At 34.1% G+C, this 288,358-nt stretch overlaps 1 long non-coding RNA gene across 2 annotated transcripts; it reads left to right on the top strand.

Annotated features, from left to right (window-relative positions):
• The first annotated feature begins 109,262 nt into the window (after window positions 1–109,262).
• On the top strand, window positions 109,263–268,390 carry LOC111098672. 2 transcript variants are annotated; one of them, XR_005369176.1, is made up of 6 exons: window positions 109,263–109,381; window positions 129,333–129,394; window positions 185,076–185,170; window positions 188,440–188,600; window positions 266,297–266,460; window positions 268,273–268,390. It is a non-coding gene; the product is annotated as an uncharacterized LOC111098672 (long non-coding RNA). The 2 variants fall into 2 exon arrangements; XR_005369177.1 differs by lacking the exons at window positions 266,297–266,460; window positions 268,273–268,390 and adding an exon at window positions 232,127–232,193.
• The last annotated feature ends 19,968 nt before the right edge of the window (window positions 268,391–288,358 follow it).

Genomic DNA, 288,358 nt, shown 5'->3' with positions numbered 1-288,358 from the left:
TCCTGAGTGTGAAAGTAGAACTTAGTTTGCTTATACCACTTCTATCAGCCTCATCTACCCTAAATTTTGTTTCTGGACTTAAATGATGAGGTCTATACACAATTAAAAGAGTAAAGTAAAACAGATAAAACCTCAGAAACTTAGAAGTTGTAGTAGAATTGGCCAAGCCAATTCTACAAATTAAAACTTTTTTTTTTTTTTTGATGGGGGGAAGGACAGTAGAAGAGGGAGAAAGAGAATCTTAAGCAGGTTCTACATTCAGCATGGAGCCCAATGCAGGGCTCAATCTTCCTTACCCTAAGATCATGACCTGAGCCAAGAAATCAAGAGTTGGATGTTTAACTGACTAAACCACCCAGATATCCCAAGACTTCTATTTTTGAAGTTTTATATACACTTAATAAGTATGTAATACAGATTAGTTTTAGCTCTTTTACTGGCTATCATTGCAGATTTAAACCATTTATTTCCAACAACTCCAGGTATCTCTCGATAATTGTCTGTATAAGCTGATTATCAAGCACTTTTCCAGACCTGTATGTCTCTACTGCTGCCAGCTACATTATTGCTTTTACAATGTCAGAATTGATAACATCTATAGTCTTTTGTGTAATTATAATATTCTTTTATACATTGTTTATAAGTTTATTTGAAAGACTATAAAATAATAACCAATGTTAAGTATATGGAAATATTATTTACTATAGAATCAATTGGTATAACTGAATCTTCAGAGCAGGAAATGTCCACAATCCTGTGCCAGGAAACCTCTGCCACTCAAAAGATACTGCTTCAGTCTGTACAGTCAAATAGATTCTTATTTCTTATACTGTATTAGGCTCAAATTTAAGCTATATTTTAAGAGGTTGCATAAGTGGGTTACAATTTCCTTCTATGCATTTTTGTTATTCCTGGAATTTCTAACTTCCTTTTAAAATGTATATGAGAAGATTACCCTTACCTCATCACCATTACTACTTATTGAATGGAATCCACTTTATTCTTGTGTGTTCTATTGACTGTTCATCATTGAGATTAACTGCTTTGTAGACTTTTGTTCAGCTATCTTTTTGGAACTCACTGTCATTGAAATCTTGGTTCAATATCACTGTTTTTTAATGCAATTGTGTTCTTTACTTTTGTTTTTGCTAGAACAGATCACCAATTATTTTAGTATTTTTTTTCTTCTAAAAAAAAAGTTATGAGGGAAATAAACTTCACTGAGTCTCTTCATGCCTGAAACTAACTTTATTTTCAATCTACTTATTCATAGTTTGCTGTTAAAATGTTTTCAAAATCACTTTACTTCATAGTTTTGGAGATATTCTTCCATTTTGTCCTTGCATTCAGTATAGCTAGTGAGAAGCCTAATAGAAATTTGATTCATATTATATTTTGCATAACTTGTTTCTGAATTTGGAAGTTTTTTGAGATGTTCTATTTTATTCTATATTACTATTTTCTAATTTAACCATTTATTAATAGATCCTTGCCATTTGTTGACTTTTTAAAAAAATCAAGTTGCAAACTTTTATTACAAATTAAAAATGAAGCTCTTAAAAGTCTCAACTTGGTCAGATATGAAACAATTTAAAAACCTTTAAAGATGTATTTACATAAAACAGGCTTTTAAAAAAAATCACGTTTGTCATTATCAAAAAGAGAGGTCTAGGTATAAATAATAAAAACCCCATGTTGCATAAACAATGTAGATAGTCTATTTAGATGGTCTGTGGGCAAAAGCAAGCACTTAAAGTTTTCAGCTCCAATATTTTGTTCTTTCTTATTGCTGGAATTCTATCTTTATTTCTTTGTGTTGGATAACTAAACCAAATGATGGTAGAGATGGTAAACCCGCATTTACTCAGCCCTGCCCTGCTCAGCCTTGGGAGTGGATGAATTCTCAGCTATAGGATGGGCTACTTTTCTCTCTTAGCCACCTTGTGGTTTAGGGTTTTCTGGGAGTCTGTGTAGACACCAGAAGTTGCAGCAGTACTGACACTGAGGTGGCTGCTGACCTTAGGTCTCATCTCCTTGGTTTTGCTTATTTTCTTCATTCCCATCCTCTCTGGGCTATTTTGGCAACAAGGCCCCCTGTGGAATCATGGTATATAATCTCGATACACATTCTGTCTCACTGGTCTACCTTGTTCTCCTGCACCCTCATTGTCAGCACGTTCCATCACTTCTCCCTGCGAAGAAGGGTCAGAATACAAGGAGTGGAGGCCCTTTGGGTCTCCGCTCATAGTAAGGTGGGAACTGCCACCTGTGGTAGGGTCTGCACTGTGGGGGTCTGGCCTTTAGGAGCACTCTGCCATCCCCCATTCTCTTCCCAACTCTCACTGTTCTAGTAATTCTACTGATAACTGCATGTACCACCACTGCAATGTGGATAGCATCTATAATGGTTTTCCTGTGCTTTCTCTCTGAGAAAACTATTAGACAGATAGGATAATACAAATTAAACCTCAACATCTGCTAAATTTTCATTTTCCAGACTGAATATCCATATGATATAACCTAGAAATAGAAAGGAACCTCCTCAGTCTGATATACAATATCAATGAAAAGCATACAACCTACATCGATACTTAATAAAAGTCTGAACGCTTTCTCCTCAGTATCTGGAACAAGGCAAAGATATTCACTCATACCATTTCTATATAATATTGTATTATATTTCTTTTTTTGTGCCCTAAGGCAAGAAAAAGAAAGAAATTACATCCAGATTAGAAAGAAAGATCTAAACTGTCTTTATTCCCATATATCATGATTGTCTTTGTAGAAGACACTGACAAATATACAAAAAAGCTGCAAGAGCTAATAAATTTTAATAAGGTTGTAGGATTCTAAATTAATGTACAAAAATTAATTGTATTCCTATATAGTACCAATGAACAATTGGAAATCAAAATTTTTAAAACACCATTTCTATAGCAAAAAAAATTATAGTTTAGCAAGAGTTCTCTACATAGTGAACTAAAAACATTGCAGTACCAGACTAAATAAAACATTAATAATTTGAGAAATATTACATGTTTGTGAATTAGAAGACTTAATATTATTCAAGTGTAAATTCTCTTTAAATTTATCTATGGATTCAAAACAACCCAAAATTCCAGAAAGCTTTTTATTTTAATAGAATTTGAAAAGCTGATTCTAAAATATATATGGAAATGAAGGAGTTCTGAAATAGCCAACACCATTTTACAAAAGAAGAAAGTTGACAGAATTATTCTATCTTATTTCTTTTTTTTTCTATCTATCTGATTTCAATACGTATAAAGCTATAATAATCAAGACAGTCTGCTTTTGGTTTAAAGAGAGATATACAGGCAATGAAATATAGCATTTAGAAATAAACCCAAAAGTGAATGATCAATTGATTTTGACAAAAATTCCAATGTCATTAAAAATGGAATAATCTTTTCAACCAATGGTACTCATGTAATTGGATATCCTTACACACACACACACACATGCACACACACTTCAACATTTGCTTCATATTATATATAAAAATTAATTTCAATCATTAATCTAAAATGGAAGCAAAAAACCTAAAAATTTTCTAGAAGCAAACACAGGAGAAAATCTTTGTAACTCTGAGTTAGGCCAACATTTCTTTAATAGAGCACTTACATAAAAATATAACCTATGTAAAACTCAAAAATTAGATTTCATCAAATTGAAATATTTTCTTCTTTAAAAGTATCTAAGAAAATGGAATGTCAAACCACAGAATGGCTGAAAATATATGCAAAACCTATATCCAGAACATACAAAGAACACTTAGAACTCAATAATGAGAAGATAAACAACAAAATAAAAATTGGGCAAAATATTTGACCAGACACTTTACTATAGAAGATATATGGTTGGCAAATAAGCACAATTGTCTCTATGGAAACGCAAATTAAACTTACGATATGATACCAAACGACATCCACTGAATTAAGCTAAAATGAAAGAAAAATCTGACCATACCTGGTGACTCATGAAATCTTGTTGGGAATGCAAAATGCTACAGACACTTTGGAAAACGAATGATTTCTTATGAAGTTAAACATACGCTTACCATATTACACCAACAATTCCGATGCCTGATCTTATCCAAGATAAATAATAAAGAAAGACTTGTATGTGAATGTTTCTGGATACCTATTCATAATTGCTAATAAGAATTTGGAAAGAAACCCAAATGCCCATCACTGATAAATGAACAAATTGTGGCACATCCATGTAATGAAATCCCATTTTGCAATATAATAAAATGAATTATAGATACATGCTACATGACTGAATATCAGAAACATTCTGTTAATTGCAAGGAGCCGTTCAAAAAAAGACTACACACTGTATAATTTCATTTATATAAAATTTTACAAAAGGCAAAAATTTAGTGATAAGAAGCACATCCATAGTCAACAGAGGGTATGGATGGAAAGAGGGTATTAATTGCAAAGGGCAGGAGGCAACATTTTGGTATGATAGTAATGTTCTAGATCTTCATTGAATACATTTTTCAAAGCTTGTTAAATTGTACACATAAAATTAATATACTTTATTGTGTATAAATTATACCACAATGAAATTGACACCTCCCCAAAGAATATGAATTTTGTTTTTGATCCAGTTGAGTTTGAGGTACCTGTCAGACATCCATGTGAAGTTGTTTAGTATGAAACTAGACATGGGAGAAACATCTAAGCTGAAGTTCCTGATCTGTGACTCATCAGTATATAGATAATGCAGTTGGCCATGGGTCACATGGTGGAGAGTATAAGGATGGGACCTGGTATAATCACATGGAGGAATGGATCATCACCTAATTTGACTGAACTGAATGGTAAGAGCTGATTACTACTAAGTCAGTTTAGTAGAATTAGCAATTTTAGAGTGGTTAATGATCATTTCCCTTTGTCAAAAGGCTAAAATTGGTGGAATGTGCATTGACTTGTGACTATAAATGTGTTCAGGAATTTATACTGAGGGACATAGATAACTACCTTGAAAGTGCAGCTGTGATCTTTAAGAATGAGTATAAGAGTTCTAGAGCAAATAAAATAATAAAGGATAAATATTAGATAGTAGAGCTCTTTTGCTTTCTAAGGCTTTTATAATGATCAAAGTCTGGCTATTCCTCATTCAGTATTTTTTATAGTTTTTTTTGCCCTAAAGATGCCAGGCAAAATACCAAGGATAAAGCATACCAAAAGTTGACTAAATTTTTTCTAAATTTCATTTTATTTGTTGATTTATTTATTCATTTATTTATCTACCTCTTTTATAGGGAAGGTAACAACTCTGCATTTTTTGTACTCATTTTCTGTTTTAATCCTCCAAATCTATTAAAAACAACAAATTGAACAGTCTACCTTTTATTTTCATCAGAATAATTATTTTTTCCTTTAGTATCCTAAACATAAATATGTATTACCTGATTGTACCAAGAAGTGTGTTAGCAGTCTTACTAGAAAATTATACCGAGGGCCTCTTTTACTTCTGAAGTATCCTACCGTGCTTTGTGTGCAATATGGTGCATTTTATTGCACTACTCAATTTCTGGGTATCTCCTAATTCTGAGCATATTCAGGAGGTTGAAAGAAGAGCTCCCAAAGTTGTAAGAGATGCCGCATACATTACAAATTCTTCAGGAAAGTGGCACTAACAATTTCTTTCCTTCCCAAACTACTGTAAATTTGTCAGCTAAAGAAAAGCATGCTGCAATTCTAATCTTAGTGCTTGAAAGGGAACACTGATACACACCCGGGCAGAAATACCAATAGGCTAAGTGTGTGGATTATCTAGGACCTAAATACGGATTGGCATCAAATCTGCCAATAGGGGTGCTCCATGACAGATAACAGGCTATTGATCCAAAACCAGTTATTTGCCAGTGAAGGCAAGAAAACAAACCACTGAACTCCAGTTGTTGGTTCACCTAGTGAGTTACTTTTCCAGTTCTCTATGAAGCCAGCTGGAAGCCTCCTGTTGGAAGAGCTGGGAGCTAGAGTGCTGATAGATGACTTCCTGTATGCATACAGTGTATCCTCACAAGAAATCTTCAGTACCCAGAGTAAATTGTGAACATCTCCTCCGTAAAGCCCCAAGGAAGCTGACACGTGGAGAGAATGATTAACAACAAAATGCAGCTAAACAAATAACAAAACCAGAAATTCAAAGTGATATTACTTGTAACTAGTTCTGTTGACACAACAAAACTCTCAAAAAGATATTTAAAAGTTGACATTTTCAGGTTATATCTTCACATGTTTAGACCTGTTATTTTTCCTAAATAGCAATTAATCAAGTACATAACAACAAAAAAAGGAAAAACAATTTCAGATATTTTTTGTGAAGTAAAGACCTCTGAATCAATCTAGTTCAGTATTAGAGAGTATATAATAGAAAATTTAGACAGATTTATCAAGCACAGCTAACATCCCTAATTTTATATAATCTCGATACCAATTTTATATAGTATGTTAATGTTGGAAAATAATTACTCCAAAAAAATCCAATAAAACCAGATTAATTTCATATCTTATTTTTTTTAAGTCCAAAGACAATCTTTATCTAAGAAGCTTAGCTAATTGGGTAAAGTATTTCTTTCTTATGGCTATACCCTTTCACAAAGTAAAGACGGAGAGTTTTACATAATAGAATATGTCAAAACAAGCAATTCTGAAAAAAGATAGAATGATATAATTAGAGAATTATGAAAATTATGACACAATGAGGTAATAGCAAGGTAAGTTTTGTAGCACTTATTCAGATCTAAAATTCAAGAATAGTATTATTGGGCTTATAAAGTAAGGATTGGCAGGTGCACTTTTTTTTTTTTTTTAAGAGAGAGAGGGCAACAGCAGTGCAGGGGCAGGGACAGGGGAGGGGCATAGGGAGAGGGAGAGAGAGAATCTTAGAATCTTAAGGAGGCTTCAAGCCCAGCACAGCCCTGAGATCTGATCATGATCTGAGCCAAAATCGAGTCGGATGCTTAGCCAACTGAGCTATCCAGGTACCCCCGGATAATATTACATTTTATACATAACTTGTTATAGCCTAAATAATTAGCACTATGCTTGATATAGACTGAATTATGTCCCTACAAAGATTCATATGTTGAAGTCCTAACCCCTAATACCTCAGAATGTAATTATCTTTGGAAGAGAGGGTTATAAAAAAGGTAATTAAGTTACAATGATGTCATTATGGTGGGACCTAATCCAATATCAATGGTAACCTTATAAGAAGAAGAAATTTGGACACAAATACAGAGGGAAGATGATATAAAGATGTAGGAAGAAGATAACAAACTGTAAGCCAAGTAGAGAGGCCTGGAACATAAGCAAAACTGCCAACATCTTGATCTTGGACTTCTACCCTCCAGAACTGTGAAAAAAAGTAAGAATCTGTTGTATAAGCTACCCAGTCTGTGGTACTTTGTCATGGCAGCTCTAGCTGAGATAATGCTATAGTATAAAAGTTTGTGGAGAATTTTATATTGAAAAAGAGAAGTATCCTGTAAGAATTGACTTTTTAGAGAGAACTATGCTCGAACCATAATGTTTGGAAGATACATGCAAACAGTATTAACTATAAGACAATAGTTAATTGTGATGTGAAGAATATCCTTGGTGCAGTTAAGCTTATAACAATTAATTTTTTTTAATTTAAAAAAAATTAAAAATCCACACATGGTTCTTGTTAGTACCGTTGAGTTATAAGAGACTCTTACAAGAGATTCTAGTTAGATACTCAAACTCCTCTCTTCAGCGTTACTAATTCACAACACTGAATAAAAGAGACCTGTCTTAAGTCAAGTGTTGCCACTTAGTTTCAAATTGCCTTTTGATATATGTGAGAGTCATTGATTAAGCTTTGAAGGATTTTGTAGCATATTATCTCTACATAGGTAAAGAAAAATTAAATTTATCCATGAGAAAGTGATATCTAATTTTTATATTAATGAGATATGATAGAACATAGTTTGATAAACTATTCATATAAAGGGCCAGATAGTAAATACTTTATACTTTGCAGACCACATGGTCTCTGTTGCAGGTAATAAACTATGAAGCAGCTATTGCTGTTATGTAAATGATGGTATTGCTGTGTGCCAATAAGACTTTATAAAAATAGGTAGTATCTGGATTCAACTTGTAGGATGTAGTTTGCCAACTCTGTAATAGAAGACACAAGTTTTATAGAAAAGAGGACAAAAGAAAAATAGCTTTTTCTAGTGTTGAATTTGATTTTGGGAGAGTTTCTTTTTTCCTTTTTGTTTTTAAGTCAGGATTTTCTTTTCCATATAAAATGATCAGAATTTCTCCCATCTAACCTCATTTAAAAACAATAACAATAAAGTAGACTTCATTGGAATCTCTATTTGGTGAGGTAAATTTGTGACACTATTTGTATAAGACTCAGAAAAGTAGGAAACATTTTACAGTTTTTAAAGAGTTTTTATGCAATATCTCAGGGCATTTTTTTTCATATGATTTTCCTAACTATATTATGTACTCTGAAGGAAAGTTATTTAACAAGATCAACCATATGGGATGTTTGGGTAACATTTACTACACTTAGTTACTGGTTACTCAGGGCCACGTATCTTTGTATGATATGCCCACAGTGTATTTCTAAAAGTCAAAAGTGAAAGCACTATTTTTTCCTTAAATGCCAGTAGTTTTCATGTATAGAGTTTGAGGAGGTATACTATCACATAGACTATTGGAAAATTACGTTAGTTTTTATTAGCTGTCTCTGTTATCTTTATTGATGGTGAGAGCAGAAAAATACCAAACCGTAAATTTTCTGCAATCCTCTTGTCCTGCTGGAATTTGGGAAAATGGAATGTGGGGAAGAGCCTTTACTTGCAGTACCTATCAGGAGTGTAGGAGAAGGGAGATAGCTCATGTACCTAGTGTGTCAGAAAGAAAGGGTTAAAAAAGAGAGAGGAAACAGCAGTGGGACTTTGGAAAAAGAGATGTTTATTTTTTTAAAGATTTTATTTATTTATTCATGAGAGACACATAGAGAAAGGCAGATACATAGACAGAGGGGGAAGCAGGCTTCCCGTGGGGAGCCTCATGTGAGACTCAATCCGTGACTCTGTGATCACAACCTGAGCCAAAGGCAGGTGCTCAACCAGGTGCCCAAAAGAGATGTTTAAAGAGGATTCGTAGGAAGTCATCTTATATAATGTGATATAATCTCCTTCCTGTGTCTCTAAGAAAAAAGAAATCTTGAAAACCTGTATGCTTGTAGAGGAGTTTCAATTCTCTTTTCATTTTGCAAAAGATAACTTGAATTTGGCATTAGCTTGAGAAAACAGTATAATTCAGTTCTATTATCTTTGGATTTTTTTTTTTTAGTGGGGATGATTTCATTACCGAAAGTTTCTCTGAGTTCTGAATCTCAAGAGTCTTACAGAAGTGTTTGTGCAAATCATTTCTATATTGAGCAAAACTACCAGTGATCAAAGCTACTCTAAAAGGGATTACAATTCTTGTTTATCCCTCTCGCAGAAAGTTGTTAGTTATACTCCATGTATGCTGAGGTAGAGAGCACCTGAAACAGATTTTGTGTGCCCTTTTCTATAATGCAAAAGTATAATAGAAAAGCCTTTGTTCTAAGGAAAAAAAATGTAGGAGGACTTTTTCTTCAATGTGACAAGACTAGCTCCTTGTAAGGGGTTTCAGAGCTCTAATTTATAACAGAGTTGGAGCTCTCTTGGAAGTGAAGGACGTGATGATCACTATTCCCAGTTTTGGGGTACTAGATGGCCTCGGCCAAAGCCGAGGGAGGGTAATATGATCTTTTATCTAAAATTAAGAATGGGCTAGCCTTGATCAAAAGGGACAAAGGGGACAGAGGGCTAGCCTTGATCAAAAGGGACAAAGGGGACAGATACTATAACCTGCTCTTACCCTGCTCTTGTGGAATGTGGCAATGTTTTTAACTGGGAAAGCTTGGTTTCCTGGAGTTAAAATTTCTAAAGCTTAGGTTTACTTTGGCGAGCTCAACTCTTCTCAAGTTTTAGTGGCACTTAGTGATGAAGATGAAGTCAGTGAAGAAGTTCACAGCTGAAATATAGAGTTGTCAGAAATGCAAATGCCTTTAAGAAAAAGAGCAAAAATGTGGATTTTTTAACATGTACCATTAATAACTATTTTTACAAAGATAGGGGTAAAGAGTTTTCTTAGACTCTAGTTTAACTTTGAAGTAAATTTCTTTTTTTTTTAAGGTTTTGTTTATTTAAGAGAGAGAGAGAGAGAGAGAACAAGAATGAGGGAGGGGCAGAGGGAGAGGGAGAAGCAGGCTTCCCACTGAGCAGGGATCCCATCAAGGGGCTTGATCCTAGGACCCTGGAATCACGACCTGAGCCAAGGGCAGAAGCTCAACCAACTGAACCACTCAGGCACACTTGAAGTAAATTTTTAGAGAAGCGCATGGTGATCCTTCAGCCTCATTTTTCCAGAATTATTTTTACATAGAGGAGGCACTTAATATGAGTTTGATAAAGATATTTCTCTGTGGATTTGTTAGGACTACACTGCTATAGCTGTTAGTGAAGTCAACTGGCCAAATGATTCTTTGAATTGTCTATAAAGGTAAAAACTTCTTTTCAACCTATTTTGGAAACAGCTTAATGGTTTTTAATATGACATAAAGTATTTTAAAAAATACATTCACCTCTGTGTAGTGCTTGTGTTGGTCCAGAGGACATGTAACTTTTAAAGAGTTGGGGGACAGTTTGGTATAGGAGATATTTATTAGAAAACAATTTCCTATGGAACAAGAACATGTAGTTTCATGGTGCATGGCTACCTCATGATTTCCAGATTTCAATGGTTCTGGTAGATAAAGGGAAATTTGGCGAGGTCAGAAGAGAAAAGAATACATTTATTCTTCAAGTAAGAAAGATAATGCCCCAAGTATATAGAAGAGGAAGAACCGAAGTATTTCTGGTGACCTGCCTTTTTTTTTTTAAAGGATACTTCAGTCTGAAGAAACCATTAACCATTTAGGGACAATTTTGGAAGATTGATATATGGAATTCAGAAAAATAGGCTTGAAAGCCAACAGCTCTTATCTAGAAATGCTAAAGGGAACCTGATAAAAATGATTGGCTCTACAAAACACAAGAAGGACATTAAGAATTCATTACAGTAAATAATATAAATGGCATATGTGTTATGAAATAAAACTTCCCTAACCAAAGGTTGGAAATTCCTATAATTCTCTGGTTGTTTGACAATTCTAAATGAGTTCTTGTACCTAGAAACACATTCTGTAAATAAGTTATGAAATCCCCATGTAGTCATTTTTCTATGGTATTAGCATGACATTTGTCACTAATATGATGCAAATATATTGTTTATACACTTAGAATGCCAGTAAATTTGATATGACATTAAAATATGTAGCTGAATGCCTCTGGTGTCAGTTCTGGCTCATTTAGACACTCTCTTTGAATAAATAAATAGCTTAGTTGATGGCACCTTTTAAATTTTTTCTTCTACTTGATTTTAATAGATTATTGCCTCTCTCAGTGCTATTTGAAATGTTTTCTTCCTTCATTTACAACATAAATTAACATGTCATTTTTTTCATGAATTTTTGAAAGCAGATAGGATAGTGACAGTACTTGTTCAGTGTGCATCTGTATACAGATTTCAAAGCTTTAAATAAGTCGTTTGAAGAATAGGCCTATATGAGCATATGTCATTGCTATGCAATTATTGTAGCTAAAATTGCAATGTCACCATTAGAAAATGAAACAATGCCAGAGTTGTGGTAAAATAAAAATCACTTCTGGAAATAGAAACTGCTGGCCGTTAGTTACTTTCCATATTCTGAGGTTATCCTTTGACCTTGAGAGGAAATGTTTTTGTTGAGTATTGATCAATATGATTACCGATAACCTTTTTACATTTACAAAACTCACTGACCTCTTTTGTTTTTGGCACTTAAATAAAATAAAGCCAATAAAATAAGAAGTAAATATAGTCTTTCAACTGTTGGATGCAAATATAATTTTTTATTTATAAAGAATATGAAAATTGTACTCTGTTCATATCTTGACATTCATTGCAATACTTTGAATAATATATTAATTCATTTATCTTTCTTTTAATATTTATGAATGATATTTTCCTATATTTTTATTGATTACTATTTTACTTGATTAAAGTTAAACCTTCAATGTTTCCATCTTCTTTTTCTTCAATATCCTTTTTATTATTATGAAGCATCCCTGCTTCTCCCAGGATTTACATATTAATCAATCTACAGTCAATTATGATCTAACTTGTGTTCATTCTGCTCAAGATATTTTAGCAACCACTATAACCTGAACAATTGTAACTAATGATCCTTTCTCCAGAAATGGACTTTATTGCCAGTTCTAGGTAGCAAGGTTTATCCAACTTAACCAATCAGCTTAATCTAACTAAATCTGCAGAGACATTTCTCTGAGCTGCTCTTTCCTCTAAGGCATTGCCTTACAAGCCTTCCCTTTCTTGGTAACTCCCCCATACCTTGAAGTAGGTTTAAATATATACAAATATAAGTATATTATCTTTCTAGTTGTTCTTACATAAATATATAATCTTTCTAGTTGTTTTTGTGATATGGTTGTTCTGAAACAATCTAGTCTGCCCTTCAGAAGTCATATTCTACCTTTAATCAGAAGAAAAACAAGCTAGTCTGTATTTGGAATCTATATTCTACCTTTAATCAGAAAAAATATTATCCTTTACAAGTGTTTCTATTTCACTTTTTAAAAAGTGCATTCCTTATATGGGAGCTTTATTGTTTATTCCCATATCTTTGCTCTTTTCTTGAATCTTTTTAATTTCTTTGACTTTTTCCTGAATTGTATGAGAATTTCTAATTTTTCTTTCTACTTCACTAAGCTGATATTCTGGAAGTCAATTCTAGTTGAGGATGCTAGTTTATTATTATTTTCTAATTTTAATATTCTTTAGTCATTTGTAACCTTGTTTTTTCATTGTCTTTATATTTAACTAGTGTTTTTTGTTTGTTTGTTTTTAAAGTTTATCTGTTCTCCTCTGGATATTTGTTTCAAATAGCCAAGTCTTCTTGTCAATTCTTGTGATTATAAACGGTTTTCTAAATATTTATGTTTTTGCAAATTTTATTTAGAGATGTTATTTCTCTGAATGTTCACTAAAAAGGTCCAATTCCCTTTGATCTGAAATCTTATATCTCATGAACTTTGTATTTAACTTTCTCATTTTTACTTCTTATACATAAACTCTTGAGCAATATATAATAAAAGGTTATATAACCTTTGTTCAATTGGATATTTGCCAAATACATTCATAGCTGCATAGACTGAAGTCAGTTTGGTGCCAATCACACATTATAATGCCTAGTATATAGCATTATTTATTTATTTTAAAGATTTATGTACTTATTTGAAAGAAAGAGTGGGGGATGGGCAGAGGGAAAGAATTCTCAAGCAGACTCCCTGCTCAGCATGGAACTCCACTGTGGCTCCATCACAGGACCCTGAGTTTATGACCTGAGCTCAAGTCAAGAGTTGGGCACTTAACCGACTGAGCCACCCAGGCATCCCCGGTTCTCTTTCATTTAATACAGAATATTATATGAAAACTCATATACTATAATTCACTGCTTCTAGGGATTTATTTTCACTTTTTTAAAATATTGTATTTTACTTGTCTACACTGTTTTCTAAATGTTTATTTGAGGATACTTTATTTCCCAATGAACCACCACCATGTATTCCCTTGCATATTCTACTTTGGAAATTGCATTCTCTGAATGCAAGTTATATATCTTTGTGTTTCTTTCCCCAGCACTGCCTCCCATCTCTATGCTCTTATTATCTTGGATTCTCATTTAAATGTTTCTCATTTAAATGTTAAATTAAACCCAGAAACATTTGGGTTTAATATTGGGTTTAAATTTGGGTTTAATAACCCAAAACTTATCTTACATTCTCTTAAATGGTAACTCTGGTGATTAAATATCTGTTCTAGGTCTCAATTTGCTTATAACCGATTTGTTTATCTAAAGCCAGGGTTCCAGCGAAATAATTATGCTGCCCCTTTCCCTTGATAGTGGCTAGATATAGATTATGACTTTTTGGTCACTGATTTTTATGTGACCAATAATTTTAGTACAACTCAAAACAAACAAATGACAGAGAAAGCCAAAGAAAAGCTGAGTGTGTGAAATATGTGCCACTCTATCTGTTAAACTCAGAATGGATTTAAAACAATTATAAGAAATAGATTTTATTGTCCTTACAAAGCCAAAGTCATGGGTATGTTCTTTTTTTTGTTGGATTAAGGGATGAATCAGTGTTTATTTAATTTTTAAGTAGCAACAGATGGTACCAAATTCACATAAAAAAGTTTCATTCTCTTATGGTTTTATAAAAGACTTTGAATGCATATTCCAAATAGATGTACAATTAAAGCTTACTGATAAGAGTAAATGTCAGTTCAGCAGCATTGAAAAATACGATTGATGAAATAGTAGCATCTTATAAGAAAACTGCCAGCCTTTTTAGTATCTAGAGTGTATATTTTAAAACTGGCTTTTCGAACACACAGAAGGCAGAGACTTAGACAAAATGCCAAGATGGAGGAATTTATCCCAAGTGAAAGAACAAGATAAGGCCACTGCTAGAGATCTAAGCGAAACAGAGACAAGTAACATGCTTGATGGAGAATTTAAAGGAACGATCGTAAGGATACTCACTAGACTTGAGAAAAGAATAGAAGATATCAGTGAGACCCTTACAAAAAAGATAAAGGAGTTTAAAAAAATCAATCAGAGATGAAGAATGCAATAAACAGATTGGAAATAGGCTTGATGCAATGAACAGTAGGCTGGAAGAAGCAGAGGAGTTAATTAGTGACTTAGAAGACAAAATATTGGAAAATAATGAAGCTGAACAAAAGAAAGAAGAATTATATAACATGAGAATAGACTTAGGGAATTCAGAGACTCCATCAAATATAATAATATTTATATTATTAGAGTCCCAGAAGAAGAAGAAGAGAGAAAAGGCGGCAGAAAATTTATTTCGAGAAATTATAGCAAAACCCCTCCCTAATCTGGGGAAAGAAACAGATCCAAGAAGCACAGAGAACTCCCATTAAAATCAACAAAAGCAGGCCAACACAAAGATATATTGTTATTAAATTTGCAAAATATAATGATAAAGAAAATATCTTGAAAGCAGCAAGACAAAACAATTCCTTAACTTATAAGGGAAATCTCATAAGGCTACCTGGGGATTTTTCAACTGGAAGTTTGTACCTTTTAATATATCTATTAAGTCCATCTGGTCTAATATGTCATAGATTTTCTGCTCAGATGATCTATCCACTGGTTAAGTGGGGTATTAAAATCCCCTACTATTATGGTATTGCTGTCAATTTCTTCCTTTAGGTCTGTTAATATTTGCTTTACATATTTAGATGCTCCTATGTTGGGTCCATAATATGTGTAAATGTTATACCTTTTTGTTGGATTGACCTTTTTATCATTATGTAATGCCCATTTTTGTCTTCTATTATAGTCCATTTAAAGTCTATTTTGTTAGATACCGGTATAGCCAACCTCAGCTTTCTTTTGCTTTTGGTTTCCATTTGTATGAAATGCCTTTTTCCATTCTTTTACTTTCGGTATATATGTGTGTATTTAGAACTTAAGTAGATCTCCTGTAGAATAGAGATGATTCTTGTTTTTAATCCATTCAGCTGCACTATTTCTTTTGATCAGAGAATTTAAATGTAAATGTCCATTTATATTTAAAGTAATTATAGATATGTATATACTTGTTGCCATTTTATTAATTATTTTATGTCTATTTTCTCTCTGTTCCTTTCTTATTCTCTAGTTCTCTTGTGGGTTTTTTTTTTAAGATTTTATTTATTTATTCATGAGAGACACACACAGAGAGAGAGAGAGAGAGAGAGAGAGAGAGGCAGAGACACAGGCAGAGGGAGAAGCAGGCTCTATGCAAGGAGCCCAACGTGGGACTTGATCCCAGGTCTCCAGGATCAGGCCCTGGACTGAAGGTGGCGCTAAACTGCTGAGCCACCCGGGCTGCCCTTCTCTTGTGGTTTGATGTCTTTCTTTAGTGTTGTACTTGGGTTACATTGTCATTATCTTCTGTGTGTCTCCTATAGGCTATTGGTTTTTAATTACCATGAAGCTTACATATGTCAATATATATATATGCAGACATATGTCATATCAATATATATAAATGTAGACATATATCATATATATATATCAGTCAATTTTACTTTTATAGCAAGTTGAGATTCAATGTATTCTAAAAATCTACATTTTTAATCTCTCCTCCTACAATTTATGTGTTTTTTTTTTTAATATTCATTTATTTATTTTAGAGAGAAGGAGAGAGAGGGAGGGGAAGGGGCAAAGGGAGAGGGAGGGAGAGAATCTCAAGTAGATTCCATGTTGAGTGCAGAACCCAAACCCAATGTGGGGCTACATCTCAGAACCTGAGATCATGACCTGAGCTGAAACCAAGAGTCAGACGCTCAACGGAGTGAGCCACCCAGGCACCCCCATTTTATGTTTTTGATGTCATATTTTTCAACTTTTAATTTTGTGTGTCCTTTAATTATTATAATAGTTATTTTCTGTTACTTTTACCTTCATGCTAGCTTTATATGTGGTTAGTCCTTTATCTTTACTATATATCTGTCTTCTTTACCTGTGAGATTTTTACTTTAATATATTTTCTTGCCCTTTCTTTTTAAAGAAGTTCCTTTAATATTTCTTGTAAGGATAGTTTAGTGGTGGTGAACTCCTTTAGTCTTTGCTTGTCTGGAAAACTTTATCTCCCTTTGAATTCTGAATGCTAACCTGGCTGAGTTGTGTATTCTTGGTTGCTGGGTTTGGCAGAGTGAGGCCATAGGAGAGTACAGGGGCAGGGTAAGCTATACTGACAGGGGAAAGGAATAGTGGAAAAATGGCTCATTCCAGCACTTATGTCCTTGGAGAGAATTCCAACAGACCCCTGCCTCTCTGGCAGAGGCTTTAAATTAGCCAATGAGTCTCTTTCATATATAGTCTAGGTCTTTTTTAATGTGTTGTTGCTTTTGCTCTGGGTCTTGGGGCAAATGGGTCTGTCTACGTGTAAGCACTTTAACTGAGAAGTGTGAGTTTCCTACAGCTCATTTGGTCTCCTAGGCATAAGCACTATTGGCTTTCAAAGACATTTTGGGGACTCATCTCTCTGGTGCAGGTACCAAGGGTTGGGATGTCTGCTGTGAGGCTCAAACCGCTCATCTCTTAGGGAAATACTCTGTATTTCCGACATTCCTCCCACTTGTGGATTGCTGCATGGGGAATGGGGTTTTTGACAAGACTGTCTTATACTTCTCTTACCAGTCTCAATGTGGTCTTTCTATACTTTGTTGTAAAGGAACTGTTAAGCAATTTTCAGGTCTTTCTGACAGAATTGTCCTATTTGTAGCTATAGATTTGGTGTGTCTGGGGTAGAGGTGAGTTCAGGCTTTTCCTACCCTACCATGGTGAACCATCCTTTAACTTGGATCTTATTTTCCCTCTCTTATTGATATCTTTACTGATATATCACCTATCTACTCTCATATGATCTTAACGATCCTTTGAGATTTGTTTTTCTGAGGTCAAGAATATCCAGATTGTTGCTAGATTCAGTGACATTATTTTCAGTTCTATTATCTTCAGTTCCTCAGATGCATTTCAAACAGAAGGTCACTTCCATCCTCCCTTGACTTCTGCAGCATTTCAAAATCCTGGGGCTGTGACCTATCTCACTCTTTTTATGTTATCACAGTCTCTTTCTCTCTCTTTCTATTTTACTCTCCCACAGCCATCCTCCTACAATTCTCTAGCTATTGCTTACAACATAGACCAGTCTCTTCTTATTGTTTATCCTCTTTGCTTCTTCCCGCAGGCATTTACCCATTCTTCTGCCTTCAGTGATTACCACATTAATGATAATTCCTAAATAGGAAATGTAGTGATTAAAAAGGAATGAATGGACACAAATCTGAAGGTTTTCACTGAAAGAAATCTGGTAGCTAGTATTTGACTTATTCTACTGTTGAGCTTGATGTAGAATGAATATTACACTATTATGTTTTATGTTTGTTTGTTTTCTTTTCTTTTTTCTCTAAAGAAAAGCTATCTGCCTTTTTAAGTAGCTTGCCATAAATATAGGAAATAGATTAATATCATAGTACTGAAGCAAGTGGAATGAAAGAAGTTTAAGTGGAGAAGTGTATTGGTAAAATCCTAAATATCATTTAAAATATCACCCACAAAGGGATTTTTGAAGGGAGTTTTTCTTTTTTTTTAAAAGATTTTATTTAGTTATTCATGAGAGAGAGAGATAGAGAGAGAGAGGCAGAGACAGGCAGAGAAAGAGAAGCAGGCTCCATGCAGGGAAACTGATGAGGGACTTGATCCCGGGAATCCAGGATCATGCCCTGAGCTGAAAGCATGTGTTCAACTGCTGAGCTGCCCAGGTGTCCCTGAAGGGAGTTTTTCATTTAAAATCAAATATTCCATCTATAATTTTTAAACAGTCTCTTGGGGCTTAAATTTGCTCATTTGTAGATTTTGTCCCAGATTTTCCCTACTATCTTTTTAAGGATCACAAATTATTAATATGTTGTCTCAAAAGTCAGCTTTGAGTAAAGCTGACTTACTCAAATATTATCCATTATGTAGGTTGTTGTATTCCCTAAGAATGTGAATCATGTAATTTTCAATGAAAAAATAATTATAGCAGATATGAGGAAGAAATATAGTCTTCATGTCTTTCTTGACTTATTACATGGTTATAAGACAAATTCTCATTAGAACAAAAGCAATGGGGCAGCCCCGGTGGCTCAGTGGTTTAGTGCCACCTTTCCCCCAGGGCATGATCCTGGAGACCCAGGATCAAGTTTCATGTCAGGCTCCCTGCATGGAGCCTGCTTCTCCCTCTGCCTGTGTCTCTGCCTCTCTTTTTCCGTGTCTCTCATGAATAAATAATAAAATAAAATATTAAAAAAAAAAGAACAAAAGAAATGGATGAGACCCTTCCCTCATTTTTGGCATCATTTAAATGGACAGTGAGGTGTTTTGTTTTTGTTGTTTTTCCTTCTTTGGATAATAGTGAGCTTCTTTTAAAGATTTGCCATGCTCCTCCATATTTGAATTTATTCTTTTTTTTTAAAGATTTTATTTATTTATTTATTCATGAGACACACACACACACACACACACACACACACACACACACAGAGAGAGAGAGAGAGGCAGAGACACAGGCAGAGGGAGAAGCAGGCTCCATGCAGGGAGCCCGATGTGGGACTCCATCCTGGGACCCCAGGATCAGGCCCTGGGCTGAAGGCGGCGCTAAACCCCTGAGCCACCCCAGCTGCCCTATATTTGAATTTATTCTTTGCTGACAATCTATGTGACACTAAGCTCATGACCCCCAAAATGAGTACATAATTTTCTATTGTACTCTAAAATACAGCAATACACTAAACATCTTTTTAAAAAATCACAAGCCATTTCATGAAACTTTAGACTATCCTTTGGCATTTTACCTGTCCTGGTCAGGAGTTCATGGCTAGGATGTCAGGATCAGTCAGGAAAATAGAAAGGGCAAGTGGCAGAATGTGCCAGCTATTTAGCACCAGTTTTTAAAAAGATTTTATTTATTTGTCCATGAGAGACACAAAGAGAGAGAAGCAGAGACACAGGCAGAGGAAGAAGAAGGCTCCAGGCAGGGAGCCCGATGTGGGACTCGATCCTGGGACTCCAAGATCATGCCCTAGGATGAAGGCAGATACTTAATTGCTGAGCCACCCACACAAAATCCCTATTTTGCACCATTTTTAAAAGATGTTTTCTCAGAAACCCCAATGCTAATATATCATTGATAAGAATCTAATCACTTAGTCACCTTCATATGCAAGGATTTCCCCATAACTACATATATGGGGAAAATGTCTATTGGATAAAAAATTAGTAGTCTACTCAACAACCCTGAATCGTTCTCAGGGCCAAATTTGCATGTATTTTTTATCCGTATCTTGCCAGGTAGATGTTAAAATTCACATCTTGCAGATGAGGAAACAGAGGTTTAGATGGGCTAAATAACTTGCCTGCAGTCATGCAGGTACCATGGTGTACAACTAGGAATTGAACTTATTTCTACTTGGCACAGCTGCTATCTTAACCACCATACCTCATTGTTCCTGAGTTGGTCTCTTGTTGGCTTTATTTCAGGAAACCAGCACTGGATTCCAAAGATGAATTAATTCCTCCTAAAGACATGCAGGAAACCTGGGTTGATGTTCAAATATAGTAACCTTTTAAAAAATTCATAGGTCCAAGATGTCTACAAAAACTTATGAATCTGCTTGCTTTGCTGTTTTTTGATTTATTAAGGAGACAGGGCCTAATGATATGGGCTAATACTAGGAAAAACATTTTAAGATAAAAAGAATCTCTTTCCATGAAATGAAATTTTAAATATTGCAGTTCTGATAGTTGCATTTATGAATATGCTTAGCTTTTTTGTTAATAAAAATCTGGATCAATTGGTAGATAATTGGAGTAACAGTACTAGTAGATTAACCCCAAATCTTTTTTCAATCCCCTTCTTTTGTTCTTCCCTCTGTTCTAAGGGCTGGAAAAACCACATACTTGTTCTTATGGTCGCCACACTATGAATGGTGAAGTAATTCAGTTCTGGTTAATGGTATAAAAAAAAAGTCTCTTTGAATGTTTCTGGGAAAATTTTCCCTTTCCTGTTAAAGTGGACAGATAGAGCAGACATCTTTCTTGCTTCTTCCTACCTGGATTTAGACCCAATGATGAGCTCTAGCAGTCACTTTGTAACCACATAGATTCAGAGATACTGGCTTTGATATAACTGAGTTGCTAAATCAATGCCTACTTATAGATTTCTTATTTTCTTTATCTACTTTTAGTTATATTATCTTTTACTTCACCTGAAATTAATTCTAACTATATAATTAGTCATTGCCTTTCAACAAAGGGACACAACAATTAGCAGATTGTTTTATTTTTAAAAAAATGAGCAAAAATATTGTGTGTGTTGGCTCAGTATAGAGAAATAAAAATTCATGTAAGATTTTTGGACCTGAAAAGTAAATAAATTGCATATTGAATTTAGATAGCCACAAAAGAATTGCAAATATGGCCCACTGCCAAATGTTTATTTTGTTTGCCAGTGTTTCCTCTAGAGACAAAACAAACAAGATATTAACAAAAACTAGATTGCCTTCATAACATGTTACCAGCTCTTGGCTGTCCAAAATTGGATAAAGTGGTTGTCTTAGTCAGTTCAGGCTACTGTAACAAAATACCACAAACTAGATGCCTTAACAAAATAAATTTATTTCTTACAGTTCTGGAGACTGGCCAAGATGGAAGTGCTGGCCAGTTAAGTTTATGTTGAGAGGCTTGCGTTTGGCCTTCTTGCTGTATCCTCACATAGCAGTGAGAGAGGGAGAGAGAGAGAGAGAGAGAGAGAGAGAGAGAGAAACAGAGTTAATTCTGGTGTTTCCTTAACTTTCCTGAGGGCACAAATCTCAGCATAAGGGCTCCATTCATTTGACATCATTATTCCCAAAGTCCTCATATCCAAATGTCATCATAGTGGAGATTAGATTTTCAAAATATGAATTTCGGAACATTCAGTCCATAGCACCAATCTTCCAGTAGACAAAACATTAATAGAAGTTTTCAGCTCAACTCATCTTGGAAAAAGCCCAATCCACAAGGGTAGATTTTCATTAGAGGTCTAAGATTAATGATGCCCCATCATGTTGCTTTTCCTCCTCTATTTTCAATCTGGGCTACATGTGTAATAGTATTTTCAATAGAACTTCTTCTGGCTCAGAATTTCCTTTGTCCATACCAAAAAAAAAAAAAAAATTGTAAGCAGAATGCAAAGAATATACTTTGATCTTTATTTATTGTTTTTTTTTTTCTTGCCAGAACAATCTTTTAGTTCTAGCTCCATTTGTTGGAGAACTTAGGGTCATATCAAAATCTTTTCAGGTCTAAAATTATGATACATATAAATAAATGGATGTACCCTTTATTTTACAAACTTAATTGTTTATTTACTCTGTGTTTGTCCTCATTTTCTACCTTATGTAGTTCATGAGAACTGTGGCTGAGAATTTGTGGACATACTAAATTTGGGGTATTTGAGAGGTAGAGTATTTATCAGGTAGAAAAGTCCAGCAAGTAATTTATATGGATTTAAGTTAGTAACTTAGAAAGGAAAAAACTAAACTACTGATCTCAATTTGAGAATTAGAACCAAAAAGGGGATTGACAAAGACATAGGTGTAGATGAATCCATTCAGAACTAGTATGTAGATTCAGGGCAGCCCCGGTGGCTTAGCGGTTTAGTGGTTTAGTGCCACTTTCAACCCAGGGCGTGATCCTAGAGACCCAGGTCGGGCTTCCTGCATGGAGACTGCTTCTCCCTCTGCCTGTGTCTCTGCCTCTCTCTCTCTCTGTGTCTCAAATAAATAAATAAATAAATAAATAAATAAATAAATAAATAAAATCTTAAAAAAAAGAACTAGTATGTAGATTCAGAAGTAGACAAGGAGTGTTCTTGTTAAGGATCTTGAGTAATTTGATCACTTGAAAGGCATATGCAGAAAGAAACCCTCCTCCTCTCAAAATGAGAGAACACGGAGAGTCATATAATGAAAGTTAAGGAGGTGGAATTTTTTTTTATAGTATATATTATTATCTATACTTATGATACTGTGTATTAGATTTCTATGGGTTATTTACTATTCCTTACAAGTTTTTGTCTTTAAACACCATCACACTCTTACTCCTCACCCCAACCTCTGGTAACCACTATTCTATTCTGTTTTGCATAGGTTTAGCATTTTTAGATTCCACATATAAGTGATATCATGCAGTACTTGCCTTTCTCTGTCTGACATCTCTGTTAGCATACTGTGTTCAAGGGCATCCATGCTGTCACAAATGGTAGGATATCTTTCTTTCTCATGGCTGAATAATATTCCATTGTGTATGTGTACATCTTTTTCATACATTCACCCACTGATAGGCATTTGGAATGTTTCCATATTTTGGCTATTGTGAATAATGCTGAAATACACATGAGAGTGCAGATATCTCATCAAAATCCTGTTTTTAGTTCTTTTGAACATATACCCAGAAATGAAATTGTTGGATTGCATAGTAGATCTATTCTTATTTTTTTTTAGATACATTCATGTTGTTTTTCATGCTGGTTGGGCTGCTTTACATTCCCATTAACAATGTATAAGGGTTCTCTTTGGGATGGCGTTGTTTAAAGAGAAAAGAGGCCAACCATATAAAATCCTGCTGAATATATATTTTTTAAAGATTTATTTATGTATGATATACATAGAGAGAGAGAGAGAAAGGCAGAGACACAGGCGAAGGGAGAGGCAGACTCCATGCCGGGAGCCGATGTGGGACTCGATCCCGGGACTCCAGGATTACGCCCTGGGCCACAGGCAGGTACTAAATCACCGAGTCACCCAGGGATTCCCAATCCCGTTGAATATTCATAAAATATAAAGACTAACCAATACCAACTGAATTTCTTCACTAGAAGAACATTGTTTAACATAGTTGGTGGCAGAGTTAAATAGAAGAGAAAGTATGAAAGAGCTAGTAGAGAGGGGCATAGAGATGGAGGAAATATATACATTTTTAATTTAAAGCATTATGATAAGCATGTATCTATGCTGATGAGAAGAGCTGTTAAAGAGACATTTAAAATGCAAAAGAGAATGGGAATAATAAATGGGAAATGCCCAAGGAAGCAAAATAGGTTGTACGTGCTATATGTGGATAGGATATGGAAGAGACTGTAGTAAAAATTTGGAGTACACTGGTATGCCATGGTTAAGAAGTTGTATTATATCCTGCATGTCATAGGGAGATCATGAGTATTTTTAGTTAAAAGATCAAAGATTTTAAAAAGTATTTCAAAAGATCATTTTAGCTAACAGTGGTAAGACAGAGAAAGTAAGACTTGGGGCAAGAACAGCTGAAGCAAGTAAGGCAAGGGGAGATGGATAGAGGAAATAATTGTAGAAACATTATTTGGGAAGATCAGGAGTGTGTAGTAATCCACTGCGTGTGGGAAATAAAGGACAAAATAGATGGAAAACTTGAGAAGATAGATTTAAAGTTCATAATCGAGGCATCTAGTGAAAGCATGGATAAAAATAAGTAGGAGGATTTTCAAGTGAGTTATTGTAGACATTCTGAATTTTGGCTGCTTTTGGAATATCCAAGTGAAAAAATATCATTTAGGTAGTTGAAAAGGGGGATGGGAAGGCAGATGGACAACCAAGTCTGAACACAGGATTGTCTGAGGGATTTGTGATATGGATGATAGCTGAAAGCACAAGACTAGAGGTGTTTGCCTGGTAAGAATAAGCACAGAGAGAGAAAATAAGGGCCATGTATGGAACTTTGGGGCAGGCACACTAACCTTAAGAGGCAAATAGCAAAAGAGAAATCAGTCAGAATGGTGGAAATAATACCCAGAAGGTTAAAAATTGAACCAGAAGAGAATAGAATTATAAAAAATCACATCTAATCAAATTGTGTTCAAATGTTGGAACAAGATCGAGTTATGATTTACAAGTGCCCATTGAATTTGCCACTGGAAGACCATTTGTAATTTGAAGTGAAGACTTTTTAGTTGAATGATAAAGGAAAACACCAGATTACAGAAGGCTAAGGCATTCACAGCAGCTAAGGAAGTACAGACAGAGTGCAAACCACTCTTGCAAGACATTGGTTAATGAAGGGAATGGAGGACACAGGAACAGAAGAGGAGTTACTTTCTTCTTGCCTGAGGTTATGTTTTAGGAGAGATTCCAATAACTGTGAAAGCCCATGTTTACTCTTTTCTATTAGAGTATCACATGCATCAATGATACTGCATATCTATGCTTTCCTCTTAGGATTTATCTTTAATTTAGTGCTATGGCATTACAGATGTTAACGCCATAATGGTCATCTAGTCAAATGAGAGAATATCCTGTAGATGCTATGTTTTAAGACATATTCTAGTTTGTTAGTAGTAGATATTTCTAACTTTTTCAGAGCTTTCTTTATAATCCCATGGATAACTTGATTTGTTCACCCTAAACAAGATTGAGTATTTTAATAAAGTCTTGACTAGTGGTAAGTACATTATGATGATAACATTTAAGAAATATCAGTTTTATCATGCAAAATGATGAGCATCCTGTAATTACTTGTTTTCATCAGTATCATATTATTTCTTGTTATTGCTTGCTTTCATCTGCATCTTATTATTTCTACTTATATTAGTGACTGCTTAGTTTAACTTTCTTTTACTGGGTTTTAAGTTAAGTTTCAGAATTTTATTTCCAGTTAAGAAAAAAAAAGGAAAATCTTTACTTCTAACAGATCTCCTTGAATACTTCATCTGGACATTTTGTCTTTGTTTATGAATCTAGCTGTTCCCAACTCCATTGTATTTTGAGATATTTGATACCCACTCTGGAGTCTCTTTAAATGCTAGAAGTTCATCATAGTCAAAACCTGCTTTTCCATTTTCACAGTATTATTTGCATATTAATTTTATATTACCTCTTGAAAACTGGTAAAGTCTTTAAATGAGGGTGAAATCAGCTAAATTTCACCTATTCAATTCTTTTTAGATGTGGTCTCTATTTATACTATTTTTTTAAAGATTTTATTTATTTATTCATGAGAGAGAGAGAGAGAGGTAAAGACACAGGCAGAGCGAGAAGCAGACTCCATGCAGGGAGCCTGATATGGGACTTGATCCCGGGTCTCCAGGATCACGTCCTGGGCCGATGGCACGTGCCAAACCTCTGAGCCACCCAGGGATCCACTCTACTTATACTATTACTTACATATAACATTCTATCATTTACATATGAAATGTACACTATATGTATATATACATATATATGTATACACACACACACACACACGTATATATATATGAACAAATTCCACAGTCTCATATACACAGGATTTTAGATCAGAAAAGGATTTTTGAAATTAAGTCCAAGCTCCCTTGTCTGACAGGAATCCTTATAACATCAGAAAAAGGGGACATACAACTCATATTAATGTGTCCGGGACAGGGATCCTGATAACTCCTCAAATAACATTTTGTTCTTGGCCAGGTCTTAATAATGTAAAGTACTTTCTGGTTTCAGTTAAATGCTTATTCCTGTAAGATCAACCTATCAAACTTCATCTTTCTTTTTAAAATAGTAAAGAGTAAAAATGAACCATCTTCCATGTAGTGTTGGGTTGGCCATTTACATGAATGTAGAAATGTGCTGATGAGTTGGCATTCTGCTAGTTTCTTTGCCCAGACTTTTGGTTGTGGGAGATGAGAGACTTTCTTAGAAAGGGCTTCATGAGAAGTGGTATCTTTTCATGGTAGATCCTTCAGGTAGAACTACTTGATGATGATGAATGACATGTAATAATGATAAAGAAGAATGTTAACTCTTTCTGAAGACTTATTGTGTTCTAAGTTTCCTTCATGTATTTACTCACTTAACCTCCATGATACTTTGTGAGTGAATACTATTGTTATCCTAATTTATAGATGATAAGAGAAGTTGCCCAAACTCATTGAACTAGTAAATAATAGAGCATGGATTTGGAAAGAATAATAATAATAATGTTTGGAGAATACAGAAGGCACACTGGACAGGGTCGAGGAGAAATGGGAAAAGGCAAGGAGGTGGCACAGTAGTAAGATGGTGATTAGGTGATTAGGGATGTGAAGTGCAGAGTCACCTGGCTTTGGACAGAACCTATAGTCAGAGCTTACTGCTTATAGGGTGCAGAGGGAACACTCTGTTTTTACGAGAGGCTCTTGAGTGATGCATTATTCATCTTTCTTGACAATGAAATGTGACTTCTATATACTTTCCCAATGGAAATAAACTTTAAGCAATGATTCTTACTCATTTTGGATCATGGATCCTAGTTAAATGGGGTGAAAGCTTTTCGCTTTCTTGGGAGGGAGAAAAGACTCACAGACATATTTATTTTCCAAAAGTTCAAGAGAACTGAGGAAGGTATATGATTTTAGAAGGGCCCTATAGGAAAGTAAGGATTGGATGAGATATTTCCCAGGTATCTTTATGGGACAAGGAGAAGCCCATGTGATAAACACAGATATGGAAGAGTCAAAATGTATGGATATTAACTGCAAAATAAAAGGATGTAAGTCAAATCCAGGAAATTTTATGAGCTGTTGCTTCATGACTTCACAAGTTATAGTACATCCATAGCACTCATGCTATGTTTGATGTAATTGGGAGGTATTTCTCATGGAGGCAAGTGAGAGGGGAACTTCTGGTCCAAAGATGGGGCAGCACAAAGTAGGTTGCGCTGATTTCAGGTCAAATAGAAAGAAGCACAAATAAGGCAATACACAGGGTGAGGGGACATATTGGTGTCCAGACCCTGGATTTGGAGTTGGAGTATAAATTCCCTAGCCTCTAAGGGTAGAGAAGATCTCAAATAACACTAATGTTACATGCACTACTGGCAAGACTTTCTCCCTGTCACTTGTAGGGCTTCTTGGATACTGAAGCAATCCACATGCTTTAGTCCTTGAACTGCAAAAATGTTTCTCTAATATGAAGGTGGCTTCAAATGACAAAAATGTGACCCTAATCAATCACCAGCTGCCTTTCTACTGTATAGGAATCTGAGGCTATCTGTGAGTTTCTCTTTGTGTGTCCCTGTTTTTCCTTCATGCGTCACTGAAGACTGAACGAGTTCATTATGGAAGCCGCTGCCTATGTAGACTCGGGGCACTGATAGTGTCTTAAGTGTCATGTCAGTTCTCTGCTTTTACTTTTCTCTTCTCTTGGACATGGTACCTGCACCAACAGGGAATGTTCTTTGGGAAATTCAAAAGTTAGGTTGCCTCTGCTTACTCAAAAGAATGCAAAACCCCAGCACACACAGAACTGAGTCCAGCTGTTCCCATGGTGGAAAGTGAGCACTATTTCATAAGCCTTAGTCTGCCTGATTCTGCTGAAATAGCAAAAATCCTCAAGAATAGCTCTGTGATATCACACATTTCAGCTGATTTTGAAGAAACAATGGCTCCTAGACATTTTTGAGTTTGTCAGAACTGAAGCCTACATATATTTTCCTTTTTTGTTGGCCAAAGAGCTATAATATTCTTGCTAGAAAGACTAAGGATCAAATTACGTATACATCTGGACAGTATCTTCAGTGTACATCAAATATCCTTCTCATCTTTCTATCTCTTAAGGGACAGATAATCCAAAGGTCAAACAAGGCAAAGGTCTTAAATTAAGCAGAATTGGAAAGAACAGTTTACTTGGGTGGGTCTTAATTAAATATTGAGATCTAGGCACTTGGAATATAAGAGTGAATATATAATACTCTTATTGCCTTCATAAGGTTCACATTGTAGCTATCAATATAGGTACAAAGACATAAGCATGTTGAAAATGGAAAAAAAATACACTACTTATTTAAAAAAATGACATTTCCTTGTACATATATAAATTACCTAACCATCCATCCATAGAGTTAAAAAATAATTAACACAATAAACCCCAGACTCCTGAGTTCATTTGGCTTGATTTCTTCCATTTCAGCTTGGTTGTAAAATTCCTGATATCACTCCAGTGATATGAGTTGAGAACTGAAAAGTATTAGCTAGTCTAGAAGTGCTTAACTATGGTAGACAGAATTCTAAAGTGACACTCAATAGCCCATGCCCTTTTATAATGCCTTGTCCTTGAGTGTGCATGGAACTTGTGAATATAATGAGGTTTAGCTCTCGTGATTATATTACATAGCAAATGCGAAGGGATTTTTGCAGATATAATTAAGGTTTATAATCAGTGGCTTTTTGAGTTAAACAAAAGAGAGATTATTTTCCTGGGTGGGTCTGACCTAACTAGATGAGTCCTTTAAAAGAGGATCTGAGCCCTCCTTGAGTTCAGAGAGATTCTTCTGCTGATTGTGAAAAGGAAACTGACATGTGGTAAGAAGACATCATTCTGGGCAGCCTGGGTGGCTCAGCGGTTTAGCGCTGCCTTCAGCCCAGGATGTGATCCTGGAGTCCCGGGATCGAGTCCCACATCAGGCTCCCTGCATGGAGCCTGCTTCTTCCTCTGCCTGTGTCTCTGCCTCTCTCTCTCTCTCTGTGTCTCTCATGAATAAATAAATAAATAAAATCTTTTTTTTAAAAAAAAGAAGACATCATTCTACTATTCATTCCATAAACATGTCTATGCTCTGTACTATGCCATCTCCCATGTTTAGGACACAAAAATAAATAAGGCTAACACTTGCTTTCAGAGTTCTCATATTGGTGGGAGAGAGAAAATGCACAAATACTTGCAATAGTTGATAAATGGCATTTGAGAAGTTTGCAGAAGATGATACTGAACAGAGCACATGGACTACTCTCTTCTCCCCAAGTACCAAAGTCTGTCCCAAGAGAAGTCTGCTGGCACTTAAGCTGAGACCTGAGGATAAGTGGGACTCACCTAGTGGATGAGGACCAGGGAGAAGGAAGGGCATTACTATTAGAATTGAATGAATGACCAAAGAACAAGGGAAATGTGAAGGTAACAGAGTGCCTACAGGGAGCAGCAAGACATGAGGCTGAGAAACAGGCAAGACCATGGAACAGTCCTTTATGCTGTACTGGGAATTTTATAATGTATTGCATAGGTAGTGGGAATTTTTGAAGGCATGCAATAAAGTTTAATTTTTAAAAAAATATTCTGAATAAAAATGTGGAAGATGGTTGGGAGGAAAAAAGGCAGAGTGATGAAGGAGGCCAGTCATTAGATTCTCCCCATTATCTAAGTAAGCAAAAAAAAAAAAAAAAAAAAAAAAAGGTTTGGTCTAAGACAGTAGTAATAATGATGTGGATGGAGATGAAATTTTAGATATACTGTAGACATATTTAAGAAGTAACTGGCAGGATTTGGTATCTTTCAAATGGAGGGTTTGAAGTTGAGGTAGGTTTTTAATCTCTGCTGGGTCCATTTAAGTGTATCCAACATAGAGGGAGAAATTGGATTGTAATCAGAGTATAGCTAGAAGAAAGGGGAGGATATAATATTTATCTTAGGATAGACTTCCTTTCAGTTGTGGTGAAGTCTAATAGACATTTTGATCTATAGCATGTGTAACATTGGAGAAGGTCAGTAGTGGAGATGAAGAGTTAGAAGTCATTAGCATTTTTATCTGCTTGATGCTCTGTGTGTAGATTACATCACTGTGAATGAGTGTATAGAATAAGGACAGAAGGGTAGGAAGAACAAATCCTGGAGCATGTCAACATTTAAAGGGGAGGTGGCATAAAAGTAGCTGAATATGTAAACCAAATATCAACCATCAGAAATACGGACTAGTTGTAATGAGAGAAATGATGAACTTTGGTTTATGCTTCAGAGAGTTTGATTAAAGTAACAACTAAAAGATGCCCACTGATTTTGAGTTCAGGGGTAATAATTGGCATTTTAAGTTTTCTTTCTGGCCTCACTTCTCCTTTGTAGCATTAGCACTCAGATTTTGTTTTAGGGAAACTTGACCTTGACTTCTCCACTACTAGTGTGTGTTGGGTAAGACTGTCTCTATCCTAGCAGTAAGAGTGAAGCACATGACCTAAACCAAACCAACAACACATGCTAGCCTCCTGGTAATAGAAATTGATTTAGGGAAGGCATATAACACAAGCTAGGTGAAAGAGAGCCAATAGGATAAAATTTCCTAGACTTTGTTTTTGTTTTTACCATAATATTAAAAGGTATTGGGCAGCTGTGGGTGGCTCAGTGGTTTGGCGCCGCCTTCAGCCCAGGGTCTGACCCAGGGTCTCTCCTGGAGACCCTGGATCAAGTCCCACGTCGGGCTCCCTACATGGAGTCTGCTTCTCCCTCTGCCTGTGTATGCCTCTCTCTCTCTCTCTCTCTGTCTCTCATAAATAAATAAAATCTTAAAAAAAAAAAGATTAAAAGGTATTTCACTTTCTAGGTAGATGTGAATAGATTGAAACTGATTCTGCCATATTGTGACCATGTTCATCCTAGAAATGGAACCAGTGCTGAGAAAGTGACTTGAAAAATAAGGAGAAGCCATAATCTGGCTTGATGCAAAACTCAACCCTATATTTTATAGTTACCGGATCTAAAATATATATTTTTTAAGATTTTATTTATTTTTGAGAGAACAATCGAGTGAGTACAAGCAGTGGGGAGAGGCAGAGGGAGAGGGAGAAGTAGACTCCCCGCTGAGCAGGGAGCCCAATAAGAGGCTCATCCCAGGATCCTGGGATCATGACCTAGGCTGAAAGCAGACACTTAACCTACTGAGCCACCCAGGTGTCCCTGAAATATTTCTTTTAAACCTACAAAGCAGGCCAGTGGTGTTGGTTCCTTCAATATCAGAACACCTTTTACGTGTTGATTTTAGATTTCTTTTATTCATTCATTCAAGAAACATGTACTGAGACTCCACTCTGTGCCTTGTACTTTTCTAGACATAGAAATAGGGGACACATCAGTAAATAAGCAAGACAATATCTTTATTGCCTTAGAACATGCATTTTAATGGATGATACAGAAATCAGCATAAGTAAACACACACACATCTAAATATAATTCAAATAATAGTGCTAGAAAGGAAATTAGGAAGAATCAACAATTAGAGTGATTTTGTGTTCATATTCTAGGTGGAAAAGATAGGGAGGTTAGGGGAGTGAATTTCTTCACATCATGTCAGTGAAAGGAAACATTTTATTAGAAAAAAACTAAAGGGTTGAAATTCATTCAACAATCCCTTGATCTTCAGAGAACAGTTTTTTTTTCCCCTCCCTCCCTCTTTCCTATCCCATACTCAAAGGAAAATGTAAAGTACTATTAGTGCTTCTTTTGAGAATCTCAGACCCAATTTTTTAAAAAAAATCTTTAACTATGTAATATGAATTGCATCTGAAGGAATAAAATCTTAAGGAATTGGTTGAGGCCTTTCTGGGTCCTACAATCTTAAATGATGAATACAATATTAGTCTCTAAAAAAGATAACCTGAATTGGACAGACTTTGGAATGAGATGCTCTGTGAAAGGTGAATATTCAATCGCAGGCTACAGTTGTTGCTTTTGAATGTGTTTCTTTAAAGCTGGGTTAGAGGATGACTTGCCATAGGCTTACAGGGAAAGGGCTGTCTTGGCAAGGGAACAGACCCTAAGCTGTGTCCTTTTCATCTGTCTTTAAAATTAAAGTGAGGTTCAGCAGATACCTTGAGGAAAGATATTAAATTGCAGATTTTGCAGTTTTGTTGTGCCTGCAATTTCCCAATGTTGCTAGTGAGAAGCTGAGAAGGCCCTTAAAAGCCTTTGTGCTTGGCACCTGCAGAAATCTAATTTCTGATGAATAGGGTCCTAATTGGGTCAATTATTCTATTATACTACACAAGAGTACTTCAAACTGCTGCTTCAGTAAAGAGAGAGCTTTAGTCTCCCCATTGGTGTTCTCCAATTTGAACAGAACTCAGAATCCTGCATTTAACTTTTCCTTTCCCAGTGTCGATTTTGTCCTTCCAATTTCAGTTTATCACATGTGAGTCAATTCTGAATAGAAGTGAAACCACTTTTTCACCTTCTGAGACCATGAATAAGATTACAAAAAAGATTTTCTGACTCCTTTAAAAATTGTTTCTCATACATTTGCAAATATATGAGGCAGGTACTTCAGTGCAGCTTATTCATAGGACTTTTTTTATTATTAATTGTTATTATCTTTGGAGGAGGAAGAAAGAGAGGAGTCTGCATTTTATTTGTGGATTATATTATACTTTTGCACATTTGTAAGGGTCTAATTTCAATTTTATTTCCTTATTATTTCGAAGGATTGCACCAGTTACTTTTTCAAAATCACACATAACATGTGGGTTAGAAAGGAAAACAATATCTGGTAGCTGACACATGATGACACTTATAGACTCATTATTTTAATGAGATTGATTTTTTAGACATTTCTTTTATGCTAAATATTCTGCTTTGTAACTTAGAAAAGAAGCTTCTTTAATTAGAATGAATACTTTCACTCATGAATTGATCTATAGTTCAGACTTGGGAGAATATGGAATTATGCCATTACCAGCTGTGTATTAAAACTACTTCTCTGCAATAACCTGTAGCCTGTGAAGAAGCTTTTGCTTTGGCATGGGTAAAGCAGAAAGGAAATCATCTTAACTTTTATAAGAAGACAAAGATATTCACATCACTTCAAAATATTGAATTCAATAACAAACTTAATGAGATATTCTGTAAGAAACTCCAAGCTTAGTGTCTGGCACATATTAAACACCCTCAAAATTGATTTTTAAAACATTTTCTTGAGCTGTACAAGGTACTGATTTCTGATGTTGGCATAACAGGAAATGCAGCAGTGAAAAATTGAGGAAAGCACAGTCTTTATTTTCAAGTAGTGTGTAGCCTAAAAGGGAGATGAAAAATTGCATGCTTGATTGAAATATAATGCATTCTGTAATGAGGGTTGCAAAGTACTATGAAAACTTAAAAGCATGTGTGTTTGTGTTTCCATTTTGTAACACCCAGCATAGTCATTTTGTAATTTTTGAGTAGATAGATACATGCATGTCTGGACTTACAGGTACCAATTCTGTATGGTATGCATTGATACTTCCCATACACTACACTGAAATTGATTTGTTTCTGGCTTGCTCTGAAAACCCATGCATCTAGTAAGAAATATGGTTTGATTGATTTTAGGGAGGAAAAATTAGTATGCTAATTTTTCTGGTTTCTTTCAAGAGGAGCTTGGAAGAAGTTATATGTTTACTATTTTATAGATATTCTACATGGATTAATTTCTCTCATAGAACCAGTACCATTTCGGTTAACTCTTTTTCTTTCTCAAGGAAATTTTGAAAGTTGAAAGTTTTTATTTTTATTTTTAAGCCTTTCCCACGGATCCTAATTAAAATGTGGCATTTTCTCATAAACATATTGACCTCTTTATTCCTCAGGTAGAACAATATTTTAATCATGCTTCCCTTTTCTCCATTATCATGCATGTTTCTTTGCTATGTCTATTACTATTTAGTTTTGCAATTCCTTTAAAAGGTTAGTTTTTCAGAGAAGTTCCATTACCTAATTGGTCATAAGTTTAAGCAAGGACATTTGGCAAATATTTGTCATATCTCCCAACAAGACTAATTGTAGGGATTATTTATGATAACAGTGTGTTAGAGTATATAAAATACTCTACATGAGTTATCTCCATCCTTAGGGATCTCTGAAGGAGGTATTACAGTCCCCATTTTAAAGATGAAACTGAGCCCAGATAGATTAACTTGTTCAAATACATACAGTGAATACGTAACAGTGCTCTGAGCCCAAAGACTTGTCTTTTTTTCATCATTCTACTCTGCTTCAGGCCCTAAGTTACTCCCTAATATTATAACTGCTTGTGGAATCACACAGTTTCAGAAAGTTGGAAATGCTCTGCTAAGAATGTCCCGTTGAATATTCATTCCCACAAACTTAGAAGCAGCTGCCTAAAGATTAACTTTTACTCATCATTTTTAAAGCTCAACATTTAATGTGGTTCCCAGACAAAGTGGAACAGATAAGGCTTTGATCATTAAATATGTCGCTTTGAAGATAGGAAGAGGAGAGAACTCCTGTGGGCAAAGAACCTCTCCCACAGTTCTGGATGTAGCTGAACAGATTGGGTCAAACACACTATAGATCTAGACTTCTACAGCACACTTCAAATGAGATCCACACTCACTCATCCCTGCTGCCTTTAGGCCATCAGTCAGTGAGTAGATCTGTGTGACAAGAAACAGTCTCTGCCCTTAGGGAGCTCTTAATCTGTTAGGTGAGGCCAGGCATGCTCATAAGTACTTGTAAAGCAAGATATAAAATATGATTTGAGAGGCAAGTAGGACTGATGTGAACTATGACAAGCAGGAAAAAGAATTACAGACAGGGTGCCCCCTAAATTTTTTTGACAATAAATGACATGAGGGCTGGATGTCCCAGCATACAACATAGCGCCTGGCACATAGGACATTCATTATATAAAATTAGTACTGGTAACTAATTTTAACCCATTCTGTGTGCCTATAATGTCTAGGAAAGTGAGGAGGAATGATCTCCTAATCAGTAATTGGTGCACACAATGTCCAGTCAGCTGCAAAATGGATCCTTCCCTCCCATGAGAGTGCCCCGTAGTCATAGAGAATCCATCTCAGATAAGCATCCAGGAGATTCCTTCACACTCTAAGATCTTTCTCTCCCTTTCCTTTTGATCCCCTGATCTCTTCTCCCTCCAGTACTCCCCTTTACAATGGAAGGAGAGACACATCATATACTTCTGCCCTGCCTTTATCCTAAGGAGGCTTTAAACCTTTCCACTCCTCTAGAATAAAACATCCTCAAACGTCAATAAACTTTTCTCTTTCCTATTACTGACCTTTTAGGGTACCTGTAGTCACACACTTGAGTTGTCAGAAAGAAAAGCATCTCCCTCTCCATCCGCAAGGAGAAGACTTGATGCCCTGCACCAAATCTGCTCCACCCAACTCTCAGTTTACCTGCTGCTGCAGAAGACCATTCTGAAAGGAAGTGACAACTTTCATTTCAGGCACCCTCTGCCTGTGGGCTTCTTAGGGGTCAGGGGAGCTTCCTCAGCCCAGATTCAGATGGCCAGAAATTGGCTAGGGGAGAGAGGTATTTAATTCTGAGGTCAACTCTCAGCCAACGCAAGACAGAACTTGGTGGCTCACTGCCCCATATTCCACCTGGTTGAAGCAATTCTGAGGGTGATTTACATGATTTCTTAGTGTGCTCAGAGGGTTAAACCCTGTAGCATGATCATACACACATCCTTTCTTGTCTTTTTCCCATTCTGGATTTATGTTCCCATGCCTCACTTATGTTTTCTGTAGCTAAATTCTTCCTTAGGGCCTCCTTCAGGAGGAACCAAAGCTGAGATGCCCTATAAAAACTTACCTCTATATTTATCAAGCCTTTCCTCTCCTTCCCCTTTCCAGAAAACAAATGAATATTATTTTTTTGAAAATCAGACCTTTTTTGTGTTTTTTTTTTCCTCACACAATATTGTGATCCCCTTTCTTTGCTAAATTTGTAATTTCCTCTTTGTTGTGTGTGTGTGTGTGTGTGTGTTTGTGTGTTTAAACAGCACCTCAAACTATACCTAAACAAGAAAAGCACAAGGAACCAATCAAAGAAAAACAGACTTTTATCTTTTTTTGTCCTGACTACCCCAAAGGCTTCACTTTTTTCCTTCTTATTTTCTTCCAGTATCTTGAAGGAACAGTTCACAAGATCCGTCTCACCTCTTTAACTACTAATTTGCTTCTTATTTACCATAACTAACAGCACACACAACCAACAGAACATGTTGTGTTTTTTGTTTTTTTTTAAGTTACTGCCAATAACTTCCAAACTGGACAATCTAACTGCCTCTCAAATGTCATCGCATGCAATTACTTAGAATCATGCATTGTTGAACATTTTTTCCTGGACTGTTTTCCTCTGCTAGCATCTCACCCATTAATCATCCTTGGTATTTTCCTTCCTCTCATCTCTTCCAATAATCTCTTTTAGTAATTTCCATTCTTCTTTATCCTAATATCAATGATTTACAATGTCTTCACTCTTGACAATTAGGTTCCCCAAATGAATTTCCTGAAACGGAATTTTTTTATCTTCCTTCCAACCTCAAAACTGGTTCATTCTTGTGCTTTTCCTATATTGTTGATAGCATCAGTATTGATCATGTCACCAAACTAGCAACTTTTGGAATCTTCTTTCTAATACCCCTTAGGCTTACTCATCACATCCAATGGCCACCACTTTACATCATTCTACTTCCAAAATAGTGCTTGAATCCTACCCCATCAATTTCTGTTCTACATTTCTTCTACCATCTTTTGGTCTTGACTCCTAATAGACTTTTCCCCCCCCTTATTCATTATTTTCCTTTTGCAATCATTTTTCCTAGTGTACTAGAGATTACTAATGTTGGTAAAGCTAACACACAAGAATGATCAGTTTGTAGTTAATTTATCAAATATAGTCATTTATCATAGCTCTATGCTTTGCCATATCCTAGTTGTTCGTTCTTTCTGTAAGATAATGACTTAAAATTTTTACTTATTTATTTGAGAGAGAAAGAGATACAGAGACAGAGACAGTATGCATGAATGGAGTAAGGGGAAGAGGGAGAGACTCTGAAGAAGACTCTCTGCTGAGTGCAGAGCCTTAATGTGGGGCTCCATCTCATGACTCATTAGATCATGACCTGAGTCAAAATCAAGAGTCAGATACTTAACTGACTGAACCACCCAGACGGCCCTGTAAGATAATGACTTTTGAGTGAAAGATGCTGCATTTAAAATATTTCTGTTATTCCACACTATTACCAAATGGACTTGAGCTTTAAAATATTCATTAGGGGAAAAAAAAAGAGCTTTTTGGTATTTCCTAATACTGGAGGTAATTTTCTAATTTGTTCAATTTCAAACTTTTTTTGCCCATAGTTAGAAAGGGATGGCTTTTAAGATATCTCCCAGATTTTACGTATGTAAAATTTAGATTGGGTTGCTGGTAACTCCGGTTTTTACCCCTAGGTTATAGGCCCCCTCCTGGCAATGTTAAGGTAAGGAGGGCTTCTAAACTGCATGTTGCCTGGTTGGGTCTGGACCCAAGCCTTAGCCTTTTCCTGGTGCATTTTCTCCAAGCAGAGATATTGATTGGCAATTAAAATAGGAGGCGGAAGTTGGATCTACATTTTTTTTTTCATTTACTATAACACTGTTTGTGTCAGCAAGAAAACTACATGCTGCTCCACACCAGATATTCTCAAAGGAACATTCTTAGATTGACAAATGCATATTCAAATTCAAAGACTCTTTTTTTCATTATTTTCTCTATGAACTTCATCTGGGTTCCTCACTTTAGGTAGTCTTATAATGCCAACTATTTGAAACCATTTGAAGCCTGTACTTATAAATCTTTTGATGATCAAATATGGTGAATATTTTGGTGTCTCAAAATATCACTTTAGCACTCCTGACATTAAGATATGCAAAAAATGTTATGCGTTCCTGTAAAGAATCTGATACTTTTTGTTGTATCTGGTAGATATCAGTAATTGAAAAATCAATCTAGTTCTTTGTTTTCACCATTTACATAATTTTATTATTATTTTTTTGGTATTAAGTTTCTCCCTTCAGACTGTTATCTATCTCTTAGTAAAATACAATTACAACTATATCATAGTTACTGATTTTACTACCAATTTAATTCATCGTTATTTTACACTTTCTAATAATTTACCAACTATATTACTATAAATTGCTATGTAATTGATTGACATTCTACATAGTGTGTATACACACACACACACACACACACCAAAGGCCTTTTTTTTTATTAGTTAAATGACTTAGAGATCTAAAATCAAACTTTAATAATGTAATTATTTTTTTAATATTACAAAAATTATTTTAGAACCAAAAGATTTTGCAAAACTTAGCATGAAAAAGCTACAAATGAAACATATAAATATTAATGCTATATTGCTCCTAGTATCTTACATCTAGACTTTTTAATATTAGGTTAGAGAGCTAACTGAAGGATTTATAAAGAGAAAAAGATTAACCCAGCAAAGACCAAGGAGACCAAGATAAGTGGAGAAGCAAGACATGTTTAATCAAGAAGAGTAATGTTTTTCAAGAAGGATTTATTTAATTTCCATCATCCTATTATCTCAATCTGTTTTGGTTAGAGATGAAGTTTATTCAATAGTGGAATAAGAATCAGAATTAGAAGAAGTCACTTTTCTGTTAAATGGCTTATAGCAACCAAGATTATGCATTCGGTAATATCATATGCTCAAATGTGAATATTTTATCTATTGAGCTACATATTAGATGAAACTAATTTAGGTACACTCCTAAAACAAGTAAGTATAAAACGCTATCGCACACCAAAGCTAAAAGCTTAGAATCTCTCAGCCTTACTATTGTATACATTATAAAATCACTTGAAATCATATTTTCCAGTAATACATTTTAATAAGAATTCCAAAAAATATGACTTAAAATATTCATTAATTTATAAGAATTTTAAGTTCACCTATATATAAACTACTGTTTAGGTAAAATTGCATGGTCTGTAACATTTTAAATTATCTTACTTTCCTTGGCAATTCTAAGCAATACACTGTAACAAAACTTTTTTTTTGGGAAAAATCAAAGCAGTTTCCAGCAGAGAAAATGCTAGATTTTGGTTAAGGAAGCAAATGGACATTTTTGATCTTTAAATTTCCCCCTGCAGGTGATTACAGTTCAATCCATGGTCTAAGCCTCTGGAAACTATATTAAAATGAGGATTCTCATTTTGGCTGGTAAAACGAATACTTTGCATAACATATACTGCCCCAGGTATCACTACTACTTCTGTAGAAAAAGAAAGTGTCAGTACTCTTGCTATCTGTACCAACTTTTTTCAAAAAAGAAATTTTCAAATGAACAAAAAAGTTTACTTAGATATAAGGAGAGCTTCTTAAAAGTACAAATTAATGGAGAAAGCTTTCTACCAATGTGTATGAAAAAACTCAAATTATTGGACCAAATCTAGACTCCCAAAGAAGTTAAGACTTGCCATATAATTGTACTTAATGCTGGGTCATATGTGACACAATGAAACCAATTGGGAACTGCTTTCTGACATTTCTAGCTTACTTTAATATCAATCATAGACTTCTTACATTTGTATTGTGTTCAATAATGTTCAATGTGCTCTCACAGACCTCAGGTCCTTTGATTCTCTCATTTGATCTATTTTGTTTCTATACATCAAAACTAGTCCAGAATAAAAATCATCAAAATGTGCCTTTTTGCATTGAATGATCCTGATAAAGGGTCAACTCAATGTCCAATAGATAAAATAGTTTCTTTAATGCCCTGCTTTGCATGGTACATTTGCTTCCTAAAATCTCCTTCACTGGTCTGTTTCATCCTTGGAAAATCTTCATTTAAAAAAATTTACTCATGCATTCAAATATTTACTGAAATCTAATTCAACACAATTTACTGTATTTCTAGTCATGGAATAGTTTCAATATTGGGTCTAAATCTTAGCGTTTGACCCTACAGAACATTCTGTGGGTTCTTTTTCTCTGGAAGCAAAAGTAACAAGCCTAACCATCTGTCACTTAAACAAGAAAATATATTGCCTAAGTAAAAAGATATTTATTATCCAGAAAAACCATATCCTACAGCAAAAATGAATTCAGATTTCTGCACATTGTCAATATTCCAATTAAGCTCCCATTGTGACATTTGCTGCATGATTATCAAAGGATATGGCATCTAATAACCAGAAAGAACTAAATATGGATGGAGAGCTGAAGTATCTTTGACCTCCAACTTCTATGATACCGATGGCTTTTTTTATTAGGACAACTTTGTGGTTTATGTAGAGTTGCAAGGCTGTTGTACAAAATAATTCAAGATAATTATTCATTACGTGGTTCAAATAATGCTACAATGACTCTTTGAACTGCTATTAAATGAAGAAGGAAGGACACAGTTTATCATCGGAACTTAGCCTGGAGGAAAAGATTTGGATTGACAGGGGCCATTTGGAATACTACTTGGTAAAACCAGTGGTGTGGTTTGCTCGATGATAAAAAATAATAATAACACAAGCAGGAATTAGATTTTACTGCCTTTTAAATATTTATAGTTAAGTGTAGGTAAGACAAATTCCTAAAAGAGAGGGTTAACTAATATAAAAGTAAATGCTATGGAAAACAGAAAAGAGGGTACTGTCTAGATGGAGATTTTAGTAAAGTTTTATTGAAGTAGTAACATTTAAGTTTTGTAGCATTGGGAGCTTTTCAATTTATGGAAATTGCATATATTGAACTAAGCTGCCACTTTAGTTCAGTATCACAAAATAGGAATTGACCAGACAGTAGAGATTCTTAGATAGCTGCAACATGTAGCAATCTCCACACTTACCAAAGACCCACATGCCTACCTTTGCTCTTCCCATTTTCTCTTTCTCTTTCCAAGTCCTGCAAGGATGTTTGTTTTTCAAAGCTAAATCATATGCAGAGAAGCCTCAGCTGCAAGACAATTTGAGGCATGTGATCTTTCTTTTCTGAAGTCTGAAAGGAAATCACACCAAAAGTTGTTGGAGAAGCATTGAGTTAGCCCATCTGTCATATCTCTTAAAGATATCTTAGAGACACTAAACATATTGGGCTTTGTTTGATGTCCATTGACCTTCACAGATTTTCATGTGAAGGAGGAACATATTAAAGATGAGGCTTTGGGAGTATTAATCTGGTAGATGAAAATATGACTTTTTGATTATTCATATTTCTAACAAACATGCATTATATAATTATATAATTATATTATATAAGTAATGCATAATTATATTATATAATCCATGCTTTTCATTCGACATAAAAATATACTGAATAAAGAACCAGTCCAGAGATTTCAATTTAAGTCATGAAGTTGAAGAAATAATTGAGTCTGGGCAGAGGAAGTGATGGCCAAATAAGAGGAAAATGAAGAGGAAAATGAAAGGCAACGAAGAGGGGAAAAAGACAACAATCTTGGAAAACATCTATTTAGGGGTTAGAATGAGCTAGCAGAAATATAAAGAGAGAGCTAAGGAGTAGAAGAATCAATCATCATGGACATTTAGAGAAGAGAGAACACAGGAATGAATCAAGAAGATGATCAATAGTGATTCATATTACAGTTAAATGAAATTGAGCCTGAGAATTTACAACTGAATGGAAGGAAGCTGCTATGTTTTAAAATATAAATTCCAATAAAGTGGTGAGGAGAGGAGTCTTGAGGATTAAGGAGTGAGTGCTCTCTGAGAAATCTAAGTAAAAAATACAGTGGAGGCAATAGCTCAGACTTATCTGTCAGTGGAGGTTGGGGAGGTGGTGAGGGAAGAAGACAGGGAGGGAGAACCAGGCAGAGGGAGGGAGAGAGGAGAGAGAATGAGAATATCTGCTTTTAGTTGGAGTGTTTCACTAACATTTACTGTAATTATTTTTATAACTGGAACTTATATCTACTCTTTTATTTATTTTCCATTTTCCCCCACAATTTTTTTCTCTTTACTTTTCTGCTTTCTTTTGGATTAACCAAATGTGTTTTATAAATCCATTTTACTTTGTGGCTATTTATATATATCTACTTGTTTTATTATATTGTTTACTTATGTTTACTCTAGAGAAGATAGTATATAGGTCTTACTTTTCACAGTCTATTTAAAGTTATTTTATCAATTCACCTAAGATGTAGAAGCTTTGCCATTATATATGTTTATCTACCTTCATCGCTATCCCTTTTGCTATCATCATATATATCTGCCCATGATAAAACTGTACACTATGTTAGAATGTTTGCTTTCAACTACCACATATATTTTAAAGAAATTAAGAGAAAAATATAATATACTTATTCATGTAATTTCTAATGGTCCATTCCTTTCTATAGATATAAAATATCATACATTACAGTTAAATAAATTGCAGACTTTATTTGTATTTCATGGGTGTTTTATTTTGTTTTAAATATTTTATTTATTCATTCATGAGAGACACAGAGGTGATGTGACCTTCTAATCAGATCATATTAGAAGGTATATGATATTCAGATGATATTCCTAATGATGGTTAACTTCATCAATTGGACAAAGGAATGTTTCCCAGTCTCCACACAGGAAAGTTCCAATTTTTCCCTTACCTTTGGAAGTGAATCTCTAAGTCTAGTTCACCCTCAGGGGTTGGAGATTAAACTTCATCTCTTGGATGGGGAATAGTTTTATATATTACTTGGAATTCTTCTGTAAGAAATATTTTTCTATTCTTTCCCATTTATTTATTCAATCATTTATGTGTATGAGTATGGGTTTATATATATTTAGTATGTACTTTGTGTTAAAATCCAATGCTACATTATTTTGTAGCTCAACCTGTTCCAACATTGACAATTGAGAGTATTTTCAGTTTGGTTCATGTGCCACTTTGACATGCCCCCATCTGTTGTTTTTTTGACTATTTTCTTACTTTTTAATATTGTAAGATGCTCCAACCCATCTTATATTTTTCTTACTTCAGCTTTAGAATCATCCATTTCTTCAAGAAGATGTTAATACTTTTATTGGAGAATAGTACGTAGATAAGAAGATGTGGGCACTAGGTGGTAATTATTTTTTTCAATTTTTTCCTCACTGTACCTTCATATTGAATAGTTTATATTCATTTGCTCCAAAGTTTTGGATTCTCTGTCCTTTTTGTTTTTCTGTTAAGCCTTTCTTTTTCCAGATCATATCAAGGTTATATACAAAGAATTATCTACAAAGAATTTTCTCTATCCAGGTTTCCACTTAGTTTATCTTTTTTATAGCTTGTATATCTCTAGTGATATTTCATATTTGTTTATTCATTTTAAGCCTATTTTCCTTTTCCTTTTCCTTTATTTCCCTAAGCATAGTTATTATAGCTGCTTTAAAATCCTTATTTGCTAATCCCGACATCTGGATTGTCTTGAGGTTTTTTTCTGTTAACCATATTTCTCTTGAGAAAGGACCACATTTTTCTGTATTTTTCATGTGCTAGTTTGCTTTAAATTGTGTCCTAGACATTGTGAACGGCTTATTGTAGAGAATCTAGATTCTGTTATATTCCTTTGAGAATTTTGATTTTTTTTTTTAAAGCTGCAATTTAACTTCTCTAGACTCAAAGTGGAAGTATTGTATGTCTTGCATTGGGAAGAACATTAAATCTCAGTTGTTTTTGAGCCTTACCTGTGCTGCTTGGGGCCTGCTTTATGCATGTGTAGTTTAGGAAGCTATCATTTGGGCAGTTTATGTGTAGAATGAGACTACACCTTTATGACTCTCTCCTTTAATAGATTTGCCTCCTCTGATTCTTTGAAATAGTAGACTATAGGTTTTCTAAAAAAAAAAAAACAAAAAAAATTAGCTGTTTTACATGGGGCTGACATGATCAAATACAGGCTGAAATTTTTAAAAGTAATTTCTTTAGAAAGTTGCACCCAGTGCTATTCCTCCTTAGTTAAAAATTCCCCCCAGAATCTTCCTGTTTTTAGTCACCCTCTAGTGTTTTCAGAAAATTGTTTCTTTTCTCTTTTGATCAAATTTATAGTTATTTTATGGCTCTGTTGGTCTATAGGACTATACTTGATGCAAAAACATTAAGATGATGAAATCTGGGGAAATATACTTGGTTTTGGAATATCTTAGGAAAATGTCATATACTAAATTTACTGATTTGCACTCAGAATTAACAGAAATTTAAGTAAGCTGAGCAGAGTTGACTAGTGAAAAGAGATAGGCATGTTAGTGGGAAAAAGAATCTATACTTAAATAAGAAAATTTAAGACTTAAAGGAAAGACTATAAGCTTATTTTTGCTCCATAAACTCCCTAATAATTGAATCATTAATATGTAGAATACACATATACACTATGGTAAAAATTTCAAATTATAATAGTAGGATTATATGAATAAAATATATAAAAAATAAAATTTTATTGCAATTTTTCTGTTTTACTTCCTAGCTATGAAAGAGGGAAAATTCATTATGTCTATTTTTGTTATCCAATAAAAGTCCTGGTCATGAATTATTACCTTAGAAAACTCAGAAGTTAAATGTGTGGCACCCTTGCCAGGTGTCCTCAATGCGAACATTGTCAAGGCTCTTTCTTTTTCTTTTCATAATAGAATCCAGCCTTTTAATAAAAGTGTATTCTTCTAAAATGCTTATTTAAATTTAGAAACTTTGTCTAAGTGAAAGAAAATCAACCTACTCTTCCCCAAAAAATTCAGGCTGCAATTTTTAAAAAAAAATTTTTTTCAGGCTACAATTTTTCTAAGTGAATTTGTACAAGGTTGACAATAACATAATGTCTTAAATGGAATTCAGTTTTTGGTAAAATTGATTTCCAGTTTATATCCTGCCTAAAGTTATTTTTCTAGTGATTTATTTATTTATTTATTTAAAGAAGAGTTTCTAAGTAAGAAAACAGAGCATAGTTTTATAGTACTCACAACCTAGGTTTTCATACTTCTGATTTCATCACTTATTAATTATGCACTCATAAGCAACTACCTAGGCTTTCTTGTCTACTAAATGGAGCTAATGTCAGTACTCTCCACATGGATTTGCTAAGAGGATTAAAGGACAAAGTGAGATTCTCTGTAGAGGTTTTAGAGAGGTACATACTATATAGAAGGCATGCCATAGAATTTTGCATGATTCTATGTATTATGGACTTCTCCACGATGCAACAACATAAAATTATGTAACGTTAGACATGTTAATATTTATGTACTGTAAAAAACTCCAAAAACATTGATTTTACTTTACTTGAAAGGTTGAAATGCTTCTATGTATGTTATTTCTTTATTAGTATCCATTATGACACGTGATTATTCCCTAGTGATCTCTAATGGAGAATTGAAATCTAAATTCATAGAGGATACACTTAAGGACAGCAATAGCAACTCATGAATAGTTTACTTCATGGAAAGAAGAATATTAATAAGAGAATAGTCTCTTTAGTGTAGATTTCTCTTTCTCCTCTCACACCTTGCAGTATTTCTGATTTTTAGCACTAGCAATATATTTCCAAGCTCTGCTTTGCAATATACCAAGTAATTTCTCCATCCCTCTTAACACCAGGTAATTTTTTAAACTCTTCTCAGCAACATTGCTCCCACCTAGACACAATCCACTCTGCTTCTTCCATAAAATAGTGATAAATGAGTAGAGCAGTGACCTTTTATAATGAGAAAATATCACAAGACTGACTTTCTCACAGTATTTCAAGTGCATTTCCTCCTGAAAGATCATAAGAAACTGCCTTTTATGCTCTTCTGTCTGTAAAATTGGTCAGCTTTTGGATTTTGTGTTGATTCCTGTATGTGTAGAACCAGATGGGATAAGATTCGTCTTATTCTATTAAAATGATCAAAGGCTTTGGAAACCTGTTTATATATTTATGTAAATGAACAGAATCATAAAAATAATGTCGCTATATTTGCTTTATCATATTTTTGAATCTCAGTCAATATTTCCTTATATATTTAGACTTCCAATTTACAAAATTTAATCCTAAATACCCTAAGGGTTTAAGAATAATAAGAATATTACAATTAATTGAGCATTTGATAAAATGGGCCTTTGTTCTCACAAGCATAAAAGTGGTATTTATATTAAATTACAGTTTTATCTTCTTGACCATCCCAGGCAGAACTAAAGCATCTGGATTAAGTCAGGTTATAAAAAGCCATCAGTCAATTTTTTTTGTGGAACAACCAGTGCTAGCCCAGACATTTTGGACTGATACATATCAATTTAATTCTTTCAGGAAATAAATTATTTCTGTAATTTTCTTTAGTTATCATTTGTAATGTTGAGAATAAACTCTACTTAAGTTCCTGTGATAGAAGGTGATGTGATATTGAGAATAAACTCTACTTAAACTCCTGTGATAAAAGGTGGTGTGATAGGTACAAATTTAGGGAAGACAGTAAGTTCTTACCAGTGTTTCTGAATCTGGTAATAAATAATGCTACCACCATAATTATGACAATAATAATTATTATAATAATAGTGTAGTAGAGTAAATGCTTAATACATTGGAATTCAAAAAGAAAAACTTTTTTTCTGCTTAGAAAACAAAGGAAATAAAACATGGAGTTAGTAACTTGAGAATAGAGTAAGATAAGGAAGAATTTTACTAAGGTATAGAAGAGCCACATAGGCTTAAGGACACTATATGATTTTATTTATTAATTTACTTCAGAGAGAGTATGTGAGCAAGAGGAGAGGCATAGGGGGAGGGAGAAGGAGATGGAGAGAGAATCTCAAGTAGACTCCATGCTGAGCAACTCAAGGCTTGATCTCAGACCCCTGAGATCATGATCAGGGCCGAAACCAAGAGTCTAGACACTTAACTCACTGAGCCACCGGGATGCCCTAGGCTTAAGGACATAATGGAAGCAAAGTAGGTGTGTCTGGAGAGGGTGTGAAGGCAAATTTTATTATAACACATATGTGCCAAGAAATCAGATATTGGTGGGAAAAATGTCCCGGGGTGGTTATGTATCCCACCTAGTGCAAGCATGAGAATAAACTTATGAATAGGAAAATAAATATTTAGAACTCAGCCATCAGAGTCTGAGATTAGATGCCAGCTATTTTTGTGAGTACTGGGAAAGCTTTCTGTACAAACTTGAGACGTGGGAGCCTGTGGGATTTTACATTCCCTCCTACTGGTGGAAGGAAGTGACTATATCATGGGAAGTTGATGTTTGGGTGTCTTACCTCAGGCTAGAAGAGGAGAAAATGTCAGTTTCTGTCAATTTATTACTAAACACATTAAAAAGAGATCCTGGAGAATTTTTTATATAAAAAGTATGTTTGAAGGATAATGATAGTTTACAGGATACTTTAATTTTCATGAAACTTAACATATGAGTAATAAAGTGGTAGAAAACTAAATAACAGTTTCAGGATGGATTGTGAATGGTAAGGAAACTTTCTGGTCTTGAAATGCCATTCAGAAAAATAGTACAAAGTTTTAAACCCTAAAGAATGTGTTATGATCAAAATGTTGCTTGGGAAATTAACCTAGCAGTAAAATACAAGATGATTATACGTGAACGAATGCTAGGAGCTAGAATACCTACTTGAAAACTATTAAAGGTGATCCATTAATAAAGGTTTATGTTGAAAAAGTGACTGGAAATAGAGAAAGAGATGAATATGAATTTCATCCTAAATAATGAAATTATAGACTGTTGACATGAGGGAGTAAACATTTCTGAGTTTTCTAGCTTGAATTGTAATCCAATGGAAAGCATTCTGAAGGAAATACATCAGAGAGAGATGCAAGGCCTCAGTCGGGTAGCTAATATTAATGGCACATTGAGAAGACAATGCCTGGAAAACTTTTAGTTATGTTGTAGTAGATCTTGGAGATAGTTGGAACTGAAGGTGCAGATTACAAATCATTTACCTAGAGGTCATGTCTTCAGTCTAAACAGCTTAACCTGAATTGAAAGTGTCTACATTCATAAGCCGAATGACTTAGCAATTGATTTACTGATTGAGAACAAGTTTGAAATTAAGAGTGGGAAGAAGTTCTTCAAAAACTCTTCTAGAGTGAAGGGCAAATAATTCTGAAGGATCTTTCACTAAATTCTCCAGGTAGAGACATGGACATTTTGAGGAGCTTAAAGGAAAACACAGTGAGTGGATAGTAACTTTTAACAGTTAGATGCTTTCTTTGATATGAATGCTTTGGGCAGTGATTTTTAATGTCGCACATCTCAGTTTCTTCTCTAAAGGTTACCACTCCATTCCTCTTTAAAGAATGAATGCATATTTCTTTAGGTGGCCGTATCATATCTTTACCAGATGTTCTCCAATAACATTACCTGGGTGATTATCATAATGGAAAGAAATGTAATATGGCTTCTCCAGCTTTGAAAAAGTTTCTTCAGAGAAGGAAATTTAACTCAGCTTTCATGTGAAAGCTCACCTGAGCTTCATATTTTTCTCAGCATGGTTTATGAGTACCACTTACTACATTCTTGCATCCTATCTGACGCAGTATTGAAGACACTACAAGAAGTACAACAAGTTTGTCTTTCCATCCTCATTCTGTCAAGTCACAGTGCATGACCTGAAGAGAATTCATTCTCTGTGTGTTTAAAATAGAGCTGGTAATATCTTCCTCCCAAAGTCTGATGAGGAAAGAAAGAATTTGTGAAAGCATGGAGACTGGTACATATTGAACACTTAGTAAGTACTTGTTTCCCTTACGATTGATGAAGCTATTTTATTCTACGCTGCAGCCTCAGGGCTTTAATGATCTGTGAATAACCCAAGCCCACCCAAGGACAAGTTATTTAATGTGCTGTTTTCTTGAGTTTGTGCTGAGGAATGATCAACTTTAAGTTTCTCAGGAGGCTCTTCGGCTTACTGAGTAATTGTTCCCACAATGCAGCTGGCATTAGTTTTAAGAACTAACAGTTTGTGCCTGGATAACATTGCAGTAGAAGTAGGGACTTTTATTACTGTGACATGAAAAATGGAGTCTCAAAGCCAAGAACTCTGCTTTAGTTTTCATTTTTAAGAATCAGGGATTTACATTCTGGAGGCCAAGTTCAATTCTTCAAGAAATCTTGAGGAAGTAAAAATGCCACTGATGCTAATGGCTCTCAACACTACTTAGTAGATTTATACTGCCTCCTGTTAGCCATGGTTCTTTGTGATTATGATTGCTTCCTTGTCTGCAGGAGGTAGAGAGAAAAAAGGGGCATCTTCCTAATTTAGAATCTCCAAATTCCATAACTTCTTTTGAAACACAACCACAAACTTTCTTTTGATAAATATTCTTACTTAATGTTCACTTTCATATTCAATGTATAATAACATATGGTATTAGTTTTCTATTGTTGAGTAAGAAATTACCACAGGCTTGGCAGCTTAAAAACAACAATAACAAATATTTCTTATTTTGCTGTTTCCATGGGTCAGGAATGCAGGAACGGTTTACCTGGCTCCTCCACTCAGAGTTCACAAGGCTGCACTTAAGATGTCAGCCAGACTGAGCTCCTTGCTCAGGATTCTCTTCCAATTTTATGTGGTTATTGGCAGAATTCAGTTCCCTGTAACTGTAGAACTCATGGTGCCTTGCTTCCTCAAGGCTGGCAAGAAAGAATTCTTTTCTTTCTTTCTTTCTTTCTTTCTTTCTTTCTTTCTTTCTTTCTTTCTTTCTTCTTTCTTTCTTTCTTTCTTTCTTTTTTCTTTTTTTTCTTTTTCTTTCTTCTTTCTTTCTTTCTTTCTTTCTTTCTTTCTTTTTCTTTCTTTTCTTTCTTTTCTTTTCTTTTCTTTTCTTTTCTTTTCTTCTCTTTTTCTTCTTTCTTTCCTTCTTTCCTTCCTCTTAACCCTCTTCAAAGGGCTCCTTTGACTAGGTTAAGCCCATTCAGGATAATCTCTTCATTGATTAACCTAAAATAAATTGATCAGGAACCCTAATTGCATCTGTAAAACCCTTTGAACTTTGTTTTATAATTCAATCATAGTAGTGATATTAAAACGTATTTACCATACATATTCTGTTGCTTAGAAGCAAGTTACACTTGATGTAGCTTAAGCTTACATGCCTACTTAGGAACTTTTGGTTGTAACCAAACTAACAAAATGGGAAAAGTTGGGATGAAGATACAAGCAGTGACTCAATTTCATCAAGATTTTATTCTCTTTCTCCTGTCTCCTGCTTCTGTATATGTGTCAACTTCAGAGTCAAACTAGCTATTTCTATTAGGCTAAAACCTTGACCAGGAAAATTATGGAGCTCATGGAATCACACACTCAGAAACTGAAATACAAGAACCATTTCTTCTTCTTCTTCTGGCTTGGAAAAATACCATAGAGATATTAAGATTTGCTCCATCAGGGGTCATATCCCCATCTTTTTAGAGCAGTAAATACTGATATTGGCAGTCTCCATCAGTATCATTTAGATAGATAAAAGAAGAGGAGAATTTTCCAAGAGAAGGATGGGTGGTACTAAGAGGTCCATTATGGAAATTGTTGTAAATTGAGGAACTCCCTCCATTTTTTTAAAAGAATTTATTTATTTATTCATGATAGACACACAGAGAGAGGCAGAGACATAGGAAGAGGGAGAAGCAGGCTCCATGCAGAGAGCCAGATGCGGGACTTGATCCTGGCACTCTGGAATCATGCCCTGAGCCAAAGGCAGATGCTCAACCACTGAGCCACCCAGGTGTCTCTCCCTCCATTTTTTTTTTTAAAGCCAGTGCCTAAGTTGGAGTTTTTTTTTTTTCTTTCTTCTGAAATGGAGAGGAACTATTTGGAGTCACAGAACCTGGAAAAGTATAAAAGAATTTGTATCTGGCAGGGTTTTTTTGGTGTGTGTCTTCTTCAATTTCTTTAATCAATATCTTATAATTTTTAGTGTATAGATTTTGTTGTTGTTGTTCATGGAACCATGTATTGCTATAAGCTTCCCTCTTAGACCACTTTCGTTACATCCCATGAGTTTTGGTATGTTGTGTTTCCATTTCATTTGTCTCAAGATACTTTCTGATTTCTCTTTTAATTTCTTCTTTGACTCATGATTGTTCAAGAGTATATTTAATTTTCACATATTTGTGACTTTCTCAGCTTTCAACCTGTTGTTGATTTCTAGTTTTATACCACAGTATTTGGCAAAAGTACTTAATATAATTTATATCTTCTCAAATTTGTTGAGACTTGTTTTATGGACTGACATATTACCTATCCTAGGAAATGTTCTGTGTGTGTTTGCAAATAATGTGTATTCAATTGTTATTAGATGGAGTCTTCTGTATATGTCCACTAGGTCCACTTGGTTTATAGTGGTATTTCAAATACACTGTTTCCTTATTGATACCCTGTGTGGATGATATATCCACTGTGGAGAATGGGGTATTAAAGTTTTCAACTATTATTGTATTGCTGTTTATTTCTTCTTATAGTTCTACTAACGTTTGCTTTATATATTTAGGAACTCCAATGTTGAATGTACTCCATTGACTTCTAAGTGCTTTGTTCTGACTCTTTAAATATGTCTATGGAGCAGTCAGAATACTGGTATTATTATTTCTATTTTACAGGTAGGAAACTTTAAATATATTTCCTAGAATGGTGATGCTGGTTGAATTAGAACCCAAACCTTACTTGACTTCTGAGCTGGGGCTAACCTTGAGAGAAGCTGCTTTGTGTCAATATCCTGACCAGCTTTATTTTGCCTCGTATCCTGCTCTGGCCACCATTTTGATCAGTTTGGCAGTTGTACTTTTGGCATGCTAATTCCTGCCATCTCTTCAGGCCTATGAAGTCTAAAGTTTCCATTACATTATAGTGGTTCATCCATTCTTATTATAAGGGCCTTTGCACTTGATGCTAACTTTTTTCCAAAAGTTATTCCCACAGATAGTCCTATGAATTGCTATAATTTTTCCTTTAGGGCTCTTCTCAAATGTGAATTCCTTGGAGGGAGATCTTTCCTGATAACCCTGTCAAAGAATGTACCTGTTTTATTCTCTATCCTCTTACTTTGGTCTATTTTCTGTCACTGCACTCATCTTTTCCTGACATTTATACTCTATATTTATTTGTTTATTTCTCCACTAGAACATACACTCCATAAGAAGGAGACTTTTTGTTGTTGATGTCCTCTGTTTATAGCACATAAAACTTGAGGGGTAAAGAGAGGATTGGTTGTATAAATTGTATACATCGATGCCATATCAAAGAGAGGATATTAGAATTGGGATGTCCTCAAAGATCAAAAGAGAGGAAAACTTCATTTACAACCAAACAATGACTGGATTAACATGTTCCTTGCTTAAATGTCCTATAAGAACAAGAGACAAATAACTCAAATATACCAGCCTAGTCATAACATCAAGTGTACCAGTCTCATCCTTTGATTTTGTGCCATTCCAAATAATCATGATAGATTGCTGAAGAAGTTAATTGATGGCTATTGATAGGTGCAGACAATAATAGGAAAATAGAAAATATGGATAAAGTGGGTTGAGATTTAAAGCCAACTTACTGTTTTTTCCTCTAATATCATTAGTAACTTGTTAAACTCCTAGAATTTGGTACTGGAATATTCCTCAAATATTCTCAGAATAATTCTCACACTTTTTTTTTTTTAATCTTTTACATTTTCTTTATTGTTTTCTATTTGGATAAATAATGCAATGCTTTTTGCAACAAGTAAACTAGTTAAAAATGAATAAAGAATAAATGAGTAATATTATCCATTTATTTTATCCATTTAAACCTCAATATCATTTTATAATGTAACCTGATGTGCTTCTCTTTATTCTTTTCTTCATGTTGTTAACCAATAATTTGTACATATATTTACAAAAATGGAATTATACTACATACTACTCTATAACTTGCATTTTTCATTAATGACATATGATCATCCTTCCAATTTAGGGATATAAAACTATCTCCTATTAAAAGCTCCATGTTATTTCTCATGGATATATAGTCATTTATTAAACTATTCTCTTATTTATTGATATTATAGTTGATTCCAGATTTTTGCCATCATAAAAATGCTTTAGTAAATACTTTGTGCCAATATATTTTTGTGTATGGTAGAGTCCCAAAAGGGGAATTACTAGATCAAAGGCTTTGTGTACTTCTAATTTTAAAAGATAATGAGGGATTATCTTCCAAAAAGATTGTAAAATAAAATATTTATCTTCCTTTATATTTGCAAATATTGTCTAGATACTGCTGGGCTTCCTGCTGTTTTATTATGAATTCCAGATGATTCAGCTATAATTTCCAAATCTTAAAAAAAAGGTCCTGATATCAATAATCATAGGCAATACATGGACATACACAAATATTCATAAAAATGCATGTTTTTAAAATTCTACTGAAGTGCCTGAAACCAAGTTATTATATTAAAAGTATGTTGAACTTTCAGTTGAATATGTTTGCATAAACCAGAGTCTTCGATTTCTCTCCATGGAAAATATTGAGTGCAAAAAGAAGAATGAAAAATAAACAGACAAAATTCTTTATCTGTAAAGGTATTCAAAAGTAGCATTAATAGGGCATAAGCCATACAGTGGTGAACCCAAATTGTTGAGAGAATTCTCAGTAGTACAACAGCTTTATTAAAAAAGTCATGCAGATTTTCCTCCTCAAGACATATGTGCCATTTTTGGTATATATTCCTATTTCCCCTATTATTATAACCAGGACTAATTCATACCATAACTAAATCAGAGCCAAGTATTTTTAAAAAAAAGGAAGGAAAGTGTCTCTACCACAAAGGAATACAAGTCCTAGCCTCAGGAATTAGGGGATGCACATGGGCTGAATCCTGAAGATGCTTTATCAAAGGGATCAGGACACAAATCAAATAAGGGGAAGTTTATTGATTTGGGTGCACTCTTTTGGAGTGCAGGATTTCACATTCTGCCAAAGATCACAAGAGATATGGGCAAACATGCTGTGGCTATCTTAAGTGAGGTTAAAATGCTAAAATTTCCAAGTTGGACAATGGAAGAAGGTTTAAAAAACTCAAAAGTGTGCATGCTGAAGTGCATATGGCATATAATGTTGGAAGACCTACCAGATACTGTGTTCAATGGGAATGTGCAGGGGATATACACCATTTACTATTTACGTCATAAGGCTAGCACTGGCATCAAAATCATTAAGAAGTTCAATGACTGTTTTCCTCTGTTGCTCAGGTATTACTGTAGGAGAATCCATTACCTAACTAGACTCACTGACAGCAATGAAGACAGTAGGATCCAGACAGAAATTGTGGGATGATAGGTGAAGCTTAACTGTCCAAAGTGCAATAGCTGTAATGATTATAATGGAAGGCAAGGTCCAAATGACAGCCAAGAAGGACTCATCCCGAGAGAATGGTGTCACTGGGGGAATAATAGATGGATAACCAGAAAGAATACCAATCAACTTGGACTATCAGTAAAATTAAAGGATTGATGATCAGGAGGGTAAAGGCAGTTGTCCCAATAAAAAGCCATAATCCTTGCCCAGTTTCCAGACTTTAACCAATTTCAGACCTGTAATCTCTAAATTGAAGAAAAGGCTATATCCCCAAAGAAATACCTGTGCAATACCACATGTACATGATCATAAATCTTCATGTTCTTCCACAAAGGAATCTATAATTATTCACTCGAGTAATTAAATACTTGGGAAAAGGGAAGTTTTGAGGACTCTTGTTCATGTTGATATTCATACTCAGAAATCCAAATAGTTATGGTCTCCTTGTTAAAATGGGAGCATGTGGGAGCTAGATAACGATAAGAGTCCTGGCCATGATCCAGTTCACAGTGGGGTTATTGCAGACTTATTCTTTAATAGTTTCCCTGGTACCTGAATATATAATTGGGAAACACATACATTGGTAGTTGGTGCAGACTCCACATTGGGTCTCGGTGTTGTGTGATAAGAGCTATCATGGTGTGAGAGGCCAAGTTTTACTTAGGCCCAGAACTAAGCAACCTCTATCCAAGGTAGTAAGTCAAAACAAAATTACATCTAAGGGGTTGGACATAGAAACTAGTGCCATGTTCAAAGATTTAAAGGATATGTGAGGGGTCATCCCCATCATACTTCCACTTAAATTACAGTTTCATCCCTGAAAAAACCAGATGTATCCTGGAGAATACCTCAAGGAAGAATTGCAAAATAAAGAAACAGAACAAATAGTAAATACATTGTTCAAGAAAAGACTTTCCTGAAATACAAGAGCTAAATTTACACTTTGAGAAAGAGTATGTGCCAGGAAAAATTGACCTAGGTTAGCAGCATGACACAGCCTAAGAAAATTATGGACACCAGGATAAGAGAAAACTTTGAGCTTTTAAGGAGAAATACCAAATCTCTTGTAAGGGCAAAATGTCAGATTGGCTTCACATTTCTTTTCACCAACATTCGACATCAGCAGACAATGAAGAAACATGTACACAGAAAGAAAAAAGTATGTTCTGAAGAGTATAAACATGTGAAATTGCTCGTCTGCTATAAAGGTCATAGTTATGCTATACTGAACATGCAGAACTTAGGAAAATGTTTTTATATGAGCCTTCCTTGAGAAATTGCTAAAGGACAAACTTCGCATGGCCAATAGATGACTGGGGGTACCATGACTAAAGGCCTGGTAACAAGATTTGAAAATATCTAACTGTAGAATTATATGTATAATGGGTAGATTAGGAGAATAAAATAGAATGTAAATGTATGTTGTGGCAAAATAGAAATGGCATACTAACCATATTTGGTAGGGACTGAGGTATTAAAAGATAAGCTGATGCATATTAAAAACTTTGAGTTTATTTAAGCAAAATGGATTAGAATGGGGCAGTGCCAAGCAAGAACTCATTAGCAGTGCTCTGCTGACAGAAGCTAGAGGAAAGATATACAGAGAAAATGTGGAATTAAAGATAGAAAATTATTTGTTTGGCTATATAACTAGAGCTTAGTAGCTTGTGAGCTATTGTCTTTAGATTTTGATGTCATAACTTTGAGGTATTTATAGGCTTGGATTTTGTTTACATAGCCTGCCACAATAGTAGAGCCACCTCAGTCTAGTGACCTCCTTGTATAATTAATTTAACAGGGGTAAGCAAAGTAGAGAAATAAGTAGTTTCTTAGATTGTCTCATTTCTAATAGCTAGAATTCAAAGTATATTATTCAAACTAGCAGATCAAATAGAAGCATCTTTATCATTGCAAAGATATTAAGTTAGAAAGTCTTACTGACTAATATACAATGGTGAAGAATCAAGTGCAGGGGATAAAAGGGAGACAAAATAAGTTAATTTTAATGTTGCTCACAATACAAAATTAACATTCTATACATTGAGACTAAACACACCATGTAAAATTGTAAAGCTAGTCATAATAGAACAATACCAATGACACTTCATAAATATAAAAATTATGCACATGCACAAGTATCAAGAACAAAGAGACAGACCAAACATGAAAAAGATTAAAAAAAAAAAACAAGGAAATGAAACAAATAAAATCAAACTGCTAAAATCAAATGTGTTTTATTTTAACATTTTAACAATGAAAATTGTCTCAATATATCTATTAAATGACAACTTCAGAATGGATCACAAAGAAAAGGGCAATTCTAGACTGTGTACCAGAGAACTATCTAAGACAAAGTGAGAGCAATGTTCATGATCTTAATATCAAAGTAGAAGCCTAAAAGCAATAAATGAGTATAAGCTTCTGCCTTTGAAGGATTAATTGCCATGGTAATTGCTGTCCACTGTAAGTAAGTGGACAAATAAATGGAAAAATAAGTGAAATAATTGTTTTCAGACAATGGACAGCAGGAGCAAGGGCAGGACTGTGATCTCTGAGAAAAGAGAAACCAGTGACATGAGCTGGAGGTGATTTCCAGAATACAATGCAAGGAGAGGAACCAACACAAAACTGATTAACTGAAATAACAAAGATCAAAATTCTGAGAGGCTAAGGAGTCTGGAATTTGAAACTTGGACTGTGTGTGAGTGACAGAAAGAAGGGAGCTGAAGAAAGTGAGAGAGAGCAAGAGAAAAAGCAAGAATGAGAAGTGCTAGGAATGGTGTATGTGAATAACATAGATAATTTTTTTTCTAATTTTTAGTCTTCCTAAAAGATAATTGAAGAAAAAATATGTGGCTAAATATAGATAAAATTGAAATGGAATTATAAAAAATATTCAAATAATCCAAAAGAAGATAAGAAAACAGAAAATAGAAGCACATGAAAACAATAAGATATTGAGATCTCAGTATAACTTTGGCAAACTAAAAATTGAAGGGAATTTCCTCAATCTGACAAAAATACAATAAGGAAAGCTTATAGCTAACATTACTTAATAATAAAAATGGAATTTTTTCCCCACTATTGGAAATTAGGCAAGGATATCTCTTCTAATCACTTATATACAAAATTCTACTGGATGTTCCAGCTAGAGGAAGAAGGGAAGAAAAAGAAACAGAAGGCATAAGGTTGAATATACACAAGTAAAACTATTTTTATTCACAGAAAATATACCATGTATGCAGAGAACTCAAAGGAATATACAACAAAGTAACTAAACTAGTGAGTCAACTTATTTTGGCTGTAGGATATAAGGTCAGTATAAGAAATCAAGTGAATTTTTATATAAAGCAACAAGAAGCTAGAAATTGAAATAAAAAATACCTTTTACAATAGCATAAAAGCATATGAAATATAGGCAGTCATTTGTATGGTGTCATCTTCACTGAAATTCATGCAAATAGGAAGCATATCCTACCTTTTCACAGCTCCATGGTAACTGAGATTGTAATTAGGGATACTCTTAACAAAAACTGTCACTGACCCTATAAATTGTTGCTGAAATAAATGTAAGAATACCAAATAAATATACTGATAAGTCATAGTTCATTGAATAAAAGACTTAATTTCATTAAGTTAGTACTTCTCCCCAAATTGGTCTATAAATCCAACATAACTTCTTTTAAAATCATAGAAGACTTATTTTTGTTGATGTACAATTTACAAGTTTATTCTAAAACTCTATGAACATGTAAAGGACTTAAAAAACTAAAAATTTTGAAATAGATGTTGAAGGACTTATACTACCATATTTTAAACGTTGTCATATAGTCTCAGTAATCAAAACAATCTGGGGTAGGGGAGTAAATACATAGTTCAATGCATAACACAAGGTGATTTAGAAATCAGCTCACAAATACATGGAATTGATTTTTTAAAAATTTACTATGATAACTGAATGGGGAAGAAAATGTTTTTGATATTGCTGGAACAATTACTATCCATGAGAAAATTATCCTTTATCTTCACCTCACAGCATAATAAAAATAAAAATTATCTTCACCTCACAGCATAATAAAAATTAACTCAAAATTTGTCATATACATAAACAGAGGAGCTGAAACTATAGAACTTCTTGAAGAAAATATAAGAAAAATATTTTTACTACTTTTGATTAATTGAAAATTTCTTAGAAAAGACAGTAAAAGCATGACTCACAGAAGGAAAGTTGATAAATTGAAATTAAGTATAATTAAAATCTCTGTTTTATGAAAGCTACAGGTAAGAAACAAAAATGACAAGGATTTATGGACGAAAATACTTTCAGAACATAAATCTGATTAAAGGACCTGTATCCAGACCATATTAATAACTCCTACAACTGAATAAGATGAAAATGAACAGCTCATTTTTTTTTTTTTGAAACTGGCAACAACTGTGAACAGAAACATCTCCAAAGAAGATATGTGAGTGGCAAATAAGCACGAGGGAAGATGCTCAATATCATTCATTATTCATTAAAGAAATGCAAACTAATACCACAGCAAGTTGCCACCGCACAGCCACTAGAATGGCTAAAATGAAGAAGACGGACAATATCAAGTGCTGTCAATGGTGTGAAGTAACTCAAAATGTCGTATATTGCTGGTGCTTGTGGGAGTGCATAATGATACAGCCACTCTGGAAAGTAGTTTGGCAATTTCTTATCAAGTTATACATAAATTTCCCTTTTCAGTTAGCTGTTCCAGTTCTATGTATATACACAAGAGAAGTGACATATGTCACACAAAGATATATGTGTGAATATTCATTGCAGATTTATTAGTAATTTCCTTGAGCTGGAAATAACTCAAATTTCCATCAATTAGTGAATGAATAAGCAAATTATGGTATTTTCGTACAATGGAATACAATTCAAAAATAAAACAAAATGAAGTACTGATATATGAGGCAACAGAGAAGCATCTCAAAAGCATCATGCAGATAAAAACAGTCAGAAACAAAGGACTCTTTACAATATGATTCCATTAATGTGAATTTCTGGTAGGAAAAAACTCACAAAATTATTGTAACAGAAGCAGATCAATTGTTACCATGGGATTGTGGGTTAAGAGATAAACTTTGAACAGGCACAAGGTACTTGTAGAGAGATAGAAATATTTTATGTATTGATTTTTATTTAGTAACATAACATATATTTGTCAAATCACATTAAAATATATCCTTAATAATCAGTGGACCAAAATTTACTAATTACTGACAATCTTTTATTGTTTGGTCATCTTTTTGGTTCTTTATAGATATAAACATCCCAAGCCAGCACTGTTCAATAGAACTTTCTGTCTTAATAATAAAGCTTTATGTCTGTGCTGCCTAATATGATAGCCACTAGCTACATATGGCTATTAAACACTTGAAATATAGCTAGTATGACTAAAGAACTAAATTTTGCACTTTATTTAATTTTAATTTATTTAATTTAAATAGCATGGACAATAATTTATATTCAGTGTTAAACAGCTGTATTTGGGCTCTACATTTCTAATATTGTTGTTATTGTTTTCTTCTTTCAATCTGCTGACCTGCCTCCTAATGTGCTAGATTCCTTGTGGTTGTGGGATCAATTCTTGATCTTCATCTGTACAAACCATCTGGACTTAAGTTAGGGGATTCTTCTTGCGGAAGTGATTTTTGTCTACTTCCACTGAGATCCAGGATTTACCTCTGACCTGGGACAACTTCACCCATCATTGAACGTCCTGGCTTAAATAAAGTGTTATAGTTAAAGCAACACTTTGATGCTAGCTCAATATTCTATTCCTTAATATAGCACTGTTTTTAGAAATCTAGCCACAGGGCACTTTGTATGCTCCTGTTTACTAAAAACCATGACTACCCAGTTTTTCCAAAGCCCTTTACCAAAGAGATTATATTTATCCCTTGTGTGTTGTTGCATACTTGTCAAAGATCAGTTGACTGTCCACGTGTGGATTGATTTCTGGGATCTCTGTTTTGTTCTTTTGGTCTATATGTCTGTTTTAAAGCTAATACCATAATGTTTTGATTACTGTAGCTTGGTAATATATTTTGAAATCAGAAAGTGTGATCCCTTCAGTTTTGTTCTTTACTCAAAGTTGCTTTGGCTATTCAAGGTCTTTTGTGGTTCCATATGAATTTTAAGATTATTTTTTCTATTTCAGTCAAGGATGTCATTAGGATTTTGAGAGGATTTGTACTGAATCTGTAGATTACTATGTGTATTATGGATATTTTAACAATATTATTTTTCCCCAAATCATGAACATGGAATGTCTTTGCATTTACTTGTGTTTTCCTCATTAATATTTTATAATTTTTAGTGTACAAGTCTTTCACTTTTGTTAAATTTATTGGCTAAGTTTACCAAGGGGTTTTGGTTATTTCTAAGTATTTTATTCTTTTGTTGTTGCTATTGTGAATGAAGCTATTTTCTTAATTTCCTTTTTGGATAGTTTGAGAAATACAATTCAAACTGGACCCTTATCTTGTATCATATACAAAAATAACTCAAAATGGATTAAGGAATTAAAAATAAGATCCAAAACCATGAAGCTATCAGAAGGAAACACAGGGGAAATGTTTCTTAACATTGGTCTGAGTAATGATATTTTTGGATTATGACACCAAAAAAACAGGCAACAAAAACAGATAATAGATAAATGGGATTGTGTCCAACAAAAAGTTTCTACACAGCAAAGGAACTAATCAACACAGTGAGAAGGCAATGATCAAAAGTAAAAAGGGGAAAAAAATTGCAAACCATGTATGAGATGAGGGATTAATATGCAAAATATAAGGAAGTCATGCAACTCAATTGAAAACAATCAAATAACCCAATTAGAAAATCGGCAGAGGATCTGAATAAATGCTTCTCAAAAGAATACATATAGTAATCAGAGGGAGAGGCAAACCATCAAAGACTTAATTATAGAATTCTAAACAAACTGAGGGTTGCTGGAGGGGAAGTGGGTGGGAATATGGAGTAATTAAGTAATAGGCATTAAGAAGAGCACATGATGTGATGAGCACTGGGTGTTATGGAAGACAGTATAGAGGTCCTTAAAAAAAAATAAAATTAGAGTTATATTATGATCTAGCAATCCCACTTCTGGCTATGTATTCAAGGAAATGAAATCGGTATATCTAAGAGGTACCTGCACTCCCATGTAAATTGGAGCATTATTCACAATAGCCAAAATATGTAAACAACCCATGTCTTTTGATGGATGAATAGATAAAGGAAAAAAATATGTATATACACATTTATACATACAATGGAATATTATTCAGCCTTAGAAAATGCAGGAAAATTCTGCCATTTGCAATAACATGGATGAAACCGGAAAACATTATTTAAGTGAAATAAGCCAGAAGCAGGAAGACAAATACTGCATCATTATACTTATGTGTGGAATATAAAAATAGTCACACCCCTAGAAACATAGGGAGAATGGTGGTTATCAGGAGCTAACGGCAGTTAGAAATGGGGAGGTATTGGTCTGAGGGTATAAAGTTTCAGTTAAGGGCAACTATGTGGCTGAGCCAGTTAAATGTCTGACTCTTGATTTTGGCTAGGGTCATGATTTCAGGGCTGTTGAGATTTGCTAAGAGGGTCTTAAGTGTCCTCACAAAAAATAAAATTTAAAAAAAAATTTTAGGGGATCCCTGGGTGGCGCAGGGGTTTGGTGCCTGCCTTTGGCCCAGGGCGCGATCCTGGAGACCCAGGATCAAATCCCATATCGGGCTCCCGGTGCATAGAGCCTGCTTCTCCCTCTGCCTATGTCTCTGCCTCTCTCTCTCTCTCTCTCTCTCTGTGACTATCATAAATAAATAAAAATTAAAAAAAATAAAATAAAAAAAAATAAAAAAAATTTTAAAAATTTAAAATAAAATAAAATGTAATTATGTGCAGTGATGAATATATTAAGTACCTCAGTTTTGGTAAATACTTCTCGTTGTCATCAGTTGTATACCTTAAATATATATAATTTTAAATTGCCAAATATATCTCAATAAAGCTGAAAAAATCATGATTACCACCTATAATCAGATCATGAGTTTTATTTTGTTCTATTTATTATTTAGTTGTTCTACAATGAGAGTCCCTCTATGCCTGAAATGAAAGTCTTATTTTTGATTTTTAAATAAATAGTAATTATGTGTAGTCATTGATACTAAAGCAGGTTCCAAAAATATTTATTTCTAATAATTAGATTATGGGAGATCTTTAAAGATCTATCTATCTATCATCTATTTATTTGAGAGAGAGACAGAGAGAGAGAGATTGAGAGCAGAAGAGGGTTAGAGGGAGAGGAAGAGAGAAAAATAATCTCCAGGAGACTCCCTGCTGAGCACAGAACCCAACTTGAGGCTTCATCTCACAACCCTGAGATCATGACCTGAGCCTAAATCAAGAGTGGGACGCTTAACAGATTGAGCCACCCAGATGTCCCTGGGAGATTTTTACATACTTATTTTTTCATATGTTAATGTTCCAGTCTTTCTGTATTGAGTATAAATTATATTTGTAAAAATTCACAGTTTTCTGGAGAAAAAATACAATAAAAGAATGCTTAAAGCTTTCTTGATTTCTGTATGTGAACTAATATGCTTGAAGTTCTTTTGGTTCTTTGCTTCCTTACTTATATCTAGACCATCAGTAGCTATGGAATATTTGTTATTTGGAAACAGCTCTTCTAAAACTTTTGTTTTGGACAGTAGTTGTTTCCTCTTAACTTATCTGCAAAAGTTCCTCTATCTGCTGAAATTTCCTCTCATTGAAAAGCATCAGTGACCCATTCCTAACTGTCTTGTTTTACACATTTTCTCTTTTCTCTCAGTGGGTACTCCAAGTCATCTGGATAAAATATTACGAATAGTGATTTACCCTTTCTGCCTATCCACAGACCACTGCATCACTTTTGTAGTCATAGCAACCCATTTAAAGACCTGTTCATGTCATTTCTAATTAAAAAAAGGGAGAATATCTTTCATAGAATAAATTCATTTGGAAGCACCAAAAATAGAAATAATATTCTGTTTTTGTGTTAAACTATTCTATATTTCACTTGATCCTTTATAAACAATGGTTTTATTATAGTTATGGGCACATCATTTCTTGAGTCACTTTACTTAACCATTTTGATGGCCTAGAATATTTGCATTCAGGAAATATTTCATATTTCGTATTTCACATGAACTTAAAAATAAATTTTTAGACTTTAACATTTTTATCCCTACAATATTTTAGTGTGTGTAACAGTTTATTTCTCAGTCTCTGAGATTCAAGAAAAGGAAAGATGAAATAAGAAATACATTATAGGACCACCTGTGTGACTCAGTTAAGTGTCTGACTTTTGGTTTGGTTCAGGTCATAATCTCAGCTTCCTGAGATAGAGCCCCATGTCGGGTTCCTTGCTCAGAGAGGAGTCTGCCTGTCTCCATCTGCCCCTTCCCCTGCTCACTTGGTTTCTCTCTCAAATAAATAAATAAATCTTAAAAAGAGGAATGCATTATATTCATAGTTGATATCATGTTTGAGGATGGAATAAGAATCAAAAAAAGCTTGTGATGCAGGAATGAGTTGAATGTTAGGACTTGGGTAAAGGGTGAGGCAAGAGTGAAGGGTGGTGTTTATATTTTGAAAACAGAAATTTTGTATTAGCTTAGTTTGAAAATAGCCATTTAAAATTTTTCTTCTATGACTTAAGATGGCTGAGTTAGGACAAGTCACATGCCTATATAGAACTTTGTGTCTTTTTTTTTTTCTTTTTTTTTACTTTGTGTCTTTCGAGCCATGTTCTTAGCAGCTCATAAAACTGAGGCAAACAGATTGGTGAACAGAAGAGTCCTGGTTCTGGGACCAAGAGGCATGCTGTCTAACTTCTCAACTCTTCTAACTTGAACCACCTCTACTAATCATGACTGATTTGGTGTTCTGAAGGGGCCATTACTGATGGCTATTCTGATTAATGCTGTGTGGTGTGGCAGTCATTCCAATTTCCTGTGACTTTCCATCTGGGTAAATAGCTGTCATCATCAGGTAATGGCTGCTTTGCTAGGCTATCAAATTACTAAGCAGTTACTAATATCTAGTGCTGATTTAACATGATTTGATTTAATAATTAGTTATGATTTTCCCATTTTCACTTCTAGATGAATAGTAATTTAAAGTGTCTTCTTTCTGCCTTCTGCTTCCTTGCTCTTTCATATTTGTGTGTTCCCTTACAATATACTATATCATTTTTTAAGAACTAAATAATAGAGTAGTTAATGGCCACTATAATTTAACTGTCATGATTGTCTTTCATCCTAGGAATATAATCCATAAAACCCTTGCGTTTTTTTCTTCTTATTTGCATAATTTCAGGGATATCATGGCCTGGGAGCAATAAAGAGTAAGGTTTTATATTAAAGTTCAGGAAAGAACCATGACTGGTTTATATGATTAAAATCTCTGATGATACCTACATTACTAATCAGAATAGGGGAAAGTATCTGGTGGGGTTATATAATCCCATTTACCAAAATGTATTAGATCCTCCTACACCAGAAAAGTTATAGGTCAAAATTATTACTTAACATGAGTTTTCCATAATGTTGACTACAGACTTACTGAAGAAATCACCATTTAACCCAATGCTCAAGCAAAGATAAATTAATTGCTTAACTGCAGAAAGGGAGGATCCTATATTGACAGAACCATAGTAGCATCTCCAAAGGGGAAGTTCAAAGACAGAATATTTCCAAATCTTGGGCAGCCTGATTTGAGGTAGATATTTTTATATGAAAGGGACTGAGGAAATACTGTGATATAGTAAGGTAAAGAAAAGTTACAAAGATGCTGCAAAGAGTCCCTATATACTCTATGTCCAGTTTCCCCCATTGGTAATATCTTATATTTGAATGGCACATTTGCCACATCTTATTAACCAATAATGATTCAAAATTATTAAAAGAAGTCTATATTTTATTCAGGTTTTCTTAGTTTTTGATCTAATGTCCATTTTCTCTCAAGGATACCACTCAGGATACTACATTATGTTTAGTCATTGTGCCTCCTTACACTCCTCTTACCTCTAACAGTTTCTCAGACATTCCATATTTTGATGACTTTGAGGGTTTTGAGAAGTACTTGTCACAAATTTTGTAGAACTCACCTCTGTTGGGATTTGAGGATGTTTTCCTCAAAATTAGACCAGGGTTATAGGTTTTGGGAGGAAGTCCACAGAGGTAAAGTGTTCTTTTCATCATATCATACCAAGGGTACCTAGTATCAAAATGATATCAGTATTGGTGTTAACCTTGATCACCTTCCTGAGGTAGTGTTTGTCAGGTTTCTCCACTATAAAGTTATTCTTTTTCTTCCTCTCCTTTTTCTTCCTTTTTTTACTCTTTGGAAAAAAAAATCACTGTGTATAGCTCACATTTAAGGGGTAGGGCTAATGCTCTACTTCTCTCAGGGGGCAGTATCATATAAATTATTTGAAATTCTTCTGCACAGTAAATTGCTTATTCTCTCTCATTTAAAAAAGTTCAAATATTTATTTATATCAGTATGGGCTCATGGATATTTGTTTTGTACTTTGAGTTACCATCTAATAATATAACACTGGTGGTTTTTTGTTACCGTATTTTCATAGTTCATATTCTATTTTTCTATGCATGGGATATAAAGATTTTTCTGTGCTGGTTTTTGTTTATTTCTCCAGCCTCTTTCCTGCCACTCCTTTATTCATCAACTTAACAGACTTATATGAAATGCTCAAGGCAGCCAAATTATCTGTCCCTCCTATCTTAGCATATTCTCTTTACTTTGCCTAGGATATTCTTCCCTTTTGTATTCAGTCGTTTAATTGCTACTTATTCCTCTAGACTCAACTTAGCATTACTGGAAAGCCATCCCTGACAACTTTTAGATCCCTGGTCCTGCTTGGAGCACTTTTATCATTTTTTAACACTTAGGAAATATATTTTAAATCATTGTTTTATTTATGCTGTCTTTTAATAAATATGAGACCATCCAGAGAATAGGTATGTTTTCACAATTCCTATATCCCTATGCTGATAGGTATATAAAACTCCATAGTCCTTCATCCGTGATTTCAATGTTGAAAAATTACACAAAAGAGCTATTAAATTCAAAAGTTTTTTTTTCTTACTTGCATGGTGGCAGAACTTGATGTGAACTTCTTTATCAGCAAAATCCTATCTAATATTTGAACTGATGAGAGGCTATTAATAGTCTTTATTTGTACCATTGTTTTACCATAGAAATGCATTTGTTTACCAAGTACTAACAGACTTCACTGAGGATATTAGAATATATGGTATATGTACCATATTACCGCTCCTAATTTGAAGAGTTTGAGATGCATAGGGTCCTAATAGTTTTGGATTGTGACTACTATATTCTCATAAAATTTTAAAGTATTTGAATTTTGATAGTATAACAAAAAATGACTTTCAGCCAACCCTGTAGAAAGATGAGACAACCGCATATCTGGACAACAGCTGAATTTATTACTTAAGTAATAAAGAACTATGTTGGTCAGACTGAGTCTCTGAACAAAATAACTTATTTTACATGGGCTTTTTAGGAAGTATTTTTTAAAAGTTATATTGTTTACAGCAGATAGAGTGGGTTAACACAGCCTTAGGAGTGTTCACTGGAGTGAATCTGCCACCTATTGGCTGACCTTCAAAGCATGAGGCCAATACTGATTGTAGGCTTACAGAGGCATGTTCACTAAAGCTAGCTGTCCTTGATTGATTACATGGGTTAAATACCAGTTCTGGGTTATAGAACTGATATTGATTGATTAAACAGGATTAAAACTTTATCTGCCAGCTCTGCTTTAATGAGTGACAGCCTTTTTCTAGAAGCATGGGGGCACTTTTCCCCAATTTTCAATGCACACTAAACTGAAGAAATTTTTTTTCCTCCCTCAAAATATAACTTTAAGATTCTTATTCTTAAAAACCAAAGTCCTACTTATCACATTTTTCAGTACCAAATTGATGAAATAATTCTTTATTTTTGTTCATTTAGATGTTGAAATGAATGGGGGCTTGAACAGGATATCTTTGGGAAAAGCCATAGAAATAATTTCAATAAAAATTTGGATCATGTGGTCAGGATCCTTTTTTTAAAAAGGCATGGAAATTTGTAACAAAAATCTTCCATTTTTCCAATTTGTCTTGATACAGTTTCACTACTACCTGGACTTTATTTGCTGTAGAAATTCTCATAGACTTATAGCAATTAGATCTTACCACAACTAGATCTGTGTTGTATTTTTTCTATTAGGAATCTGCTGTTCCAGCATTTCACTCAGAACTTTTATAATATTTTCCAAATTCAAAAGGATATATGTCAAACCATTGGGTGCAGATGAAACAGGAAGGTAAGGACATGAGATTGTATTACCACTGTGTGCATTTCTAATGAAAATAGTTTTTTAAAAATTATTTATTTTAGACAGAGAAAGAGAGAGAGACAGAGAATGTGTGCACACATAAGTGGGAGGGGCAGAGGGAGAGGGAAAGAGAATTTATTTTTTTAAGATTTTACTTATTTATTCATGAGAGAGAGAGAGAGAGAGAGAGAGAGAGGAGGGGCAGAAGCAGGCTCCATGCCGGGAGCTCTATGTGGGACTCAATCCCGGGACTCCAGGACCAGCCCTGGGCCAAAGGCAGACGCTGAACTGCTGAGCCACCCAGGAACCCCCCAGGAAAGAGAATTTCAAGCAGGCTTCAGGCTCAATCCCAGGACACTGAAATCATGACCTCAGCCAAAACCAAGATTCAGATGCTCTGATTCTGCTATTTATGAGGTCTGTGACTTTAAGCAAGTCATCACATTTTTCTGAGCTTTATTTACTTAGGTTCTAAAATGATAAGATTGTATTGGACAATACTTAAATTTCTTTTGGGTTTAAGATTCTATTTTTAATTTTTGCCAGTATACTGTTATCCCTTAATAATAATTCAAACCTATGCCTAAAAATTAGTATGAACTTATACCCCAGGCATATCTTCTGGTCACTTATTATATCTTTCTAATTGTGCATACATATCTCATCTCTGTGATATATATATAACTCCCTTCTCCCAACCTCTCCCTGCTATATATGGTAAGCTTTGATATCTTAATGTCCTTTTAGTCCATCTTTCCTTTATTTTTCTTTCAGAATTTGAAACCTTTCTTTTTCTCAGACTTCCCAGGACTTATCTTCTCCCTCTTTGATCCATTTTCTACCTCACTTGCTTGTAGAACCCATGATTATTCTTCCTTGTTCAGTATCACCCCCACCCCCGTTTTCTTTTTAAATACTTTGTCTATGTTTATGGTCTTTTGCTAGAACTGTGTTTATCAAAATGTTCTTTTAGTGGGTTCTTCTAAAAGTAATTATAGTAGGTAGCAAACTGGCCGAGCTTGCCGTTTTGTGCTTTGATATAAAATTATCCTATCTCAATGCAAACCTTAATTTCTTAGTGGTCCAACCACGAAGATGCTTCTCTATTTTCTTGCCCAGGTATAAAATGCGGCACAAAGCACTTTTTTGATAGGAAACCTTTTCAACATTTTATTTGATATTTCATTTGGAACATAGAAAAGCTCATTTCTTTTCCTTTTCAAAAAGAATCCTTTAGATCTTCTTAGAGCAGTTTAAAATTTTATAATTTAAAACAAGTTGCAAACATCCATTGCTGCTATTATGTATTATAGAAAGCCAGATGATTTGCTTACATGTTTTGGATATTAACTGTATAAGGGGTACAAAAATGGTTCATTTTCCCCATCTTCCTTTTTTCGCCTCATTGTTTTTTCCTGTGTAGATTTCATCATCCCCCATTGGCTTGGCTGCTTGGCCATTATACTCTCTACTTTACATAGTATCTTTAGTTTCTGTTAAAGAATGACATTTTTTTGTGATATACACATGTTATTAATAGAAAGCCATTATAATCAGATTTACTTATGAATCAAGCATTCAGGTTGTGCCAACTATACCCCTAGACCTTGTATAAACCCTGTACTATTATTAACGTTAATTCTTAAAACAAGACTGTGAGATAGGTAATATTATTAAACCCCGTTTTAAATACGGAGAAACTATAGTGGGGGAAAATCAAGTAAATAACTAAAAGCCAGGCTAGTAATGGCAGAACTGAGACTTGAGCTCAGGCTGTCTGGTTCCACAACCCAAGTTCTTAACCACTCCTCTAAACAGTTTTTTCAAGATATTTTCCTAAAATAGATCAATAAAAAGTCTCTGAAGTAATGGAAATTCCATGAGTTTTGGAATTCCATGTGTTTTGTCCAAGCATGACTGATTTCCTCTCTTCCTTGAAACCTAAAGCATTGCTTTTAAAAGGAATGAATACCAGACCACATGACTGCTTGTGTTAGTAGCGATTTCCCTGCTTAATTTTATGAATACCTATCCTTTTTCATATGGAATAGTGCACATTTTGAATAGCAAGAAAATGCTTATTGAATTGATTTTTTGAAATTGTGGAAATGTTTCAATGCTCTACAAACAGAGGAAATGTTTAGAGGAGATAATTGCCTGGGTAAATAGCTTCAGAATATATAGAGGACAATCCAAACAAAGCAGGAAAGGAGAGAAATATAGTGTTACTATATGACATTGTTGGTTAATCTAAAATTTCAAGAATTTTAGTTTTTATATAACCTGAAAGTTAATCACCAGTAAGTGACAGTAATCAAGCCATTGGATAAAATGGGACATTCTGATACTAATTATCACTTAAATAACTACCCATTTGTAGTCAGATTATTTTGTATTTTTATCTTTTTTGTTATTGTTGTTGTTTCCATAGTGATATATATTATAAATTTGGTGAAAATCCTACATGGCTAAAACCACCACTTTCCATGACCTCTTGTAACAGATACAGTACTATACATCCAATTGAGAACAGGATAAATATTAAAATCAAAATGTTAGAACTAGAAGAGGAGTTACAAACCAGACAGTTTACCACTTACTATGTTATTTTTAATAGTTTCTATTTTTCTAGTTGAAGGGTAGTTGAGATAAATATTATATTAGTTTCAGGTGTAAAACTTTGTAATCTGACAATTATATACATTATGAAATGCTTACCTTGATAAAGGTAGTCACCATACAACATTATTACAATATCCTTGACTGTATTTCTTATGCTGTTCTCTTCCTCCTTGTGACTTATTTTATAATTGGAAATTTGTACCTTTTAATCTCCTTCACCTATTTCTTCTCCTATCCCCCTACTCTCCTCCCCTTTGGCAAACACCAGTTTGTTCCCTACTGTTTATAAATCTGTTTCTGTTTTGTTTTTTTGATTGCCACATATAAGTGAAATCTGGTATTTATCTTTCTCTATCTGACCTATTTAACTTCGCATAATACCCCCTAGGTCAATCTATACTGTTGCAAATGGCAAGACTTCATTAGTTTTTAAGCCTATAGTATTTAATTGTGTATACATACCACATCTTCTTTATTGGTTCATCTGTCAATGACACTTCAATTTCTTCCATATCTCCACCATTGTAAAATGCTATAATAAACATATTGGGCGCATATAGCTTGTCAAATTAGTGTTTTCATTTTCTTCAGATAAATACCCAGAAGTGGAATTACTGGATTCTAATATTTTTATATTTTGAGGAATCTCCATACTGTTTTCTGGTGGCTGCACTAATTTACATTACCACCAACAGTGCAGGAGGGTTCCCTCTTCCTCACATTCTTGACAATGTTTGTTATTGTCTTTTTGATACTAGTCATTCTGACTGGTGTGAGGTGTTATCATGGTTTTTATTTGCATTTCCCTAATGACTAGTGGTGAGAATCTTTGCATGTGTCTATTGGCTATCTATCATATGGTTTTAAAGACGAAAAATAAATAGCCAAAATGGACAGTGACTTTTCCAAAAATAAATGTCTGGTTGTTGGTAGAGTCTGATAGAGACAAAGCAACAAAGGATCCTGTTACAGGGGTTGAAAATTTTATTTTCTTTACCTGCTAGGTGGATGAGTTTAGGGAAAGTACTCCCTCTTCAGGAAAATGTGAATGTACTTATTCATTTATTTATAAAATAGTTATTGATAATTAATTCCACACCAATCATTCTTCTAGATTGTTGTATTGCAAAAATGAATAAAAATAGTCCCAGATCTGTTTGAACTTCCAGACATGTAAATAAGTGATTGCAATTAAATAATACTATAATAAAATGTTATAAAGATACTTTCAGGAGAATAAGAGATGGAGACCTCTCTCTACATTGAGATTAATCAATATTTGTGAAAAAGTAGCTTTTTTAAACCTGATACTCTTATGCGCTGGTAATCATAATTTTAGCCTTTAAGGTTCTGGAATATTAAGGCTAAGTAAATATTTTAACTCTTTTTCAATTTGTATGCCTATCATATCTTTTTCTATCATTGAACTCTATATTTCTTGAAGTGAAATGAAACTCAATTAGAGAGCATTTATACACCAATCTGTTAAGGATTGTATCTTTTATGTATGACCACCAACAAAAAAATATAATTACTTCTTTATGTTAAGAAAAAACAGATATCTTTGTCATTGTTTCTTATCTGTTTCTTTCTTAAATATAGGCAACCTTTGTTACCTTTTGTTGCTCTTGCTAAAGGGTGCTCTGGCAAATGAAATGGGATGATTTTAACTAAAGTCAACAGTCCTGTTCCCCTAAATTAGTTCTTAAATTGGAAAAAAAAACTAGATTAGTAAGAAATTTAAGTAAAATGGTTTTGTCACATCAAAATGGACCTCCCACTAAGAATTATTATGATAATTTTAACACAAAGAGCTATTTTCAACTATTTTGAAAATTGTTCATAACTTTTTAATATTTTTACAATTTATGTATTTTCTACTTTCTCACGTGAAAAATTAAATACCTATTTCCTAGTGCAATAAGATATTTGGTTTTGTTTAGTAAAGGAATTTGTTAAATTTAAAGATAGAAAGAGGGGCATCTGGGTGGGTTAGTGGTCAGTGTCTGCCTTTGGCTCAGGTCTTGATCTCAAGGTCCCAGATCAAGTCCCTATTGAATTGCACATTGGGCTCCCTGCAGGGAGCCTGCTTCTCCCTCTGCTTCTCTGTGTCTCTCAATAAATAAATACAGTCTTTAAAAAAGAAATAGAGAATGGGATCCCTGGGTGGCACAGCGGTTTGGCGCCTGCCTTTGGCCCAGGGCGCGATCCTGGAGACCCGGAATCGAATCCCACGTCGGGCTCCCGGTGCATGGAGACTGCTTCTCCCTCTGCCTGTGTCTCTGCCTCTCTCTCTCTCTCTCTCTCTGTGACTATCATAAATAAAAATTAAAAAAAAAAGAAATAGAGTTATCTCCTTCAAAAATCTTACACAAATGTTTTTGTTTTCCTTATAAGATATAATTGGAAACTATTCTTTCTTTCCATACTTTTGTATTCATTAAAATACATGATATAAAGAGTGCGGTTGGTGTTTAATCTGTGGCTTTATGTATGAATGTGTTGTGGGGGCAGAGTTGGGGCATGTCTACTACTTTTGTTGAGATGCTTAGGTAATGTCTTACCTATTCCTCTTCTGAACAAAAGTTATGTTTTATCTTTATCATTCTAGAACAGAAGTTTTCAAAGTGTGGAATAGAAATCCCTGGTGGGCCCTAAGAGCCTTTTAAGAGGTCTTTGAGGTTATAAATAGCACTAAGATATCATCTGGCTTCTTTACTATCATTCTTTCATGAATATACAGTGAAGTTTTTAAAGGCTACATGAAGTATGATAATTGCATTAGTTTGAGTGCAGAAACAGAATTCACTGTTATACCACATATTAAAGATATTTGCAAAAATGTAAAATAATAACATTATTCTCCCTAAGGGCTCCAACTATATTATTTATGCTACTATGTAAAGTTTACTATTGGTGATTAAAATCAATAAATAAATCCAAAATTATCCCTTAACTTCTAATTTGATAAATATCTAAAGTGATGACCCACATTTAAACAAATATCTCTTTATTGTCTTTCATAGTAATAGATTTGAAACCGAAATGCTTGAAAACAGCTGTCCCAAATAAGTGAGCCAGTGAAGCTCATCACTCAGGTACTTTTATTGTTCTAACAAAAGTTAAAACATTAACTTAACCAAGTGACCAACATATCACTTACTGCTACATAGATGCTTCACTATAGGTTTGAATAGGTTGTATATAGTAAAATAACATGTATGGGTACATGTTAGATATAGAAAAACTAGACAGTAGCTAAAATAATTCTCACTGTGATTAATAAATCTGTTCAACTGAATCTAAATTAAAAGAGAACAATGATAATTCCTACTTTGGTTATTATCACGAGGAGAATATCCCAATCATTCTTTTTTTTTTTTCTCTTTTAAAGATTTTCTTTATTTATTCATGAGAGACACAGAGAGAGAGGCAGAGGCATAGGCAGAGGGAGAAGCAGGCTCCCCTCAGGGAATCTGATGTGGGACTCTATCCCAGTGTCTAGAGATCATGACAAGCCGAAAGCAGATTCTCAACCACTGAGCCCCTCAGGTGCCCCCCAGTCATCTTTAATAGCTGCACTGATAGTCACAGAGCATTTCCCTTGCTTTGCTGTCCTGGACAAAACTGAATACTTTAATAAATGAAGATTTCACTGCAATCTAAGAACTGGGATGAAAGCTAAGCTGGTTTATCTCATCCTCAATTCTCTCTTCCTGTCCCTTCTATATCTTGACCTAATTTCCAAAAGCTGTGTACACTTCCAAGTCTACTAATCTATATTGGATGTTTTGAAATATGTAGTATACCCCTTTTTCCAACACAGTACAAGTCTCTGTAATGAAACTGATGTATATAAGCTCTGTTTACATATTCAAAACTGAGAGAGCTTAATTTTAAAAATTATTATTTCAAAGACGTTTAGCTTTTTATCTTGTAATGTCTGTAAATAGACATTCTGGGAACTAGAGAGGAAATGGGAAAGATTTTAAAGGATGACCCTTGAGGGACACCTGGGTGGCTCAGCAGTTGAGCCTCTGCCTTCAGCTCAAGGCATGATCCCAGGGTCCTGGGATTGAGTTTCGCATAGGGCTCCCTGCAGGGAGCCTCCTTCTCCTTCTGCCTATGTCTTTGCCCTTCTCTCTGTGTCTCTCATGAATAAATAAATAAAATCTTTAAAAAAATAAAGGATGATCCTTGAAATGATCAGATGAGTCTGATAAGAAGATAGGAAATTTTAAATTTGCAGGGGGTGGGGAGTATCTGTCACTTTTTTGACTTAGTTATCATAAAATAAAAAAAATTTTAAAGGATGGATAAAATTATATAGTGAAAATGATACTTAAATCAGGAAAGTAGTCAAAGATCTTTGACTTTTTTAAAGTTGTGAACCTAAAAGATTGCTTGAAGCAGTTCCTTTGAAATAGTAATAATCAATTGGATTCACCTTTAAGGGTAAAAGTATTCTTTAAAGCATTTGTAAGCTTGGTGTTAGAAGAAAAAAGGTCAGTGGTTGACAAAATTATGAACTTCATGTTACATATTATCACATGGTTTAATAAAAAGGAAGACACCTTGTTTGGCCTCTTTTGATGTAGAAAAATCTTTGATTCTCCCTGGTGCTGGCTTTTCTTTTCACGAGGATATTGCCTGGTGAAATTTTTAAACTTCTTTTTCCTTACCTTATTCTTTGAAACATTTCTTTGTATGCTAACAATGATCCCTTTAACATTCTAAAGTACTTATTTTTGGTATCCAGATTATGAATATAACCTGTGGTTTTTAATACAGTAAGTTAATGACTAAAAGAGAAGTTTCCCAAATTTCTAAGATTTAGAGTGCTAGTGGGGCACCTGAGTGGCTCAGTGGTTGAGCATCTGCCTTTGGCTCAGGTTATGATCCAGTGTCCTGGGATCGAGTCCTACATAAGGTTCCCTGTGGAAAAACTGCTTCTTTCTCTACCTATGTCTCTGCCTCTCACTCTGTATATCCCTAATGAATAAATAAATAAAATCTTAAAAAAATAAATTTTAGAGTGCTGGAAATATCTTTAGTTTGTTAATGTGTTTTGAAAACGTATTATATTGCTGCCGCTATTGTTGGTACTCCAAAGAAAATTCATAGTTTAGGGAAATCACTGGGTTACTATTATGTTAAAAATTCTGAGAAAATATTTTTTGTTAACTGACTCACTCAACACACTCTTACTTCACTAGAAGAAGTAAACAGACATGTTGGCAGGACCACATGGCAAAAAATAGAGGACAACTTGTAGGTGACTGCTAACAAGAAGCCTAGGCTCTTCATCCACAAAATAATACATTCTGCTACACATCTAAGTGATCTTGAAAGCTGGTACTTTTCTAGTTAGAACTTCCAACTAAGAACAGAGCCCAGTAGGCACCTTTATTGCACCATTGTGAGACCCTAAGCAAAGGATCCACTAACCAAGTCCTGGATTCTTGACCCAGAGAAACTTCTAGATAATGAATGTGTATTGCTTTAATCTTTTAAGTTTGTGATAATTTGTTACATAACAGTAGATCATTAACATACAGCCCCATCTAGATTCAAAAAAGATTTTTGCACAAAAACTTGATTACAATATTTTAAGATATTTTATTTAATTGTGCCCACTAAATTATTATTATAGAAAAAATAATGCTCTGCATATCCTTTGAGAACTTGTTGTAAAACCACCATCCCATTCTCATAAATAAACAATGAAGCTGGATTGGATTTTAATACCACATGCTTCCCTAAAGCGCTTTGTTATCACATCAAATTCCTATATTTTTGCTACCAGGAGTTTTTGTATCTCCCAGTGCAAAATGCTGCTCTAGGGGTTTGAGATCATATTTAAACAGAGAGGGGGGAGAGAATAAGAATGAACTTTGGCTGATGAGATTAAGAAGGTAAAAAATGTATAAAACTTGTACATGAAATTTGTACTGCTAGAACTGGATCAACTAACCTGTATAAGTGAAAGCAAAAGTACATATTAAAAATGTGTATTGTTGTCATTAAGAAAAAAATTACATTTCCTGTCAATTAAGACGCTTATTTCAAAGAGAATATCACTAGTCAGCATGTTAGAAATGAGCAACTTTGATTAGAAGTAGAGATGCGATAGATTTTATTCTTTGGTCAAAACAAAATTTGGTATGCACAACTATTATGAAGGAGGAATTGGATTGCTCTAAAGCTAGTGATAAATATTCATGGAAATTACCTAGACAGATAAGAAAATAACCAGTTTTTGTATGTAAGCTTCTATCCCTTGATTTTAGAAAGGATTATTTTAGTAATGCGTTTAGAATTTAAAAAAAAATCTTGAACCAGAATTGAACAAAGAAAATATAAAGTTGGTGAGTATTGGAATTGAAGACTGTGTTGAATCTCCCTTGAGCTCTAAAGATAATCCAGACCCTCTGACAATGCAGCTCTTTCCAGGAGACCTGGTTTTCTGTCAACAGCCTCTTTCTTCTGCTTTCAGACTGGTCTGGATGAAATCCTGGCTCTACATTTACTGGATCAATAATCTGTGGGAGTTTCTTAACCTCTCCAAGCTAGATTTTTCTATTCTTGAAAATGGGGATTAAAATGATATCCATTTTATAATAATAATGTGAAAATTAAATGTGATACCCATAGGAAATGCCATTCTACTAGAGAGGTCAACTGTTAGAATGCTTGACTCTCTCATAGCCCTGTTAGAAGAAATATTCCTTAATCAATGAATGTATAGTGATTAAGTTAGTATTTTAAGTAGCATGTAACCCTAATGCTTCTGTGCTAATTGACTGGGCAAGAACAGGCACAAGGCATAAGAATGCCTCAAAGGCTTCCTTGTCATAATGCAATATTGACCAATTAGTTTGTTTTCTAAGAAATTCAAATTAAGAAATATTGGTTGGGGTGCTTGGATGGCTCTGTTGGTTAAGCATCCAATTCGATCTCAACTCAGGTCTTGATGTCAGGTCATGAGTTCAAGCCCTGCATTGGGCTCCATGCCCAGCATGGAGCCTACTTAAAAAAAAAAGAGAGAGAGAAAGAAAGAAATATTGATCAAATAAGTATTTACAGCTTAAACTTAGAGATAAAGCAGGATTTTTAAATTGCTGCAGAGCATGAATATTTCTCTGTTCTGTAAAAATTGTATTGGACAATTTGTTCATGGAACATGCACTGTCCAAGTGACTAGAGCTTCCCATTCCGTAATTCTTATATCCATCTGTTTTACTCATGTAATGTAAATTTCACATCCCCAAATACATTGTGCTTGCCCTCTGTGAAATGGAACATAGGTGAGGTGGCCAGGATGCAATTCCTAGCTTTAGTAGTAAAGTAAGAAGTGGTCAAAACGTTGGCAATCGGGATGGCATTGTGTCCATTCACCTGAACTCCAGAAGAAAAAAACAAAACAAAACAAAACAAAACTTCCAGGAAAAGATACTAAAGTGAAATGAGCTCAATCTTGCATGAGTGATATGTGGGCCATTTTTGCTCTCCAGCTAGTAGGTAAAATCAAAAGCAGGTTCTCACTTCACTGAAGAATAAAAAAAAAAAAAAAACCCTACAGGTGGCAAGGTTCCTGCTGTTGGCACCTTCCTTGAGCCTCAGACTCCCTTTCTTTTTCCTAGAAAATTCTGCACTCCTGTGTGGAACCTGGGTGGGAAGAGAGCTAGGCACTGCTGAGCAGGGATGAAAGAGGGAGGAAAGAAGGGAGCAGAGAAGAGAGAGAGAGAGAACAAGCACCAGAGAGAAAAAACATGATAGGCATTGCCACTTGTTCACAGAGAAAAGTGATTCTTCCTCAAATGACTCAGACCCTCAGGTTTCAAATTAGTCTAACTTGTACAGAAACTGCCAGGATCTCACTTTGCTTCTCCTCTGGCAGTGATGGCCTGCAATCCATAGCCTTGTCAAAGGAACCGAACTCCACATGCTACAAGAACACTTTTGTTTTGAATTAGTCCTTTAACCTGACCAAACAAGTTTTGGGTAACAATTGTTACATTTTCTTTCCCATAATAGCTAGATTTTCTCACTCTCCTTTGGGCAGTGAGTTTCTTTTTTTGATGAAGGAACAGTGGTTATAATTTAAAATGAAGTTATTCAGCCTCACTTTTGTTGACTCTTAACAGAATCCTTTTAAGAAATAAATGGTGGCATTCAAAGTATACTTCCATTTCATCAACCACAGGTTACTCAATCCTAAAAAGGCCTTTTGAAATGCTGCTACCTCTTGGGGCAGCTTATTTCTGTATTTTGGTTTATTCTGAGTATGAGAAAAAAGGTATTATCCAAGGTACTCATTTCAGAAATGCCAGAAAACAAACACTTCTTATGCCTTTATTATCAAGCATTATTGTTTGTGAACTAGTGAAGAAAAGCTGACAAGCAGAGCTTCTGAATGCAAAGAGAGAAAACTATACATCTGCCACACAGACTAATGAAGTCATTGCAACTAGAAGGACTTTGGTCAGAGGCAAGATCCAAAAAAGTAAATCCTCTCTCACCTTGAATTATGAAATATATACTGCATTCCTTGCTTCACAGATTATCATCATTTTCTGTGAGAAATATTAATAGAAATGCATATAATTCTCCTTTCTCTATTACCAGATAAATTGGAGTTCTTTTTTTTTTTAATTGGAGTTCTTAAACTGTGACAGCATCCTGTCTTACCTGTCACTACATATTCTTTAAATACTTCCAAACAGTTGATGAGGAAACCTCACCTAATAATTCCAACACTCTACTGTAGAAAAGGAAGGAAAAAATACAATGAAGAGAAATTTATCAGTGTTTTAATTTAATCTCTAATAAATGCAGTACTAGACAACCACACACCATGGTTTTGTCCTTTTTAAAACAAAAGGCTATATATCCAGGTTGGTTTCTAGTCAGTCAATATTTTATCTGGTATTCCTATCCATCTACCACAGGCATTGACACTCTAAATTTAGATGTCAGAGAGACATGTTCAAATTATGACTTTGTAAATTTCTAGTTGTCTCACCGTGGGCACATTAACTTTTTTCTCTCTGCTCTTTATGTCTGTCTGCCTGTTCTAAAATGTCAAAATATCTACTTAACAGAATTGGGCTGAAATAAGGGGTGGACACAACACAGCATTGTATCAGGTTCGTTGAGCACTGTACCTTATTATTCTAAGGTATATTAAAATAAAACAAAAATAAGTATTATAAGTTCCACTAAAATTAGAAATATTTTCTTTGAATTGAGCAGAACTATTTAAATAGAATTTTGCCTACTTAAAGAAAATATTAATGTTCCATTCATCCAACAAATATTTATAGCACATCCACTTTGTGCCAGGCTCTCTTGGGATAACTCAGTGAGCAAGAGATACAACTTCCAGCCTCATGATATTCATAGTTGGGCTTATAAAATTTTAATATAAATCCCATACCTTTTGCCTTTTTATTCCTTTTACCAAGCCTAAGAATGAAGCTACTCTTTTGATTACATTGAATTGCTTTAAGAGTAGAAGGAAACACATCTAACATCTTAATTTAGTTAGAAATTTAGAGCTTTTGAATACCAGGTTTGGGAATAAAAATTATCTTATTCAAATGTTTTATACTTTTCTACTCTTACTATAGAATTTCTGTTTTTGTCATGAAGTGCTTAAGCCTTGGAATGGCCCCTCAGACCCTGGAAAATGTGGAGCAAAGGTTGTCAAATGTGGGAGCCTACAATTGGGAGCTGGGTATACAGGTGGAGGATTGGTTTCAAGAGGACCTTGGGCTTGTTCCAGGCCACTGCCTTGTACTACTGCCAGTAGAAGTAATGCTCATCACTTTCATACCTATATATTTCTCTCAAACAAACTTTTATAAATATGCTGAACAATATCTTCCCAATAGTTTTCCTGGTGTAACTAATCTTTTCTCTCCAAAATGAAAACAAAACAAAACAAAACTTGATTACTTTATTCCTCCTATTCATTTTCTTTTCTCAAGATCAGATTCTTACAGTTGATTCAAGGCACCTCTATCATATGGTGATATGTAATAACACCTTATGTAATAGCATCTCAAAGTCCTTATGAAAACCTTTCAAGTTGCTTCTGTCCTCTCCCCTTATATGCTTTTTTAGCATTCTACAAACTTAACTTTTTCCTGGAAGGGAAAATCTTGTCAACAAGAAAGGTTATGTTTGTTCAAATATTTGTATTTCCTTGTTTACTTTCGATGGCATTGATTTTACTTCATTAAAATATGTAACACTTTTTATTTTTTTTTAAGATTTGTTTATTTATTCATGAAAGACACAGAGAAAGAGAGGCAGAGACACAGGCAGAGGGAAAAGCAGGCTCCTTGCAGGGAGCCTGTGGGATGTGGGACTTGATGATTCCGGATCCCGAGATCATGCCCTGAGACGAAGGCCGACGCTCAACCACTGAGCCACCCAGACGTCCCTGTAATACTTTTTAAACTATAAAGAAGCAATCAGGAAAAATTCCTCCACAGCTGGGATCTGAACTTCTAAGCATATTTCTTTAAACACATTTAAATGAGTATAATATCATAGCCATATAAAATACAGAAATACAATTACCAATAACTACAATTACAGGGCTTGTGATTCTGAATCCTAGGAAATAATCATCTCTTCAAAACATCAATTTTATTCATGGAATAAGGAAAATTTACAGGAAGATCATTAAGGAAGTTGGGACAAGTATGCCAGGGTGAATAAAGTAATAAAAATTTAAAGAGAATGCATCCAGTATAGTATGGGGCAAGCCAAATTACTATGTACCTCCTGTGGAGGCAGCATTTGGATACACACCATGAAAGGACAATTGAATAAATGCAGGGCAACTGAGAAGCAGATTCTGCAATAAGAGTTCTTCTTTAATCTTTCTTTTTCTAATCCTAAATTGGCAATTAGATTTTGATAAAATAAAATATCACATGTTCCTTGAATTTTTCACAGGTAAAAGGTTAAATTTAGCTTCAAAGAGAAATTATTGGTTGATAAAATTTTATGTATTTATTTAATATTTTATTTATTTATTTATGAGAGACACAGAGAGAGAGAGACAGAGGCACAGGCAGAGGCAGAGGGAGAAGCAGGCTCCATACAGGGAGCCTGATGTGGGACTCGATCCTGGGACTCCAGGATCACGCCCTGAGCGGAAGGCAGGCACTAAACCCCTGAGCCACCCAGGGATCCCGGTTGATAAAATTTTAAAAGGTAAAATATTATAAGATCTTTTACTTCATTCTTCCCACCATTTTTATGCAGATTTGGATTGAATTTGACATAGCAAGAATTTGAGATATTAAGTACTGACTGACAATTTAGGAAAAACGCTTAGGTCTGTGTTTGGGGAAATGGACGTCATAATTTTTGTATTTAATAGATTCAAGAAATAGGACATGAATTCAGTGTGTCACTAAGCCCTTTCAGTCCTATCATCAGAATATCTCTTCTATTTAGGCTTTTAGCTATTTTTTTTTGTTTTAAAATTCTAAGCTTTAATAGATGTTTATTTTACCTAAAATTTTCTACCTTCACATATACCTAGCAAAAATAATACTTTGAGAAACAAATGAAAAATCTTATTCTCTGTGACAAATTTCCTGAAATTCAAAAAAGAATCTACAAATTTCTTCACATGTCAACACTTCTAAGCTTTGTAATATGCTTGTAATACAGTTTTGACATTGCCTGTTTACATAGTTGTATTTCTTACTAGACTTTGAGATCTTTGAGAGCAAAGCTGTATCTCATTTATCTCTACTAGGTAGGAAACCACATAAAGCAGATACTCTAAACTGTTAGCTGAATCAATGGAATCTACATTGATTGTTTTCAAAGTTAGTTTTTTATTCTGAAAGCTAAAATTGAGTTAACAAGTTTTAGGGAGTAGAAATCACTTTTTTTGATAAATTATTTCATAAAAGCCATGACAGTTATTGGATTTGAGAATTAAATGCCTCTTGAATAAAACAGTTCATGTTACTATGAAAAATTTATGGTAATTTTAAAAACACTTTCAGAAAAGGTATATATTTCTAGTATATTATCATATATAATAAATATATCATTTATTTATTAATATAAATAATAAATAAGTAATATATATATTATATATATAAAATGGATTTGTAGAGAGAGCTTAATGCACATACTACTGTCAGTATTTAGATATACTCTGGTAGTTGCTAGAATGGAGTATCTCTTAAGATATTTTCCACTGCCAGTAACTGAAAACTTGATATCAAAGCTGCTAAAACAATTAGGAAATACATTATTTAATAACAGAAAATTTAGAGATGGACAGGCTTTTGAACTGGAATAATGTAATTTGATTTTTTCTGCTATTCTCACATGTTTATTATTCTCTTTGTTTCAGCCTTCTTGTACTTTCCTCCTTCAAGTTCCTAAGTATGGTGGTGGATGGTGTTATGTTTTTCCTTCTTCAACCTAAAGAGAAGAGAAAATCTTTCACTTATTCCTGAAGTAATAACTGTTCCCTTCCTTCTGAGTAATTTAGGTCATGTTCATGATTTCATTTCAATAACAATTAGGAAAATGCCATGATCATGTTTGAACGCTTTTTTTAAGATTTTATTTATTTATTTATTTATTTATTTATTTATTTATTTATTTATGAGAGACTCACAGAGAGAGATGCAGAAACACAGGCAGAGGGAGAAGCAGGCTCCGTGCAGAGAGCCCAATGTGGAACTTGATCCCAGGAATCCAGGATCATCCCCTGGGCCAAAGGCAGGAGCTAAACCACTGAGCCACCCAGGGATCCCCTGTTTGAACTGTTTTAACCCATCACCCAGTATTTGGGATTGTAATCAGCTTTCTAGAATTGCCATCACAAGAGGGAAGAGTACATTCTTAAACAAAATGTAGGCTCTAACCAAATTATGAGGAATGAATGTTTGAATGTTGGATAGACATTTATAGTGTCCACTATAAAAAGTGTTTACATTTTTTGACTATATGACAAAATTAGTAAGCTTCAGAAAGATCTGCATATAAGGTGGAGGAATTCTAGTTTTCTATAATCTGAAGGTAACAGTGAACTGAAACCACATAGACTTTGAGGTTCTTTTTTCCATATCCAACTCACCATATACTTAGTTTTGTGTATACTCTTAAAGGTACCTTTATTTACCCAAGGTCATACACTATAGAAATGAAAACATAATTGAAATTCAGCACTCAATAGCTAGAAGATTTAAAAGAGAGTTAATAAATTGGAATTTAGGGTTATTAGAAAACATTCTGAATGAATTATGTAGAGGGATAATAATGAAGAATACAAAATAGTGTAAGAGATCAGGGATACAAAGATTAGGGAGAGAAAATACATGATCCATCACTCCCCTACCTGTGCCCCATCAAAAAGGAAGGAAGGAAAGAAATAAGAAGGATGGAAGGAAGGGAGGAAGGAAGGAAGGAAGGAAGGAAGGAAGGAAGGAAGGAAGGAGAGGAAAGGAAGGAAAGGAAGGAAAAGAAAGAATTAGAAATTCTTTTAATTCCTAGAATTAGCTAGGACAAATACAAAGCAAATTATAAGATGGTAAATTTAAGCCGTAATATATTAATATGTACCTCACATATAAACTTGCTAATCTCGGAATATGAATAAATCTGCACAAAAAGATAAACAACTTAATAGATAAGAAGAATACAAACACAAATGAATATAAGATACCATCACATACTTACCAGATTGTCAGAATTAAAAAGATTGATGATTACAAGAGCTGGTGAGAAGGTAGAGCAACTGGAATGCATCTCAACTTATTTGGTTACTTTGCGGAGGACGAGGTAATGGATGGAAGGATTTATGAAAGGCTTCTATGATGCTGGGAATATTCTATTTCCTGATCTGAGTGATAATTACATTAGTGTGTTAATGAAAATGAATTAATCTGTATTTTTATGATGTTTATACTTTAATGCATATACCTTACAGTTTTGTAAAATGCTCAGTAGAAATAATCACTTATTTTACCAGTAAGCCTAATATTCTCCCAGGGAAATATAGCAAAACTGCAATTTTGAGATTTATTACCACATACACTATTACAAAGTTAAGATTTAGGTTGCAAATTTGTTTTCCCTTAAATGCCTCTGACAAGAATAGAATTGTGGTAAATCACCAAAAGAAACAATAGAGATGAATATGGGAAGACATACCAAATGTATTTATGAGGTTATATAGCATAATATGTAGCATTGGATTTCATTTTTTTTTTATGTATCAGGTAAGTAAATGCCAGAAAAATTCATCTCCTAAAACTTCAAAAAGCTCTGTAACCTTGAATTTCAAAGTCAATTCTGGTTATGTGACTTCTCAAAATGCTATCATACCTTCTCAATGATAGAGAAAATATAATTTATGAATAACCTCTTTGACTACATTTACAATCCTTCTTTTCCATTGATATATTGCCTGTCTTTCTTCCTCATTTTGCATATCTTAGCCTAAGAGTCTTTTCATCACAATAACCTTTTCCTGACTCTGAAGTATGTTGTCTTATCTTTGCATTGGTTCCAGAGACTAATTGTTATAGAACATCACTAATGAATTTTATGGATTTACCTATTTTCCCCAAACTTCAAAGTCTTTGAAGGCAGAGAATGCATCAGAATGAAGACACCAGGGCAACCCCAGTGGCTCAGCAGTTTTACACCACCTTCAGCCCAGGGTGTGATCCTGAAAACCCGGGATCGAGTCCCACATTAGGCTCTCTACATGGAGCCTGATCCCTCTGCCTGTGTCTCTGCTTCTCTCTCTCTCTCTCTCTCTCTCTCTCTCTCTGTGTGTGTCTCTCATGCATAAATAAATAAAATCTTTTTTAAAAAATGAAGACATCATTTTGATTCCTATGGTTAGAATAGAATGCATATTCTATTCTATTCTATATTCTGGAATATATATATTCCAAATATATTTATTAAATAGCAACTAATGAATCAATATGGTGTTAGCCTCTGGCCAGTAGTTGAGATAGTGGAATTTCTCTAAGTTGTGAATCCAGTTTTGGGAAATTTCTCTTTTGAAGCCGTATTTTCAAATGTCAATCATGAACTAACAGTTTTTAATGGATGTGAAAATATGTAAGTGTTCCATAGACCATGTAATGTGTAAATATCTCCAGACACAACTTTGCTAGAATTTTGTGTTGGGCTGGTGAGACTGGGGACCTCAAAACGGCTGACCCCAGGCCAGCAACCTCCCAATAAGGCCACCTTGCCACCCTACCCTAACGTAGCACACAAAGACCTGTAACCCTTGCCCCAACTGAAATGCCACCCTGCCCCCATCTACCCACTGAAAACTCTTTATAGACCCCTCCTGCGGTTTGCCTGGGCGCGACTTCCCTGACTCAAGCCCCTCCAAGTCACGGAACCTCGCCCGGGAGCGCTCCCCATTAAAGCATTCTTGAACCTACAACCTGGCTCTGTCGTTTTTAATTTCTCCCACGTTCATTTGGGAAAAACCTAACATTTTGTCTTTCTTTTTTGTATATCTAGTCTTAACACTCTGGGTTAGTAACTGTTTTCACAGCAAATAGTTTTGACATAGTTGTTTAGATTTGTCCAGTCAGAATTTACTTTCTCTGAGGCAGCTTTTGGAATCCAAAGATACAAACTCTCTTCATTTATCTTATTAGAAGAGTCAAGGTTTTCAAACCATATTTAGGTTTTACATATTTTCTAGTCTGCTCTCTGCAATGCTTTTTTCTTCTTCCTGCTCATAATACTTATAATGTACTTAGTTTATCCCTAGATAATAATTTCTCATCATTTTCTTGTTTAGTAAGTACATACTAGTGCTTTTTAATATACCCTGAGGGTTAGATCTCCCAATTACAAGTGAATGTTTTGATATTATATATCATATCCTAAGAGTCTAAAGTATTTCAATACCTATTTCTGCTTAAAAAGGCCCAGTGGGGCTCATATTATGTACATGCTCTCTCTCCTTTCCTTCTGTATAGAAACACACACACACACACATCTATATTTATATCTACCTGTCTATATAACTTTTTTTTTTCCCCAAGAAATGGAAGAAAGCTATCATAAAAACTAAGTTTTCCCAGATGTGTCATTAATATTGAAAAGGCCAATCTTGAATATGTGCTCAAGCAAATCTCAGAAGTATGAATGATTGTTGTTTGGGGGAGTATATTCCTCTGATGCAGCAATAATCTACTGATCTGCTTCCCAACTCTAATTGTTTGTTTGGATTTTATTTCTTTCTATAAATGAGGTAATGAGATTTAGGGATTGAAGGGCAGAAATTTAATTGACAATGCAATAAACAGCCATCTAAAGTAAGCTTTTACAAAATGACAACACCACTCACTGGAAATCTTGACTATATTCAGAATGAAAATAAATGGTTACCTTTTGCAATATTCGATGAAATTTAGTACCCTTTGAGAATTCCTTTCAATCAGTATTAAGCAAAAGATTCTTTTAAAAGAAGTGAAGATTAGCAATTATATTATATGATTTCCCAGTACTGCTGTAACATTTCTTCTGTAAGTTAGATGATATATCTGCACACTTCAGGGTAAATTCGAAAGAAGTAGTACAAAGTAGCTGTGTTTCATTAGGGCAAAATAGAGCAGATAGTTTTACAGGCAAAAACATATTTTATATTAACACGTGCACTGTTTTGCAACAAAAATACTACCATTTGTGTGATAGTGCGACTCTAATTCAGGTAATGCATTTTGTTATGTTTCATTTCCTGTTGTTTATAACTTCCTCAAAATAATATTAGAAAGTGATGAGAAGTTTGTTAGTATGGTTCAAACTGTGACCACAGAGTATGTTGTCATGGCAACTCTGCCCAATTAAAAAATACCATGCTCCAATTTGTGGTACAATAGTCTCTGAAACAAAATTACATTGTACAAAACATTTGGCATTTTTTTTTGAGATTTATTAATAGAGTATTTGAACTATAGTGACAACTTTATTGGGGGAAAAGAAGAGAACAAATTTGCTTATCCGTATGGTGTTTTTAGTTTGTTCTAAATTTCTTAGCATTATTTTTCTTGGTCTTAGTATTTCACTAGATACTATAAATACATATGTATATATGAAATACATATATATTAAATAATAAGTATTGATATCACATTCATATTATTTATTCTATTAATATTATTATATCATAGGTTAGTGTGGGTTTATCCAAATCACCTGATTGATTATTCAAATAGAATTCTACTTCAAGGGCCAAGAGATTTAAACAGAAGCTGACTAAATATATTTTATTTATAATCATTTAAAAACATGCATCATTTAAGTTTCATTCTTCTGGACCATATTTTTTCTATGTGTCTCACTTTATTTCAATTTTCAAATTCTTTCCAGAAGATACTCCAACTATAGAGCCAGATGGTACCTTACTCTTTGGCTTCATTAGACCACTTTTGACTTTGAACGAGGAATATTTCAAATGACTAAATGATGTATGTCATTGCCTGACTGTACTTCAGATTTTCACGCCCATTCAATCTGTAAATGTGGCTCATTTGTGAATTTGGCCAGCATTGTTCAACAAATCTCTTATAGCATGTGTTGATGATCTTTGAGCTAGCTGTAGGAGTGACAATAATACCATATGGATTACCATACTCTTTCTCCACATTAACATGATTTTCAGAGACCTAGAATTATTTATCACTTTTCAGAGTAGTGGTTACATTGTTGCTGTGGTAGACACTTTTAGATGTTGATTTTGCTTCCAAAAAATATCTGCACAATTAGCAAAGTGGATGCTACCTTTGGAATCAGATATTTATTTACTCTTAAGACAAAATAAACAGACAAAAATCTCAAGTTTTATCAGTTAAAAAGTTTTAGGTATAGGCTCTATAAAAATTGTATTAAGGTACAGTAAATGCCTTTACAAAGTTGCATGATAATTCTTTGGTACTAATTATTTAAATTTAAACACATCGATAGGAATTTTAATTAATTAATTTAATATAAATGATATGTCTTTTCTCCCTCCTCTCAAAAGTATTCTGCTTTCTTAAGGTAAGACTATGTGTATCTACTTTTGCTAGGATCCATAGAGGAATAAATGAAACTGAAGTGATAACTACAATGGGAATTCCACTTTATCTTTGCAATCCAGAAAATTTACCGTTTTCCCTCAAATAAACATTATTGGTATTCATCTAGTCAAAATTCCGCATTTGGTTCTATTATGTTAAAATAACAAATCACCTCATGCATAAAGCTGGCTCAGTAGCATTTGTGTTTAGTTATAATTTGTTGAAAGACTTCTTATTGTTTTCCTGATGTTTTATCATATGCATGTGGGATACTGTTGGTTTGAGCAACAATGAAAACCAGTATCACACTCTAGGATCTTGCTGCTTGTAGAATGGTTAACAATAGATAAAATGCATTTATTCTTGGCAATCTTTGAAAAGTACCTTGGAGAATTACTGTAGCATTATGTACTGTAAGCTTCAATGAAACTACAGACTAAAGTGTGATTTTCACAGGCTTATTGTATTCAAAATGTATTGTATGTTATTAAAATAGCAGCTTTTTATGTTGATATTTGTGAGATCCCTGACGACAAGATAATGCAATAAGAAGAAAAGTCAGTAGAATTACATATGAGAGGGTAGTCTTCTGACATGCTTACTAGCTAAAATGTAGGATCATGAAAATCATTAACTGGGAAACTGAATTTTAACAGGACCCATAATGCTGGTGTGTAACACAATTTTCTGGACTGTTTCCTGAATGGACACACCTTTCAATTTATCAACATTTTGCTTTCATGATGGTTGTCCAATAAAATACCCCTGGGTAAACTCTTTCCATTACAATATGGTTCTGTGAGTCACCATCAGAACTGTCATTTGTCTTGAACAGTGGCTTACCTGATCCTTGGGTACAGCAAATCCCTGGCATAGAAATGGTCTTCTCAACCTTTCATTGTAACAGTGGAATAGGAAGGGAGGACATAGAGTGGCAAAACAGAAGGAAAACATATTATTTCCATGCATCTGCCAAGAAAAACTCCCAAAGGATTATGCTGGTAGTGAGTATAATCTTTGAGAGTAAAGTTATAACATGACAAACAGTAATATTACAACAGGTAAATGTGGCAAAGGAAATTATTTTTAGAGGAGTGTTAATAACTGATACGAACTATATTTTATCTGCTTTTGTGAGATGAAAAGATCATTTCAAAGTTTAGCTAAGATAGGATAAGCACTAATGTTTTATTGAGTATCTATCATATACTAAGCATTGTATTAGGCATAAATATAGATTTTCAGTAATGCTCATTTCAGCTATGCTAAGGAAGGCATTTTCATTCCACTTTACCAATGAGGATATTTACTTCTATCAATTTACATTGCTTTCTGTAACAGCCTTATTCAGAGTGACAGTGCTTAAACAGGTCCTATTCATAAATCTTGGAGTGAGAATAAACAGAAGAAATTTAATGACAGTCAGATGACAGTATGCAGAACACTGTGCTGTAAAAACTGTAAATGTTATAGCTCCTGATATGGAAGGAATCTACATTTAATAGTAGGATATGATATGTAAATGTTGAAAAAAAACCTTGAAATAGAAATGTCCATTAATTATTTATAAGGCTCTAAAATTAAAACAGCTCTTTCACAAAATTATCACACCAAAGCAATTATGTCAAAATGGTACTAGTATTTCTTTAGTCCCATTTTATCGGTGATAACATTGAGAACTGCACAATTTTGGTGACTGCACAAACTGTAACAAATGAGAAATATTGAAATGAGAATTCAAACTTAGATGTTCTTATTCCAAGCCCTGTGATTTTTTATTTATTTATTTTAAAAAGATTTTATTTATTTATTCATGAAAGATACAGAGACAGAGAGAGGCAGAGACACAGGCAGAGGGAGAAGCAGGCTCCATGCAGGGAGCCAGATGCGGGACTCGATCCCGGGACTCCAGGATCATGCCCTGGGCCGAAGGCAGGTGCTAAACCACTGAGCCACCCAGGGATCCCCCTTGTGATTTTTTATTACACCATACTGAATATAGGAAAAATACCATAGCAATAATAATTAGGATGTTTCCCTTATGTAATATTTATATATTAAATCAATTAACCCTTACAACAAATCTAGGAGGCAATTCTTCAATTATCTCAATTTTAGGGATAATAAACCTGAGGCGATGACTTGTTCAATGCCGTAGGGCTAGTAAGTGGCAGAGATGTGATTTAGATTCAAATAGTATGGTTACTAAGCCCATGCCTTAAACACCATGCTATCTTGCCTCTATGTCACACCAGTTTGAAAGGCTAGTTATGAACCCTACCTCAAATAGTTACTCTGAGAGTTAAGAGAGTTAGTACATATAATGAATTGGAGCAGTGCCTGGCACTCAATAAATGTTAGCTGTCATTGGCATAACCTATATATTTTATTCAAGCACTAGTGATATACTGTTGCAAATGGAAAGGATGGCTAGTTTGGGAAATTTCAATGGGAAGTGAGCTTTAAGCAGTACCAATTTGTTATGTCTTATGATTGTGGATTGACTGGGTAGTTCTTTGTTTTACATAATGACAGCTGAGGATGCAGTCCTAAGCACTCCCTTGGTCTGGCATAGCCTCATTTTCTTTGTTAAGAGGCAGCCCAGATTCAAAATGGGAAGAGATACATAAGGTATAAATACCACGGTCATTGTTCTTTGGAAGCCATTTTAGACATGGGGATATTTAGCAGCCTAATCCCGAAATCCCATTTGCCTACTTTGAATATCAGATTTATAAAGTTATAATCTATCTTCTTAAAATGAACAGTTCTCAGTTTTGACAAATATATACAGTCATGTAACCACCACCACAAGGAAGATATATAAGCTGTCCATCGCCCTGTTACTTGCATCCCTTTGGAGTCAATCTCTTTTCCTCACTTCATCAGTGGACAATTAGTGATCGGATTTCTGTCCTTTAGATTATCTTTTACAGAATGTCATTTAAATAGAGTCATGCAGTTTGTAGATCTTTGGAACTGGGGTGTCTCACTTAGCATAATGTTTGTATTGTGCCTGTCCTTGCTCAGTAATTTCATTGGATGAATGTACCACAATATGTTTATCCATTCAGTAGTTGATGGAAATTTTGGTTGTTTCCAGTTTTTGGTGGTTATGAATAAAGCTGGTGAAGGGATTCACATAAAGTTTTTTTTGGGGGGTGGCTATGATTTCACTTTTCTTGAGTAAAGACCTAGGTGTGAGAATATTGAGTCACACAGTAAATGTGTATTTAAATTTATGAGAACTGACAAACTATTTTCCAGAGAGACTGTACTATGTTATATTCCCACCAGAAATGTAGTAGTTTCAACTCCTTGTCAGCACTTGGCATTGTCAAATATATTTTTTTCTCTATTCTAATCGGCATGCAGTGGTATCTCACTTAGTTTTAATAACTAAGAATATCATTTATCTTTTTATGTACTTCATTACAATTCATTTGTCTTTTTTTGGTAATGTTTTTATTTAAGTTTTTTACCCATTTTTTATTGGGTTGTTTTGTTTTTTTGAATTTTGAGAGTTTGTTATATATTATCAGTCATAGTCATTGTCATATATATTTTGCAGATACTTTCTTCCAATCAGGGTTTTTCTTTTAAGTTCTTAACAGCAACTTTGGAAGAGCAGACATTTTAATTTTGATGAGCTATCATTATTATTTTTATTATTAGCATTTTTATGTCCCTTTCAATGAAAATTTTGCCTAAACAAAAATCACAAAAGCATTTTCTTAGGTTATTTTAAGGAGCTTTATAGTTTTAGGTATTGCATTTATGTCTATCATCCATTTTCTGATATATGATAGGAGATGTGAATCATAAGCAGAATTTTGAAGGACAAAACATGTTCTGTTTAAAACTTGGATCTTCTTATATATTTTTAAATAAAATAATAAGAATAGCAACACCCTGCACATTAAAATCCTATGGAAGCAACTTGAAATTAATTAGCCTAACTGTATGAGTAGTCCATTGGGATTCTTTGCATATTGGTTTGGATGTTTCATTTGACACATGCAAAAAGCACTACCATTTCTGTAACTGTAAGTTTAGCAAACATCTAACCAGTTTATGTATACTTCCAAAATAATTTATTTATTTGCCCTCAAATTGATTTTGACTCTAAGCTAATTTGACTCTGCTCTGGAAGTTTAAAAAATACAAGTCTAAGGAAGAGGATATTTGAGCTAATCTTGTCATTGACACCTTAATTTGTACTTGAATGGGACATTAAACTGTTTTAATTTTTTGACAAGCAAAATTGAGATGTTGAAAGGAAGAAATGAGACATTGCATATGAAATGCTCTAATGATGATGATGATGATGATGATATTTTTATTTAACCTGCAACTATTCTAAGTCATTCTAAGCACGTTTGCTAGAATAATCTTCCAGGTTGAAACTTTAAACCATTCCATAATTCATTGCCTTCTAATAAGTATCCAGTTCTCAACAGATGTCCACAAACTATAGCCATCTGCTCACTCTTCTGCTCTACATTATTAAAGCTTGCCATGTTCATACCTCAATACTTACTTCTTTTTCTTCCCATCATTGTTGATATGCTTAGGAAGTTGTCACTCCTTAATTATACTGTGAGCTTCCTGAGGCAATCAAGACATAAAAATATGTGGGATCGAAGTAATAGAGCTTTGAAAATTTTGTATAGAGGTCTAGAGTGAAGGTTCTACCATAATTGATGAAGTTGAGGAGATTTTGATTGTCATAAGGACTGATGTGGGTTTTTTGTTTGTTTGTTTGTTTTTTCTTTTTTTGGTATTTGCTGATATTTTCAAACTCCTGACTACTTTACAATTTTTATATGTATTTGTTTCTGTATTTATAGATATGGCTTAATGATTGTGTTTTAAAAATGTTCTGAAAGCCTTTGGTAAAAAGCAATATATAAGTGCAAAGCATTGTCTTTTTGTTGATTGTGTCTTAGAATTTTGCACAGCTTGAGAAAATATGTCTTTTCAAGGCATTTTTATCCTAAGCTAATTTTGCTTCTCTTTATCTTGATTTGATTGATATTGAAAAAAAATATCTATTTCCACAACAGTTCTTTGAAGATAACATAGACTGGAAAAAATAGAACAATAGTTTATCCGAAAGTGTTATATCCCCAGTTGGGAAATGATTTGTAACAGGACACATAAATATTTCAATCACCTAAAATACCACATTGAAAACTGCCTGTGAGATCGATGCCTGTTGAAAGAATCTAGCAACTCCTTTGTGTGAGAGTCATCATTTCCTACACATATTTCAAGATATTGTCCACAGAAACTTGTGTCTGGTGCTCACAAAGTTCCAATAGGTATGGATTTTATGTCAACTGAAAGTAGCATTGATGTTGCTAGGGTATAATAGAATTATGTCCTGTTAGCAAGAAAGGCAAGAAGAGAATGAAAATAATCTTCAGCATAGGTAAATAAATTAACTGCTTTAATTTAAAAAATAATTCTCAGTTATTATTTTATACATTTATATTTTTAAAGTAATTTATTTTCTTCTTTCCTTAGTTTTAAGTCTTATATTCTTTCCCACCACTGTTTTATTCCTTTTCATTAAGAAGGTGTGAACACTTTTCAGGCTTGAAGCCTGAGCTACTTAATGAATTCTTGCTAAATATTTTTAGGGTAGTTGTTTTCTTTGTTGTTCATAAAAGAATGAAGCTATATATTTTTTAGAAGCTATATATTTTTCAGAACATTTTGAGATATTTTTGTAAAATTAAAGGCAACCATATTGATCATCTCTATATTGAACTGATGAGAGGAAGAGAGGGAGAGAGAGAGATCAAAGCCAGTCTTAAACAGTTGTTATGGAGGTTTAGATATTCAGTTTGATCTCACTTGACTTATTCTACATCTTTTCTCAAAAACTCTACAATTATTTTTATGTATTTTTTTAAGAAAAAAGATGTTGATGCTTTTATTTTTGAATCTAAATTCAAATAGAACTTAAATTTTTCCATTTCACCCTATCTGAATTTAGAAATCCTTGGGATGTTGTGGTGAAAAGGGAGGGCTGGATGCCCATTTCTCACATCCAGAGGGCCAATTACATAAAATGTAATTAAAAAGGACAGTAATGTTTCCTTAAGGATTTTGCTCCATTCTATTGAAAACTAAGAGAATTGAATACTTCTTCCACACAAGAAACTAATAATTTTAGAATACTTTAACCCGTTTGGGTCAACTTGACAATAATGGAAGGATAAAGGAAGATCTCTAATTTTCATCTCTGTAGATCTATTTAATCTTTCTACTTCATGCCTCATTTATATCTCTAGTACAACATGGTTTCATATGTCAGAAATAAAGCTGTGCCTTCAATGGATTTACATTATTCATTACATCATTACATATTTTTGAGAACTTACTAAGAGCCAAGTGATATATTAGACTTTAAATAAGATAGATACACAAAGTCCTTGCCTTTAAAGAGTTCATAGTCTATACTGGGAGAGTCAGCAAACCAGTAATCTCAACACAGTGAAATAATTATTTTAATTATAAAATTGCATCCCCATGAAGCCATAGCATGATTCTATTCTGGTAGGATTAAGTTTGAGATGTGAAAAAAAATGTTTGGGATGTGATATAATATCTAGTTCACAAGTGAAATAGCTGTCTGTAGTTTTAGTGATTACCTGATTTATGTATAAAGACTTGGAATTCATAAGCTTATAGCTAAAGCTATAGGAAAGAGGAATTATCTAGAAAGAACAAATAAAGTGAGATTAAAGAAATACTGAAAACAGAATCCTGGGAATTTAAGAGAATTGATAGAGAAGGAATAATAAAGATGGAGAAAGAGAAATTGAATAGTAATGATCAGGAAGATGAGGGAAGAACTGTAAGACAATGGCACTTCAAAAGACTGAGAATGGACAAGTGGGTGGAGTAAGGACAATGTATGGGAGAAGCAATCAATAAAGCAAGTGATGCATATGTCAGTTAGGATATACTATGAATTGTGACCCATGGATCTATCATTTGGAAAGGTATATGTAGCTTTAAAAGAAGCAATTGTGAAGCTAACAAGGATTGGAAAGTGATACAAGATAGGGAACAAAAAAGGATAACCATGGAAAATCACTTACATTGAAGGTCTAAACAAAGGCCAGTGAATGCAATTACAAAGAAGGTAGAGAGAAAGGCTAAGGATACATGAAGGACTATCACAGAAAGTAACAAAATGGGGGAATTTTAAGAAGAAGGTGGTGGACTATCCCAAATGCTACTGATAAGATAGAGCCACATTGAAAATAATTCCATGGATTTGGCAATTAGGGAGATTTTAATTATGTATTAATTTTTGTGATTATTTGGTTAACTTTTATTTTCTCCATTAGATGGTAAACCCAAGAGGGCATGGTGCAAGTGTAATTAATTTTTCTTTCCTAGGGTTAATGGATGGGGTCATAAGGTGGAAGCTTAGTCATGATGATACTGGGGAAATGATTCAGTGGAAAAGAGGAGATAGAAGACAAAAGGAATGACTTACAAAGCAATTCCTTGAGATTTGAGGGGAAGATGGGATTTAGAGCACTGTGGCAGGTTTAGCCTGACACAAGAAGAGGGACCTTGTATTTACTTTAATTTTAAATAGCATTCTTTAGTTAATTTTAGCTTTAATTATCTTTTTGTCAGTAGGTTGAATCTTAAACATCATAATATTGACTGATTATGATATTGGAAAGTCTAATTTGTCAGGTGGAAATATACTTCTTTCCATTTCAAAAATAATTTCAGGTCCTTTTCTCTGTTTTAAAGCTTGTATAATATACATCATGGTGACAATAGTTAATAACACAGCCTTGCATATTTTAAAGTTGCTAGGAGAGTATATATTGGAAGTTTTCAGCACAAGAGAAAAAAAACTTTGTAACTACATATAGTGACAATGGCAACTAGACTTATTGTGGTGATCATTTTGCAGTATATACAATAACAAATTATTATGTTTTATCCCAGAAACTACTATAATGTTACAAGTGAATTGTACCTCAATAATAAACAAAAGCATGTATGTCCTTTAAGCAAGTTAGTTTTTTGTTGTTTTTCTGAGCCAAGTTATTTTAACATCCTCAAAACAAGCACATACTATAATTATATATTTATTTTATAATCATATGTTATATAATTATATGAGATTTACATAACAAATCTTAATAAATATTTATAATTATATAACTATCTATAAATGTAGAGTAAATTATATAAAATTTAATGTAATAATTACATAATCATAAAAGATTTAATTCTTAATGTCAGTGGGATACATTTAAGCTTAGAATATCAGGTTTTAAGACATTAAAAAATGTCATTCAAGTTTACCTTACTTGTTCTACAAAGGAAGGAACATGTACTAGGAATGTAATATTTATTATGTCATATAAGCATTCAGGTAAAGCCTCAGCTTTTTATTCAGCAAAAAAATTTGATGAGATTACCAATAGTATATGATTGATTGTATTTTAGCCTCATTCTATTCATTCTGTAATTCTTTGAATTCCCTACTATGTCATATTTAGCTCTTCAAAACATTTAGAAACACCTGGTACAGTTCTTTACTGGTAGATGTCTCTACGGTGTTTTTACTTTGAGCTTATGCAGGAAAACTCTACTATTTAAGAGAAATCATAGATATGATGCAGATGGTGTAGATCAGAGTGTTTGTGATTCTTACCCATGTGGGTGGGAAGTAATGGTGAATATTCAGCTTAAGCTCTTCCAGTGTATTTTTTTGTTGTTGCTATTTAAGTTGACATGTCAAAGGGCTTGAAACTCTTAAGTTACATGCCGACAGTCATACAGTTGTCTACAGTAATGATCTCATTGAAAAATGACTTAATTTGATATGTAGAACTCCTCAGCATAGCCATAAACAGGCTCTTTTGAGTTATCAGTTTCCTGGTGAAATAATTACAGTAACAGCATAATAGTCTTTTCTTATTCTTTCTTTTAGAAGAAGTAAGCATGTTTTATTGAAGTCATGTATGCAGCTGTGATTTGAATGGCAATATTTCTCTTACATCTGTGAAGGCTAATTTTCCCGACCTTTGCTTCAGCACAATTGAGTTAAATGCTCAAGGGACCAAGTTACTGTATTTAGGACAAAATGCCTAATGGTTGTTATTCAGCTGAGTAAGATGTAGCGCCTGCCCAGTAGGGGCTCACAGTCCAGTGAAAGAATCAGACTTACATGTAAACAATTCTTACATGAGGTTAAGTGTAATTAAGGGCACTAAAAGACCAGTAATGGAGGGCTCCCTATGTTTCTCATGTTGCCTGGACCACTCCTTCAAGCAGACAGTGTTCTGACCAATTTAAGGTATGTAGTATTTTTCATTCTCTTATATCCTGATTTCTCTGTCTCTGTTGAAATCACAAATGTTGGTCTTGAATCTTAACTTCATTCATTGCTCAGTGAGTGGTTTGGTAGGTTTCGCTTGGGTCTATATCTTGGCTCTGAGTAATATTGCCATAATGGCTTGGGAAGAAGGTACACAGTTCATTTCACCAAGGAGGTTGCCAGCAGAATAAACAATAACAAAACCCTAAAATTGCTGTGAAAAGGGAATGCTAATTATTTTTTCCCTTCAATTATGTACTCCTTGGGAGAAAGAATGCAGATTGCTGAGTCATGGGGTAAATCTTCCATGAGGCACATGAAGTCTGTAAACTGTGTTCATCCTCTGTTGGCTCCTGCTTCTTTGTGGTTACCATTTCTACCTTTAACTGTTAGTCCTAGGCTGAATGGAAAATTACCAAAGATTCATTATCTCACTACTTTCAGTAAACTGAGAAGAGCTCACTTGTAGGAAATGGTCTTTTTTCCCCCCATTACACAGAAGAAACATTTGGCTTAGAAACATTTCTTCTAGCATAGGTCACAAAATACTCTATTTAAACATTGGTAAATTACTGTGTTAAAGTACACAGAGCACTGAAAGTTTCCTTTAAAAAAACTAAAGCAGAAAGAAAGAGGAGGATATAAATACACAGCCACTAGGATTAGCATTGTTGCTATAACTAAAATTTAACTCTGAGAATTCTGGAAGTCAGGACTCAAAATAAAGCAAGATGACAGAAAGGAGTAAATATATTAATTACTAAAGAGATAAGTTGTATATCTCACCATATGCTAAAATCTTCCATACGGAACATTAAATAAGAGGGCAATGTTTGTTCACAATTTATTGCAAATGAAAGCAGGTTTTGAATAAAAGTTTAGGATACCAAGTATAATAGAGCCAAAGTGCTCTTAAAACAAAAGTCAAAGTTATCAGAACCCTGAAATAACAGTTTGTGCCACTTTCTTTCCCGAGAGACTAAATATCTGAAAACAAAAAAATAAAAAATGCATTCATACAACCCCTTTTCACCAATATATACATTCCTAAAAATACAGAAACTTTCAAACTATGGTCTGTGTTCACTAGAGAATTAACCTTACTGAAGTATCTAAATCAGCTGATGTATTGGATAATTATTGTTAAAGAATAAAGAAACTGAGAAAAAAAATAAAGAAACTGAGTAATAAAAAATATCCTTAATCTTTATAGCGAATGTTACAGTTATTTTCTTCAGTAGTATATATTTAAATTGGAGTATAGTTGACGCACAATGTTACATTAGTTTCAGGTGTATAACATAATGATTCAGTGATTCCACAAATCTATGTCATGCTATGTTTACAGCAAATGTAGCTACCATCTGTGACCAGACAAGCATCTTACAATACCATTGACTAATTTCCCTATGCTGTGCCTTTTACCCATGACTTATTCATTCCATAACTGGATGCGTGTTTCTTCACCTATTTTGCCCATTCCCCTACCCCCTTCCCTTCTGGCATCCACTAGTTTGTTATCTGTATTTATGGGTCTGTTCTACTTTTTATTTGTTTATTCATTTGTTCTGTTTTGCTTTGTTTTAGATTCCACGTATAAGTAACACTATATAGTATTTGTCTTTCTATGTCTGACTTATTCCATTTAGCATAATGCCCTCTAGGTCCATCCATGTTGTTCCAAATGGCAATCCTTCAGTACTTTTATGTACTTTTAGAACTTTAATCTTACTATCAATTTTTAAGTCTCCAGCAGAATTAAACCCCTGTTGTTTACAGTAGATATTGGCTCATTTGCACACCCTATACTGACTGATTCTCTTCCTTTTTCTGTCTCACTTTTCCATTATCCCACCAATGATTATTAGAATCATATCTTGAACTACTCACATTCAAGTCTTAGTTTCAAAATCTGCTTTTGAAGAAGCTAATCTAACACAATCATTAAAGAAAAGATAAATTTTCTTTAGCAAAATATGCTATATTTAAGGAAGGATATGTGGAATAATAAATTTTAAATTGATTTTTTACAATAAAACAAAAGGAATTTAGAGTATCAATTTATTTTCTGTGAATAACAAGTTATCATCTCTTGCCTTTTGTTTTTATGCTTTAATAATCTAGTTCATTTTTATTTTCTCTCCTTAGTTATTTCAACTCTGGTAAAACTGGTCTGCATTGCCAAAACTATTGTTTAAAGCAAGACATCTGAATAAATTGATGTTTTATCATAGAGTAGGATTACAATTTCAGTTTGAATATTCTTTTTCATAATTACATAATCTCAAATCTAGGGGTAGCTGGAAGGCAAAATAGTGATCCCATTTTTTGAGAAGTCTCAAGAATTTAAACTTGAACAATGGCATCACTATTACCAATTATAAGACTATCAAAAAGGAAACATGGTCTCAACTCTCCCCTTTATCAAATCAGCAAACAACACATTCCAAGAAAATATATTTGGACTTTTCTATGATGCAAGTTGGTGGAGACTGGGCATTTTCTTTCACAGATTTTGACGTGTCTACAAAGGGCATGTCATCTGTATGTCCATCAGGAAAGGATTTCATTACCCATGGCTGGGAAGTAGCTCATTACACCAGAGTACCTTCCAGGCTCAGTCACTACTTAGATCTGCCTTCAAAAAGATCAGGGGATTAGACAGGTATTATATAACTGTGTATTTACATAACTAAAATATTACATAGCTGAAAATCTTGGGCATATGCACAGATGGTTTTCACAGCTGCCTTGACAAGAAAACATAATTACTTAAGAGGATAGTAGTAGATTGATTTTTTTTCCTCTTAGTTTGAAAGATTTTTTTTCCACTACATGTTAGACATGGTTTTGATTCTACTAGCTAGAAGTTAATGTATTTTGGTATTTTTCCTTTAAAACTCACTACAATTGCTTTTGAATATTTTTTGGTACTTTAGCTTATAGTAAAATGGAATTACAGATACTGGATTTACTCTTCCCTCCCCAAGCAACCAAGAATGGGGAAATTATAAGAAAAGCAACTGTATTTATGATAGTGGGCATTAGGCAATGAAAGAAAGTGATTTTGGGGAAAGAGGGAACAAATGAAGTGAGGCCGTATGATAAGCCTTTGTAAGAGTTTCCAGACAAGGTTTCCTGGAATTGAGGAAATGAGCTGAGAGTTTATGGAGACCAGAGGAGATAGAATTTTCAGGAAATATTATCAGATAGAAGAGAGCTGCATACAGAAATAACAGGTGAGGAGAATCCTACTCAAGTATTCAACTAGATACTGTCCAGCACATACCTATGAAGAAAGCTCCTTAAAAAACAATTTTTTTTCTCCTCCTCCTATCCCCCCCCCTTTATCTCTCTGCCTCTTTGACTCTCTGTCTCTGTCTCCCTGTCTTGGAAGGGATTTATTAATATTATTGTTTCATTGGCTATCTTGAATTTCTTTATTTTTCTGTTTCATTATTTTCCTCTTTTAAAATTTTTTGGGCTTAATTTGCTCTTCTTTTTGTTTCTTCTTGAGATTGAAGTTAAGGTCATGAATTTTCAGTTTTTTTTTTTTCAATTCAATTCAATTCAATTCAATTTCATTTAGAGCACAGCTTTATCTGTTCTGATTATAGATTTGAGTGTATCACACCAGTTTTATGTGTCAGAAATTCAGCATTAATCAGTTCAAAATATTTCTTATTGACATTGTGATTTCTCCTTTGTTCCACTGGTTATTTGAAATGTGATGTGTTGACTGCCAAACATTGTTTCTTTTCTTTTTTTTTTAAGATTGTATTTATTTATGAGAGAGAGAGAGAGAGAGGCAGGGACACAGGCAGAGGGAGAAGCAGGCTCCATTCAGGGAGCCCGATGTGGAACTCCATCCCAGGACTCCAGGATGCCCTGGACCAAAGGCAGATGCTCAACCACTGAGTTACCCAGGGTCCCAAACGTTCAGTTGCTTAAAGTTACTTTTTAATACCGATTTCTTGATTAATTCCACTGTGATGAAAGAATTTCCTTTGTATGTTTTTAATATTTTTAACTTTATTAAGCATTACTTTATGGCCTAATGTATGATCCATTTTGGTAACTGTTACTTGAAAATAATGTGCTCAAGAAGAATAGTCATCTGTAGTTGTTGGGTATGCCTTATGTCAGGTGTAGTTTTCTTGTGTGCTTATTCTGGTATTTTTTTTTCCTGTTTATGTAAGTCACTAAAAGAAACATATTAGTCTTCTGTTCTTTATTTGGATTTGTGAATTTCATTTTTATTTCAGAAATTTTTATTTTGTTTTGTATTTTGAGGATATGTTTGAGGATATTACATAAGAATGTAATTGATTATTATTACAAACTCCCTTTTATTTTTTGTAATTTTTTTCTTATGGTGTACCCTGTCTGCTTATAGCTGTTTTAGGATATATTTTATTTCATTTAATTTAATTTCATTTATTTTTTTAAGACTTCATTTATTTATTTTGAAAGAGAGAGCAGAGGGAAAGGCAGTCAGAAAGGGAGAGAATCTCAAGCAGAATCCGTGTCAAGTGCAGAGCCCCATTTGGATCTCACTCTCACCTGAACTGAAATCAAGAGTCAGAGGCTTAACAGACTGAGCCACCCAGATGGCCTGAGAATATCTTTTAATATCCTTGTGTTTTCATCCTTTCTATATCTAAACATATATGAATATATATATTTATATTCATATGTATTATATGTTACTGAACAGAAATAGTTGTATCTTTATCTATTCAGTATAAAAATCTTTGTCAACAAATTAGAGTATTTAATGTATATAAAACATTTAGTTACTTACATATTTGGGTTTGTCATATAAATATCATTTATATCCTATATCCCATCCATTCTTTGTTCCACATGTCATTATTTAGTTTTTTAAAGAACATATTATTTCTTATTATTTTAATTCTTTAAATGCCTACCCCATATATTACAATAAGCATCTTTTAGTGATTAAAATATATCTTTATTACTTTTACAATTTTTGATTAAAGTACTTTAAAAATTTGCATCTCAACTTTCACACTATTAATTCTGCAAATGTTAATCCTACATATATTTTGAACTGCATATGTGAAATATCATTATTGTTTTAGCATTTAATATTTGTTTTTTATATAGAATAACTTTTCCCCTTTCCAGTGCTTTTTGTTCTTGCTAGATTATTATACTTTAAACATGGATACTTTTCTTTTTTTTTTTTTTTTGAAGACTTATCTTTTACATTTCTTTCATTCAGAACAAGAACTATGGATTTAACTTCTTTGAATCTTTGTCCAAAAGGACAAACGCCTTCGTTTATGAAGAATATTTTTTCCTTAAGTATCAATTAATTTTCCCTAAGTTCCATTCATCATGTAAATGCTCTCTGTCTCCCATTGTTTTGTTTCAGAAGTCAGCTTTCAGTCTTGTTATTACCCCTTTGAAACTAATGTGTCTTTTTTATTTATATGCTTTAAAGTTTTCTTTTTGTCTTATATTTTAGCAGTTTTGCATGTTGTACCTAGGTATAATTTTGTATTTAGCCAGGCTGTGATTCATAGAGCTTTCAGAACATGTCAAATGGCTTGATGTTTTCCATCAGTTTGGGGAAATTCTCAGCCAGTATTTCTTCTCATACTTCTATTTTTCTCTCTGTCCCTTCTCCTTGGACTCCAGTGAGATATGCAAGGTTTACTTATCTAGGTTCCATAGATATCTTATTTTTTTTTACACATTTTTTACTTGCTTGCTTTAAGTAGGCATTTGTATGTGTATATGTATACAATGCTGTAGATATATATTTTCTTTCCCCTACTGTGATTAATCTACTGTTAAATTCCTCTGTATTTAAATTTCAGGGTTTTTGTAAGGTCCTGATTTCTACTTGATTTTATTTTTATTTTTTATTTTTTTACAATTTATTTATTTATTCATGAGAGACAGAGAGGGAGAGAGAGAGAGAAAGAGAGAAGAGAGAGAGAGAGAAGCAGAGACATAGGCAGAGGGAGAAGCGGGCTTCATGCAAGGAGCCCGATGTGGGACTCCATCTTGGGACTCAGGGATCACACCCTGAGTCAAAAGCAAAGGCTCAACCACTGAGCCACCCAAGTGTCCCTCTACTTGATTTTAAAATTAAATTCCAATTCTTTGGTGAAAATATTCCATCTATACATTTATTTTTGTAATATATTAAGATAGTTGTCTTAAAATCAACTCCTGATAACTCAAATATCTAAAATTTCTGTCGGTCTACTTTTACTTTTTTTACTCTCAGATTTCTCAGTCATTTGATCCTATTTTTCTAGCATGTCTGGAAATTTCTGACTGAATGCCAGATGTTGTAAAAGAAAAAGTGTTGAGACTCTGGATGGTGTTACCTTCCTTCTTGCAGGCCAAGAAAGGATGTGCTGATGGCTTTGTTTCAGTTGAGGATGATCTACCTCTGGTTTGCTTCTATTCCATAGCTGTTGCCCCTTAATAAGTCTCAACTGAAAGCCTGGGGCTTTTATAAGGCCCTCTTGTAGTGGTCCTAAACTCCAGTTTTCATCTTTCCTGTACTACAAGACTGCTAAAATATCTACTTACATTTTTAATATTTCAGCAGCTGCTTTCTGCTTGTTTTCTTATAATTTTGTTCTTCAAATTTTATCATTCAGGTGATGCCTCAAAGGAAATTTTTTACAGAATGCCATGACCAGTCTGCTGAAGTTCTCTTACACGGGAAAGTTTGAACTCTCAAATTCTTTCTCTTTCAATAGACCCAAACTCCAATAATTGTCTCCTGAGCCCACTGAGGCCACTGTAAATTCTAGAGACCTACTTTCTTTTCATGATCTATGTCCCATGCTTTTTTATCATCAAAAGCCCCAAAAGGAAAGTGGGCTTGCATTAGTAACATAAATGTTTGGGTTCTATTTTTGTCTTTTGCAATGAATATTTCAAAGCAGCTGTTAGAGGCATATATTTATGGCCAAAGGGTAATATCACTCACATCTGGGAGGGGTGAAGAGAGGAAAATTGAATGATGAAATATGCTTTAGGAAACAATGGAAGCAAGAAAACAATGTCAGAATGGTGTCCACAGTGGAGAGAAAAAAAGCCCAATTCTAAACAGAGGTTGCTAAACAAATCAGTCCCTATGCAATTAGATGGAAAAGCACTTAGCAACAATATGAAAATGAAAGACTAGCTAGAAATCAAGCACAATAAAAGATGACTCAGATTCTCTAAAGTTTGCATACTTTATAGCATTACTTTCAATTCCATATAGAGTTAGTTCACATGAGATATGATGATATGAAATTACAAGTGATGAAGGGAGAAGAAATCATTTCTGGATTCCAGATGTAAAATCAATCTTAATCTCTTATTTAGTAAAGGAATTCAAACTCTCTGAACATTTATTAATTCCTACTGGAATTTCCCTCAAAATCCTAAAGACTGATACAATTTGGCTTTGTTATAGATATAAAAATGACATTAAGACTTCTGGTCTTGTTAAACATTTCTGGTTCTATTGTTCTTTTTAAAATCTCATCTTCCAAATACCAAGCTTTACTGGGATCTAAAACATGATTAAATATGAATATGAATTCAGCATCTCTCCATGAAAGATCATTCTGTATAATGCGTGCATTTCTCTTGGTGTAACACTATTGTTTCAGTTTTACAGACTTATACCTATGAGTATTTAGTCTGTCAAACCCCCTTTGAAAGTGTGTGTGTGTGTGTGTGTGTGTGTGTGTGTGTGTGCGAGAGAGAGAGAGAGAGAGAGAGGCAGAGACAGAGAGAGACAACAGGGAGATCAAAGTGGGCTACACAATTTGCAGAACCCAGTGCAAAATAAAAATGCAGGACCTCTTTTTCAATAGTTATTAAGAATTTCAAGAAGATGGAAGCAGAGCACTAAACCAAGTAGGGGACCCTTTGGAGTAGAGACCTGTGTAACTGCACAAGTACATGCTCAGGAAATGGGCGAGAGAGAGAGAGAGAGAGAGAGAAAGAGAAGAACAAGTGCATATTTTGTATCAGTCACTTCATAGTCTCAAGAGAATGTCTCCTAACAATTTGAAGACTTGTTTAAACTGACCACTTTGATGATTTGGATGTACAAGTTTGAGATTAGAGGTTAAAATGAAGTAAATTACTCTGCATAAAATTGGAAGTTAATGGGATGGGGGAATGGAATCCAGTGAGAGAGATTGAGACAAGCCATTGTGGCTGGATGATACACAAGAGAACCTTCACTGTAGTTCAGGGTCTGGGAGAAATAGGAGTTTAAATATATACATATAGAGAAATATATACATATATTTGGGACATACACACACACACACACACACTCACGTATATCATGATAGCAGAATGGGCAGGAAAGACTTTGGAGAAGGGAGATGTATAACAGAGATTCTTAAAAGTGTAGTCTATCTGTGGGCTGTATATATAACACCTCTCCAGTATCTTTATCTGTCTTAAAATCTTCAATGCAGTTTGCTTTGATATATTAATCACAAGCTAACATTTGAAAAGGTAAGTAAGATGCTTAAAAAATCTCAACACTTTCTTTCCCATTATGAGAGAATTATTTATCACAAGTTTCCTTTTGATATATATATGTCTATCTTTTCATATTTATCTACATTTATCTCTATCTCCATATATCTATATCTATACCCATATATATCTTCATATTTCTCCCTGACCCTGGGTTGGAGTGTAAGATGACAAGAAATGAGCCATCTTCAATATATTTCCAGCAGCAAAGAAGATTTGGGCTTACTTTCTGTGGTTTATTTTCTAAAAACAATAGTTTACTTCCATTTTCAAATATGAAAATATAACTATAAATATGCTGTTGAAGTATGTGCCTACTCCCATCCAGAAATTTTGATACTGTTTCATAAGTCTTTACCAGTTGAAATTCACTCATTCAAACAATGTTAGAAACTATATTAGTATTTACTTTCTTGATACATATAAATCAAGACCCTTTGAAGATCAAATCTATTACATTTTTAAATCACAATGATGGAAAAATGTGTGATAATATTTAGCATGCAGTAGTATATGCAGTAGTCAATTTCCATTCCATCTGCACTATTAACTGATGATCTCTTTCCACTTGGAATTAATCTAAATAGGTAGATATGTTGGAACTTTTACTGAATTACATATGAATCTGAATTGAACTCTTATCTACTCATTTACCAAATATCATATTTACTACTATCTTTTCTAAAATTTTCTTAGCAGTTTTTTAATACTACTTTTCCAGTAAAGTTCAGAATTATTTTGTTTAGTTTGGAGAAAAAAATAGGATTCTAATAGTAATTGCCCCAAACTCAACATACTCATAAAAAAAAAGACACTTTGTAATTTTCAAGTTATATTAGCTAGCAAAACAGTATCTCTCTATATCTATTCAAGGTTTCGGTTAGGTCTCTAAATAAAATAAATTAAATAAAAGTTTAATTTTTTTTCATCTTATAGGCATTGTAAACTTTGTGTTAAAGCTCATAATTTTAAAGCCTTTATTGCTAATGTAAAAATTATATTACATATATAATTGCATAATATTTTATTACAGGTGATGTTATATAACATCACCTGATGTTATACAGGTTTATGTTGATACTAAACCATATCAAATAAATAAATAATATATATATATTTATAAATATATATACATTCAATTCATTTTTTAAAAAGATTTTATTTATTTATTGATGAGAGACACAGAGAGAGAGAGAGAGGCAGAGACAGAGGCAGAGGGATAAGCAGGCTCCAAGCAGGGAGCCGGATGTGGGACTTGATCCTGGGACCCTGGGATCACACCCTGAGCTAAAGGCAGATGCTCAACCTCTGAGCCACGGAGGCACCCCTCCATTCATTTATTTAGTCACTCAAATAGTACTACATATTGAGGTACAATAGTGAACATGACTATTATGATTTCGGCTGTTACAGAGTTTTCTAGTTGGGAAATAAAACAGATAAATGCACTCAAATAACTATAGCTCATAATCAAGTCGCAAAGGATATAAATAGGGATTTTTTTAAGAAAAATTATTTTTATTTTTTAAAAAAGATTTTATTTGTTCATGAGAAACACACACAGAGAGAGAGGAGAGAGAGAGAGAGGCAGAGACACAGGCAGAGGGAGAAGCAGGCTCCATGCAAGGAGCCTAATGTGGGACTCGATATCTGGATTCCAGGATCACGCCCTGGGCTGAAGGCAGGCACCAAACCGCAGAGCCACCCAGGGATCCCCTAAAGAATATTTTTAAAGTTTTATTTATTTAAGTAATCTCTATGCCCAGTGTGGACTCACAACCTCGAGATCAAGAGTCACGTGTTCTTCCGACTGAGCCAGCCAGGCGCCCCAAGAGTAGTGGTTTTTAACATACATTACCAAGTACACGTAGTAACTAAAAATTCTGTACACCGCTTGTAGAAGCATATTTGTTTAAATGTATACATAATTGCATGTACATGTATGAATGTATACAATTATTTTGTAATATAAATATTGTAAAATATACACACTGTAGATAATTGAAATGATGTAGTAAAAATAAATACAAATCAACAATGTAGTATTTTTTCCCTGTAGCCCAATGGATCATCTATTTTGTCCTCCCCCTAATGTACACATATCCCACACTGGAGGCTAAAACAATCCTTTAGTGTGTGGTAGCGAAGTTTTTTCTCATGAGGTGACATTTAAACTCAATTCTGATGTATAAAAAGTGCCACTGAGAGGCCATGGAAAGAGCATTTCAGGAAAAGATAATAACAGGTATAAATTTCTGATGTTAGAGTACGATGTGTCTCAGGAAATGTTATAAGGCAGTGTTTCTGGATCATTGTGGATGGTGGTGTCGGGAAGGAATAAAGGAGATGAGGATGGAGCGACAGCCTGGCTCCGAGGTATTTACATCCTCTAGGTTTTGTAAGGCCTTTGGATTTTATAACATGTGCAATGGAATGTTAAGGAAGAATTCTGGGCTTGAGAGTGACATGTGTAATTGTGATTTCAATTCTGTTTAATGATTTTGATCTCTAGGGAGGAGTGCTTATGGGGACAATTGGGGGAAGCAGGACTGAGTTCTGAGGTACGCCAATATTTACAAGTTGAGTGGATGAGAAACCTATAAAGAAGAATGAGAAGAAATGATAAGGTATGGAGAAAAGAAATGCCAGCATGTATCACAAAATCTCAAGGAGAAAATGTTGAAGAAAGCAGCAGTGGCTAATTGAGAGATAAATCATTTATAGGTAGGGTAAGATAAAGACAGAAAAGGATCCATTGATTTTGGCAACATGAAAATCTTTGGTAACTTTGACAAGAGCCGTTTCAGTGGAGCTAAGGGAATAGAAGTCAGATTGGAATAAGGTGAATAGGATAAATTGTGGATACAGTTTTGCCTCAGAACATAAAAGCCTGTCATTTTTTAAAATAGGTATAGATTATTCCACTCTATGGATGTATAATAATTTATTTAATCAGTCAAGTATTGGTTGACATTTATGTTGTTTCCAATCTTGTGCTAACACAAGTATTGCTTACAAGATTAGCTCTGTATAAAAAGTTCTGCTCACCATATGAATATACATGCAGAATACATTTTTAGAAATGGAAGAACTGAAATGATCAACTCTGAGACATATCCTATTAAACACTATAGAGCTTAAAGATTTAGAAAATCCTCAAAGTTTTCAGACAAATGAGATCAAATAACATACAAGGGTAAGAGAATTAAATTGGCATAATTCTGGCAAAAGCAGCATGCAAAGCAAGGAAAAACCCATCAAAGAAATTGTGAAACAAGAGACTATCACTAGATAAGCTGTCCTTAAAATACCAACGGTATGGAGAATTATTTTAGTCATTTAGAAACTCAGAAAATTCTTTAACCATGAGCCCTTACTCAGCAATCTACTAGAAAATGAACTTCATCAAACTATGACATGAGTAGAGAGACTGGCGAAAGCAATATTGGTGACAGTATTTGCAGATCTAGACTCACACAAACCTGAACATAAGAGAGAAAAATAGCACAAAATACCATAGGAAAGAATAAAATATGTACATTTTATATTCTTAAATTCATAAGGCATAATTTATTTGTTTTATTATTTATTCTTATTAGTTGTCATTTACATGTGGTTTATCTCCTATGTGTTCTGTGTCTTTTTTTATTTAAAGTCTCCTCTTATTGTTTCATTAGCTATTAGGAACACATATCTTGGTTATTCTGTTTAATTCGTTTTCTTTAAAACTTAAAATACGATTCATTATACATTGGTGGTTTGCTAAGAGAGAAAGATTAAGATCAGTTTGAAAATTTTAGAAAGATTATTTGGGAAGGCTATAATTCTTGTTTATTATAACTTTCTTTTTATTTAGTAATAATTTATTGCAAAGTACTCTGATACACATCAGGGTGAGAGCAAAAAATCAAATGAAGTGTCTGATTTCTAGTGGAGGATATATATTACATGTTAATCAGCTCTTATTAGGTATGGTCTGGTGGGAGGCTCAACAAGAGTTAGCAATTGTAGGATACTCAGCAATTACAAACTAAAGGGTATCATGTTTGAAAGCAAAGACTGAAGCATTCACCTATAGTAAAATCTGTTTCCCAAATTAGGACACAGAAAATCTGATTTTATGAGTTTGGACTGCTGAAGAAAATTGTCCTACTTCTGATTTATTCTCTTTATATGGCGACTCACTGACTTTACGTTCTTTACTTTATATTGCTTTCCTCATCACAACTACACAGAGAAAATGGGATACATTCCATATTTGTTATTGTCAGAACTTCTGTGTTTTAGTTGTGATTAATGGGAAAAAATGCTCAAAGTTACAACTAAGCCCTACATAATGTTTAGTGTGAAACCCAGGGGATTTTATAAACAGGTAAATGTAAATCATTTCAGCAATTTTCCTTCTCGTTCATGCCAATTAATTCCCACATGAGTATCTACATCTTTGAAGCTACTTTAAACCGATTCAGCATTTCCTCTCAAAATTGCAGATATAAAATATCTAACATTTGAATGTTGCTTTAGCCTGAAACTGGAAATGAGTGTCGATGTAACTGCAAATACATTTCAAATGACTGGTTTCAATTTTATCAACCTTTATAGTTTATTAGTTTTGTAACTGTATGCAGACACAAAATGCTTATTAAAACAGGATTATTTTTTTCTGTTCACCAAAATGTACACAATTAGGTGAGTTTTTGTTCTGGATTTACTAGCTGTACTTCTACTTCACCACTATCTTTAAAAGGACACAGTGCAAATAATTTTGTAGCTGTGTTACTGCTACAGCCTTGTAAAGAGGAATAGTGGTCATGATGTTCCAAAATCGCTTTCTGGTCATTAGGTTACTGAGATTATATCATTCAGAAAGAGACCTTTCTTAACAAGGAGGAAGAACTATGACTGGGGTTTATAATGTCTTCCAGGCATGCACTAAGACAATTTTCAATGACTAATTATAGCTTAAGGAAGCAGAAAAAGATGCCAGAAAAAAAAAAATCCATCAGAAGAGTTAATTTAGAGAAGGAAGGAGTGCAGTTTGAAAGCAATTTTGTAAATTCCAAGTATAACTACTTGCATTCTTCAAAACAATCTCAGTTTTACGGACTTTAATGATAGGGCATTGGTTATAGAGGGGATAAATGTTCATTCTGTAACTGTAGTGCCTATATTTATATAAGGTGTCTTCAAGAAGGCAACTTGATTCCTTTAGGAAATTTTTGAGGAACATTTGAAATATTAAAACCTATGGTCTTTATAGCTAAACATTTCACAGCTTAAAACTCATATCCTAGACTCCAATAGTCTCACATTTATAATCTTTTATTGATAGTTCTGAAATTTTGAAGCAAGTTAATAAACCTATTCTAATTTTTAAACATTTTCTTGAAATTGGTAAGATTTTGCACCATACATTTTTAGTAGTCTAATACATTTTATAAATTTATTTAACTTATAAAAATGTTAAAAATATATAATGAACTTGATCTTTTCAAATGATGACTTAGAAATGCTATGAAAACAAGTGTTTGCCTAAATCTGTTGGCTGTATTTAAGTTATTTTTAGTAATGAAAATGAAGAAATACATATATATAGTTTCAAAACTCAGGCAAAAATCTCATTCTGAAACTGAGTGATTATCATCAGCAAAATTAGCACAATGACATCATCTACTAACTTATCTGATTTCTATGCAAAGCCTGGGTAGTTGTGAAGAATCAGCCACCTGTCACATAGAGTACTCCAAGTAAGCCATACTCAAGTACTGCTTCAGTCTTGACCGCCAGGTTGGTGTTTCATGCTGTGTAAAATACTCCAAACATTAAGGAAGACTATATAGAATCTGAATTCCTTGTAATTTTAAAAGGAGAATGACATCACAACAAAATAAAGCAACACAAATAGAGACATGGATTTAGGGCCATGGAAAATTAAAATTCCCTGTGTCTGAGTAAGTATGAGCTATGGGAGTAGCAATGCATTGAGGTTCAAAACCAAAGGACTCAAAAACATGGTGATGGAGTTGGGGAACAACCATGAAGCATTTTTAAGAGTAAGATGACAAGATCAATATTTAAAGAGAATTTGTATGATAATTGGCTGGCAAGGTGAGTTAAGCCTGAGCATTTACATTAACTGAGCATTGAAAAAGCCAAAGTAAGGAGTGATAAGGGTTCTGTCCAGAGTGATGGCATCACTAATTGAAAATAAAATAAAAATCTCAGTATGTTTTTAAAAAAAAAAGGAGGGGTGTTTGAAGTCTACCAGCACCTTTGCATGAAGAACAGGTAAAAGTTAGAAATGACTCATTTTCATAGCTTTGAAGCCTGGGAGAATCATAAAATATTGCTAAAGACAGGAAAATGTGTAAGTTGAGGGGAAACGGTCTCAGGTTGAAATCGTGTTAAGAAGGCTCAGAAGTGATGAGCAGTGAAAGTCAGAAATGGGATTCATTTGTAGAGAACAGAGAAAAACCCAGAAAGAATAAAAGCTGTCAATCTATATATTATATTGAACATAAAACATATGTTATATGTTTCTTGGCTTTTGGCCTATTTGTCATGCATAGTCCGGAGTTTATATTTTTTTTCCAAAACAGAAATTGCAAAGGTTAGATTTCTTAGTCTATGAGCAACTGTTGATTTTTTTTTTTTTTTAGCAAATAATCACACATTTATATAGCCAATATAGAGAAAAGTTAAAGGCAAGCATTTGAATTTTATGAACTTGACTTAGCTATTTCTAATTCATATATTAGGATTTCATGAACTTCTGAGATAAATTTTAAAAACAATGTAGTTTGTATACAAATTGAAAAACTGCCCTGTGATTATTGTTTTACCTATAATTCCATCGAATTTTGGCTGTGATTAAGAATTTGTTTGCTTGTTTGTTTGTGATTAAGAATTTAAGTGAATGGTGGGCGGGATGAGAAAGATGCTAATTTACTTTTAAGCCACTTAGGTTACTATTGCTTTGCCAGCATAGGCCTAACCATGTAAGAATTCATTTAGAAATTAAGCCATTGAAAAGAACTGTAACTTGTTCATCACTTCTGTTTACCTTTGAGTTTTAATAAGACCCATTATCATAACTGATTACTAGGGAACAGTGAAATTTAAAAAAAAAAAAAAAAAGCAAGGGGAGCCTAGGTGGCTCAGTTGATTAAGTGACTGACTATTGATTTCAACTCAGGTCGTGATCTCAGGGTGGTGGGATGGCTGGAGTCCTGTGTGGGATACTAGGCTCTGTGCAGAGTCTGAGATTTTTTTCTCCCTTTCTCTCTGACCCTCTCCCTACTTGCCTGTGTGTGTGCAGGCTCTCTCTCTCTGAACTAAATAAATCTTAAAAAAAAAAAAAAAATTACGAAACACCAAAAACAAAACCTCAAATCTCTCTGACTAGGTAGTGCTTTTAAAGAAAAGAAGTATTAGAATGATTATATGTGGGTCAGTGTATAGTCCCTTTAAGGGTGTCCTATAACCATTAATGTTTACATATGAAAAGAAGTTCCTCACTCATAGCTTGTTAAGGTATTGCTGAACAGAATCATAGTGTTTCAGAATAGCCGTTTCAAGTAATTACTACTACTATTAATATTATTGTATTTCCATTGCCCTTCATTAAACTAAGAGCATATTGGAAGTCTAATACCTAAAGCAGACAACACTCTTGAAGTTATAAAGTGGGGCTGGGAGTACGGAGCTTCATTCTACAGTTGCCTCCAGTGATTTGGCCCTCCCCTCCCCTGTGGGGACTCAGCCACTCTTGGCCTTCCTAACAAGAAGCCCATTTACATGTGAAAACATTTTAGGACTGCCTGCATTGCAGTATTGATCATTTTAATGTCTACTGATGAGTGGAGCAATGAATTTTTATATTGAGTAGGTTCTAGGGATTTTTCTGTCCTCAGGTTGGGAGCCTCTTACTGCCCTAGGGCAATGAACTTCAGGCAAATGTTCCCATGAACAATAACTAGCTGCATTCACCTGACTCCCTATTCTTGCTGGTTTCTGGCTACCATGATAATCTATTAATAATTGGAGTATCCTGAATAATGGCCCCAAATACATCCACACCCTATTCCTTGGAAACCTGCAAATAAGATATTAGAGGCAAAAGGGACTTTTCAGATGTGATTAAAATAAGGCTCTTGTGATGAGGATATTATTATTGATTATCATGATGAACCCTAAACATAATCAGAAAGGTCCCTAGAAGCAGGAAGCAGAAGATTTGACTAGAGAAGAAGAAAGGGAACTTGATGACAGAACAAGAGGTTGGAGTGATGTAAAGAAGGGGTCATTGGCTAGAGCACAGATGGCCTCCAAAAGCAGAAAAGGGAAGGGAAAGGAACTTCTAAAGCCTCTAGAAGGAACCAGCCCAGTGAAGCTCCAGAACTATTCAGCCTCCAGAACTATTAGAGAATCAATTTGTGATCTTTTTACACTGCCAAGTTTGTGGTAGTTTGTTACAGCAGTCATAAGAAGCTAATGTAATAATCATCAATAATTTCATAATTGTGTAATAATAAAACCAATAAGCTTGCATTTTTTATATAATAAAAGGCTTCCTTATTAAAAAAGATGATGTATCTCACTACTGTGGCACTTTACACTTTTTGGTGATTTTATATTATTATCTTATTTGATTCTCAAAATCATTTTATAAGGTAAGCAGGAAAAATATTATACCTATTTTATTTATGAGGACACTGAAACTTGGGGAGCTTACACAACTTGCAGTAAAAAGATGTTATTTGACTCTTTGCCTAGTGTTTCCTGTCTATACTGTCCTGCTTCTTTAGAAAGAACTTGGAAAGGCATGTTTAACAAGTTACATGACCACATTTATTTAAAGGCAGGCAAACTGCCCCCCCTTAACTAGGAAAATACAAAATTCATCACAAAGAGGAAATCTTCTATCCTAAATTCATGTTGAATAGCAGGTTACTGATTGGTTAATGCCAGGGCCTCTCCACACAAGAAAGATTTGGTCAGAATATTCATCTCTATGTATATTACTTAACATAGAGTGTATAGTTTAACATAAAGATTTATGAAATGAGACAATAAATATTTTCAGAAGTAATTAAATATAATCTTAAGTGTATGGACAGCTAAGCAGATTGAAAAACAAATATATACCACTAGTGTTCCTTTTTGGCCATGTTTTTGTATTTCTAAATATCATTTAAGGAGAGGTAGGAGTTTAGAAATTAGAATGAAAGTACATTTTTAGAAGGTATTAAAGAGATTATAACTATGTCAGCTTTATTTTCATGCTGTGTCTGCAATCTCTAGTAGGGAAGCTGATAATATGCCTTTCACCAAGGCTTACTTTCTCATTTTCCACGGTCAACATGATAATTACTGTAAAGGCAAACATGGCTGAGTACAGGTATATTCAACAGGTAAAGCATACAGTATAAAGTCTATACTGTAACTATGCAAATGTCATCATTCTCAAAACCTCAAGCAAATATTGATTAAGAATTTTAAGCTCTTCAAAGGGTTGCTGGAGCAAAATGAATAAGTTTAGGAGCTTTTAGAGGTTGTTTTTGCCTCAGGTGTGTTTCTGGAACTGACTGATTCCATACTTCTCAAAGAAGGCAGTGCATTAAATGGCTGAAAATAGTACAAGGCAACAGCTCAGAGACACTTTAAAATGAGAGATAAAAATTATTTCATTTTTCTGAAAATAAACTCTGTAAAAATCCATTTTAACTTTAACCTTTACATTATTAAATAGAAATCCTATTTTATTTTAGTTTCTTTCATATGAGTCAGATTGGCTATGATGCATCACTTAAGGAAAGATGATTTTGATGGGACATTATTGGTAAGTTGATTTTATTGAGATCTTCACAAATTGGCTAGCCCACCATGTAGTGTTAGACCTGCAGACATTAGCAATCAACCCTTACATTTTATACCAGAAGAAACAGAGGCCTAGGAAGATGTTGGATGGCATCACCATCCATGCTGTTAATCAAATTAAAAACCCAAGCAATAAACAAACCCAAATAATTCTTTATATACATAAGAATAGTTTGTTGTTATTTACCACTTGAAAAAAATTCTCAAGTCTGCCTACTATCTTCTCTCAAATCTTCATACCCTGAGCTTCTCTCATTAGGTATACTCCAATGGCATATTACCTTTGTCTTCCATCATTCTCTCTCCCCTTTCTCTAATTTATTCTCTTCATAAAGCCAGAGTGACTTCTTTGAAGTTCATATATGATCAGATCACTTCCTACTGAAATGACTTCAGTGGCTACTCATTGGTCTTGGGATGAAGAACAAACTCTTTCACTTGAACCCTGGCTGCTTCTCATCTCAACTTTTGCTTGCTTCCTGTCCCACCTCATTGATCATGGCTTTGCAGCCACACATCCCTTCTGCGCATGCTCTTCATTCTATAAGGGGTTCCCTGCCCAGTTTAAGTTATTCCCTTAGACCTCCACTGGGACAAAGCTTCCTATAACAAGCCTTCTTTGACTTTCTGACTTAATTTAAAAATCCCCATCACAGTCTGTCATGTGACATGTGCATTTTCTTTATAGAGCTTATGACAGTTGTAATTTCACAGTAATATGTGTGGAATAGTCTACCCTGTGAGACTGTAAGTTCCAGAAACAACAGTGTCCATATCCTATATTTTTCTCACCACCAGTGCTCAAAGTCAATCACAATATCTAAAGAATAAAATTCTAAAAGTGAGCTGACAAAATGAAAAATATACAGTGATTTTCAAACTATTTTAGCAGCAGAAACATTCCATTAAAATCTCACACAAAACCCTAGAAAATAAAGGAAATAAAAGTGACATACTAACACTATACACTAAGTATGGTTTTATACTATTTAGATAAAATGAAGTCATCAAAAATGTAGATATTTGGGAAACCACAAAGTATCTTGGGAAGTAGCCAAAAATTTGGATTAGGAGATGTTGCATTTAAAAAAAAATTAAGCACAAATGAGTCTTAATGTCCATTTTATCTAGTAATTTTGTTTTGGTTAATTGAACAAAGAAAAATCCAAATATACCTAGATAGACAGCTGCAGTAATAGCAGCCAGCGTTCTATTCACAGGATGTTTTTCATTTAAAATGTAGCAGGATCCTGGATAGCAGATTTTTTTTTCACAGTTCAATCAATAGCAACCTCTAATAACTTCTTACATTTTCTGATCAGTGAAACATTTAGAATGAGTAGAAGAATAGTCTCCTCAGCTAGGTTGGAACTTTTTTTGGTGAAAAATAATTTTTCAAATATATCTTAAAACATTAAAAAAATTGAGTGATTTTAAAAATTAAATCTCAGGTCACTGGCATTTAATTAATATGTCTCCAATATTCTCTTAAATCAAGGCACTCTGTCAGAATCCATTCACTAACATTTTATCTGCAACAATGTGCTTTAACATTCCAATCCCCCACTGCCAAAATGAGCTTATTGAAAAAATAAAAATATCTAACCTATTCCACACGAATTATACAAACATGTTTGGGAGAGATGAGGTGTATGAGATATTAAGCAAATGGATTGTTTTCATCAGCAAAAATAATGCCTTTGTCTCATATGACATACTTAAACCCCCACCTGCTGGAAATATTTCTGAAAAAGTCTGCTATTTAATAAGATTGTTAATACATTTGACAATTTTGTGACATTTCTCAAAACTGTTTTTGAAAGATGCTGGCTTCTATAATTTCTTTGCAACATGTGGTGCTGACTTGAACACATTTGGGCAAAAGATTCCTACTTGCCATCTCGGCAGTTGTTGACCTCAGTACTTTCACACTGTCAGTACAGATGTCACTACATTTTTGCCAACATCCTTTATGGTTGTTAAAAACTGATCCAAACACTAGACAAAAAATTCTCCTGTTGTCTAAGTGTCAAGTGTTTAAATTAATGCATCCTCCTCACCTGCACCTGCACATACAGTATAAAACAAGAAAATGGAAATCAGAAATACGTGTATTCTCATTCAATTGAACTGTGAATAAGGCAGTTATGAATCTCAGCCGATAAATTCAAGTGCACGGGAATATAAATATTTAATCTAACAATTTGTACTCCTAGCTCCCATTTACTGGAGTGGAAGTAGCTTAACCAGTTGAGTGTTTCTTCATATCTTCAGAAGTGTCTTAAGTTTTTCAGCGAGTTTTAGATCTGCGACCCCTTGTCCTCGATCTTTGAGCTCTGTTAGTGACTGCTGAAATAGTCCACTTCCCTTTTCAAATCCTGTGTGTACTTCTGCTACCTACAAACTTGCTAGAGCATAGAGGGTTAGGGTTTGGGAATCTGCACATGGGAATCTATACTCTTGCATACCAAGATACAGCTCTCAAAAGACATCCCTTCTCAGGAGTCGTCCGGTCTCATTGGCACTCACTATGGGTCTTAGGGCTCAGGTCTCCTGTCTTCACTAACTCCCTGCTCCCATCATTCCTTCTTCATTTTTTTTTTTTTTAAACTCTAGGGATAAGAATGCCTTATTCTTTTCTGTCTGCCTCTTAAGGGAAAAAACCCCACAAAACTCAAATATCCCAAGTTTTATAAGGCTACAGTTTCTGAAATATTTAGTTAATAAGAATTTACATACTGGGGTGCCTGGGTGGCTCAGTTGGTTAAGCATCTGCCTTCAGCTTCAGCTCATGATCTCAAAGTCGGGCTCTCTGCTTAACAGGGAGTCTACTTATCCATCTCCTTCTACCCATCACCTACCCCTGCTTATTCTCTCTCTCATAAAAATAAATAAAATCTCAAAAACAAAACAAAACAAAACAAAGTACTTACATACCTACTAAATGCCAACCACACTTCTCTGGTATTTTAGCAGTAAGCAAAGTGACAGTCTCTGCCCTCATGAAACTAACATTCTTGGGGGGGGGGGGACAGAAAATAGCAATTTAACAAATAAATATTAATCATGTCCTCTTATAATGTGAATTTCTATGAAGATAAAGCACTATAATGGGATACATGAGACAAGATTTTTGAAAAAGCAGTAATAGAATGCATGAATAAAATAAAGAATTTGGGAAGAAAAAAATAGTAAGTGCAATGGCCTTGGAGTAGGCTGGACTTGGATAGTTTTAGGAATAGCAAGAAGACCAATATAGTTGAAGCTGGGAATGGCAGGGGAGGAATGGTCCACTAATGTGGACCAAACAGCCTTTTTATCTTTTTCTATCATCATCCACTTCCATAGTTAGCACAGGGCTGATGGGAAAAAAGAAAAATCTGAAACAGAAACAGAAAGGAAAAGGAATGTAGGCTACTATCCCAAATGTTATCTGGCTTAACAGAGATACACTTAATTTCAGATTTTGGAAAAAAGTATCAGTCTTGTTGGATGATCATTCTAGGAATCGTTTCTGCTTTGGGTTATCTGACAATGGCACTAATTCTGTTTCCCTCTCAGTCAATCCCTAGCATGTATTTGTTGTAATGTTAGACATCTAGGATTTAAATATCTTTTTTCCTAATTGTATCTGCCTCTTTTTCGAATGTGATGAGTTTAACTCACCCTATCTGTTACATAAGTCTGTTTTAGCAAAGCTAAGCTGTTCACAATAAGCATAAAGGAAGCAGAAGCTTGAATTGTTTACATTCTTTTTTTTTTTTTTTTTTTTTTTGAGAGTGAGAGACAGATGAGAAGAGAGAAACTACAAGCAGGGGCAGAGGCAGAGGGAGAGAAAGAATCAAAAGCAAACACCATGGCCAGTGCAGAGCTTGATATGGAGCTTGATATCATGATCCTGAGATTATGGCCTGAGCTGAAATCAAGAGTCAGACCCCTAAGTGACTGAGCTACCCAGGTGCACCTTTTCAACCTTTATTTTATGTTTCAAAATTATATGTAACATTGTAGGGACCACAACACTATTGTGTAGAAGTGATAACATAAAGTTCTTCGAATTTGGGCAGTATTTATCTACATTTATGTAAAACATAAAAAACAAATTTCTTGTGCTTGAGTGAATTCACATGAAAATTTTGAGGCTACTAAACATCACAATTGTTGATACAGTAGAAGAAATACTCTGTGAGGATAGAGTAAAAATTGTCCTTGGTTCTTAAGTCTGCTTAATCATGTCAGAGTCATTGGTCACAATGAAATTTTATTTTTAAATTTCTTGTTTTTAAAATATGACAGAATCAACTTTAAAAAATAATTGTATGCCACGCTTGAAAAACAAACATTTGTAAACATAAATTTAGACAGAATGTTTATCAAAAATATAAAATTTATATATTCTAGAAGTACAATAACCCCCAAAACTATTTATAATATATAATGCAGCATTATTAGGACAGAATAAATTATATGTTCACTTGTTACTATATAATTCTCAAGAGTATGCATGGAATTTGCCTAGCATTTAATTAAGTCCATTTCATGTCTGCCATAAAATAACACAAGCTTGCAGAAAAGAGTCATGCAGACCAAATAAAAAGAATTATATGGGCAAAGCTACAAACTTCTTAATAGTACGCAGGAAAAATAAATATATGCTCAAGGATGGCAATAAAATTTTATCTGGGTTTTACAAAAATGAGTTGAACTACCAACAAAAGTTAATAATAGTCAATGTGTTAACAGATCCTAAAGCCCACATTTGTGAGTGTAGTTTACTCATAATGTTTTCAAATATTTAAACATGTTTTAAAATGAAAATGATGGGGCTCCTGAGTAGCTCAGTTGGTTAAGTGTACAACTCTTGATTTTAGCTCAGGTCATGATCTCAGAGTCCTGAGATCAAGCCCCGGGTCAAGCTCCATGCTGGGTGTGGAGCCTGCTTAAGATTCTCTCTCTCCCTCTTCCTGTGCCCCTTCCTAACCCCTCTCTCTCTTTCTCCCTGTCTCTTAAAAATGCAATCATAAATTTGTACAATATTTGAAGCTAGATCAAAACTTTGAAACTTTTATTATACACAATGATCTGAATATAGTAAAAAAACCAAAATAATACGTGAACTGCTGGTGATACAATCTGATCAACCTTGCAGACAAATGAAATATCAAATATTGTGGACTGAGAAAAAGAAAACCTTTTATCAACTCTACATTTTTCAGAGATCCAACATATTCTAACAGGCTCAATGTAGAATCAGAGACAATATCACACAAAATGCTTAGTAGCATTAGCAAGAGTAAGAACCAAATCAGAAAGCAGTAGTCTACATTTAAAAAACAAACAAACAAACAAAAAACCAGCAAGCCTGACTTGGAATATTGTATGTCACTGTGACTTCTCTTTAAGAAGGGTGTGACAGAGTTGCAGAAGCCTAGGGAAGACTATTTCTAAATAATCAAGCATCAGCGGCACCTGTGTGGCTCAGTTGGTTAAGCTTCCAACTCTTGGTTTTGGTTCAGGTCATGATCTCAAGGTTATGAGATGGAGATTGAGCCCTCGATGGGCTCTGCACTTGGTGGGGAGTCTGCTTGAGATTCTTTCCCCCTCCCTCTCCTTCCTTTTCTGTTCCAACCCCTGCTTTCACTCTCTCTCTCTATTTCTCTCTCATAAATAAAAGATTGATTTCTTCAGTTTCCAATGATAGATTAGGATGGACTGATTAAGTTCTTTCTCTAATTCATTTTCTGATCTATCACTACATTTCTCTTTCTAAAACACAGACCCGATATCACTCACCTATAAAAAACTTTTTAGAGACTTTTTCATCCCTATAAAATAAATTCTACTTTCTTTTTATATCAAGTCCACAACAATCAAACTCCAGAATAAGGTTTTATTTATATTTATGGTCATTTTCTCTTCCCTCACACGTTGTTTTTGTAGGAATACTTATCATTTCCCAAGAACTGCTTGAAACTTAGAATATGCCATTCCCTCTAGAAAAAACACCTTTACTCCCAATTATGCTTTACTACCTCATCAAAATTATGCTGTAAGGAAAAGGAAAAGTAAGGAATGTAAGGTTCCCTCCAATTTTTATCTCCAATAACAATCTTACCTACTCCTATAATAATATTTATTTTCTTTTTCCTTACTCACAGGGCTCTGCTTTTTCTACAATAGCCATATGCATATCTTAAGAAGAAAAAAATACATTGATCTCAGAATCCTTTATAATTAGGAGTGGCCCAGAATAGATGAGATACGAGTGGAAGTCATTGATGGGATTTCTAGGACCTTCATTTGTCCTTTGGCTTTCCCCTTTTGACTATGAAACAAGATCATCTGTTAAAGCAACAGGATAAAAAGACATAAGGAATCTGGGTTCCTTGAGATGCTTACTTCCAAATTTTATGTTATATGTGAAATATTATTCCTCTAATTCGTTTAAGACAATGTTCAGTTATATTTTGTGTACTCCAGTGTTATAGTTACTTGTTTGCATTTAGTCTCCTCCACTGAAGTGTAAATTAATTTAAAATATGCATTCATTATGCTTTCCACATAGTATAATGTCTAGCACAAAGTGGTCATTTATTAGCAGTGGTAGTATAATTGCTACTATTAATAACTTTATTGTGTTAAGACAATGTCGCCAATCAGAAATATATGGGTAAAAAATTTCATAAATGTATGGATCATGGATTAATAGATGACTAAGAGAAGAATTATGGCTGCAGGATAGTATATTTAACTTTTGTAATATCATAGGGAAGCCAACCACCAAGTACCCTTTGGCCATTATAAGCCTTAGAATATGGAAGAGTATATAACTTTTACTTAACCCAACATGACATGTTCTCTTTCTAATGAGAAAGTCTATGGGAAGAAAATTGTGATGCTGAAGGACTCTCAGAAGAAAATAAGTCAGAGGCATAAGACAAAAAGTGGTTTTGCAACTAAGTTTCATGCCAATAATCTCAGATCACACTCAGAATCAGGAGTCTTGAGCTTCTACTTCAAGCAAGATGGAGTAGAAATGCTATCCTCCCTTTCTCCTGGCAAGTTTAAATATAAGCCCTGGACTTTATATATAAAATAAATACAAGAAAATTCTGACATGTGGAGAGGGTAAGCTTACTGATTAAGAACTTCAGAATCAAAAGAATCACACAGTGAGTTTCTTTTTACCTTATATATCTTAAACATAGAACTGAAAAAGCCAACAACCTGGATAAACCAATTGACATGGACTAAAAAGTACCCCTGATCCCTTCCAGCCTATTAAGCCAAAGAATAAGGAAAGTGAAATCTAACAAGATAGAAAAATTTTAAGCAGTAACCATTCCACATGAGTTACACCTCACATAACACACTATAACCTGACCCCACCCCACATCAGCAAAGGACCAGTGGGAGGCCTGAGCTTTCTCCATCATCAGGACACAATGAGACTTGCTCTCTTCCCCTATCTCTGACCAAAGTGGTGCCAGAATAAGACATGTAAGGAGCTGAAACATTCATCCCCTTTGAGTGCTAACATCCAGGACCCCTGTAGTGTCAGTGATGACAGGGGAACCCTGGATATCCACTTCCACCCAGCAGTAACACGTGCACTCCTCCTCCTCCATGCTTGTGTGGTGTCAGAGGATGCCTAAGACAGAGTTGGGACTTTCAACAGTGTCTGGAGGTGATGAGGTTGGGGGAGGCGTCATGAGAAGCAGTAAAGAGACACTCCTACACCTCACAGCCAAGGAGAGATATCAGTTATTTTTAGTGAGGATCTGAAACTCCCACTCCATTCAGCGGTAATGAGGACCCACTCCTAGGTACCAATAGAAACTGAGTGGGGAATATCAACTTCTACTTCCACCTGGCAATAATGAGATGTAGCTCTCCTTCCTTTACTCTGCTGGAGCAGTGTCAAAAGGAGTCAGAAAATAGAAGGTCAAATAAGGTCCAGAGTTTTATAACATGACTTCGCAAATGGCTAGGTTTTAGTTAAAAAATTACTCACCAGGGGCGCCTGGGTGGCTCAGTCTGTTGAGTGTCCAACTCTTGATTTTTGGCTCAGGTCATGATCTCAGGGTCCTGAGATTGAGCCCCACGTTGGGCTCTCTGGTCAGTGTGCAGTCTGCGAGGGATTCTTTCCCTTTCCTTCTCCCTCTGCTCCTCGTCTCACTCTCTCTGTCTCATTCCCATAAGTAGTAAGTAAGTAAGCAAGCAAGTAAATAAATAAATAAATAATCTTAAGAAAACTACTCATGATATCAGGAACCAGGAAAATTTCAAACTGAATAAAAAAGGACAATCAATAAATGCCAACACCAAAATGACAGTGCTATTATAATCAGCTGGCAATGATTTTAAAGCATCTATCCTAAAAGTATTTTTTATCAGTAACCAATTATGAATATGCTTGGGAAAAAAGTCTCAGTAAAGAAATAGAAAATCTAAGCAAAGAAATAGAAGCAATGAAGAAAAACCAAATAATATCTTACCTATGGGGACGAACAGTGCCAATCATCAGATTTCTCATCAGAAGTGATGGATGCTAGAAGGAAGTGTTGTCTTTTTTTGGGAGCTAAAAGAAAAGAATTGTCAATACAGAATCCTATATCCAGAAAAGCATCCTTCTGGAATGAAGGAGACTTCAAGACATTATCAGACAAAGGAAAATGAAAAGTTTTCACCCGCAGAATTACTCTAAATGAATGGCTAAAAATATTCTGTAAGAAAAGAAAGGATAAACGATGGTATCTTGAAACATCATGAGGGAAAAAAGAATACTGTAAGAAAAAATATGGATAAATATAATAGATTTTCTCTTAAGTTTTATAAATTATGTTTCATGGTAGAAGAAAAAATTATAACACTGATATGATAAATATATGTAGAGGAAGTATTTAACACAACAATCTGTTATGGTCCTACAACTTGTATATACATGTTTATACCATCTTTATTTGTAATATCCCAAATCTAGACATAATACAAATATCTTTCAGTGGGTTCATGGTTAAACAAATTGTGGTACATTCATATTATGGAATACTTACCATCAGTAAAAAGGAGCAAAAAACTGATATAAAGCAACAACATGGATACATCTTCAGGAGATTAAGCCAAATGAAAAAAGGCAATCTTCAAAATGATACATACTGATATGATGCTATTTGTGCAATTTTCTTGAAATGACAAAATTCTAGAAATAGAGAATAGATTAGCTGTTGCCTATAAATTAAAGAAAGGATGTGGATTAAAAGGAAATGGATATGTCTTTATGATAAAGAATGACATGATACCATGTACCATGATAAATGATGAATCACTAAATTCTACACTTGAAACTAATATTACATTGGTGTTAGATCACTGGAATTTAAATAAAAACTTGCAAAAGAAAAAAAAATGCACCATGAGGAATCTTTGTTTTGTTTTTGTTAAAGCTTTTTTCTTTTTTAAAGATTTTATTTATTTATCCATGAGAGATACACACAGAGAGAGAGAGAGAGAGAGAGAGGCAGAGACCCAGGCAGAGGGATAAGCAAGCTCCATGCAGGGAGCCCAATGTGGGACTTGATCCCGGGTCTCCAGGATCATGCCCTGGGCTGTAGGCTGTGCTAAACCACTGAGCCACCAGAGCTGTCCAGAATCTTTGTTTTGATGGAAGTATTCTGTATTGATTCTTAATGTCAACATCCTTGACATGATACTATATTATAGTTTTGTAAGCTATTACCATGGGGGAAAACTAGGTAAAGAGTACAATGTATTATTACAATATTCCATATTTTTTCTTACAACTGCAATATGAACCTACAATAATCTTGAAATAAAATGTTTAATTAAAAAATTAAGGTGGAATAAAAATATTTATAAAATGACTAGTTTCACATATTTTTAAACTTGAATTTCATTAAAATGGCTTTGATGTCTGACTGACAGCCACACACACACAAATATCATCAAGAGGTGATTTTTCATTGTTCAGGACAATTACAATGAGATAGTTTACAATTTTTATTTCTCTAAGTTTTAGTTTCTAGGATTCAATTGCTGAGGTCCTGAAAATTTAGCAAATTATTTTCTGCAAGATTGGATAATCTTGGAATCTATGGATAAAAACTATTTCTTTATTTGTTTATTTAGCATTTGATTGGATAAAATAAGATTTTCACTTTAGATATTTAACTGTCAACATTTCTTGGGGTACCCGGGTGGGTCAGTTGGTTGAGCCTTTGGCTTGTGATTTCAGAGCAGGTCATGATCTTGTGGGTTGTGAGATGGATCCCCCTGAGGAAAGAGCTTTGAGCTCTTTGAGAGATTTTTGAATCTTTGAGAGGTTCTCTCCCTTGTCCCTCCCCCCACTTGTGCATGAGTGATCTCGCTCTCTCTCTTTTGAATAAATAAATAAATCTTTTTTTAAAATGTCAGCATTTGTTTTGTGCAGATCTTGCATCTATAAAAAAAGGCAATAACAAAAAAAAAGGCAGTAACATTTTTTCCTAATAAAGGATATCATCCATATTTAGTTTTATCTTGAATATATTCTATGAATAAATAAAAACAAATTATATTTGAACTAGTCACAGATCTGTGGAGTTAGAGGAGACCATACAAAGTCATTTAAAGATAGCATTGCTCCTCATTTTCTAAATTACAGGAAAAAAAAATAGTGATTCCAGTAATGAATAATGCAGGCTATTATCACCTTTTCAGTGAGCAAAATTTTCTTTCTATGCAAAATACATAAATCTGGAGAAATGATACAGCAGTGGTCCTGCCTTATAAAGAAAAGAGCGCTCACATTCCAAACATTTAACAGCATATCTGTAGGTATTTGTGTATACATGTTATACATATTCTTTATGTAGGTGTTTGTGCAATACATCTTATATCTTCTCTCTCTCTTTTATGTATATATATATATGATTTTCATTTGTGGAAATTTCTCTTTTTGTGCTTTTCCAGAACTCAGTTGAGCTGTTGTAGCTACAAAGGTGAAGTAGAGACTTAGTGGCACTTTGTCTCAGAAATGCTATTTGCCTCATAACACAATGGGCTCTATTGTAAAATCAGAAAAAACAAGCAAACGAATAAATACACCCTGGGACATCTGAGTGGTACAGTCAGTTAAGGAGCCAACTCTTGGTTTCAGCTCAGGTAGAGATCTCAATATTGTGAGATCGAGCCCCGTGTTGGGCTCTGTGCTTATCATGGAGTCAGCTTGGATTTCTATCTCACCCTCTTCCTCTACTCCTCCCTCCGGCTCTCTCTCCTTCTCTCTCTCTAAACATAATAACTAAATCTTCTTCAAAAAAAATCCTTGAACCATAAAACCATAATCTTAAAATCCCATCTATTTGTGCAGGCTTTTTTTGTACCCAAGTTCATCAGACTGAAAGCAGGATCTGATTTCCCATAAAAATATGTGGAAACAATAATCATAACATCTTAGTGAAAGCTCTTTTGCTTCCCTTAAGGCTTCCTTTGCTTTCCCTACCTTTAAAAGTATTATTTTTTCTTATTTACAACTAGCAGAAAAATGATTTTTTTTTTTTTTTTTTTTTTTTTTTTTTTTTGCTTTCTTGGTTAAAAAGAGACCGGATTCTTTTTAAAAATGCTTTTCTCATTTCAAATTTTTACATGCATGGTGGTATTATTATCGGTTGTTCTGCTGGTGTTAGTTTCTAAAAATTGTTCTAAAGAGTTAAATTATATGGGACACTGCAGTCATACAGTAAAAATGTAATTATGATTTCTTAATGTTGTTTTAATTTGTAATAAATAAGTCTCCTTTTTGTGTTGGTGAATTTTCATTCACCAATAGTTTTGCAATAAGCAAAAACTATTGGAAAATTCATATTATCTTTCTCATATCTAAATGATTTTGGATTTATACAGTGCTTCCTTTTCTGAAGTTGATTGATTGATTGATTGATTGATTGATTTATAAATATTTTACTTATTTATTTATTCATGAGAAACACAGAGAGAGAGAGGCAGAGACACAGGCAGAGGGAGAAGCAGGCTCCGTGCAGGGACCGCAATGCAGGACTCAATTCTGAGACTCCATGAACAGGCCCTGAGCGGATGCTCAACTGCTGAGCCTCAGTTGATGCTCAACAACCCAGGCGTCCCATCTGAAGTTGTTTTAAAAATAATTCATCAGCTTTTTCACCACCGTTTTGAAGAAGAAAAAAATGATGTTTCCTTTGACTATCTAACCACTTATTGTTATTCCTATTTCTCTGTTTACAAAAAGCTAGTATATTAAAAGCATTGTACTTTTCAATTAGAGGGGAAAAATAAGAAAGAAAAAATCAGTTAGGTAATTTTGCCCAAAAATATAAGTTTAGGAATAAGATTGTTAATAGAAAACATATCATTCCATGCATCCTATCAACCAAGGCAAAAAGGAAAACGTTAAAAATTTCTTAAAGAATTATACTAGCTCACCAGAGTAAAAATAAAGCGATAATACAGAACTGTTTGGGATGTGAATGTGCTAGAAATTATTACTTTCAATAAATCTTTTATGAAATCTACAGAAATATTCTTTTCATAGACTAGAGATTTTCTTAATATATATTCGAGGGGTTGTATGCAAAAACTTTATTCAGATATATCCTATGTTAGAAACCGAACTAAAAATGTGAACCTGATCTTTCAATTCTTATGTTATGTCCTGTTGTTTAGATACAGTCTAGACTCCGCTGTTCCCTTTTTGCGAACCAGTCCAACTCCATGAAGATGAAAAAGTAGGTATTGTTTATGGTCGTTGTATCAGCCTGGCCATTGGACCCCAGGGTTGGACTTGTTTAACAAATCAGACAATTTGCTGTAATGAGATGGCTTAAACACTCATTTTTGCCTATGTCTAAAATTCCTTTATATGGAAATAGAAACTTTTATTTCACTATTAAAGTAATGCATATAAAAGTAATTTTTTTCTAGAGAAAGTAATAATTTCCTCAATCTATCGCTAATTTTTGATGGAAGAGAAAACTGGTAGCAGGAAGGTGATTTGGGGGTGAGAGAAAAAAAGTAAACAAAATAGAAAAGGTATGTTTCTGTGGTCAGAGTCACGTAAAAGAATCGGCTGTATGCTTATTTTAAACTACACATTTCTGAATTGTATCTTCAAAGGTTCTGCTTTATTATGTTGGCCTGGGTTTTGGGTGACTCTTCTTTGGGCTGTCAATGCAAAGAGGCCATCAGTGGGAGGAAGAGCCAGAAGCAAAGGCCATTTTGACAGCAGGATCAACAGGTGAAAAATGGGCTCCACATACTCTGTAGTGGCCAATCACAAAAAAAGTCAATTTTCCCCCAGGAACATTAGTTAGTGGTTATTTCAAATTAAGATTGTATAACATAAAATATCCTTTTGAAGTTGAAAGTGTGTTCAATCTTCTCCTTAACTGCTAAACTTTATGAATGTTTATTATGTGCCAGGCAATTTTCTGAATATTTTTCATTCATTGGCTCTTTTATCCTTGGATTATTAACCATGAATTTGCCTTTCAAATATCACTTAATGAGAGAGATGTATTTTAAGAAAGTACATATATCTAATAACATATGACTTGATATCTGAGAAACATAACCTACCAGATACTAATTTTATAATGTATTTTACTGTTAACTAAATGCCAGAACAGTCTTAAAAAAGTCTAAGGGCTTCATGTTGTCCTTATTTACTCCTATAGGAGAAGCAGTAGGTATTCTACAATAAATTGATCATCCTTCTATTATTGAGGAGAGAAAAATAAAACAGAAAAAAATAAAGAGGAAATGGAAGGACTTGAAATATGCAGAAAAAAAAATAACTCAAAAGGCAGCAAAAGCTAATGAGGTAAAATGACCTAGTTATAAAATCAATAAAGCAAAGATTGATGGACCTTCTTTTTGTTTTTTGCCAAAAGCACTAAATGAATAGGTAGATTAGAAATAAGACCAAAATGCATCAGCTAACTGATAGAATCATTTTGATATTGTGCAATGAAATAAAAATCTCCGTAATTTTTGTAGTTGCTCAAATACTTTTGAGTTAGGTTCATTATATCAAGGGCTTTAGATGTGCTATTTATTTTTCACATATCTTTTATCAGTTCATATTGTTTTTAAACACATTGCAATCTGTGGTACAGGTTAATCTTACTACTTGAAAGTTCTTTGTAAGTGAATTTTCATATCCTAAAAAAATATATTCTGAGCCTTACATAATGCAAGAAGATTGTAGTACAATCCATTTAAAATTGTACTACAAAATTCATTTTAAGTTTTAAATACTTAGTCCAAGATCACTTTTAATATATCAAATAGATGTTAAAATATCTATTCCTTCATATAGATTTGTCTTCTTTTTCAATAGCTACAATAGAGAAAAACAAAACAAAACAAAACAAAAAAAAGAGGAAACTGATAGGATGAGGGAAAAAAATGCCAATTCTTGAATACATTATATATTCATATCATTTCCCCATATACTGTAGTCTATTGGATATAAACCTTATATTTTTAATTTTTCAATTTAAAGTTATTGTCTAATGGAATATTTTATTGGGTGGGTCAAGAAAATTTTCATTATGAAAATTTTAAGGAATAACTTTTTCAAATGTTAATAAATCACTTTCAAATATTAATAAATCACTTTCAAATTAATGTGTATTTAGGATACTTGTTTCTTTAATATTCTTTTCATTTAGTCATTGAAAATGCCTTTTCTTATCTCTGTAACTAAATTAAATCTACTCAAATTTATCTCTGTTAAACAAAATGAAACCTCAGATCTTTTTCTTTTTTTTTTTTAAGTTACCAGGCAGTACATAATTTTCAGTCCATCAAGGTCAGTTTTATATTTTGAAGAGAATAGTGGAGTTTGTTAACCAGATGGTGGATTCCAGGCATTCTTTTATTTCATATCTTGCATAATATTTAAGCTATATGTTTATAAAGCTTGAGACAAATTTATGTTAAAAAATAAATATCATTCCAATAATATGATTTTTAAATATTTTTAACCAGGAAAGCTAACTTTAATACATGTGAGAGTCTTTTAGAATATTTTTTGAGAGGCTGAAATAAGTTATTTTGAAAAAGTCATTTTAAACTGTTCAGTAAAGATCATGCAAAATAATATTAAATTATAAAAATGATTCAAGATATTCTTAAAATTTTTCAAGTTTCCTCAAAAGTTCACAATGATAATATTCCTTCTTTAAGATTGGGAACATAACATTTTTTCAGATATGCACGTTTTACTTACCTTTTTTTTTTTTAAATTTCCAAAGTGTCACTGAAAAAAAGATTTTCATCCAATTACTGAAGACAAAAATGGCAGGACTAAGGCAGTTGTTGCCTTGAGAAGGCTTGGCTTTGAACCATTCTGCACTTCATTATCCTCTAATCAAGCAGTCAAGTTTCCTCACCTCTAGAATTCACATTCTGCTGATTATCATTTAAGTACATTAATTGGTTACACTGTAATTTCTGGCTAGATTGGTATGAACAAAGAACTGTTACTGATGGCTCATTCACGGTTTTACTCCCTTTTGTGTAGTTGGCTGAGAGATTCCCTCCAGATTTCTCTATCATCACCTACATAGCTCTCCCACTGGCTATAAAATACTGCAGCAGCTTGTAGGTAATTGATCAGACAAGTGAACTGTAAAATATTCATTTTCTACTTCAACAGCCAGATAAATCTCTTGGGAAGAGGATGAAAATATTGCTTATGCACATCAGGGTCGGGAGAGTAATAGCAAGGTTGCTGATAAGCAGGGGTCCACTACACAGCTAATACTTAATTCGGTGCGATGCCAGAGACTGGAAGCATGCAGCATCCCTTTGCCTGAAGCTACAAGTCTCATTATACACTCAACCTGAGGCATCAACATCAGTGCCCTAGTCATGTTGCTCAAAGGATAGTGCTTCCTCTTTTAATTAATCAGGTTCATCTTGGCATAACATGCCAAATAGCCAATTAACACTTAGCTACTGTAACCAACATGCTAAACATGAAATTGCTAATGAAATCAGAGTTGGTAGAAAGGTAGATGTGCAAAGGAAGGGAAAACAGGTTGGCTGGGTGTTTTTTGTTTTGTTTTAATAGCGCCTGTGTTTGTTTGTTTGCTTTTCTTCCTGTCTCCTTCACTCAGTTTCTTTCTTTTCTGCCAACTTTTCAAATAACTGTCAAGCTGCTTTATTGGAAGTTGTTTGAAGTACCCTATACTCAAACTAGTTAAGCTAAGGCAAAAAAGTAGTACATTATTTTAATCCTTTGCTCTAGGGGTTTCAGTAGTAAAAAAAAAAAAATGCTAAGAGACATTTTCCTTGGTTTTGTCCCTATTTCATATCTATAACAGCTTTTTAAGGAGTCTCAAATCAGTGAAATATAAACCTGAAATCATTATTTTTTTTCTACAGTCATCACTTTCACCAGAGCTTTGATATATTTTCCTTTCCTGTCCTGTAATAGAATTAAGGCAGATTTTTAAAAACAGTCCAGAAACTTTGGTCATTAAGATGTAGCATACTTGATAATTTAAATTGTAATCATGGTTGCAGAATCATCTATTTCTTTCTCTGTAGCAAAAGCAGGGTCTTTCCCCCTTTCCGCTGAAGCATGGGTTCTTCTGTATAGATGAACTGGGAAGGAGAAGAAGGATGGGTCACAACTGCACTACTCCCTCCTTGTTCCTTGGACTTACTCTGATGAAATCCTGATGCCTTCTTTCTGGAAGGTGTCCAAAGGATGGTTCTCAGAAGAAAACTCTGGGATCCTGTGGAATCTCTTCACTAAATACCTCTCTATTGTAGAAGGACCCATTCTCACTCAACTCCTTCTAATGGTCTACTCATCTTCTGCCCTCCTCACATAGGCTGTCACTGGGCTCCTCCCACTTTTAGAAGGAATAACAGCAAGATAGTCCATGCTTTTGTGATGTTTACTTGACTTGTGAAGGGAAACACGTGTTCTGTTCCAGGGCATGGGACAGCTTCCCCATCACTCTTTCTCTCTCTCTCCATTACCTCCCTTCACTTTTCTCCCCTGCTTAGACAGGTATAGCCTTTGGATGCCTAAGCAGACATCCAGGTAGGGAGTGGAAAGAGTTTCCCCCTTACTTCAGGCACCACTAAGATTTTTGCTCTACAAGTCATTTTCTTCCCTCTATACTCAGTTGTCTTGAGATAGAAAAGAAGCACTCTCCTTCTCCCTCTCTCTCATCAACAAGGTAATGAGCTTACTGATATGTTGTTTAGAGAAACCCTGCAGACTCTCCCTCTCAGCCTCCTGTTAAAGAGTCAAGAAAGTTGTAGTGGGGGTATAAGGGTTCCCCTACCTCTTAATAAACTATGATAAATGTTCCTGGTCTCAATTCTTAGCACTTATCAGTGGTTTGTGAAGTACTGTTGTTTTTTCTCTGAGCCACACTGATAATTCTGGGGCAACAAGAAAAAATTCACTCCATATCCTTTTATCTATCTAATCTGTGCTAAGAAGCTTAATGGAAAACCAAAAAGCAATCAGAAAATGCCTGCACTGTCTTCCATCTGGCTTTATTCCTTATATAACAAAGGAAAATTGAAAAGATAGTTAAAAAAAGAGCTCCTTGTTTAAAATTGCATCTGGCTAGTGGAAGGGTCAGAGAGTAAGAGTTTTTCTTCCTGAAAGTGGAGTTCTCCTCTATCATTCTTCTCTTTCTATATGTTTCAAAGTCTAGCTTCAGCACAATAAACACTTACCTATAAACCTTTTTTCTGGTTTATGTCATTTTTATATTTGTGGATTCAGTGATATTAGAGGAATGAAATACCTTGTAAACATTCTGATACTGGCAGGCTCCCTCTATTTTCAAAGAGGAAATCACTTATGGCCAACGAATTATATGTTTAGTTTCATTTAATTGTCATCAAAATTAATAGAAATCACTTCAACATTTTGTCAGCAAATAAGAATGGATGGCTGGATGGCTGGATGGGTGTAGTTTTCACATCTTCTCTAATTAAGAATATCAAAGGCAGGTAATTGGGGGAAAGAGCCACACTATTTGAGTAGAACCATAGTAAAGAGGGGGAGGATAGATATTGGCATGGCAGGCAGGTATCTGTGCAAAGGGGACCTACATTTTTTCTTCATAACATTTTATATTTTGTTGATATTCTACAATATATATGCCACTTATATAATTATTAAAAAATTAAGTTGTTAAATATATTTTTGAAGACCAAAAGATTCCCATTATGTAGAAGCTTATGTACTGAAAAAAAGGGGATGACGCTAAAATTTTAGCTCTGGCTAGTTGTAAGTAAAAGCAATTTAAGTGCTTTCTCCTTTTTTTTTTTTTTTTTTTTTTTACTATTTTTAATTTATTTTTCAATTATTTTGTAATGAACATGCAGGTCTTTTGTAATGAGGAAATTAATTATTATTAAAATTAATTTTATTTTTTCTGTAGCTCTTGAAGTGGTTAAAACTATAGGTACATTTTGCAGCTCTGTTGAAGGGGCATTAGACTACAGCTTAAGATGTATACTGAATATGCCAATATCATATAGTCAACAGGGTCATGGCCTCCTAGGGAAGACAAATTGAACACCACAGGGTTTTAATACTAAAGAAAGTACATTAGAAGAGATGCAACAGTGATGCAACAAACAAATCAAAGTTTCTTGGAGCAGAACAGTTGCTTAGTTGTTAACCTAAGTTATAAATGTTCTCATATATAGTAGCTTCCCATCATTTGAAATGAATTTTAGCGATAAAATTATAACCAGTCAATGCATTTACTTACAGGGTTTTTTAACATGCCCCTTAGAATGTGTTCAGAAACCACAAAGCCTACATGCCCCTTGAGATTTATTTCCTTCCACTGAAACACTTTCTGATAAAATAACCTTAAAGCAAGATATTCTAATTTCTTCTATAATTCTCAAGTCCTTATTGTTATTGCAGACATCCTTCTTTTTAATATTTTAAATGGAATATTTAAGGTGTACAAAATGAAAAATATAATACACTAATCCATGTATTCATGTGTACCTTAAGAAAAATTAAAAGTTTCCAACAGACTTCCTGTTTCCAGTTCCTCATCTAAAGAGCCCAGAAGTCACCACTGCATCTCAACAAGTGAAAGGTTTAATAGATTGCAAAAGCAACAGGTTCTTCCTGGATCCACATGGAATAGGAGGGCACAGGCAAATCACTGGTCCCAAGATCAGGATGACAGAGGCATATCTGGGGAGTTACAGCTAACTGGAAGAGAGACTCAGGAGTGGAAGCTGCAGGGAGAACTGGTAATAGGTAGAAAAACCTGAACCATTATTTGTGAATTGCTGGGGGCTTCGTGTGGACAACTTGAATTACAAACTACACAGGGACCCAGACATAGAGGAGTACCTACAATTTTATGTGATTTACCTTGGAGAGCTCAAGTGGGTTTTCACAGTAAATACCAGAGAAAAATCCTCTCTCACTTCCAGCAGGGAGAGAGGGAGAGATACCATTTTGAAACATGCCAGGGACACTCTTCTTAACAGGACCTCAGATGAAAGAAGTTCACAAGACCATAATCTGCTGAGGAATGATAGGAACCTAACTGACCTAGAGAAAGGGAAACCTCCAGCTCCAGTTGGGTCTAACCTTCAGTGAGAGAATGGAAATGCCAAAGGACAGCCCATCCTAGGCTTCCTAAGTCCACCTACCCGGGGAGAAAAAAACTGAGGACATTAGTGAAGTCACAGTTCAGAAGCATAGACTCACTAAAAGACAGATATACTTTAAGATTACAGAATAATTCCCCTCCCCTGACACTTTATTACCACATTACAACAGTTATTTTTGCCTATACTGTCATGTCTGAATATTATGAAAAAATGATAAGGCATACCAAAAGGCAAAAAAAAAAAAAAAAACAACAACAACAACAACAACAAAAAAAAAAGCCCCACACAATTTAAAGAGACAGCAGGCATCAGAATCTGACTTGGCAGGGATGCTAGAATTATCGGGTTTCTATTATTTGTATATCACTCAATTATTCTTTAGGTTGTTATGTGAGAGATTACAATACACATTCTTTGTGATTACAGTAAATTACAAATAAATATCCCTTTGACAATACGAGTACATTAGACTACTTTAATTTTATTTACTTCCTCCAATCTTTTGTGTTATTATTGTCATTTATTTTATTTAAACATATATTGTATCCCTCATAATATATCATTATTATTTTGTAGTATAAACTATTACTGAGATTGCCCATATATTTATCCTTTCCTCTACTTTTTATTCATTCTTGCATTGTTATGACTATCAATAATCATTTTAAGAACTCGCCTTAGTCTCTTATTAGTGAATGTCTGCCGGTGAAGATTTCTGTTTTTGTTTTTATTTTATTTTAAGACTTTATTTATTTATTCATGAGACACACACACATACACACAGAGAGAGAGAGAAGAGAGAGAGAGAGAGAGACAGGCAGAGGGCGAAGCACGAAGCAGGCTCCATGCAGGGAGCTGGACATGGGACATGATCCCAGGTCTCCAGGATCAGGCTCTGGGCTGAAGGCAGGTGCTAAACCGCCGAGCCACCCGGGGTGCCCCTGTTTTTGTTTTTGTAAATGTTTCTTTTCACCTTACTCTTTAAAGAATTTCTTCAACGGAAATGAAATTCCCAGTTGGCTGGTTTTATCTTTCAGCAATCCGAAGATACCATTCAATTGTCTTTTAGCTTCCATCATTTCTTTTTTTTTTTTAATAAAATAATTTTTTATTGGTGTTCAATTTACCAACATACAGAATAACACCCAGTGCTCATCCATTCAAGTGTCCCCCTCAGTACCCATCACCCACTCACTCCCACCCTCTGCCCTCCTCCCCTTCCACCACCCCTAGTTCGTTTCCCAGAGTTAGGAGTCTTTATGTTCTGTCTCCCTTTCTGATATTTCCCACACATTTCTTCTCCCTTCCCTTATATTCCCTTTCACTATTATTTATATTCCCCAAATGAATGAGAATGTACACTGTTTGTCCTTCTCCGATTGACTTACTTCACTCAGCATAATACCCTCCAGTTCCATCCACGTGGAAGCAAATGGTGGGTATTTGTCGTTTCTAATGGCTGAGGAATATTCCATTGTATACATAAACCACATCTTCTTGATCCATTCATCTTTCGATGGACACCGAGGCTCCTTCCACAGTTTGGCTATTGTGGACATTGCTGCTATAAACATCGGGGTGCAGGTGTCCCGGCGTTTCATTGCATCTGTATCTTTGGGGTAAATCCCCAGCAGTGCAATTGCTGGGTCGTAGGGCAGGTCTATTTTCAACTCTTTGAGGAACCTCCACACAGTTTTCCAGAGTGGCTGCACCAGTTCCCATTCCCACCAACAGTGTAAGAGGATTCCTTTTTCTCCACATCCTCTCCAACATTTGTGGTTTCCTGCCTTGTTAATTTTCCCCATTCTCACTGGTGTGAGGTGGTATCTCATTGTGGTTTTGATTTGTATTTCCCTGATGGCAAGTGATGCAGAGCATTTCCTCATGTGCATGTTGGCCATGTCTATGTCTTCCTCTGTGAGATTTCTCTTCATGTCTTTTGCCCATTTCATGATTGGATTGTTTGTTTCTTTGGTGTTGAGTTTAAGAAGTTCTTTATAGATCTTGGAAACTAGCCCTTTATCTGATAGGTCATTTGCAAATATCTTCTCCCATTCTGTAGGTTGGCTTTTAGTTTTGTTGACTGTATCCTTTGCTGTGCAAAAGCTTCTTATCTTGATGAAGTCCCAATAGTTCATTTTTGCTTTTGTTTCTTTTGCCTTCGTGGATGTATCTTGCAAGAAGTTACTATGGCCAAGTTCAAAAAAGGTGTTGCCTGTGTTCTCCTCTAGGATTTTGATGGAATCTTGTCTCACATTTAGATCTTTCATCCATTTTGAGTTTATCTTTGTGTATGGTGCAAGAGAGTGGTCTAGTTTCATTCTTCTGCATGTGGATGTCCAATTTTCCCAGTACCATTTATTGAAGAGACTGTCTTTCTTCCAATGGATAGTCTTTCCTCCTTTATCGAATATTAGTTGACCATAAAGTTCAGGGTCCACTTCTGGGTTCTCTATTCTCTTCCATTGATCTATGTGTCTGTTTTTGTGCCAGTACCACACTGTCTTGATGACCACAGCTTTGTAGTACAACCTGAAATCTGGCATTGTGATGCCCCCAGATATGGTTTTCTTTTTTAAAATTCCCCTGGCTATTTGGGGTCTTTTCTGAATCCACACAAATCTTAAAATAATTTGTTCTAACTCTCTGAAGAAAGTCCATGGTATTTTGATAGGAATTGCATTAAACGTGTATATTGCCCTGGGTAACATTGACATTTTCACAATATTAATTCTGCCAATCCATGAGCATGGAATATTTTTCCATCTCTTTGTGTCTTCCTCAATTTCTTTCAGAAGTGTTCTATAGTTTTTAGGGTATAGATCCTTTACCTCTTTGGTTAGGTTTATTCCTAGGTATCTTATGCTTTTGGGTGCAGTTGTAAATGGGATTGACACCTTAATTTCTCTTTCTTCAGTCTCATTGTTAGTGTATAGAAATGCCACTGACTTCTGGGCATTGATTTTGTATCCTGCCATGCTACCAAATTGCTGTATGAGTTCTAGCAATCTTGGGGTGGAGGCTTTTGGGTTTTCTAGGTTAGAGTATCATGTCATCGGCGAAGAGGGAGAGTTTGACTTCTTCTTTGCCAATTTGAATGCCTTTAATGTCTTTTTGTTGTCTGATTGCTCAGGCTAGGACTTCTAGTACTATGTTGAATAGCAGTGATGAGAGTGGATATCACTGTCTTGTTCCTGATCTTAGGGGGAAGGCTCCCAGTGCTTCCCCATTGAGAATGATATTTGCTATGGGCTTTTTGTAGATGGCTTTTAAGATGTCGAGGAAAGTTCCCTCTATCCCTACACTCTGAAGAGTTTTGATCAGGAATGGATGCTGTATTTTGTCAAATGCTTTCTCTGCATCTAATGAGAGGATCATATGGTTCTTGGTTTTTCTCTTGCTGATAAGATGAATCACATTGATTGTTTTACAAGTGTTGAACCAGCCTTGTGTCCCGGGGATAAATCCTACTTGGTCATGGTGAATAATTTTCTTAATGTATTGTTGGATCCTACTGGCTAGTATCTTGTTGAGAATTTTTGCATCCATGTTCATCAGGGATATTGGTCTGTAATTCTTTTTGGTGGGGTCTTTGTCTGGTTTTGGAATTAAGGTGATGCTGGCCTCATAGAACGAATTTGGAAGTACTCCATCTCTTTCTATCTTTCCAAACAGCTTTAGTAGAATAGGTATGATTTCTTCTTTAAACGTTTGATAGAATTCCCCTGGGAAGCCATCTGGCCCTGGACTCTTGTGTCTTGGGAGGTTTTTGATGACTGCTTCAATTTCCTCCCTGGTTATTGGCCTGTTCAGGTTTTCTATTTCTTCCTGTTCCAGTTTTGGTAGTTTGTGGCTTTCCAGGAATGCGTCCATTTCTTCTAGATTGCCTAATTTATTGGCGTATAGCTGTTCATAATATGTTTTTAAAATCCTTTGTATTTCCTTGGTGTTGGTAGTGATCTCTCCTTTCTCATTCATGATTTTATTAATTTGAATCTTCTCTCTCTTCTTTTTAATAAGGTTGGCTAATGGTTTATCTATCTTATTAATTCTTTCAAAGAACCAACTCCTGGTTCTGTTGATCTGTTCCACAGTTCTTCTGGTCTCGATTTCGTTGAGTTCTGCTCGAATTTTAATTAACTCTCTTCTTCTGCTGGGCGTGGGGTCCATCTGCTGTTTTTTCTCTAGCTCCTTTATGTGTAAGGTTAGCTTCTGTATTTGAGTTTTTTCCAGTTTTTTGAGGGATGCTTGTATTGCGATGTATTTCCCCCTTAGGACTGCTTTTGCTGCATCCCAAAGATTTTGAACGGTTGTATCTTCATTCTCATTAGTTTCCATGAATCTTTTTAATTCTTCCTTAATTTCCTGGTTGACCCTTTCATCTTTTAGCAGGATGATCCTTAACCTCCACGTGTTTGAGGTCCTTCCAAACTTCTTGTTGTGATTTAGTTCTAATTTCAAGGCATTATGGTCTGAGAATATGCAGGGGATGATCCCAATCTTTTGGTATCGGTTCAGACCCGATTTGTGACCCAGTATGTTGTCTATTCTGGAGAAAGTTCCATGTGCACTTGAGAAGCATGTGTATTCAATTGAATTTGGATGTAAAGTTCTGTAGATATCTGTGAAATCCATCTGGTCCAGTGTATCATTTAAAGCTCTCGTTTCTTTGGAGATGTTGTGCTTAGAAGACCTATCGAGGGTAGAAAGAGCTAGATTGAAGTCACCAAGTATGAGTGTATTATTATCTAAGTATTTCTTCACTTTGGTTAATAATTGGTTTAAATATTTGGCAGTTCCCACATTCGGGGCATATATATTGAGGATTGTTAAGTCCTCTTATTGGATAGATCCTTTAAGATCCTTTAAGTATGAGATAGTGTCCCTCTTCATCCCTCACTACTGTCTTCGGGGTAAATTTTAGTTTATCTGATATAAGGATGGCTACCCCTGCTTTCTTTTGAGGACCATTCGAATGGTAAATGGTTCTCCAACCTTTTGTTTTCACGGTGTAGGTGTCCTTCTGTCTAAAATGAGTCTCTTGTAGACAGCAAATAGATGGGTCCTGCTTTTTTATCCAGTCTGAAACCCTGCGCCTTTGATGGGGTCATTAAGCCCGTTCACATTCAGAGTTACTATTGACAGATATGAGTTTAGTGTCATCATGATATCTATTCAGTGCTTGTTTTTGTGGATTGTTCCACTGAACTTCTTCTTAAAGGGGAATTTTAAGAGTCCCCCTTAAAATTTCTTGCAGAGCTGGTTTGGAGGTCACATATTCTTTCAGTTGCTGCCTGTCTTGGAAGCTCTTTATCTCTCCTTCCATTTTGATTGAGAGCCTTGCTGGATAAAGTATTCTTGGTTGCATGTTCTTCTCATTTAGGACCCTGAATATATCCTGCCAGCCCTTTCTGGCCTGCCAGGTCTCTGTGGAGAGGTCTGCTGTTACCCTAATACTCCTCCCCATAAAAGTCAGGGATTTCTTGTCTCTTGCTGCTTTAAGGATCTTCTCTTTATCTTTGGAATTTGCAAGCTTCACTATTAAATGTCGAGGAGTTGAATGGTTTTTATTGATTTTAGGGGGGGGATCTCTCTATTTCCTGGATCTGAATGCCTGTTTCCCTTCCCAGATTAGGAAAGTTTTCAGCTAGGATTTGTTCCAATACATATTCTGGCCCTCTGTCCCTTTCGGCGCCCTCAGGAACCCCAATTAAACGTAGGTTTTTCTTCCTCAGGCTGTCGTTTATTTCCCTTAATCTGTCTTCATGGTCTTTTAATTGTCTCTTTTTTCCTCAGTTTCCCTCTTTGCCATCAACTTGTCTTCTATGTCACTCACTCGTTCTTCCACCTCGTTAACCCTCGTCGTTAGGACTTCTAGTTTGGATTGCATCTCATTCGATTGATTTTTAATTTCTGCCTGATTAGCTCTAAATTCTGCAGTCATGAAGTCTCTTGAGTCCTTTATACTTTTTTCTAGAGCCACCAGTAGCTGTATAATAGTGCTTCTGAATTGGCTTTCTGACATTGAATTGTAATCCAGATTTTGTAACTCTGTGGGAGAGAGGACTGTTTCTGATTCTTTCTTTTGAGGTGAGATTTTCCTTCTAGTCATTTAGCTCTGTGCAGAGTGGCCAAAAACAAGTTGTATTGGGAAAAGGAGAAAAAGAGAGAGAGAGAAGGAAAGAAAAGAGAAAAAGAAAAAAGAAAAAAGGAAGAAAAAAAGGAAAAAATAGAAGAAAAAGAGAGAGAAAAAGAAAGAAAGGTGAAAAAAAGGTGGGGGAAGCAATCAGAAATAAAAAAGAAAAAAAAAAAAATCCACGGGGGAGTATCTTCTGATTCTGTGTACTTTAAGTCCCTTGACTTCCCCTGGAACTTGTCCCTCTAGCTGGTCTTCTGGGGGAGGGGCCTGTTGTGCTGAGTTTCAGGTGTTAGCACTTGGGGGAGCTGCTCTGCCCCCTGCCTGGTGCAGGGCTCAGTGGGGGTTGTTTACCCCGTGAGGCCCCAGGAGGAACAGCCCCAGTGGCGGGGCAGCTCTGGTAACCTGGAGTAGCCCCCGCAGTAACCCCGGAGCTCTCCGTCTGCAGGGCCTGGAGGCTCCAGGGCGGGGCCGCTGATGTGCTCAGCTGGGGCAGGAGCGTCCTTGCTGTCCTGGGCCCTCCCGGCCTCTGCCTGTCCCGGGGGAGGCCGGATCCTGGGCTGTGTCCCGGCGCCCTGTGCTCCGGAGCCTGCGCTGTTGGATTCGCGCTCCCACCCCGCAGCCCCCAGGGAGCCGCCCCCGAGCCCCCCGGAGCTGCTCCTGGGACCGCGCAGCTCCCTCCGCACGGAGCCTCTTCCTCCGCCTGAGCCCCTTGGAGCTGCCCCCTCCGCGCAGCCCCCTCCGCGGAGCCGCCGCCCGAGCCCCTCCAGCTGCTCCGGGTCCCGCCGTGCGCGCTGCAGCCCTTTGGGAGCTCGGCGCATCTCCCGGGGCGCAGGTGTCTGTTACTGTCCCAGGGAACCCGAGGGCATCCTCGCCCTCCTGGGTCCTGCTCCACCTCCCTGCGAGCCCCTTTCCGCCCGGGAAGGTCGGTGCAGCTCCTGCTCCTCCGGGACGGGGCTCTCCTGTCCTGGGGAGACTCGCCCCGGCCTCAGCCCGGGTCCTCGCGGGGCCCCTCCCCCTTGGAGGCCTTTTGTTTCTTTACTTCTTTTTCCCGGTCTTCCTACCTTGGTAGAAGCGCGAACTCTTCTCACTGTAGCATTCCAGCTGGTCTCTCTTTAAATCTCAGGCCGAATTCGTAGATTTTCAGGATGATTTGGAGGTTATCTAGGTACTTTGGTGGGGACAGGTGACTTGGGGACCCTACTCTTCCGCCGTCTTGCCCCTCCTCTCTCCGCTTCCATCATTTCTGTTGAAAAATTGGGATAGATCCTGTTTTTGCTACTTTGAAGAGTGTATGTCTTTATTGTCTGACAGTATTTAAGACTTACTCTTTGTTTTCAATTTTCAACAATTTTGCTATTTTATGTCTAGCATAGTTTGTTTTGAAGTTGCTTTGGGTTGATAATGCTTTCTCGACTATGGCTGGATGTCTAATTCAGAAAATTCTTAGCTATTATCTCTTTAAAAATTATTTCTGCCACTACCCTCTAATCTATTTCAGAACTGTAAATGTGTATATATATATATATATATATATATATATATATATGTAACTTACCATCTTATCTATGTTATACTTTTATGTATTTTCAATTCTTTTTGTTTTTGTGTCAGCCTCATATTTTCTACTATTCTTATCTATTTATTTTTGCTTTGTCTAATTGCTTTTGCTTTGTCTAATTGTATGTTAAATCTGTCTATTCTGTTATTCATTTTAGTTGCTATGTATTTTAGGATTAGATTTCCATATGATTCTATTTTTCTAAATTTTCGTTTCATTTTTTTTCCATTTCCTCATCTCTTTTCTTCAACTTATCAATAACAGTTATTTTCAGACTGATTTCTTATATCTCCAATTTTTTGAGGAACAATAGATCTGTTTTTATCATGTTTTTCTTTTGATCCTGTCTACTCATATGGCTAGCAATTTTTTATTGAATATAGTTACAATTTGGGAAAAGTAGTTTATCTCTGGACAATGTGTTCTTCATTGAGAGATTAACATTTATTTCTGACAGGTAGAGAAAAATGTATCTCCTTAATTTAATCAGAAAGTGAGCAGATTCAAGCTGAGTTTCAAAACTTTTGAAGCCTTATCTATTTACACTGAGCCCTAGAGTTTCTTAGGGAGTCTCAGTTTTGGTGAGCCCTAACCTCTAGTTTTTATCTCTCCTGAATTTGATAGGGCTATGTGCTTGGTTTATCTTTTCTTCTACTTACCTGTAAATTTCTATTCGGTGCATAGCCTCTCTTTCCCTTATGAGTCTTCAAATGCCACAAGGCAAAAACAGTTCTCAAACTGCTAGATTAACTTGAATGTATTTCCAGGTCTAAGAGATCTTGGTATGTCAAATTTGGTGTTTTAGTAGCTCTCCCATAACTTCAAAGCAATTCATTTTGCATATTATGAAATTTTACTAAATTCTCTCAGCAAATTAATCCATCACAGGCAAAAGTAGACTTTGTCTTACATTTTTTTCTCTAACATCTCAAAAGTCATTCTGGAAATTGTCTACACTGGAAGATCCACTGGGGAAAATAAAATGAATAGATCACCAATCTCATAACCCAAAACTCAAAAAAGATTCCTGATGGATTGCATCTTATTTATCATTTAGATACAGTATTTCTGACATAGAAAATGATGTACAATAGACAGTCAGCATTTTGATCGAATTAAATTTTAATTTTTAAGTGAAAATCCTGATATTGTTTGCAAAGAAGCTCAAGATAATTTTAGCCTTTTCTTTGTAGACTCTCAGAGCTACTGAAATGATAACTGTAGTTCAATGTTTTTAATGGTATACTGGGACTTCCCATTGTAGTAATTTTTGTAGTACATTTCCTCACTCAGTCTAACAAAACCTCCTAAACTGACTGATTTCTTTAAAGCCTATTTTCTCCTATGAAATTGATTTTTGCTAATAAGATAGTAAGAATTAAATTTAACTTAGAAAACCTAAAGACTGCTTCAACACAGTCACTTTTAAATATTTTTTATAATATATGAACTATATAGAAGGCAACCTTCTATGATTAGGGTGGAAGACCTAAACCCTTAATGTTTTATCCTCTCCATCATACAAATGACAGGCTCCACCCTCCTGCTAAAATGTCCTTCTTGCATTGAACACAAATGCACCCCTGCTTTAAAAAAAAAGAAAAGAAAAATATATAAAGGAAGGTAAAAAGAAAAAAGGAGGGAAAGAAGGAAGAGAGAAAGAAGAAATGAAGAGAGCAGCAATATGTTGCCTCTAGCAGAGCAAAAAGTTTTCAGTTAAGCAAGGTAATTGGTAAATCCTTTAATGTTTAGTTTAGATATGGGCTGATGATCCATGTATATTATTATAAGAGAGAAAGCCTGAAAATAATTTCTGTTCACTTTCTATTTTGACCTTGTGCTTTAACTTAGAAGTTGAAATAATCATTCCTTTCTAAACAAAGTGCCCACAACCATTGTGAAAATAGCCCTGATTGATACATGATGGCCCACAATTTGGTTATTCCAGCTCTGGTTTGCTTAGGAGTTTTAAATGTTCTCGCTGCAGGTACAAAGGTAAAGATAGGTAAGCACATGAGGGATACATTTCTGAAGCAGTTTCAATATTTTTTAAGGAAGCATAAAAAAACATATGCAAAAAACACCACGAATTATTTTTTATTCAACTTACTAAGTATAGAGGTAAGAATCACGTAAAATAAAGTAAATGATAAATTTGAAGAGTTAGAATTATATTTTAAACTTATTGGTGTTATTTCCTATGAGCTTAGTAGCATGAAAAAGTCTCTTTTAACCAAAACATTATATCCATAAGTTTCACTTATTATATCATATATGAAGCAAGAGAAATAAAAGTAGAAATGTTTAGCTTAATCTTCCTGTCTCTAAGTACAGAATGAAATAAAATATGATGTATTTAATATGCATTAATCACTATATCTTTTCTGTCATCCTTTTCATTGATGATACTAATGAAATTCAGAAAAGACTCTTTTCTAAAATGTGCAAATGTCTTATAGGAACAGAGTTTTGTATTTTTTTAACGTCTCTATAACAGATACAAGACTGCCTGAGGGTTCTCTTTGAGAAATGAGAAGCATTAAAATAGTATGAAGAAAAAAGTATCTTCTTTCTCAGCCTGTCCATATTCCTACTTTAAAAAAATGTTTGAAAACAATTTCATTATTTGCAGTTATAATCAATGTACTTTTTAAAATTCAGTGTGAATGAAGAAAATGTAGTTAGACTCAAATGTTCATATTAATATAAGAAGTCTACACTTTCAAAGGAAAATATAAAATATAGTCCTAAAAGAGACCTGAGAGAATGCTCTCCCCAATTCCATTGATCTTAAACCTGCTAATCCCATTCTATCTTACCTTACAATTTAAAATATAGGTCTATGAGGTTAAAATCTGCTCATTAATTTTCATCTTTATATGCCCCTGGACTCTGAATCTGACTTTGGCTATGGTTCTTCCCTTCCATTGTGCTTCCTGGAACTCTTATTTTATGGGTCACAAACACCCACACAGTTTTATCCCATTGATGAAACTCTAGTTAGGATCCATGATTTTGATCAAAATTTGGATTTCTCTGAAGATACCACTTTCTAGACAACTTATTTCCTTTTGACTCTTGAATAAAGATCTCTGCTCATTTGAGATTCATGCCATATGGTTGATTTATGCTCTGCCATCATCTCTCTCTCATTCTTATCAGTTTTTTTTTTTTCTTCATTTACTAAGGCTTTGGAGTTTGGTCTGCAATCTCACAATAGTGCAAGATGACAAAAGTGTCCATGTAGTGACTGTCCAAAATCCAGGCTACTAGTGCCTTGATGTCCTTAATTCCCATGGAAATTCTGAAATTTACTCTTGCCTTTACCCATAAGGTCCTCATCTATGAAACTTGTAATAGAGAATATTCTTTCCAACAGAGAATATTCTGTTCTTTCACTTCATCTAAACCTCTATACTGTTGTCCTTTTCATGTTTAATGAAACATTTTTAAATGTTTTTCATTGTGTTGTAATTATGGTATATCACAGTAAAATAGCATATGTTTACTGGTAATAAATATTAAGTTTACTTGCTTCCTTTGATAAGGTAGGAGAAATAGGCTTGACTATCTGTTAAATTATTTTTTTTTCTGAATTTTTCATTTTAAGACATTTTTTGCCATTAACTCTTTGGAGATTATCTTTGAACAAAAATGATCTCATCCATTCTAAATTGTTTTAAAATATTGAATGTTTGTATATCAATGACTAACTGCATCTGCTTCTGAAGTTAAAGAAAAATAGTATGTGAATTTACTTTAAGTTTCTTTGGAAGAATATTTCTAACCTTAACCATCCACTAAATATATTTTAAATTAAAAAGCAAGTCAGATATTAAAATCAATCCAATTGTCAATTGCTTATCTGGGTAATCTCTGACCCAACTTCCAGTGTTTTAATAATCTCCAACAATTTCTGAATCACACATGATCACAAATGATGTGATAGAATCCAACACATTTTTAAGAGACTCTATAGTTTGCTACATGTTACTGTTGGAATTTAATACTATTTAAATGAGTTTGACAATATGGAGGAAACGAGAAGGAGGAAAGTGTCTACTAAAATAATCACATGAATTAATAAGTTATGAGTTAATATTGTTCCATGGATATTGACTGAAGACAATTTCTTGGGCCATAGACAAAAGACAGGGTGGTCCCTGGGTGGCTCAGTGATTTAGCGCCTGCCTTGGGCTCAGGGCCTGATCCTGGAGACCTGGGATCAAGGATCAAGTCCCGCATCGGGCTCCTTGGATGGAGCTTGCTTCTCCCTCTGCTTATGTCTCTGTCTCTGTCTCTGTCTCTCTCTCTCTCATGAATAAATAAATAAATAAAATCTTAAAAAAAGAAGACAATGTATTACTCATAGTAGTAAGTGTTAGGCAGAGTAACATCATTGCACTGTTTTCTCAGAAACCAAATCTTATAGAGTAGCATAAAGAGTCATGTAGAGCCTGCTCATGCAGAGGGCAAACCATAGGAGATGATTTTTAAATTTAGGAAACCTGCCATTTATCTAGCAAGCAGTAAGCAAGCCTATTATTTTCCATAGGGTAAACAGGCACAGTTCATGATTACTTGATGCGTTCCTGTGGTACATCATCTCACTCATCAGAAAAAAAAAAGTAAACTCATTAACGATTCTGAGAAGTAGCACTGGTGAACGAACAATCATGGCCTTTTGAGTCTGGACATTTAATCAGGGTGTGTGGGAGCAGGGACTATAGAAGACTGCTTTCCAAAATGATACCTTCCCTAACTTTAAAATTTTACAAATACTAAAATTAAAGACTTTACATATGTATTTAGAGGTATTCTACAAAGATGGACTATTAAGTAGATTTTGGATCTCTTTCCATTTCTCACAAAACTTCATCACCTTTAAACACTAAGTATGCCACAACAGTGTGCACTTAAATGTCTTCATTTTTCTCATTATACTTACTTCCCCGATTTTCATCTCTCATGTTATCTAAATTAATGAAGACATAACCATATATTTCATTCAAGTATTGCACAATTTTCTGCTTGTTAAGTTTTTTACAATGTTGTATAATTTGGACTCAGGGATATCATTCAATTCATTGAAACACAGGAAACTTTAAATAGCTTGTGACATTTTCTATGCACTTGTCACTATTTCTCCACCATCAGTCCTAGGATTTGTTTCTAGGATTTGTTTGCCTCAAGTAATCTTTTATTTCCATTTTTCTGTTTAGAGACACCCTTCCTGAAGTCATTCTTCCCAGTCTAATCTTGACTGGTTGCTCCAGAATTCGTTCTGTGTATATGATTCTGAGATTTTTTATCTCTTGTCATCCTGCAAATTCACTTTACTTTCTTCTGTTTGGATCCTCTAGCTTCTGAATCACATACTTTCCTTCAGTTATTCCTTCTTCAGTATTCTTTCTCTGCGGAGATCCAAATTTCTAACTTAAACTATTTCTCTATAGAAATTCTTTTAATATTTCTTGAAAAGTAGGTCTTTTTTTTTTTTTTAACAAATTCTCTTTGTTTATTTTGTCTGAGATAGTCTTTATTTCTTCATTTTCAAAGGCTAATTTCACAGAGTAAAGAATTGTAGATTGGTGGGTTTTTCTCCCCACTAACACTTTAAATATTCACTCTACTCTCTTCTTTTTTGTATGACTTCTCAGGAGAAATCAGATGCCATTCTTCTCTTTATTTCTCTATAGGTATGTTTTTCCCCACCTCTGGCTTCTTTCAGGAGTTTTTCATTTTTTATTTTCAGCAGTTTGAAATTATATGCCTAGGTGTAGTTTTTTAATTGTTTCTTAGTTGTTTGTTTATAATTTTATCCTGCTTGGTGTTCTCTGTATTTTCAGATCTGTGGTTGTTTTCTGATGTTAATTTGGGGGAAATTCTCAGCCATTATTGTTTCAAATATTTCTTCTGTTTCTTCCTTCTATTTCTGGTATCCCATTACACCTATGCTTTGTCTTTTTTAATTGTTCCACAGCCCTTCAATGTTCTGTCCTTTTACCTTCAGTCTCTATTCTCTTTGCTTTTTTGTTCTTATGGATTGTCTTGTTATATCTTTTACCTCAATGATTCTTTCTTCAGTCTTGTCCAGTCTACTAATAAGCCTATAAAAGACATTCATCATTTTTGTTACAATATTTTTTATCTTTAGCATTTTTTTTGGTTCTTTTTTAGGATTTCCATCTCTCTGCTTTAATTGCCCATCTGTTCTTGTAGCTCTTAGCATATTAGTCATAGTTTATTAAATTCCCAGTCTGATAGTTCCAACATCCCTGCCATGTCTGTTTCCAGTGGTTGCTCTGTCTCTTCAAATTGAGCTTTTTGATTTTTGGTAAGCCTTGTAATTTTTTCTTGACATCCAGACATAATACATTGGGTAAAAGGAACTTCTATAAATAAGCCTTTAGAAATGTAGGAGGCTTCTGAAAAGGAAAACAAGATATATCAGGCTATCCAGCTGAATCACTGATATGATATGCAATTTTGAAAAATATTTTTATAAAGATGCATTCAATTTAAGTAGAATTTCTATAGCCATCAATGTTGCAGATTAGATTAGTGATCTTCTAACATTTTGCACACTTTTCTAGAAAATAATTTTGGACAATGGTGCACACCTTTACACATTGTTGTTATCTTAATTTTAGCATACTTTGTTGAAATTTAAATTTCTACAAATAATGTAATTTCAAGTCTGTTTAGAGTATAGGTATGCTAAATGAAATTTTATCACTTTAAAAAATGTATTCAATGTATTTAGATTCCTCTAAATATTGTGTTAATTTAATATCCACCATAACCACCTAAAAATTATATCAAGGCATTAATATTCTTTTTTTATAATTAGAAATTTTAACTGGTTACTTTTTCACTTAAAACTCATATTTTTTCCACTTCCCTGTAGAAAGTTACCCTAATATATTTTATGTTTCAATGTATTTTGTAATTAGTATAGTATACTGCAATAACTGTGCATATATACATTTATATTTCTTTTCATAAATTACAAAAGCAAATATATAATTTATTTTAAATTTCTGGGAAGTATAATACTCAAATCATTGAAATTTTTCTTCTGGATTAAATTATCATTCCAATTATTACTAGTATACAATTTATCAAAAAATAAATATATTGCCAATTTTGAAAACAATCTTAAAATGTAAAATTTTATGGTAAAATGCATTTCTTATTGGTATGATTAAGTGTTTTCACAATTAGCTTATACATATTTTGATGGACATTTCAGAGAGAAGTTAGGTTTAGTAGTAACTCTTTTCCTGCTTTTTGTTTGTGTGTGTGTGGGTGTTTGTAAAAGGAATCATTGAGAAATCACAGTCACAAAAAGTAGTGTGGAAAAAGAAAGGGATTTTTATAGCAATGTTGTTTCATTCTTTGAACATTGTTTGGATTTCATGCCAAAAGTCACGTTGTGACTTGCCAATAGACATTATTTTTTACGAACTAATAAAAGTCAGTTTGGTTCCATTCTAATTTTGTTGCACTAAGCAAAAATTGGAAAGCACTGAAATTGCTGAACTATTTGTTATCCTTTGAGCCATTGATTTTCTCAACAAAGACCCAAATTGCCCCTTTATTTGGCAGGCTGGGATGTCTGTATCCATGGAAATGAACCTTACAAGATAAGGGAGCAATGGGACTTAGACCTTTATATTAACATAGGAAGAGGATAATTTCAAAAAGAATGATGGCAACTGAGAACAGTGAAAGTGCAATCAGGTAGATACATTTTAGGAGAGCAGTGAAGAATAAGGATCTGGAAATGGAAATCTGTTTTTGGAAAGTCTTTCTTTAGTTCCAGTTGTGCAAGTGCCATAGATTGGAGATAGTTGTTCCTGTCAAACTGAAAATTCTGTTGTTTAAGAAATACCCTCCAAAAGTGTAGCAAACAGCCTTAGAAAGGGAAAGCTCAAAATACTGTAAATAAAAAATCCCTACAGGTCACAAAGATCCATTTAAAAAAAAAAAGATTTAAAGGAAGGCCTTGAAGCAATGGTTGGGATTTAGTATCATTAAAAGGGAAGAAAATAAGGCCAAGATCTTGAGGGAGGAAGGAGTTAATAGTGGTATCCCTACATAAACTTGAGTTTATAGGTCAATAAACACAGGTAAAAAACAAGGAAATGTTTTTATCTTTGAACTCAGCATAAGTTTAAAAAATAAGTTCCTGAGAATTCATGAAAAGGTTGGTCTTTCAACATAAAAGAGGTGGAGGTTGACTCTGTAGTAGCTATATGGTCTAGGGACCACAAGTCAAAAGATAACCATGAAAGGTTGTTCCAAATTTCTGATAAACCTGAGAAAACACTAACCTGCTCTAAAGTGACTAGTTTTCAGGGGTTACCAATAGTTTCATAGTTTGCAGACATTAATGTGTGAGCACACAGATTAAATTATTAAAACCACAAGGAAAGCCCCACAATAAAGAGGAGTCAGCAGATCTACTAATACAAAAATTAGACAACAGGAATAGGGATATATCACATGGTGAAACTGCTTTCAAGACCATAAATAAATACATTTAAAGTGATTTGAGACGTAAAAAGGGGAATGAAAAAGAAAGAATGAATGAAAAAAGAAAGGAAAGAGGAAGGCAATAGAATAGTTGTGGATATATGTGGATAGATAGGTAGATAGATAGATAACCACACAGCTGGTAAGTTTCTATGAATCTCCTCATAAAAACAGAGCTCTTAAGATCAAAACCAGGGATCCATGGATAAGCTATACAACAAAAGTGGGTCACAGGTGATTCTCATGATTCTACAAATATCAGTAGATAGGAGCAAACCACAGGCAGCTTCAGAATCTACATAATATCAGCTCTGTTTAAGAGGAAATGGAGGGAAAGCAAAGATGTCCCCCGTCTCTAAGTTACTAAAGACTGATTGTCTCCATTGTCCCACATACCACTGAGCAGTGCTTCCTGCAGTTCTAACTCCTGCCAGATGCCCCTGCGATCTGGTAGTACAGATGGTGGCCTTCTCTAGGAATGGTAGAGACTTCCTGATTTTGTTTTACCCCCTAAATGATAGCTTTTAGTTCTATCAGTGGTGTAACAAATTCTCTGTAACACGACCTTTCTGTTTCAACAAATCTCAAATATTTCTTTTTTCCAAGCTTGACCTTAGTTGATACATGCTTTTCACATCCATTGGCTTTCAGTTAATAGGCAGCAGAATATTTAAAATAATGAAGAAAAGGGAAAACTACGTGGTGTCTCTGGCAACAGGTGTGTCCTCTCCATGGCACTAACTCCAGACAGCCATAGTCTTTCTAGCTGGGTGATCATGGCCTGTGGGATCTGTCTATACCACCTTTCTTCTTTGTCCATTCAGCCTAGGGTTCACAGCAGCTTCCTGCTATGACAAATCTTTCTTTTATCTCACCATTTTGTTTGGCTTATTACATCCATCAACTCTGTCCAATTCCTTATATTATGTTTTGCTTTGAACACTTAGTTTTTATATTCTTGGCATGATTCTGATTAATTCAGTTTCTTTATAATAAATAAAATTGTTACCCAACATCAAACAGGAAACAATACTGGAGGAAAATGAGCATGTAATTGGTTACATAATCCTATTCAGAAGAGCATGGGAGACATCCCCAAGGAATTTCTCGAACTTTAAAGAAGGGGTCAGATTTTCATGGAGTTAATAAAGGTAGAGCCTACTTGTTTTGTACCTGCTATTTTGACTAATTTTATCTGGACTGTAATATTTGAGGAAATTCTATACCAATCAGTTTGAGTCCTTCTTTTACATAAAGATGTTAACAGATTTATTTCACTATATTAACAAATTTTATTTTCTATTTTTTTCTATTTTAATTGGCCATTCTATTTACTCATAATAAAAATAGCATTTTTTTTTCAAATGTGGATATTAGACATCTATCTAAAGACTACAAAAGCTGTTTATTGTTTCAGAATTTGAGCATATACATGGATATGTGTGGAAGGTTTTCCTCTTTCAGCCTTATGGCATGTTGTATTTGCAAATTGTGTTACCTTTAAATAAACAGAGTTTAATTAACTTTTAACAGATGAATACACAAGATAAATTCACTATGAAGTCTGTGATGCTACATTATGGCCAAGACCAAGACTTGGTGAATAAGTTGATCTGCTTTGATTAAGTGTGACCTTTTTCTACACCAAGTTGAGAGATATCTCAATTAGTTTGACATCTCTTGTGAATCTATGTGACTTTAATGACAAAGTAAAACAGATAAAAAGGAAAATATATATCACAGCTTTGCAAAGTGAAAATGTGATTCATTTTTTTCCATTTTAATTTGTGTTTTTCCATTCAGAATTCTATCTTGAAGCAGAGTCTGTTATCACATGAATAAATATAAGCTATTTATAAAAATCTTAATTAAGTTTTAATATATACCCATGTATATCTGTGAGATATTCTAATTAATCTCTGCCAGATTGTTTCATAAAATTACATTAATTTACATCCAGAACCTATGAATATGACCTTAGTTGGAAATAGGGTCTTTTGGGATGACCAAATTGGATGACCAAATTGCGATTAGGCCATCAGGGTGGGCCCTAATCCAATATGAGTGTGTGTTTTTAAAGAGGTGAAATTTGAACACAGGGAATCACTGACAGTCTCATTTCATGAGAACTTGTTTTGTGACAGGAAGACTTTTTAGAATATCTTGCCCAAAACTCTGCTGAAACTATTCTGTTGACTTTGTATTTTTAAGCTACTGTATTTTAGAATCATTATTGCAAAGAGTACTTTCAAACTAGTACCTTTGCTACAATATTTAACTTTAAGTGCCCTCTAAAAATAAATTTAAAATATTTCAAATAGAAAAACCATCAGCTAGGAAATGCAGACAAGAGGAACTTCAACTGGATAGTATTTTAAGGACACTCAAAAGGTAATAGAAGGGAATTTAACATTTTACATATGGATGTAAAATTACATTAATATGTAAACATGAAGACATATAAACTTTCTTTTATTTAAAAGTGTCCCCATTTAACTAATTGAATCTCTCTGGCAATTAAATTATTTTTTTCATTTTCTTTTTCTTGTCCCATACATTATTTAAAACAATTCTAAGGTGTAATAGCAACTCTGTGATTTATTTTTTTAAATTTAATTTTATTTATTTATGATAGTCACAGAGAGAGAGAGAGAGAGAGAGAGAGAGGCAGAGACACAGGCAGAGGGAGAAGCAGGCTCCATGCACCGGGAGCCCAATGCGGGATTCGATCCCGGGCCTCCAGGATCGCACCCTGGGCCAAAGGCAGGCGCCAAACCGCTGCGCCATCCAGGGATCCCTGTGATTTATTTTATAGTAAACACAACTGGCAACAGAAATTTGCTCAAATATACAGAGATTTATACTAGACTTTTAAGATTTTATTTATTTATTTGAGAGAGAGACTGTGAGAGAGCTCATGAGCAAGGGCAGGGACAGAAGGAGAGAGAGAAGCAGGCTCCCCACTGAGTGAGGAGCTCAATGTGATCCCAGGGCCCTAAGATCATGACCTGAGCTGAAGGTAGATGTTTAATAGACTGAGCCATCCAATCACCCCTATGCTAGATTTAAAAGCACATTTGCATGAAGGATTTTATGTTCTGTGTAAATACATGTTTGTGTATACTAATATACCTATTGTGGAACCTGTAATGGGGACTTTTAAATGACCTAAAAATCAACCTCTTTAGGAATCATAGCTTGCTTTCTCAAATATATATTTAAAGTGGTAAGAAGATTTGAAGTGAGTTTTTAATGTCCTGGCTATATAGCAAATCTCTTGTCTATAGTTAAGGACTTTTGTCTCCCTGGAAAGAAAACAAGTATTTCATAGTAATAGGATGACTGACTCCTCACGGAATTTCATTATAATTCACTCTGAACCATTCTAAATCCCACAAGTATTGCACAATTTTCACTAAATTTACTAAGGGACAGAGTGGTGTGGGACAAATTCAAAAGACAATTCAATTCAACAGTATTGAGAGCAGAAGCTATTCTGATATCAGATTTAGATTAGTTTTTAATGCTTATATCTGTATAGCATTGTATAATATTTAAGCAACTTTACAAACATTAATTCACCAACCTAAATCTGCAGGCTGTTTTGAAAAGGTGTTTATAAAGTGACTTGGAGGTTAGTGATCAATGAGGGCCACTTTACTTGCCCCGTGTTTTGTAAATTTTTTGCTTCTGCTTTTCCCTCCTTCTTTTTCTCCCTTCTTCCTTCGTTTTTCTTCAATTTTTATTTCTTAAATTATCATTGAACATGGTGTGTTTGTAGCTGTATTCAATGTGAAGCGGCTGAGGTATGGTACCTAGATGATAACCTCTTTGGGGGGACATTGGAAAACATGAGAGGTTAAATAACAGTAAAGACCAGCATGTACTGTTTTGGGAATAGTCAAAATGGCAATAATTATAATGGTCATATCCTTCAAATATAAACACTTGCAAAACATACATGCTTTGGTATAGCACATTTTGAATATTATATTATTTAAAACAATCATTTTTTGTGCAAGGTAGTCTAGGAAGAAAGATCACAATGGGCTTGAGAGTGCTCAGTCAAAAACTTTTAAAGAGAATACGTTTAGTCAAGGTTTTGAGTGTAAGTAGCATTTAAATAGGTAAGTAAGAGAAAGGCCTTCTGAGATGGAGATACAGTGCAATAAATAAAATTACAAGGTATTTAAAAAATAAATGAGGAGATGAGGAAATGATATGTGTTTAGATGATAATGAATCTATTTGCCTATTTGGAAAGCAAGTTTCTTTTTGTTTGTTCAGTCAATAAATTTTATGAGGGACAAGCCTGGAAGTAAAGGTTGGTGTAACTTAAAAAAAAATTATTTAAATTAAATTAATTAACTTATAATGTATTATTGGTTTGAGAGCTAGGGGTCAGTGATTTATCAGTCTTATATAATACTCACTGCTTTTTTTTTTTAAGATTTTATTTATTTATTTATGAGAGACAGACACACAGAGAGGCAGAGACATAGGCAGAGGGAGAAGCAGGCTCCCTGTGGGGAGCCCAATGTGGGACTCGATCCCAGGGCCCTGGGATCATGCCCTGAGCTGAAGCCACTCAACTGCTAAGCCACTCAGGCATCCCAACACTCAGTACATATTATGTCATATGCCCTCCTTAATGTTCATCATCCAGTTACTCCACCCTCCTGCCCTCCAGTGACCCTCAGTTTGTTTCCTAAGATTAAGAGTCTCTTATGTCTTGTCTCCCTCTTTGATTTTGTCCTGCTTTATTTTTTTCTCTCTTCCTCTATGATCCTTTGTTTTGTTTCTTAAATTCCACACATGAGTGAGATGATATGATAATTATCTTTCTCTGATTCACTTATTTTGCTTAGCATAATGTTCTCTAGTTCTATCAATGTTACTACAAATGGCAAGATTTCATTTTTGATGGCTGAGTAATATTCCATTATATATATGAGGTCCCAATAATTCATATATATATATATATATATACTGCATCTTCTTTATCCATTCATCTGTTGATGGACATCTGGGCTGTTTCCACAGTTTGGCCATTGTGAGCATTGCTGCTGTAAACATTGGGATGCATGTGCCCCATTGAATCACTACATTTGTATCTTTGGGGTAAATACCCAGTAATGCAATCGTTGGATCATAGGGTAGCTCTATTTTGAACTTTCTGAGGAACCTTTATACTGTTTTCCAGAGTGGCTGTACCAGGTTGCATTCTCACCAACAGTGCAAGAGGTTTCCCCTTTCTCTGCATCCTCATCAACATTTGGTGTTTCCTGAGTTGTTAATTTTAGCCAACCTGACTAGTGTGAGGTGGTATCTCATTGTGGTTTTGATTGGTATTTCCCTGATGCCAAATAATGTGGAGCATTTTTTCATGTGTCTGTTGGCCACTTGTATGTCTCCTATAGAGAAATGTCTGTTCATATCTTCTGGCCATTTCTTGATTGGATTATTTGTTCTTTGGATGTTGAGTTTGATAAGTTCTTTATACATTTTGGATACTAGCCCTTTATCTGATAAGACAATTGCAAATATCTTCTCCCATTCTGTCAATTGTCTTTTGGTTTTGTTGACTATTTCCTTTGCTGTATGAAAGCCTTTTATCTTGATGAGGTCCCAATAATTCATTTTTGCCTTTGGAGATGAGTCTAGCAAAAATTTGCTACAGTCAAGGTTAAAGAGGTTGCTGCCTATGTTTTCCTCTAGGATTCTGATGGATCTCACGTTGAGGTCTTCCATCCATTTTGAGTCTATTTTTGTGTATGGTGTGAGGAAATGGTCCAGTTTCATTCTTCTGCATGTGGCTGTCCTATTTTCCCAACACCTTTGTTGAAGAGACTGCCTTTTTCTCCATGAGATATTCTTTCCTGCTTTGTCAAAGATTAGCTGGCCATGGAGTTGAGAGTCTACTTCTGAGTTCTCTATGCTGTTCCATTGATCTCTGTGTCTATTTTTGTGTGAGTGCCATACTGTCTTGATGATTTCAGCTTTGTAATAGGGCTTGAAGTCCAGAATTGTGAGGCTACTAATTTTTGTTTTCTTTTTCAACATTCCTTTGGCTTTTTGGGGTCTTTTTTGGTTCCATACAAATTTTAGGATTATATGTTTCAATTCTATGAAATAAGTTGATGGTATTTTGATAGGGATTGCATGGAATGTATAGATTGCTCTAGGTAGCATAGATATTTTAACAATATTCTTTCAATCCATGAACATGGAAACTTTTTCCATTTCTTTGTATCTTCCTCAGTTTCTTTGATGAGTGCTCTATAGTTTTCTGAGTATAGGTTTTTTGCTTCCTTGGTTAAGTTTATTCCTAGGTATCTTATGGTTTTGGGTGCCTTTGTAAATAGTATTGACTCCTTAATTTCTCTTTCTTCTGTCTCATTGTTAGTGTATAGCAGTGCAACTGATTTCTGTGTATTGATTTTATATCCTGCCACCTTGCTGAATTCCTGTATCAGTTCTAGCAATTTTGGGGTGGAGTCTTTTGGGTTTTCTATATAGAATATCATGTCATCTGCAAAGAGTGAAAGTTTGACTTCTTTGCTGATTTGGATGCCTTTTATTTCTTTTTGTTGTCTGATTGCTGAGGGTAGGACTCCTAGTACTGTGTTGAACAGCAGTGGTCATAGTGTACTGTACATCCCTGCTGTCTTCCTGACCTTAGGGGAAAAGCTCTTAGTTTTTCAAAGTTGGGATAACTTTTGGAGAGTCTTGGTACCTACTTATAAAATTTTTAAACTATTGTGGATGCAGTTCATTGATTTGAACAGATATTTAATATGACAATAGACACACCACAGAAAGATTAATCATTTTCTAATAAATTCTCCAACTGCAGGTTAACATGATTATTTTTTCAAAAAATTCTATTTTTTTAATTAAATTGATGTTCTTCCTAATGCATAAATACTAAATCTATGATGATTTCACCTGGAAAAATGTTTTATTGATATAATTTTTTCTTTAGTTAGAGGAAAATTTTATCTAAATAAAAAAATTAGAAGAAAATTGCTACCTTAATAAATTAATTGAAACTCATGTGAGAAGACTCTGCAACCTGAGTTTATGAGAGAAGTAGGAAGAGTGAATAATTCTTTATAGGATAGAGCTGAAAGGGTAAATACACAGTATCTCCTTTAAAAACAGAACTAATTCTATGTGATTAATTAATCTTTGACAAGGCAGGAAAAACTACCCAATGGGAAAGGGATAGTTTCTCCAACACATTGTGCTGTGAAAAATGGATAGCAACATGTAAGAGAATGAAACTGGATCACTTTATTAAATTATACACAAAAATAAATTGAAAATGGATTAAAGGCCTAAATGTGAAAAGTAAAACCATAAAAATCCTACAGGAGAACACAGGCAGTAATTATTCTAACATCAGCCATGCAATTTTTTCTTAGATATGTCTCCTGAGGCTAAGAAAACAAAAGCAAAAATAAACTATTAGGACTACATCAAAATAGAAAGTTTCAGCACAGCAAAGGAAACAATCAACAAAGCTAAAAGGCAATCTACAGAATAGGAAAAGATATTTGCAAATGACATATCAGATTAAGGGTTAGTATTCAAAATATATAAAGAATTTATGAAACTCAATATTCAAAAACCAAATAATCCAATTTAAAAATGAGCAGAAGACATGAACAGACATTTCTCCAACGAAGATCTTCAGATGGCCAATAGATACATGAAAAGATGTTCATCATCACTTACATCAGGAAAATGCAAATCAAAATTATAATTACATATCACGTCACACCTGTCAAAATGACAAAATCAACAACACTAAAAGCAACAGATGTAAGGGGAGCCTGGGTGGTTGAGTCAGTTAAACATCTGACTCTTGATTTTGTCTTAGATCATGATCTTGAGGTGAGATTGAGGCCCATGTGGAATCATGCATTAGGCTCCACACTGGGTATGGAGCCTATGTATTCTCTCCTTGCCCTGTACCCCTATCTTCCCCTAAAAAATCAAACCAAACTAAACCAACCAAACAAACAACAAAAAACCAGTGTTGGTGAAGATGTGGAGAAAAAGGAACACCTGTGCACTATTCATGGGAATGCAAGCTGGTGCAGCTCCTATGGAAAATAGTTTGGAAGTTTCTTAAAAAGTTAAAAATAAAACATCTTATCATCTAATAATTGCACTACTAGCTATTTGCCCAAAGAATTAAAAAAAAAAAGCACTAATTCAAAGGGATACATGCACCCTTGTTTATTGCAGCATTGTTTACAATAGCCAAGATATGGAAGCAGACCAAGTGTCCATCAACTGATGAATGGATAAAGAAGATATTTATCCACATCCATATATAAAATATTCCATATTATATATCCTATATATTAATGTATATATGATATATATATTATATATAATATATATCTATTTTAATATATAGGATATATAATATGGAATATTATATACATATAGAATACATATAGAATATTACTCAGCCATAAAAATAATGAAATCTTGCCATTTGCAATGACATGGATGGAGCTAGAGTATAATGCTAAGAAAAATAAGTCAGAGAAAGCAAATACCATATGATTTCACTTCTATGTGGAATTCAAGAAACAAAACAAATGAGCAAAGGGAAAAAAATGAGAGATAGAGAGAGAGAAACTAATAAATTGACTTAATTTTAGAGAACAAACTGATGGTTAGCAAAAGGAAGGGAAGTAGGGAGATGGGTGAAATAGGTGATGGGGTTAAGGAGTGCACTTGTTATGATGAGCACTGGGAGATGTATGGAATTGTTTAATCACTATATTGTACACTTGAAAATAATATAGCACTGTAAGTTAGCTAACTGTAATCAAAGTAAAAAATTAAAAAATAATAAAATAAGATAAAAATAATAAAATAAAAACAGAACTAATTCTTTTGTTTGGAATTATTATAGTGGGGAATGACTGAGATTCACCTTGAAATTTATTTCTCTTTACTTAATGTCAACTGCATGAAACTACTTTTCTTTTTATTAGATATTGTACTTATTTAATTTCATGTTCCATCAATATGTCCTAGCCTTAACCAACTCTTGTAAAAAGAATCCAAATATGATTTACAAGTAGAAGCCTCCTTCTACAAATATTGCTATTAGTTTCCATGGGTTCTTCCACTGATCCACAAATTGTTATCTGATAGTGAATGAAAACATCTTTTATGTTTGTTGAGCCTAGATTTCAAAACCACTCCTCTATTCATTATTCCTCCAACTACCAATAGCTATGTTAACAAAAATCTTTTGTTGGTCTTAAGTGTTGTCACTCCTACCAGTGATGGAACCAGGTATCTTTGACATGGCTATTGATGCAGAAGATGGAGATCTGTTGCTCTTAAAGTTCACTACTGAGATGTGACTTTTACCCCAAACCCCAAAATATTTGAGAAGCACTGAGTGAGTGAAATAAAGGAAGTATATAGAAAATTACCCTTAAAGTGTTGGAAAGAAAAGCCAACAAATGTTTTTGAGAATGTCAAGGACATTGGGTACCATGGAGGCCAAAAGAAAAGAGTATTTCAAAGTGAGGGTAGTAAATAGTGCAAATACTAAAGACAACTAAGTAGCATAATATGTGCAGACTGTCTGTTGAATTCAGCCACTTGTAATTCAGTGATCACATTGGTCAGCTTTGGGGTGTTAGGAAGGAAAAATATTTTTATTGCATTAAGAAGATTTTAGGAAGTTAGGATATAAGGAAAGCTTAGGGTAATCCACTGAAGAAGCTCACACTTGTAAAATGGGGGATGGGTTGATATTTGAGGCAGGGACACTTGGATATGGGCTTCAGGGAGATTTATGGAGTTTGTAAAATATTTGATTACGATAAGATGTTGATAAGAAAGATGATAATCAAATGACAGATAAAAACATGGAGGGGATAATTAATAGGTTAGTTGAGATTGTCTATCAAGAGTAACAAGGGAGGTGGCACTGTTACAGGTTTGTAAAGAAGGAAGAAATTCTGAGGAAGACATGGTACTATGAAGAATAGAAAATAAACTTACTAGGGAAATATAGAAGAATTGATTTTCTGAAGAGGAAGGACACACATTTCTAGATCTCAAAGTAGTAAATAAATATACTACTATACATATAAGTAGAGCCAACAGTGGCCAAGGTACAGACATAAGAAAAGGTTTGGCAAACTGGATGTTATGAAAAGAAGTTATGGGAAAGAATCAATAGATTTGAAAAGGTACAATATAAAACCAAAACTGGATTAGGAAAGAGGGAAAGATAAGAAAGATTGAGGAGTCAAGAACTTGGGAGAATCACAAGGCTGAAGGTCTTGATGCTGCCAAAAAAGAAGTGAAATGAGAGTAACTAAGGAGCTGGGCTTGTGTAGTGCAAGTTGGTTATTGAATTTCTTGGGCAGCCCGGGTGGTTCAGCGGTTTAGCACCTGCCTTCAGCCCAGAGCATGATCCTGGAGACCTGGGATCAAGTTCCACATCTGGCTCCCTGCATGGAGCCTGCTTCTCCCTTTGCCTCTCTCTCTCTCTCTCTCTCTCTCTCTCTCTCTCTGTGTGTGTGTGTGTGTGTGTGTGTGTGTGTATCTCATGAGTAAATAAATCACATCTTTAAAAAATGACCTTTGAATTTCTTGTTTCAGAGAAAGAGCAGTTCTGATTGATGTGCAAGGCTGTCATGAGGCTGTAGGAATAGGTAGCTGAGGTGGATTAAGAGTGAAGGTCATGGAGATGACCTTGGAGATGACGAAATCAGAGATTTAAAAGTGTATATTTTTATATAAATAATTCAAATGGACTTTGAATTCACTTTGAAGGGGAATGAATGTATATCTCAGTTTGGGTGGGAGGCTTTCAGACGTTACTACTCAAATATGCTTTCTGACCCTTCTCTCTTCTTCCGGGACTCCCAGACAGCAGATGCTGGTCCACTTGACAGTGTCCCACAGATCTCTTAGGCTCTTTCTTTTTTATACTCCACAGACTGGAAAGTATCAATTGTCTTATCCTCATGTTTCCTGATTCTGTCTCTGGCCTGCTCAAATCTGCCTGTTCATTTTCTTTGGTGAAACAAATTTAGTTGTACTTTTCAGCTCCAGAATTTGCTTGGTTCTTTTTATAATTTTGATCTCTCCGTTCATATTATTATTTTGTTTATACATTGTTTTCCTGATTTCCTTTAATTCTTTGTCCATGATTTCCTTTAGCTCTTTGAACATATTTAAGAAAATTGGGGATCCCTGGGTGGCGCAGCGGTTTAGCACCTGCCTTTGGCCCAGAGCGCAATCCTGGAGACCCAGGATCGAATCCCACGTCAGGCTCCCGGGATGGAGCCTGCTTCTCCCTCTGCCTGTGTCTCTGCTTCTCTCTCTCTCTCTCTATCATAAATAAATAAATAAATCTTTAAAAAAAAAAAAAAAGAAAATTGTTTTATTTATTTATTTATTTATTTATTTATTTATTTAATGGAGCAAAACATGCCTTTATTCATCCATTCATTCAATAAATATTTATTGACTGCCTCCTGATGTCATAGATGTCAGGGCCTGAGGATAGGAAGAGGAATAGGCCCGTTCTCTGCCCTAAGACAATTGTTTTAAAGCTTATCTTGTAATTCTAATGTCTGGACTTCTGCAAGGGTACTTTCTGTCAAATGTGAATGGGACATACTCTCTAGTTTCTTTGTATGTGCTTATTTCTTTATTTCTCCCAGGCCTTACATGGTCTATTTTATGACTAAATCCTAATATTTTGCCCCAATTGTTACCGCTTTTCTGGACAGGGGGAGTTCCAAATTAGGGAAAACAGAGACAGTGCCTTAAGTGAGTCAGGGACCCCCATTCAGATGAGAACAGATCTATGCAATTATTTGCAGATAAGATGACTTCTGTATTCAAAACTAGGAATCAGGGATCTACTCTGAGAATACTGGCTATCAAGGAGTGGTTAGGACAAGGGCAAATAAAAATTCTACAGTGGCCCCTGGGTGGCTTAATTGGTTAAACATCTGACCAGCTCTGGTCATGATCTCAGGGTCCTTGGATCGAACTTTATGTCAGGCTCCTTACTCAGTGGGGAGTCTGCTTGTTCCTCTCTCTCTTCCTCTTCCCCTCCCCCTACTCATGCTCTATCTCAAATAAACAAATAAAATCCTTTAAAAATTCCACAAAACTTTCTAACCATTTTAAATTGCTTTTTTTTTTTTTCTTAACTCAGCATTCATTTGGTTGCTGTAAACCTTTTCCAGGGTTCTGAAAGTTAGTTCTGAAAATTTGTGCTTTCTTTGGATGTTTGGCAGGTGATGGGAGCTTGGAGCTGCTCACTTTGCCATTTTGCTTACAATATTCAGTACTATGTTTTATTTTATTTTAATAGCATATTGAAGAAATTTTTATTTATAATCACCTACCATACAATTCACTCATCTAAAATGTACAATCCAGTAGTTTTTAGTATATGCATAAGATTGTGGAACTATCTCCAGGAACAATTTTAGAACATTTTCCTGTCCTTAAAAGAAATCTTGTACTCATTTAGTAGCACTCCTCAGTCTCTCGACTCATCTCTCTACTCTTACAAAGCCATTAGTCTACTTTCTGTGTTTGTAGATTCTCCTAATCTGAACATTTTATATAAATAGGATCACATAATATGTGGTCTTTTTGACTGGCCTTCACATAGCATAATGTTTTCAAGGTTTACCCATGTTTTAGTAGTGTGTATCAGTACTTCATTTTTTGAAAAGTACGTAATATTTCATTGTATGAATATACCACATTTTGCTTACCTATTCATCTGTTGATGGGCATTTGGGTTGTTTTTAGTTTTGGCTATTGTAAGCAATCCTGCTGTAAATGTTTGGATTTATATAAACATATATTTTCAATGATCTTGGGTATATATGTAGGGGTAGAATTTCTGGATCACATGACAACTCTATATTTAACATTTTAAGGAAATCCCAATGTTTTCCAAAATTGCTGCACCATTTTACAATCCCATCAATGATGTATGAGTGTTTCAATTTCTTTACATCTCTACCAACACTGTTTCTTTGTCTTTTTTATTATATACATTATAGTAGATGTGTAGTGGTATTTAATTATGATTTTGATTTACATTTCCTTAATGAATAATGATGTTGAGCTTCTTTTTATGGACTCATTGACACTTGTATATCTTCAGAGAAGTATCTATTCATATCCTTAGCTCATTTTTATTTATGTTATTTGTCTTATTATTACTGATTTGTAAGTTTTCTTGTATAGAGGATACAAATTCCTTATGAGATATATGATTTACAAATACTTTATCCATTCTAGATAATGTTTTAAGCTCTAGCCATGCTGACACATATGCACACATACATTTGCTTCCATCTGTTGCATGACAGCTCATGTTGGTCTTCTACAACAATTTTGCTTTTTGGCACTTTTGTAATGGACACCTGTAACTCCCTACTATCACAAACAATGATTTAATGAACATTCTTGTATTCTTGTAGAATTTTATGGCATGTATCTTCAGATACACATCTGAAATGAGAATTAGTAATTTAATGGGTAATTTAATTACCTCCAGAATGATTTGCAAGATAAATGCCCCAGTCTATACTCCCATTAGCAGTGTATGAAGTGTATCATGTGTTTCCTATCCACAACACTTGAAATTATACATCTTTCTACTCTTACTAGTCTAATGGCTATAAAATAACTTTTCAGTGAAATTTGTATTTTTTATCACTTCGTTCCTTAATTTGTACTTTCAAAAATGTAGTTAACCCCCTAAGTTTCAGTGTATTTGACTTTAACATAAGTCAAATAATATCTCTGTATAAGGCTGCAAAGAATAAATGAAATAATGTGCCTAAAGCCCTTTTTTCAGGGCCTGGCACATAAGCATTAAAAAAAAAAAACTTATGTGTAGTACTAGTATGTTGCTGAAAACTATCCTTTGGAGATACTGCTACAGGTGGCCTGGCGAGAGAAGAATAAATCTAGAATATCAATATATCAGGAAATGGTAGATGTTCTTGCAGAGATTTCTGAGATCCTAGCCTCCAAGTGTGTCCTTTCTGATCACTTTGCCTTTTTTCTTTTGTCTAGTGTTTCTAGCCTTTATTCTGAAAAAAAAATATATATATATGTGTATATATATATATATATATATTTTTTTTTTTTTTTTTTGCTGAATTTTGCCTATACATCTAATTCCATTACTGACTGTCAGTGATTGCTTAAGGTGCTGTTGATAGGTTCCCTACCAGGACTGCAGTCCTGGACCCAGCTTCAGTGAAATTAGAATTTGGTGCCTTGAACAAAATGGAAAGTTGTCTTAGATAGCACATGGACTATAGAACCATGTTGTCTGAGTTCAGATCCCAACTTTAACATCTAGTAGCAATGGAATTTTTGGTAATTATCTAACTTACATGAGCTTTGGATGATTCATTGTACAATGGAGATCCCTATTGTAAAATAGGGATCATAATAATGCCAACTCAAATTATGGCTACAAGAATGAAAAATAAAGAACTTAGTATACATAGTGTGCCCCAAGCATATTTTATTATGATTATGATTATGATTATTACTCTAGAGGACACCTCAAGTAACCAATAATTAATTGAGGGCAGCTTGTATTCACAATAGACTTCAGATCTGGTGATTTCTGTTTGTGGCCAGTTAATAATAATTAATTAGATCATTATTATGGTAGTTAGTGCTAACATCAGGACTGTTCCCACTTTCCCTGTTAATCCAATACAATTTTACCTTGGAGTTTTACCCTGGAACTCTACCTTGGAGGAAGCAAGTAGGAATATATTTTTGCTTTGTTTTGTTAATGTTCATTCTTTAAAATATATATATATATTTTTTATTTATTTATTTGAGAGAGAGGGAACAAACCGGGGGAAAGACACAGGGAGAAGCAGACTCTCTGCTAAGTAGGAAGCCTGATATAGGGCTCCATCCCAGGACCTTGAGATCACATCCCTAGCCAAAGACAGCAGCTTAATGGACTGAGCCACTAAAGGTGCCTCAATATTCATTCTTAATCTCAGCAGATTCATCAGCTTCACATATTGACCACATTTATTAACTCAGAGTTGGACAAGATTATGAAATACACAATATATATGAGGCAACTTAAGTTCCTTTAGAGAGTAAGAGATGATTAGAAATGTAAACTGCAAGCCAACTTTCAGTTTAGATGAAAGGGGAGGAGAAAGTAGGAAAGCAAAGGAGGAATTACAGCTTGCCCAATTGCACATGGATTCGGTAAATGTGAAAAGCCAGTTTAAACACTTAATGATATTGATCTTCCCCCAAGGGTTCTTTGTAGCTGACTTAATTAGTGTTTATTAACCATTCTCCACCAAATAGTTGTCTGATACCTTAAAAGTCTATTTTAGTAGCTATAATCCCTGCCAGTACTAGAAAATGCCTCCCTATCATGCCTGCTTCAGTGGCATAATTTAATTTGTATCTACCTACCTAATGTTCAAACAATGAGCTGAAAAGTGAAAGATTCATCAATCAATTGGTTGTTTTGTTTATACGAAATTAAACAAATGAGTTAATAAATTTTTTTTTTTACTAAGGTGAAAAACAACAGACTTATAAAGTACATTTAAGTACCTTAAGTATGTTTTTGATGTAGAGAATACAAAGTATTTTATAAGCTTGTGATGAGTTTTAAGCACTTTGAATCTGGAGAATAATTTATTTAGAAATAAAGATTAGAGATGATTGACTATTTTAGATGAAATGAGAAAAGATACTCTAACATTTTCATAAAGATGAAGTTTTAATTTTAAGATGTCTTTGTATTTCCTAGATTTGCTCAGAGTCATAGAAAGAAGGAAAAAATAGCAGGAAGAGGAAAAAGAGAAGAAAGAAGGAAAATAGGAAAAGAGAGAGGGAGAGATAGAGGGAGGAAAGAAAATACAGTTTACTTTTGAACAATATGGGTTTGAACTACACAGGTCCACTTATACATGGATTTTGGTCAGTAAGTACAGTCCAATCCTGTAAATGTTTTTTTCTTTTCTTTATGATTTTCTTAATAACTTTTCTTTACGAATATAGTATGTAATGCATATGACATATAAAACATGTGTTAATCAATTATTTATGCTATTGTTAAGGCTTCCGGTGGACAGTATGCTATTAGATGTTGAGTTTTAGGGGAGTCAAAATTATACACAGATCTTCGACTACTACTATGGGGGGGTAATAATTCGTGCCTTGAAATACCATGTTGTTGTCAACTGTAATTATTACGCTCATTACACTTATACCAGTTTAACTTCTGCTACGTTCCAAGTGTAGAAGTAGTTTGGGTGGCATCTGTGATTCTCCATCAAACTGCTCCAGCAATGAGTAGATTTTCAAAGGCAAGCAAAGTAGGAGCATTAGTAAACAAAAAGTGGTAAAAAGATTAAACTAATATTTATTAATTGCTATGGATCAAACATGGAACTAGGTATTTTTCATGTTATCTCAGCAGTCTCCTGCCCTTCCTCCACCCCAATTCATGAGGTACAAGTTAGTATTCAACTTTTTAAAATAAAAATAAATGAATAAGCAGAAGACTAAGAAAGGTATCTTATTCAAGATCCCACATTTAGAAGGTAAAGTTTTCAGGAACTGAAGCCGTATCTGTCTGACTCCAAAACCTACATCTTTATATCGCATCTTACTGCTGAGAAGAAGTAACTGCTGTGCCACCTTTCTAATGATTTTTTGAAATAATTTTGTTAGTCTGTGCCTTTTTCAGTGGTAATTTCAGCTTTCGAGAGCAAACTCCAAGTTTCTTGGCTAATGTTGACTTCAGAATAGGGGTTTGAATATAAAGTAACTCAGTGATGAAACTGATTGGGCCATTAGAATAACTGAAGCAATTGATCTGTAATGTAATGGCAATAATTATTAACTAATTGAATTGATTGATTTGATTTCTTGCTTAGAGATTTCCTATTTAGTTTACTATGTATGCCTTTTGGAGTTTGGTTAAATCATATGGCAGTGCAAACAGAATCACTGATGTTTGTGGCTCTATTTCTTCATTTGTTGATTCACTCATTTACTCAGTTCTACAACCTCTATTGCAGATCTATGATAGTCAAATTTAGATGAACAGAGCAAAGTCCTTTTGCTAGAGGAGCTCATATCTAACTAGAAGATAAAAATAACAAAATCCATGATCTCAGCACAGTGCAATAAATACTGACAGAGTCATACAAAAAACAACCTGAAGACATTTATGACTTTGGGGAGTCACAAAATATTTCCATGAAAAATCCTTGGTTATGGCCCTGAAAGATGATTTATACAGAAGAATTCTGAGGAAAAATTGTTGCATTTAGAAGCAGAAGCATATGCAAAGGCATCAAGGAACAAAATAGTATAGCACTTTTTAGAAAATGACAAGCAGTTTTATAAGACTGGATGTTGACTATAGGAAAATGAAAGGCAAAGAAGGTAGAGAACAAGACAAGTAATGAGCAACCATAAAGAATTTAAATAACTTATGCAAATTAGAAGAAAATGAATATTAAGATGTTGTTTCTCTGTTTTATTTTATTTTTTATTTTAAAGACTGTCAACTGTCTTAAATCACCCACAGTAAACCTGATTTTTCATTTTTTAAATGGGTACTGTGTAACCAAGAGTGTGATTTGGTGACTATTATTTTTGTTCAGATCATTGAAGTCGTAACAGAGTATCTCAGAATGGATCACTAGAGTTTCAAATTGAGAAAGTAACTTGATTCAGCAATATTTAGGAGATTGCTCTAATGTTTGTAGATTTTAAATAGGTGTTCAGGAATCTAGGCCTCATGGTCTTTGAAACTGTCTTAAGGCAAAAAGAAGTCTTAAGTGAGCATTATTCTATTACAAGGAAAAGCTAACCGTGTTTAATTTTGCATGATCAAATATTATTAAATAAATATGATTTATCAAAATGTGTTCAAAACTTAGGCAAGCATAAGAGATGCAATTGTTTGAAGAAATTAATATGCAGAGTCTTAAAAATTAATGTAGCGCGTTGCTCACTTATCTCTGTTCACCAAAACATTCTCAATATCTGCTTCACTCTTTGTGAATTCCCAATTATCTATATAAAAGATGCCAATTTTTTAACTGCTCAATTTGCAAGTGCGTTAAGAGACTTTTGCTACCATAAAATGGGTCCTTGGTTATAAAATGTTCTAGGATGAATTTGAATGCTTATACTGGGTTTGGAAAGACTACATGTAAGTTTATAAAATTTGTGACTCATTAGCTCAGTTGCTTTAGAAGACAGTACCTACACAGTCATCGTTCCCATTTTTATTAATCTCTTTGCATTCTCCCTTACTCTGATATTCGAGGGGTTAGCCACCAGATAGTGTCATTGGCTCTGTAGTTAAACTAATAGTTTCCTCCTTCCCCCTAATATTTATTTCCCTCAGAGGAGCAAAGATGGAATTGTCCTTGGGAGAGTGAAGGGAACAGAACAGAGAATGTCAAAGAGTGAATCTTGACATTCTGCAATACTCATGATTATTTCTGGAGGAAAAAGTACTTTGTTTAGGACTTTTCATAAGGCCCAAATCTTCCTTTTTTAATTTTTATTTATTTATGAGAGTCACAGAGAGAGAGAGAGAGGCAGAGACACAGGCAGAGGGAGAAGCAGGCTCCATGCACCGGGAGCCTGATGTGGGGATTTGATCCCGGGTCTCCAGGATCGCGCACTGGGCCAAAGGCAGGCACTAAACCGCTGCACCACCCAGGGATCCTGGCCCAAATCTTCCTACTTCCATGAGTTACGTTGTAAGAAGGATGCTAGGCGAGCACACATATCTATGTATAACCTTACTTATTCCTTTCCTAAAAGGAGCATTGCTCTTTCATCTTGCATATATGGCAGAATAAAACTGTATGGCTTGTATAGAATTATTTTGGAAAATATCAGTGCTTTTTACTATACCAATTTAGTAGATTTAAATTTGCACAAGTTTCTAATGAAATATACTTTCTCCAGTGGTTTAAAATACTTACTCCGGTGTGTTTCTCTGTTTAAGTAAATTTGATTGGATTTAGTTTTCTAAAGTTGGAAAATTGTGTGAGCAGTTGGACGAGCAGTTGGACAGTGAGCAAACCATGCTGCTCATTTTTGTCTGTATCTGAGTATGTATATTTCTCCAAAGAATCAAAGATTTTGAGATTTTTCAAAGGGTTTAAACCCTCATAAAGTTATAAACCACCTTTTTATCCTATCAAAATGAACTTATGGAGAATCCTAACGCACTATCACAGCATCTGCTCCATATTTTCTTTTACAACTTTAGTCAATTATTGAATGATATTCCTAAATTAGAATCCAGCTAAGGCAGGGGAGGATTAAAAATATTATTATTTTTAAAAAGAGATATATAGGTAGTCAGACAAAGTATATTGTATTTCCAGATATTTATTTCCAATCAATTCAATAGCTTTGCTTGTCTTTGCAAAGAAGATTAGTAAAACTATATAAATGAAGAATTTAAATATTGGCTTAAATTATATCCCTAGTATAATATTAGTCTGAATTTTCTGTTTGCCTCAGGTGTCTGTCTGTTGTTTGAATAAGTGAATAGATAGAAATCTTTCACTAGCCAGGAACCTACCAATTCATGGGATCTAGGAGAAAATGCTAGCATAATTGAAACAGGTAAAAGTGGAGGGGCTTTAAAGGCTGGATGTATTAGGAGCAAAGGGACTTCAGGGTCAGACTCATTGTGGGATTCTGTTAAATAAAGACATATGCTGTTTTCAGGAAACATCTTATTGAAATTGTTTTATAACATTTTTCCCACAAAATTATGAATAAATAGAGTTGTATTGATCTTAATTGTACACATTTTTCATAATAAGCTAGCCTGGTATGAAAAAAAAATATGTACACACACACACAGATCTCAAATCTCACCCTGGAGCACAAGCATATAGTTTATAATTGAGCACAAATTTGTATTCTTCTTTAATAAGTCTAGCCCACAAGAGGTTCAGAACTTCCAACACTTAGTTTCTTCTCTTCCAGATCATGGATTTCTTCTTCTGTGATGTGAATTCGTGCAATCAGTATTCTATGAGTTGAACTTACATGTTGTCTGGCAGCTGTAGTTGTTGTGGTTAGTACACTAAGCTGAAATCAGACTCTTTATACTTCTGTCCATTGCTTTTGGTTCATTGGTGCAACACAGAATAGCTTTCCTTTGTCTCCCAATAGACCAGCCTTCAAATCAAGATTTTGTTAATGAGTTTTTATAGTGTGACTTTGTTTTGACAATACAAAGCACTTTCAACCATTCTCTCAAGATGATATTTCCTTTACCATCTTGATGTTCTCTGGTCTTCAAATCTTCCTCTAAAAATATTGCACTGAGAAATGAACATGCAATTCCAGTGAAGATCTGAGCAGGTAGACATTGTACTTTTTAGTCAAATCATCATTTTGAACTTGTGGCCAACTAAAGCTACTATAATGTTTTTCACATAAACTGCAGCTAAACTAAGTCTAAGATGACATTGTACTTGCAAAATTTTATTATTTTTCTGAACCTGAAATTAAAGAGTTTGTCATTATTTTTACTAGATTACATCTTCTGAATTTTAGCCTTTTTCACATTGTAGGTAAACTTAGTCTTAATTTGCATATACTAACTATCCCCCTCAACATTATCTTCTAAAAGTTTATATAACATAAATTTGATATCATTTTTTATGTCTCTGAACAGCATGAAGAACTGGAAATATTCTAGAAACAATTCTCCGTGTTTAGATCAACCTATTGATTGACATTGTGGGGCCATAGATATTGAATCAGCCATTCTATCCAATCCACATTTTTTGACCTTGAATTTATGGATATAATTAGAAACTGACATGTGTTTTATTGAACCTAAGATGATGTATATTCTCTAATATAATAGATCATAATAAAGGAAATTAGGGCTTTTAACAGAAACTCTTAAGAATATCATATTAGCACTAAATAAATACTTCATTTATTTCATTTATTCTTAGAATAATTTTTTTCAAAAGCCCTCAGGCTTTCTCAAAACTGGCCCTGTGTGTCTCCAGGCAGGTTCTGGCTGCCCCTGTACCCTAGAAACCTAATATGTAGGGTGCTGTGACTCTATAGCTTAGTCCAAGTCACAAAGCTGTTCCAAGAACTCGGTTCAAAAGTATAACCAGAACAGTTGTATCCCACAGCAGTTTGTCTGAATAAAAAGCAGAGAGACAAATTGGAATCATGTCATTTGCACTATTTGATACCTCCAGGAAGCTGCAGTGGGGCTCTGTTATCAGGTACTGTATCAGTCAGCCTTGCAGCCAGAATTACACAGACTCTTGCAATTGGATAATTCAAGGAAGGTTTATTTACTGAAAGAGACTATTTGCAAAGGTGTGGGTAAGGGAGGGCTAGAGAGCAGATGGTAGAGCCTATCTGTTGCCAGCCTTGGCTTGAGATGACAAGGGGATCCAACAGGCTACTAGAAGACATAGGAACATGTTGATGGAGACCATGCTGGCCAGCCAGCACTCTAGGACACAGGGTAGAGAAGGGAGAGCAATGAACTGGAGAGTCAAACAAAAACATCCAGCACCATTTGCATGGTCTGTAAAAGGTCAGGCTGACAGACTGGGAATAGATATTAAAATATTTCATGTTGAGTATCCACACTTCCTTCTGTTAGGCCTATAAGCATCCTCTCATATCTTCTCAGTGGTCTGCCATTGCTATTACTCAGCTCCTTTATACTAGGTTTCCTTACTTAGTTTATTCATAACTGATCATTTATTTTCTTTAATCTTTAGCAGATCATGAAACTGAAGCTTAGCACTCCTTAGCTTAAGTGACAGTCAGGGATCGGCTGTGACATACCCAACTCCAGACTATATTACTTCACTAATGTCATAAGCTTCTGAAATGCAGTGTTTTCATTTATGAAATGAGGATGCAATGACATAGATGTCATCTAAAAACCCTTCAACATCTAACATTTAACTCCATCTTATTCTAAATATTAATGGTAATATAAGCCATATGTAACTGCAGAAGGAAGCACTTGTAAATTTGCCCTTTGGGGGAGCAATTTCATTTTTCCTTTGTGCTTTATTGAATGTCAAGAACATGTAGGCTTTTTCTATAGATACCAGGCATTTTAAACATCAAGCCAAGATTGCAAAAGACTCCACACTGGGATACATTTTCAAAACAATTTAGTCACTTTGAAATGTAAATTGGATAAGCAAAAGCACTACTGACACAGTTACTGTACTCCATGCAGAACCCTAAGCAGGTGCAAATGAGTTCACTCTGTGATAAGAACCTGCACCTGTTGGAGAGCAGCATTTGGAAGTAGCCTGGTAGCAAATTCTAAGATAGCTGGAGTAGGAAGAACATATTAAATTGCAAAGGGAGATCTGAAGTGATATCTACCCATTGATACATATCTGTAACCATGAGTTAAAGTCTGTATAACCTGAGTTCCTACTATTTTTGTTAAATGATGTCACTTCTCCAGGTCTGGATGCCAGTCAAAATCTGTACTGTCACAATTCTTTGTTATGGATATTCTGTGTCTTCCTGGTCACACCCTGGTGTTGAAAAGGAAATTCTTTTTTTTTTTTTTTAAGATTTTATTTATTTATTCATGAGAGACACACACAGAGAGAGGCAGAAACATAGGCAGAGAGAGAGGCAGGCTCCATGCAGGGAGCCCAACATGGGACTTGATCCCCAGACTCCAGGTTCACGCCCTGGGCTGAAGGCAGGTGCTAAACTGCTGAGCCATCCAGGGATCCCCTGAAAAGGAAATTCTCAATATGATCTGAGACTATATTCCGAGGATTTCTACAGATAAATACTTATTTTACTCTTCATCTTTTTCTTGGTAATAGGTTTTGAGTTTCTTATAATTCAACAAGTTATAAGCCTTAGTTTGAGGCAAAATATTAAGTCCGTTTTAATTTAATTTTAATTTATTAAGTATATGTAAAGAGCCCTCACTCGTGTGCTAATGGTTTTTAACACCTTTCTTTAGTGTCCTCTAAGTGTTCCTTTGAAAAGGGAAAATGTGTCTATACTTAACCAGTTTTATCAGAGTAAGGAACAATGAATAGTATTTAAAGCCAAATCCTGAATTAGGATTCCTATAATAAACCCCACTCCTTCAGTAATGATTCAAAAAAAGTCTTGATTTTCTTTCAAATAATATATTGAGCCCATTTATAAAGTTATTATTTGCAATACTTTAATAATTATCCAATGTAAAGGATACTAGAATTATATTCAGAATTGAAGTTGCTCAAGCAAGCACAGAAATCATACTTTACTTCTTTCTTCTGAACATATAAAATAGTAAAGAAATCAGTATGTCCATATTGCCACTATTACAGGTTATTAAAAACAAATATTTGTCAAGAAATACCAAAATTATTCTAAGAATTAATATTCAGAAAGCTTAACAATAGGCATATTGTTGGGCAGCCCGGGTGGCTCAGTGGTTTAGCGCCTGCCTTCCACCCGGGGCGTGATTCTGGAGTGGCGGGATGGAGTTTTAGTCAGGCTCCCACGGTGGAGGCTGCCTTCTCCCTCTGCCTGTGTCTCTGACTCTCTCTCTGTCTCTCTCAAGAATAAATAAATAAAAATATTTAAAAAAGAAAAGAATAGGCATATTGTTAACTAGAAATGATATGATCATTAATACACATAGGGCTGAGAAGGTGAGTGCCCACCTCTATATCAGTCCTCAGGGTAGGTACCATTATTTTCCGAATTTTGTAGATGAGGAACTGAAACTTAAAATGATTAAATAATTTCTTCAAAGTCCATAGCCAATATCAGATTGGAACCTTGCCTATTGAACCTAATTGAGTTAACTCTTGAACCTGCACTCTAACCACTACATAGACATTGGCTATCTCTGTGTGGGGCATTAGCAAGTGTTAAACAATGTGTGTTGGACAAAAGGATTTGCCTCTCTGCATAGCCTAGTAAATCCAGGAGTGCCTTTAGGGTTTGTAAACCAATACTATAATTTTGCGAAATAGGAAGCCAAAGTCTAAAGAAATGAAGTGATGCTTTTTCTTACATTATGTTTCATTCCTCGATCATTTAAAATAATTTTTTAGTGTTAGATATTAAAAAGTCTTGCAGAGGTGCTTGGGTGGTCAAGTCAGTTAAGTACCTGACTTTGGTTCAGGTCATGATCTCGAGGTCTTGGGATCAAGGTCAGGGAAGGGCTCTGTGCTCAGACGGGAGTCTGCTTCTCCCTCTCCCTCTGCCCATCTCCTCCCCACTCATGCTCTCTATCTCTCTCGCTGTCTCTCTCAAATAAATACTTAAAATATCAAAAAAACCACTTGCACTTATTAATGTTGAGCTTGCTGATAGAAACACTGAGTGATGAACAGTAGATCTGAAGATGACCGGCTGACTACAGATATTCATCATTTCAAACATAAAGGTAAATCAATTTATAAGCATAATTGAAATATCTCATTTTTTTGGGAGATTTATCCCTATCAGTAACACAGAAGATACTAGAGGGCTGTGTCATGGTTAAGCTTGCATTTTTCACAGTTTTCCAGCAAAAATGGGAGGATTATTAATAAAAGTGGTTGTCTAGATTTCTGACCAATAGGGCGACAGAGGGTGACCTCTTCCACATCTTTCTCCACAATCTGAGTTTTTCAAGAGCTAAGAAAAAGAGAAGATTCCAGTTCCAAAGAAATGTTGCATATGTAGATAAATTGTTTTGTCACTAAATACCTCAGCTTATTAAATTAGACTTCATAGATGTCTTATATAGCATAGCCTTAGCTCATTCCTTGCTTATCATATCATTCATGCTTGCCAACTGCACTTGCATTGTTAAAAACAAGACAATAGGCCCAAACCCAGTTGGTTGTCACCACACTGAGATTTAACTTAATGACAGTTTTGGCTTTCCCAGAAATCTCCCCCAAGAATCACCTGATCAGGGGCACCTGAGTGGCTCAGTCAGCTAAGCCTCTGGTTCTTGGTTTCCATTCAGATCCTGATCTCAGGGTTTTGGGATCCAGTCCATGTCAGGCTTCTTGTTGAGCGAGGAGTCTGCTTAGAATTGTGTCTTTCCCTCTCCTTCTGCCCCTCTTACTACTTGTGTGTGCTCTCTCTCCCAAAAACATAAATAAACCTTTGGGGAAAAAAACAAACAAACAAACAACAACAACAACAAAAAACATCGGATCAGTTCTAGCAAGGTAATCTGTCTGATAGATCCATCTCATCTTCTAAAGGAAAAGATCCTTGCAGTAAACAACTGACTTTTTTTGCCTGGTATAACTTCTCTGCTTCCTTTCACTTCTGCCTGTAAAACTCTGATTTTGTATAGCTTCTTAGAGCTCCTTTTTGTCTGCTGCATTGGAGGCTGTCCAAGGCATGAATCATTGAATAAAGCTAATAAGATCTTTAAAAGTTACTCAGTTTAATTTTGTTTTTAAGAACTTAAATAGCCTACATATTTTGGATTAAAAAGTCCATTCCTTTTATAAATCTACTTTATTCTTTGACAAATTTTCACCTGATCACTTTCCTTCTGCATTTCCTAGGTTTAAGTTGAAATAATGTGAAGATTCTGGGGAATAGGTGAACATTATTCCTTTAAGATTCCTTTTTTTTAGTGACACGAAGGATATATTAGAAAAACATGTTCTTTTGAATTAACTTGCCTGTTTTGAGGAGTCAGAGTGTTCATGGAGTTGTGACAAGCTTCAAACATTGACTAGCTGAACTGTTGAGGACAGACTGTTACTGAATCAACTGAGAATTTTTAAATTAAAAACAAAACTTCAATGCACTTAACCATTTCTTCTTTTATGCCACTTATCTCCTTTGATTTCTCTTTTCTACTTCTCTCCCTTATAAGACTCCCCTGATGATTCATCCCTCAAACACTTCCACAGGCAAACATTCTAACAGGGAATAAAAAAGCTATTTTTTCTCATAAATATACATTGAAATGGAATGAAGGACTCCTTTCTACCCATCTGACTGCCAGTATTCATTGTCTAATAGAATATTGGATTATTTTCTTCAAGACTCCCTGTTCAAAAATCAATGTTCTGCTAGACTGAGCGGCTGACAGTAGTATAAGGCTTGCTAGACCAACAACTGGATGCCCTCAGAATTGGAATCCAAAATTGTCCCTGCTAATGATGAGCAGTAAATAAGGAAGAAAAAATACAATTATATATGTTTCATTTGCAGTCATGAGGACCTTTATAAATTATTTTTTGGAAAAGGGAAATATAACTCAAGCTCAAGAGGATATTAATTCAAATAAAGGGATTAAAACTATCTCTTAATTACTTTTAGGGATGGATGAACTTGGCCATATTTTGGGTTTATTGAGTATCTCAAATGTTTTCCCAGATGTCTGTAGTTTAAAAAAAAAAAAAAAAAAAAAAGCTTCCCCAGCTACCTTTGTTTTATAGATCTTGAGTAATTTATGGTAAATCCAAATGAAAATATTTTAATTTGGTTTGCAACTAAGAAAACATTTGGCTTTATGCTTTTTTCTATTAATGTTTGAAGTTAAGTTTCCAACTAAGCTCTAAATCTTCTAGAAGTTTTATGTGTAACAAAAAAAGCATTTATTTTTAAGAAAAAGATATAACCTTTCTTATATGAATATTACATTTGTTATGAAAGTAGGGTAAGTGTATTTTGAAAGAGCACACATAATGTGTGGCTATGTTGGTATTGTTTTAGACATAATGTATTGGTTTGAATAAGAGTACAGGATAGCCTTTTAAATATCTTAAGTATACCAGGATTTATGAAATAAAGCCTTTTAAATAAAAGCCTAATTAAATTAATTTACTTTTATGACAATATTGTTGGGAAGCATCAGCTTTATCACTTTTAGGTACTGTTTAAAGTGTACACAAGAATACATTTCTAAATTTATGTCTAGTTTGAATTTAAAACAGTGGCAACTTTGTTAAATTATAAATATAATTTATTTTCCATATATTACTACAGGAATGTATATATGTCTACTTACACATATATATTTGCATTCATACATACATACATACACGTTCTAAAAGGCACATCAGCAAAAACAGTTTTCGGTATTACTGAAGAGGCTGATTATTATTATATACTTAGGCCTCTTGCAAGACTATTTCTGCTCAACCAATCCATTTTTGTCATTCTTTTTTTTTTTTTTTTTTTTATGTTTGGGATTTGTTTGCAATCCTACTGGAATACCCATCATACAATCAGTGATCAAAGTAGTCTCATTCTGTTGATGTCTATAATGATTTTATCTGAAATGATCTACCCTACACATAACTATAGTAATGTGGATCATATTTTCTATTGCTATGTCTTTACTCAGAAAACATCATTTTGTATATTTCTACAGGAGATATTTGTTGCAGGCCATCAAAAACAGCATCAAGGGTTTGTTTTCATTTGTATAGCAGAAATGCTATATGTAGTCATTTTTCCCACCAGTGTACCCTGAAGTATTTTATCTAGTCTGACATTTTTATAGAAGGGAGACATTGTGTTTTGTCTAAAAATACATTTTCATATTTGAGGACACTAAAAATCTAAAATCAACTAAACTGTGGTTAGTTAACTTATTTCTGAGACAAAATAGTTTTTTGGTTATTATTATACACTCAACTCTGCCAGGAGGCTTTCCTAGCATAGAGGTAAAGGTATTTTAATATAAACACTTAGCTAAGTTTTCCTCAAACAGACTATTCCATTTGGCTAAAACAAATCCTCAGTTCTGCTGTGAATGGGCTATGGTATTTTCTACAGTGTTCTGACAATTCCTCTAGAGAGAATATGTGTGCAATTACCAGAGTTTCTTTAACTAATTTGAAGTCAAGATGTACTAAGGTCTGAGGAAGTTAAGAGAAGTTGACAGACCTTGTTTGATTTTTCTTTAAATATATGTAATCTATTGGATCTGAGGTGCATAGCCTTATTTCTTTGTTCAAAGAGGTTCTTCTCACCTTATTTCATATCATCTCTACATTTGTCTTAAGGATTACATGTTTAATGCCCTTTGGTTCTTTGGTAACTTCACTGTTATGTTTTGCTCTGCTTTTAATTGCATAATGACAATGATCTCTAAAGCAAGAAGAGAAGCTTTGAAGTTATTAATGATTTGCTCAAAACTGCTGAAGACCTGAGAGCACTGAGAAATAGTTGTGGTGGCCTTGCTAATATGTGTCATTTACAAAGTGAAAATGCGCTTGTGATATTTGATTTATATTGAATTAACATTACTACTTTTATAAAAACTATTCTTGCCTCACATCTTGTGCTAGGTGGATTCTTAAGTTCTTATTTTTGACCATTCCTTTGTACATCCTTTATACTGCAATTTTAGAATCTTTTCTTAGTTTTCAGTTTCTAAACTTAAAATACCACGATGTGTCTTACTGCTTTTTCAGAAATGCGTATTTTAGTTGGCCTCATACCATGCAAGGCAGGTTCGGTGAAACTTGGAACTGCTGAAAACATTACTAATCTTCTATTGCTATTTGCAGTTGGAGGTAACTGTCTCCTTACATCCCTTTTGCACTCAACTCAATGAAAATTAAAATTGACAGAAACAATTTCTAGAAGGAAAGTGGAAAAAAATGAACAAAGAAGTTGAAAATATATATCCTCTTATCTTACATTAAGTTCATTTTATTTTAACTATAGTTCAAATACATATAGTGCACATATTCAAATTACAAAAAGGAAATCATATAAAGTAACATTTTGAATGATAAGACAATAATTGTTTGGGATAGTTCATTTGTATAGACTATCTACAAGTCAATTAATTCTCGAAAGCTGTGATGGACATGAATTGAAAAGAGTTTTAAGAGCACAGTACATTAAAGCCTGTAAAACACCTTGTTTTGCTATGATTTTAAAAGTAACTGATTATCATGTAACCTCACTCATGTGGAATTGAAGAAACAAAACAGAGGATCATAGAGGAAGAGAGAAAAAAATAAAACAAGACAAAATCAGAGAGGGAGACAAACCACAAGAGATTCTTAATTATAGGAAACAAACAGGGTCGCTGGAGGGGGTGGGTGGGGGGATGAGATAACTGGGTGATGGGCATTAAGAAGGCCACATGATGTAATGAGCACTGAGTAATATGTAAGACTGATGAATCACTGACCTCTATCTCTGAAACCAATAATACATTATATGTTAATTAGTTTAATTTAAATAAAAATTTTTTAAAAAGTAACTGATGGCAACACTGGATTCTCATTCCTTCAAAGCAATGTTATCTTTGCTTTGAGCAAGGAGCTGGAGTTGTCTGGGACTAAGTAGTTCTTGCCTTCCTTACAAAAATTCTTTACCTTCTTTATTAAATTTGTCATCATCCCCTCCATTCCTTATTGTTTTGTAGCTGACCAACTTCATTTATATTAACTACCTGGCCCTCTAGGCATTGAGTTTGAATACCTTACATAAAGGTCTGGCTTTACTAAATCCTTAATCTTGAAGTCTACTGCCTATGTTGGGCTAATATTGGGAGGCCTCTGTGGGACAAGAATCTATTCCTAGACAGGTCTGGGATGGTGCATTAAGAGCAATGGTTTTGAACTTTGATTACATCCAGTGTCTTCTCTTATCGTAAATGTTCTACAATATCTGCTTTCCAAAAATGAAATGAAATTTAAAGCTAATGTAATCTACCTATACACGCAATTAAAATATACACTGCCCTCAATACTAATGAAGAAGAATAAAGGAGTATAAAATAAATGCTTGATCATGATTACATTAAAAGATGTAATAAAGTAGTCAGAGATACACCTCTAATGAGATTTACTATGAACAGGAAGCCTGCAAATTTAGATTTACCCAATGGCATATCTTTGATGACTCTAATGGCAAAAAGAGCATCACACTCAACATGATTTTCTGATATGGTTGACATGGTAAAAAATTCCTGGTAGTTTCCCACAAAACAAACTATCCAATCAATTTTTTATATGTATACATTGCATAATGTAATTAAAACTGTGTAAAGTTCCTTTGTACAGATGTGACAGCCTGTTAGCAAGGTCTTGGGATCCACTAAGTATAAACAGACATTTCTCTGCTATGTATGTCTGTTTTTGGGGGGCACTTAGAAAATCAGATGGCATCTGGAAAATGCATTTTTGTTAAGGAGAGGTAACCTCCCTGGATATATGTAAACTCTGCCCCAACTAAATGCCAGTAATGCCTTCCACATTTTGTGCCAACCAAAATGAAATAAACAACAGACATCTCCAAATGTCTCCTATGGATAATACTGCCTCTGATGAAAAACAGTTAGTTGTCTGATATGACTGACTTTCCAGAATTCCTGAGCAAATTGAACTGAAAGGTAAAGGGTTGATCTTTTAAATTAGAACTGACAGAGACAGGAATATTTTTTACTTATGTGGCTTGTGAAAGTTTACTTAATTAACATATCAATGCATTTGCAAAAACAGTACTTTTTAAAATCAAATGATTTCTAATATTAGTTCTCAAGTAATTCCCAAACATTTTTTGGGGGGGAAAATAATTTAACTACAGATAATTCTGTGAATTATTTTTTAAAATGAAGAAAGATTTTTATATATGATACATAGTGAAGTTGAGAAATAATTGCAAACGAGATGTTTGGTTTTAAGTAAATATAAATAAATTTTAATTCCATTTTTCATAGTAAACATATATAAAGATAATTTTAATTTTTCTCCTATTGGGCTACGAATATAAATTGGTTTATATATTTAATAATTATAAGAAAATGTCTGATTTATAAACATAGACACTAAAAATTACATTTTATCTCAGTTGAGTTTGGGGATTAAATATAGACTGAGATTACACTCCTTGCACAAGATAAAATATATGCAGATATCAAAGTCTTATTTTTAGAATTCTAATGTTTTGCTCTAAAATGGTTTTTATATTTCTCGTATTTTTAAATGTTTTTTTTCTAAGCAAGACATGAGAAAGCTTTAATTCTTTGTAAGAATTCAGATCACACATTGTACAGTCTTAAATTTTATAAAGGAAAAACCCAGATTGGATATCATAACTCTGTTTATCCCTCTTTATTTATGAAATATAACAATTTGATGTGCCATAGGAGAACTTAACTACAAAACACAATTTATGATCTGATTAAGATGACCCTGAGGCAAATCTGCAGAAATTTTACCTTTTTAATGTTTCTTTTTAACTTGCTTTCTCATAGTAATTTTCTTTATGCTGCAAACAACAGCTTCTTGTGGCACAGGCTAAACAGTCTTTGATCAAGTAAAAGACTGAAGTCATTTAAATAGATGTTTAAGTAGCTGTCAGAGTGAAAATAACTGTGACATCTCATACTGCTCAGGTTCCTCTGTGTGAGAAACCATCTGAGGGCACAGGTCACTGTAGACCCATCTGATCTCAAAAAATGCCAGCTATGGTCACTTGATATGAATTAAATGGATTCTGATTTGTAATTAGCTCTATTTCAAAGGGGAGAAAAAGTCAAATTTCTTAATTAAAAAAAAGAATTTATCAATATTCCTTCTCATTCTCTATCAACTACCACCAACTCTGCCCAAGAATTAAAAATCTCTTATTCAAAGCTTTTCTTTTTCTTTTTTTAAATACTTTATTCATTTGTTTGTTTGAGAAAGAGAAAGTATAAGTGGGGTATGGGTGTGGAGAGGCAGCGGGAAAGGGAGAAGCAGACTCCCTGCTGAGCAAGGAGATGGCCATGGAGCTCCATCCCAGGACCCCAAGCTCATGACCTGAGTTGAAGGCAGCTGCTTAACCCACTGAGCCATCCAGGCACCCCTTCAATATTTTTCTTATGAACCCAATTCTGGATTACTGTTTATAACCAGAGTCAGAAAGGTCTCAAGTAATCAAATACATTTCAACATGTTTTGATTTTTATCTCACCCTTTACCTAATCTCTAGTTCAATAGAATAATAAAGTAAGCCACAGAGAGACAAAGGAAAAACAAAGACTTTGGGTAGTCTAGAAATCATATAAAAACTCCAAGTGCTAGAAAGCAGCCTGGCTTGTAGACTGCCCAGAGCTTTTTGTTTGTTTGTTACCACTGACAGGAAACAGAGAATATAGCATGCAGAATGCAAGAATACAAGAATACATTCATCATTAAATAAAAAAGACCAATATAAAGATTGAGTATATTTGTTTGGTTTTTAATACCACTCCACTAAAGATACTCTCGTATAATATTGAATATTGTCATTTTCTAAAAATGGCCGCAACTTTTTTTGTTACCACATGCTGTTCTAGAAGTTTGAAGCTCTCCGTTAGAAGATAGAGTCTACCATCACTTGAACTTGAGTCTTTCTGACTACCTTGACAAATAAAATGACTGGAATTGATGCTACATGACTTTCAAAGTTAAATCATAAAAGGTGACATGTCTTCTACCTTGTTCTCACATTCTCAGGACTCTCATCCTTGGAATCTGGCCACCATACCATGAGGAAGTAGCCAAAACCCATGAAGATTCTTAGTGAACAGCCAGCATCAATCACCATAAATGTGAGTGAACAAACTTTCAGATGGTTCCAGCCCCCAACCTTCAAGCTGCTTCATTTGATAAAGAGTAAAGGAGGGATGAGCTGTATGTCCACCAAGCCTGCTCAAATTATGCAGGGTTGATGGGAAGAAATGGAGGCTGTAGGAATTGAAGCAAGTGATTAACCTTTTTTCATATTGTCCCTCCGAATATATAAGTATTTACTAGTCTTCAAGACCTCACATTTTTAGGGAGAAAAAATTCAATCCCTACTTTAAAATTTTTTACCCATGTGATAAAATCCTAGTTAATAATCTCATTTTTATTTATTTTATTTTTAAAAAATATTTTATTTATTTATTCATGACAGACACAGAGAGAGAGAGAGGCAGAGACACAGGCAGAGGGAGAAGCAGGCTCCATGCAGGGAGCCTGACATGGGACTGGATCCTGGGTCTCCAGGATCACACCCTGGGCTGAAGGCGGCGCTAAACCGCTGAACCACCAGCGCTGCCCAATAATCTCATTTTTAAAAGCTACCCACATATTTATATCATCAGACAAACTAGATCTCATATATAAACTAGGAGAAGACAAAATCAATTGCCAATACTGCATCATTTCTCAAAAAACCTTTATACAAATAAACTTTTACTATAATTAAAACGTATAAGGCCACTGAGAGTCTATTTCTAGAAAAATTTTATAAAATTTTTCTAGAAGCCTTTTTGAATACTAATCTCAAGATATATATTCCTGATAATTTTTAATAGATCAGAATATATGTTAAATAATTTTAAAGGGGTCTTCAAATCTTCAAACCTATTTGAGATATTTTTAAGTGCAATACAGCAAATACACTGCATTCACTTTGGTGAAGGTCTAAGGTCTCAGAATGGTGCCTGTTTGTTCAAACTGATTTATAAACTTTATAAGAATGGATTTTCGTTTATCATTTACAGAGTGGGATATTGTCTTTGTTTGTATTTGATAAGAGAATTATAGAGTGATAAAACATTGCAAAAATTACCCCACTATTATTTCTTAACTCAAAGAATATTTGCTACCTCTCTCTCGTGGATATTGTGAAATTATTCACTTTTAAACATCTTTAAATCCAGTTATGAAAAGTGTCATAAAATGTACTATAGCATTGTGATTCTTTTATCCCTTCCTAAGCTGTCATCTGAGTTGTCAATTTTCCCCTGGGAGTGTGTATTCTAAAGATGTTTTTGCCAAACATCATAGTAGGGCTTTAAACTAAGTGTCTAAAACTATTCACTATGAACACAGGGTAAATTGGGTTACGTTGGAATGACAGTATATTCATTTGCAAGTCCCCTGACACAGTCATTTCAACAACTTAACTTTAGCATTTACAGCCAGCTCCCAGCTGCAGAGGGAAATTCAATGGTCTCATTATTGTGTCTGAACTGAACTGTGTCATGCAGGAGGAGATCCAGAGTCGCAGGCAGATTGGGGCCTTCCGGTTCATCTGCAGTTTGAGCTGGTTCAGCAGCAGCGGCAGAATCAGGAGGCAGGATAGCATCAGCTCTTAGTGAGGAAGCACTGGTTCCACTGTAAATCCTAAACGAATAGCAATTTTTGCCCTTTGAGGCGCACAGAATTCTTTTGAACTCCTGTAGGATTCAGGGATCACAGGGATCAGCTTGACTCCTGGAAGCAGGATGTGTTCATTCAGAGGCAGCAGCTTTGGCAGCCAAAGAGGATTGTCAGAGCCTATTTTCCTTTTAGCAGCAGGAGTAAGTACTGTAAAGAAACAGGGCTCAGGGAGGCTGCATGATGCATAAACAGTATGTAATCCACCGAATGTGCTGGGAATTACAGAAGAAGGGGAACAGGAACACAATTCTGCTGACTACATTGGGGGCGGGGGCAGGAGGAAGACCTCTATGCCATGTAGAGGTGTAGACTACTGCTTGCTGGAGAGGCCCTTGTTATTTGGAGGAAGGAAGATGTCCCGTGCATATTGAGTGGCCATCCCCATTCTTTATCAAAAAGGGGAAAAAAAAAAACCTTCTAAAATTCTGTCACTGAATTCTGGACAGATATATCTCTTACTTATATTGCTTAATCATGTCACTTGTTCAATCTATTAAACTATTTAGAAAATAATGGTGGGGTGTGTGGCTTAATAGCTGAAATCAACACAAGCATCAAAAGAAGCAAAGGGCAATGCCAGGGGACGGGGCACAATGCTATTGCTTTCTGCATAAGGGAAAAGAACATATACTTCAGAGAATTGACTCTGTTGTGTGAAATATGAAATGTTTTCCTGGGGATTTGTATTAAAGCTAGCATTTGACTCTTTGAGTCGACTTGCAAGCACTCTGGGCAGGAATAAATAAAGAAGCTATCATCAATCATTGGATATTTATGCTAAGGAGGACTGTTTTCTTCTTTCTTTGTCATTTGTTTAATGGCCCACTCAGCAGGACTCCTGAAGGCTAGGGCTCCAAGCCCTGAAGGCACATGCCCAAAATCCAGCACGTGATCTCCCCATGCTAATTTACCAGCACTATTCAGAAGAAGGAAAAGAAAGTAGGAAAGAGCAACCAAAAGAAGGGCTTGGTCAAACATAATACTTGCAGCTGCATTTCTGTTTCTGAGAGAGCTCTGGTTTGCCAGCCCTTCATGGCAGTATTTTCAGGAGAACAGGATTTGGCATGGTTTTCTTCCTGTGGAGGAAAAGAAATGGCAGGAACTCCATTATTACATTTTAAAATTGCCCTCTTACTTCCCATTGAAAGAAAAAGATTTTAGGCTATTTCAGAGGATAATAAAATAATGAACAACAATTAGTCAAACTTGATGGAAAAAAGAATGCTTCCTTATATGACAATATTTGTCAGCATGATGTGTCATTTATTGCTAAGGTGTGACTTTGAATTTTTGAACATTTTACGTTTAGGAAAACTGTATAAATGTATACTTTGTTGCAATCTTACTCTTCGAAGCAAAAGAAGACATTTAAGAAAAATATGGCATATAAGGTTGATAAATCTATCAACAAATTTTGACATTTGAGGTTTTCATACTTATTTTTTCCCCAAAGTTCGTGGAATTGGTTTTCAAATATGTCTGTTATGCATAGTGAAGCCAAATTGGTCTGAGTAGCCAATATTTTAAAAGTTTTGCTCATCTCTTATGACTATTTAAATAGAAGGACTCCAAAGGAATGTGAGCTATAAGGCATTAGCAACATGTTTCCCCATAACTGAATTAGTGAAATTTGCCATCCTGATTAGCTATTTTCCACTTGTTACTTTAGAATTATCAAGGCCTTGGAGAGGAGAAGGAAGAAGAAAGGCACAAATGCTTCAGATTGCTCTCCTTTGACACCAAGGAAATGAATTAGTAAATAGAGATGATGAGCTCTTGGACAGAATAAAAGATTATGGTTGCTTTCAAAAGAAATGTCAGATTGCTAAAGTAAGTATTCTATTTGGGGTCATCAATCTGCACTCTATGTTACATAATAAAAAGGCAAGGCTTTATTACCTTAATGTTTCTATCTTAGATATGCTTTTCCTAGAGTTTATTTGATTCTAAATATAATTTTTAAGCATCTGTTCTACATGCATTTGTTGAGCATGTACTATATCAGTGAATATCTGCCAGATGCTAGAAAGATAAAGAAGATAGGTTCTCTGCTAAGCTTGGAACGGGTAGTGTATTGAAGTTAAATATATTTAGTTCAGTAATAGGGTTACAAACGTTATGCAATGAATAACCACAGAAAAAAACATTAATTTCAACTAGTTTAATTTTAGATGGCTTTATGAGGAACTGGCATTTGATCTAAGCCTGGGAAGGTAGGCAGAATTTCCATTAAGAGAAATCACGAGCATAGGGACTGAGTTATTAAAGCTTACACTATACTCTAGAAAAACTGAATTATAGATGCATGGAGAGGATAACAAGATAGCTCTGAAACAGTGAGCATGAGTCATTTACTGAATAACAGTGAAATCTGAATTAGAGTGTAGTATACTTGGTGGTTAAAATGCATTCTGAGGGTCAACATTACATAAGGAAAAGAAAGTTGTTATAGATTTCAGAATCTTTCAGGTTCATATCCTGTCATTTCCACTCAACCATGGGAGCATTTGTTAGCTTCTCCAAGCCCCAACTATAAAATATATCTACTATAAAATTTATATAACAGGTTTAACATGAGGATTGAACTGAGATGCTATCTATGAAATATACTCATTTTATACCTCATATCCAATAAATGGCAGCTGCTATCATTATTATTGTTATCTAAATAACAATAAATAACATAAGCTGTGTTCTTATGTAGAGTAAAACAAAGTTGGCACCATAGTATGTGGCTGAATGTTATGTAAAGAAATTAAAGTCATGCTAACTTTACTGTAAATTGGAAAATCTACTTTGAAGAAGACTGTGAGATTATCAAAATAGTTTTAGAATAATGACTGAAGCAACATGAAATTTGTAGTGGGGGCATGGAAGCCAGTTAGGAGGGTCCAACCTAGAATGAGGATAAATAAATCATAAAGCCAGATAGCAACAGATAGAAACTATTGACCCATTGCACTTGATGATTCAAAGTAAGAAGAGCTTAAAATGTTGATTACATTTTCATCATGAGAAACCAGAGCAAAGGAAGAGAATATATTTGGAAAGATGTACCGTGTGTTCAATTTACAGTTAGCATTTGAAATGACAGACCTGAAATCAAAGTGTTCAGCAGATGAGCAATATCAATGCAATTGATTTAATTGCAGAGTGATCAGCACAAATGTAATCTAGAAAATGTGTATAATTCCCCAGGAAGAGAAAGTATTATGAGAAGAGAAGACAAGAGACAAGGGGTAGTAACTTGAGAAACCCCAACATTAATAAAAGGGGAGAGAATAAAGAAGACTTAAAGGTTGAAAGAGATAGCTTCATTCCTTAAATCTTTTGTTTAGTTATAAGCATCATACTTTAAGGGGAATATGGACTGTTGGATAGCTTTAAGAGAACATGAGGAAACTTATAATGTGAAAAGAAGGTAAAGAAAATTAGAGAAAGATTCAGATGCTATAAATTCTTGGAGGACCACTATATGAAATAAACATTTGGCCTTCTCCTCCTATCTCTCTCATTTCTTCTCCTTCTTACTTTTATCTTTCTCTTCCTCCTCTTTTTATGTGGACAGAAAAAAACAGTTCTAATTTAGGATTCAACAAAGAAGGCTGGGACAGATCCACCAGTCATAATTACAGTCTAAGCTAAAAGTAGCTTCTGCCTCAGGATTACACACTACCATTCAAATTCTGTCTTGCTGTGACTTGGGGGATTAAATATTACAAAGTAAAGGGCACTCATCTAATATAAGACTTTTTTTTTTAAGATTTCATTTATTTATTCATGAGAGACAGAGAGAGAGAGAGGCAGAGACATAGGTAGAGAGAGAAGCAGGCTCCCTGTAGGGAGCCCAATGCGGTACTTGATCCCAGAACCCCAGAATCATGACCTGAGCCAAAGGCAGATGTTCAACCACTAAGCCACCCAGGTGCCCCAATACAAGATTTTTTTTAATGATATTAATCATCCTATTTTAAAATCAGTCAGTTTTCCATTTTTCTTCTATACAGACTATTAAATATATATTTATACCACCATGGTCATATAAACAGCTTATGTAGTTACATTTATCTCTGTTCTCTATTTCATACAATCATTTAATCATAAAACATGAATATTTATTCAAATGAAAGGTGATGGCTACAATTCGAACATTTAAAATTTTAATAATCTAGAATTTCACTATATTTTTATTTGAAAAATATTATGATTTGGTGTTGACAATTTGAAGAAAGTTTCTATAAAACCGTTGCAAAGTAGTCCTACTTTTATTTACTTCCCACAGAAAAAAGTAGAAAGTAGAGAAGAATTATTAAAATCACTAAAATATTTAATTAATATTTTATTAACCAGCACTAAATAATATATTAAAATGTTGCTGGTACCTGAGTGAGCTGTATCTATCATATCAAGATGGGAAATTTAAGTTATAGATGGACTTGGCATCTTTTGGTAAAATAAGCAACCTGATAGATATTTTCTTCAATATTTATCACGATTTTTCATTGTATTTTCTATGCCTCTTCATTCCAAATCCCAATGTCCCATATGCCCCCAGTAAGAACTTTCTCTTTAATATTGAGCTCTGAGGCGATTTCATGTTGGTGGTTGTGTCTCCACAGCCCAAAGCTAATTCTTTTAATTGTACTCTTGAGTTAAACTAAATGCACTTCTATTTTTTTTTCTCAAATTGTGCCCAAAAGAAAGTAAAAATGTTAAGAAATTTTTAAGAAACTGGGTTAATTGAACAATGTATAATTTGATGTCCACACATTTTGACCAAAAACTTGTAATTTAGTAACCTTAAGGTAAAGAAACTCATCTGACTCTTAGTTTCTTCTTTTTCAGTTCTTATATATTAAGAAGAATGATGAAATAGGTTTATCAACTTCTGAAAAAGATAATTCTTTGCAAGGAAACCTATCTATGCAAACACAACTTTTCAGAGCAAGTACTCTTAAACTTTCAGGTCCATAATTATAACATGGCCCCCTGGACTCCACACTGACTTTACACAGCAACAATGAACATTAAAGAAATAAGATTCATGTGCTAGAGTAAAAATAAAAGCAACAATATCATGTATCTATTCAGACACACCTATGCAAAACCAGTTCTTGTCCTCAAGGAATTCAACTGATCCAAGGAAGGCATAAAAATAATGTTGTAAATTTTTAAAATGTTATAATTAGTTATAATATTAGACTATACAACACTTCATGATGACCCTAAAAAGGGAGGGATTTATTCATAACAGGAAGGTCAAGGTAGACTTCAATAAAGTTCCATGAGGCCAAGGAAATGTATCCATTTGATTCATTACTATTTTTCCAGTATTCAGTAACAGCTCATGTTCCACCTGAGGAATTCAGTATGAGTTGAGTAATTATGTATAATAATGGATAAATTAATTGATTACTGAAGAAGTGATATTAGAGTTGGATCTTGAAGTATCTTTAGGAGTACAGGATGCCTACATGACTCAGTGGTTGAGTGTCTGCCTTTGGCTCAGGGCATGATCCCGGGGTCCTGGGATCGAGTACCACATCAGGCTCTGCTTCTCCCTCTGCCTAGGTCTCTGCTTCTCTCTCAGTGTCTCTCATGAATAAATAAATAGAATCTTTTTAAAAAATAAACAAAGGTTCAGATGAAAAAGAAGGAAACCTAATTTAGAACAGAGAAAAAAAAAAGAGAGAGAGAGAGAGAGTATCCAAAATTTTATACTGTAACATTCTGAATTTGAGATGCTTGCAGAAATCCTGATAAAGATACCAGGTAGAAAGTTGTAACTGATATCAATACTATTAAGAAATTAAAGCTTGCATGTGTTTATACATATGTGTGTGTGTGTGTGTGTGTGTGTGTATCATTTCTCTTAAGGCTTACTCATCCTTTCCCATAGTTTCAATTACTATATATATATAGTTTCAATTTATATATATATATAAAGTCCTAAGAGAAATAAGAGACTAGGGAGGTAATAGAGCAACATGGAAACTGAAACAATCTCTACAGACACCTCAAAATTTTCAGTTATAACACATTCAACACCTTCTCTTTCAGGATACTAATGAAAAAAAATAGTGAGGAGTCAGTAAGTTTATGGGAGGTGAGCTTGAGCTAACATTTGTTTGAACAGATTTTTTTTTTTTAATGAGATGAGAGAGCCAATGAAAAGACAGACACACGAACAGGAAATTTTGACAGACCAAGAAGCTAGAGGGTGAGGAAAGAGTTGTCATAATGAGTGTGGCTGAGAGGCCTCTACCACAAAGTGGGTGGTTTCTTTGCTTCTAAGGCAGGAGAAAATAATCTGAGATCCTTAATTGAGGTGGGAAGGCAGGAAATTGGAGAATATTTCTATTTGTTTCCTCCATGTTCATGATGTAATAAAAGCTAGATCATTTGCTCGAGGCAGTAGATTGGTACTGATCAAAGAGAGTGGAAGAGAATGGTAAAGGTTTGGAATAACCTTCACACAGGATGTGTGTGGTGGCTTTTAGAAATGAACCTATAGATCACTGTCAAACTAAAGAAACAAAGGAGTCTGGAGAGCCTAGATTTGTAGCAGAGTCAGTCAGCACCTTTGAGTAGTTTCTGCAGCCATGCTTGGTAACATGAATAGGACAAATTGGGAAACTGATCACCATAGAAAGAGAGACTAGCTGAGGAGATTGTGGCAGGTCCAGGGAGTGAGGTAGTGTTTTCAATAGGTTCAAGTGAATGTGAATCCAGAGAATGGTACCAGGGGATGGTATACTTGAAAACCCAAGGATTATTGTTGTTTTGTTTGTTTTTAATGCCTAACAGTAAGTGTTTTGGGAGTGAAAGTGAGAATGGGGATGAAGTATAGAAAGTTGTGGTTAGAAAGCAAGAATTTTCAAATTGGAAATTGGAGATGAGATGAGAATAGAATCCTAGAAATTAGCATAGCCCAATGTACAAGGAAGCATTGGTGGCAGTATTTTTAGTTTTTAGATTAATCCAATCAAACGTATCAGTTTTGGGCCTGAAAAATGTTGTTTCTGCTAAGGAAATTAGGCAGAGGGAGGGAGCCTAGAACAATGATAGCAATGACAACAACAAGACATTTTCAGCCAAAATCTGTTCAGACAATGACTTGATAGAAACTCAGCATCCCATCATCAGCATCAGCATCGGTATCATTCTTTAGCTTTTTAAAAGCCTCAACTTAATTCTAACAATATTTGTTATGTGGCAGGCACTCTTATTCCTATTCTACAATGAGAAAAAAAAAAAGAAGAAAGTAAGATTACTGAACCTAAAACTGCTAAGTGTAGAAGGTAGAACTTGAATACCAGACCTTTGGATAGAAGTGTGATGTTCTTTACATTATTTACATTTATACTATGCTTTCTTTCTTTCTTTCTTTCTTTCTTTTCTTTTATTTTATTTTATTTTATTTATTTATTTGTTTATTTTTTTGCTTAAGCTACAGTGCTGTTTCTCCTTATCTGCAATTTGAAAAAGTCAGTTGGCACAAATCAACTTTTCTATTTCAAATAAGAGGGACTTAGGGGCATCTGGGTGGCTCAGTCAATTGGGCTTCTGCCTTGGGCTCAGGTTGTGGTCTCGAGAGAGTCCTGGGATTGATCCCCAAGTCAGGTTCCCTGTTCAGTGGGAGGGTCTGCTTCTCCTTCTGCCTCCTGCCCTCAATTTTACATCTCTGTCTCTCTCTCAAATATGTAAAATCTTTAAAAAAAACAACAACAAAGTAGAGAGACTTTATATTCTCAGATAATTTAGAGAATTTACATACATATATAATATAAGTAAAATATTTGATCTTTATAGAATACATGAAATTGATAACAGGGTGTGCCCTTATGTGTTCAGACAAAATATGTACTTTGAACACTAAGGAAGTGAGTTTGTTAATTCCTACTGAAGAGATATTAGATACATTCTGGGTAACCTTATTTCCCTCACTTGAGCCCTAGGTGCGTTCATTGTGCTGACCTGCGACAAGGATGATGGAAAGGGAGGACTTAGACTAAGAAGCAACGGAGCAGTGCAGTCACACAAGAGCAAATTATTGTGGCCAAATGTTTCCTTTGTATAAGGCAATAGACAGAAGACATCAACTTCTAGCGGCGTATCCCTTATTAAGACAGACAAAGTATGCTAGATTTTAAGCTAGTGCCAACGTGAAGGTCTTTACAAAGCTGGATTTCCAAAACTGGGCACGAGTGTCTCAGTCACAAAAAGCCCTAAGAGGCTTACGACCGACTTCAGCTGTCTCTTAAATAACAATTATAATATAAAAGCCATCTTTATCTATGCATATCCCAAGGAGACTCAATTTATCAAGAATAATTTTCTTCCTAAAACCTTGTTTGCTTGCTGCTTACGGAGAATTTTTTTCTTTTTCTTTTACTCCTGAGTTCATCTGCAGACTCAGTGGCTGCAGGGATGTTAAATATTTGGAGGGACAGCTTCCATTTTCTGGAGGTTGCTACTGTGACAGACAATCGTGCAGATCAGAGGCAGAATATAGGGATCTCCAGGAGCAAAGGTAGAAGGCGTTTAGCCTGCTGGCGGGTTCTGGCCCCGGGCACCTGGTAGTATGGAGTATATGCTGATCATGAAGCTGATATACATGTAAAATATGCCTGCGAGTATTTGGAGGTTTTTAGCCATACCAGGTCAGCATTTATCTACTAGAAGGGTGAGAATGTTTCCAGGTTGCATAAAATCACAGTAATGAGAGAATGCCTCCATACACTTTGCCGTGGTCTTTAACCAACCTTTCTTCCACATTGCAAACCATCAACAACACCCTTGCAGGCAAAATTTGTTCATGCTACAGTGTGCAATTATGCTTTTTATTGTTTTCTGGATGCCTCCTAAGAAGACAATCGCCCTTGATATCATGGTGATATTTCAGCAATTCTTTATAGCCTCCTTCCAGTCCCCTATTATTAAGCATTTCAACCTCATTAATAATTTATGTCCACGTTTAAGTCACTGGTTAGAAAATACCTCTAAGATTTTACTTTATTAGCTTTTGAGTAAATGTTCCCCAAATCTCCTCTGCATTTTGTTAAAAATGAATGTTATATATCTTTTGATAAAACCTACAGAGTTAAGTGCCTAATAAAATATTACATGACTAAAATGACAATTAATATTTTAGTTTTATGCTGAAGTATGAAGGTTGGCCTGCAAAGGTATGAATCACTGGTTTTTCATTTCTTTAATTCTGTATTAATTGGTACTTGAGGCAATAAACCATAACATATAACTCTGGCTTCAGATAAGCTTTAATGAGAGCCTGACCTTTGCTTAGATACTTCTGTGACAGTGAAAGGGTTCAGGATAACCCTTTGAAGCTCAAATTTATGAGATAAATGTTCTTAGCGTTTCCTTATCTTAGCTTGAGCTGATTATTGGGGATATTCTGGGGGGTTATAATTGAGACTTGGAAGAAAATTATATTCTATTATGTCCAGTTCAGTGGAAGCTTAAATAACATTAGTGTAACTTCTTTTTAGTTCATTACTTTGTACTTCGAAAGCACTGAGGTTCAGAGATCAGCAAAAGGCATGCAACCATCCCCCAAAATTGTATAAAATGATTAAAGTATCACAGATTTTTTCACTGCATCAGCATAAAATCTTATTTAAAAAAGACTGTCATTCATATCTTTATGTGCTATCATACAGTGAAATCAGTGTTTAAACAGCATTTTGTTGTTGACTCATCGAAAGAGCCAGAGAGATATTTGATAGTTCCAGCACTTTAAAAGAGGTAAAACTAGAAAAGTGAAATAAAGAAGATTTGGAGTGTTTGCACACACAGTTGTAGGGAAATACTTGTAATTTGAATTCATTTAGTATGTCTTTTTTTTTTTTAAACCAAAACTAGAGCTGTGGCATTGTATTGAGAAAGCTTGAATTTGAGTTGACAGGGAAGATGTAGAGGATGCAAATGTGGACAAGTGTGGACCCACACAGCCTGATGAGATCAAAACACTAGGGCAGCATCAGTCCTTCTCTTATTTTTGTACCTCATAGCAATGAATGCCTTTGACCATTAGCAATTCCAGAAAATGTGTCCCTTGGCAAATCTGACATGGCTTTCTTCTGATTCTCTTTTACTCTGGATTCCTTTTCTCAACCAGGATCTGTAAGATGCTCAATATTTGCTGAATGAATAAAGGAATCTCCCATGAGATTACTTCTTATCCCTTCCCACATTTTCAGCTAACACAACTGTACACTAATTAATTACTGACTTGTAAAGAAAAGATAAAGCTACATGACTTATGTGTCATCTAGTTCATGATGGAAGACCAGACTCACGCATTTGCTTTGTGTCCTCTTTATTTCCAACTAAAATAAAAATAAAAGATTACATTAAAAAGTCAATAAACCCATGGCTGAGGAAGAGAGGACAATGACAAAAGAAGAAAGGACATCTGCAATTTTCTGGGAGGTGGCAAGTGTTAGATATGGGTTGAAGAGCATCTAGGTGGAGAGTTAGTGGCATCTACGAAGGAAGCTACTAAAAAAGTCAGAGAACAGTTTGCTCAGCAGCATTTCAAAGAGGCCTGAAGCTTAGAACCATTGATTTGGTGACTTAGAGTAAAAAGTGGATTTTTGACAACTTCAGAAGTTAGCAATGCCATGCTCCTACCTGTCTAGAGTATACACACACACACGCACACACACACACACAAACTTACACATGTATACATACACATACATACACACACACACACAAAGGCTAGGGTTTGCGGCTTGACAGAGAATGCCATGCCTGTTCAATCTAAAGCAAAGTTGATTAGTATTTAAGATTCACACTACCCAATACCTAGAAAGGATCTCCCTTCGTTGGATGATTTAGTAATAGTCTTCTATTCCCCCAAGAGATTGCCATGTGTCTCTCCCGGAAAGTGTAAGCCTCCACTTTAGGCTTTAACCTAAATTATCTCTTAATCCCACAGAGCCAGTTTGTGTTTCTTTACCAACAGCTGTGTTTTTGCTATAATTAGCATGCTTTCTCAAGAGGTGGATCAATAACCAAAGAGAATCTTACATGCTGCAGTACCTTCCAAAATAAGATTCTAGGAAGAAATCTCAAATTCCAGTCAGCTCTAATGTGCTGTAACACCCAGCAAGATCATGCTTAAAATCTACCTTTTCTTTATAGATTTATCACCCTTAGCTGCTTTTAAGGATCTGTCTTATGCTTGGTTGCTAGGTCATCACAGGGAAAGTGGGATCAGGTAACCCAGCCTAGAGAAATAGCAAATAGCAGGTTTTTAAATTTCCTTTCCTTCCTTTCCTTCCAGGCGGGAGGGAGGGAGTGAGGGGATGGGGGAGGGCGAGGGGGAGGCTGGGGCGGGCTAGGAGTGCGGATGAGGCTGGCTGGAGGGGGGCGGGATGTCGGGCGTCGGGCGGCTTGCTGCACGTAAGGAGTCCTGTCTTAATGACAGCCGTGCATTCACTGCCGTCCTTCTTCCAGTCCTTCTCCCTCCTCCCTTTTTCTTCCTTCCTTCCTGTCTCTCTCTCTTTCTCTCCCTCCCAGACTTAAAAATAAATAAAGGAAAGGGATGAAGAGGCACCAGTGAGGCTTTTATGAGACAATAGCCTCAGAGTTGAGCTGCTGTCCTAACTTCTAAAACCAAGCCTCATACTTAGTAAAAAGTTACAAGGTGATGGCGACCATACTCTTACTGCTTTATCTTAGGAAAATATTTATTTGTGTCTAGATAAATAATTGCTCTCAGGTTTGAACCTTAAAACACTTCAAATAAAACTTATAGCAATTCATAACAATAGGTTGTAATTTTAATATTTTAACAGTACAGTCATTTGCTGGACACTTTGATGTCCACACTACAGTTCTCTCTCACTAAGGTAAAAGCTTCAAAAACAAGACCAGAAAAATGGGTGAGGATAAAAGTAGGAAGACATATGGCAAGTAGTGAACAGAGACATTATAATATGAGGTAAGGATTTGAAAAATGAAACATATTTGGACTTATTTCTTGTGAAAAATAGTGAGAGAAGTTATTTTTATTAACAAGGCAAGGACAGAAAGCTAAAAAGTCTGTTTTTGAGAATCTTTTCAAATATTTTTGCCAAAATCAGCTTTACACTCTGGCCATGTCTATAGCTGCCCCTTCAACCGTGCAATGAGAGTTTTCTCACACTCACCCTTAAGTAAGCAAACTAACAGGCATTCTAATGTAGACCAAGGCAGTCCTCTTCAACTCCAGTCTCCAGAGTTAGCTGGGTCTGTGGGCATAATCCAGAACTCTTTCTTTCTTTCCTTCCTTCCTTCCTTCCTTCCTTCCTTCCTTCCTTCCTTCCTTCCTTCCTTCCTCCCTTCCTTTCTTCTTTCTTTCTTTTTCCTTTCTTCTTCTCTTTTTTTTTTTACAGTCCTGAGGCCTTTTATTTTCTTTACATTTATCATACCATTAATTCATAGGGAATGATTCCAGCAGTTCAGGCTCCTTTCCATTGGTTCTCACAAAGTTTGCTTCCCTGGGTGGGACAGGCTGGCACTTCAGTTGGACACAAGTACCTTTCTCTTTGGCTTCCTTCTTTTTCTGATCATTTTCCTTCACACGCTTCAGGAAGCTATCTCAGCTCTTTGGGTGTTTAATATGCTCAATGCGGACATTAATTCTCTTGGCAAGAATCTTGCCCTTAACTTGTTTGTTTACAACAATGCCAATAGCATGCTGAGTAACATTGTAGAGTCTTGCAGTCTTGCATGGTAACATTTGTGGGACATTCCTTTTTGAACAGTGCCCATTCCCTTGATGTCCACAATATCACCTTTTTTATAGATTCACATGTATGTAGCCAAAGGAACAATTCCATGTTTTCTAAAAGGCCTAGAGAACATATAGCGGGTACCTCTCCTCTTTCTTTTTGTGTTGGACATTTTGGCAAATTACTGAAAGATGGCGGCTTCCCAGAACTCTTTTCTATGCTCTCCTGAACAGGGCTTAACATCTACTTGGATTTCATTTTTTTAAAAGATTTTATTTATTCAAGAAAGACAAAGAGAGACAGGCAGAGACATAGACAGAGGGAGAAGCAGGCTCCCTGGATGGGGGGAGGGGGGAATCCTGATGCAGAACTTGATCCCAGGACCCCAAGATCATAATCTGAGCCAAAAGCAGGTGCTCAACCACTGAGCACCCAGGTGTCCCCGAATTTCATTTTTTTTGTCTCCCTCATAGGTCTTTCTAAGGGATGAGGCTGGTATAAAGCTGTATTTACCTTCCAATTCTATAGATTACGTATTATGTAACTCATCTTCAGTTGTAGAAATAGCTACTGTCAGTTTAGCTCTAAGTAAACTTTAATTTTCTCTTACACATATATCACTCATTCTATCCTAGGAATTGCTATGATATGGCAGGAAAACAATGGTGCTCATTTTCAAATCAAATACAAGTATGTGCATTAAATTATTTAGCAAACTATTACATGCCAAAAATGTTGGCTACTTTTTTTTCTTTTTACTCGAAATGTTTGTTTTATCCTATTCCAGAGAGGACTTAAATTGAGATAGATAGGTGGATAGACAGATAGATAGATGTAGAGATATAGATACAGATAGATACAAGTACAGATATAGAAATATGTATTGTTTAACATGGCAACCACTAGCCACGTGTGGCTTTTTAATATTTGAAATATGGTCTGAATTTATAGGAGCTATAAGTGAAAAATAAACCTCACATTTCAAAGACTTAGAATACTAAGAAAAATAATGTAAAATATTTCCTTAACAGTTCTTTTACTAATTACATTTTGGAATATTAATATTTTGGACACATTAGGTTAAATAAAAGGTTTATTAAAATTAATTTCACCCCTTTCCTTTTACTTTTTTTTAATAAGTTCTCTAAGAAGTGTAAAATTACATTATGTGGCTCATATATTTCTACTGGTCAATACTGATATGTAAATTGCAGTGAAATAACATGAATCAAATTTAACAATTCCTGTGTAATATCATTAAATATTTCTCTGGCAAGAGTAATTCAGAGGACTTTATTCTGAAGCACTTAATGTTCAGTGTAGTGTGGAATAAGACTAAAATAAGGACTAAGTAGAAACACTTCTAATTTTTGAAGATTGTTCTGCTACCCCGCCAGAGGGAATACGAATCCATTTGACTTTGGTCTGGAGCACTATTAGGTGGTGGTGCTGAATACAATTGATATTGTACATACAATTGAATGTGTCCCTAATCCATTTATTTTGGCAATAGTAGATCTCTTAAATGGTGAAATAGATCAGAGTCTCTGTAGCATTTGCTTTAGTTAACAGTGGGGAAAAAAATGTTGCCATCTCACAGTTTTTGGACCCAACTGCAAAAATGGGATTAATGAGGCTCATTTTCACACTGAACTGCCCCGGGTCCCACATTAGAGAACAATGGAAGTATATAATTACTTGTGTTAAAGAGAAATGACCATGGGATCTAGCTTGGTTTTCAGCGTGATTTAAAAGGATAGGCTTTGCACCTACTTAACTTGACGTAGGTGAATTTTGGTACAGGTGGGAGGTAGAAGAGCCAATGCTGTCTGTGATAAGATACACACTACATATAAATGAAAACAAAATTCAAACACTTCACTGAGAAAAGTTAGAACATATATAGCCCCACACCATCCTCTGCTCCACACTGGAAGTCCAGCAGCTGAAATGAGCACTGTCATTTATTTTATCCTCATAATTATCATGAAGACAGAAATATCAGATGAAAATCAAGAATTACAAACCACATTTTAAAAATCAGAAAGATGCAACAAAAATTCCTTTTATTTTATAATGCATAATAAGCATTTTTGTCCATTTCTACCTGGTCAGTATATCAGTATAATACATTGAAGTATTTAAAGTAAATTGTGATTTGAACTAAAAGAAGATGATTGATGGCTCTCATCTATAGATTCCAGGGCCTTTCTAAGTTGAGATTTCAGTTATCAAAATCTTCTTAGAACAACACAATAACAACAAAAGGGGATCAGTAAAATATAAGCAGAATACTATGCATCTCCTGCAAAAAAAATTATGGTTTTAGGTATATTCACATAGAAAGGGGTAATATTGCAGAACAAAATAGCATAATATTTACTGATATTTATGGAATCTTTACTGTTACATATCATCTTTTAAGCATTTTTAATTTATTGAACTTAACTCTCATTGTGTCTGTAAAGTACATACTGTTATTATTTCCATTTTATATATGAAGAAAGTGAGGGTTAAAGAAATTAGGTAATTTGCTCAAAGTCACTCAGCTGGTAATGGTATTTGAAGTCAGGCTGTCTGACTCTGTGGACCACCATTTCAAGGACCTCTCATCCTCCCTTTTAAAAATCAATAATTCCATATACGTATTTGCAAAATGTGGCAATTAATATTTTTTAACTCATGGAGTTTTTGTGATATTGTGAAAATTAAAATAGCTAATAAATGTAAACCCTTAGATAGTGTCTCTCATGTATCAAAAGGATATTTATCTATATACTTGTGATTTATAGAAATAGGAGCATGTGGCCAGCTCAGTCCCTGGAGCTTGTGACCCTTGATCTCAGGTTGTGGGTTCAAGCCCCATGATTGGTGTAAGATTATTAAAAATAAAATCTTAAAAAGAAGGAAATAAATACACATACATATATGATAGTACATAAAGTCACTTTATTCTGATATCAAGATATTTTTTTCATATTGAAGGTTTGCATTTTTTTACTCATTTATAGTTTTTTATAATCTTAAAAATATCTTAAGGTTATATGTGAAAAAGACTAGTCAAGAGTAGTAATTCAGGAAGTTATAAATATATTATGAAAATTTACAGGATATTGTTAATTATTTTTGACCAAATAATTCATTTGAAATATATGCTGTATAAAAAAGTGAGATTCAAATCAAGATAATAAAAATTTAATTTAGTTTATTTTGAGTTCTTTAATCATATCTACATAAAAGTATCCTCTTTTTTATAGTGTGATACATATTGAATTTAGGATTATGAAACTGAAATCGCATTTTTTTCTTTTTAATAAAATTTATATGAAAATCCATACACAGTTATAAAACTATACTTTGAGGATAAGACAAGCTCTAATTTGTGAAAAAAGTACTACACATTTCGATTTTCTGAAAAAAATCCAAATTGTGTCCTCTTTTTACCCAAAGCATCATATATTCCCACAAGTGAAATTCTTAGCTATGATTTTGACCCATAGTGAGTACCCAGGTATCTGTTGAAAAAACAGAATATCTTCTTGTAAGATTTTGGAATTTCTTCACATTTTCCTATATGGATCTATTAAGTTATAATGCTTTTATTCTAAACTGCTACTTAGTCTTCAGATTTAGGACTTTGTTTTGTTTTAATCCTGTAGCAAACATTTTGCAAAATTAAGGTAAGTTAACCAAAACAATATTTTTCCTGGATAAGACTCTACTTTTATTCTTATTGGTTTCCTTCTGCAGGTTATGTATTATTAAAAATAACATGTCATGTTTCTTATAATGAATGCCCTAAAGAAAAATGTGGACAGAAGAAAAAGACAGGAACAATATGTGTCAGTTATGAAGAAGAACTGAAATCTAGCTTATAGAGCAAAATTAAATGACTAAAAATATCTAATCAACAGTGACATTTTTCAGTACCAGCTGTGCAACATAGGATTTGTCTTAGTCTGCAAGAGAGTTTATATAGCTCGTCAGAGCATAGTGAGTAAAGTATGGGACCAAGAGTCAGAAAAATTGTTGGCAGTCCCAGTTTTGGCACTCAATGCAGGAATAAATCTGAGAATATTCATCTGATTAAAGTGGATGCTGATAACTGTTAGTATGTCATTTATGAAGAAGTATACACTAGAACATTTATAGAAGTATGAGTTCTGAAAGCTGAATACCTTCTATGTATCATAGATATTTATTTCAGTAAACGATTTTGTGACCTTGCAAAGTTACTTTATTTCTGCATGGCATAGTATTCTCTCTCTCTTTTTTTTAAAAGATTTTATTTATTTATTCATGGGAGACAGAATGAGAGAAAGAGAGAGAGAGAGAGAGAGAGGCAGAGAGAGAAAGAGGCAGACAGAGAAGTAGGCTCCATGCAGGGAGCCTGACGTGGGACTCCATCCCAGGTCTCCAGGATCAGGCCCTGGGCTGAAGGCGGCGCTAAACCGCTTAGCCACTCGGGCTGCCCTGGCATAGTATTCTCATTGATAAAGAGGAAATTATAATAATATCTATCTCTTGTGGTTGTGGGCAGATTGAATGAAGAAGTGTATGTAAAGAACTTAGCACAATAGCCTCAACATATTTTAGCTATGAATATTATTGTATATAAATAATGATATATGTCCCTAGATCTTTCATTACTGAATTGAAATTAACATTATCTTCTCTTGTGAGATCACTTTCTAATTGATACCAATTAAAGTAAAGTAATGCCCTCTTATATTTTTGGTACCTAAAAAACCACTTGGGTGGAATCTAAGAAATACTTGCCACACACTACATTCAAGTACATGATTATCCAGAATACATTGTTTTCTACAAGAAGGAGAGGGAATGCATCTCTTTCTCTCTGGAATTTGCATAAATAAAAATAAAACTACATCTAATTTCTTATTCAGTGCAAACAGTAACAATTTGGGGTACTTAAAAAATATATGGCATAAAGATGATCATATGGTTGGTTGGTGATATGATTTTAGTGAGGATGGCTTAAATCATATAATTAAAACACTTTTCCATTCTGCTTCTGCATTCTGATTAAATGTAGGAATTTCTTCAAACTATTTTCTACAAATAAAGACTACATTTTTATATATCTTTTAAAAAGTATATTATATGGATATGAGTTACTTCTTTATTAGAATATGTGATAATTTAAAAAGGCACTTCCCCATTACTATCTAAATTATTTCAAAGTTTATTATTTTAAATGCCATTTTGGAAAAAAAATTCAGGCATATACCTATTTCAGTATATAAAATAATTCAAGAAGGATTTTCAGAACTGGAATTGCTGAATAAAAGGGAGCATGTGTTTTAAGAATTTTGATAATAAAAAATGACTTTCCAAATAATAGTAGTATTAAAGTGCCCCTTTCATCATATGTCCATCAACATTAGACTTTCTGATTTCTCCAACATTAATAATAATTTCATAGGTAAAAGTATTATCTGCTTTTATGTATGTATGTATGTTTTATTAGATTGAATATCTTTCAATATATTGATAGGTCTAATTCCTCTTTATTAACACAGTTCATATTTTTGCTAATTATCTATTGGGAGGGTCTGTTTTCTATTTTTTTTGGTAAAATTAGCGTTTTACAAAAAATTAACTAAAAATGGATCATATACCTAAACGCAAAACCCCAAACTTTAAAAACTGCCTGATAGTACCACGAGAAGAAACCTAACTGAGGAGATGCAAAGGAAGAGGATTTGGGTTGTTCAAAGCACAGACAGATGATAGGCCTGAGTGGCTACAACAGAAAGCTCAGGCATAGAGAGTTTGAGACAAAATAGTAGAGGATGGCTGGAGGTGGACCACACAGAACTAGGCAGATCAAGTTAAGATTGTTGACATTTCTCCTAAAAGTACTGTGACAGTATTAGAGAAGACTGGTCTCACTCTGGGTTATGGCATGAAGAATTACCTGGAAGAGGAAAAAATTGATAGAGACAAGTCAGTCAAAAGGCAATGGCAGGGTTCAGGTGAAAGAGAATAGTGATTTGGTCTAAACTGCTTGAGGAAATTAAAATAATTAGATAAAATCAAAATATATTCAGAAAGTAAAACCAAATGCTTTTATGATGGATTTTCCAACAAGGTTGAATGAGAGGGTGGTAGTCAGAGTGACATGAGATCTTCTGGAAAACTGCATGGAATTATTAGTAAGCTCTGTAGAGATAAGGAACCATATTTGGACACCTGTTGGAAAAGAGATAGGGTAAATTTTGGCCCCATTGGTTTATGAGGACTATGTGAGATCCTCGTGGAGATATTGAACAGACAGTGGAATATAGTGGGCATATGCAAGAAGTGTCCCTGAAGAATACAATAGCAATTCATAAGATTTTTTTAAAAGATTTTTTTATTTATTTATGATAGACATAGAGAGAGAGGCAGAGACACAGGCAGAGGGAGAGGCTCCATCCCGGGAGCCCGATGTGGGACTCAATCCTGGGACTTCCAGGATCGTGCCCTGGGCCAAAGGCAGGCGCTAAACTGCTGACCCATCCAGGGATCCCAATTGATAGGATTTTAGAAAGATACTGAAGCATGACTTAGTGGATTATTTTCTATGAACTGAATATTGAACCCAAAAAGGGCCTCGTACAAGGACTTGAGGAATTTCAATATTTAAAACCAAAGAAGAGGGATGCCTGGATGGCTCAACAGTTGATCATCTGCCTTCCAGTCAGGGTGTGATCCTGGAGTCCCTGGATTGAGTCCCACATCAGGGTCCCTGCATGGAGCCTGCTTCTCCCTCTGCCTCTGTCTCTGCCTCTGTCTCTCTCTGTGTCTCTCATGAATAAAAAAATAAAATCTTAAAAATAAATAAAACCAAAGAAGATAATCTGATAAAAGAGACTGACAAGAAGCCTCTAGATAGAGGAGAAAAGTGAGGAGAATATTATATCATAGGAACTAAGGAAAGAGAATATATTTCAAAAATTAATGATTTGATAATTTCAATGAATACTATAGTCAGTTATGATTTTGTCCAGAATTGGATTACTTTGATAAACATAAAGGTGAGATCTTCTATTTGATGCAATGTGAAGATATCACAGGGAAGTTTGACAAAAGCCTCTGTACTTTTATGTCTATTATGTGCTTATTATTATTATTCCTTATTATATACTTTGTTTCTTTGTATTATTATAATTATTTAAATTATTACACTGGATGCCTAGTTTATTACTCATTTTCCTCTCAATTCTAACATGCGAAATATGTAACATTCTGACTGTGCTTGATATATGTTGATCATTTAATATTTTTGTTCCAGTGTATCACAATAATCCCTCATTACATGTAAAAATGTTTTTTTGCGACTTAGTATTTACTTAAAAGACTATTTTTATATTAATAGTGGCTCCAAAGTACCTATGGCTCTGATTATGTGTTCTGTTAATTATTTGTTCAGTACAGCTCTCTGGGATTGGTTTAAAGACCTTTACAAGCTAATCTGGAAAAAAATGTCCAGTTAAACTTAAGAAAAAAAATAAAATTTTTGCAGAGAATGGAGGAACACACAAATCGTATCTAACAACATGCATGTGGACTTTTCACTGCTCTGTGCCTTTTGCAGGTTTTGTTTAAATTTGTGTTATAAGCAGGGATGCTTGGTTGACTCAGTGGTTGAGCCTCTGCCTTTGGCTAAGATTATGATCCCAGAGTCCTGGGATCGAGTTCTGCATCAGGATCCCCATAGGAAGTGTGCTTCTCCCCCTGCCTGTGTCTCTGCCTCTCTCTCTGTCTCTCATGAATAAATAAATAAAATTTTTAAAAATTGTATTATAAGCATAGAACTGATACATTTTTGCTTTTAGAGATTATTAAATACTTCTTTTTCTTAAAGGTGGTCTACAGACTCCAGACAAGAAAGTGTATTCCCTGTAGGATGTATTAATAAGTTGAACTTGAGTAGATCACCAAACATGCAAAGAAACTAAATAGGCCCTTCAAAAGAATTTTTTTTTATCTTTGCTGTATATTGTTTCATGTTAACTGGAAAATAGCATTTAGAAATAACAAAAAACAGAGAAAACAATCTGTATAGAAGAAAAGGGGGAAAATGTTTATATAGTTTTAGCATAAAGGTTGAAGTGTCCTATGCCTTTTTTGCTTGATCACAAATAGTACACACAGGAGAGAAAAGATGTGTTATGTATAGAAGCTTTTCAATTCCTAGTGGATGCATGTACTTTAGCAGATTTATGAATTCCATCCTTTTTTTCCTGAAGTGTCTATAAGTATGTAGAAGAAAAAAGCTGGCAAGAGGGAAAAAACAAAGCCCGAGTGGAGGGGGGGAGGGACGGGAGGGACGGGGAGGGGGAAGGAGGAGGAGGGGAGGGAAGGGAAGGGGGGAGGGAAGGGAAGGGGGGGGAGGGAGGGGAGGGGAGAGGAGAGGAGAGGAGAGGAGAGGAGAGGAGAGGAGAGAGAGAAAGGAAAGGGAAAGGGAGGGGGGGGAGGGGGGGGGGAGGGGGAGGGGAGGGGAAGGGAAGGGAAGGGGGGGGAGGGGAGGGGGAGGGAAGGGAAAGGGAGAAGGGAAGAGAAGGGAGAAGGAAGGAAGGGAAGAGAAGGGAAGAGAAGGGAAGAGAAGGGAAGAGATAGTTACTCTCCTTTCGTTACTATCTCACGTCTACTCTCCATACTCTCATCTCACTCTCCTTTCCTTTCCTTTCCTTTCTTTTTTCTTTTCATAGTGTGCTGACAAAGACTCTCCTTGACCAAACTTTACTCAGGCTCTTCTGTGTCCTCTTCTTGACTGGGTCTTGACCTTAACCTTCAAAGTCCATCCTGTCTTTCCCAGGTCCACATAGCCCAGTTTTAGCTAGAGTTTTGTTAAGTCAGTTTAAGGAAAATTCCTCCACCATTGATATCTGATCATCCATGATATCTGGTCAAGTTCCTTACCCCCTGCTTTTGATATGTAAGTTTTTGGCCTGTCTTTAGCAAGAATCCTGATATAGGTCATGCTAGTATGAATGTCCCTATCCTTCATGTCTCCTCTTAGTAATTTTCCATTGACTAATCCCTTAGTCTGCTCCTCGGCTATAAATTCCCACTTGTCTTGGTTGTATTTGGAGTTGAGTCTGATCTCTCTCTCTCTCCTAATGCAATACTTCTGTTGCAGTAGTTTTGAATATAACCATCATCACTGTTTTAACAAGTATAAGAATAATTTTCTGTTTAACTGTGCCTGATCATTAAGACCATAGTAAAAGAAAAAAAATCTAAAAATAAACATCCTAAACTAGGTCCTTAAAGATAAAAATAAGCAAACAAATGATTTTCCAAAAGAGAAGTAAAGAATAAGCTGTATTTATGTACCTCAGGGTCACTTCCTATTCAGCAGAACATAATAACCAGTACTCTGAACCATTATACTCTGTTCCTTTACTAATGCAACCATCATGCTATGGATGTGTATGGAGATACTATTGAGAACCAAAGGCAATTCACCCCAAGATGGGCCACATTAGTATAAAGACTATTTTGAGGTTAAAAGCAATCAAAACCCAGCAGACTCAGGAAAACAAGTCTACCTCTCTGACAACTGCCTAAAAGAATTTAGGTAGAAGACCTGCTCCAGGAAAAGAGCTATTACCATTACATATTATGGTATGAACTACGTGTGGTCGACAAGGAAGAACCTAGCAAGGCCACTTTGATTAGGGTCCTCTCTTTTTCTCATTAATTTATGCTTTTTCATCTTCCCATAAATTGAATTCCTTTCTTCTGAAATCTCAGACCTCTATCCTCTTCTCCTTAGTTCAGGGTGACATATATAACTCATTTTGCCTGACTGTCTTTGGAATTGCCATGTCTGCATGGATTCACATATGTGTGCTATTAAATTTGATTTTCTTCTGTTCATCTGTCTCATGTCAATTTGATTCTTAGTTCAGCTAGAAGGACCTTGAAGGGGATGGGAATTATTGCTCCCTGACAACAACTATATGTTAAGTTCTGAACATGTGGATATAAGTGGACTGTGTTTGATGAATAACTAGCAACTCTTCTAATTCCAAGAAAGAAGCTTAATTTAAATACAAACTACTGAGTTGTAAATGTGGGAGGAATCAGACACTTCTTTCTTTTCCACTTATTTATTGTGTGGGGGTATTTGTTAAAACTCTTTTCCCTTACATGTAGTCATGAGTTCAGCCCATGACCCAGAACTCATGTTATTCTATTATTGTGTGTGTTCGTGAACTGAAATTCGGATTTTCTAGCACATTGCATAAAACTTGTTCACTCTATTCCTGTTTGACTTGATCTCATCTCCCATTTTGATGCTTCTATCCTGTGCTTCAAGCTTGTATAACCACTTGTATTCTCTAACTATATGGAGTCTCCCATGCCCTTATTCTTTAGGGTATGTTTTTCTCACTTCTTGAAATCTTCCTACATGTATCCTGTCCATTTCTCTTTTTCTTAAATATGTCTACTCTATTCTTCTTTTACTATGGCTGAACTTAATCTTATTATTGGTGAGTGAAATCGGGAGACCCCCAGCCCAGAGGCATCAGCATAGCCCATCCCAAAGATGTCGCTGAAGGCTCTTGGTCTCCTCAAGGGAAAGAATTCAAGGACAGACACAACACAGAGGATGAGAGGATGAGTGACACAGCAGGAAAGTTTATTAAAGCAAAAGTACACTCTTGAGATGTGAGAGCAGCTGACAGAGTGAGAGAAAGAGAACACAAGAGCACACACACATAGGAGAGAGAGAGAGAGAGAGAGAGAGAGAGAGAGTTGCACGTTCCCAGGGGGTTTGGGTCTCCATCTTTTATTGACAGTTATTTTAACAAGAGGGTGGAATATTCATTACTTAGGGTGGGATTTTTAGGAAAGTGAGTTTCACACCTTTTCTTCCTTATTTGGTCAGAGGTTCCTGGTCTGCTATGTCAGCCATCTTGGGCCTGTCTGCTTTAATCCAGCTTATTGTGGTTTTATTTCTGAGCATTGCTAGGATAGGCCTCTGACATTCCCCATAGATACCCATGATATCCTCCTTCCTGGCCTCCAGAAATTCTGTTAGAACCTAATTAACTGTCTCCAACTTTACCTTTTAATGACATTTTCCTGATCAACTTTGAAAATCTGAATTGCTTCTAAGTAGCTTTTCCAGAACTTTGTGTGATATGTTTGTATATTGTCAAAACTAGGTCAGTTTATGATTATATTTATGTCTATCATTAGTACAAAGGCAAGGACTCTATTCCTATTCACCTGTGAATTTTTAGAATCTTCTGTAGAGGCCACTTTTAGGCAAACAAGTTTGAGTGATAGAATGTAGGAAGGGCCCACAGCAACCCCTTGACTGAATATAGACAGGCCCATTGGACAACCCACTTCAAAATATCCATAGGCCCTGAAAATATCCATAGGCCCTGATATTTTACGAAAAACCCAAGGGCTACTTACAACAAGGCACAGTTACTGAAAAGGGAAGATTTCATGCTTCAACCATGCCTTCTTACCTCGCCTTTTAAGAACAGCCCCTACCCACTGCCTCTGCAGACAGCGTCTTCTCTGCTTACCTACCTGTGGTTCCCATGTGGTATATTCAATAAACTTCTATCTCCTTAGTTCTACCTCAGGTGAATTCTTTCATCTCTGATGCCACTGGTTTCCATCTGATCATCACTCCACATCTGGAGACCCCCATGTGATTAAGAGATACCATTTAGACATCATATCTTCCTCTGTCTGCCATTGGTAGGTGTTTAATAATATTTCATGAATTGATTAGAGTATAAATTATACTTTATGTTTGCATTTCACATTGAGTCCCCTTGGGAATCATCTGTTCTCATTTGTATCCACTTTGAGGGCAGACTCAGATCTTAGTGGTATTTCTCAGAATTCCCAGCCTTCCCACAAAACAAGACCTAAAAGTCCTGACAGGCCACCTAGTTCATTGCATCAAATCCCCATTTGGTTCTCTGTTCATCATTTCCTTTTCACTCTTGACTCTCTTTCATTTTCTATATTATCTCCCAAAACCTCTCTAATCTCTTCTATTGTTTGTAGTAATCCAGTTCTGCCTTCTAGTCATTCATACCTCATTCTACAAAGACCTCAGAAGATGAACGCTTTTAAAAACAGTTATTCAAATAGGCTGACACAAGGGGTAAAATTCGTTGCCCACCCCAGATAAGTATTAATCTCACAAAATAAGGTCTTCTGAGAGAAAAGCTAAGCAACTCTACCACAAAGAAATATTACATTTTTTCATTTTATATAGATTCTTACTATTTTAGCATAAAATAGCAGTCCACCAATTAAATGATTTCTATAGTGAATCACTTTGTACAATTAATAATTCTTTTCTAATGTAAATAGTCATCATTAATTCATTCTTATTAAAATTTGGATTTTTATGTATTAGATTTAGCAGAATAATTTTATTAAAGATATTTTACGACTTCAATGAAGCTTAAAAAAATGACTCCCTAGAGGTGTATCATTGAAGCATTTACCTCTCACTGATTTATTAGTTTAATAACTAATTAATGAGTGACTACAATTCTTCAAGTTCTCCCCAAAAGAAATAATGTTTGAATGAATGAATGAATGATTGAATGCAAGAAATAATGGATAGAAGTGGAGAAGGGCTCAGTTTTTCTTAAGTCCTACTGAGTTGATTTTCATTCCTTCATAAAGTTTAAAGGGCCCTGGGTGGCGCAGCGGTTTGGCGCCTGCCTTTGGCCCAGGGCGCGATCCTGGAGACCCGGGATCGAATCCCACATCGGGCTCCCTGTGCATGGAGCCTGCTTCTCCCTCTGCCTATGTCTCTGCCTCTCTCTGTGACTATCATAAATAAATAAAAATTTAAAAAAAAAAAGGGGCTCTGTCTTTCAACAAAAGAACTTTTGCATTTCTGAGGAAAATATAAAACCAAATTAGGGGTTTATTAGAATCACAATTTGGAACATTTTCAAGATATTAATAGGCATAGTTATTTTAAATGAGACCCAACTGGCTTGTGGGTACAGACCTTCCTCCCTCCTTTCTGTTTCTTTGAAGTACTTTTGAGCCCAATTTAAGAAGGGGTGCTTTGGACCTCACCTTGCTTTTCATTAAGTCACTCAGTAAATCCTTGGCCTCTTTGTTTCTGAACTATACATCCCATAAAACTTAATCATTTGGCTAATCTCATAGTGCAGACAATCAGAAAACCTGAGTTTGAGGTTACAAAATACAGTAAAAGTAATGAAAAAATTTGCAACCACCCAATTTGCATATGGAAATTTTCATCAGCAGCTCAAGAAATGGCTATGCTGTAATCACTCAGGCAGCAGCTGCTTAAAATCAATGGTGAAAGCAGCATGCTTTTTCCCCTTCTTTCTGCATGACTTCCCCCAAAACAGATTTAAATTCATTTTTCTCAGAGTTCCATATTTCTATGTATGTGTCTCTGCTAACTTTTTGTTGTTGTTGTTGTCATAATCATTGGATGTAATGTGCTATGACATAACAGATGACTTGGCAACTGAATACCATGAGGAATATTTTAAGTATTTTCTTTATCAAAAGAAGAGATGAGAGTACTCATATTCTTTTTCTTTTCTTCTTTTTTTTGCTTTAAGAAAACCAGCTGATTCTCTTGTTATGTGTTGATTTATATATTGTTTATGTGAACATAATATAAATTCATACTAGATTGAGTAAATCAAATGGTATTCATAGAAAGATTGATAACACTTGTAATGGTGGAGAAAAATCATTTAAAAAATATAAATTATATTTTAACATTATGCTTGAGAGGAACAATGATATCTGATAATTTGCTAAAACAATCGTTTTCAGCCTTTTTTGAATCACCTCTCAAGATTTAATATTTTGATGCTTTAGGAAAAAGGAATAGATTTAAATAGGATGCTTTGTAATGTACAAGTAAGAAAAAACAATACTTTCAGGTTGGAAAAATAAGTACAGCTTAATCCAATGAAGATTAGAAAATGGAATTGTTCTCATTCATTTGGGGAATATAAATAACAGTGAGAGGGAATATAAGGGAAGGGAGAAGAAATGTGTGGGAAATATCAGAAAGGGAGACAGAACGTAAAGACTGCTAACTCTGGGAAACGAACTAGGGGTGGTAGAAGGGGAAGAGGGCGGGGGGTGGGAGTGAATGGGTGACGGGCACTGGGGGTTATTCTGTATGTTAGTAAATTGAACACCAATAAAAAATAAATTAAAAAAAAAAGAAAATGGAATTATAAGTGTCCTTTTTCATCATGAATATAGTGTTTTGGACATTGGATTTTCAGCTTTTTCTTCCTAACAGCTTTGCTTAGGCATCCCAATGATAGAAACATGTTTATAGTCCTCATAATATTTTCTTTGTTTGTGGATGAGAATAGTATTTATAAGATGACCAAGGGTTGGGTGAACTATATTTTATAAAAAATTTCAGGCTGTCTGTAAGCTATGGGTAGCATGACCATGCTTCCTTTATGTCTTGCTCTCCAGTATCTCTAATGATAACTGGCACATAAATGGTACCCAATAAATGTAGCTTTTTTGGAATAAAGAGATATGGTTCTGGCTATATTTGTATAGTTGTTCTTGGGCTCATAAAGAGAAATATATATATATATATATATATATATATATATATATATATAGTATATGGTAAGGAACCATTTAGCAAATTTCTAGTGTACAGTGCAATATTATTAACTATAATCCCCATACTATACATTAGATTTCCTGCCCTTATTCATTGTATAACTTATCTCCCCCATTTTCCCAACCTCCAAAATTCTGGCAAATACCATTCTATTCTCTGATTCTATGACTTTGATTTTTTTTTTTTAAGATTTCATATGTTAGTGAGATCATACAGTATTTGTTTTTCTCTCTCTGGTTTATTTCACTTAGTATAATGTCCCAGAGTCATCCAAGTTGTTGCAAATGGCAGAATTTCCCTCATTTTTAAAGATGGATAATATTCCATTCAAGAAGAGGACCTGACTGGCCTCTAGCCAGGGCCTTAAACTGGGTCAAGACAGCACAATTAAAGAAAAGAAAAAAAAATATAGGGGATCCCTGGGTAGCTCAGCAGTTTAGCATCTGCCTTTGGCCCAGGGCGTGATCCTGGAATCCCAGGATCGAGTCCCACATCAGGCTCCTGGCATGGAGCCTGTTTCTCCCTCTGCCTGTGTCTCTGCCTCTCTCTCTCTCTTTTCTCTCATGAATTAATAATAAAGAAAAAATCTTAAAAAAAGAAAAAATTATATTACATTTGGTATACTTATTTGATAGTTATTTTAATTTTTATTTTTTTTAAAGATTTTATTTATTCATAAGAGACACAGAGAGAGAGAGAGACTGAGAGAAGCACAGAGACACAGACAGAGGGAGAAGTGGACTCCATGCAGGGAGCCCGATGTGGGACTCGATCCAGGGTCTCCAGGATCACGCCCTGGACTGAAGGCGGCACTAAACCACTGAGCCACCCGGGCTGCCCTGACAGTTATTTTTAATAAGTGATTTAAAATACTGTAAAGTCAAAACTCAAAATGTTTATTGATCTTTAGCTATAGAAAGCAATAAATTAAGGTGGAAATACCACTGAGGTCTGAGTTTTAATCCTGATTCTTCTACAAATAGAGTGATCCTCATCTCTACTAGCTAAAGGGCTTGAATTGTGCAGGAGATACACTTGATCACTGCAGAACCTAGGGTTAGAACAGGATGCCAACGGCAACACAGAGGCAAGACAACTTAGCTAGATTTTGGGTGTGAGGATGATGGATGACTTCCTAAGAGAAATGATGATACAAAGCTGAGGCTTTGACAGAATAGTGGTGATTGGCATGCAAAATTCCTGGTCTATCATAAATATTATTAGTAAATGAATAAAATTTGAATGGACTTTGTAAATTTTATTTTCTTCTTATTCTCTCTTTAGTTGCATATGGCAAGAAACACAGTTTTTATTTTCTGCATTCTAATAAACTAACTGTTGCAGTTTTTAAAAAAATCATAACAAATTTTTTTTACTTCACTCCCAGTGAGACTTGCAGTATATGGTCCTCCCTGTGATTCTGTGTGGGCTTGTGACTTCTTAGAACAATGTAATACAGTGGAAGTGACACTTTGTGACTTCTGAGATTTGGTCAGAAAGGCCATGCATCTTCTCTTTGCTTTTTGGGGAATAATTGTTTTCTGGAAATTCTTTAGCTGCCATGGTGTGAGAAGCCTAAGCTATGTTGAGAATCCATAAAGATGTACTCTGGTCAGCAGTCATAGGTGAATCCTCCCTTTTTGATATCCCAGCTCAAGTCTCGGACTATATGAGTGAACAAATCTCTAGGTGATTCTAGGCTCCATTCGCTTAACCTCCATGCATTCGAATCTTCTGAGGTACCAGAGCTGAAATAAGCTATCTCTATAGTACTCTGACCACCTGAACCCTGAAATTTGTTAGCACAATAAGTTGTAATCATTTTATGTAACTAATTTTTAATTGTTACATGGCAATTGATAGTGGAACACCATTAAATATCTATATATAAAATTATTTTACTTCTTCTTTACATCCCTTCCCTCTCTCTCTTTCTTCTTTCTTCCTTCCTTCCTTTCTTTCTCTTTCTTTCTTTCTTTCTTTCTTTCTTTCTTTCTTTCTTTCTTTCTTTCTTTCTTCTTTCTTTCTTTCTTCTTTCTTTTTCTTTCTTTCTTCTTTCTTTCTTTTTCTTTCTTCTTTCTTTCTTTTTTCTTTCTTTTTTTCTTTTCTTTTTTTCTTTCTGAAATACTTGTCTCTATGAGCAAGCTGAATAAATTAGAAATTTGTCTCCTGTCATCAGTCAGATGCTCTAAATGTGAATTAATTAGAAAAGAGTGAACTGATAAATTAGACAAAAAAAAGAAAACGAAAATATTTTTACATGCGTGACAACATCTAGTGATGGAAGACATAGTAAGCCTTGCCAAGTCTACTACATTAAAAAAAACCCTGACATTTAGAACTCATCCACATTCTTTCAACTCTAACCTGATTACAAGGGGATTTTGTTGTTTTGAAGAATAATGAATACACCATGGTTTAATAGTACTATGACAAATTTGAGTTAAGTAGCTTTCCTGTTATAGAGGGCAATAGCAACTTTGCATATTTACCAATTACTCCTCAAACCACCTTATTCTTTCTTTTAATTTGTTGCTGACTGAGAGGACAGTGAGACAGAGTTTTCTGTCAAAGGAGGTGAGCAGCTATGAGACTACAGTCACACAGTCATAAGAATAGATGATTCTAAAGATTTATTCCATGTTCCACAGGGTATAAAATAGTCTTTTGTGTAGTAGAATATAAGCTATGTCCAATCAGCAAAAATGTTTCTTAAAAATGACTGAAACTAAGTTAAAAATTAAAATAGTATCACTTTTTGGAGTACAATGGAAATTTTAAAACTATTTCATTATTTCGTTTTTACTAGTGATATTTTTAAAAAGATTTATGTATTGATTTTAGAGAAAGAGATAAAAAGAACGAGCACACAAGTGGGAGAGACAGATGGAGTGGGAGAGAAAATGCCAAACTGACTCCGAACTGAGCATGGAACCTGACACATGGCTTAATCTCATCATCATGAGAACACAACTTGAGCTGAAACCAAGAGTTAGAGCTTAACGCACTTAAAAACTAAGATATTTTTTATTATTGAAATTCCTTTAGGAGAAATTGATTTGAAACTATGTAGTGGGTTACTTATTTTATTCTTTCTGTGATATGCAATTTTTTATTATGTTTGATTTATTAACATTATAATAATTAATAAGTAGAATAGGCTAATTTCTTTTATAATTTTAAAAATCTCTATTTTAAAAAATGCATTTTAATTTTCTTAGTTTAAGTGTTTTTTTTGGATTTTGTAATTGCTTATCAATTATATTTTATTGACCTTAAAATAGTATAAGATTTTATTTTTGCTAAAAGTAAAAAAATATTTTATTTTATTTTATGTATAGTTGACACATGATGTTACATTAGTTTAAGGTGTACAACATAGTGATTCAACGATTCTATACATTATCCTGTGTTCACAAGTGTAGCTACCATCTGTTACCACACAAGACTATTACAATACCATTGACTATACTTCTTACGCTGTGCCTTTCTTCCCTGTGATTTATTCATTCTGTTACTGGAAGACTGTACTGCCTGTACCTCCAAGACTATATTTAATATTAACAGATTTAAATGTGGATTTTCTTTACCTTTATTATTTCATCATCTGTCTTTGCATGTTATATATTTGAGTGTTCTGGTTGCTAGTTTCTTCAGTTCTAACATTTTGAGCTCACTGCTTGTTTTTTTATTCTCCTTGTGTATCTCTGTCTCTGTCTCTCTCTCTTTTTCCTTAGCTCTGCCACCACTTAAAGTTTTATGTGTGGAGTTTCCATTTTCACTAATTTACAAATACTCAGATATGATTCTTTTTTCTTTAGTAATGATGGAAAATATGTTATGATTTTTGGTTAGGCTTTAAAGTTACTTACATATGCATAAATAGTGACTTCATACTATACTATGGGAAAACGGGAAAATGTTATTTCTGATAATCCATTTTTTCTGTGTGAAGTGGTAATGGTCAAATATTTATTGCTGGGGTTTGTGAGGGTGTGTGCGTGTGTGAGAGAGAGTGAGAGAGAGAGAGAGAAAGAAACAGAGAAACAATGGATCTAAAATGCTATGTTCTTAAAACCTAAAGATGTGGATATATATATATATATATATATATATATATATATATATATATATCCATTAGGTACTAACTATGTAGAATTAGTGATGATTACCATCTGCCAGGCTGTTCCAAATATTTTGTGTGCATTAATTCATTTAATACTATAACTACCTGTAAAGTAGATATAATTTATTAATCTCCATTTTGTTGATTGACAAATAGAATAGTTTAGTGAAATTATTCTTAGCCTTTAGAATACTCCAAATATTTGAGACACTGGATTCATGCTTTTTATATCAGTTTTCCCTATAAATTATTTCTATTGGTTATCCATGCACATTCAAAACATTCAGAGAATACAGAGGAAAGTAATCTATCTTGCCTAGATTCACCCAATTTTGCTCCTCTACAGTGTCCATAATAAAGAATGTATTCTTTCTTTTTTGTCTGCCTTCATCTTTCAAAAAATCATATCTTTTTAACATTTCAAAATCACTAATGTGATTTGCTGAATAAATATATTGTAGTTGATAATCCTAAAAGATGCTGAAAAGATATTTGTTAACATACGATATATATTCTTTACCTAAAAATGTTATTAGCAAGAGGAGAGTTTAAAGGAATTTCCTTAACTTTCTAAAGGACAATTAATGGAAACTGATAACTACCTTTTTAAAACTTGTTTTTAAATAGCCTTCAAAACTTAGCACTTGTACAAACCGAGTTTAGGTCTAAAGGAAGGACCTCATATTTATCTCTTTATATTTATAGTCATTTTACCTGTTGCCCTGGGAGAAGGGATATCTACCTAAATCCTGATTGTCATGTAAATTATCTATAAATTAAAAAAGCTTTATGAATGTACAAGTTTTCAATTAACTACACTTAAAGAGTACAATTTGATATCTACATATCTGTGAACCTGCTATCACAATCAAGATAATGAAATTATTTATCACTGCAAAAATTTTCTCTTGCTCCTTTATTATCTCCTCCCTTCACATCTCTCAAAATCTCACCCCACCCTAGGCAATCACTCTTCTGCATTTTGTTACTATAGATTAATACGCAATTTATAGGATTTCATATACACCAAATCACAAAGTATATCTATTTTTTGTCTATGTTCCTTGACTCAGCATTGTTACTTTGGTATTTATCCATATTATGGCAATTATCAATATTTCATTCTTTAAACAAACATTTAAATATTCATTACATGGTTACACCACAAGGTGTTTATCCATTCATTTATTAATGAGTATTTGCATTGTTTCCAGTTCATGGTTCTTACAAATAAAGTTCTATGATCATTTGCATAAAACTATTTGTATAGCCATATATTTTATTTCTCTTGTGTAAATACCTAGGATTTGAAACACTGGATTATATGGTAGGTCTATGCTTAACTTTTTAAAGTTAAACAACTTGTCCAGTTGTTTTCCAAAGGGATTGCACAAATTACTATTCCCACAAGCAGAGTACAAGAGCTTCCAATACTCTTTATTCTTACAAAGACTTGGTATGGTCATATGTCTAGTTGTATTGAAGTCTAACTTACCAATTTCTTTTATACATATATTTTTTATATTTTATCTAAATGCAATCTTTCTATAAGTTAACAAAGTTTTGCTACTGTTTTCTTTTAGAAACTTTAGTTTTAGGTTTTATACATAACTCTATAATCTATTTTGACTTAATCTTTGTATTTCTGTTAGTCTATTTTTCTTCTATGTGAGAAAGGAAAAAGGAAATTCTTCAACTCTTCTCTTGCAAGGTATTAATCAAATTTCTTTTTTTTTTTAATAAAATATCCATTTTTTTCCAGTACCATTTGTTGAAAAGATTATCGTTTCTCCACTGGAATACCTTGGCATTTTTGTTAAAAATAAGTTCACTTAGTTAAGGTTTATTTCTGAGATCTTTATGCTGTTTGATTGGTCTAATTGTCTATCTTTTTTTTTTTTTAAGATTTCTTTTTTTTTAATTTTATTTTTTATGATAGTCACACACACAGAGAGAGAGAGAGAGAGAGAGAGAGGCAGAGACACAGGCAGAGGGAGAAGCAGGCTCCATGCACCGGGAGCCCGACGTGGGATTTGATCCCGGGTCTCCAGGATCGTGCCCTGGGCCAAAGGCAGGCGCTAAACCGCTGTGCCACCCAGGGATCCCTCTAATTGTCTATCTTAAGGTTAATGCTGAACTGTTTTCATTCCTGTGGCTTTATAAAAAGTCTTGAAATAACTAGTCCTCCACCTTTGTTCTTTTTTCAAAGTTTGTTCTAGGTTATTTGCATTCCATATGAATTATATGCCCAAATTGTCAATTTCAATAAAATAAGCCTCTAAGATTTTTATTGAGATTCCATTGACTCTATAGATCACTTGAGAAGAATTGACACCTTAATCAACATTAAATATTCTGACCCATGAATATGGCATATTCTCCTTATTTGGGTCTTCTTTAATTTTTCTTTGAACTGTTTTGTAAAGATCTCACACATCTTTTGCCAAATTAATTACTAAATTTTCATACTTTTTGATAATATAAATCTTTTACTTCAATTTTCAGTGTTTCTTGCTAGTCTATAAAAATACACTTTGTGCTTTACATTGATTTTTGCATCCTGATACTTGCTAAACTCACTTATTAGTTTCACTCATTAGTTATTTTGTAGAATTCATCTGGTTCTACATACAATCATATTATCTGGGGATAAAGAGAGTTGACATCTTTCTTTTCAATTTGAATAACTTTTTCTCTTTCTTGCCTTATTGACTTATCTAGACTACAGCGTGTCCTACAATGTTGGATAGAAGCAGTAAGAGTAGACATTATTGTCTTAGTTCTGATTTTAATAAGAAATTATTCAGTCTTAAACAAAGTATAATATTCATTCTTTTTATCAGATTGAGGAAGTGTTCTAGTTTGCTATTTTTTTAAGATTTTATTTATTTATTCACAGAGAGAGACAGAGACAGAGACAGAGACAGAGAGGCAGAAACACAGGCAGAGGGAGAGGCAAGCTCCATGCAGGGAGCCAGATGGGGGACTCGATCCTGGGACCTCAGGATCATGCCCTGGGTGGAAGGCAGGCTCTAAACCACTGAGCCACCCAGGGATTCTCATAGTTTGCTATTTTTTTAAGTAAGTAACAGATGTTGAATTTTGTGAAATGTTTTTTTCTGCTTCTTCTGATATGATTATGTATTTTTTCTCTAATGTGTGTTTTTTTAGTTTAATATGGTGAGTTGCATTGATTTTTTTTTAATAAGCCCCTACTTTAAATTCGGGATAAATTCCAGTTGGCCATGATGTATTATCACTTTTTTAAAACAAAAATTTTTTTTAGAGAAGTTTTATGTTTTCAGAAAAAGTGGGTAGGAAGTACACAATAGTCACATATACACTATGTCTCCTGACACATAGTTTCCTCTATTATTAACATCTTGCATTAGTGTGGTACATTGTTAAAACTGATAAAAAATATTGATTCATTATTATTTTTTTTAAAGATTTTGTTTATTTATTCGTGAGAGAGAGAGAGACACAGAGAGAGAGGCAGAGAGACAGAGAGGCAAAGACACAGGCAGAGGGAGAAGTAGGCTCCATGTAGGGAGCCTAATGTGGGACTTGATCCGGGGCTCCAGTGTCACGCCCTGGGCCAATGTTGGCGCTAAACTGCTGAGCCACCGTGGCTGCCCTGATTCATTATTTTTAATTAAGTCTGTAGTTTCCGTTAAGTTTCACTCTGCATTGTACAGGTGTATCAGTTTTAAAAAATGATAATGTCCGATATACATCAATTTATAATTATATAGTTTCACTACACTTAAAAATTCCTGTGCACCACTCATTCATCTCTCCTTTCCTCCTTTTTCCAATGTCCTGATGAACACTGAGTTTTTTACTCTCTATAATTTTACACTTTCCAGAGTGTCATATAGTTCGGAATTATGTAATGCGTAATTTTTTTCATTTACTTCTTTTGCTTACCAGTATGCATTTAAAGTTCCTCCATACATTTTTGTGGTTTGATATCTCATTTCTTTCTTTCTTTTTTTTTCAGAATAATATTTCATTGTATGGATATATCAAAGTTTATCTATTAAGCCATTGAAGGATATCTTAGTTGCTTTCAGCTGGAGGCAGTTATTAATAATGTAGATATGACAATTTGTGTGAAGATTTTAGTTTTCAATTAATTTGGGTGACTAACCAGGTGTGCACTTGTTGAATTGTATTGTAATACTATGTTTAACTCTGAGGAAGCTACTAAACTATCTTCCAAAATAGCTGTACTTTTATGCATTTGCACCATCAATGAGTAAGAGTGCCTATTGAAATACATCTTTTCCCACATTTGGTGTTGTTGGTGTTTTGAAATTTAATCATTATAATAAGCATAGAGTGGTTTCTCATTGTTTTAACATGTAATTCTCTAATGTATATGATATTGAACATCATTTCACAGGCTTATTTGCATCTACATATCTTCTTTGATGAGCTGTCTGTTCAGATCTTTTGTCCATTTTTTAAACTGGGTTACTTTTCTATTAAGTTTTAAGAGGACTTTATATATTCTGGGTATCAAATATTATGTTTTAGATAGCAAATATTTTCTGTCAGACTGTGGTTTGTCTTTTATTCTTTTAATGGTAACTTTGCAGACCAGAAGTTTTTATTTTAATGAAGTTTGATGCCACAAGGTGGCATAATAGGAGGTCTCCTGCCTGTATTCCCCCACAGAAACAATAATTTGGCAGCCATCCACAGATAAAAATGCCTTTGTAGGAGCTTTGGGATCTTAACAAGAGCTTCGAAAACCCCAATGGAGCCCAAGACCAAAAAGGGCTTTTATTAGAGGTCTCTGTACAAGTGACAGGCTCACTGACTATGGTACCACCATAGACCTCACAGCCTTATCTCTCTAAGGATTCAGTTATAGTCTATTTAGCCTTGGTTCTGCCTTCAGCATCATTTGCACTGGGACTTTGGAAGAGTTATGACTTTCTTTGCCTCGGGTAACAGGCCCACAGACCTTTGTCTCCTCTGTGGACTCTGTAATGGCCTGTGATTCAGCTCTAGCCCTGCTCAGCCATGGTCTAGGGGCAGTTGTGACTGTCCAAGAAACTTGAAGGAGACCTTGTTTCTCTACCCCCCAGAGACACTTACGTCTATGACAAATTTGCTAGAGAATGTTCTTTACTTGCTACTTTTTTTTTTTTTTTTGCCTATTTTTTCTTCCCCACCCCCATTCTTTTCTTACAGTTCTTTAGATAAAGGACATCCTAATTCTTGTTTGCTTAACACTTACTATGAAATCCTGTGAGTTCTTACAGGACAAGCTCTTTGAAGGAGGCTACTGTGAAGTTGTGGACACAGATGATTACCATACTTGCAGCAATTCTTCCTGGTTTATGTTAAAAATCTTTAAAACATACATTTCCCTGTCTAACCCTTGACTTTTGTCAACCAACAAAAATTGTCAACTGTGGTGTTACTCGTAATGTAGGATATTTGTCTTTCTTTCTTTCCTATGAGACTGCTTCCTGGAGGCCAGACAGAATTATATAGCTTCTTGTGAATCTTTGTGTCTTTATTTTTGCCTGTTCATTGGGACAAACTTGATCAACAAAAGGTCCTGCCAATATCCCATGTACTTTCTTTTTATTGTTTAAACTAAGTGTCTGGATTTTCCCCCTGATGTAGGACACCTATATTTAGAGAACACTGTTCTAACAGTTTTCTTTCTCAACATCATGCATTACTCTGATTTAGTTTAGCAGCTCTTTCTTTTATATCATTATTTGAAACTATATATGTGTTCTGGTTCTGTAGATGGTAAGAGTTTTCATTTTATTTTACTTCCTTTGATATTTAGGGGATTTGATTAGTGAAGAGGACACTATCTTTATTGGCGACATATTTTCTCCTTCCCTTTCTCATTTATTTCAGTTGAGTGTTTCTTAGTCAAGGTTCTGCTAAATTCTGATTGCATTGATGGAGAGTCATTAATTAATTGATTTCTTCCCCTAGAGGAAAAAGAAAAAAAATTCTGGAAAGGAGAAACTGTAGGAACTGAAGAGACCTCATCACCTCACATGTATAAGAAGTAATTAAAACTTTATAATGAAAACTTACACCTACAACAGTTCAATATGATTGCAGTTCAAACGTTGCCCCAATCTCCAAGGAATTATCCTTTTTATAAAAAATTAACCACTGAGTTAATTGAGAAAAAAGTGGAATTTTGGAGTTAGGGTTTTTGCTTTAAGCAATTTAGATAAGATAAAAAAATACCAGAGGTTATTATTTATTGATTACTTACCAAGTGAAAGGTACTACTCTATGTCCTTGATAAGAATGTGCTTATTTTCATTTTAAGCTATGAGGTAGATACTATAATTATCCCCAAGTTACAGAAGACCACACTATGATTTAGTGAGGTTATAACTCTATCCTAAAGGAACATGTTTAATAAGTTACAAAACAAAAAATACAATCAACCATTGCCAAACAGTCTTGTAGCAAAGGCAAATGATATTTCACATGCATTTACTCATTTACTTTTCCATCCATTAAATTATCCCAAAAATATATGAATGTGTACTCACTACTAGGTAATGTTTTAGGGGCATGGCAATAAAACAAAATTAAAATAGTCTCAGTCCTTTGTGAGTTCACAGTTGAGTTGAGAAGATAGACACTCATCAAGCAGTAGCACACAATATGAAAAATAAAACTGATGACATTTGTAAAAGAAAAGTACATGGTCTGCAGAATTATCTAATATAGAATCCAAGGTTTTCTGATAGATATTGGCTAATGTGGGGAATTCAGCTTTGGAACAAGGTGTGTAGGAAAAAAAATGGATTAAGTTAGTATTACTCACTGATGGGAGAGATGAGCAGGAGTAGGTTAAATAGATGATGGGTATTAAGTAGGGCACTGGTGATGAGCACTTGTATGTTAAGTGATGAGTCAGTAAATTCTTCAGCTGGAACTACTATTACACTATATGTTTGCCAACTAGAATTTAAATAAAAACTTGGAAAAAATGGATTAAGTTGGTAAAGGGGTTGAGGATAAAGTTCCAATATAAGGAAGAGCAGAGCAGGTACAAAAGCCCTAGAATAGGAGCACATCATATTTGAGGAACTAAAAGAATGTCAGTTTGTCATGAACTCAAAACAAGGAAAAGGAAATGGTGATTAATGAGGCCAGAGTGGTTACTGGGATCAGACTGTGATGCTTTTTATCTCATATTAAGCATCTTGGGTTTTGTCATAAGTGCATGGGGAGCTACTGAATGTTTTAAACAGTAGAGTGAACTTTATGATTAACTTGTCTACAAGGTGATCTTTTCAAAGGTGGGAACTGTTTGAAGAACAAAGGTGAAAGGTGATGGTTCCTTGAAAGGAGAAAATGTAGATGGAGAGAATGATATTGAATAGAGACATATTAAGTATATTAATTTGAAAGAACTGGTGTTTGATGGGCTGTGGTATGATAAAGGAATGAGTTATTGATGATGACTGCCAAATTTTTGGCTGGAGAAACTTTAAGAAAGATAGTGTCATTCACTAAACTAGAGAACAGAAGAAGGGAGACCATATTTCTTGCAGAAAATCATTAGTAAATGATTTTTTGGAAATAGTGAGTTTAAAATACTTTGGACATTCAGAGCTTAATGTCAAGTTGGCAGTTTGATATGCAAGTCATAAACTCAAAGGATAGGTTTTAACTAGATATCTATGTTGGTGATCATTGATGCTATAGTTTCAGATAAAATAATTTTGAAATAAGAAGAGAAGAATGCCAAGCATAATTTTAAAGGCATTCCAACATTTAAAGGCTAGGTAGAGAAGAAGTCTGTAAGCAAAAAAACAGAAATGGCAAGAGTTAGAAAAACCAGAAATATGTGTCAATACAAAAGGATAAAATGTTCATCACTCTGTGATGTTAGTTAGGGATTAAAATTGCTGATCTTGGGGTGCCTGGGTGGCTCAGTTGGTTAAGCATCTGCCTTCAGCTCAGATGGTGAGCCTGGGGTCCTGGGATCCAGCCCCACATTGGGCTCCCTGCTCAGCGGAGGGACTACTTCTCTCTCTCCCTCTGCCTGACACTCTGCCTACTTGTGCTCTCTCATTGTCTCTGTCAAATAAAGAAAGATTTTTAAAGAAAATCTTTTAAAAAATTGCTGCTTTCCATCATGGAAGACTCTTCTCTCATTTACTCAATGCTTACTTTATCACTAACTTCATCATATTTCCATTGAAAACCTTTTCTTATCGTTATTTAAATTTGAATTTCTCACCCAAACCCATCCACCAAAGGCAACTCTTTATTTCTCTGCTTTAATTTGTTTCCTTCTAATATGCTACTTATTTAGGTTTTTTTCATTGTCCGTCTCCTCCCCACCCCTCAAAGAGTTATGGTGTTTGTAACTTTTATTCACTGCAGTAGCTCCTATAGCTAGTTTAATGGCTGGCACATAATATACCCTCTAGAAATTGATAAGTAATGATGAGCAATTAAATGAAGAGTGATAACTAATACTGAGAGGGCTAGTACATAAATCGAGGATTGACATGTGTTAACTGGACTTGATGTGATTTTAGCAGTGGCCAAACTGGAGTGAGCTGGAGAATGAAGGTCAAGCAAACAAAGAAAGTGAATACTGGTCTCAAAAGGCGACTCTTTTTACAAGTATGGTTATAGAGAAAGAGAAGAATGAATATGATAATAATTGGGTAAGATGGGAACACTGGTTAGAAGGAAATTCTTCATCTCTCCAGCCCCCCTTGTTTTTTTTGGAAAATGGACAAAATATTAGACATGTTTAAAATGCCATTAGGTAGATAGAGTTGAGAGGGAGCAGTTGAACACACAGAAGACAGTAATAAACAGAAACAACAGCTTGAGGGTGTAGTAGAGAGAACTGAATACAGAAATATGTTTGCTATATTTTGGTTTGAGAAACACTTTTTAATCAATGCAGTAAGGCAGCTCAATTGAGAAATCTATGAAAATTAGACAATTGATAATTTGGAACTTTAATAAAGATAATAGTCTCTAAACTTATTTAGAATAAGTCCCTCATGCCAAATTGCCAGGATAAAATTTGATTCATTTCTGAAAGTTTATTCCTTCTTCCAAGAGCATTTCCAGAGTGTTGGGTTTGAAGGTACATAAACTTATGATATTAAGTTTGAAAAATTAAATTTCTCTCTCTACGGATATGTACCTATCTACACCTACTCATAAAGGCAAATGATGTATTGTTGATGTTTGATTTTAGTATGTGTTGCATTTTAACAAAACAAAACAAAATAACATGGTTTGATATGTTTTCCTAATTGTTTTGAGTATGTAATTTAAATAAATTGCTCCATCTCTAGCATTCTGAAGGGTATAACTTTCTCCAGAATTTGATCTGTCATTCTTCCAATTAGAAAAGCCCTGCAGCCATGCTATAGAATAGCTTTATAATATATCTTAAGCTTTAACAAGGAACTTTTTGATGTATTTCAATTATGATGTACAAAGTAGCATCTTCTTAATTAAAGAAGAAATTTCATTTTGAGGCTCTTTAAAGTACTATTAAAGTTTATGGTTGAAAGCTTCTCGTTAAGATAGATCTGTCCTCTGTATTTAGTGAATGGGATATGGAGCATTTGGACTGGAGGAGAAAAATAGCCAAGAAAGGATGCTAAATGCTACTGAGATTGGAGAATAAAATTTAGTTATAAAAAGATGGCTTCTAAGAGGTCAGATTACATATCAGTAAATATTTAAACATAGTACTATCAGCAGTAATGATTTAAAAATCATAATAATCTAGAAAGGGCAAAAATTTCATTGAAATTGAGAATAAAGAATTAAATGATGAAAATTAAGTGTGATGAATGCTATCTGACATGGTGGTCCTGGGAGTGTGCACAGGAAAAATCCCATTTTATACATGTCCTATAAAAAAAAATTAAAGCAAATAAAAATAAATTAATATATGGTCCCTTTGAGAGACATATACTCATACACACAAATCAAAATCCCCAAATAAAAGTTAAGCCATAAAATACATATGCAATTCTAGCTTAGACAGAACAAATATAATTTTTCCTCTTTTCTACAAACTAATTTTGCATATTCCAAATAAAGCTTTAGATGAGTGCTCTGGCAGTGTGTATTTTTAGGCTTTCAAGAACTTCTAATGTAGACAAGATGGTGCAGCTGACAGTGCTCATGGTTGATAACAACACACATTTTAAAGGTTGTTGGCTTGCTAGTGAAAGTGAACAGAAAATGGAAGACTTGTACTATACGGGAAAATACTATATATGAAGCACTAAGAAAGAATGTTCTTTACTAAATATAAACATTTATCTACATGTTTAGATGCACGAACAGACACACACATACACCCACATAGCAAGTGCATTAATATATACTGGTGCCAACTCATCCTATTGTCCAATGATTTACTGATAACAAGTAAAGTTAGAGAAGTCCATTTATAAATTCAGCATATTGTTAATATATTCTAACTGACGTAACAAGTTAATACCTAATACACAATGTCAGTGTAAGTCTGAAGAGTAACAACAAATCATAAAATTGACATCAGTTTTTTTTCAAATAGCTTACTGATGTAACCCCTTGATCTTTTATGATGAATGTAAGAATATTATAAAATGCATATATTCTTCCAAAAATTACATGAACTGTATGTTACTGTGATTGTAGTTTATTTTTATTTTTCTTTAGATGTACTACTTGTCTTAGTATCTAATTGCATAAATTCTCTCAAAATGGAAGAAATATTATAAAATTCTACCAGAAATGCCTTGTTGCCTTAAGCATTAAGAAGAGTAATGGATAAGTCCATAACATAAACTGGATCATCTCTGATATGCATGTACTCAGATACCAAAGTGATAAGTCAAATTTATCACTAAACTGTGAAATTTTGTACAATAGTGTTGTGTTTTATATTATTATATGAGAAAATCTTTCTTTTATGGGATAGGCTAATTTATCACCGCTGAGGTGGGCACTTTTGGAAATTAAAAATGGAGAATGATTACTTAAAGAAATATATTATTGGGGTTACCCAAAGTGATAAGTCTGGGGCTATTGCAGTGTGAATTTTGTTATTATTTCTGAATATTCCATTCAATTCTGCTTTGGAAAAAAAAGTGATGGATGAAATTCAAAATTTGTTAGGTATAAATATATGATATGGTGGGTTAAAAATGGGATGGAATAAAGTAGATATATTTAAGACTCATGGGGGTGCCTGGGTGGCTCAGTTGGTTAAACGTTTACCTTCAGCTTGGGCCCTGATCCCAGGTCCTGGGATAGAACCTCTTATCAGGCTTCCTGCTCATAAACCTGCTTCTCCCTCTTCTCCCTGCTGGTCCTCTCTCTCAATAAAATAAAATCTTATAAATGAAGACTTACCAAGTAATAAATATACAGTATTATTACATTTTCTATAAATATATATACATACACACACATACAAAGACAAAACAAAACAAAACAATCCATGGCTGTTTATTAAGCTACAGCTATTAGCCAGGCAACCTTGTTCCCGTATCACTCTGATAGAACAAGTGTATATCATTGGTTCAGGGGACTTTTGTCTCTGAAATTTTTTGTCTAACCACAATCCTGGTCCTTCTAATTAAAACCTATGGTTATATAATATATATAATTAATATAAATACATGTAATACAGGTAGCATATAATACATGTAATTAAAATATTAAGCCATTAGTGGGAATGGCTCATATGGTCTAGAGCTGGAATATAATGAACTTTGGGTATCCAAGATTCAGATAGCATGGTTTTCCATCCACTTGTACCTTATCCAAAATGTGTTAACTTACCCAAGCTTTATTATTGGTTCTTAAATTAATTTAATGTCTGTAATCTGAATGCTTTCATTCAGTCTGTGAGCCTTTCCATTCCATGACAGTAATGTTACACACTGAATTGCGTTGTAGTTACACTTGGAAACTACCACTGAGTCAAGCTACTTTCCTATGCAACAGCTACCTCTGTAAAGAAACAGAGTCCATATCTCTATAGACCTTATAATAATACTTGTATACCATTTGAGTTTTTAAGTTACCCAACCTCAAAACTTTTCCGGTCATTAAAATATAATCTTGCTGTTCTTTGTATGGCTATGGTTTTTTCTAGGACTAAACATAAATATAATCAAACTGATATTTGGATATCCCGAAATTTAACAAGTTACTTTTTCTAAGCAAAACAAAGCAAAACAAAATAAAACACATTGTATTTATGATGTTGTTTTATACTATATATTTATAGTATAGATGATCTCTTTCCTTTGTTAGAGTGAAATATTTTAAAAAATGTATCTATCTTTGACTAGAAAGGAGGTGTATAAACATCAGAAACTATGGAAAACAGGCACTTACCTTCCCGGGAGACTGCTAATTTGATTACATCAATGGCATTTTATGTCATACAAAAGGGAAGGAAGAGCCTACTGGCTCTCTAATTTTCAGGCATACTTTTCTTCTAGGATTTCTTGATGATTCAGCAGTAAGAGAATTTTCTTTCAGGACACTGATAAAGTCCCCATTGCATATAAATTGTGAATTAGGCAAATTATTTAATATATTAATGATTTCTCCTTGAAAAGTGACTATAAGCAGTAAATGAGATGTTTTATGTGGGAGATCTTTAAAATCTATAGAAAAATATATAATTGTTATTATTCTGTATTCTATACAAGGCTGACTTTCTAATACTGAAAAGGAAGTTACTTTGTTGGAGCCTATGGCAAGGACACAATTGACTTTCTCCCAGTGGCTGGGCAAATTTTTGCATTACAGTTGATTAAAACATTATACCAGTAGGATGCCTGGGTAGCTCAGTCGGTTACGCATCAGCCTTTGGCTCCGGTCATGATCCCAGTTCCTGGGATCAAGCCCTGGATGGTGTTGGGTTCCTTGTCTGCAGGGAGTCTACTTCTCCCTCTCCCTCCTCGCCCTCCCCCTGCTTGTGCTCTCTCTCTCAGATAAAAAAAAATAAATAAATAAATAAATAAATAAATAAATAAATAAATAAATAAATAAATAAAATATTTAACGAGAAACATTATACTCACCATTGACAAAAAGCAAAGATAGGTATGGACCACTGCATTCCTTCATTATACTGTTGTCAAATGTGTTTGTAATATTAAAGGGGATAATTAGCAATGAAATATCTCTACTTTCTGTCACAACACATCGAGAGCATACAACATCCTTCAAAATTTTTTTAAAAAAGGAAGTCTGGAATGCAAATTTCATGGTAAATTTTGAATACTTCATCCTCATTCTATGCCTGTAACATTGAAATTCACACATATATTCTTTTTTTTTTTCACTACTTTCTCCTCTTCTGCCTCCTCTCTTCTTTACCTTTCTATTTCTTTAAACTCTATTGTGATTACCATTATTTGGAAAAATTACTTGCCCCCTAAGGATTATGTAACAAGCTATTAGGAAAAAAAGGGTTAAAAATGCATTCTACACAAAGTATTACCTTAACTATGTTCATGGCAAATCTCTGGTTGAGCATTTTTGAAAACAATTGCATTCTGACCTTTTGATTTTCTTTTCCAAAAACTCAACATAATAATATAGTTCAAAATATTCTCATATATAATAACTGAGTAAGTAAAATTTAAGGACTTTCTGAAGAACGATTAATCTTTTTGTTTTTAGAATTTTTTTTTTAATGGATTTAGGGTTCTCAGTAATGCCTGTTAAAGAGTAAAATGATTCAATGAACAACCTCGTGCACTGCTCAAGGTTCTGCCTACTGAGAGGATTTCCCTTCACCACTGTTTTTCAGGGATGTCCCAGAGGATTGTAATGCTGGTGTTGTTCACTTCCAGGTGGTACCTATTTGCCTAAAACCAGTAAGCCAAACACGTTTTCTTTTCTTCTATCAGCTGATTATTGGAACTCCCCATGAAGCCGTATGTGTAGGCTGTGTGAGACAGAATATAGTATAACAGGAATGAAGACAACAGACATTTGGACCACTTCATGTAAATTATTTGTGCTTTCAGGGCCCACCCAAGCCTGCTCTCATATATATAACTTCTGTGAGTTGCTGCTGTGCCTGCCAAAATTTATAGCTTGGTGGATCAGACAACTGCTGGTAACTTGATGGCCTATGTCTAAGCATTCAGTTTCAGCTAAGGCCTAATACCAAGCCAAAAGCTGTTTTCAAAAGGGGAACAGTTATTCACAAAAGATAATAGGGCCTTCCTTCAAAATCCTGAATCTGTAATGTGATTCCCCTGTAGAAGCATGCCAAAGCCTCCAAATATCATTCCTATTTGCCAGTGACACTTCAGGCACCATTGGATCTGCTGGCTCCAGCCAAGCATTGCCTTGTGTCCTTTAAGTCTTATTTTTTTTAAATAATAAATTTATTTTTTATTGGTGTTCAATTTGCCAACATACAGAATAACACCCAGTGCTCATCCTGTCAAGTGCCCCCCTCAGGGCCCGTCACCCATTCCTTCAAGTCTTGATAGTGGCAGTAACTTCTGCAATCTCTCCAGATATACAACATTGCTTCTTGCATTATTTATTTATTTTTGTTTTTCATTTATTATTTCCTAAGTAGAGAGTGGTGAAACTATTCATTATAATATCTGATGTTTGATACATGATACTATGTGTTTTCAAAACCCATAGAACTTTACATTGAAGAAAGTGAACTTTAATATATGCAGATTTAGGAGACTGGAGGTTTCCAGAATGAAGTGCAGAATGTGACAAAGCAATCTGACTGTATTGTTAATGTACAAAACATTATCATTTATGATGTGTGTTTGGGGAGAGTACCTTTGGTAATGGATGGAGTATACCAGAGTAAAGGCAAAAGAAACTGTATATAGGCAAGGTACACTACATGATGAAGTCATTTCCCATGAAGGTACAGGTTAATAATTCTGATACTACTGTACATGTATACTAGAATTGAACAATTAATTAAATGAAAGCTGCGAGCCAGGTTTTTCACTAGAGGCATAAGAAGTTACAGATAGTCAAGAGTAGGAGGCTAGAATGGTCCACTTGGTCATGAATTAGAGCTAGAAACATAGGCATAAACTCAAGTTTAGCTTAATGTCGATACAGATGGTTACAGCAAGAAGTATTTGTAAGTGAGTTTGTATATATTCAGGTAAGTATGAGCATGTATGTTTTCCTTCCTTTAGCTAAAAGGGCCTAAAGGCACTGTAGCAGCAATCAGCACATCTAGACCCCAGGTCTTGGTTTCTGGTACTGTTTTCCAATAACAGAACCAGGGATTCTTACAGAAATGGCTGAATCTAAAACTGTGACAAAAAATGTATAAGATGAGCCTGGAGCATTCTATAGTCCCAGAAAGTAAGGAAGAGCTCAAAAACAGTAGCAACGATAACATAATTATAACACACAATTGTGGAGATATGTCAAAGGGTCTCAAGAGCTAACTAAATGAGCTCCCAATGGCCGAAGTTGGAGCCATTTTAATATAAAAATATAACTAAGTTATATTGGATTATTACTCAAAGTATAAAATAAAATGTTTCCATATTTGCATAAATGATTATATATCCATATTTGCATAAATTATTATATATACAAATGTTTATATATACACATTTCTTCATATCAGAACTCCAAATAATTTGTCTACGTATAATCCTATCTCAAAGTGGGAGAAGATAGAATTCCCGACTATTTACATGGGGAGCATAGGCTATACATGTTGACTTTTTCCCAAAGAATACAGTATGGAAAGGACTAGAAAAGATAACTTTCCAGTGGAGAATTCTGACAAATATAATCTCAGTCAGGTGGTGAAGGACTAGAAAAGATTAACTTTTCAATGGAGAATTCTGACAAATATAATCTCAGTCAGGTGATAAAGGTTAACATCAATAGTGATATCCAAAGCGAAATATTGACAGTTATATTCTCTTGATAAGATGTAGTGAAAATGGCACTTTATTTCTGTAGTCTTCCTCTTAAAGACACATAACCCAAGTGTAATCATGAGAAAAATACCAGACAATCCAAATTTATGGACATTCTATGAAATACCTATTTAATATGCCTACTCCTCAAAGCTATCAAGGTCATGAAAAGCAAGGGGAGTCTGAGAAACAGCAAAAAGGAGCCTATGGAGACATGATGACAAATGTAATATCATGGATAGGATCCTGAAACAGAAAAAGATCATAAGGTAAACTCCAAGGACATTTTAATGACGTATTGACTTGAGTTAGTAATAATATATTGATAATGGTTCATTAATTGTAACAAAAGCACCATAATAATATAAGATTTTAATAGTGGAAACTGGGTGTGAGGTATATATGAATTCTTCATGCCATCTTCACAATTTTTTCATAAATCTACATGTGTGCTAAAAATGCGAACTGGAATTAAAAAGATAAAAATTTAAGCACTTAAAAATGATTTGAAGAATTTGCAAGGAGGAAATTAACGGTGAAAAGTCTTAATTAATTCCTGACTTATCTGTGATGTCTAAGTTTTAATCTACATGAGTAAATAATTTTTTTATATTTCAAGCTTCATACACATATTAGCACATCTCCTACTTTTCTCTGATGTAGAGCATAAGAATTATGATAGCATAGAGCTAATCTTAATGGAATCAAGGTATAGGGAATATTATATTTAAAAGTACCTGATTCTTATATAGTATCCTTTTATAGATATAGATTCCTATGTGTGGACAATTGACTCATCTAATAGGAGGAATTGTGGGGTTGGATATTTTGGGTATGGATTATTCTGTTTAAATCCTGGTTCTAATATACTAGTCAAGGAATGTTGATAAATTTTATAATCTTCATGAGTCACATATTCATCTATGTGAATAGATGATGGTGATTTTCGTCTCCATAAAATGACAAATCTGCCTATGTTTGAGTGCTGCTGTAAGAGATAGTGTATACAACACCCCAGTGTAGAGTCTGGTATAGTAGATGCTTAATAAATGGGATATTTTAATATTAAGAATTAAAATTTTGTACACTCTCGGCAGCCCCGGTGGCGCAGCGGTTTGGTGCCGCCTGCAGCCCCGGGTGTGATCCTGAAGATCTGGGATCGAGTCCATGTCGGGTTCCCTGCGTGGAGCCTGCTTCTCCCTCTGCCTGTGTCTCTGCCTCTCTCTCTCTCTCTCTCTCTCTCTCTCTCTGTCTCAATAAATAAATAAAATCTAAAAAAAAATTTTTTTATGCACTCTCATCCAGCTCTTTCTGATTATCCTCTGCACTTCTCTATGGGATTTGTAATCTTATAATACCATTTAAAAATATTTCTTATAAAAATGATAAATTGTATCCCTTCTTTCATGAGTCTTATATCCTTTGGACAACAGAAATAAATAAATTAAGAAATAAGAAAATAGATTGAAAGTCCTATAGAGGATTCTCTGTGGGAGGTGACTAAGTAGCTATTTTGGGCTGGGTGTTTAGAGCAGGCATCTCTGAAATAAATGTATTTATTTATCCATATCTTAATAACATATTTTATGTAATCCAACATAGTCAAAATATTATCATTTCAATGTGTGATAATTTTTTTTAAATCATCAATGCAATATTTTATTTTTGGAGTAAGTCTTTGAACTTCAGTGTGTATTTTACACTTAAAGCATATGTTAATTCAGAATAGCCACACTTCAAGTGCTCACCAGGTGGCTCGTGCTTCCTTCCATATTGGACAGCCCACTTTGGATCTAGTCTGGATTATTGCAATAGTGTTCCTGCTTCCACTCTTGATCTCCTGAAGACATTTTTCTACAAAGCAGCCAGATCTGACATATCGTGTCATTTCCTTTATTTATTTATTTATTTATTTATTTATTTATTTATTATTTATTTATCTATTTATTTTTATATTCTTGCTTTATTTTACTCTTTTATATTTAAATTCAATTAATTAACATTAATGTATTATTAGTTTCAGAGATAGAGTTCAATGATTCATCAGTCTTATATCATACCCAGTGCTCCCTACATCATGTGCTCTCCTTAATTCCATCACTCAGTTACTGCATTCTCCCAACCCCCTCCCCTCCAGCGAGCCTCAGTTTGTTTTCTATGATTAAGAGTCCTCTTGTGGAAATTTGATACTACGTAGAAGCCCAGCACTTAAAAGCCAGAAGGCTGAGCCTTGCAGCAGAGTGAAGAAATTGGTCCATCGTCTTCATGTAGGAAGTGAGCTTGATATGACCTAGGATAGAAAGTGGACCAGTCTGTGAGTGCGTTCAGGGGAGAGCTATTATAAGAGAGGTAGCCTGGGCTTTTAGGCCATACAAAGAAGCTAGGTTTTGGTTTTATTTGTAATGGGGAAGAATGCTTTGGAGAACTTTATAAAGGGGAATTTTGTGGTCAGATTTATATTTTAAAAGATTACTGTGTTGAATGAAAAGAATGAAAGAAAAAACTTTCAGCTAAATGCTCATATTATGGAGGATCCCTGGGTGGCTCAGCGGTTGAGAGCCTGCCTTCAGCCCAGGGTGTAATCCTGGAGTCCCTGGATTGAGTCCCACATCCGGCTCCCTGCATGGAGCCTGCTTCTCCCTCTGCTTGTGTCTCTGCCTCTCTCTCTGTGTCTCTCATGAATAAATAAATAAAATATTAAAAAATAAATAAATAAATTCTCATATTATATAAATCCACTCAGGATTTTGAAAACCTATGTTGATTATTCTCAAGGAAGATAGTGATTCAAAGGTGTATGAACTTATGTTAATTTCTGTACAATCACTCATGAACATGAAATGAATACTATGTATTTATAGATATACAGGCATAGATGGATATTGTTTTAGGAACTGAATATAAATTACTTCAATCTGTAAAAAAAATCTGAAATTTTACTTGCTCTTAATATAAATGCTCAATTATAAATCTAAGATAAAATTCAGATGACATTTCTTGTACTCCTGTGGAAAGTTAGAATACCCATTTATGATGATGTTGATGATGATGCTTAAAAATGCTATGAGTTTCCTTACCTCAAAATGCCTAAATTTCTTTTCTCAGGCTTAAGAGAATTTATAACTGTGGAAATACTATTTTTATTCCCCATTTAAAAAAAAAAATTCTACTAATGCAACTCTAAAGTTTAATTTGTGAATATTTTGTAAAGCTCTAAATTATAGCTTAAGTGAAAATTCAGTGAATTAAAGTAAACTTGGATAGTACTTTGCAAACTATAATGTGCATATGATTCACTTGGTGATCTTGTTAAATGCAGATTCTTTTCAAGACCAGTGAAAGACCTGTGTTTCTGCATTTCTAGCAAGTTCCCAGATAATGCCAGAGTTTCTGGTCCATGGACCAACTCTGAATAGCAAGAGACTAAGCTTTTATACCATACAAAATCTCCTGGGCATTTACTTATTTATTTTTTAATACCCATTCCTGATTTCCATCCAAGGCCAACAATCAGAATTGCTGGGTTTGAGTCTGGACATAAATATTTCTTAAAAGGTTGAAGTTGATCATGACGTACTGATAAACTTGAAAATCATAGCTCTGGAACATATTAATCATGAGTAAAATATCTTTATGACCATTACTTAGAGCTAAAATAATATGGCAACAGGACTTATGGATACAGTTCTGTCAATGTGCTGGGAAGAATTGTAAGACAATTTGCTATTTTTGATCGTGGCTTAATTTTGAGCAGAGACTGACAGAATGGCAATTGTACTAAATTATACTGACTTGCATGGCAGCTTTGTGATAATGGGGCTGTTGATGAGGCAGACCATTAAATTCATTTTCACTCAAGACCAAAGCAAGGATTTGAATGGAAGTTTCCAGAGGTGAAAAATGAATGTGTAAGCCCATTTTTATTCATATATCGAGTGAATTAATTCATTTTCTCTATAAATGGTTTTGAGATAACATGTGCTCAAATGACTGTAAATAGAAATTATTTTTTAATAGTGAAAATTTTCATTTGAGATCCTTCCGTAGGCAATAGAAGAATTATTTCACAAATATACTAACTTCCAATGTAAGGACTTCTACTAACTACTTAGTGACTATTTACTATGTGCCAGGTGTTTATATAATATATATAATATTATTCCTTTCACTTTGTATGCAGAGGATATTGAGATTCAGAGAAATTAAATAACATTTCTAAGTCTGCACAGCTGGTATGTGGCAGAGACAATATTTAACCTGTTTATCTGACTCAAGAGTCCACGCATTTTTCTGTCCAGCTCATCACTCCTAGAAGTATTTGAAATGCTACCAAGTCAATGTGTTAATTCATAGAATGCTCATAGGAAACAAGTTGAAACACATATGAACTATTTTAAAACTCACTTCTTTTAAAATATCTTATTTTAAAAAATCATACTTTGTGTGTGTGTTTTTTTTTTTTGAATAGTATGTATGCATGTGTGCACTATTAACTTCTTACCAATGATGCTTTTGTTATAGAAACTATAAGCCTAGGGATGTAGGTAAAGTTACCCATTTCAGTCCAGGAAGGCATGAAGTTCACCTTTTAATTAGTGATTCTAAAAAATGTGCACCTAGTTCTTCATTCTATCAGTGATTCTATTCCTAGTTTCACGTTTGACTTTGAAAGTTTGCTCTAGAAAGGTGATTTATTCATATACGCACAAAAGATCTTTCCTGTGGACTACAACCCAGATAGATTCACAGATTATAAATATAATCTGAAAGAGAAAGAGGGCCAAATTAGAAATAAGTCATATAAAACTAAATTTCATCAATGTCCCTAATAAAATATTTCAAAGAAAATCACACACATATATATATATATATATATATATATAGAGAGAGAGAGAGTTTATTTAAAACATTACATAGACAACTATAATTTTATTTTAAGTATATTATATGGGCATGTTTAAAGATCTATACATAGTTTAAACATTAAAAACTATACATATATATATCTGCATTTTTCTTCATTTTTATTTTTTAAAGATTTTATTTATTCATTCATGAGAAGCACAGAGAGGAGAGAGAGAGGCAGAGACAGAGGCAGAGAGAGAAGCAGGCTCCATTCAGGGAGCCCTGACTTGGGACTTGATTCCGGGTCTCCAGGATCATGCCCTAGGGCTGAAGGCGGTGCTAAACCGCTGAGCCACTGGGGCTGCCCTGCGTTTTTCTTTAAATATTTTATCATGACAAAATTCAAACACATCCAAAAGTAGTAATAATAATATAACAATTCTAGGGCATTTTATAAGTGGTCTATCATTAACCAACCAATTATGTTTCATCCATAACTGTCTACTCATAATTACTTGTTTTATATATAGCTACACTCCTCCAAATATTTTAAAGAAAACTTCATCATCTGTACTTATGTTTAAGATAAAAAGTTTTTAACATGAAGATATCATTATTGCACCTAAATAATTTAGTTATAATTTTTAAATATGGAATGTCTACTCAATGTTCAAATATTTCTAATTGTATTACAATCCTCTTCCCTCTCCTTTTCTCTCTTTTTAAAAATTTGCTTATATGAATCAGATTTTTTTTTTTAAGATTTTATTTGCTTATTCATGAGAGACAGAAGAGAGAGGCAGAGACACAGGCAGAGGGAGAAGCAGGCTCCATGCAGGGAGCCCGAAGTGGGACTCGATCCTGGGACTCCAGGATCACGCCTAGGGCCAAAGGCAGGCGCTTAACTGCTGAGCTGAGCCACCCAGGAGTCTCTGAATCAGATTTTTTTTTTTTTTTTTAATAAGACATGATTAGGTTACTGTGTTTTCTTTTTTATTTGTTTATTTTTAGGTTGCCATATTTTCCATGACCCTTTCAATCCATAATTACCCGTGCATCAACTTTTCTTCCTATATCCTTTGCTGTTGTGAAGTACTCAGGGATATTTTTTTCTGTAATATCCGACCTTGAAGTTTCATAATTTTCATCCACATGTTATTCTTATACATTTTTCTTTGTTCTATGCATTTTCTGTAAATTGAAAATTAGATCTAAGGGTTGGTAAAAGTTAGGAAAAAGAAAGATTTTGGTGAGACTATGTTTTGAGGAGGTATATATTATCTATATCTTTTTTCATGACATTAAAAACTCGTGATGATAATTGCCTAGATCCAATAAATCATTAAGGGTTCCATAATGGTGATACTCTTTCATTCTTACTAATTATATTGACTGAAATCATCTATAAATTTCATTATTTACTCCTCGGTAAGCCTGGAGGACAGTTCACACAGGAAAGATAAAATACATTTACTAATTTCCAAAATAATAAGTTAATTCCCCAGTACCATCCAGATTACTTAATAAGGATGTTTTTTTCTTTTCTTTGTTGCATCATTATGAACTCATGGAATTAAACATATTTAATTTGTTTCAATTTAGCACAGCCTATAGTAGGGGCTTGTTTTGTTTGGCTCCTGATCTTGAAGGCTTTTATTATGACAAAATAATAATAATTCTAATGCTTTCTGTTTTCTCTTGCCAAAAAAAGTTAGAGCTAGATTGGTACATTGTTTTTAGGTGTTTCCTGGGAAGAGAGATATCAACTGTGTATATATAGTTTTAAAAGATATAATATGAGTGCATATTGACATTTCAAAATGAAATTAAATAATATGGAGTTTTATCCCAATGTCACATTATTCAGATCTCTTCTTTTTTCCAAGCTGAAAATCCCAGTTGTAAAGAACAATCAACTTAAAATTCATTTGCTTTATCCTTATACTCACAAAAAAACCCCTTTAGAATAGAATAAAATAAAATAAAAAGGTAGTAAGAATATTATTACTATTGAAAGTAGTTTACAAAGTAAGATTATTGTTTTTATCTGTAGGTTTCCATTTCATTAGAGTTGTATAATCAAACTACAACATATTAAAGTAATTTGAAGTAAATGATTTTTGTGTAGTTATGTCACCAACTGGATGGTTACATGATTAGTTTAGTTGTTCTATTTCATTTACAGTTTTAGGGTTTTGAGTTTTAAATTATGTAAAATGCAGGTTACCGAAACTAAACTTTAAATCAAAATATGTTCTAATAAATTTAATTTGTATTCCTGTGCCTTTCACTTGTTTTCATCTGTTCAACTTAAATGCACATTAAAAAAATTAACTTCATCTTATTTTCACATTATTTAGTATTGTTCTAGTGTTTTATAATAGCCTGAGTCCTGCACTTTTTCTTAGCAAGAAAAGGTTCACTTCAATGAACAATATTGAAATTAGATAGTAACCATATCTTCCCCTCTACTATTTCCTCTTCATCTTATTTTACATAATATGCTTGTAATTATAGTTGAAATCAGTGAATTGATTCTAGTTTTGTATACTCTCACCTTTTTGTCCCATTTTTCAAATTATGTAATCAGAGCATAGAGCTATTATATTCTATATTTTTATTCATCACTTATGTCAGTTCTGCAGTAATATGTGTGTGTATATATGTATACATATACACATTATATTTATACATTATATATTCATTACATATTATTATATTATAATAGATATTAGATAATAATTATAATAGATATTAGATAATATTATATTATCTATTATATATATTATATATAATATATATTATATATTATTATTATATCTATTATATATATATTGAATCATCACAAGTCCATAAATCAGTTTCTCTTTAGCCTTCAGAAGCTTCATATATGAAGCTCATTATCTAGGAGAATCCTCAGAAATAGATTAACAAAACATTCCTAGGGCCTTTCCATATTGAGAGCAATATGTCTTTAATTTTATATTTTAAGGTCTCCTTAACTGGATATACATACTTTTGCTTATCCCTTTTTGTCCTAAGTAACTTAAACATGTTATTCCAATGTCTTTGGAATAAAGGTTGCTGTTAGAAAAATAAAAATAAAACCAAGAAAAACTCTAATAATAATCTGTTCATTATTTCTTTATCCATGACTTGCTCTTTTTGGCTGGTAGGTTTTTTTTTTTTTTTTTTTTCTTTTTTCTTTCTTTTTTTTTTCATAGAAGTTCAATAGTTTTACTAAAATTTTCTCAGTTTTGGTCACCTACATTTGATTTTTTTTAGGTATTCAGTTTGTTCATTCAATATGTAGTGTAAAGTTCCTTTTTTCTTTAGTAAAGTTCTCTTTAATTGTAGTTTTTGTATTTGTTCTGTTCCATTAACTTGTAGTTCTTAAGAAACGCCTATTATGTGTATATTTTATCTTCTTTGCCTATGTTCTCTGCCACTTTCTCTGAAGGTTTCTTTTTTCTCATTCTTTATTGCTCTTAAATTTTGAAAAATCTCATCCTTAGCATTTACTTTTCTTAAGGAACTCCCCCACTTAATTCATTTGCTCTTCTACTTAATTTTCTTTACACTTCATTTCAAAATCTCTTTGTTTAATTTTAAAATATTTTTTCCTCAGTTTCATAACCTCTCTTTTCAAATATTTTACATATTTGCTTCAATTTTCTTATGGTGATTTCTGTGGTTCTTTCATAGGTTTTTCCATTTTCTCAATCTTTTGGTCTATTTTGAAATATACATTATTAATTTTTTTATTAATCAACTTTCTTGGGTATTTCTTTCTAGTGTGCTTTTCTTTTCTGTAGAGATGCAATTTTTTACCTTTGTTTCTTCTTATAATAATATTGTACAGGATTTGACTGTAGTACTTTTCTAGTTTCAGGAGTAGGGGTGGGTCAACACCATGTTTTTAATTTTGTTTCTCTAGAAGTACCTCTTTTTTTGTTTGTTTTTGTGAAATCATCAAATATAGCCTACACTTCTGAGACATTTTTCCATTTTATCTATTTTTATGATGACACCACTCATGTCAAAACTATCAATAGTTAGAATACACCTACTTACCTATTGTAGTTCATGGAGATACCTTTTTGGGTTTTGGGAAACATTGTAATTTTTTTGCTTTGCTTCCTTATTTTATTTTGTAAATTTAATGGGGGAGATTTGAAGAGTGTAAAAACTTAACTGCTACTTGTACCACCATCTTGTTCTTAGTATCCTATAGCACAGATTATCAGTGTGCATAGTCATTCTTAAAGCATTTTTTTTTATTGTGTGTTCCAAGGAACATTAGTGTGTCGAAAGTTTAAATATTTAATATAAAAATTGCGAGGTTTGTGGTTAAAAATTTAAAGTCATGGAATAAACAAAATTGAATCAATGGCTTTATTATATGACTTATCAGAATCCTCAAACTGCTAATGTGCCATGTGGATCTTCAGTGGGGGAATATGTTTTGCTCCATTACCCAAAATTACTTAAACTTGGGACTCATTTTTTTCTCATGCATCATTAGTTCTGCATGAGTAAATGGAGCCTTAAAGCAATTTTTCCAGCACTTCCAACTGTGCTTGGGCCTTTTAGCTCACAACCAAAATATAGTCTTGTCGGACTGTTGATGCTCTGTTAGTGAAACGTTTCAGGGTGATCATAGTTTCAGTGTTTATCAGCTGGTCCCATGGACTTTATCATCAATCACTTTTGTCTTGCAATATTTTACTTGCTAGGAATACTATAGGATCTATGGTAAAGATAGGATGTTGAAATTATATTTTCATAAATAATATTTTTAATCATTGTAAATGATGTTTCTTGCCTTTGAGAGTGAGTGAAGCATTAGCAGGCACTATTTTCCTATTAAATAATAAGTTTTATGGGAGAAACTAAGGCATTGCATGTGGTTTAAAATATAGCAAAACGTAATCATGGTAAAAGTGAAAGTTTTCTTTTAGTTTTAGATGAGCACTGATTTGAGGTAGTTTATTACCAATACATGGCAGAACAATGCTAGTTTACATAATTTATGTTTAAATGTATAATTATTTCAACATAATATTTTTGTATGTGAGCCAAGTAAGATTTTTTTGTTTTAGGTGAGTTAAAATAATAGGGTTTTGTAAACGTGGTTTTGTTAGCAATAGTCATTTCTTCTTCTCTACATTCTTTCCTCCCTTTTTGTCTCTTCCTTCTTTATGTTCGTTTCTCCAAGTAACTCCAATGAGAAGTACATACATATGTTGTCAGAGAAGGTATTAGAATAAGGCTGTCTGGTATCTAATGAAAACTCTGTCACTTTTTAACTGTATGATTTAGGGAAATATTCTTAACCATTTTGTGCTTCAATTTTTTTTTAGAGATTTTATTTATTTATTCATGAGAGACACACACACAGAGAAAGAGAGAGAGAGAGAGAGAGAGAGAGAGAGGCAGAGACACAGGCACAGGCTCCTGTATGGATCCTGACTTGAGACTCCATCCTGGGTCTCCAGGATCACGCCCTGGGCTGTAGGTGGCGCTAAACCGCTGAGCCACCCAGGCTGCCCAAGTGCCTCAATTTTCTTAACTGAAAATGTAGCTCAAATAACATGATCTCATTCAATTTTTGTCTGTATTAGTAGAGTGGTCTATGCATAATCCTCAGGAAGACTAGAGTAGAGAACATGCAAAGTACGAGCATCCTTCCAGATTCATTAATTTATTCATTAATTCGGAGAGACATTTATTGATTCATCCATAGACAAATATTCATAGAGCACCCCTATGTACAAAACACATTGCTAGCAACTTGGGAACAAATGTTAAACAAAACAGACATGTTTTATTCTAGATGCTTTGCAATGATGCTTTTCCTGAGGAATATGTAAAGAATACATTTAAATGATTCCAGCATTTACAAATCCTTTATGAAAAAAAATCTCTCCAAATAGTGATAAATATAATAAGTAACATTGCTAAATTATATGCTATATGACAGTTTTGCTAAGGCTTTCAACTGAATTATATCAGTAAGATTTTGGGTTGTAAGCAATAGAAAAGAACTCTGTTTACATTTAGTTAAAAAGAAAGAATTACTTAGAAAAAAACTTGTGGAAAATTCTCATAGAACTGAGAAAAGCTTTAGAGACCATGTTTGAGAAAATGAGGTTGATATTTAGAGGCTTAACAATAGGAATCAGAGTCAAGATTATGCCATGGTTCCTGTGCTGAACATATATACTCAACATATATATGTATATGCAATATATATATGAATATGTATATATGCTCATAATATCTATAAAACAAAATAGCTAAGGTTTTTGAGGAACCTATGAATAGTGGTTGCATTTCTCTTTCCTTTTGCAATTTCATTGAAAGAAATGGGTAATTTTTAAAAAGACTGTGTAAAGAAAAGCAGAGTTGTTACTTTCATTTATTTCAACATAACAGTTAACAACAAATTTATATTTTGTTATTCTACTTGATACTATGGAGGAGATTGATATTAGTGAAATAATGTGTCCCAGAAATTAAAAATCAGAACTGGAATTCAAACTTTATGAAGGTAGTACCACTCAAAGACATTTTAAGTATTAAACAACATAGTTGTTTTTGCCTTAAAGTGATCCTTAAAATGTCCTTAAGAGACAACCATGGTCTTTTAAACTCTTGGAGTAATTAAGAAGACTTCTGTGTAAAGATCAACAAGGAGGGCAAATATATCTTTTATACCAGGCAAGAATCAAGCATCCCAATGAAGATCAATAGTCACTTGTCATCTCAGGCTTTTTTAGGACTTCTTTGTGGATATGTCTACTATAGTTTGCCTTTCTGTAATCATTAACTGTTACTTATCCTAAGGCAATGAAAACTGAATGGCTCAATTTCCAAGGCTTCAGTTTAGTCATAGAAGATAAAAATAACAAAAAGTGTTAACAGTCAAGTCTGGCACCATGATACAGAAAACACTGAGCAATCATCAGCCCCAAGGGACACTGACTGATTCTCACAAATCTCCAGTGACAGAATTTTATGGAAGTTTGCATCATTTAGTTCTAAAAGCAGAGGCACCTTCAAGGCAAAATGGCTTTTACTACTCCCTGAAAAGTCTCAATTTTGGACCTCATCTATTTGATATAATTGTTTGGGGTTTTTGAGATTTAGAGTGAACTATGGAACTCTTGTTTTTCTTGCTCTGGAAAATTGACTAAATAGACATCCTGTTCAGGGGCAAGTAATGAAGAGAGATTGGATTTTTTCATGAGATAGACTCGTTTCTGAAGAAAAATAATAGTGTTATTCCCTGAGATGGAGGTGGTTGATATGTTCTTATCAGTGAAAGAATTGAAGTAAATTCCAAAGGACCAGTTATTTTCGATGATTTCCATCATTATGAACTTGAAAGTTGAGTCTCTAATAGTGTATATCCTATTTTGCTTTTTTAAGAGATTTTTTTAATGGAAAGTTGTTAGAGATTTGTTTCATTTCTTATATAATTCTAATATTAAAATATTTTATTCTTTGTATAAAAACTAAGGATCTATAGATATAGAACATGTGCATGGTGAAAAAACCTGTAATTGTGTAATACAGAAATAAAAAGTTGCATTTGGGGGAATCTCATCTTTTTTCCTATACATAGTCAATTTTAGAAAAATAAAATAATACTCCACTGTCAACTATTTAATATATTACTGATCATTTCTTTATCAATGGATATCAATAAGGTAATTTTTAGTGACTGATTTTTATTCCATAGTAAAATTGTATCATAACTTATGTGATCAAGCCTTTATTGATGGATATTTGGGTTGTCTCAGTTGTTAAGTATTGCTGATAATAGCTTTTTTAGCATCTCTGGAAATAAATCTTTTCAAAATTTTCTGAGATTTCTCTTAGAAAATTTATAAATGTGGGATTGTGCATTTTCACTGTAGACAATACTGACAAATGATCATAACATATGGTATTGTTCTAATTTTATTCCCTCTCAATTGGATAGATTAGAGATGCTTACATATTATAGTTATTATTATTTTAATCTCTAAAATAAATCTCTAAAATAAAATGTTAATCTCTAAAATAAAGTGTTAATTGTAATTTTTACATTTTTAAATCCTTACATTTAAAGATTTTTAAATTTCTTTAAAATAATATCTTTAAAGATATTTAAAAATCTTTTAGTAAATATTTGCATTTTTGCATTTATAAATTGGCTATTCTCTTTGCTTATTTTTCTACTGAGATACCCCTCTTTTCCTTATTGATTTGTGAAAGTTTTTAATTAAAATATATTTAAAGATATTTACTCATTTACTCATTTACTCATTTACTCTTTATGTCACAATTTGCTCCACCATCACCATCTTCATAATCTGTTCTTCTGTGAAAACATCCCCCAGGATATACCCATGCTGTTATTACTACCATTTAAAAGAAAAACTACACACAAATAAGCAACAAACTATTTTAATCCTAATTCTTTCTCCTGATATTATGTATTTCCAACAAAATTCCTGAAAATAATTTTCTAGAATTGTTTTCTTTCTTCTTGTTCTGTCTTAAATCTTCACCATTCCACCAAATCTTCTTTCACATTGTTTAAAGACATATATGCTACCTCTAAATAGCAAATTCTCAGTTCCTGCCTCAGTTGAATCAATGGCAGCCTTTGACATCTATTCAATCCCACTCTTCCTCTTAAATGCTTTATTTACTTCTCTTCTTTTTGCCCTTCTTTACTCTTGGGCTTTTTTTGCTTATCTTCACAGTTTTAAATTTAGAGTACTTCAGGATTCAATCTGTGGCCTTCTTCTCTCCTCTCTATTTACTCTCAGTTATTTAGCTATTCTCTTGGCTTCAACCACCTATACCCTGAAAATTTGCAAATTTATATATTTATTGATCCTAAAATCTCTCCTGAAATTCTGATGAACACATTAGCTGCCTCATAGACATTCTATTTGGATATTTCGTGGGCATCTCAGATTTAACAGATTCAATATTGAATTTCTGTTATTTCTTCACAAAACTTTTTCTTATAAAGTCTTCCCACCTCAGGAAATGACAACTTTATATTTCCAACTCCTTAGGCTGGCAATCTTGCACTTATCCTTGACACTTCCATTTTTCACACTTTGTATGTAATTCATCAGTAAATCCCATGGGCACAATCAGCAGATTATGCACAGAATTTGATTATGTATCAGAATTTCCACCAATACTCTTAATCTGTACCACTAATGACTCTCGCCTGGATTATTGCCATAGACATCTATTTATTTTCCTAATTACTACCTCATTTGTCTATAATCTATAATGCACACAGCCAAAATGATCTCAAAAAAGAAGTTTATTTCTTCTTCTGTGAACTGACTTGATAGGACCTTTAAAATTTTTTCTTATTTAAATTATATTTAATTAATATATAGTGTATTGTTAGTTTCAGAGGTAGAATTTAGTGATTCATCAGTTGGATTTAATACCCAGTGCTCATTACATCACATGCCCTCTTTAATGCCTGTCACCCAGCTACCCCATCTCCTGATCCATCTCCCTTCTGGCAACCCTCAGTTTGTTTCCTATGGTGAAGAGTCTCTTATGGTTTGTCTCCCTCTCTGTTTTGTCTTATTTTATTTTTCCTTCCCGTCCTTTATGTTCATTTGTTTCTAAATTCTACATGAGTGAAGTCATATGATATCTGTCCTTCTCTAACTGACTTGTTATTTCACTTAGCATGATATTCTCTAGTTCCATCCATGTCATCACAAATGGCAAGATTTAATTCTTTTTGATACCTTGGTAATATGAGTATATATATAATATATTATAATATATATATTATAAGTCTTATAAATAAATATACATATATATATATATATATATATATATATATATATATATATATATAATTTTCTTTATCCAGTCATCTGTTGATGGACATCTGGGGCTTTCTCTGTATTTTGGCCATTGTGGACATTGCCAATATAAACATTGGGGTTCATGTGCCCCATAGAATCACTATATTTGTATACTCCTGGTAAATGTCTAGTAGAGCAATTGCTGGGTCATAGGAGAGCTCTATTTTTAACTTTTTGAGGAACATCCCTACTGTTTTCCAGAGAGGCTACACCAGTTTGCATTCCCACCAACAGTATAAGAGGGTTCCCCTTACTCCTCACCAACATCTGTTGTTTCCTGAGTTGTTAATTTTAGCCATCCTGACAGGTGGGAGGTAGTAGAGTTCATTGTGGTTTTGATTTGTATTTCCCTGGTGCCGGGTGATGTGGAGCACTTTTTCATGTATCTGTTGGGCACTCGTATGTCTTCTTTGAAGAAATATCTGTTCTTGTCTTCTGCCCATTTTCTGACTGAATGTTTGTTTTTTGGGTGTTGAATTTTATAAATTCTTTATAAATTGTGGATACTAACCTTTTATCTGATAAGACATTTGCAAATATCTTCTCCCATTCTGCAGATTGCCTTTTAGTTTTGTCAACTGTTTCCTTTGCTGTACAAAATATTTTTATATTGATGAAGTCCCAGTAGTTTATTTTTGCTTTTGTTTCTCTTGCCTTTGGAGACATGTTTAGCAGAAGTTTCTGCAGCCAAAGTCAAAGAGGTTGCTGCCTGTGTTCTCCTCTAAGATTTTGATGGATTCCTGTCTCACATTTAGGTCTTTCATCCATTTTGAGTTTACTTTTGTATATGGTGTAAGAAAGTGGTCTAGTTTCATTCTTCTGCATGTGGCTGTCCCATTTTCCCAACACTATTTGTTGAAGAGACTGTCTTTTTTTATCCATTGGATATTCTTTCTTGCTTTGTGGAAGACTGGTTGACCTTAGTTCAAGGGTTCATTTCTGGGTTCTCTATTCTGTTTCATTGATCTGTGTTTGTTTTTTTGTGGTACCATAGTGTCTTGATGATTACAGTTTCCTAATACAGCTTGAAGTCCAGAATTGTGATGCCTCCAGCTTTAGTTTTCTTTTTCTTTTTTCATTATTATTTATTTATTTATTTATTTATTTATTTATTTATTTATTTTTTAAAGGTTTTAATTTATTTATGATAGTCACACACAGAGAGAGAGAGAAGCAGAGACATAGGCAGAGGGAGAAGCAGGCTCCATGCACTAGGAGCCCGATGTGGGATTCGATCCCGGGTCTCCAGGATCGGGCCCTGGGCCAAAGGCAGGCGCCAAACCGCTGCGCCACCAAGGGATCCCTAGTTTTCTTTTTCAACATTCCTTTGGCTATTTGGGGTCTATTCTGGCTCCATACCAATTTTAGGATTGTTTGTTCCAGCTCTGTAAAAAATGTTGATGGTATTTTGATAGGGATTGCATTGAATGTGTAGATTGCTTTGGGTAGTATAGATATTTTAATTATATTTTTCTTCCAATCCATGAGGATGGAACATTTTTTCATTTCATGGTGCCTTCCTCAGTTTCTTTCATGGGTATTCTATAGTTTTCAGAGTACGGATCCTTTACCTTTTGGATTAGGTTTATTTCTAGATATCTAATGATTTTTGGTGCAAATGTAAATGGAATCAATTCTCTGATTTCTCTTTCTTCTGTCTCATTGTTAGTGTATAGAAATGCAACTGACTTCAATGCATTGATTTTATATCCTTTGTCTTTGCTGAATCCTGTATCAGTTCCAGCGTTTTTTGGGTGGAGTCTTTTGGGTTTTCTACATAGAGTACTATGTCATCTGTGAAGAGTGAAAGTTTGACTTTCCCTTGCCAGTTTGGATGCTGATAAGCCCTATTTGATTTCTCTGTTATAATTTATTTTATATTCATAGAAATTCTTTATATATTGTTTACTTATATTTTTTCAGTCACTGAATTTCTCCCAGGTTTTTTTGTCTTTATGATTTTTTTATTAAAGAGAATATTTAGATTTTTATATGTTAAATATATTTCTTTTATTAACTTCTGCTTTGAGAGACTTGCCTAAGAAATACTTCCCCTTCATAGAAATCATATATTTTATTTTATATTTTATCCTAATAGTTATAAAGTTTAATTTTAACTTTTATTTTTTTAAAAGATTTTATTTATTTATTCATGAGAGACAGAGAGAGAGTGAGGTAGAGACTCAGGCAGAGGGAGAAGCAGGCTCCATGCAGGGAGCCTGTTATGGGACTCGATCCGGGGTCTCCAGGATCACAGCCTGGGCTGAAGGCAGCGCTAAACCACTGAGCCATCCAGGCTGCCCTAAAGTTTAATTTTTAATTGGGGTTTTTAGTAGACAAATTCTGTAATTCAGTTTTTTGGAAAATACTAGTTATTTGCTAGTTTCTTAGTTTCCATATCTGTATGTTTATATGCCCTCTGCTGTTCCTTTGATCTGTTTGCCTGTCTTTGAACTAATTTAAGACTTTTACAGTTAATTAATTAGGTCAAATACTCTCTCATTTTATTTTTCAGATTAATTTGGCTATTTTGAAATTTATTGTGTGTGGGAGTCAGTCAATTTGGGAAATGACAAGATCAATGACTTTGAAATTTTGTTCCATTGAATTTGATTATTAACTTAAAGTTTAGTCAACATCTATGAAACTGTCTTCTCGTTTGTGAGCAGGATACATATTTCATTTATTCAAATCTTCTTTGATATAATATTTGATAATCTGTAATGATTTTTACACATATTATATTAAATTTATTTTTATGTATTCCATAGGGTTTTTTTTCCTTTGTAAATTGAACCAGTTCTATTTTTTAAATAATCTAAATTCTATTCTTAATTTAAAATAATGTTATATCGGTTATAGCTGGTACAATGTTGAGATTTATGTATTATTTTATCAAAGTATAATAAACATAAATAAAATGCCCAAATCATAAGTATAATGAATTTCCACAAAGTGAACACCGCAGCACCCAAATCAAGGAATAGATCAGTTCAAGAACTTCCAAAGTCGTCTTCTGTCTTCTCCTAATTACTATCCTCACCACTTCCAAAAATAACTATGTTAATTCCTAACCTATGGATTAGTTTTCCCTAACTTTGAACTTCATATAAATGGAATCATACAATGTATATTCTTTTTGTCGGCTTCTTTTTTCAATCGTAATGTACTTAAATTTTACAACCACCATTGTTGTATTTATTTCACCTTCCCACCCTATCCCTTTTGTCTATTTATATATTTTTGTGTCAATCCCACATTTTATTTTTTCTTTGTTTATAATGTCTTAAAATCAAATAGATTAAGTCCTGAACTTTTTAATTCATTGTCATGATTATTCTAGATACCTTGTATTTTAGTATAAATATTAATACTAGTGGCCAAATATCCAAAAATAATGAGTTGGGCTTTCACTGGAATTGAATTAAACTTGTATGTCAAATTAAGTACAAGTGAAATCTCTAAATTTCTGAATTTTCCCATTTGGGAGCATAGTGCTACTCTTTGTCTTGTTTCATTGTTCTCATGAATGTTTTGTTTTTTCATTACAGAGATCATGGTCAACTTTTGTTAGATTTATTCCTAGGTGTTTGGTGTTTTTGATCCTATTGTAAATGTTATTTCTTTTTTTCTAGACTATAAAGAAGCAATTGTTTTTATGTATTGACATTTTCGTTATTATTTTTATTATAGATGTGGGGTGCTTTTGTTTGCAAAGATTTTATAAAATGTCAAGTCCAATATATTTGTTTTTTGAAAAACTGTGCCTAAAATAAGCCTCAGAATTTCTACCTCTTGAAAACTTGAGAAAGTGCTTGTCACATCATAGCTAAACCATAAATGATTGTCAAATGAACAATAATTCTCTTTACAATGATTATGTGTAATATCATTGATTAAATGCTTCTTGAAAATAAATCCTGGAGGCTTAAGGCAATCATTTTATGTAACATCAGTGAAACAGGTATTAAATGCTTATATATTACTCGTTTTCCCCTTTTTCTTATTATGTGCTGTGTTTGAAGAAGCTGTGTGCCTAGACTTAGGTGTTAGATGATGGCTCCCTTAGAGTTGGAAAGGAAGAACTTCTGTACAATAATGCCTACGATGTCACCCACTGTCTTATTGTGGGGAGTCAGATATGTCTAGATTCCCCCCTTCCCCTTCTACTATACTCTGATCTTGGACTTGGTGTTCTGAGCTACAGAAATCACTGCAATAATAAGTCACTACATGTGAGGTGGGATGCTAACGTGCTTTCAGTGGATTAGGGAGGTTGAAAAAAATGGAATCCAGCTGAAATTATTATTTGTTGCAACCACATATTTGACTGATGACAAACCAGTCTCTAATCAAGAACTAGCCATCAACTTGTCTAAAACAGAGAGAGAGATAGAGAGAACATGAGCAGGAGGGGCAGAGGGAGTGAGAATCTCAAGCAGACTCCTCAATGAACATGGAGCCAAACTTGGGGCTTGATCTCATGACCCTGACATTGTGACCTGAGCAGAAACCAAGAGTCTGATGCTTAACTGACTGTGCCACCAGGCACCCTGGAAAAAGTCAAACTTATAAGTAAACTTTCTGGAACTGAGTGCTTATAATCAAACAGAATAAATTTTTATTTTGTGAATATTGCAAAATAATTTTTCTTTGCTAATGATAGCAGTGTTCATTTTGTACCCAACTGTTGTCCTGAAAGAATAATTTATGGGGCAGTCATACTAGGCAGTATTTAAAATGCTTTAACATATTGAGATACTTCTGCTGTATATACCTACCAATCACACTATTACATATCTACCCATCACATTTTAATTTTTCAAATTGCCAGGTAAGTTACTGAAAATCTGAAATTAAAACAAAAACAACCACAAAATCTTATTGGTTCATGTGATTTTTAATTAAGATTTTACTGATTTAGAATATATATATATTTTTTCTTTTTTTTAATTTATTTTTTATTGGTGTTCAATTTACCAACATACAGAATAACCCCCAGTGCCCGTCACCCATTCACTCCCACCCCCCGCCCTCCTCCCCTTCCACCACCCCTAGTTCGTTTCCCAGAGTTAGCAGTCTTTACGTTATGTCTCCCTTTCTGATATTTCCCACACATTTCTTCTCCCTTCCCTTATATTCCCTTTCACTATTATTTATATTCCCCAAATGAATGAGAACATATAATGTTTGTCCTTCTCCGACTGACTTACTTCACTCAGCATAATACCCTCCAGTTCCATCCACGTTGAAGCAAATGGTGGGTATTTGTCATTTCTAATAGCTGAGTAATATTCCATTGTATACATAAACCACATCCCCTTTATCCACTCGTCTTTCGATGGACACCAAGGCTCCTTCCACAGTTTGGCTATAGTGGCCATTGCTGCTAGAAACATCGGGGTGCAGGTGTCCCGGCGTTTCATTGCATCTGTATCTTTGGGGTAAATCCCCAACAGTGCAATTGTTGGGTCGTAGGGCAGGTCTATTTTTAACTCTTTGAGGAACCTCCACACAGTTTTCCAGAGTGGCTGCACCAGTTCACATTCCCACCAACAGTGTAAGAGGGTTCCTTTTCTCCACATCCTCTCCAACATTTGTGGTTTCCTGCCTTGTTCATTTGCCCCATTCTCACTGGTGTGAGGTGGTATCTCATTATGGTTTTGATTTGTATTTCCCTGATGGCAAGTGATGCAGAGCATTTTCTCATATGCATGTTGGCCATGTCTATGTCTTCCTCTGTGAGATTTCTCTTCATGTCTTTTGCCCATTTCATGATGGGATTGTTTGTTTCTTTGGCGTTGAGTTTAATAAGTTCTTTATAGATCTTGGAAACTAGCCCTTTATCTGATACGTCATTTGCAAATATCTTCTCCCATTCTGTAGGCTGTCTTTTAGTTTTGTTGACTATATATTTTTTCTTTAACATTCACTGAATAGTAAAAAAGTATAATTTTCCAAGCTTTTTACTTCAAGAAAGATCATCATTTTAAAATGACTTTAGTGTCATCACTGAGCAGCCAAAGGAATGTCAGAAATTGTCCCTAAATGTCTTCATTTGTGATAAAAAGGAACCAACTCTGTTTAACTTACTGCTATTTAGTTACCCTTTACTTGAGAAGGAATAGATTTCTAACTGATATGCTAAGTCTCTCTATATTTAGATAGTACTGAATGTGTTATTACTGAGATTAAAACAGCATCAACTACATATAGCACTTACAGATAATTTGATCTACGATCCTCCTAGAATCTTGAGACATTTCAGGAAAACCAAATTGAATGAGAATAAATGTCAAATGATGTAACATTACGTTTTATGTTGGAAAGGTAGGCTTCTCAGTTTTAAAGATTTATCTAACAGTATACAACTTATTCTCTAGGGCTAAATTTGAGCTTTTTTCCTTAGCCTTCCCTAATTATCCAATGTTAATGTTTTTAATCTTTAAAAAAATTCCAATAGCAGTTATTAAGTGTGTCACTGTTTGGGCTAGCACTGTCACCCATGGTTTTCTTTTCTATGTATTTAACCTCTTCTATAGTACAGATGTGATAAAAAGCTCAAGTGCTACCTCTTTCCTCTCTTGTTCTTATGGCAGGATTTCCAAAATGATCATCGCACCATTTCCATCTAAAGCTAGATGTAGCCTTAAGCTCCTCTTCAATGCAGTTGTCCAGGTGGTTACTACCAATTTATCAGAGTTGGAATGCTAGACATGACTTAATATTTATGACTGAGCTAACATATAAACTCACCGAAATATAGATTATATCAGTTTTACCTTAGTTTCTCAGATGCAGGTTTTTTTTTTTTTTTTTTGGTGTAGATTTGATTAATTTTTGTTAATAGGTCAGAGAGATAGCATTGCAAAGTCATCTGAACCTAAAATACACATGCTTTTGCAAAGTCCTATATGTATCACAATCATTAACAGTATAGAAACAGGTCTGAAGATATGAATAAATTTCATTTTGTAATTGAGTGATCCTGAAAAAAACCATATTTTTTTGTGTCCCAAACCATCCCCATGTTACATAGAAATATTTTGTTCAACTGGCAATGTTACAGTTCCTTCCTCTCTTAAGTTAGCACAGCAAAATCTTCTGTGAAAATGAATCAACTCACAACGAACAATAGATTTGGATCGGAGTTGAATGCTATGCAAGTGAAGAGAAATTTGTTCTGTCACTGATCCATTGTAAGTCTGAAGTCAGACCAAGAAGGTAGATTTGTTTTAGTATAAAGACCATTACATTAGAAATCAGAAAAAATAGATTTGTGATAAAATGATTTTTCATTTTACAAAAGTAGAAGTCAAAACTTAAAAATATTTTGAGGCCTTAAAATATACAATTTATGCTAGATCTGAAATATTAACTTACTCTCTTTCTCAAAGATAAGTGCTATTACTCTAGTTCATTGCTTATATAATCATATACATATACAATATAAATACAAAGTATTTAGCCCAACTACACTCTTAGTAATTTCCTACACACTTTCTGTCCTTTCTCACTTTTATGTCTTTGTACAAACTTTATCTTCAACCTGGAGTGCCTCAACCTGTCCAAATCATGTCATCATTCACACATCAATATACTGACAGCTTTTCTAGAAGACTGTATGTAAGCCCTCAACAAAATGATTCTATTGCCTGTGTTTCAATGTCATTTCCTTAATATTATTTTGGTACACATTTGCACATTTTTTCTATATTAGATCACATTATTTGTATATATCTCAATTTTTAAAACTAGATTGTAAATGCAATAAGATTGTGATCCCATTCTTTTATGTACATCCTCTCAAGCATTATGCTTCTTAAGTACTACTGGCTAAGTATGTCATTTGGTGTATTAATCAATTACTAACAACAGCAAAAGTCAACAACCTAAAATAATACATATTTATTATTATAGTTTCTGTGAATCAGAAATCTAAGAAAGGCTTAACTAAGTGGTTTTGATTCAAAGTCTCAAAAATGTGGTTACCATTTTATCTGCAAACTTGATTCACTTCCAAATTCTCTCTCATGGTTATTGACAGGCCTCAGTTTTTTGCTGGGTGTTAGCCAAGGACTTCAATTCCTTGCTACAGTGATCTTTTCTGGAGTTTCTTAGCACGAAATCTGGATTCTCTGAGAATGAATGATCAGAGAAAAGGAGAGAGAAAGACTGTAAGATGAAAGCCACAGTCTTTTTATAATCAAATCTCAAAAGTGACATACTATCACTTTTGCCAAAAGGTACTTGTCATATAAACCAACTCTGGTACACTGTGGGCAGGGACAACACAAGGTTTGAATACCAGGAAGTGCAGATAATTCAGAATAATCCTAAAGGCTGTTTACTTTTCTTAAAAATTGTGATAGATTAAATTATGACTTGTTTTGGTCTTAGTATCCTTTATTGAAAAAAATATACCTGTTCTTTATTTCATTATAAAAAATGTTTGTGTCACAATAAACCAAAGAGTGAAATATGTAAATATTATTAACAAATAATTTAATCAAAAATACAAAATTTTTAGATTTTTTTCACATTTTCTCAATTCTGTGACAAGGCTCAATTAACGTTTGATATTCATGCATACATGCGTGTGTGTATGTGTATTTTCATTATGATTTAACATTAAAAAGTGACTGTCATTCAGAAAGATTTTTATCTTAGTTGTACAAATTTTTACAGCACTCAAAATTTCAAACCTAATTGTTAATAAATACTAAAGATGATTGTAAAGACTAATGAGAATGGATTTATTGTATACTAAGTAAAACAAAAATCAATCAAGTTGTTTAGTCCTTGTTGACATTGCACATACTACTTTATGCTTTCACATGGGGGACTACTTTTTCATTCCAAATTATTTTAAACAATTCCATAATGTTCTTTATACATCAGTTAAGTACTTTGGTATTTAATGCAAGAAAATACCTTAACTTTGGGGTCTTGCTCTGTGCATTAAATTACATTTGTAAATGCTTCACTGAACATTTTTCAAATATAATTCACATATAGTAATCGTGTTTAAAATATAATTTTTCATAGTTATGACCCATCTGCTCAATACTGATAAGAAGTTCAATAAAGCAGGCTATAAAAATCAATGCTGTTAAATGTTTATTAATTATCTAACACATTGCTTAGCTTACTGAGCACATTTAATACCCCAATACATATTTCAAGGTATGTATGGAAATTTTGCACTTAGGTTTAAAGATACATTTTAAGCATCCTTGCAGTCTCTCTTAATACAAATTTATAAGCATTGTGCTTATTTCTTTTAATCTTATCTTTTATTGAGGATACAATTTCGCTAAAGCTAAGGCAGACAATTTCTATCTGGGGCGAAAAAATCTTAAAACTACATTGTATGTTAAAAACCACTGAAGCATATTGGGCTAAGCTGTACATGGACCAGATTTCAACATTTGCCAAAATTATCAGTAAATTTAAGACTCATTCTCATTTTCTCAGCCATTATTTTAAACTCCAGTAGCACCAGGAACTTTTCTAATCAGTCAGTAATACATAAAGCATTCAGGTCAAGTAGATCAGCACAGAAATGTTTCCTGGTTCCTTTCATTCTCATCTCATAGAGGCCTTTTGTCACTAAGATTATCAGTGCTTGGGTTTTAAAATTATTTCTCCCTTCCAACTACACTAATAAGTTTTAAAATGGCAAGAAAAACAATGACACTATTGAGGAAATAACAATGGAAATGCAAAGGCTGTAACATCTGCCAATAACTCTTTTCTTTCCCTTCATTTTTACTTCATGATCCTTATTCCATTTCCACCCCTGCCTCTGCATCTAACTTGATGTCTTACCATCTAACATAATGCTTTAATTCCAGTATCACTAAAAAATGCATATTTTAAAAATATGTTGGCTTTGTTGAAAATATATGTTTCCAATTCTGGTGTCAAGTTCATGAGGTGAGAAACTAACATGTTTTTGGTTAGTAGATGTGTTTTGACCTTACCATTGTCTCTTTATGTTAATATACTCTCTAGTAAAAAAATTATGTTATGACCTAAAATGACCTGACAAAAATTTAGTCACATAATGCTTTTCCAAGTCCTAGTGCCTAAAATTCTGAGATTAGGGATTTATGTCTTGGAGTGTTGAGCCCTGTAAGATGTCTAAAAGTTTTGCTTCGACTATTTGGATGGCCTAACCACTGCTGGTTTCATAACTACTCTTCATATAGCTGTTAGGATGAACTTTCCATAATCAACGTATTTCATCATTTCTTTCTTAGTATAAGATTGGTAGCTCATTCCCTGAAGGATAAAATCAAAACTCTGTAGTAGTATTTACATGGTCTTCATGTTTTTGCAACAACTTTTCTTCACAGGTTTGCCTCCATGAACCCTACATTCTCTTCTCATTCATCTATGTGACCTCCTCCATCATGCACCCTATATTCCTTACCAATCCATAAATGTACCCTTTATTTAGGTACTTATATTATATTCCCATGTATCCATATATCTTCCATCATGCAACCTATTTTGTCTTTCCATTGAACTTCTCACTGTTCCCCATGTTATCTCAAAACCTTTATGCCATATGGTAAGGATATCTTCAACCCAACATTTACTGTCTGATACAGTCCTACTCATTTCAAAAATCAAAATTAATCTCTTTTGTGAAGGTTTTCTGTCATCATCTAGATTTTCTATCTAATTCCCTACCCTATTTTATCTCTTTATGGTGGGATACTACAGTACATTATACATATCCATATTTTGGGGTCTTCTCATTTTTAAAATAATTGAATTACATTGTTTTCAATGCAAATTAATATCTTGTTATGACTAAGTTTAAGAAAGACCTCACTTAAAAATATCTACTGCAATAAATTATCCTGTATGTATTATTTGTTAATTACTAAGAGATAGAAAGGGATTTAGACAGACTAATATTGAAAGACAACTCAGGAATCCTCTCAGGAAAATTTCCTTAATGATAAAGAGGAAATAGTCATGTTTATTCCTGATTTGAACAAATTATACAGTAAGAGTATTAAGTTTAACCTATAAAGTATGATCTTCAGGTGCCATATTTTCAGGACTTGATCTAAATATCATAAATTCTGGCTAGTTGTCTGAATGCTATTTTACATTCCAATCTGTCTCTGCTTTGAGATAGTCTCACTGAAACTTTCCAACTCCAAAGTGAGTCTTTTTGGGGCTTCAACTTTGGGGATGTAGAGCAGTTTCCAGGCAAAACTGGAAACTGGTATCCTGGTATCTCTGAGATGTGTGTGTGGGAGTGTGAACATGCGTGTGCGCATGCTGGCGACTTATTGATAGTTATCTGGTTATGTCTTCAGTATCTTACATACTGAGTAGACATTATCTAAAATTCATCCAGTTTTACCAGGGGCTTTATTATCATACTTCCTTTTGAAGAGAAGAGTATTACTGTAGAATTAAAATTAATTATCTTTTCAAACTAGATAATTTTTGTAGGATAGAAGATAGAGCAATATAAAATATGTGAAACAAAGTAATAGAATTATCACTTGAAGAAGATAAAAGATTATTTTCCATAAAATATTAATTTTGTTTATATTTTATTTATAATCAAGTGGACCACAAACAGCATATTCTTTTCCAGTATAATTACTACAAAGAAAACTTAAACAGCTAACAGGAGGCTAAATGCTTGGGGCAATGTACTGCTGATGAATGACTATGGGATAATGATAAATGAATCTCATTCTAAATTCTGTCAACGAAATAAATCACTTATGTCATCAATTTCATTAATATATTAACATTCCACTCAACCAGTATACCTTTTACTTGCCTTTTCCAGGGAAGCCTTTTCATTTCAGGAATATTATCTTGAGCTTTATGGAACTGCAAAACTATAATTAATTGTGGTCACTCTACACAGAAAAGCCCTTTGGTAGGCATCATTTGTTGGGAACTGGCCTTTGTATCCCAACTACCTAGTCAACCTTTAGGTGATGAAAACATAATTTTTCTGCAAAATGGGCATGGTTCCTGGAAAGTATGTGCCATGCCACAAAGGATAATTAATATTTCTGATAGAGTGTCCTAAATGTAGACATGGAAAAGATCTGGCTTATACAGAGGTGAAAGTAGTCACAAGTTGGTACTCTACGAATGCAAAATGGAGCATAATTTTTTTAAACTTTAAAATGGAGCATACTTTAAAGTAGAAGCTTCCTCTATATCCTCCACCTAACTTGGAAAATTTTAAAATGAGATAATACTTTGTTCAAGCACTTTTTTTTTTTTAAGATTTTATTTATTCATGAGAGACACAGAGAGAGGGCAGAGACACAGGCAGAGGGAGAAGCAGGCTCCACCCAGCAAGCCCAACGATGTGGGACTCGATCCTGGATCTCCAGGATCACATCCTGGGTGAAGGCCACGCTAAACCGCTGAGCCACCTGGGCTGCCCCAAGCACTTATTTTATGTAAATCTATAGTATATCAGATTACAAGGATTAAGGTAAATTCAAATGGAGAGTTTTAGGGTTGCTTGAAAAGAACTTCTATTAAAAGTTTCATGAGCTAACGCATCTGTTTCCTATAAAACTGATAGCTATTAGAATGTTGAATAGTAATAAAGTACCAAATAAAATAGTTATCTTAAGTTATCCTAAGGTAATGTTCAAAATTTTAATTATAAACTTTTTCAACTTGGAAACACAATTTATTATAATTGTTACCTAAAATTTTGTAAAGGTCATGTAGATAAACCAGAGAATGTTCATATTTAGTATGTATTATTCACAAATTTTATGTATATGTGTGTATTCATTCAGTCATTGGATAAATATTTATTTGGCACCTGTGATGTCCCAAGCACTGTGATAAGCTGGGGAATAATTGTGCACAAGACAAAGTCTTTGTTTTTTACTTTCTAGCAGGGATGATTCCAACTAATCAATAAGTATATTTATACATACTTTATTGCATTAATTTGAAGATACTTTTAAAAAATATTTATTCTCTAAATGCAGATACATCTTATAACTATTGAGCAGGATATGAAATTAATATAATTCTTATTGTCTGACAGCATTGTGAGATTGAGAAAACACCGCCAACAAAAGTTACATAATGAGGGTGAACTGCTGAGAAGAAAATCTTAGAGACAATAGTGTAGAAAACCCTAACTCCTCATGTCACTACATATTGTGTTATGTTGAAAAACACAGATGTTGATAATATTAAGTATAATATTAAGTAATAGGTAGAGAAATTGGATATTAAAATGAAGTTTTAGGTATATCTTCACTAATTTCTTTCATTTGCATTTTTCTTCTATGAGTACGTAAGAGAGTGATACATGATTAGGTATAGGCCTAATTTAGTTTCAAAGGTCTCTTTTGTTAAATATAAAATGGCAATTGTAGGCATTAAGAGAGGATTTTGTTAGTAAAATGGGTAGTACTTTTTCAATAGTGATTGTATTAGCTATTGATTTGTAATAGTATACTATAAAATTTAATGCTTCAAAATAACAATAACCATATTAACCTCACAGTTTCTATGAGGCAGGAATTATGGAGTTGCTTTGCTGGACAGCTTTCATGTGTCTTCTCTCATGAAATTGTAATCAGAATGTTAGCTGAGACTGCGGTCATCTGAAAGCTTGGTTGGAACCAAACCTTTTGATTCAAGGTGACTCAAGGGCTCAGAAGTTAGTGCTTCCTTCTTAGAAGGAAGGCTCACTTCCTCTGTTGGCCTCTTAATAGGCTTCATGAGTATCTAAGGTTGCTGACTTTTCTCACAGCAGGCCACTCAAGAGACTCAGACTCATTGTCACTTCTAAACATTTTATTCATTAATGTAGTCTGGCTCTCATTGAAGAGGATGGGAATTCGGTTAATCTTTTAAAGGGAGGAGTATTAGAGAATTTATGTACATATTCCAAAGCCGCAGTGTTTCAAACTGATGGTACTTCTTATACATGATATGTTACAGATTATTGAAATATAATAAGCCCTAAAAATAAATCAAGTGGGGTAGGATAGGATGAAAGTAACAGGGTTCTGCTACTTTAGGAATGGTCTTACTGAAGAGATGGATGAAAAACTTAACCAAGTATAAATCTCTGGTAAGAAAGTTCCTGACAGAGAAATGCTGGTGCAAAGCCTGAAAGTATCAGAGTATCTGGCTGTGCTAGCAATTAGCAAGGAAGCTAGCAGAACTGCCTTACACATTTTTCTTTAGGGTATTTTATAAATGGTTTTATTAACAAGTGACATTTTTACAAACAAGTATAATTTTTTTATTAGTATATAGAATAAGTGTTAATAAGAGTGATGAATCTTTGAAGAGTTTGAGATTATCCTTTTATAGCATTTTCTATCAGAAAACAGTACTCAGAAGGACTTGCTATGCTTTCTCCAGCATTTCTAGAAACAATTTTAAGAATAAATATTGGTAGGGCACCTGGTGGCTCAGATGTTAAATGTCTGCCTTCAGCTCAGGTCATGATCTCCAGGTCGTGGGATTGAGCCCATGGGATCCAGCCCCAAATTCGGGTCAGCTCAGTGGGGAATCTGTTTCTCCATCTGCCTCTCCCCACTGCTCTCTCTTTCTCTCTCTCTCCCTCTCTCAAGTGAATAAATACTTTAAAAAAAAAAAGAATAAACATTGGTTTTACACCATGCAATTGTGTTTTCCATAAGCAATATTATGTGTTTTGGAATAACTTTCTTGAGAATTTACTTTATTACCTCTAGATTCTATTGCTAAATCTTTAAATTTATTTATCTGAAAATTATCTTCAAGGCTCTTCTACTTTCTCCTACTTTTATTCATCCAACTCAGTAGTAAATACATGAAATCTTTACTCAGTTTCAACTTTAAACCAGAATGGGCAACAAAGAGCAGTTCTTTACTGAAAAATTATTCAATCAGAACAATCACTTGGTATGCAGTTGGCTCTGCTGAATGGAAGTACCATGTTGGCCAACATAACAAGTTTTCTCCCTCAGCTCTCACTATAGAAGTGACTGAATCTGATTTTGTAGTAAATGTTCAATGACTTATCTTTATAATAAAGCAGCACTTTCATCAAAGGTGATTTCTTTCTCTCAAAGTTTCTGATTTTTTAAAAAATTATCTTAATTTCTATTATGAATTTTTTCTCTTTCTCGTGTTTGTGGTTCACTAGGCATCAAGATACAGAGAAAATTGTAATGCATGGATATGTTTTCCATAGATATAGATATTTGCATATTCTGTTCCCTCTGGTTAATTAAGTACTGGTTTAAAATGACCATGATTAACAAATTGGTCAGTGATTCTCAAAGTGTGATCCCCAAATGACAGAAATAAATAACTGTTAGAAATAATAACTCTTGGGTCCCAACCCAGATCTGTTTCAACACATCTTCCAGATTACGCTAATATTTGCTCAAATTAGAGAACCACTGAGAGACAATATTAGACTTTACATATTGCTGCTTACATTAGTCATATGAGAGATCTGAGAAGGCTTATTAACACCATTAAAGCTTGTGGTTAATTATTTTCAAATCATCAGTACATATGAACACCATAAAATCAGATCTCTGTAATAAAACCAAAGGAAAAAAAAGATAAAAAACAGATGAAAGAATTCTTTTTATTTGTGGTTTGACTCTCTTTACTCCACTCACTTTTTTACAATGTTAAGCATCATAGAAACTGAAAATGCTTCAGGTAAATATTCTAATGAGGGTAACTTCTGCACTGGAAGATTTGGGTGAAATGATAATTATTCAATCTATCAATAAAGATTTTTGTCTAAAAAATGCTGTCAGGGTGAAAAAATCATATAGACTTTTAGTAAATTCTAACTTAGAATTCAAAACTATTCTTTCTCAAAATTAAAAAAAAAATACAGAAATGTGAAGATGTTAATCTACATATCCATTTACTAACACATCCAATGAAGTATTTGTAAAATTCTTAGCATTTATATCTCACTCAGAAGAACAAGAAAATCCAGTAACCTACTAGAATGTTAATGTGTAATTTACTATAGGTTCTCAAATGGGAAGGGTATATGTGTGAATGGACCAAGACTTTCAGGAGGGGTAAATAAAAGTTAAGAGACACATCAGTCTTTTGGCTCTAATCAAGTTGGGAAAGGTAACAATGTTACAAAAAACAAAACTAAATCTCTTTCAGGAAACATAAGAAACCCTTCTTCCATTATCCTGTCCTTTTTCAGAGACTCTATTTTAGCTTTGTAAATTTCCATCCCTTCTCTGCTTTTTCTACTAAGTTTTGTTGTTACATAAGTTAAATAGGTAAATATCACATATCCTTAGGGGAGAAATAAATGAATTGCTGCTATACTCAAATAACCTTTTCTTATTCAATGTAAAAAATAATAATGTTTTAATCACAACAGATGATATAAAAACTTCAGGGCACAATAATCAAATGGAGTAGCTAACATGGGGTAGAGAAGGAATGGATAGTTAGTATCTGGAGGCTACAGAAAATAGTGGAAAACAGAGTGTTCTTTTTTTTTTTTTTTACAATTCTAGGGGAAAAATTCAAGTTCTTATTTTGTATATTTAAGAAGTTAAAACCAATTATCTTTTTGCTGAGGTTCTTATATCTGAAGACATCTAAGTGTAATACCACATTGTACAAAAAGTATAATTAAAAATTTCAAGTAACTTTAGATGTTTAAATATATTACTATATTCCTTATTCTTTTAAGTGTTGACTGATGTAAGAACAATTTTTTTTTGTTCCAAGTAGTTTAAGATTGCCAGCATAGATGAGCTCATAAAAAAACACATTGTTAAAAATTAGAATCTAAAAATCTATGTGAGAATTCTAATTGCTCCAGAATGGAAACATGGACATTAGAATGACTTACATTAGAGTAATTTGTGATGTAGAGCTAAATTCTATTCTAAGGTAGTGTTAGACTAAGACCTCCTACTATAAGTGGAGACACTCTATGGTACATGAAACATAGATGACATAGACTTTCCTGCCTTCAGTATTAAGGCATCATAAATATTTGTTAAGAAAAGAATTAGGGTGACTAAAAATTGCACATGCAAAATTATCTCAAATTTTATAGCTTTACCTATATGATAAATGACTTCTTTCTTTTACTCTTTGACATGTACCCATTAAACATTGAAATAATTGAAAGTAGATTTATTTTGTATGTCTTTGTTGGAATTATAAAGATAGCATGCAATTAAAATTAGATCTATTAGCTTTCAAATATCAGATATTTGAAAAATGTTTAGAAAAGTTTTTTCTTATTTTTTTAAGATGACGGAAGCATTTGAGAATAATTGTTACTCCCAAAGAAAATATACATGTTTTAAAACCTAACAACTTCAAAGGTGAAGATACCAAGTAAATTGTCTTAACAAGATTACAAAACTTATACAAGAAACTAATTACATGACATGGAGTGCAAAACTCACAACCAGGTAGGATATAAACTTTTGTAGTTGGCATCTTTCTGTGATTTCAGGAGGAAAAAAATAGGTAATGGCTAAAGATCAAAGAAATATTCAATTACAATTTTGGGAACAGTCATTCTTCTGCTAAAGAAATAAGCAAATCATATGTCATCATTGTTTGAATGATGAAATATTTTGATGTTTTAGGCAAGAACAAAAATTATCTCAAATCCGTATGTCAGTATGTTTATTTGTGAAGTTTTCATTATGACAATCTCAACTTATGAGACTGAAAATATTTCTGTAACAACAAAGACAGTACAAAAGACATAGAAAGTCTACAGGAGTAGAGAATTACATACATTCTAAGTCAGCTTATTATTTTTTAAGTAGAAATTGTAAAAAATGTTGAAGTGGAATTTTTGTTAGAACCTTCTATGTTAATGAGCATTAGACACTTTTCATTTTCTCTTGTTTTTATTGTTGTTTTTCTTTTATAAGCAATACTAAGCTCAATATAAGTGTGTGAGGTGCCTAGTAAAAAGGCAAATTTAATATCAATTTACATTAATAGGGTATTGTATAATATTTGGAAGTGGCTGAAGTGCAGAGACTCTGAAATCAAATTGCACTACTTTACTAACTGCAAGTTATTTAACCTTTCTAAATCTCAGAAACTGAGACTGATAATATTACCTCATAAGCTTTTTGTAGAGTAAAATGAAATACTGTGCTTAAAATTTTTTACAAAATTTGAACCAAAGTGAATTGTCTTAATTCCTAAATATAATAAAATTATTATTATTGCTATTATGGGGTGATAATGATTTGGGACTCTATTCAGATTTCAATTATTCATCTCAATTGTTTATCTCCAATCTCACATACATACCCTTCTTTACAAGTATCTATCTGTAAAGAGAACAAATAATAAATTATGATCAGAGGGAGAAAATGATTTGAACACATTTAAAGTCATTTTAGAATTTAAAATTTGTAACAGCATTATTCAAAGCTATGAGATGTCTTAAGAGGTAATTGTTTTATTTTCACAAAAATGTGTTCAATCATTACCTAGAAACCCCAGCAAGGATGCTGTAGATATTCACAGACATCTCGTGAAATTACACTACATGGTCTTTAAGATTGCTTCCTACTTTGAGAGCATACAATACTATGACAGCTCTGACTGGAAAATAAGTGGGTGACTGTCTTTTAGTCATTCCATTCTTCTTTCCTTTAATCCTCTTCATACTGGTTGAGACAATGCATGATCTTTGGCAACTACTAATATGGGAATGGAGTGGGAATTAAACATAAAGACAGTGGTGATTGATGCTATAATCTCACCCCAGCAACAATGGCTATTGTTTTCCTGTGTCACTACTATGGACATTGGATTAAGAAGTTATTCAGAAAGCTTATGTAAGAACAATGTGGCCAAAGTATGGGTAATGGTAACAATATAAGGAAATAGAACATTATGGTTTATTCACGGATAAGCAACAGATTAATTTGTAGGATGATGCTAACTTCAAGCATTTGTTTTATTAATACCTAGCTGTGCAAATTTAGAAGGTGGCTTCTGCTCTTTGGGTCTCAGTTTTCTTATGGGACATAGAAAGAAGTATCCCAGAAGGGATCTTAAGTTTCTTTAAATCTCTAGGAGTCCATGATAAATTTATGAGGTCATACAAACCATATCATTTCAAAATTTATTCTTAGTTTCTATTTACTTAAAATGACTGGAAAATAAAAAATACTAAGTATTTGCATTAATTGTAATTTATACATGATGAGTTTAATGTCATAGTAATTTAGCTTTTATTTTCAATGTAGGTTTTCAATGTGGTCAGTCCTAATAATGATATTCCTGAGAATGTCTTCTATCTTTTTAATATTATGAATATAAACACAAAAATTTCATAAGCACTTGGATATTATGAAATAAACCAGGTAACAACAATTATAGTCATGTACAATAAAAGATAATAGGTATTCACCTGACAGATTCTTTCTGTACATTCTTATTAATTTCACTCTTCTAGAAATAAAATATTCATGTATTGCAATAGAACTGCTTCTCATTTCTTTTATCTCCTCCTAAATGTTCTTTTCTTTTTATATCTGTTAACTGTTTTTACCATCTTACCTTGCCAAACTGCTTTATACATATTATTTTTTCAGCAGCAATAAATGATTGTATGATTATTGTAAAAAAATGAGAAAATATACGACTCTAGAAATAAATGTTAAGGCCAGATTAATTGTAATCTATTAAGAAGGATCTGTAAAAATCTTTGGATTTCTTTCATCGGAGGATATTAGATCAAGGTAGTGACATAATATTATGTTAAATAATGTTAAGTAAATTCACTCTGTTTGCCTAGTGCAAAGTAGAATGCAGGGGCCAGAAGGAGAAGCAGAGACATCGGTTACGATGCTATTAAGAAGCATAAGGGAGAATAAAAGGCTTGAATCAGATGGTAGCAGCCAACGTGAAGAAAAATGGTTAATTTGGAGATATATTTTAAAAATAGAGCCAAGAGGATTTAATTGAATAGATATAAGGTATAGAAGCAAGCAAGAAAGAGGAAAATTTGAATCTGAATAAATAGATGGATCGTGGAGCTGTTTACTGAGATGTAGAATGTTAGGGAGGAGATAAACTGAACTTTGTCTTCGTCATGAAAAGTTTGAGATACCTAATAAGCATCTGAGTAAAGATGTTATTGTTAAGGGGGGTAAGCATTTGGAGTTCAGGGACATGTGCAGGCTGGAGGTAATTTGGGTGGTCTTTCATGTATAAGTATATTTAAAGTAATGAAAAGCATGAGATCACTAAAGACTGGGTTTTGACAGAGAAATATAGAGCTATGAAGACTAAGTCCTGACCAAGTTCTTTAACATTTGGAGGGAAAGAATCCAACAAAGAACACAGAAGGAGCACATTTTAATGGAGAAAAGCCATAGGAGTATGGCGTCCTGAGGCCAACTGAGATCGTTTTTAGGATGAGACTGCAGTTGTAGCAAATAATGCTGAAAAATTAAGTTATATTTTCCTATCTCAAACATGTTTTTAAAACATACTTCTTATTATTTGAACTGATATCTCATCATTTATGTACAGCGTAATTTATTTAACCAGTTTCCTTAACTAATACTAACCAGTATTAGTTTCCATTTGTTGTTGCTTTTGCAAATAACATTACAAAAGCATAAATAATGTTTTGGATTGAAGAGATGAGTTCTTCAGTAAGATAAAACATAGTGTAAAATTTGTTAGAATCACAAGCAAAAGATGGACGATCAAAAGCAGAAAAAGAAAGATGATGAATGTGGCACTTGGGTGGCTCACTTAGTTAAGCATTTGCCTTTGGCTCAGATCATGATCACAGGGTCCTGGGATAGAGGGATCCTGTGTCAGGCTCAGCCCTGTGCCCCTCCCCCTGCTCATGCTCTCTGTTTCGCTCTCAAATAAATAAATAAATAAATAATAATAAAATCTTTAAAAAAAGAATGATGATAAAAAGTACATGTCTTTATTTCTCTCAGGCAGATATCTAAGAGAAAGATTTCTGTACATCATAGGCTTAAATTCATAAGAAATTGCCAAAAAAGCTTCTCAGTAGTTGTACCATTTCACACTCTCACAAGACTGAATGCCTCCTCCATTTGTTTCCCATACCTGCCTACACTTCATATTATTATTCTAACATTTCAGTCATCTTACTAGAATTGCAGTGGCATTTTATTGTTGTTTGAATTTGCATTTGCAACTAATAATCCTTAATAAATTCTCAGGTGTTTATTGGCTATTTAAAAATCTTTAGCAAATTGGTCTTTTTTTTTCCTAGTTCTTTGTCAAATTTTATCTGGAAGCTTGTCTTTTTATTGATATATTAATGTTCTTTCTATACTCTGGATACAATTTCTACATCAGATACAGGTATTGCAACTATACTTTCACAAATTGTGATGTAGATATTGATTCCATTAGTGGCATTTTTAGTTTTCATAAGTTTTTTATTTTAATGAGTTAAAATTGATCAATTTTGAAATTTGTAATTATATATCTTTCTGTATCCTAAGAAATTTTTTACCTACCCATGATCATAAATATTTTTTCTTTCTAGTTTTCTGAGAGTTTTTTAAATTTTATTTTGAATGACTGCTGAATTTTATAAATATGTATAGAACATTTTTAAAATTTTCATAAAAATCTGCATACATGGAAATGATTGTATCATTTTATTTTTATTTTGTTCATTTAAGTTACACTGATGCTTCAATGTTCAATTTTGCGTTTCTGGATTTGTTTTGTCAATACTTTGTTAAAGATTTTTGCATTACTATAAATGACTGTTATTGACATAGAATTGTCTGTTCTTCCAATGGTTGTGTCTGATTTTAAATTCAAGATTTTGTTGCCTTCATAAAATGAGTTGAGAAATATTTCTTCCTCTGCTAATTTCTGAAAGAATTTGCCTAATATTGGTATTATTTCTTTTTAAAATATTTAAAAAGAAGACTGCATCAACTGGGAAGTATACAGAAAAAGGAAATAATAACAATAAAAGTGAAAATAAATTAAATAGAAGCAATCAAACAGAGAAAAATCTACAAAGTAAGTGTTAATTATTTTCTAAAGAATCAGCATAGTTGATCAATCGCTGACTAGACTCAACAGAAAAAACCATTGCCAAATGTTTTTGTTTCTGTTGTAAGAAGTTTAGGTTGTAAGAAGATATTTAATTATGAATTCAATTTCTTAGATATGGAGTTTTTCATTTTTTTCTTGTGTCAGTTTTAGATAATTTTCTTATATCTATAAATAAGTCCATTTCATCTAAGCAGTTGAATTTATGGACAAAAAATAGCTATGTGTGTGGAGACTACAGTAATATTTTTCATTTTGAATCTGATTTTGGCAATGTTTTTTCTATTCAGTCCAGTCAGAGATTGATCAACTATGCTGATTCTTTAGAAAATAATTAACATTTACTTTTGTAGTTTTTTGTTTGTTTCTATTTAATGTATTTTCACTTTTATTGTTATTATCTCCTTTTTCCTTATACTTCCCAGTTGATGCAGTCTTCTTTTGTAATTTTGTACAGTGGAAGCATAGATCATTGATTTACATTTTATTTTTCACAATATAAGCATTTAAAGCTTTGATTTGTTGCTAAACACTATTTTAGATTCATCTCATACATTTTTATTATTTTACTTTTACTTTCATCCACTTTGAACTCATATTTAATTTCCTTTGTGAGGTTGTTGACCTAAGGCTTATATAGTGAAACACAGATTAATTTCCAAATACTTGGGAATTTTCTCACAAATTCTTAAATACATTTCTAGTTTAGTTGTGTTTACTGTGTTCACAACACACTCTGATATAAAATCTTTGATATTAGGGCAGCCTGGGTGGCTCAACCATTTGGTGCCACCTTTGACCCCAGCATGATTCTGGAGACCTGGGATCACATCCCTCGTCGGACTCCCCGCGTGGAGCCTGCTTCTCCCTTTGCCTGTGTCTCTGCCTCTCTTTCCTATGTGTTCTCAGAAATGAGTAAATAAAAAGTCTTAAAAAATAAAATAAAATAAAATAAAATATTTGATTTTATTGAGACTTATTTTTTGTACACATGAAATAATTTTTAATTTGTGGTGTGTGGGCTTAGTGTTATTTACATATTCATTAAGTGAAAGTGATTACTGATATTATTTAAATAAAATATAACTTTACTTGATAGACTGTTTTTGTCTATCATTCCATTAATTTAAGAGGAAAGCCACTAAAATTTTCTATCATTGTTGCTTTTATTTTTTTTACAAGGAGTATTTTTGTTTAAGATTTTATTTCTTTATTCATTCATGAGAAACACAGAGAGAGAGGCATAGACATAGGCAGATAGAGAAGCAGACTTCTGGTAGGGAGCCTGATGTGGGACTCGATCCTAGGACCCTGCGATCATGACCTGAGCCAAAGGAAGATGCTCAACCACTAAGCCAGCTGAGTGCCCCTTATAGAGTTTTCAGTTTTAATGTATTTTGAAGTTATACTTTTAGTTGCATATATATTCAGGATTGTTATAGCTTTCTGTTACATGGCTCACTTATCATTATGAAACATCCTTAGTAATATTCTTCTACTACAATATTCCTATTTTAAAATATCTCTCCGGTAAAACGTATTTGACTATTACTTTTTAAATCTAGTAAAAATTTCTTTCAATTAAATAATTTTTGATGTAATTATTGATATGCTTGAGTCTACTATCTTGCTATTTGTTCTTTACTTGCTCTTTATTCCATTTTTCTTCTTCCCTGACTCTTGGACTAATTGAATTTTTTTGGTGTTTATTTTTTTATCTCATCTAATAGCTTTTTAGTTATGTTTGTTAATTAAATCATTTTTATTTTAGTATTTTCTTTACGAATTACAATATGCATCTGTAACATCGCTCTCTAGCTTTGAATAAAATGAAATCAATGTATAATGCAATAATCTTATAATAGTATAATTTTATTTATTACTTTTTATCCCTTATGCTGTATTTGTTATATATTTGTTATATATATGATATATATCATAAACTCCATAATGTATTGTTTTTCTTGTTATTATTGCTTAAGTACTCAATTTTCCTTTAATGAAATTAATATAAAAGAAAACAGATTGTTAAAAATCACCCATTAGCTATTTCCAGTGATCTTTATTTTTTCTATCCTATATTTCACTTAAGCCTGAAGAACCTCCTTTAAAATGTCTCATAGTATAGTTCTGGATATGGCAAATGTTTTCAGCTTATATTCTCAGCCAGGATAATTTCCAAATAAGTACTACCCTTATGTAATTTAGAATGAGAGTTCACTTAGGACCTTTTAAATTAAAAAAAAAAATTATAAGTGTGTCCTTGAAGAAAGGCAGAATTAAACCATTCTCTTTTTATACTGCTACCAGAACAACAAATTACTTTGCTAAGCTATATTACAAATAATAGTGTGGTTTGCTTGTTAAAGATCATTCTACGTTCCTTTTCTCTTTCAAATAATAGTACTTTGAGAGAAGGGATACGAGTTTGGAAAGAAAAAAAATTGACATTTAAGAAATATAATTTTGAACCTTTATATATATATATTTCTGTTTCTTATTATTATCCCATAATTCACTTTGTAATGAATATTCACTTTGCAGGTTTTTTGCTTTTTAGCTATGAATAGGGGGAAATATGTTTCACATTCTTTCAAATTATTGATAGTTTTAAGGATTGTTTTTTCTAAATCATTTTTATTTTTATAAGGCAATTTTATTTTTAAGGGAATAAGGCTTATTGAGTTTGTCATATGTAAATGCAAAATCCTACAAAATTACTTTTATTAAAAGAAATCTAAGTATCTGGTTCCTGTAGTGGATTTTTCAACTGCTTGAACCTCATGTTTAGTAAGTCTGTCAAACAAGGAGTGCTATTAAAAGATACGCAGCATTAGCTGACTCACAAAGGCTAATGGTTAAATTTCCTTAGCTCTTGTTTAGTTATTATGTTATAAAATAAGAACTACAAAAATAAACATTTATTTGTAGTCATAATAGCTGCCAGTTCTATCATGGTTTCTAAACGAGCATATAATTAACTAAAATAACAAGCTCACAAATATGTACTTGCAGTACAATTTTTGCTAGGTGGAAGCTGGTGAAGTGCAAAGTCCCATGCTGTTACAAATGTTGTTAATATTAAATATCTCTTGGCACTTTTAACCTCTATTAACAAAAATAAGTAAAACTGAAAAAATATTAATGTACTCATATCATTTTGCTTTCTATCAAAAAATATTTTTGCATTTTCTACTGAAAAGGCAAACATTTTATTTCCAATAGCTCTTTCCCTTTCAATCGCAAAGAATTTCCTTTAGAAATGATTAGATTGAAATAATGTATTTTGCTATTTCAAATATCTGTTCATTTACTTTTAAAAATTTTGTTTGTTAAAAATCTTTATTAATTTAGTTGGTCATGGTAATTATTACTACATTAGCAATGAGTATCCTCTAGAATAAATAAAAACCCCTTTAATTAGTAATGGTGCTATTGGGAATAAACTATTTCTTCAAAGGATTCAAAGAATAAATATTGACTATATCTTGGCCTTTATTTTTTTGTTTTTGTTTTTGTTTTTTAAAGATTTTATTTATTTATTCATGAGAGACACAGAGAGAGACAGAGAGGCAGAGACACAGGCAGAGGAGAAGCAGGCCCCATGCAGGAAGCCTGATGTGGGACTCGATTCCGGGACTCCAGGATCATGTCCCAGCCAAGGACAGACACTAAACCACTGAACCACCCAGGGATCCCTATATCTTAGCCTTTGGATGATACATAATCTTTGAGGTACAATGGCCACTAATTTTTTAAATTAATTAATTAATTATTTTAAAAAGAGAGAGAGCAGGTAGGTGAGCAGAGGGAGAGAGACAAGCAGACTACATGCCGAGAAGGGCTTGATCCCACAACCCTGAGATTATGACTTGAGGAAAGATCAGGAGTTGGACACTTAACCAACTGAGCTTCCCAGGCACCCCACAATGGTCACTAATTTTTCTGGAAATTCTTATTTTGCTTTTTATTACAGTGAGGCAAATTACAACTCATAGTTGTTTACTACTTCTTAAAACTGGAAATAAAATAGTACCTAACTCATTATTAGTTGTTGAAACTTCATATGTGTAGTCACATATCGTAAAGATTTAGTGCATACGTCTTTGCCCTGTTGCCTGGTGTATAGCAAGTTCATAGTAACTGCTACCTCTTCCTCTTCTTTCTTTTATTTACTCCCCTCCTCTTCCTTCGCCTCTCCCTGCTTTTATTATCTCACTACTCAGTTATAGTACTTTCACTTTATTATGTGTGTAACCTAAGAATCAATATACTGAGATGATACCCATTATTCATCAAATGACATTGTGTCCATATATATATATCTCATAAGTTATTTATATAAATCTTTTTAAAATTAACACCCATTTGGGGGCATCTGTATGGCTCAGTCAGTTGAACATCTGACTCTTGATTTCTGCTCAGGTCATAATCTCAGGGTGGTGGGATTGGCCAGCCTTGGACTCCATGCTCAGCATGAATTCTGCTAGAGATTCTAATCTCCTCTTTCTTCCTCTGTCCCTCCCTCTGTCTCTAAAATAAATAAAAAGTCTTTTAAAAAATAGTAAATTAACACCTATTTGGCTGATGAGGTTTGTGAATGGTTAATTACCTTACTTAGGGTTACATAGGTATTGGCAATGGAGGTTAAATTTGAATCAGGTTTTGTGTTATATACTATATTAAATTTGCTTTTAATTTTAAATATTAAATTTTATACATAATCTAATATATGAAAAAAATCTAGATAGATAAAAATGATCATTTTTATTCTTTTTCTGTGCCTTTGTTAACCTCTCAATATATTTCGCCCTTATCATTCTTTTTAAAAATTTACTTGTCATACCATATGTGTATATATGCATATACAAATATATCTGGCATATTATATATGTATATATACACATTACTCTGCAACTTACTTTCCTCATTTTACAACAAAGCACATTGCAAACCTCTCTCTAGCTCAATAGACACAGACCAATCCATCTTTGTTATACCAATTCATCCTTAACAGCTGTACAATTTTTCTTTGTAAGAATATGTATCACAAATTTTTAGTCCATTTCCTTCTGTGTGGGTATTTATGTTATTTTTAGTTTTGTCACTATAAGCAATGTTTCAATAGATAGAGCTATACATTTTTATTTGTATGTTTATATACTCATATATTTATTTCTAGATAATATATTTCTAAAAGTGGAATTACTTTATCAATTGATGTTTGTGTTTTAATTTTTGGAAAATACTTTCAAATTACTTTCTATAATGGCTAAATCTGTTTTTTTTTTTTTTTTTTTAGATTTTATTTCATTCATTCATGAAAGACACACAGGGAGAGGCAGTGACACAAGCAGAAGGAGAAGCAGGCTCCATGCAGGAATCCCGATGCGGGACTCAATCCCAGAACCCCAGGATCACGCCCTGAGTCGAAGGCAGACGCTCAACCACTGAGCCACCCAGGCGCCCCTAGAATGGGCTAAATCTATCACATCTCTACTAGAAGTGTTTTGGCTCTGCGTTCTTACTATTATTAGAAGCAATCATCATTTAATATTGTCTCAATGTCTTGGGAGAAATGGTGTCTCATTATTGCTTCAATTTAAAGTTGAAAACACATTCAAACATTTTATTGCCTTTTACAATTTCTTTTTTTTTTTTTTTCCTTTTACAATTACTTGATCAGAAATCTTATTTGTACTTTTCACCTGTTTTCTCTTGGATTGTTTATGTTTTTCTTATCAATATGCAGATAATATGCATACTTAGCATCTAGGATAGATATTTTAACATTGTTTACATATTTTTTCTAACTAAATTTTTGAAATTTAAGATTGTTAGCAGTATCTATATGTTTTGAGGCCTCTTGTCCTTTTTAAGAAAGTCTTTACATCCTAATGGTGGACAAATGTTTTCTAATTTTGTTTTCTGAAACTTATATTAACTTATTTTTACTTTTACATATTTAATGTACTTATTTATTGATCACAGAATATGCATGAAGCCAAGTTATAGGTGCTTGGAAAGCCTGAGTATTAAAAAATAAAACAGAACAATGAACAATTGACAGAATTGTGGTATGTATTACAGGAAAAGTACTATGGAGCAGAGTATGGGGATCAAAGTATAGAGAAGCAGGTATCAGTGCCTAGTTATAAATCTAAATGGAATGGCCAGGTAGCCCTCATAGAAAAGTAAAATTTTAACAAATACTTGAAATTTGTAAAGAAATGAGATGGGAATATAGTTACCTGAAGAATTTTCCAAGCAAGGGAGTTAATGCATAGGTTTTAAGTAGGATGCCTGTTGTGGAAGGAAAAGTGGAAGTACAGTGTACTTGAAATAGAATGAGAGGAGGGGAGGGGAGTAGGAAATGAGGTTAGAGAAGCAATAGGAGTTGTGATAGCAACAATGAGAAAAAGGTTGGAAGAGTAGAGGAAATTAAGTCAGGCCGTTCAGACCATTGGCAGGAATTTGACTCTATAAATGAAATGGGAAGCACTAGCAGGGTTTTGTGGAAAGGAATAATTTGATCTGAATTATTGTTTCAAAAGATCATTCTCAGTGTTTTACTGAGAGTATGTTTTAGAGAGACAAGAATGAAAACAGGAAGACTACTTAGGGGGCTAGTATAATCTAGATGAGGGGGAATAGCACCCCAACTAGAAAAGTAGCAATGGGTATAACAAAAAGTGGTCACATCATATAAAGGTAGGACCAGGATTTTCTGATAGACTAAGACACTATATGAAAGAAAGAAAGGCATTGAGAATGTCTCAGAAGTTTTTTAACTGAGTGACTGGAAAAATGGACTTATAAAACCTGAGATGAGGAAGATGATGGGTAGTGCAGAGTTGTGTATGGAAGAGAGAAGAGAAGGGAAGTTCAGCTGCAGCACTGTTCTGTGAAGGGTGTCTCACAGACTGGTTATTTCACTAAACATAATGTCCTCCAGATTCATCCCTGTTGTCACAAATAGCAGTATTTTCACTACATTTTCTTTATTCACCGATGGATGCATATATCTGGCATTTTCCAACGTTTTATTTTTCCCTCATTAACATTTTAGTATTGGTTCTAAGCCAGTTACATTGCAGAGAACACAGTGTCAGTTCAACTATGAAATTGCTTATGTGTGATTGCAAGTAAAAAAACTATTTTGCAGTTTTTTGTTTGCAATAACATAACATTGAAATACATACATACACACTTGTATACATATACATTATAAAAACACAATTAAGTCAAGTTTCCTAAACATTTTTTAAGCCTTTTGATCAATTATTCTGATTCTGTGGTTTCTTGTTTTATGCTAAAGAGTTAAAGAAAGAATTCTATTAAAACTTTTTAATAGAGTTATAGATTTATTTGTTTTTTCTATAATCTTTTTCTTCATATGCTGTAAATCTGTTTTTATGTTACAAAAATTATAATTGTTATGAATTTCTATTAATTAAATCTTTCATCACAGTGACATGCCCCCTCTTTCTCTAGGAATATTTTTTGCACTAATGTCTTGTATTAATACTGTTATATCAGTTTATTTTAATTTGCCTTTATAGAAGTTTGCATAAGTTTACAAAGAATGTAAACTTTTTGCATTCTTTACTTTTATTTTTCTGTATCTTAATGTCTTGTAAACAAAAAGCAGAATTGTGATCTTTTAAATCAAGTGTAGCAAACTTTGCTTTTAGTGTTTTATCTATTTATCTTTAATGTAACTACAAATCTAATTTAATTTAAATTTATTTTACTGAAGCCTTTCTATTTTCACCCTTGTTATAGTCTCCTTTGTTCAATCATTTTCTACTTCAAAAATATTTTGTGTGTTTAAGCTAGAAAGTAGCACATGAATCATGTTAAAGTCCCATGCTAAGTGGACTCTTTACAAGGTCTTTTGATTCCTATTTATTGCTTTCTTGGTTATATACTACAATGGGGTTTGTAAATATATGTAAATACCAATAAATGATAGTATATTTTCCCTTTTCTTCTCCTTTATCTCTTTTTTGCAAGATATTGGTGTACACTTTTCTTTTGGAACTCCCTTTGGAAAAAAAAAAACAAAAAACAAAAAACTCCCTTTGAGGGGATTCCTGGGTGGCTCAGCAGTTTAGTGCCTGCCTTCGGCCCAGGGCATGATCCTGGAGTCCCAGGATCGAGTCCCACATCAGGCTCCCTGCATGGAGCCTGCTTCTCCCTCTGCCTGTGTCTCTGCCTCTCTCTATCTCTCTGTGTCTCTCATGAATAAATAAATAAAATCTTAAAAAAAAAAAAGAACTCCCTTTGGATTTTCTTTTACTGCAGATTTCCTGAAAATGTATGATCACAATTTTATGTGTCTAAAACTGAATGTACTGAACCTTTATCATTAATAAATATTTGAATTGGACATAGAATTTCAATTTAACGGTTATTTTCCTTCAGCATTTAGAGATATTATTTCATTATCTTCTAGTTTTTATTGAATTGCTTGATCAGCTCTCATCGTTGTTTTCCCTTTGAAGATGATCAATTTTTTATTCCGTGGTTGCCTGTAATATAGTTGGCCTTAGTTCTTTGATTTTCAAAAGTATTATTATCATGTGATTTGAAATACATTTTCCTTTTCTTTTAAAAACTTGGTTCTCAGGACTTCCTGAATTTGTGGCTGATGGCAGTCACTACTTTTGGAAAGTTCTCAGTTTACCATTCATTCATTATTCAGCGTGTCCCATCCCCTCACCCCTCTCCTTTGGGGACTCTGAAATGTGCATTTTATATTTTCACATTATCCCTTATATTATTGTCTCTTTCTTCCTTATTTTTCCTGTTTTTTTTCCTCTCCCTATTTAAGCCTGAATATTTTCTTCTTTCAGACTGTGGTTCACACTACCTGCTGAGTTCCTACTTTTAATTATTGTTACTCTTAATTCTAAACTTCCTATTTAATTCTTTTCTAAATACACTATGTTTCTGCACAAATTTCCAAAGACATTTTAAAAATCCTGAAAATTTTAATTTAACTATTTTATATTTTATTAACCTGTGTCTAATGACTTTAATAATTGGAGAACCTGTGGCTCTTGTTCTTCTGTTGATTGTTACTGCCATCCATGTATCTTAGTCTCTCTGGTCATTGTTTACTTATAATTTTGTGATGTGCATTATATTCTTAAAATTTGAAATCATTTGTGGCTGAGGATGTCATCTTCATACTCAAAGGTTTTACATTTACTTCTCTCATGTGCCTAGAGCACTAATAGTCTGAGAATATCTTAAACCAATTTCAGGCATTAAGATGATTTGGAGTTGGGCCATAGTCCTTCAGAGAGCCAGACTACTTCAAGCTTAGCTTTTTTCCCAATAGAATGGCTCAGTTAGGTCCCAAGCAAATTCAAGATGTTTATCAGACTCTCTCATGCTTAGGGTGGCTGTATTCTCTCACCTTTGCCCTTTCAGCATAAGGAACCTGACAATTGATGTGCCCAGAGCCTCTTAGAATTAGCAAACATCCTAAAGTTGAAAAATTTCTAAATGTTGAGTACTTATGTCTGAATTTCTGTCTTCTCTTGGAACTCAGCTTGGTAATTGTTTATTTCTTAACCCTCCTGTGCCTTCAAACAGAATTTTCCCTCTAGTTTTCTTCAGAAGTGGGGTTAGTCTGAATGATCTAATCTGCAATTGACAAAATCATAAATCTTTATTGATTTTTAATAAGAAACAAAGGTATTTATATAAAGAGAAATAACATAGTTTCTAAATGGTCTTAACATTTTGAAAATCTATTGAGGCACCAACTAGTCTAAAGTTCAGACTTATTAACCTATGGGTGTTTTAGTAATGACATCATTTTATTTCATTCTACTATATAAATGTTTGACATGGAACATCTGTTACTCTATGTGTAGATTGTCAGTACTTTCTTGCTTCTCTTTTGATAATCAGCTAAGTTAGTGATTTAATGCGTTCTTTTTTTCAAATGTTCAAGTCATTTATACCTGATGTTTCAATTTTACTTCTAATTCCATTACTAAATTCTTTTAATGTAAAGCCTCCTCCAGGTGGTAAATTAAAAAAATAAAATAGAGAGAGAGAGTTTATTATAAAGGTGATGTGAAGTAATTATTAGTAAAATTCCTTAAAAATTTTTGTGTAAACTGTATTTATATCTTTTATTTATATATATTCTTACTTTTTCAGATTCTATTTAGTTGCAGCAGATAAATAGTAATTGTCATTTATCATAATATATTGTGGAGATTTTCTGTATGCTTTTCTTGTTTTTCCTCCTAAAGTTAATCCTTAATACTAATTTGACTATGAAATCACATTAGAATCTAGATAGGTTTAGAATTTTTAAATCTTTTGAATGTCATCTGTTTCAGAAATCTATTTCCCAGAGAAGCTTAATTTCCATTTTCTATCACTTAAAGATATATTTAAAGCAGTTGCTCATTCAATTTCTTTAAAAACCTTTAACAATTTGTGAGTCTTTAGGGTAAGCAGGTGCCAATATCATTGGTTAACTATCATCTATGATATTTATTTGGACAATCCTCAAGTTACATAAATTGATCTTCAGAGAGACTGTTATTTATAATTTCATCATTTAATGTTGTCAATACAAAACATATACTGATAGTTATTATGTTGACTTAGGAGTTGAAGATCAGTTTTAGAATTTATTATCAGGTTTTTAAACTTAACTGTACCCTAAAATAAACATGGCATAGCTTGTATGGTAGAAAAATTATCTTTATTTGTTTCTTAAGTGGGAGACCTCTGTATATCTAATGTGATTTTCTTTTTATTGAATAAATTTTCCTTTAAAATAACAAGCTTGGGATTATGTATCAGAACAACTACTGAGGTTTTTGCTCTTTATTGTTTATCCTGAAATTAAACATATGCTTATTGAATTATTTTGGTTCCATAGAGGAATTAATTATCATAGAAGATGACAACAGCATTTTGGCAGCTAGGGTTTGTGGCCTTTAACACCAAGTGTGTTCTTTGCTGTTTGCTGAGGGTAAATGATTAATGTTGCAAACTTCTCCCTCAAGGATTTTTTCTCCAGAGAGATAGTCAGACAGACTATCCAGAGAGATAGTCAGATAGAAGTAAATAATGATGATGCAATATGATAACAACTCTACTAGAGCTTTGATTGCAAGATGACATCACAGGGCAAGAGTAGAGGTGAAGACTGATTTTGTTTTCTAGAGATAATAGAACTCTTAACTGGGTAAAAGATATTTGGGCTAATTTTGGAAAAACAATAATACTACTAACAGCAACATAATAATAAATTATTATTAATCAAAAATTTCACATATATAGATGTTTTATTTTAATACAAACATTATAGGAGGCATTCCAATATTGCACTTTTATTAGTGAGTAGATAAGCCTTAGAGAATTAAGTAAGTTGACAAAGATTACCCAAGTGGTCAATGTGAATTTGGACTTTGCATGGTCTAAATTCAGAACCTGTATATTTAACAGCTATGCTAGACTGTCTCCCATTATGATGGAAAAAAATTAGGAAGAAGGTTAAGTTGGTAAATGACTTTTTCAACACAAGCAATACTATTGAGATGGAGAAGATAGGACAAGGTATGGGAGACAAGGTATGTTTTGTTTTTTTTGTTTTTTTGTTTTTATTTTTTTTAATTTATTTTTATTTATTTATTTATTTATTTTTATTGGTGTTCAATTTACTAACATACAGAATAACCCCCAGTGCCCGTCACCCATTCACTCCCACCCCCCGCCCTCCTCCCCTTCCAACACCCCTAGTTCGTTTCCCAGAGTTAGCAGTCTTTACGTTCTGTCTCCCTTTCTGATATTTCCCACACATTTCTTCCCCCTTCCCTTATATTCCCTTACACTATTATTTATATTCCCCAAAGGAATGAGAACATATAATGTTTGTCCTTCTCCGACTGGCTTACTTCACTCAGCATAATACCCTCCAGTTCCATCCACGTGGAAGAAAATGGTGGGTATTTGTCATTTCTAATAGCTGAGTAATATTCCATTGTATACATAGACCACATCTTCTTTATCCATTCATCTTTCGTTGGACACCGAGGCTCCTTCCACAGTTTGGCTATCGTGGCCATTGCTGCTATAAACATCGGGGTGCAGGTGTCCCGGCGTTTCACTGCATCTGCATCTTTGGGGTAAATCCCCAGCAGTGCAATTGCTGGGTCGTAGGGCAGGTCTATTTTTAACTGTTTGAGGAACCTCCACACAGTTTTCCAGAGTGGCTGCACCAGTTCACATTCCCACCAACAGTGTATGAGGGTTCCCTTTTCTCCACATCCTCTCCAACATTTGTTGTTTCCTGCCTTGTTAATTTTTCCCATTCTCACTGGTGTGAGGTGGTATCTCATTGTGGTTTTGATTTGTATTTCCCTGATGGCAAGTGATGCAGAGCATTTTCTCATGTGCATGTTGGCCATGTCTAGGTCTCCCTCTGTGAGATTTCTGTTCATGTCTTTTGCCCATTTCATGATTGGATTGTTTGTTTCTTTGGTGTTGAGTTTAATAAGTTCTTTTTAGATCTTGGAAACTAGCCCTTTATCTGATATGTCATTTGCAAATATCTTCTCCCATTCTGTAGGTTGTCTTTGAGTTTTGTTGACTGTATCCTTTGCTGTGCAAAAGCTTCTTATCTTGATGAAGTCCCAATAGTTCATTTTTGCTTTTGTTTCTTTTGCCTTCGTGGATGTATCTTGCAAGAAGTTACTATGGCCGAGTTCAAAAAGGGTGTTGCCTGTGTTCTTCTCTAGGATTTTGATGGAATCTTGTCTCACATTTAGATCTTTCATCCATTTTGAGTTTATCTTTGTGTATGGTGAAAGAGAGTGGTCTAGTTTCATTCTTCTGCATGTGGATGTCCAATTTTCCCAGCACCATTTATTGAAGAGACTGTCTTTCTTCCAATGGATAGTCTTTCCTCCTTTATCGAATATTAGTTGCCCATAAAGTTCAGGGTCCACTTCTGGATTCTCTATTCTGTTCCACTGATCTATGTGTCTGTTTTTGTGCCAGTACCACACTGTCTTGATGACCACAGCTTTGTAGTACAACCTGAAATCTGGCATTGTGATGCCCCCAGATAGGGTTTTCTTTTTTAAAATTCCCCTGGCTATTCGGGGTCTTTTCTGATTCCACACAAATCTTAAAATAATTTGTTCTAACTCTCTGAAGAAAGTCCATGGTATTTTGATAGGGATTGCATTAAACGAGTATATTGCCCTGGGTAACATTGACATTTTCACAATATTAATTCTGCCAATCCATGAGCATGGAATATTTTTCCATCTCTTTGTGTCTTCCTCAATTTCTTTCAGAAGTGTTCTATAGTTTTCAGGGTATAGATCCTTTACATATTTGGTTAGGTTTATTCCTAGGTATCTTATGCTTTTGGGTGCAATTGTAAATGGGATTGACTCCTTAATTTCTCTTTCTTCAGTCTCATTGTTAGTGTATAGAAATGCCACTGACTTCTGGGCATTGATTTTGTATCCTGCCACGCTACCAAATTGCTGTATGAGTTCTAGCAATCTTGGGGTGGAGACTTTTGGGTTTTCTATGTAGAGTATCATGTCATCCCAAGACACAAGAGTCCAGGGCCAGATGGCTTCCCAGGGGAATTTTATCAAACGTTTAAAGAAGAAACCATACCTATTCTCCTAAAGCTGTTTGGAAAGATAGAAAGAGATGGAGTACTTCCAAATTCGTTCTATGAGGCCAGCATCACCTTAATTCCAAAACCAGACAAAGACCCCACCAAAAAGGAGAATTACAGACCAATATCCCTGATGAACATGGATGCAAAAATTCTCAACAAGATACTGGCCAATAGGATCCAACAATACATTAAAAAAATTATTCACCATGACCAAGTAGGATTTATCCCTGGGACACAAGGCTGGTTCAACACCCGTAAAACAATCAATGTGATTCATCATATCAGCAAGAGAAAAACCAAGAACCATATGATCCTCTCATTGGATGCAGAGAAAGCAGTTGACAAAATACAGCATCCATTCCTGATCAAAACTCTTCAGAGTGTAGGGATAGAGGGAACATTCCTCGACATCTTAAAAGCCGTCTATGAAAAGCCCACAGCAAATATCATTCTCAATGGGGAAGCACTGGGAGCCTTTCCCCTAAGATCAGGAACAAGACAGGGATGTCCACTCTCACCACTGCTGTTCAACATAGTACTGGAAGTCCTAGCCTCAGCAATCAGACAATAAAAAGACATTAAAGGCATTCAAATTGGCAAAGAAGAAGTCAAACTCTCCCTCTTCGCCGATGACATGTTTTTTTGTTTTTAATTTATTTTTTATTGGTGTTCAATTTACTAACATACAGAATAACCCCCAGTGCCCGTCACCCATTCACTCCCACCCCCCAAGGTATGTTTTGTTAAACATACTGTCATTGCATGGTGATTACTCAGATAATGAGAGAGAGAAAGGAAGGAAAGTATACATTTAGCTTTAACAATTTGCAATTGCTGAAGAATATGCCACTGATTTGTGGAGGACAATGGCTTATTGTTCCAGAGATATTCATACCAAATGTTAGGATTTGTGCCTATTGGTCTGTTTCTTAATTTTTTTTAAAGCTTTGTAATATCAACCGATTAAAATACTCAATATAATACTGAACTTGTGTGGAACACTGTTTCTTGATCTTAAATATGTTTTACTGTGATAAGCAGTGAGTCTGGATGTACAGTTGGGGCACACTGGTACCAGAAATGCAGAGAGAGTTGGCATGGGGTGACCTGCATAACAGCATGTCCAACAGCAGATGGCTGTCTGTGGTAACCTGAATGTGCTCAATTTTCACCATCCTGGGAGTAGGAATCAAATCCAATTGACAAGCCTGGCTTCTCCTTGCCCATATCTGCTTATCTACCACCTTAAACCTCCGCAAATATCTAAACCAATCACCTACCTAGCAGTCCTCCAGGATCATTCCAAAAGGGCCCAGGTACACTCTTCTTCTTTGGTTTCCTTGTTGGAAGACAACTTTTGAGGTAATGAAACCACTATTGTTCAACTCATTCAAACTGCTTCTGGAAATCCATCTTTATATATGTGAAATATTTTAAAGATAGAATCTTAAATCCTTAACTTCCTTTCCAATTTCAAAATTCTATGTTCCTGTGATCCTATGTCATGAATAGAATTATCTGGAAACTGTGACTCCCAAGACTACACATTCACAGGGGCTGAAGAGTAAGATAGTTCTGCTTAGATCCAAATCTTTCATTCATTGGAATAGATGTAAAAGCAGTCATCAATTGCCTTCATAAACCTTGGAGTTGCAAGTGGCCTATCTCTTCTTGATAGCACTAATTGGTGTCTTGAGTCACAAAGATATAAGAAGACAAGGTGCTGTGTTTTGGGGTTAGACTTAATACGTTTTGGGCTTAAACTTAATATGTTTAAATTTAATACTTAAAATGATATGGATAAAAATTTCTCAAAGATACATTTCTTGTTTCTAAGAAGAAATAGCTAGATTAATCAAGAAGTTCATTAATCTGCACTACCCCTACAGCTTGTTTTTTCTTGTTTTTTTTTTTTTCTTCCTTTTCTTCTTTTCAAGGAAAGAATATTTTAACCAGACTAAAGCCTATGTCTTCAAACTTTCTTTGGCTTATTAGAGGCCTAAAGACTATGATAATTATGAGACAAATGACCTTCTTTGTGTAGCAGTTGTCAAAGGCCATCTGTATGTCTGAAGGGAAGATAAGAAGGAACATATCAAATGTCTGAATTTAAAGTGAGAACAAATAGCATATGAATTTGTGTTATACTTCTAAGAGAATAATCCAATATTCAGCATTAATAAAAAGGACTTCAGCAATATTGTTGGAGTCTTATCCACTATGAATGAAAACCTACCAATACAGGTAACATAGAGTTTGAAACTGAGAAATAATGAGCAATAAGAGAAATGTGCATGATTTAAAATAGCTGTGGCATAATTATAAACAATATGTGTTTCCAGCAAATGACACTACTAGTGAAACAATCTGGTGTAAAGAAGTCAGAATTATTAGATAGAAATATCCTAAGGCAGAATGTCTAAGGCTGTATATTACTACCCAAGCAGAAATAGCTATCCAAACTATCCAACAGAGTTACCTTTCCTTAGACATTCCAAGAAGTTGCAGATTTACTGCTCATGCATTATCTTTAATAATTCTGAAAAATGGAAGTCAGAAATAACATTTAGCCTGCCCCAGTTTCTTTTTTTTTTTGTAATAAATGCAGACTATTTATTTATTTATTTATTTATTTATTTATTTATTATTATTATTATTTATTTATTTATTTTATTTAAATTCAATTTGCCAACATATAGTATAACACCCAGTGCTCATCTCATCATGTGCCCACCTTAATGCCTATCACCCAGTTACCCCATCCCCCCACTCACCTCTCCTTCTGCAACTCTTTGTTTCTCAGAATTAGAAGTCTCTCATGGTTTGTCTTCCTAATTTTTCCCACTCAGTTTCCCTCCTTTCCCTTATAGTCCCTTTCACTATTTCTTATATTCCACATATAAATAAGCCACAGAGAGAAAAATGAAAGTGGACCATTCTCTTATGCACAAAGATAAACTCAAAATGGTTGAAAGAGCTAAAAACCTACAGTTGGGAGAAGACATTTGCAAATAACATAGCAGATAAAGGGCTAGTATCCAAGATCTATAAAGAACTTATCGAACTCAACACCCAAGAAACAAACAATCCAGTCATGAAATGGGCAGAAGACTTGAACAGACATTTCTCCAAAGAATATCTACACATGGCCAACAAGCACATGAAAAAATATTCCACATCACTTGCCATCAGGAAAATACAAATCAAAATACAACGGTATACCACTTTATCTGCAGTTAAGTAAAGTTTCGACTACCTAAAAGTGGTCTATTCTCCTATTGACTTTATGTCAGTGAGAATGGTCAAAATTAACAAGATAGGAAGCAACAAATGTTGGTAGGATGTGGAGAAAGGGGAACCTCTTGCACTGTTGGTGGGAATGCAAGCTGGTGCAGCCACTCTGGAAAACAGTGTGGAGGTTCCTCAAGAAGTTAACAATAGAGCTGCCCTAGTTTCTTTAAATAATGATTGAATTGAAAAGAGATGTTTGCTTGCATGTGGCATCAAAATTAACAGTCTTCTACACATTTCCACATATAGAAAATAATTACCATCAGTAATGACACCTTGAAATAGATGGA

This window comes from Canis lupus, chromosome 14 (genome assembly GCF_011100685.1).
Source record: "Canis lupus familiaris isolate Mischka breed German Shepherd chromosome 14, alternate assembly UU_Cfam_GSD_1.0, whole genome shotgun sequence".
Classification (NCBI taxonomy): domain Eukaryota; kingdom Metazoa; phylum Chordata; class Mammalia; order Carnivora; family Canidae; genus Canis; species Canis lupus.
This window is presented reverse-complemented; position numbering and strand designations above follow the sequence as displayed.